Raw genomic sequence first — 288,358 nt, 5'->3', positions numbered from 1 at the left:
TGTCACGCAGGGCAGTACTTGTGCCCTTATGCATGTGGACTGCTGTGTGTATATCCTCGATAAGCAGCCGATCCAAGAGGCTTTGCAGCAGATGGAAACTGAAGTGTCAGTCATCCGGGCCCTGTCAGAGAACCCTCTCTCCCACTGGTGGGAGAGCCTGGGAACACCCTGGAGATAGGCCTTGCTTTTTTTTAGTAAGTATAGCAGGGGGACTGGTAGTAGCCTGTTATTCCCTTTACTACTGTTGTTCCCTCTACTACTGTTGTACCCTCTGGGCCCAAAGGAGTGCCCTGAGGGAGAAGGCCAGGATCCTGGACTCTAGGTAGGTAGAGTATGAGGATCCAGCTGGAACTAGAACCCAGAGCACCTGCCCAGTAGCTAGGCCAGAGGACATGACTGGAAGTGGGAGGGCACGTGTGATTGTCCCAGAGTTATATAACCTGCCTTATCTATAGTTTACCTCAGCAGAAGGGGGGTCGTGCATGCATGAATTCTTCTGCACCGTGTAAAAACCTGGCCTTGGGAAATGAAGTGCATAGCTGCTTCTGTAACTTTCTCTTCCCCAGGTCGACTCCTCATGCGTTCTTTTCCCTTGGCATTGCCTCACCTCCCAAGGGACCTCTTGACCCTGACAGGCTGGAAACCAGAGATCAGGGTCACACGGTTAAAGTTGGAATCAGTGGCATGTCCAGTAGGAGCTGGAGCCATGAAAAGGTCATGCTGTCAGTGGAGATGCTGCTGGAGGAAGAGACAGTAGCTTTTAGAATAAATACATAAAAGACAGACATGATCCCTGAACTCAGACGTGTGGAAATATGGTGGGCAAGCTTTGGGAGATACGAGTGCAGAAAGTAGTATAAAGAGACAATGGAGGCTTTTGAAGATGGCAGCGGAGTAGGCGGACACACAGACGCCCAGCTCTCAACACCAAACTGGAATACAAATCAATTTAGGAAAAATCAGCATGAAAAACCAACACTGAACTGCAAGAACAGCTCTCAAAAACCAAGGAGCAAAGAGGAAGCCACAATAAACCTGGTAAGGAGTGCCTGAATCTCCTCTGCTTACAGGAACGGCAGGGGGATGGTGGTGAGGCTGAGAGCCCAGAGAGGATTTCACAGAGGAAAAAGAGCAGAAACTACTGCTCACAGCCACTTACCTGGCGACCAGGGAGCAAGGTGGGTTGAAAAGTCCAGCTTATCTCCCAAGTGGAAAGGACAAGGAGAGGGACAGACTGTGAGGGGCTAAGGTATGCAAGAAATGAAATAAAAAAAGCTGACTCATTTGTGCTGGAGGCGGCCATAGCTGGGGGAGGGACTGAACCTTGCACAAAACAGAGCTGAAGTGCTTCCGGATCAGAGATCTCCGGACATCTATCCAGCTCCAATCAGCACAACAAGACACAGCTGAAAACAAGAAGTGGGGAGGAGGGGCAGTAACTCAGGTCTCCATGGAGATCTGAGATACACCTCCCCCTACTGAAGCTGAGAAAAAACCCTGCCCCCAGTGAGATTAGTTGGTGGAACAGACCTTCAGCGTCTCAGGTTACACCCACAGCATTCATGGTTACAGTTTCAAGGAAGCCCCCTGCTGAGATCAGTTAACAAGACTATCACCTGTTAAGAAAACAAACAAATCAAGACTTCAAAGCTGCCCAAATCCAAAAGTGGATTACAAATAATAGCTGATACCAATCCAAGAAGACCTAGAAATAACACAACTGAAAACAGGAGGCAGAAAACACCAAGCCTAGACTCAAGCAACTCTACAAATAAAACACCATTATGAGAAGACAAAGGAGTGCAACCCAAATGAAACCACAAGAGACACCCTTGAGAGATGAGCTGAGTGATATGGAAATAATCAAACTTCCAGATGCGGAGTTCAAAATAATGATTGTAAGGATGCTTAGGGATCTTAGAACAACAATGGAGGGGCAGTTTGAAAACCTAAATAAAGAAATAGCAAGTATAAAAAAGGATATTGAAATATTAAAAAAGAATCAGTCAGAGATGACAAATATAATATCAGAAATGAAGACCACAATGGAAGGAATTAAAAACAGGATGGATACAGCAGAGGATCAAATCAGCGAGTTGGAGGACAACTGGAATGAAGGCATGAAAGCAGAGAAGAAAAGAGAAAAGAGACTCAAAAAGTCAGAGGAAACACTTAGAGAGCTCTGTGACAACATGAAGAGAAATAACATACGCATCATAGGGGTTCCTGAAGAAGAAGAAAAAGAACAAGGGATAGAGACTTTGTTCAATCATATCATAACTGAAAACTTCCCTAAATTAATGCAAGAGAAACTCTTACAAGTCCAAGAAGCACAGAGAACTCCATTAAAGAGAAACCCAAAGAAACCTACACCAAGACACATCATAATTAAAATACCAAAGCTAAGCGATAAAGAGAAAATATTAAAAGCTGCAAGAGAAAAAAAAGTTATCACCTACAAAGGAGCCCCCATAAGGATGACATCCGACTTCTCAACAGAAACACTTGAGGCCAGAAGGGAATGGCAAGAAATATTCAAAGTAATGCAGAACAAGAACCTACAACCAAGACTACTTTATCCAGCAAGGCTATCATTTAAAATTGAAGGAGAAATAAAAAGCTTCCCAGACAAAAAACAACTCAAGGAGTTCATTACAACCAAACCAACGCTGCAAGAAATGTTAAGGGGCCTGTTGTAAACAGATCAAAGTTGGAAAAGAATATAGCAAAAAAAGGAATACACCTTTAAAGAAGAAAATGGCAATAAACAACTACATATCAATAATAACCTTAAATGTAAATGGATTAAATGATCCAATCAAAAGACATAGGGTAGCTGCGTGGATAAGAAAACAGGACCCATACATATGCTGTCTACAAGAGACACACCTTAGAACAAAAGACACACATAGATTGAAGGTAAAAGGATGGAAAAAAACATTTCATGCAAACAGAAATGAAAAAAAAGCTGGGGTAGCAATACTTATATCAGACAAATTGGACTTTAAAACAAAGGATATAGTAAGAGATAAAGAAGGCCACTACATAATGATAAAGGGAGTAATCCAACAGGAAGATATAACTATTATAAATATCTATGCACCTAATATAGGAGCACCCAAATATATAAAACAGACTTTGATGGATTTAAAGGGCGAGATCAACAGCAATACTATAATAGTAGGGGATTTCAATACCCCACTAACATCACTAGATAGATCCTCAAGAAAGAAAATTAACAAAGAAACAACAGACTTATTGGAAACAATAGATCAACTCGATTTAATAGATATCTTCAGATCCTTTCACCCTAAAGCAGCAGAATATACATTCTTTTCAAGCGCTCATGGTACATTCTCTAGGATAGATCACATGTTAGGGCACAAAAGTGCTCTCAACAAATTTAAGAAGACTGAAATCATATCAAGCACCTTCTCCGATCACAACGGCATGAAACTAGAAATGAATCACAGCAGAAAAGCTCAAAAATTCTCAAACACATGGAAACTAAATAGTAGGGTGCTAAATAATGAATGGATTAAGAATGAGATCAAAGAAGAAATAAAAAAATTCCTAGAAACGAATGACAATGAGCATACAACAACTCAAAATTTATGGGACACAGCGAAAGCAGTGCTGAGAGGGAAGTTCATAGCACTACAGGCACACTTTCAGAAGCTAGAAAAAGCTCAAATAAACAACTTAACCCTGCATCTAAAAGAATTAGAAAAAGAACAGCAAGTAAAGCCCAAATGTAGTAGAAGGAAGGAAATAATAAAGATCAGAGCAGAAATAAATGACATAGAGGCTAAAGAAACAATACAGAGGATCAATGAAACTAGGAGCTGGTTCTTTGAAAAGGTAAACAAGATTGATGAACCTTTAAGTAGACTCACCAAGAAAAAGAGAGAGAGGACTCAAATAAATAAAATTAGAAATGAGAGAGGAGAAATAACAACTGACACAACAGAAATACAAAATATTGTAAGAAAATACTATGAAGAACTGTATGCCAAAAAACTAGACAACCTAGATGAAATGGACAAATTCCTTGAAACATACAATCTTCCAAAAATCAATCTGGAAGAATCAGAAAACCTAAACAGACTGATTACACCAAATGAGATCGAAACAGTTATAAAAAAACTCCCAACAAAGAAAAGTCCGGGGCCCGATGGCTTCACAATGGAATTCTACCAAATATTCAAAGAAGAACTAACTCCTATCCTTCTCAAACTATTTCAAAAAATTCAAGAGGAAGGAAGACTTCCAAGCTCCTTTTATGAGGCGAGCATAATTCTGATTCAAAAACCAGGCAAAGACAACACAAAGAAAGAAAATTATAGGCCAATATCTCTGATGAATATAGATGCTAAAATCCTCAACAAAATATTAGCAAACCGGATCCAACAATATATGGAAAAAATCATACACCATGATCAAGTGGGATTTATTCTGGGGAGGCAAGACTGGTACAATATTCGTAAATCAATCAATGTGATTCATCACATAAACAAAAAGAAGGAGAAAAACCATATGATAATTTCAATAGATGCAGAAAAAGCATTTGATAAAATCCAGCACCCATTCATGATCAAAACTCTCAGCAAAGTGGGAATACAGGGAACATACCTCAACATGATAAAAGCCATCTATGAGAAACCCACAGCCAACATCATACTCAATGGGCAAAAATTAAAAGCAATCCCCTTAAGATCAGGAACAAGGCAGGGGTGCCCCCTTTCACCACTCTTATTTAACATATTCCTGGAAGTCCTAGCCACAGCAATCAGACAAGAAGAAGAAATAAAAGGCATTCAAGTTGGAAAAGAAGAAGTAAAACTATCATTATTTGCAGATGATATGATATTGTATATAGAAAACCCTAAAGTCTCAGTCAAAAAACTACTGGACCTGATAAATAAATTCAGCAAAGTGGCAGGATATAAAATCAATACACAGAAATCAGAAGCATTTTTATACACTAACAATGAACAGTCAGAAAGAGAAATTAAGGAAACAATCCCCTTCACAATTACAACCAAAAAAATAAAGTACCTAGGAGTAAACTTAACCAAGGAGACTAAAGACTTGTACTCGGAAAATTACAAAGCATTGATAAAAGAAATCAAGGAAGATACAAACAAGTGGAAGCATATACCGTGCTCATGATTAGGAAGAATAAACATCATTAAAATGTCTATATTACCCAAAGCAATCTATAAATTCAATGCAATACCAATTAAAATACCAATGACATACTTCAAAGATATAGAACACATATTCCAAAAATTTATATGGAACCAAAAGAGGACACGAATAGCCTCAGCAATCTTAAAAAAGAAGAATAAAGTGGGAGGTATCACACTTCCTGATATCAAGTTATACTACAAGGCCGTTGTACTCAAAACAGCCTGGTACTGGCATAAGAACAGGCATATAGATCAATGGAACAGAACAGAGAACCCAGAAATAAACCCACAGTTCTATGGACAACTGATATTTGACAAAGGAGGTAAGGAAATACAATGGAGTAAAGACAGCCTCTTTAACAAATGGTGTTGGGAAAATTGGACAGCTACCTGCAAAAAAATGAAACTAGATCACCAGCTTACACCACTCACAAAAATAAACTCAAAATGGATAAAAGACTTAAATGTAGGCCGTGAAACCATAAGCATCTTAGAAGAAAACATAGGCAGTAAGCTCTCCGACATCTCTCAGAGCAATATATTTGCTGATTTATCTCCACGGGGAAGTGAAATAAAAGACAGGATAAACAAATGGGACTATATCAAACTAAAAAGCTTTTGCACAGCTAAAGACAACAAGAACAGAATAAAAAGACAAACTACACAATGGGAGAATATATTTGACAATACGTCTGATAAGGGGTTAATAACCAAAATTTATAAAGAACTTGTAAAACTCAACACCAGGAAGACAAACAACCCAATCCAAAAATGGGCAAAAGAGATGAATAGACACTTCTCCAAAGAGGACATACAGATGGCCAATAGGCATATGAAAAAATGCTCAACATCACTAATCATTAGGGAAATGCAAATTAAAACCACAATGAGATATCACCTCACACCAGTCAGAATGGCGCTTATCAATAAAACAACACAGAATAAGTGCTGGCGAGGATGTGGAGAAAAGGGAATCCTCCTTCACTGCTGGTGGGAATGCAGACTGGTGCAGCCACTGTGGAAAACAGTATGGAGATTCCTCAAAAATCTGAAAATCGAACTGCCTTTTGACCCAGCTATCCCACTTTTAGGAATATACCCCAAGGACACCATAGAATGGCTCGAAAAGGAGAAATGCACCCACATGTTTGTGGCAGCATTGTTCACAATCTTTCCAGCGAAGATCTGGAAACAGCCCAAGTGTCCGTCAGAGGACGAGTGGATTAAAAAGCTTTGGTACATATATACTATGGAATACTACTCAGCCATAAGAAAGGATGACATCGGATCATTTACAATAACATGGATGGACCTTGACAACATTATACGGAGTGAAATAAGTAAATCAGGAAAAAAAAAAAAAAAAAACTAAGATGAATCCATACATAGAAGGGACATAAAAATGAGACTCAGAGACATGAACAAGAATGTGATGGCAACAGGGGCGGGAGGTTGGGGGAGGGGGGAGGGGGTGAAGAAGGAGAGAGGGGTTAGGGGAGGGGAGGGGCACAAAGAAAACCAGATAGAAGATGACAGAAGACAATTTAACTTTGGGGGAGGGGTATACAGCACAATCAAATGTCAAAATAATCTAGACATATTTTCTCTCAACATATGTACCCTGATTTATCAATGTCACTGCATTAAATTTAATAAAAAAAATTGAAGGAGAAATAAAAAGCTTCCTAAACAAACAAAAAAAAAGAGTCAATGGAGAGATAGTTACCTGTTCATATTCATATTACATTTGTTCAAGCTATAGTTAATTGAATTGCATAATTAAAACAACAAGTACAGCTGGCATAAATGTGTTTAAGAACAAACTCAACTGATGTTAATAAGGGTGCAATTACAAGTCTGGGGGTCAAAGGCAGTGACGATGTTAGTGAGCAGCCACCTCTTTGCTAGTGCTCAGCATGGCCAGGGCCTCAGCTACTAAGTTTTGTAGAATAACGGAGAGCATCATGGAATTAGGGGGTGTCAGCTGAATAGGGTCAGATGAGAAAGCATCTGCTCTAGTTCATTCATTCCTGAAAGCTCCATGAGGCAGAGATGTGTCCTCGTTGGCTCATCAGTATGAAGCCAGAGTCTGGCTCTGTCAGTACATGAACACGGTGAGTATTCAACAAACATTTCTTAAATGAATGAATGTGGAAGTACACAGACCAGTCTGTAAGCAGCTTGTTGGCGATTGATAAAATACTCATCACATCTGCTGCCCTGATACTGCCTGGACCATTTGTGCTGACCCTCTTGTTTTGTGCCTTGCAGATAATTTCTACAGCGCTCGCTCTGTAATTGTGTTGTTCAAAAAGCTCTAATCTACCGATTAAATGTGCTTCAGAGCATGATTAAACTCCAGAAAGCAAAATCGCTGAGGAAAAATCCATTAATGACATTTAAATAGCAGAACCACTTTCCAAAATATTCATAACACAAATTGCTCCTCTAAAGGGTAAAAATAAAAATTGTCCATGGTTTACAGAAAGGCTAAGTTAAATTTAAAAATTCAGCAAAGCTTAAAAGGGCAAAGATAATATATTCTCTGTATAACTGGGGATTTTTAAACTTAGTTTAAACATTAAGTGATTTAAAATATGGAAAATTCCGTGCAGAACTTTAGTAAAGTTATCTTAGTAATATTCATTTTATTCACTTTGAATAATAAGAATTAATTAAAACTAATTCACATAATTGTATTTTGATTGACATTACAGGTAATGGCTTTCAATTTATCTGGTGAGCACATAAAAGAAAAAAATACAGGCACATCTGATCAAACAGAAACACAGTAGGATGTACTTGATCTTTCTACTTATTTTATCTGTTTTATAGTTGTTTATATTTTCTTCATTATATCTTTCAATTACAAAGGTATTATATGCTGTAAGTAACAAGTAAAACCATAAGAAGAAGTATTTTTAAAATGCTAAGAATCTGTGGATCTGTGCATACATAACTGGAGAACCACTACTTTGATATCTGTACCTGTAAATGTATATCATATATAAGTATATATAAATGTATATAGCTCTATACATGTATATACTACATTACTTTTGCAAAAAATGAATTACACCATACCCATTAACTTGAACTTTGCTTTAAAATTTTTACTTAAGACTATATTATAGATGTCTCTCCAGTTTAGTATATATGGGTATATTTAATTTTTTAGACCAATTTCATGTTAAATTAATATTATTTTACCTATCAAAACTATGAAATCATAATCTAAAGCTTGAAAAACATAATTGTTAGAATAGAAATACTTTTGCTTTATATTATTTATTAGAAATCTAAAATAATAATTCATTACCAATATTTGATGTTCTTAACTAATTACTTGCAATATTTAACTGTACTTACTATTTCAAACATGTAAATGTCTACCAAATAATAAATTTTATTTCCTTTCATTGTTATTACAGGAAACACTAACAAAGTAAATGTTTGGATAAATCAAAGCCCATCTCTTGCAAATTTTATTTCTAAATTGTCAGTCATTTTTTAGCCCATCTCCCCTGTTGCTCATGTTTTAAGGAGTCTGCTGTGAGCTAAATAACACTGAAAGAAGAAAATGAATGAAAGACAGTGGCTGGATTATTTCACAGCACTAACCATAATAAGTCCTAGAAAATTTGCCATCTCCCCCTCAAATATTTTGGACAATTATGCCATTTCTCTAGAGTTTTCCATTTAATAGCACTCCTGGAGAAATTACAAGGATAGGGTCTGAAAAATGGGAAGTATCCTTTTATCTTTTCTGTCCTAGTTTCATAGCAGATGTTTTGAGCAAGCTTTGTTTTCTTCCCCAACAATTCATGAGGGAATAAAACCTCTTTTCTCCCTCTCCCTGCAGACACAGTATTTGAAATGCTGCTTATCTCTTCAGCAAGCCTTACATAAGCCCACGTGAGAAAGACATCTTCCCGGAACTGGCTGTTAACGTTCTTATGACCAGGGGTAGAGGAGAAGTGAAGCTTCCAGACAATACTTCTATGGGGTAGAAATCTGCTTCACCTGTACTCTAGCTGAGGAGAATGGTGCTTTAACCTTGGTTCATTCTTGTATTTTGTCTCCATGTGGAACAACATCCTTTGGATAGAGGTTCTGCTGAAGAAATAGGCAAACAGCTCGAGTCCAACTCATTCAGTGTTGATGTCCCAATAGTGCACATTGATTATACTATATGTTGAAACGGGAGTATCTTTAAAAGAAAATCCAAATCCACCTCCACTGCATTTCACCTAGTGACAGATACATTTAAAACATGAAAGCCACCCTCAGTGGTAAGCATCTTTGTAATGTTGATTCTATAAATAATGTTGTTCACAAAATGATATACATCCTCCACTCACCTAGAAAGTGAAAACAGACCATTTTAGTGTAAAACTATTGAGTCATACTCTGAAAAAAGATTCACATAACCTGTAAAAAGGCACAATCTATAAATTTCTTGCTCAACTTTAGACAATTATGAAAAGCAAATTTTCAGAAAGAAAATCTTCTACTCCAATCTGACTTCTCCACAAGAATCAGTATCTATTTGTATATCAGAAAAAACTAAGTTATATAGCATTGACTATCTCTCGAATCTCAGGGAATTAAAATAAAAGCTAATTTCTCACTTATATTACACTTTGGCAATGAATCAAGGTGGTTCTTAGATCTGAATTATCCTTATGCTAGCCTACAGGGCCTGCTCTATGGAATATTATTGCTGGTACCGGGGCTGGACAGGTAAAGAGCTTGTAGCATCACATGTTAGCAATTAAGTGTGCCATCCAGGAACTTTCATGCATTATTTCTCCCTCACAGTTCATGGGCCAGAACTAATTACATGGCTCCATCGCACCATAGACCCTGGATTTCCAATGTTGGCAAGTTATTGAGTGCCTAGAAGGAAGATAGAAATATTTTTGCAAAATAGCGCTATGAATACTACTGTCCAATATGCTGTCCAAATACTTATTGCCTTCAGGAAAGAGATACCCTTTCCCCAGGAACTCAAATTCAGGCTCAGTATCAAGCCAAAACACTGCATCTTAGGGTGTGGCTTATTAGCCTCATAGCTGGAGGGTGATGCACAGCAGTTTCTATATTGTCCGTTGAGTTCCTTCCCATCTGTAGACCAGTGGACTCAGGAGTTCTCTGCACTTCTCACCCCCATGTTCAGTGATGGTACAAGGGCAGAATAACTACAATCATTCTCAGAATTGCAGTCCAAGCTTATGGTTTATTGGGCAATACAACTCTCTATAAGACTTTGTAAACCTCTTACCTGTGTAAGTCAGCTGCATATGCAGTTACTTTCTAGTCACACTTTTCTGGATATATTGTTTTTCTTTGTTATTTCATCACCCCTCCCATTTTTTTCTCCTTCCCCCATTTCCAGTCAGGTAAACTTCTCTGTTCATTCGTCCTCTGTGGCTGCTATAAGCACACTGCCATCCTGACCACTTGTCCCTTCAGGTCTGGGGATTACAGTGTGCTCCTGTTGCTAGACCTACACTTCCTCTTTGTTATTTATTGGTTTCTGTAAACCCTGCCACCACATAACAATCATCTTTTTATTACACTTTTCTCAGTTATTCTGTTTACCAATGTCATTTTTTTTTTCTTTTGAGATTCTGACTGATAGACTGCTCAGCTAATAGGGAGCCAGGGTGTACAATCCCACCAATTGCCCAGAAATTGAAGAGCTACAAATATCTAAGGCAGGGGTTGGGAACCAATGGCTGGCGAGCCAGATGTGGCTCTTTTGATGGCTACATCTGGCTCACAGACAAATCTTTAATTAAAAAAAATAATAACATTAAAAATATAAAACATTCTCATGTATTACAATCCATTCATTTCCTACCGCTCATGTTCATGGTTGCAGGTGGCTGGAGCCAATCACAGCTGTCCTCCGGGACAACACCAAATTTTTATTGGATAATGTGTAACATACACGGGTCATTGTATGGCTTTCATGGAATTATATTTTAAAATATGTGGCTCTCTCAGCCAAAAAGTTTCCTGACGCCTGATCTAAGGACACTAACAGCCACTGGAATGTTCTTTTCATCAAAGCTTCAGTTATATTCAGGATGATTCTGTCAATTTAAGGATATGTTTCTGCAATAGTGAGATTTATCAGACCATGCATAAGAATGAGTTCAGGACAGTTCTCCAATTCAATTGCCGAATAGATAGGGGAGCTCACATTTATGTCGGCAGCACCCGCAATCATCCTATCATCTCAGTGTTTGAAGTTTTGTAACTGAACCACGTCTTTAAAGCTCTATCCTTAATCACATCTACATAAATTCAACTGTATTAGAGCCCTGTTTCCTCCTTGACTTTGCTTGACTGCATTTCCAATTTATGTCTTTTAACTTGTCCTTCGGCAACCTAAAAATTCTCTCCTTATACATCCAACTTAAATTTCCAAGTGAAAGAATTTAATAATGAGTCACCATTGTTATTATTTCAACAGATTTTCCTGCAATATGTTCTCATTAGCTACTTTTTGAAATATAGCCTGTTGTCCATGAGCCTTCTGACCTGCCCTGGTCCAATCAGCTATGGCTCAGCGGGACATATGAAATCCAACATAGTCCTCTGTGGTTATAGAAGCACCTAAGACAGATGAGGATCTCTTTACAAGGGTCTATTGGCGGGTCATCCATACTGAGCCTTGTCCTAATGTAATAACTAAATCTCAGTTATAAACAGATAAAAAAAAAAACATTACTGAGAGTCAGTTTCAGCTGGTATATTATATGGAATGAAATAAAATATAAGAACCAAACAACTAAAACACAGAGTTCTTTAAAGATTTTAAATGAAAATAAAAAAAGATAACAGAATGTGAAAACCAGAGGGCTATAATAGAGATTGTATTACTTAGACTAGTGGTTCCTTAAATTTGGCCCTGGAATCAAAGACATCATCATTCACTTCTAGAGAACCTGTTAGAAGTGCAAATTCTTGGTCCCCACGCTAAACTAATTGGATCAGAAACTCTAGGAATGTGGACCAGTGATCTGTGCTTAAATTCACCTTGTAGCTGTTTTCAAAGAACACTAAAATTGAGAACTTCTGCCCTAGTCCAGTGTTCCTTGAACTGTAATAAACATGTGATCACATGGGCATCTTGCTGAATGCAGGCTCTGAGTCCACAGGTCTCGGATGGGACCCCAGTCACACTCTGTCTGTGTAACAAGCTCTGAGGCAATGCTAGTGATGCTGACCCATGGACCACACTTTGAATGTCAAGGCTCAATGGCCGGCTCTGTCAGAAGAGAACCCATTTTCTCCTCGTAGCACTTGTTCAGAGTTAGTTAGTTCCTGGTATAATAGGGAACACTTGTGTGCAGAGGTATTCGCAGCAGAAAAAGGATTTGAAATACCTTCTCAAAGGAGCTTTTAGATCCAACCCAAAATGGTGTTCTGACTGAATTTGGCTAATCCAACAACCTTCTCCAGATTCTCCAGAACCTCTTCACCAAGAAGCTCACCTTGCTTACCGGTAAGCAGTCATCTCTTCCATAGAACCCCTACCTCTGAATCCCCTGGCATTCTCTGGCATTTGAATGCTCCTAATAGGTGAATACAGATTAGTGGGAGTAATATAGATTTCAACCAAAACCAAATAAAATCAGGACAAGCCAAGTATTTTCCTACTAAAACAGGAAAGTAGCTTGTACCCAAATGGCCAACTTAAGGAAGCTTTTGGATGGCCTCTTAACAATTCAACTAAAATGAAAGAAAAATGTGTAGATCTGGAATATCTGTCAAGAAACAAAAATCAAGACTATCAGACAGGATAATTAATACTTCTGTATGTTTAAAATTTTTATTTTAAAATGATAACTTTTAAGCATTTAATACTTATGGTATTTCTATTTTTAATGATTTTATATATTAATTCATGTTAATTTTTCCATATTTTAATGGTTTCTGTTTCCAAGGCTATATCAGGTATAGACATTTTTGCATGTTATTGAAATATATAATCTTGGCACAATATATTGGTGAATAATAATAAATAACTATGCATTTATCATTATAACATTTTTACACAAAACCCCTAAAATTTTTAGAAAAATCTCATCACAGAAAAATGATCCATTATGGATTATTATGGTTGTTCATTATTATTTAAAAGCACACACATAAAATGTTACAAAAATACAGAATAATTTGTAATTATGAGAAATGCAGTTTCTCATTCTTAAATCCCATAGCCTAGCAATTTGAAAACAAGAGGGGTACAGGAATGTGCATCTTTTACAAGCATCCTGGTCATGCTGACATATATGTTCCAAGTGAGCAACTCCGCAGACATGGCCTGAACCTGTGGAGCCAGTTGGAGTCTCAGGCATGTTAAGGGTGGAGCTGGAAAGACAGGTTAGGAGTAGTGGGACTCTGGGGAGGACGGCTTCTTGGTTCCTGCTGACATCCCTAAATAACACCATGGAGATTGCAACTGAGTCAGATTGCTCCCATATGAGATGAGGATACTGTTAGCTTTATCTACGGCTTATTCTGATAATTAATTGTAATCGATATAGCAAAGCATCTTCTCAGAATCACACCCAGCAATTGGCAGACGACAACACCCTTGCTCCTCTCCCCATCCTGTCTACCTTTTCCTTCCAGGAACCACACATTCTACAGAGTTCCACAGATATTTGTAAACCACAGATGCAGGACATTAACATTTCTCAGTAAATCACCCTGGGCCTCTGAGGCATCAACATAAGCCCGAGTGCTTACAGGAGGAATGGGGATGGGGGGGATAGCAGTGGTGTCCCCACTGGCTGCCGTGAGGTCTGTGTCCAATAGGACGAGATCAAGATCGTCTGGGTTGCTTTGCATCTGCTAGAATTCAGCTCACACCTTTGCTGTCAGCAGAGATACTGCATTCTTTACACCAGATGCCAGAATGACCCCAGATTCCTGAAGTGATGGCTCTACAAGCCTGTGCTTTGAGAATTACAATCATAAACACAGAACAGCGCTCTCGTAAATACTAGTTTGGGACTCATGTTTGCTTTAAACTCTACATTAATTGACTTAACTAAGTGATCTATGTTTATGTAAAGTATAATTTCAATAGGGCATTAAAAATGTTCCAAGGGAATGGATTAAATAACTAACTTTGCATGAAACATAGCACATCACAGAACATTTTCATCTCAAGGTCCTAGGTTTGTAAGTCAGTGTGTGAATTTTTCTCTATATAAATTATAGTAATGTAGGCAATGTAATGAAACTGTCAGTCAAATTGTATTAATTACTATATAAGAGAGGCAGTTAAAAGAAATAGATGATCTTATGAAAAGGACTAATGTATATTTCCACATCTAATCAGTTTGTTGGCCTGGCTCTTAGGACATTTCTTATCCCACAGGCCTGAGTCACCCTACATCATTACCTCCTGAAACCATACCTACTGAAAAGTACTCACCATATTTTATTCTGTGCCTATATTTTATACTTAGCTCTGGTGATAGCTCTTTTTCCTGGAATAGGATCCTACCTAAATTCTTTTAGGCAGTTTTCGGGAAGGTCAGAGGTTCTTCTTGAGTTTGTTGTGTCTTAGAAATGAAATGACCCTCATGCCAGAGAAACAGACTCGTGGTGACACATTTTGCTTCTCCATGTGGGTCAGCTCGTCCTCATATCTGAAGAGGGACTTTCAGGCCTCCCTTCACTAGTCCATGTTTTCTACACCAGGTGCCCCTAGGTCAGTGCAGTGTCCCTTAGCAAGTGTTAACGTCATCATCTCTGAAAAACTATAATTAAAATAAAGGCAAAATGGAAGGAGTTCCACGATGTGTCCCAAGTTAACGACTGCATTGAGTACTTTGACTTCTTCTGGACGCTCTGAACTGCCTGTACGACTGTTCTGTTTTCAGAGCCCCTCCTGGCATCCAATCTGTGAGCTCATGGAAGTTTAAAGTTTCTCCTCAGATTTCACCGTGAACTTTAGTCATCATATTGCCTCCAGATCCGCCTTTCAGTGGACAAATAATCTGGTTCCAAGTCCTCTGCCTGTGGACTCCCCAAACGACTCACCCTGTTGATCCTTTTCATGTTCTGATTCATCACTTTCCTTGTCAATTTTGGAGAAATGTAGTTATAACTAAAAATAGAACTAAGGTTATATTTGGTTAAAGACTGGGCTACTCCCTACTATCTGGTTTGGGATCTTAAGGCAAACTTTAAAAAAAAAAGAAACATGCTCCAACATGGTAACTGGGATTTACATAAACACCTAGACCACCCGGAATTTTGTATCTTGTGATGACAGGACTGTGGAGCAATTTTCTTAAGAACAAATAGAGACGCGGAAGACCCAGGCTCACAGCCTCAGCTCTGTTCTCAAGCTGTTGTGTGTCTCTGGGCAATTGTTCCCCTTCTCTGGTCCTCAGTTCCCTCTCCTGCACAATGAGAGGATGGGTTCACTCTTTCCGTAAGACTTCTTCTTGCTCTCAAAGGCCTATTATTCTTCTGTTTAGAATTTATCAAGCAATTCTTATGTATTTGAGAAAGGCCTGTGGTAGTCAAGGAATGTCTTTTAACCTTCTCTTATATACTCATTTTGCAACATTCTATTTTGCTTTAAAATATGATAGCCATTTGGGATGTGGAGCAATCTTGATGAGAAAAGCCAATCAATGAGGTTTCAGCACCTGCCTTGTGTCCACATACCTTTTTATAATTACATTTGACCAGTTTTATGTGTATATATATAATTAAATGCTTTATTATAGAAAAAGAAAGTTATAATATATTAAAGTTCTCAATTTGTTGAAGCACAGGTTCTAGTAAAAAATATATATTTATTGAAGTTCCTCTTTTTTCACTTATTTCTCTGAAGATATCAAATATTTTCCTTTCTATAAATCATTGGTTTCAATTTTCCAGAGACTCTTTCTTCCATTGAAAGCAACTAAAAATGATGGCTAAGATTTTTATTTTATTTTATTTATTTATTTATTTATTTTTATTTTTTTTTTTTTATTTTTTTTTTTTTTTGCATTTTTCTGAAGCTGGAAACAGGGAGAGACAGACAGACTCCCGCGTGCGCCTGACCAGGATCCACCCGGCACGCCCACCAGGGGGTGACGGCTCTGCCCACCAGGGGGCGATGCTCTGCCCATCCTGGTGTCGCCATGTTGCGACCAGAGCCACTCTAGCGCCTGAGGCAGAGGCCACAGAGCCATCCCCAGCGCCCGGGTCATCTTTGCTCCAATGGAGCCTTGGCTGCGGGAGGGGAAGAGAGAGACAGAGAGGAAGGCGCGGTGGAGGGGTGGAGAAGCAAATGGGCGCTTCTCCTGTGTGCCCTGGCCGGTAATCGAACCAGGTCCTCCGCACACTAGGCCGAAGCTCTACCGCTGAGCCAACCGGCCAGGGCGATTTTTATTTTATTTTATAATTGAATTTGTTGGGGGTGACACTGGCCATAATCATTATATAGATTTCAGGTGCCCAATTCTACAACTCCTCCTGATGGCTAAGATTTTTAAAAACACAGATACATACGTAGGCTGACTAGAAGGTTACGGAGACTAGGAAGTCATGAAGCTGTAAGGGATGTGCATGTGTCCCAGGAGCCAGCATTCCCACTCCTACCAAACACATTCTCCTCAGAAGACATGGACGAGAGTGATTAGAGAACCACCACTTTCTTAATAGCAAGAAACTAGAAAAATATTTGTTGTATAATTTTCCTTGACACCTGCACATAATATATGAACTAATTTTAAATATATTTAGGACTAAATAGAAACTAAACACAAAAGGAAAAGACATCTATATCTCTGGTTCACAACTCACTCCTCAACAAGCCTTTTGTGAGAATGTCTATAAAAGACTACATGAAACAAATGGCTTCTGAAACCAGGTACCCCATTTATGGCTTCCTGTGTGTTTATAAATCTCACATTTTGGCTAGAACCAAAATAATAGAAACAATTAACTTTCTCTTGCTACACTGTTACAATTGAGTGGTGACTGATACAATGTTCTTCTTTATGAGGAAAGCAGAGAGATGCTTTGCTTTACGCCTCACAAGTTGTCAGTAGGTTTTATTTTAATTAGAGGATTCTTGGAATAATAAAGGAATCAAAAGAGTATGGTGGACTATAATTAATATCTTGGCTTCTTTGAAGTTTGTTGACATTTCTCTTGTGCTTTGACAATTATTTTTTTTTATTTCTGCTTTTTATAAGATGTGTTCATTTCACCATTCTGCAAGAAAAATAGGGATAAAATTATATATAGTATATAGAAGAAAGGAAGGGGGAAAATCACCCAGCTGTGTGACCTTAGGCAAAATCACTATTTACGAAGGTCTCAATCCTTTACTGGTAAAATCAGAATGGTGAACATCAGTTCTAAAATTTTTTGTCTGCAAGGATCATGTGTGGAGAGGGAAAAGGAGATCTCGTGCAGACACACACCATGCTCTACAATTAGGAATGTGCAGCCTGTGTTCTGTCAAAAGCGACTGAGAGCAGCAAATTGGTTTCAGCAGTGCCCAACGCCTCGCTGCTGTCTGAAGTGAACAATAGGAAACATTCTTCCAGATACTACGAGGAACGTGGAGGAGCTCTGCGGGTACTGATTCCCCTGGAAATAGAACCTCAATTAAAATTCTGTGCTCGTCTCTCTGAACCGTGCACAAGGTCCCGAAAATCAAAAAGGATGCTGAGAAACCTGCCGCACTTCGGAATAGTCTGTGTGCTCCTCCTGCGTCAGTTTAGTTCAGCTCCTCTTGTCAGAGACACAGGTCACAGTCGCTTCTGGAGCATCTTCAGATGAGGAGCCCCCAGCCCCCGCCCTGGGGTGATGCTGAGTCACAGTCTCCCAGGGTGTGGCCCCGGCACAAGGATTGTTTTGGATGATTCCTGGGTGGAAACACATAAATAGAACTCATATTCCAGAAGTGGTGTGGACATAAAAAGGAGAGGCTATGATCACATCATTTTTAAATAAAAATTTTAAGACTTTATTTATTGATTTTAGAGAGGAGAGAGAGAGAGAGAGAGAGAAGGAGCAGGAAGCATCAACTCCCAATGTGCCTTGACCTGGCAAGCCCAGGGTTTCAATCCAGTGACCTCAGTGTTCCAGGTTAATGCTTTATCCACTGCGCCACCACAGGTCAGAACAACTATGCCATTTTTTTAAAACAGTTAAAAGACTAGTACTCCCAAGGAGGAGCCCACAATTCATTATTGTCACTTGTTGGAAAGTTTTCATACTCACTATACAAAATAACACAGACTTCGTGATGTGGGGTGGGATTCCCAGTTGGTGCAAAGAGCAATGTGCCCCACCATTTAACACCTGTAATAAACATCAGGCCTCAACACAGTCGACCCAAGCCTTTTTTTTATTTAAGGGAAAAAAAAAATAAACCATTGGTGAAATGCAAACTCAAAGAATGCTTATATTATCTAGACATTAATAAGAATTCAGATCTCTTGATCTGTTAATCTGTCTACCCAGGTCCAGGCACTGTGCTTGAAAGGTCTAACGTATTTGTTCTAGTCATCACGGCAAGTTAATTCCCCCACTAAAAGCTGAAGAAATGGAAACTAACAGAGGTTAAAATACTTCCACAAGTTTTGAGACTAATAATTAGAAAAGCCAATTACTTACAACTGGGTCTGCTTGTGGTAAATGTTGCTGGATAGGATGCCAACCTTGTCATTCCTGTTCCCTGGAATTAGGACAGTGGGAAGACACATTCTCCTGATGCCACCCAGGGGTCGTCAAACTTTTTATAAAAACCGCCCACTTTTGCAGTGCTGGTCCACCTGGTCCCTACCGCCCACTAGTGGGCGTTCCAGCTTTCATGATGGGCCAATCGCGGCACTGTTTGGTTGCACGGTAGGGACCAGGTTGACCAGCACTGCAAAAGTGGGCGGTTTTTATAAAAAGTTTGACGACCCCTGCCAGTGGCAGGTGTCGATGCAGACAAGGAGGCTGTCACAGAAAGTATCTGGAAGAAAGGCTGTGTTCTGCGGTGAAGGTAGAACAGCTGTGGTTAGGCTTGCTTGCTTGTTTCCAGCAGCAAGCACGTTGCATGATTAGTGTATGAGCACAGGGCAGAAAGCCACCTGTGTGTATAGCCTATATCAGGCTATGGGTACTTGCCTTCTGGGTACAGTTTTCCTGCCGTTGTTGTGAGAATCCAATAACTGGGAATGGCCCAACACTTTTTGGCTCTATAGTTCTTCTGTGGTCTGCCTGAATCCAGTGGAACCTGCCTAGCCTTGACTACTGGCATTACGGGTAGCCACCCCAAGGAGAAGAAGGTTCTGATAAACAAAGTATACAGAGAGACTTTCTACTTGCCCTATGCTGCGTGGGGAGGTGGAGTGGACTCCAAGTCAGTCTGTCTTTCCTGAAGGTGCTATTTGAATGTGGGCGCAGGTGGGACATGCCCACAGATATGAGCAGGCAGCAGCATGAGAACTGGGTACCAGGCTGTGGGTGAAAGGCAGGGCAGGGAGGCTCAGGAGCCCCTGGAGAGGCATAGCTGGTGGGATGTCTGTTAAAGGATCAGTTGAGAAGAGCCTGAGTCTGGGAGAGAGGTGTGACCATACTGGAGCCCATTTGGACAGAAGGGAAGAATAAATTTTCATTTATACATGCTTTTATACATGTATTCAAGACCCTAAATCACCAGCATTCATTGGTTTATTTGCTAGTTTGTTTTTCTGCCAGAGTTTACCTTCTGCGACAGCATGGCTGGACCTGGAGAGCATTATGCTAAGTGTAATAAGACAGTCAGAGAAAGACAAGTACCATATGATCTCACTTTTATATGGAATCTAATGAACAAAATCAACTGACAAAAAAAACAGAGACAGAGACATGGACACATGGAACAGACTGACAGCTGTCAGAGGGGAGGGGGATGGAGGACTGGATGCAAGAAGATGAAAGGATTAAACAAAAATATATATTATATAGATATGTATTTATAGACACAAAATACACATAAACATCGACAACAGTGTGGTAACAGCCAGAGGGAAAGGGGGGTGGGAGGTGGAGGTGGGCAGAGTAGAGGAGATACAGATGGAAAGAGACTTGACTTTGGGTGGTCGGTGCAGATGACGTTTTGTTGAGTTGTACACTTCAAATCCATGCGGTTTTGTGAACCAATATCATCCCAATAAACTCAATTTAAAAACTTAAAGCAGAAAAAGATATTGGGATAGAGTTATTTCTGTCCTTTTAACAAACTACGGATCGGCTGACTGACTCAGTGTCATTGTTCCAAGAATCACTTTGAGGATCCTCACACGTGAGGGTGGATCTGTGGTGATCAAGGGCATTTAGCAGTGAAAGGGATTGGATATAAACACCCTCAACTCACAAAGAAGGAAGCTCAGAGCAGAGTGCGGAATTTCCTGATGGTCCCACTAGGTTCTGGTAGCAGAGCTGTGCTTACAAGGCTGATGACTTTGACTCCAGGGGTCTTTCTACTTTCTTAGGGGGTTTCAACACATATTCCTCGAGCTTAGAAACAAGCAATGCAGGAACAAAATTCTTCCCGGGTTTGTTATGTTGCTGCCTCTGCTGAGGGTTGATTTTGTTGCCAGCAGCCAAGAGTTCCAGGTTCCCAAGGCGACACGCGCCTTCCTCAGTGGACTTGTCAGCCGCTGCTGGAAAGCTGGTGACGTCACATGCTTTTAGATGAGGACTGGGAAGCCACTGTCCTTTCTGGCATGAACCCTTCAGCTGATCAGACCTTGGAAAGAATCATTTCTTTGTAAGCCACGCAGTAAACTTTACACACCCAGACTTGACAGCACACTTGATGCATCTCAATGTCACCACCCACCAATGTCCCACTGAAAGACGTAGAGCAACAGAAGGTGTCAGGGCGATTCCCTGATCTGTTCCAACACCCTCACCCTCGGAAGGATGCAACATTGACGGTCAACATTCTTCAGAGCTGGTGCTTTTTTGCAGAATAAAGTATCTACTATTAGAATCTATCATATGTTCATAATCACACTTAATGACGTTAAAGGTTTCATCTCTCTGAGACATTGGACTCTTAAGACTGTTACATTTTATTTTTTTCATTTTTTATTGTGGTAAGATATACATAACCTAAAATTCAGAATTTTAACTTGTTTAAGTATACAGTCCATTGACAGGAATACATTTACATTGTGCAAATATCACCCCCATCCATTTCCAGAATTTTCTTGTCTTTCCTAAGTGAAACTCCATGTCCATTGAACATCAACTTTCCATTTTCCCCTCTCCTCAGCTTTTTTCAACCACAATTCCACTTTCTGTTTCTATAAATCTGATTATTCTAGGTCCTTCACCTAAGTAGAATCATACAGGATTTGTTCATGTTTTCAAGGTTAATCCATATTGCCACACACATCAAAATTTCCTTTTTAAGACTAAAAAATATTTTGTAGTATGTATATACCACAAATTGTTTACCCATTCATCTGTCAATAGATACATGGGTCATTTCTACCTTTTGATTATCTGAAATAATGTTGCTATAAACATGGGTATACAAATATCATAAGAGTAATTTTTATAGATCATCCATTTTGTGATTTAATGATATTTAACTTTAATCTCAAATGAATAAAGCCCTATACTAGTTTGTTATTACATAAACTTGGGCTAGTTAAACAGATTTATAAAATTTCTTTGCCTTAATGTTAGCAAGTTCTCTTTTTTTAATAAAAAATATTTAATTTAATTCTCTCTTCCTTTCATCTGGAAAGCCTCAGTTGGTTTGGGTTGGCTGTCTGTTACTGCTGTACATGACAGTCTTGAATGGAAATCATACGCTGACAAATATATTACACTCTTTACAATGTCCGAATGACTCATCCCATCAATATAAAACGACTAAGTTTTGCATTTCTAAGTTGCAGTAGAAATATACCTACTCTAAATGTTCATAGTTCCACTTCAGGTAAAATCAAATTTACCACAAGATTATATGTAGAAACATTCTATTCTTTTTCTAATTTTCAAGGTTTCTTTACTCTTCCATTTTATTATGTCTCTTGGCTGCTCTCTACTCACCAAAGAAAATAGAGTTGAAACTGTACTCCAAGGGCTGATGAATGCTACAGTTAGGAAAACTTAGTGCTGGACATGGCTTTAATAAAAGAAAACAAGAGAGGTGTCCAGGAGCTGAAAAATTCTGTCCAGAGAGGCTTTCCCTGAAACTAAAAGTGACAACCAGAATTTTCAGAGTTACAGATAACATTTTGGCTACAGTGATGATATTCTAATATTAATGTAAAAATTTCAATATAACAAATCCATGCATTCAAACAAAATATTTTGTTAATGGTCGAACTGACCACTTATACAAATTGTTGGATGCCAATATCTCTATTTTTTTTTTTTTTTGGATGCCAACATCTCTAAATGCTTCCTCCTGACATGGCTGGTATGGCAGGGAATTTACTCATTGCTGAATGAATGTCCATGGGTTTTCCCACATTTCCCAGCCCTTGCAGGTAGGCGAGGTCACATGACTGGTTCCATCCAATGGGTTGTGAGTAGAAAAATGTGTCAATTTCAGGCCATTTCACATAAGAACTGGAAGGTGAAAATCATGCTTCGGGGTGACTGTATTTACTTAACGAAGCTGAAACTATGGTTTGAAGAATTCCCTTCCTGTATGAAGGAGTCTGCATTAGAGTTGTCTCGAAGAGAGATCCACACAAGGTTTGAAACCAGAGGTCAAGTTGCCATCGGAAGGTCTTAGTTGTTAGATAGTGAAAGACTGATGGAGAAGGGCCAGTAGCTTCCAGCTTGTCCTTGCTCTCCAACCTCCGTCTGTCCTTCCTGCCTGTTGAGAACAACAGCAAACTCAGGTCCGCACTCAGGTGCAGAGACAGCAGCTTTCTCTCCATAGCCCTACACTGGCAACTACATACCCCTGGCTTGCCAAATGCCCTGGCAAGCTCCAACTCGTCCACGAATGCCAATGCTCAAAGGAGAATCATTGGTGACTTTTCTCTGATTTTCTTAGCAATGGCATCACCCATAAACTGGGTTTTCTAGAAGATTGGGCAAAAAACAAGCCATCTGCGGGATGAGACGACATATCATTCAGCTTCACATCTGAAGTACCCAGCAGCTTACACAGTGGGCACTGTGTGCAGAGTGATCAGTGAAATAAGTGAAAATATGGGCAATGGGCCCAGAGCCAAGACATATAGTTAATATAATGCCCTCAAAGCTGAGCAAGAGAGGAGCATTTTAAGACAATCACTCATAGAAATGGGGGCACCCCAACAATTGGAGAGCCGGTGTGTGCTCACACGAGCGTGGCCGTTGAGCAGAGCTGAGCATGAGGAGAGAGTTCTTTAGGAGTTTTCCCTGTCTCCTGTGGCTTGGGGGCATTCTTCTTGCCTGAAGATGGTTGAAGTCAGCAGCCAGTAAAAGTAGATTGGTAATGAACACTGTATAGTAAAGAAAATGAGTGCTGTACCTCAGTATGCCGAGGGCTCAGAAGAGGTCCTCAGAGATCCCCCTGGCACTGTATAACGAAAGAAAGGGGGTAGGACATAGTATCATCAAGGTGATCTCTAAACAAAGAAGTGGACCCCTGGAAGAGGAGGCTGAGGGTCTAAACTCCTGGGAAGGAGATGGAACTCTTCCTCCCTGAGACTGAGGGAAGAGGGAATATGTAATTGAGTCAGATATTAGATTGAAGTTTTAAATTGCACTGGCTAACCATTTAATAAGTGCATCTAATCGGGCATTTTTATATCAGATCTGAATGTTGTTAAGGAGCAGGAAAAAATACCAACAGAGTTTGATTAAAAATAATATTGTGCCTGACCAGGCAGTGGTGCAGTGAATAGAGCATCAAACTGGGACACAGAGGACCCAGGTTCGATACCCTGAGGTCACAAGCTTGAGCTCCAGCTCATCCAGCTTGATCACAGCCTCACCAACTTGAGCGTGGGGTAGATGGCGTGAGCATGGGGTAATAGACACGACCCCATGATTGCTGGCTTGAGCTCAGAGGTCTCTGGCTTGAACCCAAGGTCTCTGGCTTGAACAAGGGGTCACTTGCTCTGCTGTAGCCCCCAGTCAAGGCACATATGAGAAAGCAATCAATGAACAACTAAAGAACCACAATGAAGAACTGATGCTTCTCATCTCTCTCCCTTCATGTCTGTCTGTCCCTATCTGTCCCTCTCTCTGTCTCTGTCACAGAAAAATAAAATAAAAAATAATAATATTGGGGAAAGACATTTCATGCTAATGCTCTCCTGCTCAGTAAACTGGTTATCTTCCTCAGGACTGTCCAGAATTTCATACAGAGTCCTCATGCAACACTGTTACTATAGTTCAGAAGAGGAGGAGGCACTGCACAGCTCTGAGGCCGCATGGGGAAGCCCCAGGATCGGTCAGGAAGCAGATGGCCAGGGGGAAATCTGCGCAGAGCTTTTATTGTGATTTCTGCGAAAGATGAGGTGAGCCAGGCAGGCCTGGAATTGCCTCATCTGAATAATTTCAGCAGGCTCTGGGGTGGAGGGGGTGTCTTTAGTTCTCTGGGAAATCCACACAGATTTGTAAATTAAACACCATGCTTTTAAATAAATGAGTCACAGAAGAAATTCTGGGAAATCCACACAGATTTGTAAATTGAAGACCATGCTTTTAAATAAATGAGTCACAGAAGAAATTAGAAAATATTTTAAACTGAAGAAAAGTAAAAGTACAACATACCAAAATTTATGAGATGCAACTAAAGCAATTTTTAGAGGGAAATTTATAGGAATAAATACTTGCTTTGGAAGAGCTACAATAAATAATTTAAATTCCTACTTTAATAAACTAGAAAAAAAAGAGCAAAATAAATCCAAAGCCAACAAAAGGAAGAAATAATAAAGATTAAAACAATCATAAAATTAAAAACACAAAAGGGTTAAAAGAAAATACACTTAAAAGCTATTTGTTGAAAAGGGCAATATAATGAACAAATTGATTTAACAAACAAAAAAAGAAAATAATGCATATTTGTTATACCTCAGGAAAAGATTTATGCAAAATAAAAATGAGAGTAACAATATTTTGTCTTCTTTTGAACAATAATGTTGTAGTTGTAGGAAGTATAAATCTTATGTAATCAAATTTAAACAAATTTATAATTTGCCTTGGGCAAATAATTTAATAATCCTAATAAAATGCAATAATTTGACTAGTTTCCATGTAAACTCCTTTCCATTATAAATATTAATAATTTAAAATCTCACTTGTAAAAACATATATTTAATATATTTTTAGTAGGCAGCTTTCTCAGTTTTTAAAACTTCACTAGCAAGGATTAGAGGCAAAGATATGATTTAGTTTTTTATTAAAAGGTCTTTTTAACTGTTTGAAACATACTTTCTAATTTTCACATTTTTTTTTATTTAACTTGGACTATTTGCTTCTTTTTAATCCTGCACATTTTTCATGCTTGCATTGTGAAACTCCATTCACCAATTCTTAAGGGATAACATTTGTTTTTTATAAACAGTACACATGATTCTGGAGGGCTTTAGAAATATCCTGTTGTCCTTGGCTCTGGAGGTCGATGGTGACCAAGGTAATAAATCTTCTGCTTAGGTATCTGCCTCTCCAGAGAGGAAGGGGGATTAGAAAGAAGTAAATAATAAAGAATATTTGTGGAGTATTTTCTGAACTACTTCAAATCTAGCACAAGAAATTCCATAGATATTTGAACAGGTGTCATCCTTTGATGCTTAAGGGTTTATGAGAATAGACAGGGTCATACTGAGTGTGGTGAATAGCTTGATGTGACTCTTCCTATTTACTGAGGTCTGTACTGTCATGGTACCCCTAGTCATCCACTATGAGGAGAATGTATGAAGGTGACATGGTATTAGAATGAACCTGGGCTTCAAAGTCAAGGCCGCTTGAAGTTTGAATTAAGCTCAGCTACCTGCACAAAATGACCACTCTGCAGAGACAGATGCCTCACGAGAGATAGAAATACACAATTCCTTAAATGCCTTGAAATTAAATATAATTTACATACAAAGTGCCTAACGCACACCAGACTCCCAAGAGATACTCGATAAACACTAATTCATTTCTTCTGCTCCTTCCCTGAAATAAGCAGATTGGGGTTCTAGATGAAATATTGCTTAACACTGATAATTTTCTAACTTGTTTTGAAATATAAATAGAGATAAGTTCATTGAAATAGATGTCATCCACCAGGGATATTTTAAATTTTCAAGGAAAAACTGAGAATATATAGTGTGAAAGGGTATCACCATGAACAACATCCCACATTACAAAAGGCTGAAGGAAGAACCAATGAGATGACAAATCCATCAGTCTTAGGTCTCACATCTACCTCTTGGAGAGGATTAGACAAGCACTTTTTAAAAGTATAGGCATTAGAGTCTCAAGTATGTTAAACAAATCTCTCACACACGTATAAACATGCACACATTCATGTAAAAGTTCTGGAAAGACATACATGAAAATATCAATTAGTGGCATATTAAGGTATTTTTTTTATAATTAACCACATTTAACAAAGTTTTTACACAGATAACTTTAATAATCAGAAAATATATGAAGATATCTTAGAAGTAGGTTTCCAATTTAAGGCTGCCCTTGATAGCTTTGATTCTTGGTAGCTTGTTACGATGAGGACTGAAAAATTGACCTAGGAAGAGAATGGGAAAGAGCAGACTACTATTCACAAAGTGACAGACAGCGATCCTACTTCTGGGAGCTTATCCTAAAAACCCCAAATACTAATTTGAAAGAACAGATAAACCTCTATGTCCATTGCAGTGTTATTTACAATAACCGAGATCTGGAAACAACAGCCCAAGGGCCCATCAGTAGATGAGTGGATGTAAAGGCCATGGTACATTTATACAATGCAATACTATGCACTCATAAAGAAGATGTGACAGCGTGGATGGACCTGGAGATTATTATACTAAGTGAAATAAGCCAGTCAGAGAAAGACAAGTACCACATGATTTCACTCATACATGGAATCTAATGAACAAAATAGGAACAGACTCATACGTAGAGGGCAGACTCACAGCTGTCAGGGAGGGGGTTGTTTGATGAAGGTGGTGGAGGAATAGAGCAAAAGAGACCAAAAAAAAAAAAAAAAAGGAGAAAACTCATGGACACAGATAACAGTGTGGTGATTGCCAGGGCTGAGGGGTTGGGGAGGTAGAAGAGAGTATGGGGGATAAATGGTGATGGACAAAGACTTGGTTTGGTGGGGTAAACACACAATATGGTGTACAGAGATGTGTCGTAGAATTGTTCACCTGAAACCTATATAATTTTATTAACTAATATCACCCCAATAAATTCAATTAAAAATAATAGCGAAAAAGAAAGTGCAAGGATACATGAGAAGCCAGATTTGGAGGTACAGTCGGGCTTAGTGTTGCAAACACCAAGTGGCAAACTCAGAAAGGCAGAGAGGTCCATCAAATTAGAGCATGAGACTGACTGTGGCCATTCATCTCCTTAACCCTGAGTCCCACATTCCCCAAGAATATGAAGTCCTGATACTTGAAAGTATAGCTGTGAAGGCAGAGTCACAGCGAAGCACAAGGGACAACGAAAGCTTGGGTTTGGGCTAAGCAACAGGGAATGTTTTGGAAGCCAAGAGGAGACTATTCAACAGTAGGATTCACAGAAGTCATGACAGCAATAATATTATGAAGGAAGTATTTATAAATTATCTATAGACTCAATATTTACATTTACAAACAATTGCAAAGGAAAAATTTAATCCATTTCTACACTTCAGAATAACTGACTTCTCCGTTTACTCTTTTTTGTGTGTGTGTATATGTGTGCCAGAGTGCTTTTTATTTTTCCTTTTTTTTTTTTTTTCCTCATTGCCAAAGATTTTAAACCTCAGTAATGAAATGTGAGGGCATCTGGTTTGTTTTCCATTCAGAATTGTTGGCTGATTTCTTGGGGTGATGTTTGCACAAGGAGGCAGTCACTATAGTTTCCTTTGTGTTTGGGGTTGTTGTTGGCCAGAGGCAGGAAGGGGCTGCTCTCCCAGAGACTGTGCTCCAGGTTGGATTTTTAAAGGTGGCTTTGCATCTCACAGGTGGGATCCTGGATGGGCTGCTCCTTTTATAATTACATCTAAGTATTGAGCTCACAGTAACTCCCTGCAGCCCAGGAAACTGCCGGCAGCTCTCAGTGTGAACCCGCACAATCCTGGCATGGGCATTGGAGGAGCTCGGTCCTTTTACTGACCAGACCAGGGACGTCTGGCTAAACCACATGGTTGCTACTTATAAAGTGGGTTCAGGAAGAAGAAAATGAATTAGAGGAAATAAAAGCTCATGTAAACCCCCAGTGCTATGATTTTACGTGGATCTCTGGGTATACACACGAGTAAGATGTATACATATATACTTTGCATGTTACCTTTACATCAGAAATCACTATTAACCTGCTGAGTTCAATGACCATGGAATTCAATGACCATGGAGAAATAGGCAATCAGGTACCAGTTTGTACTAACTCCAACACAATGATAACGATAAAAATATAATAGAATTCCAATATAATGGAATACATTAGGCTTGGATTCTGTGAATCCATTTTTTTTAATTAAGCAATATAATAACAATAAACCACAAAGGTAGTCTGATGAAATACTGTTAAAGAATACAATCCACCTAAGGTGTATATAATCTAGCAGAAAATTTATAGAGTATTGTAGGACTAATTTAGTCCTTGAAATAAAAATAGACAAGGTACTTACTTGTCTATAGAAAATTAACTTGGACTTTATAAATTGCATTGCATTTAAGACAAATCAGTAACTATTGATGTATAATTGATATAAAACATTATATTAGTTTTAGTTGTATAGCACAGTGAGAATTGCTTGGCATAGTTTTAATTTATAATTTCTTAGTGTTCTTGACAATTTGTAACAATGTTTAAACTTTTATTTTCAATCAAAGTAACTTGGGGTGCACCAATCAGTGGAGCTTCATAAGTGCAGTTGGGTAAGTTACAGTCTTGATAACGATTAAAAACTTTTTGTTGATATTCTATGGTGGAATCAAGGAGTACCGGGGTCTTTGAATTTATGAAATGTCCTGAACATATTGTGAAAATAATATATGTATATTGAAAAAATATATATAAGAACGACTTTAACATATAGAATGTCTTCTTGACTCCCAGCTCTAATCCCCAAAGATTTCATAAATTATGATATAAACATATTCATATATTTCCTTTATTTTTCATGCTCTTATTCTTGCTATCCTTGTATAACTTGCCTTGTTATTTTTATCTAACACTTTTTTTTAAATTTTTTAACATTGGCCTACACTTTTTAGGGTCAACCATATTTATTGACTAATCACCAGAAACTGCAACTCTTTTAGAATTGTTTTTAGATAACATTTTACTTAATTAATATTTAATTTGTGTTTGAAACTTAGGACAGCTTGTCACTAACTCCTCTTAATTTAGAACTCAAGACTAGATGCCCTTCAAATGAGCCAGCAACCAGGCAAGTACATTACTATTACTTTTTTAAGGAAAGTAATTCATAATATAAAATTACATTTTTATGTGATATTGACTGCCTTTTCCCCAGTCTTTAATAACACTTTCTTTTATAACACTGTCCTTCAGACCTGCACCCATGAGCTCCATGTGGCCCACCACCTAGTCACACAACCAGTGCATACGTCATTAGATTTTTTTGACAACTTTTTTTTATTATTCTAACCGCTATATTGTACACCTGAAACTAATATAAAATAACGTGGAGTGTCAACTGTAATTGAAATAAAAATTTAAAAACCTCCAAAAAACTGGGCAATCAGATTCAAGAAAATAGTTTTGACCAAAGTAGAATAACCAAGTTAAACCTATTTACCAAAGTTTTCATCATATAGAATATTTCTTTATAAAAAATACAAAAATTAACCAAACCATTATGTCTTTTTTTTTTTATTCTCTGTAATTATCCTGGACTTCACTTTTTCTTTTAGGAGAAGGAATGTCAATGGTGTATTTTATTTATAATTTAGTTGGACTGTTTGCTAAATGTTTGCTATTACAGCAAAATATGAATAATAGACCAAAAAATGCTGCCAACACTGTTTTGATATTTTTCCACTGCTGCTTATTGATATTAAAACAAAAAGGCTACAATGAGCATCCTTTTGTATCTAGGTGTCCCCTAGCCACATGTATGAGTATTTATGTAAGCTGCGATTTCTGGGTCAGTAGATGTTGTATATGTGTTTTCTTTTGGTAGATAATGCTAAACCCCTCTCCCCCCCCCGAAAGATGAATTATTTTACATTTTACTCAATATTGGCAGTTGTTTTCCTATACAGTTGACAGAGACTAAGAAGGGGAAACCATCTAAGTTTAAACACTCTGAATGACATGGGGAAAGTGACCACAGACTCCTTTACCAAACTCTTGAATAATTAAATGAGATTTAGCTTTAACATCGGGTCCTAACCTGTTGGCTTACTGGTAGAGCATCAGCCAGGTGTGTGGATGTCCTGGGTTTGATTCCCAGTCAGGGTACACAGAAGAAGTGCCCATCTGTTTCTTCACTCCTCCCCCTCTCACTTCTCTCTCTCTCTCTTTTTCTCTTCCCCTCCTATAGCCAAGGCTTGATTGTAGCCAGCTGGTCCTAGGCACTGAGGATGGCTCAATGGCCTCCACCTCAGGTGCTAAGAAGAGCTCAGTTGCAGAGCAACAGAGCAATACCCAGATGGGCAGAGCATCACCCCTAGGGTCTTGCCGGGAAGATATCCATAGGGGCACATGTAGGAGTCTGTCTCTCTACCTCCCCTCCTCTCACTGAATAAAAAAAAAAAAAAAAAGAAATCATAAAGGCAAAGAAATTTGGCCCAATGAAAGCACATTCCTCTTCATAGAGTGTATGGCAAATTTTGGGGAGCTTATTATGTTCAAAGGGTAGAATTGGCAGGCACTATAAATTAATTCAAAATAGAGTTGAGGAAAAAATAGGAATGATCTTAAATGGTTTCTGCAAGAAACTGGGTTCTTCTTAATCTTTGAGGATGGATTATGGGAAGATGATTTTGATATTTCTTAGTGTATCCTTCTACAGGTCTGTGTAGAAAACAGACTACTGGCCTGCATGCCTGACATTATTTTTAGGTCTTTGGTTTTTTGAATAGTTAATTACACAATCCATCAGGACCACTGGAAAAACTTAAGTAATTTCACGTTTGTCAAAGTCAATAACGTAAGATAAAAATATGACATTAAAATTCAATCTGTTGACATGGCTGGCCAATGAAAAACATCTTTAAAACTAATCCTTTACTGACTTGTTTATGGCCCAAATCCCTCAATAGTTGGTTTTTCCAAAACAAGTATGATGATTTTGAGACCAAGGAATTCCATTCTGCAAGCTGATGACACAGCTGTGAGTCCATGGAGGTCACTGTCTTCTGCTGTCTTCCCTTACACACAAGCCCCTTTCGCTTCAGCATGTGAGTTTCTTTCCATGTTCTGGGGGCCAGTTCAGCTAAGCTGTTATAACAAAAGGTATCTGCTAAGCCCCAGCTCCCCAGCCCTCTTTCCTGGAGGATGGTGTAAGGCCAGGGGCCTCCGCCGCCGCCATGGTGGCCATTCATATGCAGGTTCTCATTGAATTCTGGCAGACGGTAAAGAAACAGCGGAGTTGGAGGGTGGTGGGCCATTCTCTTTATTGGTGTCTCACCAAGACAGGCAAGCCACAAGAAAAGTCAAGGGAAAAGCAGAAAACCTGCTTTTCCCATGGAGGACAAAGGATCAGGGAAGAGAGAAAGAAGAAATCCTTCTGCCCCTCTTGGTGGTGGGAGCAAAATCTCCCTTCCAGTAAACATTAGCAAGACAATGGTCGCTCCCAAGCAGGAAGGCAACCTGCAACCTCACAGACCTTTATATCACTATATCTGGTGCTGCTCAGCCTCCAATGCAAACTATAAGCAAGCAAACATATACATCATATTTACAAACTTATTTGACCAACAGATGGAAAGCTTGGGTCTTCAAAGACATATTCAAGAATAATATTATAGCCCTATTACTCTTTTCTCCTAGGATTTAGAACCTGATAGTGCTAATCAGGCAGTGGGCAATCTCCAGAGTGTATACTCCTAATGCCAAAGAGGAGGATGAAAAAAAAAAAAAAAAAAAAGAAGGCACTTGCATTGACCTGAAAATGAAGACTGCTTTTTAAAGAGCATGTAGAAAACATGTTGGTTTTCTCCAGGGTAGCAGCCATCAACAAATTGTGGAGCATGATAAGTTTTCCATTCCAAACAAGAAAAGGCAGGGAGCCAATATGAGATGAAAAAAAGAGAAGGTTCTTTTTTGTCTTACCTAGTAGGTCATATTACTCCTGATAACTTTTAGTGGATGGGAAAAAAAACTTGCACATTTCTGTGTGTCTTGTGCCACATAAAAATCTATAAAACTGAAATCCCAGAAACTTCCATGCTGAAAAGACCACAGAATGGGTCTGAGAGCTAATGGAAGAATAACACCTTAGAAAAGATATATTCCCCTGGCCAGTTGGCTTAGCCATAGAGCGTAGGCCCAACATGTGGAAATCCCAGGTTCGATTCCCGGCCAGGGCACACAGGAGAAGCAACCATCTGCTTCTCCACTCCTCCCCCTCTTCCTTCTATCTCTCTCTCTCTCTTCTTCTCCCAAAGTCATGGCTCGAATGGTTCAAGCAAGTTGGCCCAGGCACTGAGGATCACTCCGTGGCGTCCTCTCAGGCACTAAATACCTCGGTTGCTGAGCAACAGAGCAATGAATGCCCCAGTTGGGTAGAACATGCCCTGTAGGGTGCTTGTCCAGTAGATCCTGGTCAGGGCGCATGTGGGCGTGTGTCTCTCTGCCTTCTTGCTTCTCACTTAAAAATAAATAAACAAATAAGAAAGAAAGAAAGAAAGAAAGAAAGAAAGAAAGAAAGAAAGAAAGAAAGAAAGAAAGAAAAGATATATTCAAGGCTGAGCCACAATCAATCTTCCCTCCAAAAAAGTGGCTACACATTGATTGCTTCTGGATTAAATCCAAGCCAAATATTTGTTGATGGTGTTGAATTTTGCTTCTGCTGTTTTTGTTGCTTTTTAGTCACATATTATAAGATGGTTGAACTCAAATGTGTTTATATTGAAAATATACTTTTAATGTCTTTGTCCCTCGCCACTTCAGACATTTGGTTTGTAAATCTTTCTCTAAAGTTTATCGGCTTCTGTTGCTGATCCCACAGGTGTCATCCCATGGTCACGAGGTTCCGGAGCGATGCTAAGGAACCTGAGCCTTTGTTTATACCTGGCCTTTACATGTATCCTCCTGTGAACCTGAAACCATGAGTGTAGGCTTGAGAATAACACTGAAAACAGTGCTCTCAGTGACAAACAACCCCTGGCAATCATTCTTGAGCCTTTCCAGTATGCTTCCTCAAGTCCTCTGACTGTTTCTTTTTTTTCTAAATCATTTTTTAACAATTACAGTTGACATATATTATTATATTAGTTTCAGGCATACACCTCAGTGATTAGACATTACATAACTTACTAAGAGATCATCCCGATTAATCTTGTGCCCATCTGACACCATACATAGTTATTACAATATTATTGACACTGTTCCCTGTGCTGTACTTCATGTACATCCCCGGGACTATTCTGTTCTACCAATTTGTGCTTCTTAATCCCTTTTACCTTTTTCACCCATCCCCCCAAAGCCTCTCTTTTCTTGCCCTTGAATCATTCTATCCCCAATGGTTACTTCCCTTCTGCCTACAAGAAATTACATCTTTCCTGGTCCTTAAAACCGGAAAATTCTTCCTCAACCATATAACCTTCACTTCATTCCTTTCTTTTTAAGCTGGTACCTCATTCCATCTCTACCTTTTCCTGAACAATTTGAAAGAATGGTTTTCCCCCCAACTCTCACTCATGACTATTTCTCAGAACTTCACTTATTGAAAGCTCACGTCACTGGAGCCATTCTCCTGAAACTGCTTTCCCAATGATCAGCGAGGATTACAAAATCCAGGGGACTTTCTCAGAAAAGAACTGCCTCTTTGCCACTTTGAAACTACTTATGGCTGCTTTTTATTCAAATCTTCCTTCCGTTCTGTGACACTGTCATGTCCGGATTTATTCTATGCTCTGATCATTTCTTGCTCATCGTTGAACTCCCTAATTATAAGTGTTCCCAAAGTTTTATTTTTGGCTCTTTCCTTCTCTTTTTCCACCTCCTGCCTTTAATAATCTCATTCCAACCACTGTAAATTTTGAAATTGCCTAATATGAGCTGTGATGAACACATGATCATATAGAGTATAGTAGATAAGGTCTGGAAGAAGAGAGGCAACATTTTCCTTATATGGAGATCATGTGATTGTGCCCATGGAAGGTCCAAGTGACTTTTCAGATAAACTATTAGACTAAGAGGGTCCAGGAACATTGCTGAACCCACAGCCAATACATAGAAGTCAATATGGTTTTATATACCCTCAGAAAACAGTTAAAAGTGTAATGAATACAGTAATAAACTAACTACAGTAATAAAGCAATAACAACAGCAGAATATAATATTCCTAAGGAAATTCAACAGAAACCTGAAAGATCCTTAAAGACATTTTTAAAAAACAATAAATGGAGTGATAATATTGTCTTAATGAATAAGAACTGTATTACCAGAACATAGCACAGTTGTTCCCAATTTATTTTCTAAGAAAATTTAATTTAAATCAAAATGCAACACAGTTTATCAGGAAATTTAAGCTGATTCTTAAGTCTAGGAGGGACTATTAAAGGCCAAGAACAGACAAGATTATATCAAAGAAAGGAGGAATGAGAATGAAGGAACACTTGCCCTAGAATTAATGTAACACTACAGCAATTTAAAGAGTATAATATTGTTACAAGAGTAGACTACTTGACTAATGGGAGGAAGCAGAGATACTGAAACATGTATACATATACAGAAATTTGGCATGTGGCAGTGATATATTGTACTGGCAGAATTAAATATTTGTATTAAAAATTCATCTGTTAAGCATTATATATTGAATATAAATATAAACAAGCTATACCTATACACTATTTTTATTTTTTAAGGTGAAAAAGACCTGAGACAAATATGGTAAGAATTAACAAAATTTTCAACCCAAGTAATAGATATGTAACTATCTATTATATACTGTTTACAACTTTACGTTTGAAATATTCACAATTAAAAAACATCATAATAATGTATTTTAACCTTAGTTATTGGGGTATTTTTTAACTGAGTGAGAGGTGGGGAAGCAGAGACAGACTCTCACATGTGCCCTGACTCGGATCCACCAGGCAAACCTCCTACTGAGTGATGCTCTGACCATACAGGGCCGCTGTTTCATTGCTTGGCAACTGGGCTATTTTAGTGCCTGAGGCGAGGCCATAGAGTCATCCTCAGTGTTCAGGGCCAACTTGCTCAAACTTAGCAATGGCTGTGGGAGGGGGGAGAGAGAGAGAGAGAGAGAGAGAGAGAAAGAGAGAGAGAGAGAGAGAGAGAAGGAGGAGTGGTGGAGAAGCAGATGATTACTTCTCCTATGTGCCCTGACTCAGAATTGAACCTAGGACTTCCACACACCAGGCTGATGCTCTACTGCTGAGCCAACGGGCCAAGGCTTTTTGGGTATTTTTTAAAATGGTGATGGGACAAAGTGTGGAAACATTAAAGGTTAATACTTTTTTTTAAAAAAAAACCCAGAGTTATTTAATAAAATAGAAGAAAATTATCCAGACATTTTCTTACAAAAATGTCCCTATAAAATTATTTTAAAACACACTATATTTTAAGTACTGAGGAATCTTGAGTAAAAATTATACATTCAATATGGTATTAACAGTGAAGGTCAGAACTTAGTTCACTAATTTGAGTAATGTACTTAAGAACCAAAACTCTCCATCTTTCACATGTCTTGGTTGATTGACTTCCTTCATCCTCTGATATTTGTTATTTGACACATGAATTTATGTTTGTACATGACATTTGTTTTATATTTGTAATTAAACCAATGCACTTAGTTGTTCAAGAAAATTGTATAAGCCAGAAATCTAGTAGTTTTATGTTCCTTTTTTAGCAGCATATTCAAAAGAATACAAATCATCAATAGCTATTTTTTTTCTTCAAATCTAATAACTTAGTTATTAACTATTCTCACTCTTAACAGAGAAAAACAAGAAGCATTAAAGATATTCCTACCTCCAGTTCTAAATTCTCCTCTGAAGTCCACACTACAGTGGTTATCAAATAGGTGTCTGTATGGCCAGGGGCTGCCGCCATCGTGACCATACACATGCAGGTTCACATTAGATTCGGGCAGATGGTAAAGAAACAGCAGAGCCAAAAAATGGTGAGCCATTACTTGATTCTAGCTTCGCACCGGCAGGCGAGTAAAACACACACAGAGGAAAAACACTCAGAGCTCACAAAGTTACTGACACATCCAATTTTTCCTAGAATCAAAGGCCCCCACCAGTCTCAGTCACCTCTGGTTCCCCATCTGCACACTTCCCTTCTCCTCTCTGCACAAACTGGCTTCTCCTTCAGCACACTGCCATCTTGGCTTTCTTCTTCCTTCACCTTCTTCCTTCTCACCTTTTAAATCTTTATTGTCCTGAAGACCTCTCCACCAGCCAAAATTAGCATAACTATATCCCTTCCCAAGCAGGAAGGTAATCTACAATTTGCAATCAACTGCCCTGCTCTGAGGGCAAGCACACATGTAGCTTCCCAGTGAGATTTTTAACAATAAAAGTGAGCAAACTCAAAAAACACAAATTTTATAAATTCATTTGTCCAACAATGTCTTAACCTCAAAAGAGCCCAAACTTTTCACAGTTGCCCCCCACTGCACCAGACCTATTCTTTCCTGAATTTTCCCTATCTCCATAAATCATGTCTTTACTCATCCAAGAGTCCACCCATAGCAATTGTCTTTAATTTTTCTTTTTCTCTTACCCCAGTAACAAAACAATCAGTACATTGTGACAGCTCTACCATACAATTATATCCTGACTGCATCCACTTTTTTTCCCATATCCATTGCTGGCTTGTTTGCTCCAAGCACTGTCATCTTTGACAAGGACATCCCAACAGGATGACAAATGACCTCCCTCTCACCCTTCTTTATTCGTTTCTCATACAAGAGACAGAGTGATTTTTTTTCTTAAATGTGAACTACATCAAATAAATGGATTTGCATTCTAAATGAAATCTAAAAACCTTTTCTTGGCCAAACTTTCCACCCTCTGTACTTTGTACCCCTTTCCCTTACCTATTCACTAAATGACAAAAAATGTTTTCAGAAAGGGTGAAGAACAAAAAGAATTCTGCTGGAACCATGACTCAGGGAGCATTGTGCTCCAGGAGGTGACTCCATCTCTGGATCCAGACAATGTACCTTTTACATACATACCTAAGGAGCCTTTCTTTTTTTTTTTTTTTTGCATTTTCTTTTGCATTTTTCTGAAGCTGGAAACAGGGAGAGACAGTCAGACAGACTCCCGCATGCACCCGACCGGGATCCACCTGGCACACCCACCATGGGGCAACGCTCTGCCCACCAGGGGGTGATGCTCTTCTCATCCTGGGCATCGCCATGTTGCGACCAGAGCCACTCTAGCGCCTGAGGCAGAGGCCACAGAGCGATCCCCAGCGCCCGGGCCATCTTTGCTCCAATGGAGCCTTGGCTGCGGGAGGGGAAGAGAGAGACAGAGAGGAAGGTGCGGCGGAGGGGTGGAGAAGCAAATGTGCGCTTCTCCTGTATGCCCTGGCCAGGAATCGAACCCGGGTCCTCCGCACGCTAGGCCGACGCTCTACCGCTGAGCCAACCAGCCAGGGCGAGCCTTTCTTTTAGGTAATTTGGGGGTTGAAGTTCAGAAAACATGGGCTGGCCTGGGGGTTCTAGGCTTCTTGTGGAGACAAAGAAAAACTAGAAAAAAGAACCTCCTGAGATCACCACAGATGGTTCCAAATCAGCTCATGAGAATGAGGCTGTGAATGTTGCAAGAGGGATGGGGAGGCCTCCCCAGGAATATGTATGCACCTGACTGCTATTGATCATGATCGGTCCACTTGAGTTTGTGAACATGTTTTTTGATGCTTGCAGTTGAGTGGTCTTATTCCAAGTAGAATTCTTTCATTTAGAGAAATATTTAAGTATATATCCTAATATTTTGATATGACACATAAAATTTCATAAGGCTGACATTTATTAATACTCTCTTGCCTACTGATAGAACTATAACTATGTTCAACAACTCTGTTCTTTGACACACTTTTCTACTTTGTATAACATGTCTCCCTAATTCAAGTTTTCTGCTTGCCTACACAGAATTTGGTTCCCAGTTGATTATAGCAAAGACTATTTTTATGCTCTAGTCGAGAGTATTCTGACCTACATAAATATATCCTAGATCCCTGAGTTGATGCAGGAAATGAGGTGGCTTAGTTAATTTAGTAAAATTGATGTCAGATGACAGGACAAAGAAAACATTGTTGGCCCCACTGGGAACCATGTGATGCCAAACCCGATGACAGAACCAGCAACAGTGGTGATCAAGGGCTATTCAGGAAGACAAGACTGTAATTATCTCATTGTCACTAAAAATCATGTTGTTTATCACTGCTCCATACAACTGCCAATGATGAGTGAATAATACCATCTTACATACATATGCATGGAGCCTCTCTTCTACGAATCTTAACTAGGGGACACATTATTTTTATCGCTCATCAAAACAGATTTTAAAAAAGAAAACTACAGCCCTGGCCAGTTGGCTCAGCAGTAGAGCGTCAGCCTGGCTTGTGGAAGTCCCCGGTTCGATTCCCGGCTGGGGAACAACAGGAGAAGTGCCCATCTGCTTCTCTAACCCTCACCCTCTCCTTTCTTTCTGTCTCTCTCTTCCCCTCCTGCAGCCAAGGCTCCATGGAAGCAAAGTTGGCCCAGGTGCTGAGGATGGTTCCATAGCCTCCACTACAGGCACTAGAATGGCTCCAGTTGCAGCAGAGCAATGCCCCAGATGGGCCGAGCATCGCTCCTGGTGGGCATGCTGGGTGTATACCAGTCAGGCGCATGAAGGAGTCTGTCTGCTCCCCCCCCCCTTCTCACTTCGGAAAAATACAAAGGAAAAACAACCTACAATAAAAGGAGCAAAACAATGAATGACAGATATGCTGAGGATGAGGTGTAGCACTGAGATGGCAGACAAGGTGATTTCGGGAAATGTGGAGATTCGAAACAGCCTTGTCATCTCCACCACAGCCTTGCCATCCCGTCTCTGGGAACCCTAGGCCTTCCCCAGCAGTGCCTTCTTCATGCCTTGAGACCTAACACATGGAATATCTCATTGCTCCTTGTTTTGTTTTTTGTTTTTTATAGAGACAGAGAGAGAGTCAGAGAGAGGGATAGACAGGGACAGACAGACAGGAACAGAGAGATAAGAAGCATCAATCACTAGTTTTTCATTGCGCGTTGCAACACCTTAGTTGTTCATTGAATGCTTTCTTATATGTGCCTTGACCGCGGGCCTTCAGCAGACAGAATAACCCTTGCTCAAGCCAGCAACCTTGGGCTCAAGCTGCTGAGCTTTTGCTCAAACCAGATGAGCCCACATTCAAGCTGGCGACCTCGGGGTCTTGAACCTGGGTCTTCTGCATCCCAGTCCGATGCTCTATCCACTGTGCCACCGTCTGGTCAGGCTCCATTGCTCCTGTAATAGCAATCTTCATAACCAGGTCCTAACATCAGTTCTCAGCTTATTTCCTTCCTTAGAAGACAAGGAATTTACTCAAAGGTACCAGCAGGATGTATCACTTTCCACTCATATGCTGAGCTAGAATCTCACTGCCTATAGTTTCTCTTTGTCTTGTGTTAGCTCCATAGGGCAGTTATAAAAAGCCAAATACATACACAAATTGAATAATCATTGTTGTTTCTCTAACACCTAAACTACTCAGTCATTTGATCTTTCTTTGACTTATCAGCCATCCCTATTATTTCCAGCTGCCACCAGTGATAATCTGATCTTTTTTTTTTTTTTGTATTTTTCTGAAGCTGGAAACGGGGAGAGACAGTCAGACAGACTCCCGCATGCGCCCGACCGGGATCCACCCGGCACGCCCACCAGGGGCAACGCTCTGCCCACCAGGGGGCGATGCTCTGCCCCTCCGGGAGGGGGGGTCGCTCTGCCGCGACCAGAGCCACTCTAGCGCCTGGGGCAGAGGCCAAGGAGCCATCCCCAGTGCCCGGGCCATCTTTGCTCCAATGGAGCCTTGGCTGCGGGAGGGGAAGAGAGAGACAGAGAGGAAGGAGGAGGGGTGGAGAAGCAAATGGGCGCTTCTCCTATGTGCCCTGGCTGGGAATCGAACCTGGGTCCCCCGCACGCCAGGCCGACGCTCTACCGCTGAGCCAACCGGCCAGGGCCAATAATCTGATCATTTGTGAGGACAGTTCATAGCATAGATTAGCACCCCCCACCTTCCAGCAAGAAGGTTCTCCATACACCTGAGATACATGATCAACACCAATCCAGCCTCTAACTTTGAGGATCGGCTTCCTAGAGCCACACCTGCCACCAATTACTTTATCACAGGTCCCAAAAGATATGGCTCTGTTGGAAACCTGAGTATCATTTTATAAATTATCTTGTGGACAGAATTATGGGCAGGATTGAATCAATATACCAAGGATGTGTGCAGAACCTCAGGGCCAATAAAAAGAGAGGCGTGTTTTCACCAAATTGCCTGGTAGGAACTAGGAAAAAAGCCAGGGTGAAAATACCCATATCGCTTTCCTTATACCTTTCTCATCTCCTGTTAGCAACTCTCACTGGCCCGTATATGAGGAGGCTCGTTGATGTATCCATGTTGGGCAGCCTTCCACAGTTCACAGCAGTCTGGGCTACACGGAATACAACAAGCCATTCAATAATTCATAAAACTTGCAGCTCAGTGTTCAGAAATGTGTGAAGTTGGTGGTATTTCAGATCAATACCTCCTGATGACAAAAAATATTGTGTGTCACTTGAACCAAATTCATTTTTGTATGTGCCACAGGCAAAATCTGAAAAAAAAATTAGATAAGCTAAATATGTATGAAAAACAGAATATTATAATCCAAGATTTTAAGCATAACTAAATACAGGATGGCTAGGACATAAGGATGGAAAGCTAGAAAATATGTTTCAAATTGCTAACATTAGTGTATTCTAAAACTGATATTATTTCCTCTTCTTGTCTTAGTTCCTTTTTAGCTGGGAAATGGCAGATGAACAGAAACTTGAGTTCCAATCAGTCTGGCATTCATTGCCAGAGAGATGGCTTGGAAAGCCCTCTGTCCAGCACTGAAAGAACTTGGAGTCAAGGGGAAATCAAAATCTTTTCTCCTACTTTGTGGAACGTTTAGTTCAGGCACAACCTCTCCCGCCAGGAGAAGGAAGGCCCTTCCCCAGGCTCACATGTCAGGATAGCTCAGAGTGAGATGTAGGCATTGCTTCCAGATGCCTCTCTGATCATGGGAGAACATTTGCTATAAAATCTTTTTCGTAATCCGGGCTCCTTCCTCGATGCAAAATTCTTTCAAATTATTAGTCATACAAGATGGACTTGATTTAATATGTCCAAATAATCAAAGGGATCTGATGAAACAGATTTTAATTGATCCTCTGAGTGAAAACTAATACAGTTTCTTTAATAAATTGGCAATGTCACACAGCTGGGTGACACAGCAGGGAGCAAAACCCAGGTTCAAACTGCAGCAGCAGACCCCCTGTGCCACCTCTCTTGCAAGAAGGATGGCTGTGCATTGGTCAGTGTCAAGAACAAGCCAGCATCCTTCTTTTCAATCCCTGCAGCAAACCAGGTCGACGTACTTAGTTTGGAAAGGTTTGATCTCATTCAGAAGAGTTGATGTCGCCCTTCCCAGCTACTACCACCTCCAAGTGAAACTCTTGCTAAAATGTACATCATTTCACTGTGACAAAACAAGTAGTTCAACTTGTATTTTAGTCCTGTTGCAAACAAAGTAATTAACAGACAAAAGGAATTTATCTTTTCAACTGATTTGTTATGAGGCCATGCTGACAGAGTGAAAAAAAAAGGGATAAATGCAGTTAAAAAGCAGAAGGCTGTCAGTTCTGACTTACGGATAAATCAGGAGCGACTAGAATCAACATAGAACACAATGCTCACTCATTTACCAAGATATGTTTATCGTATCTCATGTGTCATTGGAAGAGCTGAAAGAAAGCTCTTAACACATCTCTGCTGATTAATTGGTGATGTACATGGACTGAAACATTCCCAAGGTAAAGAAATGACTTAGTGATGTTGTCACCGGTAAGACAATAATAAAGGAATATTCTATTAAACACTAAATCTCTCTTTTGTTTCCTGCATAGCTGTGCTGGCAACCTATAGAAATATTGGCAGGGATGCATTCGGGGTGATCATAGAATCTATGTAAACACAATTAATTAAATAAAAAAAAGAAATATTGGCAGGGAGTATGCAATGTTTAGAGACGTAAGTGCAGCCCTGCTGAGAAGTATCCTGATTTCATTACTTGGGTTTCTTTCAGAACAAAATGACGTTGTCAGGTAATAGAGAAAGATCTAATTTCTTGGGCCTCGGAAAGCATGGAGGCAGTGTGTGTGAGTGTGTGTACAGGGGGAGATGGTTCAAAGCCAGGGATTGATTTGTGCTCGTGAGTGTAATAATGGAAAGGTGTTAACGGAATTGATGTTTAAAAAACATTGATTCTCATAGAGCAAATAATCCTTTTTATTTTCCAAAGGCAGCAGTGCAGAGAGGAGAAAACTGGCCTGTGGTGACACAGTGGTCAGAGGCTATGTTGTGACTCCTCTGTGGGTGCCACAGAATACATCAGAGGTAAATTGCTGGGAAGTATATTTACTGATGGCCCTGCTGAGCTGCAAATACATCACGTGGCTGGGACTGCAGCTGCGGCCTCTAAGGCAGCATTTGTTCAGCATGGGATGGAGAGCCAAGGTCCAGTAAGTGGAGGCTTCCCCTCGCGATGGAAGGCAGCAATGCCGCAGTTAGCAAGGAGAATGCATCATTCTCACGCTTCTGTAAAAAAAAAAAAAAAAAAGTATTTGCCTATAAAGGTCAATCATGGCTAAAGTATATTGATTTCTAAATTTCTAGCAAGGTATTCAATAGGATCTAACCTTTTTACCTCACTCATTCCTATACCACACACACATACGCCTCCTTTTTAGGTTCATGATTGTCACCTGTTGCCATCTATGCCAACCTCTATGCCAGACATAGGTGTTTTAATTATATACAAAAGCAATAAATGTAATGGGTGATGGTTAACCTCCCAAAGACCTATTAGTCTACTCAGTTGTAACAGCTGGGAGGAAATTTAAAGAGTTCCAATAAATCACCCAAAGGCAAATAGCAACTGCTAGTAGAAGGAGAATTTCAGATAAAAAAAAAGAATATTTGATGGAAAACATTTTTAGCGTTATAAAGTATCCAGCTATAATTTCCTTAAACCTTACCCTAGCTCCTACCCCTCTCTAGTCACCTCCATACAGTAGTATTTTTCTAAACTGCAAGCTTGAATTGGCTTTTCCTAAATTTGAGTTTTATTCTGTAGGGTTTTCATAATGTTTTCTTGACTCAGTCTTGACCTTAAGGTAATATTTATTAATAAGATCCAATGCTTAGTATCACGTTTTCATGTGGGCTGTTCTATGCATGTTTGTGCACACACCTGCCACACACGTGTAACCTGAGAGTATATAACGAGGCAGAACTGTAGCATGGATTTCTGATATTCACAGGCTTAGCATCCTAGGGTTTCATTCACAAATACAAACTTCAGAGGACTATGAGACTTTGTAATTTTTGGTGTAATTGAGACTATATATATATATATATATATATATAATATATATATTTTATATATATACTATATATATATACATACATACATTTTTTAAGCTGTTTGGCAAGAGACTGTAGGTCATGAGTCAGCTCACTTAATCATCAAATATCCTGTTAATATTGTGTGTACTTCAGATTAGAAATATGAAGTTACGTTGAGGTTAAATGACTTATTCAAGGACAACAAACAATGAATGAATGTGCTCGTTGGTCTCGTGACCATGCCTAGCAAATTACTGAAATTATAAATGTTCTTCCATAATCAGTTTAAAGGTCAAGTCCTTCTTCTTAAGAATTTTCCAGACTTGTCCTGCACACCAGGAAACAAAAGTTTCACTTGTTGAGGGTTTAATTGCTTATTGCAGAGGAAAATGATACTTTTACATGTTTCACAAATTTTGAAATCTGTACAACTTGGAGCTATCACCAATTTTTATAGTTAAATGTTTCTAGTGAACACTGCAAGTTATCTGTTTTACAGATAGAATCCGTGTCTTGAAACATTTCCTTAACTGGCTTCTTTTCTCTCATTCTCTCTCTGGAATTCCACAGTATGGCGCTGGCAAAGTGCCTGAGGGTGCCCAGCCATGTTTCTCACTACTCCCTGCCTGTGGGTCTCTGAGTGGCACCAACCAGAACCGTGGGGAGCTGGACGAGGGATTGTGTGCTGGTGGGTAGGAAAGCCCCTGGTCTGGTGCCCCAGAGGCACAGGTAGACTCTCCCCGTGGTCAGCAGAGAGGAGACCATGCATATTGCTCGCAGTCAGCCACACAAAAAAAACAGCCCCATTTTCCTACCTATAAAGAAGCCACTGGGAGTGTGGTGGTTGGGGGGGGGAGGAGGAAGAGGGGGAGGGGAAGGGGGAGGGGCACAAAGAAAACTAGATAGAAGATGACGGAGGACAATCTGACTTTGGGTGATGGGTATGCAACATAATTGAATGACAAGATTACCTGGACATGTTTTCTTTGAATATATGTACCCTGATTTATTGATGTCACCCCATTAAAATTAATAATTATTTATTAAAAAAAAAAAGAAGCCACCACCCTGACCCATGACTGTAAGGGAACAGACATCTGTGATAAACAACAAAATAAAGTTTCTTTAAGGTACTCCTTTATTTAAACAGGAAAATCAAGCTGGAAAAACAAGAGCTGTTAGTCTCCATTGAAGCAGAGCTAACAGAAGAAATGGGCACGGTCTCCAGGCAGGAAGTAACGAGGGGCCCAAGGAGAGAGAATGGGAGCTGCGGTCAGACTTCCCGGAATGAATAAATATGCTTTCTGCTTTTGAAAAAGTTAAATTTTAAAGATGAAAAAGAAAGATGTGTGCTAATTAGCTTTTTTAGGGCTCTTGAGGAGTGAGAGAAAGAGATATGTCGCAACAAAAAGTTCCACGGAGCTGGAATTTATGAGTGAGAGGACATGAGGCAGCATGCAGACAGACCCAGGACAGCCAGCATGCACAGCATGTAGGGGCCCCAAAGGGCGGCGGAGTGCTAGGGAAGGAATATTAGACAGAAATTTAGGGGGAAAAAGAAAGCTACCCTGAACTGTAGCATCTTCAGATCAAAAGCATTCACCACACCATGGGCAGTATTAGTGAACACACATATGTCTGCAAACAAATACACACCTAGACATATCATGACAACATTTCTGAATGCAAGAAGAGAAAATTTTCGCAATTTTCAAAGAGAAAATTCTGAAAGAAACATGGAAGATACACTTTACAACCATCTTTCAATAAAATTAAGTCTAAATTAATAGTGATAGAATGGGGTTTTGGAAAACATATTTTTTTAATTATTGAAACAGAAAGATATAATTTAACAGAGAGTCTCATAATGGCACAAAATGAAATATTCCGAGTTGTTTTAACTGAGGATTTGGAAGAAAGTAGGAAACATATATTTTCTGAAGGTGTCATCTGTGTGTGTGGAGTAAAGATGAGAGAGCAAGTAAACACGTTGGGAAAAGAGTTCAGGTATACTTAACATTACTGCTGTATTAGAAAAATATTTTTAATTTTGATTGTTAAAGACTGGAATAAATCAGAATCAAATCCTACAATTAATCAGGGTAAAAGGGAAGAAAGAGAAACTAGCCCAAAACAGTAAGAATAAAGTAAGATTAAAAGAGGAAAACAGTAACATAAAAATGTTAAATTAAAATCAAATTTAAAGAATAAAGTCAATATTTTGTTACCAAAATAAACGTGCAAATACATTGAAAGTAAATGAACAGTTTAACCTAAGACTATGAAAATAAAAAAGTAAAATGGAACTAACGATAATAAAAACTGAAGTATTAAAAAACAAAGTAGAAACAAATGAAATATTGAAAGACTAATATGAGCAAAATTTAGTTCTTTAAAGACTGAGGAAATAGATAATCTGAATAAGGAAATAAGAAATCTTAAGAAAGAAATATTAAGGAATAGATCTGTAGACAAGGCAGTAATTAAAAAAATTTACAAGACAATTTGACACACAACATAATAGGAACATATTCAAACAGGGCTTCCTGATGCCACCTTTGGCAATGACAGACACGCTGTCTTTGCACTGTTCCATATCATAGTTACTAGTCTTATGTGGCTGTGAAACATTTGAAATGTGCTTTTTGTAAGATCAAGGAACTAGTTTTTCTTCATTTTTAATTACCTTACATTTACATACTCATAAATAGTCAGTGACTTATGGAGTATGGGGGAGCACAGAGGAAATGATGATTAACCCCAAATATAACACACACAAAAACAACATTCTCACAGAAGATCAAACGATTGAGCTTCAGCTGATTTAAAAGGCAACAAGCCTTAACACCAGACTTCTTTCTACCTGACCTTTAAAGATCAGATAATTCCTGTTATTGAAGCCATTTCCGGGGGGGGGGGGGGACGGGGGTTGTTTTGTTTTTGTTTTTGTTTTTTGTATTTTTCTGAAGCTGGAAATGGGGAGAGACAGTCAGACAGACTCCCGGATGCGCCCAACCGGGATCCACCCGGCACGCCTACCAGGGGCAACGCTCTGCCCACCAGGGGACGATGCTCTGCTCCTCCGGGGGCGGGGCGTCGCTCTCGACCAGAGCCACTCTAGCGCCTGGGGCAGAGGCCAAGGAGCCATCCCCAGCGCCCGGGCCATCTTTGCTCCAATGGAGCCTTGGCTGCGGGAGGGGAAGAGAGAGACAGAGAGGAAGGAGGGGGGGGGGGTGGAGAAGCAAATGGGTGCTTCTCCTATGTGCCCTGGCCGGGAATTGAAGCCAGGTCCTCAGGGGGTTTTAAATAAATAGTAATTTCTCTAAGTCTTTGGTTATAATTGGGAAAATTGTGAAACCACAATTTGACAAAGATAATTTGAAAAACAAAACTGTAGGCCAGTTTTGCTAATACGGTGGTTTTCAACATCTGGTCCATGACTGGTGCTGATCTGCAAAGACTTAACCATCCTGATGTTGGATGAAGATTAGGGAACCACTGCACTAATACATACTAATGCAAAACTCTAAATATTAGTAAATCAAGTTCAGTAGTATATTAAATAATTCATAACTAAGTTTTCTACTAAAATTACTGGTATGGTTCAACAGCAGAAAATCTTTCAGCAAGATTCACTGCACCATTAAAGAGTATAAAATATGTGATTATAGCAATAGATACTGAGAAAGCATATGATATATGCAAACTCTTTCCTAATAAAAAAACTCTAATTTAAAAAAGAAAATTACTTAGACCTGTTAAAGCTTAGCCAAAGTCAATAGCAAATAACACAAATGGTGAAATATTGTAAGCATTTCCATTAGATCATGAAAAGGAAAAAAATTATTCTTCAGGACTGTTAATTCAAAACTGTTACTCTTTCTAGACAAAGCTTCAACACAAGGAACTTAAATAATACTACAGATCTACGAAAGAAAGCTGAATAATTCTTATTTGCAAATGAATGAACAACCTACATATTTTTTTAAACTAAAACGTTACAATACAATCCAGGAAAATTTTTATGTAAATTTAGCATGCAAGAAATATCAAGAGGGCAAGGACTCCAGAATCCTCAAAATAATCAAAGAACAAATCTACCTTCCAAAATTAAAATATTTCACTTGTCAGAAAATGACATAAAATTATATACCAATGATTTAGAAAAAAATTAGAGCCTGACCTGTGGTGGTACAGTGGATAAAGCGTCGATCTGGAAATGCTGAGGTTACCAGTTCAAAACCCTGGGCTTGCCTGGTCAAGGCACATATGGGAGTTGATGCTTTCTGCTCCTCCCTCCTTCTCTCTCTCTCTCTCTCTCTCTCTCTTCCCCTTCTCTATAATGAATAAATAAAATCTTAAAAAATTTTTGTGTAAAAAAAAATTACAACTACGAAGATATGTATTATACTTTACAAATCTTAGAAAAGAAAAAGATAAGCAATCCAATAGAATAAGAATTTAACAAACTATTTACAAGACGGGGATTAAAATGAAAAATGCAATGTCTCTTCTGGGTATCTACATGAAAAACCCAAAAACATTTATTTGTAAAGACATATGTACTCTTATGTTCATTGCAGCATTATTCACAGTGGTCAAGACATGGAAACAACCAAAGTGTCCCTAGATAGACGATTGTATAAAGAAGATGTGGTACATATATACTGGAATACTACTCAGACATAAGGAAAGATGGAATACTGCCATAAGTCAGACAGAAAAAGCTAAGAACCATATAATCTTACTCATATGTAGGATAAAAAACTGAAACTCATAGACACAGAAAACAGCGTGGTGGTTACCAGAGGAGGAGGAGATGGGGGGTTAGTAAAGGGTAAAGGAAGCTACATAGATGGTGACAGAAGATGATTTGACTTTGGGTGGTGGGCATGCAAAGCAATATACAGATGATATGTTGTAGAATTGTACACTTGAAGCCTATATAATCTTATTAACCAATGTCACCCCAATACACTTAATAAAAAATTTAAAAAATAAATTAAAAAGTGAAATAAATAATAGCACAAAAAATGGAAAGTGAGCAAATAAAAGGATGTTTGATTACACAAGTGGTCAGAAATATGCAAATTATAACTATAGAGGGATACCATTTTTTAAAAAACACTAAACAGGCTTATAGTTTTTAAAATATCAAACAGTAACATTCAATTTTGGTAGAATGCTAATTGCTACAGTTTTAGAGAATTAATATGACAAAATTTATTAAAACAAAAATACTATGACTTATGCTCCTGGAAGGCCGCTTTGAGAAAGAATTACCCCACAGAAATAAAATGTATATACTCAGCATTGGCTTTAGTGGTATAAACCTATGGGATACAGGAATTTTCCTATATTGATGAGAACACTATGAAATGTGATGTGACTGTTTAAAAGAATGTGTTTGTACTATGCCCGTTGTTCTGATTGGATGTATGTGTGTATTGTTCAATGGAAAAATCAAATTGTAAATTTAAGTTTATAATATAATTCAGTTTTTATCAGAAATAAATCCTACATGTGTTCATATGTTTCTGGGAACATAAATAAAGGTGGAGTAAGGCATAACTTTTAGGCTGTGTGTTTGTTGCTGTTGGATATTTTCCCCATTTAAAACTTTCCTTTATATATATATATATATATATATATATATATATTTTAATTTTTAAAAGGAAAAAATCATATTAAGGCAAACTAGCATTACAGAGATATACTGTACAAAGATAAAGCTGACTGTTGCCCCCACCCCATTTCTCTGCTCCTTCCCTCTAACGTCACATTGTTATGGTAACAAATGCTAACAGCCTAGTGTGTGTCCTTCTGCCTCCGTGTCCTCAAGTAGTAGACAAATATGAATATATATAAGCATATCACAGACACAATTGCTTGCTTATTCCTACTGCAATAGAATCCTGCTGCACATACTACTTGTGACTTGCCTTTTTCAACTAAGCAATCTATTAGGGATATTCCCGATATGCAAGCTATATACAAATGATATCTAAGAGTGAGCATTTGTGTGTGTGTGTGTGTGTGTGTGTGTGTGTGTGTGTGTGTGTGTATTTCTTCTCCACTTCCCTGTAGTCACTCTCACCCACACAGTTTTACTTGAGTGGATATATCACAACTGTGGGATGATTTTTTGTGGATGTTGATTTGGACTGATTTTGTGTTTGTGTTTTAAATTTTGTATTTCTACCTTTCACTCTTCCTTTTTCTCATAGGCCAGGCTGTTAATAGTAGATACCTCAGATGAGTAGAAATTAAAGAATTAAAAAAGATTGTTATTTTAAAATACATATAGTGATTATTTCCTTCTTGAAAGGAGCAGTTATTAGTTTTATAATTTCTGTGAGTGGTTTTCATACTTTTGACACTTGGGAACCTGTGAAAATAGAATTATTTTGAGGACCACTAGGCAGAAGTTACCCTGAGCATAAGCAAATTCTGCTAAGATCATTGGGTCCCTATTCTTCATGCAACATCAGGGTGCTCAGTAACTCTTTTGCGGACTGGCATGAAACTCCTGGCAGAGCAGTCCACTGGCAGACTGGCAGCTGAAAATCACTAATTTGGATAATCTACTAGGAAAAAAAAGAAACTTAAGGGAAAATGAATTTATTCTGTGTACTAATATGTTATTCCAAGTTTTATTCCTATCATATTCCTATTATGATACTCTATAAATATGAAGAATAATTGAATATTTAGAGTGTGGGGGAAATCCATCCTTACCTGGACAGCAGGCGTAGGGATAGCATTTAACTCAAGGTAATGGGGAGCATTCAATAACCTAATATACTGAAGCACTTAGAACAGTGCCCGGCACCTACTTAGTTCCATAGATGCGTGTGCATTATTTATTGTCGTTGTTTTGAACACAGGGTTGGCTGACATGCATTGGGCCAGTACCCTGACTCAGTAGCGCCCTCTCCAGGACAGCCCTCACCAGCTCATGTCAGGAAATTCCTACACTGAACTCTCCTGGCTCAAGCGTCAGCCTAAAGGCCAAGATGAATAGTAGAAGATTCTGAGAAAGGCAACAGCGGATATTAACATATGGAATCACATGAAACTTTGAAAATTTGAAGGCTACAATATTTAGAAAGTTGGACAGTCAGCTGTGACTCTTACAGCTGCCAGCTGGAAATCATATCTGCCTCTGGAAATCATCCCACACCTTGTTCCTCATCCTAATTCCCTGTTTCTCATCTACCGTGCATTAATATTTTAAGTTAAAATAGTTTCTAAAGTAAAAGTTAATAACATCTTAGCTAGAGGCAAAAAAAAGCCTAATATGGGTAGAATATAGGAACTTAATTTGATATCTCATTGGCATATCTATTTTGGAGCTACTCAACTATTGGCCATTTGATTTCTTTTTCTTTCTATTTTTCTATTTCCTTTTTTCTTCTTTTCTTTTTTCTTTTTTTCTTCTTTTTTTTTTAAAAAGTAAGAGACAGGAACATCAAGCTGCTCCTGTATGTGCCCTGACCAGGGAATCAAACAAGCAACTTCTGTGCTCTGGGTGATGCTCCAAACAACTGAGCAATCTAGCCAGAGCTTAATTTTTTTAAATTTATTAATTGGTTTGTAGAGAGACAAGCAGAGAAAGTGAGAGAAAAGGGAGGGGGAAAGGAAGTATTCATTTGTTGTTCCACTAAGTTATGAATTCATCAGTTGCTTCCCGTGTGTGCCCTGACCTGGGATCAAACCTGCCATCTTGTTTGAGTATGACGCTCTTAACCAACTGAGCTAACCGGCCAGGGCATGTGATTTCCATTTGTTGATTTATCGTTGTGGTTTATTTGGGGAGGGTCAAATTACATTTCAGATAGTTGCAGAATTGTATAGATCTCCTTGTAAGTGAAATATAGGATTAGGACAATTTTTTTTTTCTGCCAACCAACACCCTCTTCCAACTTGAAATTGAAATGATCTTTTCTCTTCCACACATTTTAGTCTCAATGTTTTAATTTTCTCTCTTATTGTCTGCTCCATTCTATCACCAACCCTCACTTTTTGCTGATGTACCTCATAGGACGTTTACAATCAGAGCTTCCTAAATCAATTTCCTGACTCCTCACCAATCCGTCCTATATCAACATGAACAAGGTGCTTCCTTCCCTCAACGTGATTTGTCTTCTCTCTTAAATTCTGGAATCTCCAAGGGTTGGGGCCATGTTACATTCATATCAGTGTTTCTAGTTTTTAACCGTGTGCCCAATACACAGCAATTGTGCGGAGGGGGGCAGGATGGTATTGAATTTAAATTTGACTTTTAGGCTAAGACATTAAGTGCTGTCATTCAGCTAAATGTTTTTATTTTACAAAGATGAAATTCCAAGCTCTTGGGGGTATTATGAGCTTGTTTAGGAATCAGAGGCTTCCTTTGTTTTTGTCTGTTCAACCTTCTCAAATGTCTACAACAGGTGCCAGGAGGAAAAATCTAAATCTCTGTATGCTCATGTGTGAGTGCTTAAAAACCTGTTTCCCCAACTGTTAAGAGACAAAAGAATTCCCTGAAGAAGAAAGTGTCATAAATATAATCTGATCTTAATTTTGGAAATAACAATTTTGATGAGTAATTTAGGTGAAAAGGCAGTGTTACAAGTGAGTCATTTCTTCGGTAGGACAACAGGTGGCAGCAAAGGGGGATGATGATCTTGGCATCCCCACTTTTCACAGTAATTTTTAAACTGTAATTGCTTTTTTGCAAACCATTCTGAATCTTGTCTAAAAATTATCAGAATCTCTAAAAATTGGTATACAGTTTTGTTTAGTAATTATATTATAAGGCATTTAGCTTTTGAAATAGTATGCCATGGACAAGTAGGCAGAGATGTGAATCTTTAAGAGCTCTTTAGAATGCTCCCTTAAAAAAAAAGTTGCTCTTTGGTAGATCTAAAAAGAAGAGAAATAAATTGATCAAACAGATGCTTGGCTTCCAAAAAGATGCTTGCAGAACCTCTTTCTTCCATTAGCCAAAATTTCTCTTACTAATAAGCAACCCATCTATCACAGCGACATTTCAAAGTTTTAAAATCACCAACGTTATTGCATAGCTTTCTGTATACCTTTTTTGAAATTTAGAACTAAATTTTTTTGCAAGAAATATTACATTTGAATAAAGAGCTTTTAAGCTTTGAAATAGCTACCAGAATTTATCTATTCTTGGAAAATGAAAAGAACTGTGACCATTATCCTAATCATTTCAAAGGTTAAGGTGTACCCTGACATGAATTACCTGGATAATTGACTCAATTTTAAATTTTACTGTTGTAATTGTAGTGGTGATGACAGCTCCTTCTTTTAGAGGAGTCATCTTCTCACTTGTCATCTTATTTGCACAGGGGACTAAAGGCAGAGAGAGAAAATAATGAACAATCAGCTCAAGGCGTGAAGAACTCCAGATGTTCCCAAACTGAGTACTGTTAACACACTACACATCTAGAGGTTAGAGTCAGGTTTGATATTGGTATGATTTTGAATGTGTTTAAGATATTTAGGCCACTTGCAAGTGTAATTTTTTTATTCTTTTTTTTTTTTTTTTTGTATTTTTCTGAAGCTGGAAACGGGGAGAGACAGTCAGACAGACTCCCGCATGTGCCCAACCGGATCCACCCAGTACGCCCACCAGGGGCGACGCTCTGCCCACCAGGGGGCGATGCTCTGTCCCTCTGGGGCGTCGCTCTGCCGCGACCAGAGCCACTCTAGCGCCTGGGGCAGAGGCCAAGGAGCCATCCCCAGCACCCGGGCCATCTTTGCTCCAATGGAGCCTTGGCTGCGGGAGGGGAAGAGAGAGACAGAGAGGAAGGAGGGGGGGTGGAGAAGCAAATGGGCGCTTCTCCTATGTGCCCTGGCCGGGAATCGAACCCGGGTCCCCCGCACGCCAGGCCGACGCTCTACCGCTGAGCCAACCGGCCAGGGCGTAATTTTTTTATTCTTTAAAAGAGCTATTCTGTGCTTTTAGGAACATAACTTGCTGGTGACCTACAGATATTTTTCTTTTTTTTAACTAGAAGTGTGGAGGGGTAAAGTTTGCTGATAACAGAGGTAATTTCAAGAGGCATTTAGAGTCACCTGGTGTCTTAGATAAGCAATAGGAATTTTCTCCTCTCGTGCCTAGTAATGACGTCTCCCCCTAGGCCCTCGTGTTCTCCTTCCTTCTACCGCTCTACCTTACGCTCAGATCCCACATTCATACCAATTATGAACAACATAACAGGTCCAAAGCCTTCGGTTAAAGTTGTACTGAGTAAAGAGTCTGGTTCCTAACTGTCGAGTAGAGGGGGGCTTACAAGACATGGGGTGGGAGCAGAGTTGAGGGCAACGGACTCCAATCAGTCCCTGCACTTGCTTCTTCCTTTGTCTCCAGTACAAGTAGCTGTAGCCATTGCACCTCTGCCCAGCTAAAATCATTGTGACATGGCCATGACATTGGTGTCTGAGGCGAGTAGCCTCTAGAGGACACCTGTGGCCAATACAATCAAGAATCAAAACAAGCAAAGCCAAGCTCACCAATACAGAGAATGGGCGATGGGCAGTTAGACAGACATGAGCAGCACAAGGACAATCGGCCAGACACAGAAGGTCAGCAGGTAGAAAGCCCCAGGTGCCTAGCAACAGGCAAAACTAGGAAGACAAGGATCTCACCCCTAGGGTGACCTTTCCTCCACTAGCATATTGCTTGTCATAGAGGTTAGATTTCCTGATTTCATATCCCTGGTCATGTGGTTTGGACCCTTCCCTGGCCTTTCTCCCCCTGGCAGGTTGCTAGTCATGCAGGTTAGGCCCTCTTAGCAGGGGAGTGAATAAGGGGGCCAGAGAATAGCCCTTAAGCATTAACCTCTATGGATAACATCTAGACCTCTGTTGTGTTTCAGCTCCAGGCCCTAAAAGCAGCAAAACCAGATAAGCAATACTATGGCTAACTTCAGGACCAGCTGCATTGACTAATGACCCTGCCCTGGCACCGACCAATCAGTGGAGACCATGACCCTAAAAGGATACACCTGGAGAGCTGATGAAGATTCTATTGAGATCCCCCCCTGGTACCGCCCCTAAGACCTCCACCCTTAAATCACTTAGGATGGAGGACCCAGTGCACTCTCCCTCCTGGGTACATGCTAACACCTTTCCTTTTCTCCTTCCTCCCTTCTTTCCCCACAGGCATGCATCCCCTAAATCCCAAGGGACCCAACTAGACTTGCAACAAGCGGAGCAGTGGGCAGTGGCAGCTCATCCCAGGGTAACCTTCTGAACCGGTGTCCAAGGCCCCCTTTTTTCTGACTTCCCAGGGAGCCAATGCAGCCCTGCCCAGACTGTTGCTTCTCCTGTCCTAGGCCCTTCCTTGTTTTACTGTCCCCGGCTTTAGTACACTTACTCTCAAAATCACCTGGATTTGGGTTGTGAGATTTTTACAACCTGAAGTCAAGAACCCACAAATTACTACTTGCTGTTCAGTGGCAGTTAGTTGCATGGTGGTTGCCAGCAGTGGGGGATGGGAGCGGGTGAAATGGCTGATGGGGTTTAAAAAGCACAAGCTTCCAGTTATAAAATAAACAAGGCATGGATGTCATACAGCATGGTGGCACTAGCTAATAATACTGTATTGTGTATTTGAAAGTTGTTAAGAGAGTAAGTCTTAAAACTTCTCATTATATGAACAACTAATTTTTGTAATTATGCATAAGGTGAAAGGTGGTAACTAGGCTTATTTTGGAGATAATTTTGTAATACATACAAATATCAAGTCATTATGATGTACACCCAAAACTAATATAATATTACATGTCAACTATACCTCAATAAAATGTGTTTATAATTCTTTTGTAGTGGTCTGAAGAGCAGAGGTTTCCATATGGAAATTGGAGCTTCTCCAATTAAGTAATCTTTTTTTTTTTTTTTTTTTTTTTGGTATTTTTTCTGAAGCTGGAAACGGGGAGGCAGTCAGACAGACTCCCGCATGCGCCCGACCGGGATCCACCCAGCATGCCCACCAGGGGGCGATGCTCTGCCCATCCAGGGCGTCGCTCTGTCGTGGCCAGAGCCACTCTAGCACCTGGGGCAGAGGCCCGGGCCATCTTTTGCTCCAATGGAGCCTTGGCTGCGGGAGGGGAAGAGAGAGACAGAGAGAAAGGAGAGGAGGAGGGGTGGAGAAGCAGATAGGTGCCTTTCCTGTGTGCCCTGGCCGGGAATTGAACCCGGGACTCCCACACGCCAGGCCAATGCTCTACCACTGAGCCAACCAGCCAGGGCATTTTTTTTAAGTAATCTTAAGAAACAAGGTCAGTGCCAACACTTAAGCCTTTGAAGACTTCCTGTCACAAAGAAAATACCTAGGCTGGTTTCAGAGCATTTATTTCCAGCACACAGCAATGGCTTACTCCCAAATGGAGGAAGCCCTAAAGTCAAAATGTGACTTAATAACAAGAGCAAGATAACAACATCAGTCGAAATAGTGGAAAGGCAATGGACACAAAGGTAAAAAGAAAGGAGAGTCATAATAAAGGAATTTTGTTTTTTGGAGCAGGAAGACTCACACACCAGGGCTGCCATGTTTAGTCAAAAACATGTGGAAACTATGTTCCTGGTCAGCTCACTCTTGGCAACTGAACAATATCTGTGAGTGTTGTGTTGATATCGGGTCCTCCTGACCACTGGGGTGTCCAAACAGGAAGAAAAGGAAGCATCTGAGTCAGGTTCCAAAATGGGGCAGCGATGTGTATGTCCTCACTGTATTTGGTTATCTCTCAATAAAAATAAATCCAGTGCCACCTGGATCACCACCAGGGCAGGTGATGACCTAGAGGTGGATTCATTCCACGCTCTGCTCCCTGTTAACTCTTGTGGGAAAGAAGAGCTGTGAGTGCACAATTATATCACTTAAAAAACAAGAGCAGAGAAAGCACGATGACATCCATTTTACCTCACAGAGTTAGGATGTGTCAGAGCACATTGAAATCTGTGAGTAAAGCACAATTTGTGAGATGGAAATTAAATCATAGTATTGGGACATCTTTCAGCTTAGCTCAGTGCAATAAATTGGTCACATCCTCACATGGATCCAATCAATAACATGAAAACATAAATGCAAGGGTACAAGCCAATTTCTACCCAATGGCACATAATAAAGGTATACATAATTGTGGACAGGGGTCCTCACTGGAAATATATATAATTCTTGATTTGGGGTACCAGATCACCTCCAACCTGCCCAAATAGTTGAGACCTCCTAGAATTTCAGGATATGAAGAGGAAAATTTGTTTGACTCAAGGAGATGTAACTGTGATAATAATTTTAAAATATTATTGGATGTATATAAGATGACAGGTACTGGGTTAAGTTTTTCACGTGAATTATATAATTCTCACAAAACCCAGTGGGTAGACACCAAAGATCCACAGTTATTGACCAATATTGACCAAAACCCTTGGGGAAAAATTGAGTTTTGGAATTTCAAATGTTTTGGAGTCTAGGAAGGCAATATGATATATTATATAAACCATATATTTGGTAACTCACTAGACGGGTTTGGAGTAGGACACTGAAATCAGACAATATTTATAAATTAAAACATAAAAATATTTATACTAGCATAGAATAAAAGAAGACAAAACAGGCACTGTTTTGCCACAGAATATAATTATTTTATATCTTAAAAACACTTTTTAGACATTTTTGGATTTTAAATTCGTGTATGAAGATTTTGGACCCAGAGTTTTCTCATTATTTATAGCTAACATTAGTATGGTATATTTGTCACAAACACTGAACAAACGTTGGTATATAATTATTAACTAAAGTTCAAACTTCATTTAGATTTTCTTAGTTTGAACCTAATACTTTTTCCTTTCCCCGGATATCACATTACATTTAGTTGTCATGTCTTCTTCAGCCCCTCTTGGGTACAGCAGTTCCTCATACTTTCCTTGAACTGATGACCTTGAGTTTTGAGGACTATTGCTTAGGTACCTTCTAGCACATTCCTCAGTTGAGATTCATCTGATGTATTTCTCAGACTGGGGTAACACAGATATAAACAATTGTCATCATCACATCGTGTATTGGGTATATACTATCAACAGGACCCATCACTGGTGATTCTAACCTTGATTATCTGGCTGAAGGAGTGTTTGTTATGCTTCCCACCTTTCCCCCTTTCACCACTGTACTGTTTGGAAAGAAATCACAATAACAAAACCACATTTAAGGAGTAGGGAATTGTGTCCCACGTTACTGAAGAGTAGAGTAATATGAAAATTATTTGGAATGCTTCTGCCCAGGAGATTTCTCTCTTCTCTTCTACAGTGTGTCCGTAAAGTCATGGTGCACTTTTGACCAGTCACAGAAAAGCAACAAAAGACAATAGAAATGTGAAATCTGCACCAAATAAAAGGAAAACCCTCCCAGTTTCTGTAGGATGATGTGGCAGCATGTGCACATGTGCAGATGATGACATAACATCGTGTATACAGCGAAGCAGCCCATAGCCATGCCAGTCAAGATGTGGACGGTACAGAGGAAAGTTCAGTGTGTTCTGTGGCTTGCTAAATTCAAATCTGTGACCAAAGTGCAACGTGAATATTGGCGCGTTTATAACAAAGCGCCACCACATAGGAATAACATTATTCGGTGGGATAAGCAGTTGAAGGAAACCGGCAGTTTGGTGGAGAAACCCCGTTCTGGTAGGCCATCCGTCAGTGACAAGTCTGTAGAGGCTATACGGGATAGCTACCTAAGGAGCCCTAAAAAATCTGTGCGTGAGCCCACATCGAACTGCACTGAATAGGTATGAAACTGGGAGAGTTTTCCTTTTATTTGGTGCAGATTTCACATTTCTATCCTCTTTTGTTGCTTTTCTGTGACCGGTCAAAAGTGCACCATAACTTTACGGACACACTGTATTTATTATTCTTGTACATGTATGGACTCATGGAAATTTTATACTTCAGGTTATAATCCAATATCTTTTTGCTTATTTTTGTTCAAATAATTTCAACTTTGAATATTGCATTCTATCAGTACATTCATCTTATTCCTTGTTCCAGCCTTAGAATCAGCCATGCCTCAATGAATTCTGTTTCCTTTTATTGAAGAATGATATTAGGAACCAAGATCTGGGTGTTTGGTAAGCTCATTGCTACCAGAGGATTTTTGAGGGCCCTTATTTAATCTTTATCTTCAGGAAGAAAGAAGAAGTATCTCATTTTTAAGCCAGTGTTTCTCAGATGTTTTAAAGAAGAGAAATATTAAACCTACACGGAAAGCTGGTGACTCATCCCTAGGATTCTGCACATGATTCACATGTAATGCTGGTGTGGTCTCTTCTTCATACCTTGTTTTCCTTTGCAAAGTAAATATAAATATTAACGCAGTTATTTCATATCCTCTCAGGAGAGAGACAGAATTATGTATCTGGTAAGAAGTCGCTATTAAGGAACAAGGCAAGAGAAACCTCTAATGACAGGACTAAAAGAACACAAAGTAAGATATCATAGGAGACCTAAAATACAACTTTTTGTGTGTGAGATTAAATAGTGTAGATTTAATGGTGGGATGCGGGGAGGAGGGCTGAAGGGGCTTGAGGAGAGCATGCTGTTTCCTTTTCTGGTGAATTGAGTAGGAAATAGTTCCAGTGACTTAGCGTGTGACAAGCTCTTAGCTATTACCCAAATTAAAGTGAGTTTCTGGAGCATAGCATGTCTGTAAGCCTGACATTTGTAGAAATGACAGTCTGTCTGAGAAAAAGCTTTTAGCACATTCTCAGCGGTAGCTAAATGTGAAATGCAAGACCTCACCCTGCTCTCCTGAATAATTTTTTATGGAGATCTGAGGGATAATTATATTATTTTTGAAGGTGAAGGAGAATTTTAGCTTGTCCTTAGCATATTTTCATCAATGTTCCTTGTATTCTTATTCTACAAAGGAACTAGATTTAAAATTCACAGAAACGCACAACAATTAGGATATTACACAAAATCAAGATGTCATAGAGTACCAAAACAATACAATTCTGGTGTCATAGAGAGAAAATAGCATTTAGGCAAAAGCATATTTAAAGTATGGTATCTTTGTCATGATGTGGACAAAGTAGCTGACTTTATCTGTTAAAATCTTGTCCCTAGCAAGCAGTATGGTCTCAATTCCTTGCTCATGCTCAAACTAAATGTCCTCAAGATCTGGCCTGTCACAGAAGAGTGCACCACACCATTGAAATACTAGGCCTTGGACTTGAGGCACTGAATTCTAATTTCTGTACTCTCAAGTAAGGGAAAGCCCCTTGACATATTCCAAGAGCCAGCACCAAAGAGCCCATCCGACTCAATGCTACTGAGATAAACACAGTGGTATTATGCCCAGGTTGGGATCTTCTTACAGGTGTAAAAGAGTGAATCATAGATTGCCCAAATGGGAATGCATAGGATACACGAATCCTTCCAAGTGTACACTGAAAGATTAGTGGCATTGCATAGAATATAAATAACTCTGCTTACCAACCTGCTTTGCTGGAAGTTTGCAAAAACAACTCTTCTTTGCTTTCAAGTGACAGCACTGTTGATTTCAATCTAAGACTATTTGCTACATACTTTCCGAGTCACTATTAGAGACCTGGCTAAGTGCCCTTCACTCTGGAGATGTGGATTAAATATGGGATCGTGTTGATGGCAGGTACTAAGTGGGGGCTCTTTCATTGCTCTGACTGCTACAAATTGGAGGGGAAAGTGATTTGAATACTATCAAAATTAATGGAATGCTATTTTCCTGTCAGCAGATCCAACTCCAGGGGGATTTTTATAAACAGTTCCAAGCCCATCTGCCTTGAAAGCTGTGTTATTACAGGTTGTTGAGTCTGAATGGCGTGTCATTCGAGGCCAAGACTCGTTTCATATCCATTTCTGCATGTCTTTCACGGTGTCTTGCTTGTACAGTTGTCTCACTTAACAATACTTAAACAAACCTGACTAGTTAAAAGCAAACACCAAGATCTGGATTGTCGTATGGTGTGGTTTCCTAAGACAAGCACACTTTTAAGTGCTTTGCATTCTAATTTATTGAAGTTCACAACAACCCTATGAGGTTCTACTAGCACCTTAATAGACATGGGTAAACTGAGGCATGGGGACATTAGGTAAACTGCTCAAAATACTACAGCCATCGAGTGAACAAGCCATGACTTGAAGTAGTGCAGCGCTGGGTCTGAGCTGTGTTCTTAACCACCCCCACTATGCTACTGAAGGTGCAGATGAGCTTAAAGAAGAATGCAAACCTGCCCCCTCAAAATGTGTGGCATTCTCAGCATCCAAGCAGTTGCCGTCTCCTGATTGCTATAGCTTTTCACCAAGACGCACTGTATTGGTAATCAACTGAGATTTCCATAGGCTGTTATAAATTTAAAAGAAATCTTTCTTATAACAAATACTCAACTCTGAAAACTTTAAATGCCTCTAATAATGTGAGATAGACTTTACCTTTTAAAGATACTACTTTTAAGCAATGTTTTCACCTGTCTACTTGGAAATCCTAGTATTTGAGGAACATAAGTGAGTTAAATATTCAAAGATATAATTAAATGCCTTTTTATGTCTTTATCTTATATCTCTAACATGCAACTCAATGTAATGGAAAGAACAAAGCCTATTTCCATGATAAAGCCAACCCTTGCCCAACACACAGCTTGCAGTCAGCTGTTCCTAGGAAGCCCTGCCCTAGGGGATGGCAGAAATTTGACATCCTACTCCCCCTTCTCATTTTGAATTTCTACAGGAATTAATTAAATTCACTTGAAAATCTTTGCAGCATTTAAATCTCATTTCCGACTGAGGCGGTGTCTTCTGTTGTTATTAGTGTTCTTTGCTTTGTGTAACGATCCAGCCAGTTAGAGCACTATTGCATTAATGTTTAAAAAGCATTGACCATGGTCTTGGTAGACATGCTTTCAATGACAACGTGTGGTATGTGTGACAGATGAATGGCTGAACTTCACTTGTTTCAGGTCCCTCCTTGATCCTGTGGGGATTCCCCCTATTCTTTCTGGAGCTGTTTGTTCATTGATGAATCGATTCCATGGGTCAACAGAGAGCCCCCAAGCAGATGCAGGTGGCAAGCACTGCTCCAGACACCGAGCAGCCCACACAAAAGGGACCAAGCCGCCTCCTCCTCCTGGATTAAATAAGAAAATGTAGGTAAAGCACCCCATGCCTGGTGCATAGTAAACTCTGAAAATGCACTAGCTACTTTAATAACAAACAGAGCGTGTGCTCTTTGCTCACACAGGAAAGGATGTGAAAGGATGAGTAAGCTTATTTTCAGCCCTCTGGCCCTGATCATCTCTAGGGAACCAGAGACTAACAACTACAGAAAAACAGGGAATGAAAGCCCAGCTTTGGGGATTGATTTTGCTTAGAGCTGTATGGTAAGCTTCATACAGGAAGGTATTTGATATTTCACATTTGAACAGAAGGTGAGGAAGCGGAAACTGAAAACTAGACATGAAAAGGAAAGGTGATCTGGGATCTGCACCGAGGGTGAGTGGCAGGTTACAGGAAACCCACAGAGACACATGCCGTGCTCTGTGAGGTTCTCATGAAGCTTGGGGTGCACCCTGAGACACCTTTTCCCCCATCCTCAAACAGGGTGAGGGGCCGTGGTCGGCAGCTTCTACGCTGACCCCCATCAAGTACATGTCGGTTTCCTTTCTCCCCCATAATTCTCAGCGACCCTTCTTTTATCTCAGCCACATACATACACACACTGGGCCCTAGGGGCTGAACATTCATTTGTTTTCTGCTGGTTTGTGCTGATTGTCCTAAGTAAATAATGTACAACCTTGTTTTCCATCATTGGGGGGAAAGGGGTGTTACAGGAAAATTAAGCAATACGTGCTGTTTGGTGTCTCAAGTTTTAATCTACGATAAATCCATTCTTCACATACCATCTGCCATAATAAGAAAAACAAACGCAGAACGAGCACTCTGTGTTGACTTGAACACGCCTCCCGGCAGCCAGGTACACCAAAGGTCCTTGTGCCGCGCTTCCTGTGCCGGGGCTTCCCCTGACCTCTGCCTCCTCCTTTTCCTTCCCTGGCTTCCCACTTGTTCCACGTTTCCTTCTTTTACATTTTCCCCTTTAGTTTTGCAATTCTCCTTTCTGAGACAATTGCTGCGGAGGGTGGAAAGCAGTGTTCGCTGTGGTTTAAGCTGCTACTTCACTGTACGCTTGTTCCCCAGGTGGTCACAGAGCATGGCCAGGGTGAGGACCCAAGGAGAAGTCTGCTGCTCCTCCAGGCTGCTGGAGGTCAGCAGCTCTGCCGGGGAGACAGGGCTGCTTCATGCACCATGCACAACTGTCACCTGTAAGAAAGAGTAAAAGACATAAAATATTGAATTATCAGCTGGAGAATATGAACACTTGCTAATAAAATCATTTTTTTCACAGTGTATGCATCCCACATTCATAAATAGAATGATTATGCCTGTTTTCGGAGATAGAAGCATAAGATATGTCAGTATTGCAAGCACTAATATTAAAATCTGGTAGATATATAGTTTTTAATGGTTTTTTAAAATAAAGCCTGATTCAAACTAGCCCTTTATCACCAAGTCTTGATTTTGGCTTTTGTATCTCCTGCCTATAATAACACTGTCCTACCATGTCCTACACAACCGCCCCAGGGCACTTCATACAGTGTAACAAACAGGTGTGTCCTTTTGTTCTTTCTGCTTTATAATGTTAACCCCTGTGCCTGGCAGGCTTCCCAAGTCAGCCTTCCCTCTCAACGCCATTTCCTCTTCCCACCCCTGAACACATACCAACACCTGTACGTACATACAGTTGCATGCAGGGCGCTACCAAGTGCTTAGTGATATTTACTGAGTAAATGAGTGAGTTAACAAAACAAGTGTATTAGGGATATATTGCTAAGTTGCTATCTGATGGAGCTGAGTTACAACTAACAGACACTGAGATTGACCATCCCAAATCTGTGGGCTAATCTGTTCCCTGGTAAGAATGGTAGCAGCAGGGGCCTGTTCTGTTTCCTCACACCAGAGCCCCCTCTCCCAAAATAACCTAGTTCCCAGATCCTGTATGAGGCTCTGGCATTAACAGACGAGAGCTTTCTTTGTATAACTACTTTCTTCAATGAGAAATTATCCATCCCAAGTGTTCGGGAAAGCTATGTAGAACTGGAAATAGGTGGCTGAATCTAGCAGTTGGAGGTTATTGTTGGTTTCTGTGATAACAACTTTTGTTGTCATGAAGATAGTCACATTGTAAAAGGTTGAGAACAAAAGGTCATGCGCAGAGTGATTGATGATTTCTGTTTGAAGAAGTTGTGTTACAGACCAAAGAAAGCGACAGTCGGTTAAACGCCAGATAATTGAACAATTGTTCACCTTTTTCACTCTATTTATCTAAAAACTCTATTCTGATGTCTAAATCCCACTCTTACTTGTCTAATAATCCTGATCTTTCATTCCTCAGCTTGTCCTTTGTACAATCTCTGTGTGTTAGGGATCCCAGATCAGACCCTTCTAATTTGGGGCCAAATAGTATCCCTTGGACATACACTTACATTCCTTTACTTGCATGCAAATTGTAATTATGTCTTTGATTTTCATCTATTTTCTAGCCTCTAAATCCAAACTTCTAACTGTCTCCTATAAAAATAAACTTTGATATTGCACCACTCCAAATTAACACCCAGAACAAAATTCTTTTTTTAAATTGAATTTATTGGGGTGACACTGGTTAACATAATTATACAGGTTTCTGGTGCCCAATTCTACAACACATCTCTGTACACTGTATGTGTGTTCACCTTCCAAAACAAGTCCATCACCATTTATCCCCCCTTCCCTTCTCTGCCTCTGCCCGCCCTGCAGTCACCACAATGCTGGCCGTGTCCATGAGTTTTTTTCTTTCCCTTTTTTGTTCTATTTTTCCTCATTTTCCACACCCTCCTCATGCGGCACCCCCTGCCTCAACAATTGTCAGCCTGCTTTCTATGTATGAATGAGTCTGTCCTCATTTTGCTTGTTAGGTCATTTCGCAGAACAAAATTCTTAACACACCTGCCTCCACACACAGAACACCCTGCAGATACCTCTGTCAAAAAGGAAGTGTGTCCAGCATCAATATCAGGGACTCCGGAGCCACACCCCTTTTGTAATGTGACTATCTTCACTACCAGTTCTGTGACTTTGAACATTCTTCTGTTCTCAAATTGCAGTTTCAGATGACGATTACTAAGCATAAATGCCATGTTGGGGAGGACACTGAATTATTTCCCAACATAGGGACTTTTAAAAATGGCAAAACACAAATGAGTCATGCGAGGTTCTTCTTTGTATTGGAATATGTGCCTAACTCCACACCCTTTACAATGCCTTTCTGTCCTTTACATAATTTTGTCTTTCATAATTAACACAGTTAGCTCTCTTTCATGGAAAAGGGGGGAAACACCTGCCTTCTCTGAGAAGCTAATTATCTGAATTAAGCCCATTGTTACTTTCCCCCCAAAAAAGAGGCATTATGGTTACATTCTCTCTTTAACAATTATAGACTGAGAAGACTCAATGTTTCCAGCTATCACCCTAACCCACCCCTTTCTCATTCCTTGGGAGAACCCAGCATTAGAATGAGGACCTATGGGGTCACAGTCCTGTGACTTTGGTTGTAGATTTAGTCCTCAAGATCATGATCTGCAAAAACCTTGCAGTTGAACCAAATAACTGGCTGAGTCTAAAATCCAGTAGATATGCTCGTTCTTATTTTTAGACTTTATGCGCTAAATAAAATAAATGAGCGTAATATTAGTTACATCTTTGGTGCCGTTTTGTGAAGCTTCACTAATAAGAATCACAATAACAATAAAATTTTATGGCTCCTTTTCTCAAAGGAAGTTGAAACGCTTTACCAACATTATTGTCTCATTAATCTCACATCTTTGAGAAATAGCGCAGCCTTGTGAGGATATAAGGGAATGAATCAGACAGACCGGTTCGGCAATGAACAAATGAGGTCATGTGCATCAAGTGTGTGCCTGCGTGGTGAGCATTCAACCTGTAGTTCTCTCTCTCCTTTCTGCACATCCACCAGCCATTTCTCCCCAGTGTTCGCTCCCTCCCCAGCTCCAGCAACACCTACCTCCTCCCTCCCTTCTTTTATAATAGTGAGAACTCAGACAGGTTTTTGGCGCTTTTATGTGTGTTTATTTTTTTCTTGTTGTTGTTAATCGGCCCCAAAGTATCCTGACCCTCTCAGAGAAGACATCATAAAAGCTTATCACCTTTAACAATCATGCCTGGGCCACGGAGTCCAGATCCACTTCATTCAAGTCTGGGAAGGGCAGGCTGAGTGATGGTTCTCTACCAGACTCATTCTTCTTCAGTTCAGAAGAGCCTTTCCAGTTCGAGGCATCATCCTGCCTACACTTTGGACACGTGGGTGAAACAGAAAATCGCTAAGTGGAGATGTTAGCGAACCCAAGCCCCAAGCAGGTGTGCTTGAAGAAACGTGAGTCTGAAGTCAAGAAACACTGATGGATCGGTAAGTGACTAACCCAGAAGACAGGAGACTTCATGGCGCCTCAAATCCATCTCGCTCACTGCACTAAGTTAGGAGGTTATCAGGATTTATGGGGGCAGATATGAGGAAGTGCTGGTGGGCAAGCGTTCCTTAGAGCACCTTGGAACTTGGCCTTTTATGATAAAGGGATCTTCCTGGACAGCGGACCCTTCACTTCTGATGAGGTTCTAGTGTTCAAGTTCCGGTTATGTCTGGTCCTTTGGTTTCGTGGGGGCGGGGCGAGACTTGTTCAGGTGCAGCTGGAGATCATGTTTCTTTTGCTCATGCCCGGGCTGCATGACTTGCAGTTTTGGCCTGTGGTCTCTGAAAATCCACTCAGTAACTCATTAAACAGAACAGGACCCCTTGGAGCTGGTTCTGCGGTTATAGAGATAAGTCAAAAATTGACATGAGGTGCGACCTACAATTCAGGGAATTCAAGTTATAATTTACACGCTAGATGCTCGGTATGGATGTCCCTAAGTTTGCCCCAAACCTTTGACTACAGTCTTGTTGAAACACTGTAGCCCTACCCTGGGGCATTTTGGGAAGAACTGCACATCCCTGCTGGGCTCGGGATGTTAAGCCCTGAGCAGTGCAACCCCCGAGGCCAACCTGGTGGTACCGGTGGTGAAAGAAGCAGAAATAATGACAAGATCCTCTCCATCTTCCAGGGCAGAATGAAATCAGATCTTTAAGAGTCAATTGACCTTTTGCCCACCCCTGACATCTTGAGTGAAGATCATCTTTCCCTTTCCAAAGGAGGAGACGTGAAGGTTTCATAATTGCAAAATGTGCAGTTTTGTCTTATAGAGGATAGTATAGTTTGTAACATTTTTAAAATACCTGAAGATGAAGTAATTTATTCAAGATTCAGTAACATAGCAATCCTCAGGTTATGCCCAGAGCAACAGTTATTTAATGACGATATTTATTCAGGTATGCATTTGGGCAGCCTGATAACCCAAGAAGGCTTGTGGCATACTAAACTTCATGACGGCTTAAAGAAATATAAACTATGGCTTTAGGAGGTGGCAGCAAATTTCTCTGAATCTTGGTAGAGATCCAGTCACTGGCTTGAACGCCATCTTCATTTTCTCTAAGAATTGAGCAAAACTCTTTAACTCTATGAACACACACACACACACACACACACACACACACGCTGAAATTATAAGAAACAGTCTCAGAATCAGAGTGAATGGGAGTGCAGTGAATAACCTTTTAGAAAAACAATGGATTTAGCAATGGGGACTAATTGGTAAGGCAGTCCTTTAAGAGGAAATTTGCATAGCTTGTCTCAAATAACCACAGGAAATATAGTAATAATGTACTATTACAAGGTTGTAGGTTATAAAGATGGAGGGGTAACGGAAAGCTGGTCGCATTTTTTTTAAAGGCTAGAGCCAAGCAGAACAATGTGAAATCAGGCAAAAGAAAAGCTGACAGCTTCTAACGCCATTTTCTCAACGGAAAGCTTATTACTGGAGAGTAGCATCTCCCCAGGGTTGCTAGAAGTGCCTCGCGGCTCATGTCAGTTCACACCAAATACATAAAGCTGCTATAGGTGATGGACAGGGTGACCTGATGGGTCTCCTGTCTCTAATTTCTGTGATTTAAAGGTTCTGTGCTATTACCCAGCAAGAGCACTGCTTTTTAGTGATCCCATTTTAGTGACACTACAGGTGTTTTCTCTGAGCTTCTGTGTTGGCGGGACTCTTTCTTTCTCCCTTCACCTGTGCAGACTCAAGATGAAAGCACTCAGCATGTCAGGAGTGGGCAGGGTATGGAGGGGGTTTAAACAGGAGAAAGTGGTTGCTTACTTGGAAAAAAATTTAAGAGCAAGAGAAACAGCAGGAGAGGTGAGAGATCATTACACACTAGCGAGTCTCAGCCTCTAAATGGAATACTGATTTATACACCACATCATTGTAAGAAAAGCTGCATTGAATATGGAAAAACTGCACATTTGTCTTCCTTTTGACAAGAGTAAGGCAAAAAAAATGTACTAATTTCCCCCAGTTTATCGAAGTCCTCAGATTATAATTTTATTCTTGAAGAAATCACAGGGCAGTGACAATCTTTGGATGACACTCTGACATGTTCGAAGCATCTCGGACATGTTCAAAGCCTTTTAATGACAATTCCTTTTGATGACAATACATGTGTGTCATGTATGTGATTGGTGTAAAGCTTTATCTTTTGGTCCATATGGCCTTGGATTCACAAGATGATGAACCTTCAGAAAGCAACCCTTGCTGGTTTTCAATAAAGGACAAGGTTTAGCCTGAATCTCTCCACCACCACCCCATTTTGTGTGCAATTGTGAATGTGACACATTGTCAACACAGAGCATATTATAAGAGAGCATATCACTGATGCAATACACTTCATCAGAATGCAAAGCTAGCTTTTGGCAGTCAAACTGAAATAATGTTAAAGTAGATTTAATGTTTTTGGCTAGGGAAGAATAGCAAGGAGACATCACCAGTTACTAAGCAGGACACACTGTCCCTGAAGCATTGAGGCTCTGGGCTAATGAAAGCAGTTAGGAACACAGGGAGAAAGGAAAGAACAGTGCAGCATCTCCTCCTTTCAATTACCCCCCAATCCTGTTTTCTTTTCTTTCTTCTAATGCTCCCACACACTGTCTCAAGAGTATAGACCAACTTAGAAACCTGAATGTAGCAAAGCAACCACAGTTCCCAAGGAGCAGAAAGAGACAAAGCAATAGTGGTTGGATTGAGACTCCCAGAAGCCTTTGTTTTCCTCAGAACCTGCATGGAACATGAATGCTCCACTAAAGACCATGAGCTCCCTTGTCCCAGCTGCCCAAGTCTGTGTCCGCCTGTGCCGTTGCTGTAGTGCACGGCAGCTCTCAGCAGTGGACCTGCCCACAGTCACATCCTTGTTTTCCTTATCTTTTATCTGTGAATGAATTTTTTGACACTGCTTTCCTGGAAGTTTTTATGTAACACCTTATAGCACATACTATGAAATTCTGTAACTCATTAATATATGAACATCCAGAAAAAAAGAAAAAGAGAAAGAGATAGAGCAGAAGATCTTATATATAAATAGTAAAACTATAAATAAATAGAAAAATCAGCAAACATATTTATTTCTGACTCAGAATATGAAAACTGAAAGAAAGGGGCAAGGTCTAAATTGCTTTACATTATGTGCTCCCAAAGTTTAGCCCAGAGTCAGTGATTTACAAAAAATATGTTTGTTGAGTAAGAAAAATAAATGAATGAACTTGGTAAGAAACTTATCCCTGTTACTGTTACTGAGAGATCAAGCAAATATCTAAAGCTCTGAGTATAATCCAGGTTTCTATTTTTGAGACAATATCAAATTATTGTTGTCTCAATATACTTACCAATAGGCTGGAAGGCAATTACTTGGAAACTTCTTCCAATGAAAATCACAAGGTCTCACTTAATAGCCCATTTCTCCTATGTCCAGCTGTTAAATGTTTGATATATAAAAAGGTCTCATATATGTCCCTTAGAAATGTCCACACACATTGAGATTAGTTCTAGTACATGAGTCTAGTCAGAAAAAAATTAATTACTGTTAAAATTAGAAACAAGACAATGATATTATCTCTGCTATTATTTGACACCATATAAGAAATCTTAACCAATGGAATAAAAGAAGGAAAAGAAATGAGTGAATAAATAATTAAAAGGCGATACAAAACTGTCCTTAAAACATGCCAGTATTTTTTAAAAATTCCAGGCAAATTACTAGCATGCTACTCGAGCTAGTAAGGGAATTTAACAAGGTTGCTTGTGAAATAAAATAAATCACTTGTATCAGTATAAATCAATAATAAACACATTAAAAAATGCAGTTGACCAGAGGTTCCATTTGCAATAGCTGTAAATCATTAACAGAGCATAGCAGCCACTTTGCTTTGCCTGTAAAATAGACATCATCTCCTGTCTTCTGTGTTAATAAAGCTTTGATGATGCCAGACTCTCTCAAAGAAGGGGGGCACCATTCCCAGCTTAAGAGTAAATTCTAAAAGAACAAAGTCAAGTTGATGTTTATCATTCTCTTCATTTATAATTGGTTTACAAAAACCAGTGACATTTGGACATTGATAGCTGCTCCTCAGAAAGATTTGCTGGGTCTTCATATTTACACCAGCAATTTTTTTAGTAGTTCTTTCCACTGTCTGGGTGGATGCCTGTGTGGCAGTGTGCAGGGACAAGGAGGGGAACAGGCCAGAGGACAAGAAAGAAGCATTAAGCACGACAAAGATGAGAGCTGAGTGGAATCTGGGTCCAGTAATTATGGAAACCACTGCATCAACAAATCCTTAAGAAAACTACTTTGGAAATCATGCAGCAACAGAACATAACTTTTCTTTATTGTTTAAGCTATTTAATCAGTAAGAGAAGCAAAATACTCAGGCATACTTATCACAGTACGCCTAACCATTCAAGAATAAACATCCAGAAGAAAAGAAAAAGAGAGAGACAGAGCAGGAGGTCTTACACATTAATAGTAAAACTATAAATAAACAAACAGAAAAACCAACAAAAGATACAAACAGAGAACTTATGGAAAAAGACAATAGAATATTCATGAACATACAAAAGCATGCCCAACTCAGCAGAAATCAGGGGACTGCAGAATGAATGATGAGTATAATTTCCAACTCATCAGGCTGACAAAGAAAAAGGTCTGACAAAATTAAAGTCCCATTGATGATGGTGTGGATAATTCCAGTGTACGCTGCTGGGAGCTGGGATATTGCATAATTGTTCTGTTGCACTTCTTTTTTTTTTTTTAATTCAGTGAAAGGAGGGGAAGAAGAAAGACTCCAGCATGCACCCTGACTGAGATCCACCTGGCAAACCGACTAGAGGGTGATGCTCTGTCCATCTGGGCCATTGTTCCATTGCTCAGCAACTGAGAGCTCTTCTTAGCACCTGAGGTGGAGACCATGGAGCCATCCTCAACACCTAGGACCAATTTACTCCAATCAAGGCATGGCTGCAAGAAGGGAAGAGAGAGAGAGAAGTGAGAAGGGAAATGGTGCTTCTCCTTTGTGCCCTGACAAGGAATCAAACCCAGGACATCCACATATTGGGTCAGTGCACTACCACTGAATCAACCAGCTAGGGTCTCTGTTGCTCTTCTTGTAACTAGCACAGTACCTGGCACACACTGGAAACTCAAGGAAAAAAAAGATTGAATGTCTGAAAAGATTGAGTTTACTGAATATCTATTTATCTACCTATCTATCTACACACATATATATTTAAATCTATTTTTTTTGTTTTTTATTTAGACAATTAAATTTAACAGTGTGACATTGGTCAACCAGAATACATAGATTTAGAGAAAACAAATATTGCAGAATTTCAGATTTGATAAATTTGTGTGTGACAATTATCATAGAATTTTGCTGTTTTATAATTTTAAAAAATATAAAGGCCTCATTATTCAAGAAAAGACTTGCTCTAAAAAATAAGTTGAGTCATAGAAAGGACCAGATAGCATAAGAATTGGTGAGAAAAGGTCAGATAAATACAGATATTTTTCTTAATTTCATTGGACAGAATAATCATTAGTTCTTTACTAAGAAGTGATTGAAAATTAATACCAGAACTTGATAGTAATTCTGGTCATTGTGAACAATCTGATCATATATGTGTTTGCATAAAAAAATAACAGTATAATATAAAATAAAATTATTCCAAAATTATTAATTTAATCATCCTCAATTAATTCTTTTCTGAATTAATACTGAAATTAATTTATAAGGTAAATAAAATTTTATTCCAAAATTATGGACTTAATCATCCTCAATTATTTTTTTCTGTTTTTATAACACAACAGGTTAAAAAACTATCTAGATTACATTGATATATACTAACAATTGAGTCAAGCTGAGTAACTATCTTTTTATAGAAAACTCTTTGAAACTTTCTGTACGCCTAATATATGCACATGGTCTCAATTTGACAACATGGACTTTCCATTTTTCCTCTTCTTATTCAACACAATGTACTAAGTCCTTGCTATTTAGTAGATACTCTAGGAAAACAACAAAAATTAATAATAATAATATTATCAATATTTTATTACATTATATAATAATTGATAGTATATATTTATTTTAACAAAAGTTAACATTTATATAGTACTTCTTATGTACAAAAACTGTGCTGAGAGTTTTACATACATTATTTTATTTCATTGTCACAAAAACCCTATGAGGAAATAGAATAGATATGAGTAGAAAGGTATAGACAGGCTAAACAGCCTGCCCAAGGTCACTCAGGGTCAGCTTCATGAGCATGTGACCTGTGCAGTTGCTTTGAAAGACCCCATATAGAGAGGATTTAATGTTCTCCTCTTCCTGCCTTAAAATTTTTAGTCGATTTTGAAGAAAGTTCTTTGCATTTTAATTTTGTATTGGGCCCTGCAAATATAGTAGCTGATCCTACTTGGATTTGAAAGTGTTGATATCTGGGGAATTTATCATTAGTCACTACTCCCTACTACTCTTTTGAGACAGACAGGAGATTATTCTTATATATATGTTAACCCATATCAACTGCGTATTATGTAGCAGGCACTGTTCTAAACATTGAGGATATAATGATAAGTAAGGTCAACAATGTCCTTGTAATCATGAGCCTTAATTTACATATTAAAAAAATGAATAACCTAAAAATGTAAGATTGTGATACCTGATCTCTAACGAGAATTAAACTGGAGTCATATGATTAAAAGTAACGGACTAAGGAAAGATGGCATTTAAAATAAGATCTAGGAAGACACCACTCATAAGACAGTCTGAAAGAAGCATGTTTCACTTAGTTCTATATTTGTTCTTTATTGTTCACCTTCAGGGGAAAAAAAGAGAAAATATTTCCTAGTCTAGAAAAGGGAAATTTGGTAAAGGATTGTCTTCCTCATTTGACATGCTTTTTAAAATTTTTGGTTCCTGCCTAATTTGTTTTTCAAAATGTAAATGGTATCCAAAGATCCATTGAAAAAAGCTTTGTGTCTTAGATTGAAATGTCAAAGAAATTTGTCAGTGATGTATGTGTCTGTAAATTAAACTCAGTATGCCTAGTAAAGTCTGGCTATGATACTAATTAATTGCAATGAGAACAAGATAGAATTGATTAAAATATTGACTCCTCATATCAGGGCTGCTTTGTACTCTGCATGGTGAGTGCCCCCTGGAATTGTACAACGTGGCATCACTGACCTGAAGTTGACTTACAACCTCTGTTTTCTACAGTCAGTAGGAATATAAAATATTATAGTTTAGACCTTTTATTTTAATAACAAGGAGTCTAAGGACCAGTAAATATATTTAGATGGTCAAAGGCAATTTAGCCCTTCTGATTCTTGCCTGGTGATTTTTTCTTTTAAATTCCAGAAGGAAGGACCAATTAAAGATGAATCTTCAGGACACATTCTTGTTGAAAAGCAGGACCCTGGAGCAAGTCAAGATCATATGCAAGATGGTGAGATCTCCCAAAATTTAGCTCACATCCCACCAGACATATCCACTCTGCACTACATCCAGAAGCTAATCCCACCTCCACACACAGTCTCACAGGTACATTTCATTCAGGAAGAGCAGCCTTTAATACTACTATTTGAAATTTTAAAATTAGAACAGGACCCAATAATGAGATCATTGTATTCTTCATTATATCCCTAGAACATACTAAGTGTTTTTGAGTGCAATTGACATTAAATTGCTCTTCACAAACATAAGAGAAAGATACTAATAATTATTAATATATCTTATTGAAGTATTAACTGCATTCATGTATTTTTTTTAAAAAAAACTGCTCCTCTTTTATAATAGTGGTCAATTACTTGTAATTAGAATCTACTTTCTTCGCATTACTGAAAATTATAAATAGCCTTGGAAATGTGAATAAACAAAAGGTGCAGTCAGAAATGTGAACACCTTTGTCTCTTAAGGACTTTGGGGGAAATTTTGCTCTTGGATTTCTAAGCACATTGCACTTCAGATTGTGTTCTCATTGATTTGAAAACTTATTGATGAGATTCTAAGATGGCGATGGAGTAGGCAGATGTTCCAACTGCCACTTCCCAGGACCAAATTGGACTACAACTTCAGAACAATCATCTTGAAAAACCAACTTTGGACTAAATGAAAAGGAGTCTATAACAAAGGTACACAGAAGAAGCCACACGGAAACTGGTAGAAAGGGCAGAGTCACGGAGGGGACTGGCACGTTCCCAGGAGCAAGGTGCAGCTGAGGGTCTGGAAAGATTCTCACAGTGGGGAGGGTTGCCTGGAGAGTTATGGGTCCTAAGGCCCAGGCTAGAGCCCCAGAGCCCCAGAGCCTAGAAGAGGCACCCACAAAGCATGTGGAGGTGAAAAGAGCTGGATTTCTGTCTGTGAGAAAGTGACAGAACTCTCCGAGACTCAGGCTTCATCTTAAAGGGCCCGCACAGTAAATCTCGTTCCAGTCACTTACCCAGGGCTCTGGTAGAGGGAGAGCTGAGAAGACTGGAGTCATGTGAGGAGAGTGTCAAGTTGGAGGCCCAGGAAGAGACACTGCTGGGGGACAGCCACCGGAACTCCTGTGCTGAGTCATTCTACAATACTGAAGTAGCCATCTTTCTTGGGTGGATCAATCTCTTCTGAGTGGCATTAGCCTGGAAAAAGCATCTGTTTCATCGTCGGGAGCCTTTCCTGCTCCAATCAGGGTGACAGGTCAATCTGAGAGGCCAGGAAGCAAGGAGAGCATCAGTGACTCAGTTTTCTGGTGTTGAGACTGGAGCTACCCCTGCCCCCCGCCCAGACTCCTGAATCTAAGACTGGTGCTTCCAGCTCATGAGAGACTCAGTTGAAATTGTCCAGAGCAGGGGTCTCCAAACTTTTTACACAGGGGTCTAGTTCACTGTCCCTCAGACTGTTGGAGGGTCGGACTATAAAAAAAACTATGAACAAATCCCCATGCACACTGCACATATCTTATTTTAAAGTAAAAAACCAAAAACGGGAACAAATACAACATTTAAAATAAAGAACAAGTAAATTTAAATCAACAAACTGACCAGTATTTCAATGGGAACTATAGGCCTGCTTTTGGCTAATGAGATAGTCAATGTCCGGTTCTATATTTATCACTGTTAGCCATAACAAGTGATATGACGCACTTCCAGAGCCGTGACACGTACATCCCGCATCACCGGAAGTAGTACTGTACGTGAGCGACGCTGCACTTTGCCACATACAGTACTCCTGTGCTCCTCTCTCTGACCACCAATGAAAGAGGTGCCCCTTCCAGAAGTGCAGCAGGGGCCAGATAAATGGCTACAGGGGGCTGCATGCGGCCCGCAGGCTGTAGTTTGGGGACCCCTGGTCCAGAGGGCAGACAGACCACACCTCTGAGTATCAGAAGCCACACCCACCAGACTCCTGAGGTTTGTGAAAAAAGTTTGGAGAGACTGACACCTGGGACTGAGGGGCAGAGCCATTCCCACCACCCTTCTTAATCACTGAATTGCCTCAGGCTCTAGACTCTAGCAGAGGTCTTTACAGCAGCTGAGCCCAACAAGCAGCCGTCAGACAGAGGCTGCAGGAGGAAGGACTCAGGGAACCTTGGCCTTTTAAGTGGACTTTCCCCTGGCCCAGAATGGGTAAAAGCCAGCCTAGGTATGCAACTGGTATTTCCATGTGCACCTGGGCCCAGTAGAGGCAGACACAAACTCTGGATTGCTTGTAGCTCCAAGAAGGTTGCTGAGGGCCAGACACAGGCAATGTCTCCCACTGGTCTGCACTGGGTTCCTGCAAGAGAGGCTCAGGGCTGGCATATCTAGTGGCCAACTGTGGAGAGCATCAATTTAGGACCTAACAACCCTTGCTAGAGTGGTATCCTAAGAAAGGGCTCCTCACACTTGGCCCAACAGAGGTGAGTTCTGCTCTCTGTGATCAGCACCAGTACAGTGGCTCATGTGCATTGGATAGGGTGGAGCTTCACAGTCAGCTGGCCTGGGTGCTGGATATCCTGCCCTGCTGGGCTAGTCTACAAAGGGAGAAGGTAGATAGGCTTGGAGAATGGACATTCAAAGTATGATTCATTATAAACCTATTGTTGGATCTGGTCAAAGGGCCTAACCTCTTTCTTGGGAGACACACTCAGTCCCAGGAGAGGACTCTCTCAGTCTTCCTTCCTAAGACCAGGGTCTCATCAGCTGTGAGAACTGTGCAAAGAAGACTGTTGGCCCCACTCGAACTGAAACTGCTGTTCACCTTGTTGGGGAGAAACAAAATTTAAGTATCTAGCAATGGCTGAGGGATTAGGTTCTAGAGTAGGGTCCACAATCCCTGTACTGAGCTACTTCCCAAGAGACCCTTGAAGTAAGGGGTCCCACTAACATTGTATTCCTAACCTCAACTGCCCTAAACCAACAAGCATGCAACCTGTAGAGGGGTTGGTTGGGTGAAGCCAGTCTGAGTTCACATTACATTCTTTCTACAGAAGACTGTGAGAAGACCAGGCAGCTGCAAGAGGAGATGGAGCTGTTGAAAAGTGGAGAAAAATCTTATGGAGCTTGTGGCTTTTGCAGAGCTGCTGTCAACTCTAAGCAGGAGGAAGCTGATTCTTATACACAGGTAGGCCCTTATACACAGATAAATGGCCTCAGGGGGCTGCATGCGGCCCACAGGCTGTAGTTTGGGGACCCCTGGTCCAGAGGGCAGACAGACCACACCTCTGAGTATCTACCCAGGCTTAGAAAATGCAAACACAAACAGGAAGAAGAGCAGTAGGTACAGACAAGGAGCCCACAGTGGGTTACAAACAATAGCTAATGCCAACTCAAGAAGAGTTATAACCAACACAACTGGTAGTGGGTGGCAGATAGCACCAACCCTAGACTCAGCTGGCTACATGAGCAGCATGCCCAAAGGAGGAGCCTATACACAGACAAAATGGGTAGACAAAGAAATGTGACCCAAATGAATCAACAAGAGAAATCCCCAGACCAGAAAAAGAACTAAATAAAATAGAAGTAACCAAACTACTTTGAGCAACAATGGATGTACATAATAAGCACCTAAATAAAAAAAATAGCAAGCATCAAAAAGGACATTAAAATCATAAAAAAGAACCAGTCAGAAATGATAAATACAATATCAGAAATGAAGACTGGACTAGAAAGAATCAACAGTAAGATGGATGAAACAGAGGATCGAATCAGTGATTTAGAGGACAAGGTAAATGAAAGCACAGAAGTAGAGAGGCAAAATGAAAGGTGGCTCAAAAAGACTAAGGAAACTCTAAGAGACCTCTGTGACAAGAAGAGAAACAACATTCACATCATAGGGGTTCCTAAGGAGAAGAAAATGAACAAAGGATAGAGAACTTGTTTGAAGAAATTATAGCTGAGATTTTCCTTAAATTGATAAATTATAAGTCACACAAGTTCAAGAAGCACAGAGAGTCCCATTAAAGAAGAACCCCAAAAGGCCTATACCAAGACACATCATAATTAAAGTGCCAAAGTTAAGAGACAAAGAAACAATACTAAAAGCTGCAAGAAAAAAGCAGTTAATTACCTACAGAAGAGCCCACATAAGAATGACATCTGACTTCTCAACAGAAACCCCTGAGACCAGAAGAGATTGTCAAGAAATATTTAAAGTGCTGCTAAACAAGAACCTAAAAACAAGACTACTTTATTCAGCAAGACTATCATTTAAAATTGAAAGAGAAATAAAAAGTTTCCCAGACAAAAAAAAGATTCAAGGAATTACTACCAAAACAGTACTGCAAAAAATGTTAAGGGGCCTGCTATATAAAGAGCAAAGGAAAACAAAAAGAAATCGAGAAAAATAGGAATGTAGATTTAAAGAATAAAATGGCAATAAATTAGTCATATGAATAATAAACTTAAATGTAAATAGATTAAATATTCCAATCAAAAGAAGTTGGGTAGCTGCTCAAATAAGAAACAGGACCCATACATATGCTGTCTATAAGAAACTCACCTCAGAAATAAAGAAACACATAGACTGGAAGTGATGGGATAGAAAAAAATATTTCATGCAAATTGAATTGAATAAAAAAGCTGGGGTAGCAGCACATATCTAACAAACTAGACTTTAAAACAAAGACTATATAATAAGGGATAAAGAAGTTCACTACATAATGATAAACGGAGCAATCCAACAGGAGGATATAACCATTGTAAATATTTATGTGCCTAATATAGGAGCATCTAAATATATAAAGCAGATATTGATGGATATAAAGGATGAGATCAACAGCAATACTATAATAGTAGGGGATTTTAATATCCCACTAACATCAATGGATAGATCCTCCAGACACAAAATTAATAAAGAAAGAACAACCTTAAATGACATACTAGATCAACTGGATTTAATTGACATCTTCAGAACCTTTTAGCCCAAAGCGGCAGATTATACATTTTTTTCAAGTGCTTATGGTACATTCTCTAGGATAGACCACATATTAGGACACAAAACAAGTCTCAAAAATTTAAGAAGATTGAAATAATATCAAATATCTTCTCTGAACCCAATGGCATGAAACTAGAAATCAACTACAATAAAAAAAGTGGAAAACATTCAAACACTTGGAGACTAAAGAGCATGTTACTAAATAATGAATGAGTTAACAACGAGATCAAGGAAGAAATAAAAAAATTTTTTTGAAACAAATAAAATGAACATAAAACAACTCAAAAATTATAGGACACAGCAAAAGCAGTCCTGAGAGGGAAGCATTAGTCATACTTTAAGAAGCAAGAAAATGTTCAAATAAACAACTTAACCTTGCATCTAAAAGAACTAGAAAAAAACAAGTAACACCCAGGGGAAGTTGAAGAAAGGAAATAATAAAGATCAGAATGGAAATAAATAACACAAAGGCTAAAAAAACAATACAAAAGATCAATGAAACCAAGAGCTGGTTCTTTCAAAAGGTAAACAAGATTGATAAACCTTTAACCAGATTCATCGAGAAAAGAAGAGAGAGGATTGAAATAAATAAAATTAGAAATAAGAGTGGGGAAGTAACAACTGACACTGCAGAAATACAAAGAATTATAAAAAAATACTATGAAGATTTATATGTCCCCAAATTGGACAACCTAGATAATATACATAAATTCCTAGAAGCATACAATCTTCCCAAACATAATCTGAAAGAACCAGAAAACCAAAAAAGACTGATTACAACAAATGAAATTTAAAAAGTTATGACAAAACTCCCAGCAAACAAAAGTCCTGGACTGGATGGCTTCACAAGGGAATTTTACCAAACATTCAAAATAGAACTAACACTTATCTTTCTCAAGCCATTTCAAAATATGAAAGAGGAAGGAAGACTTCCAAGTTCTTTTTATGAGGCAAGCATTATCCTCAATTAAAAACCAGGTAAAGACAATACAAAGAAAGAAAACTATAGACCAATATTGCTGTTGAACTTAGATGCTAAAATTCTCAACAAAATATTAGCAAACTAGATCCAGCAATACATTAAAAAAGTCATATATCATAATCAAGTGGGATTGATTTCAGGAAGGCAAGGCTGGTACAATATACACAAATCAATCAATGTGATTCACCACATAAAAAAAAGAAAAGATAAAAGTCACATGCTTATATCAATAGATGCAGAAAAAGCATTTGATAATATCCAGCACCCATTTATGATAAAAAACTCTCTGCAAAGTAGGAATAAAAGGAACAGAAATTAACATAATAAAGGCCATCTATGACAAACCTACAGCCAACATTATACTCAATGGGCAAAAGTTAAAAATAATCCCCTTAAGATCAGAAACCAGGCAGGGGTGCCCCTTTCACCACTTTTATTCAACATAGTTCTGGAAGTTGCAGCTACAGCTATCAGACAAGAAGAAGAAATAAAAGGCATCAAAAATAAAAAAGAAAAAGTAAAACTATCATTATTTATGGTTGACATAATACTGTACATAGAAAGTCTCAGTCAAAAAAACTACTAGACTTGATCAATGAATTCAGCAAGGAGGCAGGATATAAAATTAATATTCAGAAATCAGTGGCATTATTATGCACCAACAATAAACTGTCTGAAAGAGAAATTAAAGAAACAATCCCCTTCACAATTGCAATAAAAAAAAATAAAGTACCTAGAAGTAAATTCAGCCAAGGAGGTAAAAGACTTATTACTCAGAAAATTATAAAACATTGATAAAAGAAATCAAAGAAAATACAAACAAGTGGAAGCATATACCATGTTCATGGGTAGGAAGAATAAACATCATTAAAATGTCTATATTACCCAAAGCAATTTATAAATTCAATGCAATTCTTATCAAAATACCAATGGCATGTTTCAAAGATATAAAACAAATATTTCATAAATTTATATGGAACCAAAAAAGAACACAAATAGCCTCAGCAGTCTTGAAAATGAAGAATAAAGTGGGAGGTATCACACTTCCTGATATCAAGTTTTACTACAAGGCCATTGTAATCAAAACAGCTCGGTACTGGCATAAGAACAGGCATGCAGATCAATGGAACAGAACAGAGAACCCAGAAATAAACCCACACCTTTCTGGTCAATTGATATTTGACAAGGATGTAAGGGTATACAATGGAGTAAAGATAGTCTCTTTAATAAATGTTGAGAAAATTGGACAAGTACATGCAAAAAAAAAAAATGAAACTAGACCACCAACTTACACCATTCACAAAAATAAACTCAAAATGGATAAAAGACTTAAATGTAAGTTGTGAAACCATAAACATGCTGGAAGAAAACATAAGCAGTAAACTCTTTGAAAACTCCCATAGCAATATCTTTGCCAATGTATTTCCACAGGCAAGTGAAATAAAGGACAAAATAATCAAATGAGATCATATCAGGCTAAAAAGTTTTTGCACAGCAAAAGACAACATGAACAAAATAAAAAGACAACCCACACAATGGGAGAACATATTTTCCAATAAGTCTGATAAGGGGTTAATAACCAAAATTTATAAAGGACTTCTAAAACTGAATGCCAGGATGGTAAACAATCCAATTTAAAAATGGGGTAAAGAACTGAATAGACACTTTTCCGAAGAGGACATACAAATGACCAATAGGCACATGAAAAAATATTCAACATCACTAATCATCAGAGAAATAAAAATTAAAACCACAATGAGATATCACCTCACATCTTTCAGAATGGTGCTCATTAACAAATCAACACACAATAAGTGCTGGTGAGGGTGTGAAGAAAAGGGAACCCTTCTGCACTGCTGGTGGGAATGCAGACTTGTGCAGCCACTGTGGAGAACAGTATGGAGTCTCCTCAAAAAAATTAAAATGGAACTGCCTTTTGACCCAACTATCCCACCATTAGGAATATATTCTAAGAATATCAAATCACTGATTCAAAAGAAGAAATCCACCCCCACGTTAATTGCAGCATTGTTTACAAGAGCCAAGATCTGGAAACAGCCCATGTGTCCATCAGTGGACAAGTGGATTCAAAAGCTGTGTTACATATACACAATGGAATACTACGTGGCTGTGAAAAAAAAAAGGAAATCTTACCTTTTGCGAAGACATGGATGGACCTGGAGATTATTATGCTAAGTGAAATAAGCCAGGTAGAGAAAGACAAATATCATATGATCTCATTTATATGTGGAATCTAATGAACAAAGTGAATTGAGGAACAGAATAGAGGCAGAGGCGGGGTCACAGGGACCAGAGGGACAGCAGTCAGAGGGAAGGGGGATGAGAAGATGGGATTAGAGAAGGTGAAGGGATGAGTGAAATTATATATAGTAACACATAGATGTAGATAACAGGACAACAAATCCCAGAGGGAAGGGAGGAGGTAGTTAGGGGTAGGAGGTAAAAGTGGTGTAAATAGGGACACAGTTATGAGGGGTGAGGGTGTTATATTTAGTGGGATACTTGAATCCATGTTAACACAAGAAATTAGAATTAATTTAAAACAAATTAAAAATAATTACATAATAAAAAAAGAAAACTTATTGGTTTTCCTTAGTGCTTTTTTTAGATATAGAAAATAATTTTCTTAAACTCAGTTAATTTTAAATGAAATCAATAAAATTTTTGCTTACAGAATGAGACATACCAAAAATAAAAAATAAAATAAGGACCCTTAGGAATGAGGAGAAGCAGAGCTGTCATAGTTTTCAGGTCATAGTTTATGAAAAACCAGCCAGGGTTCCAGAGAGATCGATCAAGAGCTGAATGGTTGTGAGGTGGTAATAGGAGTTAAGAAAAAATTGGAGGGTGGGGACAACCAGCCCCTCCTTCTATGAGAGTGCACTCTGCTTATTTGTTCTATTAGGATTCAAAGAGAAATGTTTCTTTTTTTTTTTTTTTTTTCTTTTCCATTTTTCTGAAGCTGGAAACAGGGAGAGACAGTCAGACAGACTCCCGCATGCACCCGACTGGGATCCACCCGGCACGCCCACCAGGGGCGACGCTCTGCCCACCAGGGGGCGATGCTCTGCCCATCCTGGGTGTCGCCATGTTGCGACCAGAGCCACTCTAGCGCCTGGGGCAGAGGCCACAGAGCCATCCCCAGCGCCCGGGCCATCTTTGCTCCAATGGAGCCTTGGCTGCGGGAGGGGAAGAGAGAGACAGAGAGGAAAGCGTGGCGGAGGGATGGAGAAGCAAATGGGCGCTTCTCCTGTGTGCCCTGGCCGGGAATCGAACCTGGGTCCTCCGCACGCTAGGCCGACGCTCTACCGCTGAGCCAACCGGCCAGGGCGAGAAATGTTTCTTATAAACAAAGTTTGATAACTAGAAATCCATTGAGCCGTACCTCTCTTAACTAAGTTTTTTTGTTGTCAGGAAGAGAAATAAACTTTAAACATTTTTAAGAACACACACAAACACACAAATAACAACAGAGAGGTGGAGTGGGGTGAGAGAAAGAAAAAGAAAGAATTTATTGAAAGTAGAGTATGTTCTCATAGAACCGTAAGGAGACCACTACAACCATGGATTGGGGTCAAAAAAGACCAGATACAGAAGAGCTGCCCAAAGTTCCCAACGTCATGTGCCTCCAGTTCAATCATCCAGCCTATTCAGAGCAGCTGCTTGTGGCCCACCAATTGGAAATTCCCAATTGCTTGGCTTACCTTAGCTGAGTCAAGTACCTGTTCTGAACAATGAACCAAGGGGGCCTGTTCACTAGTCACCAGTGACTGCTAAGGGTTGACGTCCATAGCAGAGCAGGTCTCTTCTACGAAAGGTGGGTTTGCAGATACTCGACTTTTAATCCCCCACTATCTTACTAGTAATTGGGAGACCAGCATGCCACGTGCATGGATATGCGGTCAAGTTCGTCATTACAGATTGCCCTGTGTTCCACCAACATTTTTATGTTGTAGTCCAGTACTTAAGAATGTGATCTTATGTGGATATAGGGTTTTTACATAAGTCATCAAGTTAAAATGAGGTCATTAAAAGAATAAATTTGGGCACAGATATGTACAGAAGGAAGAAGATATGGAAGTGCAGAGAATGCCAGGTGAACATGAACACAGCTGCCTACAAGCCAAGGAGAGAGACCTGGAACAGATCCTTCCTTCACAGAGTTCAGAAGAACCGAGCTGCTAACACCTTGATTTTGAATTCTTGGCAATTGATTTTTGTTGTTTAAGCCACCCAGTTTGTGGTACTTTAGCAGCCTTAACAAACAAATATAGTAATTTTAAGAGATAGTCTGTTTCTGCAGATTACAAAAATTCATCCCTCCTCCCAAGAAAAAGAGTTGAAGAGTCAGGCCACTGAGATTACTGTGTGATTTCAGTAAGGCCACTGAACTTTTCTGGGTGCCTGTTCCTTCATCTTCAGAGAAGCCATGATGCCTCAACTACCTACAATTTAGTCATGAGGTGTTCAGGATAAATGAACACATTGAGTTCTCTAAAGAATGTCAAGCAATCTGAGTGGAATACCTTTTTCTGCTATAAAAAAATAAACAAAATTGTATCTATTTTATTTCTAGCAGCTAATATGATTATATTAACCAGCTAATGGGAAAGCTTATAATAGAGTCATTTTAGGCATTATTACTATGACAACTGTACAATAAAAAGGTGAAAGAAAATAAGACATTTTCAATTCAGTCTAAGTTCATAGTCCCTTTAACGTTTCATCATTTTCTGCAGCTGTTATGATTGCTTTTCCCCTTATTTTTAAAAATCTTTCCATTTTACCTAGTAGGAGTTAAGTAATATGGTGATTAATAAGAATCTTCATACTGTTTAAAGAACTTAGAAGGCTCTTGTTACACTGCTTTGTATCAAAATATAGCAAAAGCACTTTCAATGTAGATATGTCACTTTATATTAACTCTAGCTTGAAGTCTCTTATGATGGCATTGCGAACGCCGCAGATTGGATTTCAGCCTCGGAAACCTGGTGGGTGTGCACACACACACGTGCCCTTGCGGGTCCTGTTCTTGATTGATTTAACTGCTTGTCCTGACCTGCGACTGGTGTAATACTAGATCAGACGCCGTCTCATCTCCATGCTGGATACAGATGCAATCACAGAGTCTGCTACCTTTAACGTTACGGAGCTTGGCCTAAGAGATTTCTGTTGCTTTGTGGCAACTCCCTTAAAATCCACAGCGAGACTTCTTGAAAGGTGGCTTTCTACTATGTGCTTGCAAAGCTTCAGGTAAATTAAATGCAGTTTCACTGTCCATGCTTTGAGCTTAGCCAGATCCCAAGTAACGGACACATATGGCCTGGGCTGAGGAGATTTTTATTATAAACAAACCCACTGTGCTTTTTAAGTTGAAGCAGTAAGTTAAAATACTTTAATTTAAAAACAAATTACAGGTCCAACATACAGCCTTAGAATGATCTAATATTTTCTGGTTCTTTGCAAATAATAGATCTATTTAGTCAGGGGTCCCCAAACTACAGCCCGGGGGCTGCATGCAGCCCCCTGAGGCCATTTATCTGGCCTCCACCACACTTCCGGAAGGGGCACCTCTTTCCTTGGTGGTCAGCGGATGCAGCCTGTGTTCCAGGAGTACTGTATATGGCGGCGCCACAAAGTGCGGTGTTGCTCATGTGTAGTACTACTTCCGGTGATGCCAGACGCACGCATTATGGCTCCGGAAGCGCATCATATCACTTGTTACCACTAGCAGTGACAAATATGGAACCAACATTGACCGTCTCATTAGCCAAAAGCAGGCCCATAGTTCCCATTGAAATACTGGTCAGTTTGTTGATTTAAATTTACTTGTTCTTTATTTTAAATATTGTATTTGTTCCCATTTTGTTTTTTTACTTTAAAATAAGATATGTGTAGTGTGCATAGGGATTTGTTCATAGTTTTTTTTTTAATAGTCCAGTCCTCCAACGGTCTGAGGGACAGTGAACTGGCCCCCTGTATAAGAAGTTTGGGGACCTCTGCATTTAGTATTCAGTTCACTAGTGCCATTTGAAAAATAATTTGTGCCCAGAATGACAAAAATAGCTCTTCATGTGTTTTCTCATTCTTCTTCTCTGTTAGATGATTGAATCAAATATCTCACAGCGACCCTGACAGACTTGAGGAAGCAGTGCTAGTGCTAATTCTGCTCAGACCCACAGCTGCTTGGGCTACAGTGCTAGAACATGTGCTAAAAACTTAACCCTTCATGTTACCTTATGTAAACAGGTGTATTGACATTCCCCATATCTATGCTTGCATTTACCAATTTTTTAAACATAAAACTAAAGCATAGATTAATTTCTGTTTTATATATCACATAGTGGCCTCCTTAGCACAGTAGGCAGTGCGTCAGTCTCATAATATATCACATAGCATACCTAGATTACCTGATTCTCTATGGATCATTTCTAACAGTATTTAGCCAATTTTTGTACATCACAGCTCCATGCTCAAATGCTAGACTACTTTTTAAATTAGGACCAATTTGCCCTTGGTCTTTTTACATTAGGAAGCACAGAGTCATTTTATTTAGTTTTCCTTTCTTCAGAACTTCTTTATTCAAATCAATGTATAATTCCTTTTTATTTGACTTAAAAAAAACCCCAAAAACAACAACTGTTGATCCTTTCTGTTCTCAGTGTCTCCCGCACCATAAGGAAGTCACCTTGTTTACTTCTCACCTGGATCAGCATGGGAGCAGCCTCACAGGTGCCCGCACTTCTGGACTTGTCTTCTCATGCATCTCTCCAATCAGTTCCGATCTCACCTCTCAATACCTACCAGGGTTGTTTTCTAAAATGAAAATATGGTCCTGGCTTTCTCTTCTCAAAGTGTTGCGGATTCACCAATACCAAAGGAATACATTCCAGGCTCCTTGGCATGGTAGCCAATGCCTTTAAAATTCTGGCTCTTATCTTTTATCTTTATGCCCTTTGTTCAAACATACTACATTCCTGCTCTATCAGACACTTCACTGTGTCCTGGACATGTTCTTTCAAGCCTCCAAACTTTGCTGATGCCATGTTATATATGCAATGCACAGTACGCTCACACACACACGTGTTTTTTATATATTCCCCTGCAAATTGTTGCTTGCATAACACTGTTTTGGAGTTTTGTCTTTGTTAATACTCTATTCATATTCAGTCTTGTATAGTCTTTCTTTTAATGACTATGACAATCTATTATCCCATTTCTCTGCTGGTGGACATTTGAGTTAGTCTAATATTACAAACAATGCTACAAATAACAGTGGCATACATGCCTATATTTGCACGTTTGCATAATTTGGGAGGTTAGCAACCTAGTAGTAAAATATTGGAAAGGAGAATTCATACATTATTAATTTGACTCATACTGCCAAAAACATCATTGTAAAGATGGTTTCTATTTATATCATGTGCAATAATATCTATTTAGCATCATACTTATCTCCAGAAGGTATTATCAATCTTTATAACTTTTCCAATCTTAGGGAGGAAATGTCTTAATTTCTTGTTTTTTATCTTGATGTTTAATGAGTTTGACCTTTTTATATGTCTTTATTGGTCTATTATGTTTCTTTCTGTATAATTTACCTATTTATGTATCCTGCTGTCCCTGCTTGGCTTAAATGTCATAAACATCTTTCAAGGTCAAGCAAAACCTCTAGTTGTAATCAATTGTTTTTAACAACTACATAAGATTTTAAAATGTGTGTTTCATAGCTTATTCAATTTTTGCCATGTTAACGGATATTCAGAATGGGTCTAGTATTTTGCTATCACTGCTTAGGTTGCAATAGACATCCTTGTATATAGATCCTTGCCAGGAGATGTTTATAGTGCTTCAATAGAATTTTCTAAATGTGACATTACTGGGTCAAAACACTGACACATTTGTATACGTTTTTCATTTTAATCAATACCAATAATTAACATTTCTCTAAAAATAGGTTGGTACATACACCCACCAGCAGTGTGAAAGTCTGCCAGGCAGCATCCTCGCCAGTCTTCCTATTACCAGTTCTGACTTCAGCACGCACGCCCTGGGGTCCGTATGCCTCAGTTCAAAGCTCACCCCCACCATTTACCAGCTCTGGGCTTCAGTTTTCTGCTGTGAAATGTTGATGATAGTACCAGTAGGTATTCCATGGGATTTGTGTCAAGATTATATAAAATATTTGGAAATATTTAAAACGACTCCTCATGTATAGAAACCCCTCCTAATTTTTAGTCGTTATTAATGTATGCCAATTGTACTGCTTAAGACATGGTACAGAATAGTGTGTTTCAATTTGCATTTTATTTTCTCTGGGGGCAGCTGAGTTAAAAGCATTCACAGGTTAAGTTTCTCCTTACAAAGTACTCATTTCAGTTTGCAATAATATATTTATTTCCATAATTCTTTTGATCAATGTTAAATTCACACACTAGATTCACACACTCCATGAGCAGTGGTATTGTGTCTTTTTTTTCTCTCCAGTGTATTTTTTTGTGCTGAGAAAACTGTCCATAGCAGAGAGCAGCACAGTGGCATGGTGTTCTTATCTTCAGTTTTACAAACTTTCTACATATCATAGCTATTCAACCTTTGGGATTTTGTTTATGTTACAAATATTATTACTCTTCCTATGGCTCTTTATGGAATCAAATATCAGTCTGCCCATCATTGTTACTGCATTTCTTATCTTGTCCTTTGGCACAAGGTTATAAAAATATTATCCTGAATAGTTTTCTAACAACTTTTATAAAATTTTAACAAGTATGTCAAGAACATTTAGCAAATAAATCAATATTTCCCTACTAAATCATCATTCTCCCCTTATTACAAATGAAGTTTCCCACATATATTTGAGTTTAAATTTGGTCTTTACATTGAACCATTTATCTACCTGCCTACTCTCATGTCAATTTAAAATCCTGTTGAATTGCAATATATTGCTGTTACTAAATGTATGCACTGTTGTATGTACTGCATAATGTAATAAATGGCATTTAGCATGTGTCATTTGTATATTGTATGATCACTTGATTGTCTTCCTCACTAGATTGTGAGACCAGTAAGAACAAGGCATGTCTTCTTCTGCTAGCCCTGAAGCTCCACTGCTCAGTACTCTGCCTGGCACAGTATTGATACTTTAAATATGTTTGATGAAAAATAATAATTAGATGAACATACAAAATTCTATCTAGATTCTACATGTCATACTGAATGTTAAAATCTTCACACTATTCCTTTACATGGAAAAAAATTAGCAACATAATTTTATGAAGCCATTTTGTGGTGTTACACATTGAGTGCTTGTTTGTTGTTGCTAATAGAAGCCCCCTATGCATGTGACCGATGCAAGCAGCAGCAACGTCATAATATACAGAGAAAACATAGCTCTGTGTCTAGGAAATTCTTCTTTTCAAAGATTCAAAATTCAGAGGTACTACCATCCCCTTACTTTTGCTCCCAAATATTCTCCATCTCTTAAAGACTGCTTTTGTCTACAGATCCTATGACAACCTCTTCCTGGGAAAAGAGAAATTTGCTCTTTTTAGACAACCAATGCCCAAGTGCATTTTTTCTTTGATAATAAGAAGAATTCAAAGTGTACTTTAAAAAGAGGACCTTGGATAAAAGTATTTTGCATATTAGAAGCCTTTTCCCTAAGGAAATATGTTTATAGCACTTGTCTAGTCTAAAAACCTGAGGAGTTCCACTTTTTAGGAGAGAATACGTTACCTATGTGTTTGTTTGTTTTTTGTCATATTATCTCTGATCTTTTCTTTTTTTTAATAACTGTCTTATATTGTGTAGGGATTCTGTGCATCAGACATTAGAAAAGGCCTCAGTGGAAATTCCTGTCTCTGTTTCATGATGTCTGGAACCTCCGCTGGGAAGCCGGAGGGTGACTCGGTGGCTGCAGGCTGGAATCTTTTGAGGGCTTGTTCACTCATATGTCTGGGGGCTGATGCTGGCTGTCAGCTGATACCTCAGCTGGGGCTCTGTGATATATGAGGTCACTCCAAGTAACTATTTGTGCTCCTTTACAGGATGGTGACTGGGTTGCAAGAGCAAGTATCCTCAAAGTACAGGCAGAAACGCATGACACTTTCATAATGTAACCTCAGAGGCCAAACTGAGTCTCTTCTACTGTACTTTCTTATTTGAGAGAGTCACTGAAGTCCACCTGGATCCATGAGAGAAATAACAAGGTCACATTGTAAGAAGAACATGTGGGATGGGAGGTATTATTGTGGTCATTGCTGAAATACACAATATGTCATGCTATCGCTGCTTTGGTTTTGATATTTAAGATTTCACAAATTTTAAGTGTTTTGCTATCTGTGCATGAAAAAATGAAATTATAACGCTATTTTGTGCATTTTATGTACACATTTTGAGCTATCTTTTTTCCCTCTAATGTTTTGGAGATCGATCCAGATGGATGCATGCACTATAGTTCTTTCATTTAAAGTATCCTTTTGTGTTTAAGAATGCCACAATTTATTTCTACTCCTGCTTCTCTGCTCTTTTAAAGTTCCCGCAAAGGTGCATTTTCAGCACTCTGCAGGGATGGCGTCAGCCTCGATGTGTGAGTTATAATTTGGTGGAATAGGTTAACAGAAACAAAGAAATTAAAATAAAAATGGAATCAAGTTTAAGCTCAAAAGTCCAGGCAAAAGTTTAACATATATTTAATCCAGATGTGTATTTTTTTGCATTTTAATATGCAATCATTGTAATGGATGAAATAACAGTATGCTGAATGAATGAACAAATATATGAATCAATCAATTATGTGATAATTAATCCAGCAGTCAGTGAATTCAAGCCCTCCCTTATCTGGAGTCAAAGTTTACAGCCTGGCGTATCACACTTCTTCCTGTGAGGACATAGGTGTCTGTCATTGGGCTGCCTTCTGTCCCAGTTTCTGTTGGTGACAAACCTCTCCACCTTTCAACCTGCATCTGAAAGTCAGTCTGGCAAAGCACCAAAGGCTTCAACCCCAGATTCAGACAACTAGTATTAAACACCTGCTCAGCTGCTTTCAAACTCCACAAACCTGAGCAAGTTCTCTAAACTGGTGGTGACCTGATAGGTTTATTTTAATAATGAAGTGACACTATACACAAAGGGCTATCACATGGTAGGTTTTTGATAGATAGGAGTTTGGATAGTTTTTGGATGGCATTTCCTTCATGACCTCCTCTTTGGATGCCCCTTTCCAGTAACAAAGAGAGATATTTCCCCAACTTGTTTGTACTTCATGTAAATCATCTGGAGAATCTTTAAAAATCCAAGGCCCCCAGCACACATTCCAGAACAATTAATCAAATCACAGCCTCGGGGTGGGGCAGCAGAATTTGTAATTTTTTAAGTTCCTTCAGTGATGACAATGTTAAGGCAGGAGTAGTATCCTCCAAATTTATCTGATAGTAAGAATCACCTGGAATATTTACTAAATAATTAAAAGAGCCTCTGCACCAGACCTAAGAATTTGAATCTTCAAGGCAGAGACACAGAGATCTTTATTGTTAATGTGTCAGAGGTAAACCTCATTCTTAGGAAAGACTGGGAACAAACTATTGGTGTATTGGATGGTCTGCTATAGTAGATTGTTTTGGTAACTTACAGGTTCTTCAATGAGGGATCATGTCTTTTTCAACTTTGTATTTCCTAACATAGTATTTAATATATTGAGTATGCAATGCATGTTCTGAGTTGAGCTGAATTAAAGAACATAAAAGTAGAGTAACCCTGGCCCTGGATGGTGCTCAGTGGATAGACCATTGCCCCAGTGTATGGACATCCTGGGTTCAATTCCTGGTCAGGGCACACAGGAGAAGTGACAATCCACTTCTCACCCCTCCCTTTCCTCCTTCTCTCCCTCTTCCCCTCCTGTAGCCAGTGGCTTACTTGTTCAAGCGTGGCCCTGGGTGCTGAGGATAGCTCGGTTGGTCTGAACTGTCAGCCTCAGGCATCAAAAATAGCTTAGTACTGGAGCATTGGCCCCAGATGGTGTTGCCGGGTGGATCCTGGTCCAGGTGCAAGTGAGAGTCTGACTCACTATCTCCCTCCTCTTACCTAAAAATAAAGATTAAAAAAAAGGTAGAGTAATTCTTATAAATTCATCTTCTAATTGAAGCATTTCTAATTTGTATTTAAAGGTGAACACGTGAACACTAGGATCCAGAGTACAACCACAACCTTGACATCTGCACAGTGTTGGCCATTAGCCTCCGCTTTGTCACCATCTAGTTTCAGGGCCTTGGAAAGCCCCTTAGCCTGTCTGGGCCTCAGTTTTCTTGATTGTGTGAAATATCTATTTGCACATGGATTAGATGAACTTCCACAGTTTGTTCTTATTGAATGCAAGCTGAGTCCAAATTTGATTAAGTACAAATGAAGAGAAGCTGATGCTCTATTTCCCAACTTTATATTGCTTCTCTTAATTATTCTCCCTGGAAATAATTCCATCACTCTTCAGTAGCCAGATATTCTTTCTCATTTTATGTTGCTCTTTTGTATCCACCGATGTCGGATGCTCAGAGCCTGGCTGCCCACCCTTCCCACAGAGGCGATACCCTCCATGCCTGCTCGTCCCCATCCGCACGGGCATCTATGCTTATTTTTAATTCTGAAGCTTCTCTCTCGCTGTCTGGTTTGTGAATTTCATGTCTGTGTTATGTTTCCTGCCAGAATGTTCGCTTCTCACCAGCCAGTCATTTTTCACCAATAGAGATACACAGTCATCACATTCCTCAGTAATCCTTCCACGGTAACAAGTGAAAATGTATTCTTCCTTTCTGCTGTGGCTAACCCATCTCTTCTCATTTATCAGGGAATCTGGCCTTATGATTACGATGACCACATTAATAGATCAATGTTTCCAATGTTTCTCTCTCTCTCTCTCCCCCCCTTCCTCTCTCTAAAATTCATCAATAAAAAGAGAGAGAGAAAAAACAGATATAGACCTGTAAGACTTTGAACATGTATTTTAACCCATCAATGCAGAGATTTCCTTCTCTCTGGTTTTCCTACTCACCGATTATAACAGAATAATCTTCAGGGAAAATAGGATAATTAGCTTTTAGCTGAAAATTTATTTTTCTTGAATTACATGGAAGAAAAAACACAAATTGATATTGGAAAACACTTGATCTCAATCACCTTAAATGATTGTAATTCCACACACATAAGGAGAAATCATAAGTGCTAATGAGTACAGTTTTTATAGTTAATTGATAACTAAAAGTGTTCATGTTATCATTACCATTATTTTCAAAAAGAATGCATTAGTTTCTTAATGCATTAAAGAGAATTGAATATTTAACATTTAGAACAAAATGGATAATAATGAAACTAATAATGACCAAAATGGCTAATATAAAAATATTTTTTAAAGAAAAATAATGTAGAACTAGAATAATGTTGTATATGTCATGAATATACTTTTGGTCAGAGCTGTCTTTAGGAAAATGGGATTGAAAAGGTAATCCAAAAAGGAGCTAAAATTTTATACCTACTATAAATCTAACATGGCCTTGGGGCCAACATCTGTTTCATCTCATCAACTAAGGGTCTAACTGGTAGGTACAGGTCAGAGGTCCACGATCATTTGGCAGCATTCAACTACCAGCAGTCACAATGAGTCACACAGCTTAGACATTTGCCCTATGCTCTAATAAATCAACAAATCTCTATTCAGTGCCAGTGGACACTGTAGAAGATAAGGTAGCAGTGAAGAAGAGAGAAGAATTACTGTCATTTCCATTTTTAAAAAGAATACTGAGAACTGATTATACAGAAATGGCTATTGAAGATAGAGATAACTGGTCCATGATGCTGAGATAGGTATTTTTAATAAACCCAAGAACTTTAATACAGTTGAATCTTGTTCCCCCATCGATTGAGGGATGTTTTTTAGGGTCATCACTTTGAGCGGAATCACAATAGCCTCCATAATTGCTCTTGCTGAAAAACAATTTAGGAACACTTTTTTTTTCTGTCAGAGAAATGCATCTTTCATATGGCAGGATTACTTGTTTGTGATGGGATCCAATTTATTTTATTTTCTTTGGTAATATATTGTTGGCATTTATGCATACACAGCAAAAAAGAAATTAAGAAAATTGAGTCTGGATCAAAAATGCCTGGGTTTAAATATAGACTCTGCCAATTCTTCCCTGTAAGACCTTGAACATGCTACTTAACCCATCTGTGCAGAGATGTCCTTTTCTGTAACTTTGTACATCATTCACAGAGAGGTTGTGAGGAGTAAATAATAGGTGTGCAAATAGGTGTGTGTGCTATGGATGTGGTTGTATTATATGCTAAGTGTTTGCAGTTATTAATATTAATAATAATTAGTGAATATTCTTCTCAATTAGTTTTTGGTAAGGAGTTTCCTCCACATTTATTTACTTTTCCTTTTGTAGATAATGCCTTTAACCATGCCAAGTATAGTCTCAAAATATTGTAAAATTAACACAGAAATTTCAATAAAACTTTCAACATCATATTCTCAATATGATGACTAGTAATTAGTACACATTAATTCTTCCATATGCTTTTAGACGAGATCGGGCGCGTTCAGGGTGGTATGGCCGTAGACTCCATATGCTTTTAGAATAAGTTTGGAATAGCTTTAAGTTTTTATATAAATTTAAGAGAAAATATTTATATGATATTTAATTTTCTTACATAAATAGATAGATAGCCTGGGAAGATTCCAAGGTGGCGATGGAATAGATGGACATTCCACCTGCCACCTTCCAGGACCAAATTGGATTAAAAATTAACTTAAGAACAATCATCTTGAAAAACCAACTTTGGACTAAACGAAGAGGAGTCTATAACCAAGGATCACAGAAGAGACCACACTGAGACTGGTAGGAAGGGCAGAGACATGGAAAGTGCTGCCCGCTCCTAAGAGCAAGCAGCAGCTGAGGGTCTGGAGGGACTCTCACTGCACGGAGGGTCACTCTGAAAGGGGTGGGTGCTCAGCCCCAGGCCAGGAGACTAGCCTAGAGCCCCAGAGCCTAGAAGAGGTGCCAACACAGCATTTGGCAGTGAAAAGAGCCAGGTTTCTTTCTGCAAGAAAGAGATGGAGCTTTCAGAGTTGCAGGCTTTGTCTTAAAGGGCCCACATAGAAAATCTCGTTCAAAGTCACTTAACTGGAACTCCGGTGGAGGGGGAGCTGAGAGGACTACATGGATGAGGAGAGTGTAAGTAGGAGGCCCAGGGAGAGACACTGTGAAGGACGGCCACCGGAATTGCTATGCTGAGTCATTCTCCAATACTGCAGTTGCCACCTTTCTTAGGTGAAGTGTCCCCTCTCAATGGCATCAGTCTGGGGAAAAGCAACTGCTCCACCCTTGGGAATCTCTCCTACCCCGGCCATGATGAAGGTCATTCTAAGAGGCCAGAAAACAGAGGGCGTGTGTCAGTGACTCAGTTATCAGGTGCTGAGGCCGCAGCTTTCTGCCACATGTTCCCGACACTAAGACTGGTGCTTCCACATCACAGAAGACTCAGTAGAAACTATCCACACAGTGGGCAGACCAGCAGGCAGACAGGAGAATATAACCATTGTAAATATCTATGCACCTAATATAGGAGCACCTAAATATATAAAACAGATTCTGATGGACATAAAGGATGAGATCAACAGCAATACTATAAATATAATAGTAGGGGATTTTAATACCCCACTAACATCAATGCATACGTCCTCTAGAACAAGAGTCGGGAAACTTTTTGGCTGAGAGAGCAATGAACGCCACATATTTTAAAATGTAATTCCATGAGAGTCATACAACGACCCGTGTACCTTACGCATTATCCAATAGAAATTTGGTGTTGTCCCAGAGGACAGCCGTGATTGGCTCCAGCAATCCGCAACCATGAACATGAGCAGTAGGAAATGATTGGATTGTAATACATGAGAATGTTTTATATTTTTAACGTTATTTTTTTATTAAAGATTTGTCTGCGAGCCAGATGCAGCCATCAAAAGAGCCACATCTGGCTCGCGAGCCATAAGTTCCCAACCCTTGCTCTAGATAGAAAATTAACAAAGAAACAGAGGCTTAAATAACACACTAGATCAACTGGATTTAATGTATCTCTTCAGAACTTTGCACACCAAAGCAGCAGAATATACATTCTTTTCAAGTGTTCATGGTACATTCCCTAGGATAGACCGCATGTTAGGACACAAAACAAGTCTCAATAAATTTAAGAAGATTGAAATCATAACAAGTATCTTCTCTGATCACAATGGCATGAAACTAGAAATCAACTACAATAGAAAAACTGAAAAATATTCAAACACTTGGAGGCTAAATAGCATGTTATTAAATAACAAATGGGTTAACAATGAGGTCAAGGAAAAAATAAAAAATTTATTTGAAACAAATGAAAATGAACATACAACAACTCAAAATTTCTGGTACACAGCAAAAGCAGTCCTTCATAGCATTACAGGCATACCTTAAGAAGCAAGATAAAGCTCAAACAACTTAACCTTGCATCTAAAAGAACTAGAAAAAGAACAACAAATTAAGCTCAGAGGAAGTAGAAGGAAAGAAATAATAAAGATCAGAGTGGAAATAATAAAAAAAAAAATACAAAAGATCAATGAAACCAAAGGCTGGTTCTTTGAAAAGGTAAACAAGATTGACAAACCTTTAACGAGACTCATCAAGAAAAAAAGAGAGAGGACTGAAATAAATAAAATTAGAAGTGAAAGTGGGGAAGTAAAAACTAACACCACAGAAATACAAGGATTGTAAGAAAATATTATGAGGATCTATTATGACAGAAAATTAGACAACCTAGGTGAAATGGATAAATTCCTAGAAACACAATCAAAACTCAATCTGGAAAAATTAGAAAGCCTAAACAACCATTACAACAAATGAAATTGAAACTGTTATCAAAAAACTCCCAACAAACAAAAGTCCTGGACAGAATGGCTTCACAGGGGAATTATACCAAATGTTCAAAATAGAACTAACACCTGTCCTTCTCAAGCTATTTCAAAAAATTCAAGAGGAGAGAAGACTTCTGAGCTCCTTTTATGAGGCAAGCATTATCCTCATTCAAAAACCAGAAAAAGAGACTACAAAGAAAGAAAACTATAGACCAGTAGTAAGTCAACCTGGTCCGTACCTCCCACTAGTGGGCATTCCAGCTTTCATGGTGGGTGGTAGTGGAGCAACCAAAGTATAAATAAAAAGATAGATTTAACTATAGTAAGTTGTTTTATAAAGATTTATTCTGCCAAACTTAGCAAAAATCCGACATAAAGTATTTGGTAAGTAATTATTATTATATGCTTTAACTTGCTGTAACTCTGCTTTATAAATTTTATAAAGTAAAGTTACTTCCCTACTTTATAAATCACCATTTCTGTGGAACCGCTGAGTGGTTAGAAAATTTTACTACTAACAGAGATACAAAAGTGGGTGGTAGGTATTAAAAGGTTGTCTACCCTGCTATAGACCAATATCACTGATGAACTCAAATACTAAAATTCTCAACAAAATATTAGCAAACTGGATCGAGCTATACATTTAAAAAGTCCTATATCATGATCAAGTGGGATTGATTTGAGGAAGGCAAGTCTGGTACAATATATGCAAATCAATCAATGTGATTCATCATATAAACAAAAGGAAAAATAAAAGTCACATGATTATATCAATAAATGCAGAAAAAGCATTTGATAAAATCCAGCACCAATTTATGATCAAAACTCTCTGCAAAGTGGGAATAAAAGGAACATTATTTAACATAATAAAGGCCATCTATGACAAACCAACAACCAACATACTCAATTGGGAAAAATTAAAAATAATCTTCTTAAGATCAGGAAAAAGGAAGGGGTACCCCCTTTCACCACTCTTTCAACACAGTTCTGGAAGTCCCAGCTACAGCAATCAGACAAGAAGAAGAAATAAAAGGCATCCAAAATGAAAAATAAAACTATTATTGTTTACTGATGACATGATACTGTACATAGAAAACCCTAAAGTCTCAGTCAAAAAACTACTAGACTTGGTCAATGAATTCAGCAAGGAGGCAGGATATAAAATCAATATTCAGATATCAGTGGCATTTTTTACACCAACAATAAACTGTCTGAACGAGAAATTAAGGAAACAATCTCCTTCACTATTGCAACAAAAAAAAAAATAAATAAATAAAGTACCTAGGAGTAAATTTAGCCAAGGAAGTAAAAGACATGTACTTGGAAAATTATAAAACATTAATAAAAGAAATCAAGGAAGATACAAACAAATGGAAGCATATACTGTGTTCATGGATATGAAGAATAAACATTAAAATGTCTATATTTCCCAAAGCAATCTATAAATTTAATGCAATTCCTGTCAAAATACCAATAGCATATTTCAAAGATATAGAATAAATATTTCAAAAATTTATATGGAACCATAAAAGAACACGAATAGCCTAAGCAATCTTGAAAAATGAAGACTAAAAAGGGAGGTATCACACTTTCTGATATCAAGTTACACTACCAGGCCATTGTAATCAAAACAGCTAGGTACTGGCATAAGAACAGGCATACTGATCAATGGAACAGAACAGAGAACCCAGAAATAAACCCATGCCTTTCTGGGCAATTGATATTTGACAAAGGATGTAAGGGTATACAATGGAGTAAAGACAGTCTCTTTAATAAATGATGTTGAGAAAATTGGACAGGTATATGCAAAAAAATGAAACCAGACCACCAACTGACACCATTCACAAAAATAAACTCAAAATGAATAAAAGATTTAAATGTAAGTCACGAAACCATAAACATTCTGGAGGAAAACACAGGCAATAAAGTCTTTGATAACTGCCATAGCAATATTTTTGCTGATATATCTCCACAGGTAAGTGAAATAAAGGACAAAATAATCAAATGAGACTATATCATACTAAAAAGCTTTTGCACACAAAAGACACCATGAACAAAATTAAAAAGACAACTCACACAATGGGAGAACATATTTTCCAATACGTCTGATAAGGGGTTAATAACCAAAATTTATAAAGGACTTCTAAAACTGAATGCCAAGAAGGTAAACAATCCAATTTTAAAATGGGGTAAAGAAATGAATAGACACTTCTCTGAAGAGGACATACAAATGATCAATAGGAATATGAAAAAATGTTCAACATCACTAATCATCAGAGAAATGCAAATTAAAACCACAATGAGATACCACCTCACACCTGTCAGAATGGTGCTCATTAACAAATCAACACACAATAAGTGCTGGCGAGGGTGTGAAGAAAAGGGAACCCTCCTGCACTGCTGGTGGGAATGCAGACTTGTGCAGCCACTGTGGAGAACAGTATGGAGTCTCCTCAAAAAAATTAAAAATGGAACTGCCTTTTGACCTAACTATCCCACCATTAGGGATATATTCTAAGAATACCAAATCACTGATTCAAAAGAAGACATGCACCCCCATGTTTATTGCAGCATTGTGTATAATAGCCAAGATCTGGAAACAGCCCAAGTCTCCATCAGTGGACGAGTAGATTCAAAAGTTGTGTTACATATACACAATGGAATACTTCACAGCTGTGAAAAAGAAGGAAATCTTACCTTTTGTGATGGCATGGATGGACCTGGAGACTATTATGCTAAGTGAAATACACCAGGCAGAGAAAGACAAATATCATCTGCTCTCACTTATATGTGGAATCTAATGAACAAAGTGAACTGAGGAACAGAATAGAGGTAGAGGCAGGGTCACAGGGGCCAGAGGGAAAGCTGTCAGAGGGAAGGGGAATGAGGGGATGGGATCAGAGAAGGTGAAGGGATGAGCAAAATTATATATACATAACACATAGATACAGATAACAGGACAGCAAATCCCAAAGGGAAGGGAGGAGGTAGTTAGGGGTAGGAGGTAAAAGTGGTGTAAATAGGGACACAGTTGTGAGGGGTGAGGGTGTTATATTTAGTGGGACACTTGAATCCATGTTAACACCATAAATTAGAAGTAATAGAAATTAGGCCATGGCTGGTTGGCTCATCGGTAGGGCCTCCGCCCAGCATGTGGAAGTCCCAGGTTTGATTACCGGCAAGGGCACACAGGAGAAGCAACCATCTGCTTCTCTACCTTTCCCTCTCCTTTCTCTCTGTCTCTCTCTTCCCCTCTCATAGCTGAGGTTCCATTGGAGCAAAGTTGGCCCTGGGTGCTGTGAATGGTTCCATGGCCTCCGTCTCAGGCACTAGAATGGTTCCAATTGCAGCGGAGCAACGTCCCAGATCAGCTGAGCATCGACCCTGGTGTGTATGCTGGGTGAGTCTCTGTTGGGCGCATGCGGGAGTCTGTCCTTCTCTTCCCCACCCTTCTTACTTCAGAAAAATACAAAAAATAATAATAATAAATAATAATTAAATTAAAAAGTAGATATACTTTCTCTACATTTTTAAGCCACCTTTTAATGTTGCTCAGTAACATTACATAGTTTAATTCTTATTGTTATTTATTGGTATTTTCTATTTTTCTATGATTTATTATGACTTGAATTATTTTTAAATCACATTTTTGAACAGGTTATTCTTGGTGTCTTTAGTTGGTTCTTTCAAAAGCAGATGCTGAGATAAGAATTCCCATGCAAGTGATCTACCAAGAATATGTGGAAGGAAAACTAGCAAAGGAGTGAGGGTAAGTGAGAAATAAGCCAGCAAGGATGCATCTCAGACTAAATCCTGCATAAGGAACCTTCAACTTGATCCCATGGGGAACTGTGATATGTTAGCTAAGATTCATGGCAAAGAAGCTGGGGTATTCATTTTCCACACAAGACAGTCAATGTTAAGTGGACACGCCCAAGGAGTGTATATTTCCAGATACTTCTGAGTATTTGTTCAGGTAAAGAAGGAACCAATAGCCTAAAAGCAGCACTTTATGATACTGGGTGTATTGTCTTTCTTGGGCTTTTTAGTTAGCTAATAATGAATACATTAGATACCAAGGGGTTTTAGTTAGAATTTTACATAGCCTGCATTTTAATTTTTTGGTTCTTTGCTGTTTCTATTAACTTACAGCATTATTTTAATAAATGTTATAGTACCAACCTAAAATCATACCAATAGACCAAAGAAAAGTGCACAAATGCTGGCTATAGGAAGCAAAAGCAGACTAAAGCCATGGCATGTAAAATTAATATATAAAGGACCTGAGAGGATGTTGACCTACTGACCAAAAATGTCCACTTTAGTCCTAGTCTGCCATTACGCATTAAGTTCACTCTATCCTGTCTTCAAAATGAGGGCTTGTCTAACCCAGTTGTCCATCTATAGAAGAGTGGATAAAAACATAGTGATGCATATATACAATGGAATATTAGCCATAAAAATGAATAAAATCTTACCATTTGCAACAGCACGGATGGACCTAAAGGTGTGAAAGAAGTCAAACAGATAAAGACAAATACCGTATGATTTCAATTATATGTGAAATCTAAAGAACAAAATAAATGAACAAATAAAAAAGGAACAGACTCACAGATTCTGAGAACAGACTGATGGTTGCTGAGGGGAGGGGTGTTTTGGGACTGGGTGAAAAAGGTGAAGGGATTAAGAAGTACACATTGAAAGTTACAAAGCAGTCATGGGGATGTAAAGTACGGCACAGGGAATATAGTCAATAATATTGTGATAACTATGTACGGTGCCAGGTGCGGACTGGAAATATCAGGAACACTTTGTAAAGAATGTGATTGTCTAACACTATGCTGTACATGTGAAATGAATACAAAATAATATTGAGTGTAAACTGTAATTGAAAAAGAATTAATGATGACTTCTCACAACTTCTCAAGGGAAAAAAATAGAAAAGGATTCATATTTAGAACAGAAGCTGCAATTGGAGTGACCACCGAATGAACTTTAAAATAGTGCAGCCATTTGCAAAAACCCACTGCATTTTCTGCAGGCCCACAGGACAAGGTAAATAGGAGAGTGAACAGCGTTGCCACCCTGCCTCTTCCAGTCTTCCATGGTGGCACTCACTTCTGCAGTTCCCAGCAAGGAGGCAGTGCTGCTTCTAGCTTCATATCCTGGCAGGGAGGGGAAATTCAGTAGCTTCCACTTAGGTGCCCTACTCTATTAACTAACTTTCTGAATTGCAGGGTCACTAGGGATTCTGCCCAATGACAAGTATGGCCATTCCGATTCCACATCTGGGCACTGGAGAAATAACCACAGATAGGTCCACAACCCTGTTAGACACTTGGTGATTCAAGGTTGGGACAAAACTTGATTTAGTATTTGATTATTATAAATCCTGTGTTGATATTTTGGGTCTCCAAGAATTAGCATCAGTCCCACAAAGTTTAGATATTTCATTTTCTCTATTGTACAATGTCCTAGTAGTTGGCCTCAGATCTCTTTTGACAAGGTTGGAGGAAGATAAATGGTAGATGCTTGTGGCAATGTTGAAGGACACCCAAAACTGTCCTTCAATTGAGACTCCTCTGTTTTCAAGCCATAGTACAAAGGTATAGTAATCAAAACAGTATGGTATTGGCAAATAAATAAATAAACAAACAAATAGATCAATGGAACAGAATAAGGTCTTGAATTAGGAAGAGAATATCACTCTTCATTGTGGTGACACAAAGCATGAATTTGGCCTACTACCTCAATGTTTGTCTTTCTCTTTTTTCTTTTTTTTGTATTTTTCCAAAGTGAGATGCAACGGGGGAGGCAGGCAGACAGACTTCTACATGCGCCCAACTATGATGCACCCAGCATGCCCACCAGGGGGTGATGCTCTGCCCATCTGGGGCGTCGTTCCGCCGCCACCGGAGCCATTCTAGCACCTGAGGCTGAGGCCATGGAGCCATCCTCAGCGCCCGGGCCAACTTTGTTCCCATGGAGCCTTGGCTGCAGGAGGAGAAGAGAGAGACAGAGAGAAAGGAGAGGGGAAAGGGTAGAGAAGCAGATGGGTGCTTCTCCTGTGTGCCCCAGCTGGGAATCGAACCTGGCCGGGTCAACACTATCGCTGAGCCAACCGGTTAGGGCTAAATGTTTTTCTTGTTCTAAATCAAGTAATGTTTCACTAGGCTGCTCTTTTATTTTATTTTTAGGTACATGAGATCAATTAGCTTGTGTTAAAGATCTTTGTAGATCAAAATTTTAATTTTAATGTAAAATACACTAACTCACTCTCTTAGTGTCTGGCTGTTAAATATTACATTACCATCAAGAGGAGCCCTACTCAGTGATGGTGTCTCCCAACATTATACCTGGTCTATAGAGGACATTTTCATATTTTAAGATTGTAAATGTTCCTCTCACCTGTGAAATTTCTCAATGACTTAGTGAAGGGTGTGCCCCTCTGCACCCTCTCAGAAAAAGTAGTGTAGAAAGGATGGTTACACATGACAAATTCCTTCCAACTTATTTATTTCCCTAACCACTTGGATTTTCCTCTTTACATAACACCAAGATGTTCTGGTATCTCAACATCACTGAGTTACCACTGAGTCAAGGTTTTACTCACACAAGCAGCTAAAATGTTAGGGCCCCTCCCACCTGCTATAATACATCACATTAAGGCTTGCTGGTAGTTGCATCCATATTTATGAATTTGGTAAAATTCATTCATCACATCTTGCAGTCTACTTTGGCATACAGCTACTCCCTCCCAGGTCACTGTGTGTATGAATCCTGGAGCCTGCTGTGAATTGACACTATTAGAAGATGCTCGAGGTGAATAGAGAGTGAGAAAGGCACCTCCCTTTAAGGCAACTCCACCAGTCAAGGTTATCATGGAACCTTGAATAAGAGAAGGCTAATTTTCCTCAAACGCAGGAGGGAGGGCTGTTTCCACCAGCACAGATAGTTCAGAGTGTCCATAGGTCTAACATTTCTAACACACCCAATTCTTTCCCAATATCCAATCCCAAATCTCAGAGTCCATTCCTTGCCAGTCAATGCCCTGACTTTCACATAAGAGATTTGCTGAGGCTGTGAATTCATCTTCAGTGACCCATCCAATCAAAACATTTTTTTTTCTGATTTTTCAGAGGGGTTATCATGAAACTCAGGAAAGGATAGATGATGTTTAGATTCACCATAGAAGTTTTCTGGTTCTCCAAATGTGATTTGACTGAGTCCCTGCATGGGAGTTTAAAGACCGTTTTCTTTCTGCAAATCTTCCCTGCCCTGAGGAGCAGCCCCAGCATGCCAGGGTCTGCTGTCTTCGCTGGAGCCAGGACAGGGAAACAGAGCAGCCATTCCAGCCTTCCAAACACTGGCTTCACTGGGTACTTCATCACCATCAACTGGAGATGATGAGGCTGTTAATCACGATGTCACCGAATGCCATGACTAATTTGGATCCCATTATTCTAGATTCCTTTTGGCCAGGGTCCCTGCACTGCATTCAAGGTTAGTTCAAAGAGAAAACTGAACCAATCCCTAAAAACAATTTAAATGTTTGAAAAGACAAACATGCTAGGACAATACATATGCAACACATTGAACTCCAAATGATTAATATCTATAGTTTTATTTATTCGATGATGAATATGAGAAAAAATAATTACAGAAGGAAAAGTTGGCAAAGGCATGTGAACAGTGAGCTGCCCTCAGGGAAATGGTCAATGTCACATGGTAACCTGTTGGGTACTTAATTCTCAAGAGTGGTTCTTTTTATGTAATTCAACTTTTTTGTCTTAAAATGTAATTTGCTGGTATTAATATAGTAATAGCAGTATTTTTGGTTAATAGCTTCCAAATAGCTTTTCCTTTTGTTATGTTTCTCTGTCCTCAAGTTGTTGGTTCTAAATTGCATATAGCTGATTTAAATAAATAAATATATATATATATATATATACATATATATATATAATCTATTTATTTTCACTGGTGAGAACAATTCATTTATGTTTACTATGATTATTACCATATTTGGAACTCTTTCTATTATCTTAGTTTCTGCTTGCTGCTTTTTCTATTTTTATAATCTCTTTTTTTTCCTTTTTGCTTCTTTCTTCTTATTTTTTAAATTTATTTGACTTCTCTCCTTTATTCTTTGAGAATTTATACCCTCTATTTTGTCCAATGGTTATTTAAAATTTTTTTAATACTTAACTTAAAAGTTAAAATTTTCTCCATGTAGTCTTTCCTTTTCTTTCTTTTTTTTATAAATAAATTTTTATTTTAATGGGGTGACATTAATAAATCAGGGTACATATATTCAAAGAAAACATGTCCAGGTTATCTTGTCATTCAATTCTGTTGCATACCCATCACCCAAAGTCAGATTGTCCTCCGTCACCTTCTATCTAGTTTTCTTTGTGCCCCTCTGCCACCCCTCCCCCTCTCCCTCCTTCCTCCCCCCATTCCCCGTAACCACCACACTCTTGTCCATGTCTCTTAGTATCATTTTTATGTCCTACCAATGTATGGAATCCTTCAGTTCTTGTTTTTTTCTGATTTACTTATTTCACTCCATATAATGTTATCAAGATCCCACCATTTTGTTGTAAGTGATCCGTTGTCATCATTTCTTATGGCTGAATAGTATACCATGGTGTATATGTGCCACATCTTCTTTATCCAGTCTTCTATTTTTTTTACAGTGATTAAAGCCTTTGAGCAAACTCTTGGCCAATACAGCAAGAATCCATAAAAGAGTAGTGTCCTTAACATGTTCACCAAGTCCGAGTTGGCCCCAACACCATGCCAAATCCCTGAAAGATGCAACCCAACCCTAGTTCAGTCTGTTATGAGCTGTCACAAGGAGCAGGAGTCCAGGAAAAGTTCACATCCAGGAAAAGTCCACATGGCACTGGAATTGTCAAAATTCTATACTTTGCAGCTCATGTCCAAGTCCCAATAACCGCTGCTTCTAGCTGGTAATGATTCAGGTAGACTGGAAAAGCCATCTGCAGCATGTGTGGAGATGGAGCTTCTGTTCTCCTCTGCCTGGAGAGGTGAGACCAGGTTGCTTTTCCCTGGAGCTCTGCGACTGTGGCTTGGTAAAGAGAACCTTGGGATACACTAAGCTGGGTGGCAAAGGTAGATTCATAATAGAAGTTGGCAAAAGAGGGAAAGAGAACTCTAAATGAGGAGTAGGTCCCAGCCTGAAATATGAGGTAGGAGGAATAAAGGAAACACTATATATTAAACAAAGCAGCAGAAAATGGGACTATCAACACCCACAACAGAGATCTTTGAGGGAAGAATAAAAAACCTGACTATTCAGGCAAGACATAGTTAAGTGGCCCTTGTGCAAATGAGATCAGTTTACCTGCTTCTTGGAAGAAATACCCTAGGATTGTCCACAGTGTCGTAGATGGGGCCAATGGCCCTGGGCACCTTCAGCCTTCAGTAGCAAACCCCAGCATTTTGGGCAAGGTTAGGTCATAGGTGGCTGGAGCAGGGCTGGAAGAGACTGAATCCTCCCTTAGAGGAGCGAGGGGGAAGCCTACCTTCCAGTGTCCCTGTTTCCTCACAGCAGAGGCATGTAAGTCTGGCAGGCTTTAGCTCAATGACCTTCCTTTCCACTATTGAAGCAGGACCCAGATGGCATCCTATGAGACCCCTTTGGGGCACTGGAGCCATTAAGGGTGTATCCTAAAAGCTGGTAGTTCCCCTGATCTCTATTGGGCTTTTTCTGCCTCTTGGTATCTTAAAAGCCATGCTCAGAAGATCTCGCTGAGGGGTTTGAGGATCCCCATCCACCTATATAAATCTTTTCCATATATCTGGAGCTATTTGGAAAAAGACAAAACAGTGTTATTAGCTGGATCAAATAAAGAAGGTAGTAGTTTGCAGGAGAAAAAGATTTGGTGTCTCCTGTTCATCAGCATTCAAAACAAATTTAAAATTTTTTTAAGTAAAAAGCATGATATGGTAGAACCATAGGAGTTCCAGGATATGACTCCCCCTTTTTAAATTTTTTTAAATTGACTTTAAAATATTTGCTGGGTGCACTTTAATAATACCTTGACTTTAAAGATTGTAAGAATGACAAAATACAGTAAATGCTTTTGCTCCATATGCAGGAGCATTGTCAGTTTAACCAGTTTAGGAAATCCAAAAATAGAACAGTGCATACAGACAATGAGCTATAACATGCTTAGCAGCCTCTCCTGTTCTGACAGAGGTTACTATAAATCCAGAATATGTATCCACTGTAACGTGGACATAGGACTGTTTGTCAAATGAAGGTATATGAGTAACATCCATTTGCCAAAGTTGTCCTGGTAGGGGTCCTTGAGGGATAACTCCAAATGAAGGGGCAGATTGTAGGATAGGACCCCTTGGACAGGATTTCCCAAACTGCCATGCTGCTCTCCGAGAAAGTTGAAACTGTTTACACAGGGCTGCAGCATTCTGGTGATGAATAGTAATGAGACTGAATTGCTTGATCTGTCATGGTTGCTCTAAATAATTTTCTTTTGGGTAGTTTGATCAACAAAGGCATTCCTAGGCCCTGGCCGATTGGCTCAGCGGTAGAGCATTGGCCTGGTGTGCAGGAGTCCCAGGTTCGTTTCCCAGCCAGGGCACACAGGAGAAGCACCCATCTGCTTCTCCATCCCTCCCCCTCTCCTTCCTCTCTGTCTCTCTCCTCCCCTCCCACAGCCAAGGCTCCATTGGAGCAAAGTTGGCCCGGGTGCTGAGGATGGCCCTGCAGCCTCTGCCTCAGGTGCTAGAATGGCTCTGGTTGCAACAGAGCAACACCCCAGATGGGCAGAGCATCGCCCCCTGGTGGGCATGCTGGGTGGATCCCGGTTGGGTGCATGCGGGGAGTCTGTCTGACTGCCTCCCCGTTTCCAACTTCACAAAAATACAAAAAAAAAAAAAAAAGAAAGAAAAATAAAGGGCATTCCCTTGTGCTAAAGCTCCAGGGAGCATGGAGTGAGCTCGAGTATGTCCTATAAAACATGGAGCTCTATGTTGACATACAAATCTTTGAAGAAGGAGGAACTGCTGAAATAGTTCATCAGCATTTGTCCCTAAGACAGCAATCTTTATAGTGGAAACATCATAAGTAAATATTTGCTGTCTGTATATAGATTAAAGGAGGAATATGGCAAATGCTGAAAAGCCATGATCATGGCATATAATTCTAGGCTTTGAGCTGATTTTGACAGTTTCAGTATAAGGTTGTCCATTGATTTGCAAGAGCGATTTGCCATTTAGTGGAAGTTTCCCAGAGCCATTGTTGTTGATCCTTTGAAAAAAGGAACAAGAATAATTTTGAGGCTCAAAACCTATAAGCTGTAAGGGTCACCTATGTCCCTTGATAATCCAGGAGGCAACAAGATCAAAATATGGAAGTGTATTCCATGGGCTATTAGATGGTTCAATGTGCCCAAGCTGTAGCTGTTCTTGTACCAATTGAGCAGCTGCCCTAAGTTTCTCCTGAGAAAGGGGCCATTGGTCTACCCATACAGGATTATCTGATTTCCAAGTACCTGGGTCTGCACAATGCATGAAAACTAGAACTTTGTTGAGGGGATTTACTCTGCCCTATACCTTGTAATTCTGTGGCTACTGCATGAGTGGGCCAGGAAGGAGGCCAATGTAGCTTAGCAATAACAGATACATCAGCTCCAGTATCTAAAAGTCCTTTAAATTTATGCTCATGTATTGTTAGTTCCATTTCAGGGCGTTCCTGACCTATTTTTTTTAAATCCAATTGGCAAAATCAGAGGAGCCAAATCACCAATTTGCTTGGGGCCCCTTTTGCAGGATGTGGCCTGAGAAACAGAATTAGCATCCTTATACTATTCTTCTAATTGCCTGAATTAGCCATGAGACACATTCTTTTTTTTATTATTATTAATTTTGATGGGGTGACATTGATAAAATTGTCTTCCATCACCTTCTAACTGGTTTTCTTTGTGCCCCTCCCCTCCCCTAACCCCCTCCCTCCCCTCCCCCCCCCCACCCTGTAACCCCACCACTGTTGCCCATGTCTCTGAGTCTCATTTTTATGTCCTAGCTATGTATGGAATCATATAGTTCTTAGTTTTTTCTGATTTACTTATTTTGCTCAGTATAATGTTATCAAGGCCCATCCATGTTGTTGTAAAAGATCCGATGTCATCATTTCTTATGGCTGAGTAGTATTCCATAGTATATATACACCAAAGCTTTTTAATCCACTCTAGTCTTTTCTTTTTCAAACAACAAAAGGTGTTAGAACATTGAGTCTGACCAACTCCACCCTGTTTTTTCTGCTACCATTGTGCTGCGTTTTATTTGGTGTATTTATTTGAAAATATAAGCATTGCTTTTTGTACATTTAATGTTTTTTATGAATTGACCAAAATATTTAGCATGTGAATATCTTTTCTCCCATTTAATGTCACATTTCACCCTCTCTCTAGGACCTCTTTCTGAAGTTCCTATTAGTATTTGTTGGAGATGAACTCAGTTTTTATTTGTCCTAAGTTTTTTCACTCATGTTCCAGAAAGAGAACATAAATGACAGATTATTTTTTCTCAGTCCTTTGAAAATACCCTTCTACTCTCCTGGTTTCCATTGTTAAGAAATCATCTGTCTGTTTTATACAGGCGTACATTTACTTTTCTGTGGCTTTTTAAAGATCTCTACTTTGGTCATCTAAGAAACCATGATGCATTTATGTATTGATCTTATCTTCTTTTTATCCAGTCAACACTCATTTGTGCTTCTTGATTACAAGTATTCATGTCTTTAATCAATTATGAAAAATCTTAGGCTTTATCTCTCTAAGCAGATTCTCTCCTTCATATTCACAATTCTCTTCTAAGAAAGAGTCTTACTGGTTTGATTAATTTTTTCATGATAAAAGTATCAGTTTATATTTTTCATTACAAGCTTTTCTTATAAAATGTTTGTTCTGTTTATCATGTGTGCTTCTTTCTCATATTTTCTGTTATAGTTATTCTCATTTAGTTTGGCTAATTTCTTAGTGTGCCTCCATTTAAATTGTGATTTTATAGTCAGTGGGCTCTTTCTGTGGCATTTGCACCTGGCCTTGAATGAGGGTGCACCCCTCTTCAGGGGACATGTGCTTTTCTTACTCATGCTATTCATTTGTCCTTTTTGTGTCATTATATCAATACTTGTCTCTTGCTATGCATGTTATATTTTGTTTTCTTGTGGATCAACTCCAGTTTATCTCTCAGTTGTGGTTCCCTAAACCACATGAGTTGGATAGATTTGAACTCCAGACCAATGTGGTTACACGCTCCGAGGGGAAAAGTCTTGTCTTTTGTTTGCTCGTCCACTGAAAGTACCCGCCCAAACAATAGCTTCTTTGTTTTCTACCTTGGTTCACAAGAAACTTTTCTTGGTTGTTGGGGGTTTTATTGTTTATTTTCTTTTATAGTTTATATCTACTCTTACCAATATTGAAGCCCTTCTGAGTCTCAGCTTTTTCAAGAGCTTCCCTTTCACCGCCTTCTGCCCGGGTCTAGGGCCTGGTCTCCTGGGAAGGATCCCTGGTTTTCTGGAAATTATTTTGCAGGGGATTTATAGATTTCAGCACTGTTTCTCAATCAATTTTCTCTCTCTCTCTTTTTTTTTTCTTTTTTACCTCTAGGGATTCCCTTACATTATAGTGAATACATTAAAAGTTTTGTTATATTTTATCCACATGGAAATGTAATTGTAATGAAGCTTTTCCAGGTATTCATTATTACCAGAAATACAAGCCTTAAAACTTTCATTTTTAACTTCATCTTTGATTCAAGAGCTCCTTAGAGGGTTATTTTTAATTTCCAAATAGTTGTGAGTATTGTTTAATTTTGAGATTTATGGCAGGGTTATTCTAAAATCTGACCTCTAAGTTTCCCCGACAGAGAAATTTATTGGAATGTCTAATGTGGTCCAGTGTATCATCAACTTGATAAATGTTGTAAGACAAACAAAAAGGATCAAATATTTTTAAAAGAAGAAACATCAGTATCATTCTAATCATTAAATCTATTAATTCACGTGTTCTATGTCCTTATTTATTTTATATCTAATCACTTGTCAAAAATTGAAAGTGGAAATAACATGTCCTCAACTACTGCACAGTTTTTACTTCCCTTTTTCTCTAGCTGTTGCTGCTCTGTATATGACAACACAATTCTATTGGATATCTAGATTTGGGTTCTATTATATAATGTGATTCAGCATGAATAATAAATTTTATCTTTCTTCCATTTACTGGTTTCAGTTTGGAATTATCTTTCAATGGATATTCGTAGCCCCACTCTTTAATTTAGTTGTTGTTTGTTCATCCTTCCATCTATCATTTATTTTTGCTTTATTATTTTGGGTTATCTTTTGTGAGTGATGCTCATTTAGAGATTTGTGGAGTGGCCAGATTTTCGTTTTAGCAAAAGAACAGTGAGTGAGTATAATCTTTATCAACATGGGTTGTCTATGGAATAGTTCGTCACATGCTCTGTTTATTTCGTGCTTTCTGTTTCTTTTTACTTTTCTTTCTCTAAATAGACTTGTTGTTGTTTTTTTGCTTAGTTTCTGCAGTGATTAAAAAGTTTCTCTGTTTTTATGTTTCTCCTATTTACTTAAAAATTAACATTTTTAAAAAGAACATACTGTCATATGTGCATTTAACCTGTTCCACCTCAGTGCCGAAGGGCTACCACTGACTTCCTCCTGTGAAGGATGAGAAAGCAGCTCTCTTCACTTCCTCTTCTCCCGCCAGACCCACCCCACTGCCTTGTTCTAACCAAAGACAATTCAGATTCTTAGGCTACATTTGGTGTGAATACATGCTGTTGATCTAGTAAAAAAATTATTTTACATTTATATATATTTTTACCGTTGTCAATTGAATTAATGTTCAAATATTTTCAGTGCTTACTGGCTGTCATTTTATATCATAACTTCTTCATTTCTGTGATCTCTATTTTAATCTCTCATTCAACTGGGGAAAAAAATTTTTTTTTCAGAAGTGAGTACGGACAGTATATATTTTCTAAGAGTTTGCATATGAGAAAAAAACTTTCTGTTTTTGCCAAAGCACATGACCGACAATCTGGCTGAGTCTAGGCTTTTTCAGTGGCAACATTTTCCCTCAAAAAATTATTTCTACATTTCTACCTCTAGGCATTAAACAACAAAAGGAAAATTTTTGTCCTGATGGCTTTTGATATTGATCATTTAAGAAGATGTACGAGGTCCTTGGGGAAACAGTGGGGCTATGGGAACCCTGCATAATTCAAGGAGGATCTTTGCTTCTCTGCCAGTTCTTCCCTATTGTCCTACAGGACATGGCGTGCCATCTACCACCCGCCACACTAGGGGAGGCATGACAACACTGCGATCACCTATGTCAGGAGCCGTCCTCCATGCTGCCAACCCTGTGTCTGAACTGTGCATACCAGGATCAAACCCTGTGGCCTCTACTGATACCGGGGGAGCCCGAAACCATGTGTCCAGAAAAAAGAAGAGCAATTCACGTGGAATGGCCCTCATAGGCTACAAGGTTATTTTGTCACCATCTATCACTTCCTGATATACGTAACAAAAATGATTTAAGTTCCTTTTCCCATCCTTCCAAATGCCTCTGAACTTAAAATGTGGTGTTTGCTCTCTTGAAAAGAGATGTGTTACCCAGGCTCTTAAGGCCTGGTTCCACCAGCATGAAACAAAAGCTCTTTGGCATAAGAACAGATCAAAGTACCTGTGGAATGATAATGGACCTACTGTGCCTCTTACCCGATGGCACTCTGGTTTCCATGCCATTTGCCTTTGTGAAGGGTGCTAAAGGAAATCAGCCTGTGACCACATGAATGTAGTCCCTGTAAGGTACTGGTAAGACAATGTTTGTTACATTATCCAGTAAGGCTGTCACCCGTAGGTCCAACCTTAACCTAGGTTGTTTTTTGTTTGTTTGTTTGTTTTTCTCTTTTTTCTGAAGCTGGAAATGGGGAGAGACAGTCAGACAGACTCCCGCATGCGCCCGACCGGGATCCACTCGGCACACCCACCAGGGGCGATGCTCTGCCCCTCCAGGGCATCGCTCTGCCGCGACCAGAGCCACTCTAGCGCCTGGGGCAGAGGCCAAGGAGCCATCTTCAGCGACCGGGCCATCTTTGCTCCAACGGAGCCTTGGCTGCGGGAGGGGAAGAGAGAGACAGAGAGGAAGGAGGGGGGGGGTGGAGAAGCAAATGGGCGTCTCTCCCATGTGCCCTGGCCGGGAATCAAACCTGGGTCCCCTGCACGCCAGGCCGACGCTGTACCGCTGAGCCAACCGGCCAGGGCCTTAACCTAGGTTTTAAAACCTGCTTTCTCTGTAAGCAGAAAGATTTTTAATTTCATTCTCAGGCTATATCCTAATTTCTAAAACCAGGCTCTTAGTCTTGGTAACTGAGTTGTGCCCAAAGGATGTATCTTTTCAAGCAGGTCTCTGCTCTGCCTAATCCCAGGCCTCCCAGGGTTGACAGTGCTGTCCCTGAACTCCAGTCCTGTGATACTGTGATGTGTTCTACCTGGTGCTAGATGATGGTCCTGACATAAGCTCTACCTACCAGTGGTCCCCAGCCCACTGCTCCCCAAGCATCTCTTAGTTATGGCTCTACATCTCAGCAGAGCCTGCGCATTCCCTTCTAACCACCCACTTCCGGGACTCTTCAAATTACTCGGCTGTGCCTGAGACTCACTGAATGGGACAAAATGTAGGAGGGGAGTGCTTAGGGTACGTTCCAGGTTGCCTGGTACAAATTAAGATGGTGCCTACTCCACACCACTTAATTTTCCTTTCGCACATTAATAAGTCACCTGTACTCTAACGTGTTTTTCATTTTTCCTCTGATTGTCCTCACAAAGGAAACCATAAATTGTCATTCCTCACAAAAAGGAGAGAAATACACAAGAGTCACTGTTTGTTTTGCCAACATCTAGGTCAAACTGCACAGCCTTCTTACTTTCCCAATAACCCAAAATTTGTTATTAATATACCAGCAATGCTTCTCCTATTTAAGTCAAGAAACAGCTATAAAACCCAGAGGGGAGGAAATTTTTTAGCACTTCTCTCTGATAATCCTTTTAAAGGTCAAATAAACTTCTAACACAGGCCTTCTGGGATGGACAAGGAAAAAGAGAACCGGTCATTAATTGGAAAATGTTGACCAGAACATTATAGTGCCATGAAAAAGTTATATGTGTGTTTATTTTATTTAAATAAATACCACTGTCAAGCACAGGTTTGTTTTCAATATATACTCATAAATTTACAAATGATAATCCATTTAGTCTTTGTAACAACATAATAAGTACTATTGTTAACCCCATTGCACAGATGAGAAAACTGAGGCACAGAGAAGCGGTGGCAGTCAACCTGGTCCCTACCGCCCACTAGTGGGCGTTTCAGCTTTCGTGGTGGGCGGTAGCAGAGCAACCAAAGTATAAATAAAAAGATAGATTTAACTATAGTAAGTTGTTTTATAAGTTTATTCTGCCAAACTTAGCGAAAATCTGACATAAAGTATTTGGTAATTATTATTATTATATGCTTTAACTTGCTGTAACTCTGCTTTATAAATTTTATAAAGTAAAGTTACCTCCTTACTTTATAAATCACCATTACTGCGGAACCGGTGGGCGGTTAGAAAATTTTACTACTAACAGAGATACAAAAGCGGGCGGTAGGTATAAAAAGGTTGACTACCCCTGGAACATGTCCAAGGTAACTCAACAAGTGGTGAAGCAAATGTCAGAAGTTGGCCGGCAGGCTCCGGTGCCCATGCTCATCCCCACCATGCCACCAATCAGGTTAGGACAGTTCAGGCAAGTCTACACAGAGCGGTCACCGGGGGAGACGGCCTTGCACAGAGCCTCCGGCAGATTTGAATTTTGCGTGGAGCTCCCCTCATTGAGAGTAACTGTGCTTTAGGCACCTTTGCGCAGGTTTTTAGAAAGTACAGTAAAGAATGAAAACCAATGGCTGGCGAGGGAAAGAAAAATTAATATTCATGGGCCTCCCCCTCTGGGAAGGAAAGTTTCCAAAACATATTATTCCTTTGGTGGATTGTAACATTTGAATGAAACACAGTCATAGAATTACAAAATTTCAAATTAAAGAGTAAAAAGAAGAACACTATCAAGAAGTATTTTTCTGCAGGACATTTTACATCCCCCGAGCTTTAAATCTTCATCTCACCCATCTCCCACGGTAATGAAGAGTTGTTTCTTTTTCAGTAAGTGAAATAAACTCTTTCTCATGGGGCATGTTATTAAAGGTAGCACCAAAAAACACGATTTAAAATTTATTCTCTTTTTTTTTTTTTTTTTAATTTTCACACCTCCCTGCTTGTCTTTGGTGGTTTGTTTCTTTGAACACTTTCTCACTGGGCATCTGCCCCTGTGGTGGACTGAGGGAACAGCCACAGTATACACGTCTTAGAGCAAGTCACAGAAGGCATGTAAGGCGGACCCTGCTCTGGGCACAGAATCAGCTGGCTTTTTAAGGAGATAGGGCAAAGCCAGTGGAGCACAGGGGACAGGAAAGGGCACCCAGCATGGCCCATGCTCGCAGGGGCTAAACTGTTGCAGGGCCTGACTGGAACCTGTTTTCTGCTCACCTGGGCCAGCAGCTGTGAGCACACTGGCCCAGGAAACAGAGATGCCCAGGGCCTGTTGCTTCCTGTTGTCTGGGAGCCCAGAACATGGTTCCAGCCTCTCAAGTCTGAGAGAAGGGGTCTTGGTAAACTTCTAGAAGACCACTATCAATCCAGCTGTTAAATACCTGTTTGTTAGAGAATGACCACCATGCTTTGTGAAAAAAATGTCAAATGGAGACTTTCTGTATTTAATATTTTACTTCATGGACAAATACATTTCAAATTGTCCACAGAGAAATATAGACCTACTTAAAATGCAGTTTTGCTAACATCAAATAGAACAGTTTTGGTACAAAATGCTAAGGCAGGCAGTGTGTTTGTTAGAAAGTGCTGGCACACTGAGGACACCTGCAGCAGTCTGGGACCAGACCAGGCGGGGTGAGGAGGGAGAGTGTGTCAGTGCGCAGATGCCACCCCTGCTCCGAGCCCATGCTATCCTTCTCCCTGGAGCCAACATTCTGATTATGGTGGCAAAACACCATTGACTTCCACCCAGAAGTGGGAATAAAAATACCTGATTTGGAGTCTGTGTTTTGGGAGAAGCAGGCCAGCTCGCAGCCTTGCGAAGCAAAGGCGAGTCCTGGCGGCACGCCCAGGTCTCACTCATTGGGCCCGCGGCCTCAGGTGATTTGCATAACCTCTGCGAGCAACAATTCCCACAGCCGCAGAACAGGGCTGGCTGTGTGACCGTGACTGTGGGGGAAAACTGAGGGCTTTAAAGTCGGGCGTGGAGGCAATAGAGAAAAGCCGAGAGCTCCCAAGAACTGCCTTCCTCCTCCTCCCAAGAATTACCCTCGTAGAAGACACCTGGCAAACCACAGAGAAGTATGATTAAGAGACTTGCTTATAACGTGCTTGGCGTTTGAAAGGGTGGCTTTCTGGGCGATCCAGGACTCCTCGTTGCTGGAAAGAACCAGCGTGGAGGGGCTAGCTCTGCTTCTGGGGAAGGCTGGGTAATTTCCTTTCCCGTGCCACACCCACACCATGTTTATAGAAAAAATATTTGTAACATTCATTTGTCCCATGTGGAAAAAAAACCCCATGGTTTATTATTTAATAACTACTAATTAAGATGATGTGGCCCCTGTAGTAGGACAAGGTTTTAGGCACTTTAAGTACAAAAGACCCGATATGTAAACTCACATACCATGACACACAGCTGAATGAGTTTTTGATTTTCAAACATAAAAATACAAGTCTGAGGCTTATTTATTTTATTCTTGCTGGGGTTTAGAATCCATAGATTAGGGGACTCCCTCTGGTGGCTGAATAAAATATTATTTTTATGTTAGTAATGCTAAACAAAAGAATAAAAGCTATATATAGATAGGATAACTTTCTGGAGAATATGAGAGTATTTTTTTTATTTTTAAGATATGACATCCACCAGGGTATTGGTGACAATGATGGAGGAAGGGAAGGAGGAGGACGAGGACGAGGAGAAAGACTCTACTCAACTCTGGCTTGCATTGATTACTACAATCACAGATGAAAACCATCATCAAAAACAAACAGAGAAGGCAAAGTAACCTACACGTTTCTTTAAAAAGCAGAAATTCAAACATGAACAAGATCCTAGAAAGCATTATAAAAATTTAAAAACATATACATTCTGGATTTCACAATCAGTACCCCGAATCCTAAAGTGCTTGAATATCAAGACATGCAGCATCTGCAACAATAAAGATGCTAATAACACGTCCTTTGTTACTACCAATATGCTGTCTCAACAACTCTATTACTTTGTCCATTTTTTGTGTGTGTATTCACCTGGAGCAGAACTGCAGTTGCCTTACTAGTAAAGTCATCATTTGAAAGTCTGTGGGATAGAAAGATTTAGTTCTTCCTCCTTCTTTCCTAGTTCTCTTAGGAGAACAGGACTTATTGTTCAGCCCTTCCTCCACCCCTCTCTTCTTTCCCCTGACTAATGATGGAATATTTATCAGTTTCCTTCCAAAAGTGAAGACCCTCATTGTTTGGATCATGATGGAGCTAAAAATTCCCTGTGCTGAAGTTATAAGGAGCATCAGACATTTCTGTGGTTGTACTTGTCAGTTGCATGTTCTCGGCTGATGACATAAATAGCACTACTCATGGTGCATGAGGGTTCTCTGGGAGTAGAGAGGAAGTCTTATGGTGATTCTTATTCCTGGAAAATTTTCCGAGAATGGAAAGACCACCCGATCATTGTAGCCTTCACCAAAGTCTTTGTGTTTCTTTTTCCAAATGCTGTCCCAAGGGGCACCATAAAGAAAATAAGGCACATTCATCTCCTCAGGACCTGACTGAAACAAATTTTTACTATCAATACTTTAAAAACAAATATATGTATATATATATATTCAGAGGAAAATGGTTTCAAATATAGAAAAATAAAACTATTTCTTCAGGTTGATAAGACGTGCTTTAAGACTTTGAACATGATCAGAAATCATGTCACTCAAGGACCACCTGTTTGCTGCCCACTTCTGAGACCATATATACTTACGTAAGTGTATCTGTTTACATGTTCATCCTCAGGTGGCTCAGGCGGTTTCTAGGACAATCACAGCAATAGGGGAAGAAAGAACTCTGCCTCCCCAGGTCCCATTACCTCAATTCCTCTTCCCCCAACGAGCCCCACTGGGTTATTAATGGGACAACATCAGATAACTCTTAAGAGCAATTCATACGTTTAAGGACAGAGACCTGGAACCACCCCAGGAACAGGAATTTGGAGGACTGTAAAGCGGAGCCACAAGCAGCAAGGATGCACACTCTGAATGGTGATTTCCATTCCTTCTCTCAGTTCCCTCCTGCAGTGTCATCGCGGCAAACATGTTGCCACAGACCACAGACACTTGTAGAGCAGTGTTCCCGGGGCAGGGAAGGTCTATCCTGAGATCAGCTGGGTTCTGGGGATGCTTCGTACTGTTACTGGGAATGAAGAAGGAGAAAAGAGTGTTTATATTATATTATTGGAAATGAAGAAAGAGGAAGAGAAAGAGAAGGAAATGAAGAGGAAAGGAGGGGGGAGGAATCTTCAGTAGTTCATATTTTATGTACAATTTTTTTTAACTGAATCTAAAAGACAGAGAAAGAAAGGGAGAAAAAGAAGTGAGGTTTGGAGCTGGGAGAATTCCAGAACATTCCAGGGCACACTTTGGGGAAAACTTCACAGTAGAATTTGTGTAAATGTAGAAACAAAGTGGACAATTAATAAGACAATTTCTACACACACACTATCCACATTCTTGCTCATGGTTTCCAATTCTTACATGACTTGCTAATGGCCTCTTGGTAGAAGTCACTAGACCTTAACCCTGGCTGCATATTATAATGACCTGAGGAGCTTTAAAATGAAAAACAATACCTGGGTCTCACACTCAGCAACCTTGATAAGACTGTCCTGAGATGAGACCCAAAGGCTGATGTATGTAAAAGAATCCAGGTTGTCAAGTTGCCAACTCAAAATAGTCAAAAGACACCTACTTCTCTCTGGGTTAAGGCTCCTTGGTTTACTTCCTAGCCTCCATCTCCTTTGCCCAACAGTGCCATGGCAGACATGCCACCATTTTCCTCCCTCGCTAAGAGCTGAATAAACAACAGTGCTAGCAAGAGAAGTAAAGTTGAAGACAGGCAGGAAGGACCAGCTGCTCTTCTGCATTCATCACCTCAGACCGCCATAGTCCGAGCCCTCAGGTGAACTTGCCCGTCATTTCCACATGCTACATCAGTTTTTTGGTTAGCCTTGAGTGTAAACAGAGTAAGCGGTATATTTCTTCACTCTGAAATCTTCTGGGGAGAGGCTACACTTATACAGTCCCCGCCCTTCAACTGGACCAGGTCTCACCTTCAGGACACTTCAGAGGGCCCCACCGTGACAGCTGGACTCAGTGCCTGCATGCTCAGTGAGGCCAGGGGCATGTGCCAGGGCCCTTCCTGGCGAGAGACCTGTCTCCTAAAGTTCTGACCCCACTCCTAGTCTGCCCTGTTCCTCTGCCATGTTTTTTTTGGTGGCCTTCCAGGAATTGAACCTGTTCTTGGGCTCTGGGTCATGTGTTTGAGTCCTAGGACTACATGTAATTCTTGTCAGACCCTTTCCGTGTGTGCTTGTCCCTGGTGACGAGAGACCTGCCCCCAAGGCTTGGCTCTTTAAGAGAAGACACATGCCAACCATCTGGGCTCCAACTTTCCAACCACAGATGAATCACACCTGACTTGCCCCACCCACAGGTTTGCATAGCTTGGCACACACCCCTCAGAGTGAGGGATGAGATGGGTGCTTCACCATCCAACTGCCCTCCACTACACCAGTCTCAATGACAAGGTCAGTGTCCCAAACCCAGCCACGGCTCACTCTGCAGCTTCCAACCAGACCTCAGCCGGCCCGATGCCTGTTACAGAGACCTACATCCTAGCATATAACTCTAAACAAGCTCCCACAAAAACATTGAGAGCACGTGTGAGAAGCACACTCTGTATATGGCACACCCCTGTGCATGCTGTATATTAACAACAGTCCCAGGGTCAGGTCCATTATGTACCGAATAAGATCAGGGGTTTTTCCCCAGGTGCTTATTACCATGATGAGATTGTTTTTAGAAACAAAATACACTGAATTCTAAGGCATCCATTGGCATGCAGACATCCAAACAGATAAACTACATATCAGTAGCACTTGGTAGACACAGGTCAAAGGTGCTTTGTTGGCAACATGTTTTCTAAAAGGAAGCTTGAAAAGCAAAACCTTGTCGTTTTTATTTATTTTTTGATATGTTTTCTGTATCCTAAAGAACATGTGCCAATCAAGATAAACAGGGGGTGATTCAGTGTGGAGAATCAGCACAAAAAGGTCTCTGGGCTTTGTGTTCCTGGTTCTGTCAGCAAGTGGGCATTCCTCAAAGAAATCTGCCCCAAAGGGTTGTGCCATGTCACTGTCATATATATTAGTGGCACTTGTTCTTGTTGCTCAATGCCCTTAGGTTAGTAGCAGGGCAGAGCAAGCCTGCCCTGAATCATAATATCTGCCGTGTTGCAACTAAGCTGAAAAGTCAATGTGTTGTTTCCCTGTAAGTGCCAAGGTTGTCTTCTCCTCTTGGGGTATGCGTGTCACATCTATTCTCTAGCTGGGTACGGATTCATTCTCACTGACCATTAGTTACGGTCAGCATGTAACTCCTCCCCTCTATGGGATTCCTTAGCCCACAAAAGAGAAATTGAAGGTGGTAAAGGGATTGGATGTACTCTGTTAACATCTTATGCAAAAACAATTTATCTTTAAAAGGCTCCTACATTACTCACAGCAAGCTTGTGGTAGCCAAACTCACGCCTTCACCCCATATTGTTCACAGGAAGATTTGCACAAGCTTCAGACTTTTCTCCCAAATCATGTTCTTGCCAAAGCTACTAAGTCCAGTTATTACCAAGTGACTCATTACCTATGACGATGCCTCATGGGCATGGGATTAACTCCACATCTGGGCAACATCGGTCACTGCCTCCTGCACTCTTACTTTATCAAAATGATGAAAGTCCATTCTTCCAAGACACAGAACCTACTGTGTCCATTCCTGACCTTTATGCTACCCTCACATGCCACAGATGGATAACAATGGTATTGTTATAAGTATAACCTGAAATGCAGTCTGTTTTGTCTTTAAAAAGAAAATGATATAATACCACAAACTTGAAACTATTAGGAACTTGCAACATATTTCACAAGGAATCTCACACACTAGTGTGTTCAACAGTGTATTGTGGAAGCAGTCCCAGTGCTCATCAACAGACGGGTGGATTAAAAAAAAAGCTGTGGTACATATATGCAATGGAATACTACGTGGCCATAAAAAAGAATAAAATCTTACCATTTGCAGCAGCATGGGTAGACCTAGGAGGTATTGTGCTAAGTGAAATAAGTAAAACAGAGAAAGACAAATACCATATGATTTCATTTATTCATGGAATCTAATATATAGAACAATATAAATGAACAAACAATACAGTAAGAGTATCATAGATGCACAGAACAGACTGACGGTTGCCAGACGGGAGGTGGTTGAGGGACCGACTGGCTGAAAATGGTGAAGGAACTGAGAAGTACAGACTGATGGTTACAGCACAGTCTCGGGGATGTAAAGTACAGCACGGGGAATATTGTCAATAATATTGTAATAACTACAAATAGTACCAGGTGAGTGAGAACTGGAAATACCAGGGGGACCACTTTGTGAAGGTCACGATTGTCTAACCACTATGTTGTACACCTGAAACTAATACAACATAATATTGAACGTAAACTGTAATTGAAAAAATTAAAAAGAAATGTTGGCTCATGGGTTTCAGTCCAGCAATAGGCTTTCATAACACTTGACACACAGTGCTTCCTCCAGTTCTCACGAGGTTCTGGGCAGTGGGCTATGGACACATTACCTCCCTCATTTTAGAAAGGGGAACTCTGGCATTTTCAGTGGTGAAAAGAGAGAGGGACGGGGCAAGGAGGGAGAGCCGGGAGGGATGTTTTCATAATTAAGTTCACAAGGCCCACATTCTAAAGACTTTTCCCTTTCTTCCTAGCTTCTCCACCTACAATTAGGAATGATGCTATTACACCAGTAGTTTACAGAGTCTGTTCTACAAATTCATTTCTCACTTGTGAGGCCTTATAGAAAATAAGACATGCTGCGTGGAAATCAATGCCTGGTAACACTGTGTATTACATCTGTCTCACAGACTTACAATGCCCTTTTGTGTGTTCCAAGTGCCAAAAAGCCCTTCAAGTAAAGAATCATGTTTAAGTGCTCGCTTCGGCAGCACATATACTAAAAATTGGAACGATACAGAGAAGATTAGCATGGCCCCTGTGCAAGGATGACACGAAAATTCGTGAAGCGTTCCATATTTTTTTAGGAAAAAAAAAAGAATCATGTTTAATTTTGTTCACTTGTGTTATTAATGTTTATGTGGCCACGGGAGCCTTTTCTCCTATAACTCCTATTAACTTGATGTGGAACTGGGTACTGAGGAACACACTCTGAGAACTGCTACCTGAGATGTTAACTGTCTATTGGTTCAAATAAACAGGTGCCCTGTAAGTGTTTTACTCACTCATTGCTATTTGAAAGGGAAAAAATGGGTAACATCTTATGAGAACCCCTTATAAAGACCTCCTTTTGGAAATTTACACATATAATAAAAAATAAATAAAAATGAGACAGAAAATATTTACCAGTTTCGAATCTAGTAGATGCTGCCAATGTTACATTTCCAATCTTTGGTAGGAATTACTACCAAATACAATACAGTTGAAGCAGGGTGAAGAAAAAAAAATCAAAGATTGCTGGGCAACTTCCTTTCCTAAAAATGTGCAGTTTTCAGAGAAGTGACTAAAGCAAACTTGGGCAGTTCCTACCAATAGTGAGTAACTGAGCTGGAAGCACAGGGGGGTTTCGAGAACCCTAGACTTCTGCTCTGACTATCCTGCCCAAGACTAAGCAAATGCACTAAACAGCTACTAGTTAGCCTTTTGTTATTGTTTCATGGTGCCAGTATTCTTACAAGGGACACATTTTCTCCAACAAGACAGTGAAGAAGGGATTCTTATAATCTAGAGCCTCTAGAAACAAGGGCAAGCAATTTCCACAGAATGTGGTTATGTAACAAATGGAGAAAAGTAAATAAAGCAAAACACATGGCCTCACTAAACTAAAAGCCCGGAGCCCTGTAACTTATTCCAACCTGACTTCTCACCTCTATCTTAATCTTCTTGGGCTATTATAAAAACATACCAGAAACCAGTGGCTTCAACAACACACATTTATTTTGACACAGTCTGGAGGCTGGAAGTTCAAGATCAAGGTAGAGTGGGTGTCATGAATGCTCCCTTCCTGGGGGACACATCCGGTCCACAACACCTGGCTAGCATAAGTAGGTGACCAACCTGGAAAAGAACAGGTGCTTCTTCATAGCCTCAATAAGGACACACGCAGAACTCCTCCCTCATCCCCCTAATCCTCCCGTGGGAATGCACACAACACACTGTGAAATCAGGTGCATTTCCTCAACACATATAGAGAGCAACATTTACAGAAAGAAAGCCACATGTTTTTTTCTCCTACCTGCCTGTGGGGGAAAAGAAAGGGAGGGTACACACCAAACCTGACAAGCTCAGAGGAGGCCTGCATGGTGGCCTTAGAAACCAAGAGACTGACAGTAACCACTGGCTGGTTTGAAATTAAAACTTTCTAACTAGCCTGGCCAGGCGATGGCACAGTGGATGGAGTACGGCCTGAGATGCTGAGGACCCAGGTTCGAAACCCCAAGGTTGCTGGCTTGAGTCCAGGGATCATAGATAGACCCCATAGTCGCCGACTTGAGTCCAAAGGTTGCTGGCTTGAAACCCAAGGTCACTGGCTTGAGCAAGGGGATATTCACTCAGGTGGAGCCCCCTAGTCAAGGCACATATGAGAAAGCAATCAATGAATTAAGGAGTCACCATGAAGAATTGATGCTTCTCATCTCTCTCTCTTCCTATCTGTCTCTCTCTCTCTCTCTTTCTCTCATTACCTCTAAAACAATAACAACAACAAAAAAAACTTTCTCACTAAAAGTTGTTCACAGTGGGTAGTCATGAAACAAAAGTCAGTTTTTACCTTCATTGAACCTGGATGGCTGGTTATTGCTCTAGAAGATGAGGGACAACGGAAGCTCCCCTTGTAAGACATTCATTTGACTAGTGTTTGCTGAATAAAACCCAATGAAAAATAAAAAAAACAAATAAAATAAGTGGCAAAACCGCCATTTTCTGGAGCATTTTCTCAATCCGTTGAGCTTTTGCTTCCCAGCAATTGTTGTTAGCTTGGCTCAAATAAACTGAGAAAAATTCTCTACAGGTTTGAATTTTTCTTATATTGACATACCTCAGGGTTACCATGACTGAATTTATGTTAAATCTTGAAAGATGAACTCAAATGGGAGTCAGGTAAGCAGAAGTGAGGACCATGGATAATCTAGCTATGCTATTCTGGGAACAATAGCAGTCCTGAAGTCTTTACGCAAAGATGAATAAAAGCAAAAAAAAAAAAATTGTTTAAAAAATACGACAGAGTCCTACAGTACTGTATTTGTCCTTCTGTGACTGACTTACTTCACAGATCTGGTGTCCGACATTGCACCTATTGATAACAATACTGCTTTGTGCACTTAAAAATTTGTTAAGAAGGTAGATTTGAGGTCGTGTCTTACCACAGTATTTTTTAATTGCTAGAATAAGAGAAATGAATCAAAAATTTATCTTTACTTTGCTATTAATTGTACTACCAAATAATTAGGGAGGAAAAGCATCTCCTTGTAAAATTATTCCAACTATTGAGTAAAACAAAATGAGAGAATTTGAATGTGGACATTTTAGAGTTCCTAATGACTTAACATACCTAGGTATTGGACATCACTGGATGCTAACTTTAAAAAAATGTGGAAAACCGACACAATATGTGCTTTCTAATGAAAGAATACATCCACAGTTACCATCTTGGCAAAGGGAATCGGACCAGTGTCAAAACCAGCATGTGGAACCCGTGGGTCTATTTACAGGAAATGCTGAAGACCAAGAAATACAGTGAACTGTGGAAAACTCTATAGATCCCCACCCCCAGGTTTTTCAAAATATTCATTGTAATGGGGAGAAAGGGAAAGAGAGCATAGAGTAAAGACACTTCAAAGGAAGTGGGAGGCCCTCTTGGAAGATAAAATCATAAAGAAGCGATTCTTATCAAAGTCAGTATCATGGGTTCTTCTGGAGGGAGGAGCGCCATGATTAAGGTAAGAAAAGACACTATGTCTTGGGGTGTGATGCACAGCATGGTGACTCGAGTACTGTATTGTATGTATGAAAGTTGCTAAGAAAGTAGATCTTAAAGGTTCTCATCACAAGAAAAATATTTATACCTGTGTGTGGTGATGAATGTTAACTAACTTATGCTAGTGATGTTTTTTCAATAGATATATTTATTAAATTGTTATGTTGTATACCTATAACTAATATAATGTTATATATCAATTATATCAATAAAAGATTAAAATTCAGCCAAAACAACAAAAGAATGGGAAAATGGAGGTGTTAGCTGCAAAACTACAAGACCCTGATTCTTGTCTTGAAGGAATTCAAGAGAAAAGTGCAGTAAGTAAAGGAAGGATTTATTAGCTGTGTGGGAATGCGCTCAGAGGGGACTGAGCAGGCAAAGACAAGAGGGCCTTGGGGCGCGTTCAGGGAGTTATCCTGGGGGGTGGGCTGCCACTGCCCGTTGCTTCCCTGGTTGCAAGTCTTGTGGAGTCCATTGGAGTTTAAGAGAAAGAGAGAGGCGAGGCGAATGTGTCTGAGGAAAAGGATAGGGGGAGGAGGGAAAAGGCGCCAGTGTGCTACCAGGAGGGAGAGTGCGCTCGGTCCTCCATCCTAAGGGCTTTTAAGGGTGGAGGTCTTAGGGGAGGTACCAGGGGAGGATCTCAAAAGACTCTTCATCAGCTCTCCAGATGTGGCTTTTTAGGGTCATGGTCTCCTCTGATTGGTCGGTGCCAGGGCAGGGTCATTAGTCAATGCAGCTGGTCCTGAAGTTAGCCATAGTATTGCTTGTCTGGTTTTGCTGCTTTTAGGGTCTGGAGCTGAAACACAACAGAGGCCTAGATGTTATCCATAGAGGTTAATGCTTAAAGGCTAGTCTCTGGCCCCCTTGTTAATGAACCCACTGAGGGGGCCTAACCCGCATGACTAGAAACATGCCAGGGAGGGAAGGTCAGGGGAGGCTCCCAACCGCATGGCCAGGGATATGAAATCAGTCTCTAAACTGCATGACCAGTAATAGGCTAGTGGAGGAAAGGTCATCCTGGGCGTGAGATCCTTGTCTTCCCACTTTTTCCTGTTGCTAGGCACCTGGGGCTTTCCGCTTGGTGGCTGTGTCTGGCTTGCAGTCCTTGCTCTGCTCATGTCTGTCTAACTGCCTACCACAGAGAGGCTTCTGAGAGAGATGGTAACGTTATATTTATTGATCTAAAATAAATAAAATTCTTCATTTTATTTCAGTTATGTAAAATAGAAAAGTTCTTGAGATACCTACAACAGAGTCTTTATAGCTAACAATCTTGTGTTATGTGCTTAAAATTTGTTAAGAGGGTAGATCTCATGTTGAGTGTTTTTCACACAAAGTGAAATAATAATAATAATGATGAAGGGAGTAGGAGGAAATGTGGAGAGGTGATAGATATGCTTGATGGATGTGTCCTTGATGGTGGTGAGGTTTATGGGAACATGCGTATCCACAAGCTCAATGAGTTGTGTACATATGGGTGACTTTAAAAAAAAAATTATTCATTTTAGAGAGGAGATAGAGAGAGAGAGAGAGAAAGGGGGGGAGGAGCAGGAAGCATCAACTCCCATATGTGCCTTGACCAGACAAGTACAGGGTTTTGAACCAGCGACCTCAGTGTTCCAGGTCAAAGTTTTATCCACTGCACCGTCACAGGTCACGCCATATGGGTGACTTTTTACATGCCAATCATACTTTAATGTGGTGGTTTTATAAAAAGATTATTTACTTTATAATAATTCATTGATATCTACATTTTTTTGTTTTCTTCATTTGTTTTTTATTTTAGAGCATAAGTGTTTAAAAACATGGCAAAAAGCACAGCATGCAAAACATAGATTAAGCATATTCTTTGAAAAAAATGATTCACTCCAGAAAAGAGAAGAAAATTTAAAAGGGGGACTGTAGTGTCAAGAGAATGATAAATATATGAAATAATATAAACTAGTGTTTACAGGTTCGTCTCCTTCTTTTTACATTCCCAGGGAAGTTATTATGCTTATATAAATTATTCAAGCCTGTAATTGTAAGTTTGAAAAGCAACATGAAAGACTTTTCCTGGAAAATATAAGTAAACAAAAATATCTTGAGACAAATCAAGGACAAAATAAAGCACTGACCAAGCTGTTATTCAGTAAAGAAAGTAAAGAAAGAACGTTTTACTCAGAATTATTTCCGATTGCCAGGAAGAGGTTACTTCTGTGAGCACAGAGAGGGAAGAAAAGCTTCGCTTTACTTTATGTGCAGTAATGTACCCCTGAACATTAAACCTCACCAAAAAACCAAAACCTGACCGAACTGCTAAAATAATCATACTGCAGACTCATTCCTAGAGAAATTTAACAAATTGTTAAAATGTTAATATTTCTAACCCCTTGTTGTACTGAAACTCTACTATTATACAACCAACCGATGCTCATTCCCAGGATGAAAGAATGACTTAATGCTCGGAGGCTTGTTAGTATAATTTCTCTCTCTCTCAAAAAATAAAAAAAAATACTGAATCTATTTATATAGAGCAAAAGCATGAGTGAACTCTTTGGACACCTTTGACAATCCAATATGTAGTCACTGCCAGCCGTGATGGTTAAGTCAAGTGCTGTGTCAAGACTGGGATAATGGGGCATAATGAGAATGCCCTTGGGAGAAGTCTGGAAGGTCCAAAACATAAGTCTGGACACGTGGATAAAGACTCCATCTGGATACCCATGTGAGTGGGACCTCCACCCTCCATGGGCTATAAGAACTCAAAGCTCTGGCTACCTGACACTCAAGCTTGGTTATACTGCAAGTCACTGCTTGGTATGCTTGGGCCACCTGGCTTGAAACCGACACCCGCCTCTCCACCTGTGACCAGGAAGGACTTCATGTCTAATGCTTACTCTGTTGGATTTTATCACATAAGCTCCCCTCTCCGTGTGTAACCTGCACATCACTCTCTTGGCTTATTGGGGAGGTCTCCCCTAATAAACCTGGCATTGTGGAAAGACACAAACGTGTGTAAGTGACTCTTTCCAGGGATACGCCCTTGCTCACAACATCCCTGGTCAATTCTCCATTTTCATCTTATTCGATCAACTGGAAACCTTGACAATGATTTGTTACTTGGTGTTCAAGACATATTCTTGATTTTCTTCCTCCTCACTGGTTGTTCCTATCGTTTCCTTTACACCCTCCCTCATCCCCTAGACCTTAATCTCACCTCTAACTACTCCCACTGCATGGGTGATTTTATACTGATTCATGGCTTTCAATCACCCTGTCATAGGCAGCTCTCCCCTGAACTACACATTCATACATGAAAGAGGACACGATTTAGATACAGGTATATCCAAAACAGCATTCTTCTCTCCCAAATGCTGCTCCCTTTCCCCAGCTCAGCTCATTGAGTTACCACCCATTCTGATGCTCAGATGAGAATCCTTAGACTTATTATGGTTCCTCTCTTTTCTTCATACCCCGCATTCAACCTGTTAACAGATTCTAATGACTAGTGCTCAGATTAAATATAGGATCTAACTGCTCCCCAACACCCTCACTACATTGTCACCCTGGACTATCACCTGGTTTATTGCAACATCTTCCAAACTGGTTTTCCTGCTTTCACTCTTAACCAATTCCAGTCTCTGTGCTCAACAAGGCATCCAGATTGATCATTTAAAAATGTAAGTCATGCTCTGGCTAGTTGACTCAGTGGATAGAGCATCAGCCCAGCATGCAGATGTCCTGGGTTCGATCTCCTGTCAGAGCACACATGAGAAGTGACCAACTTCTTCTCACCCTTTCTCTCTCCCTCTCCTATGTCTCACCCCTCTTACAGTCAGTGGCTTATTCGGTCTGAGTGTCGGCCTCAGGTGCTGAAGATACTACAGCAGATTTAAGCATCAGCCCCAGATGGGGGTTGTTGGATGAATCCCAGTTGGGGTGCATGTGGGAGTCTGTCTCACTATCTCCTCTCCTCTCATTAAAAAAAATGTAAGTCCGGGGGGGCAAGGGGAGGGAAGGAGGGAGAGGGGGAGGGGGGAGGGGCACAAAGAAAACTAGATAGAAGGTGACGGAGGACAATCTGACTTTGGGTGATGGGTATGCAACATAATTGAATGACAAGATAACCTGGACATGTTTTCTTTGAATATATGTACCCTGATTTATTGATGTCACCCCATTAAAATTAATAAAAATTAAAAAAAAAAGATCTGTGCATTTCCACTTCATAGCCACTGAGTTACATGTGGCCCTTTAATGTAAATTAATACATGAAGATGAAATAAAATTTAAAATTCAAAAAAAAAATGTAAGTCCCATTATATCACTTTTCTATGTAAAACCCAGCCTACGAAATAAATAACTCTCCACTATAAAGCAGAAACCAGATTCTTCAAATTGCCTCTAAAGCCCTACACATTAGACCCAACTACAACCTTTGTGACCTCCTGTTGACCTGCTCCCTACCTTGATCCTTCTGCATCTGCCAGAGGATTCTCTAGTGTTTTTTGAAAGAAATTAAAAGCTCTGTACCTCAGGCCTTTGCACATGTTGCTTTCACAGTATACATTCAGTCTGTTAACAAATCCTGATGGCTCGATCTTCAAATTAATTCTAGAATCCGATTTCTACTTTACACAATAATGTTCTCACAATTCTTTCCCCAGTATTTACAGAGCTCACTCTGCTCAGACCTCACCTAACCAATGAGACCTACCCTCACTGCAACCACCAAGCCTCTGGGTAGTCCCCAACTCTTTTACTTGGCTTTATTTTTCTTCAAAGTACATATGACCTTCTTACACACCTTACAACTCAATTGTCTATTGCATTTTCTGACTGTCTCTCTTACCAGAAGGGAACTCTGTAAAGGCAGATATTTGCTGTTCTGTTCACTGCTTTAGGCACAGTGTTCAGAACTAGTAAATTACACAAGTGCTTGGAACTGACACAGAGTAAGTCTATATACAATGAAGTAAGTGAATGAATGAATGAATGAATGAATGAATGAATGAATGAATGAATCTCGTGTGGCTCATTACCATGACAAGGTTTACAATAAGAAGGCATGCTTCCAGAATACCCAGTTATTAATATAAAAAATAATAACATCTTACATAGCTTCATCCCTTTCTTACTGTTTACATAAAGTCTTTATTTCTATATGTCTTTCTACTCTTATGGTTAGCAACACTGGTTGTTTAGAGAAACAAATACTTAATTGAAAGCTTAGAAAATCAACAAGATATTTCCAAATAGCTGAATCTTTGTTCACCCCCAAGCGTGGAGTGTGACCTCCCGGGACTCAGGGGCTCTGGTTCCACTCTGCATATTCTCACACTGTTTGTTAACTGACTCCACTCTTTCCTTTCACTCTTACAGATGGTTGTAAGTTGATTGAATAAAACAGGGAGCTCAAGGTATCATAACTTGTCTGTCAGTCCACCTGTTCTGTGACCTCTGGTACACATAACCTGCCTGGCGGCACACTTGGAGATGACAAGCAGAAATTGCACACAGATAATTTCCTATACAACAATGGAAGTATTTAGACTGCTGACTATAGGTAGACATGCTACAACTAAATTTTTATCTTAAAAAGTATCAGTTCGTGATAAAGTATGACAGTACTTTCTGATTTGTGAAGTATACAAACTTATCTTCAAAGATATCAAATTGGAGAAATGAGATCAGGCCACTTAAAAAAAATTAATTTATGTTTTGAGGAATTTAGAAATGTGACCCTGCTGATAATTGGAAGACCTGTCTTTGAAGCATAAAAATATTATTATTGCATGAGGGTTTTTCCTGCCCCTTCCAGATGTTAAAATACAAAGGATTTAAAGGAACAGTAACTGATAAAACAAATGCCAATGTTTTTTTAATTCTCTCTAAAATCAAACCAACAGACCAATTCTATGTAAAGTTCACATCATTTTGAGAAATCATAGTGGACAGTAAGCAGTATGTGAAGCTGGCACTGTAGGACCTGAGGTTTCTGACTGTGACTGCCTGCTCTCTGTGTGGTTGGCTCTATGAAGGCACATCTTCATTTTCCTAAGAGCATTGCAGCCAGGAATCACCAAAAAGCTTTTGAAAGGTGAATTAGGCTGAGACAGTGTGGGGGTTCCACTCATAAATGACAAGGACCTGCTACTAAACAGCTGACTGTGGACCTGGTAGATAAAGCTGACTCTGACCAGGCTGCATTTGTTGGGTCTCATCTCTCTCTCTCTCTCTTACACACACACACACACACACACACACACACACCACCCTCATCTCATCACTATCATTCAGACATAGTTCTTATGGCTATTTGTAGAATCTCAGTTTTGTAGGCTCGTGTAGACCTCATGGTCCTCATCATGCATCTGAGGGAGGAGCCTCTATGAGTTCTTGGCTGGAGAACTGAGTATGATTACATTCTCTTACAAATCTGAGAGCATGTAACTGAAAAATAGAATGAGTCGATGTTTCACTATCTGCACTGTACTTATCTGCAAGCACAGTGAAAGTCTCTATGATTGTAAATTATGAGATTGCTTGACTTAACTGCAATACAATCAAGTAAGTGTGCTCCCCACTGGCCTGGCACCACGCTTCCCAGTGCTACGTCTGTGCTCTAGTGCCACGTAAGAGACTGAGTGACTGAGTGAGAAACAAAGCACCGGCAGAGAGCTGCTCCTGGTGCAGCCCTCCACTGCTCACGGCTCTGAATCAGGCCTTTCCCCGGTGACTGGGACCGCCTCTGCTTCCTGCCTGGCCCCCTTTGCCTGCTCTGCGTCCCTGGACTAGACAGACCTCCAGCAAAGGCTACGTGGCCAAGTCATTGGAGATGCACCGAGTGAACATTTCACGTCCTGAAGATGTGGCTGCTGGAACGAGCATGCCACCAGAATTGTCTTTTTCGTTTAGAAGAAAAAGTCAAGTCAGTTTTAAGATTCTTCACAAAGCTGTATCCCCACTTACCATCGTGCACCAACATAAATCACAGTAGATTAAAGAATTTCATGTTTTAAAAAATAGAAACTAATAAAACTAGATAAATAAGTATAAGTAATAAAAAGGTACAAACTCCCAGTTATAAGATAAATCAGTCCTGGGGATGTCATGTACAGCATGGTGACTAGAGGTAACAGTATTTATTATATTGCATATTTGAAAGTTGCTAAGAGAGTAAATCTTAAAAGTTCTCATCACAAGAAAAATTAATTTTTGTAATTATGAATGATGACACATGGTAACTAGACTTGCTGGAGTAATTATTTTGAAATATGTACATATATTAGTTCATTATCTTTTACACCTAAACAAATATAATGTTATATGTCAATTATATCTCCATCAAAATTGAGACAAATGAACCTATCAAATTTCATAAGGCCCTTTTCATTCTAAAATGGGGTAAAACAATTTTAAAAGATTTATAGATTACTCTTACATTAGAACTTTTGAATGTGAATATTCATCATAACATCAAAAGACAATTAATAAACTAGAAAAAATATTTCAGCAGGAATGACACAAAATGGGTTTTAATGTAGCCTAATATATAAAGTGTTCTAGAAATCAATATGAATAACCCAGTGGAAAAGTAAGTAAAAGACATGAAAAGGGATTTTACTAAAGAACTAAAGATCATAAATACCATAAATGCTCAATAAATATGTGAGAGTTCAAACTCACCAGCAATACTAAACCAATGGTGCAACAATGTTTTTTTGTTTGTTTGTTTGTTTGTTTTATGATAGCCTCAGTTATTCCTTGGCTCCATGTTAATCCCCAGATCTCAGTAACTTTGCACAGGAAAACTAATGTCTCATTCATGTGACAAGTACATCACAGATTGCTGGGTGCTCTGTTGCACACAGTCCCTGAGGGATCTCTCCTGAGGAAGTTATCCCATATGAACCCAGTGCCCCACTTAGCCAGCAAAGTGAGAGAGGAGAGAGGAGAATCACAGATAACCTTTCTCCTGCTGTGGCCCAGAAGTAACACGTGTTGCTCCTCACAAGGGCCTTGATAGTACTAGTCATATGCCTGTCTAATTCCAGCATTGTTCTCTCTGCCAACCTATCAAATTGGCAAAGATCAAGAAAAAAGAAAGAAAGAAAGAAAGAAAGAAAGAAAGAAAGAAAGAAAGAAAGAAAGAAAGAAAGAAAGAAAGATGAAAACTGTGTTGATCAAGAGATGTCTCGTTAGATGAGCAGTGTGGGCGAAGTTAGAGATGTGAAGCTGCGAAACATTTTCAGACTTTTGCAAAATATTTAACTGGGAGAGAAAGGTTGGTAAGAAATATGTTGGGATGTAAGGAGAGGCCACCAGATAAAGGTCCTCAAAGAGGTCCAGCTCTGAAGATAATGGTGACCACTGATGATTTTGATAGCAGAAAAGTCCTATGATCAAATGTGAGTTTGAAAATTTGCTCTGCCTGCTGTAAAAAAAAAAAAAAAAAGGAAGGATAAAAACTGGAGCCTGAGAAATCAAGAAGAGTACTATTGCAAGGAGTAATAAAAGTATTTATTCAAAGGAAGAATGTGCACTCCATAGCATGTTTGGGGGTGTCTATCACATTAACTGAGAATGGGGAGATCTTAGTCCCATGCCAATTTCATACAAAAACCTAAGCATGAGAAACCAAGTTAAGCAACCAAACTGCAAATCTTAAAGCCAATACAGCAGCTGGCATAAGAAGTTGCTAAACCCTTTCCCCAGCTGTTCATACCACCAAGATCTTATCCTTGTTGGTGACTTTATTTGGATACTGTAATCTCCTTCCAGTTACTGCAGTGAGATGGGTTCCGACAAGCTGCAGCCTCCAGGAAACCAGCTGCCTTCAGTGGCATACCTTCTTTCTTTCCAAAACCCACACACTATGTCAGACCTTTTCCCACTTCACAAGGGAGGAACACTCTTGGTATCATCTTCTTGCAGACACCTTCCTTTCTCTTCTCTTTGTTTTACTCATTCTTTCTCTCGGGGGACTTACTTCAAAGCCCCTTTGATATTATTTGCTCCTCTCCTCTATCATTCCTCCAACTGCTCTACAATCCCACTTGAAGAGTGTCGATGGTAGGAGTTAAGAGCACAGAACAAAGCCAGACTGCCGGAATTCAAACACTAGTGCCATCATCTACTTACTCCACGATCTTGAGCTGGCTATTTAATTTTTAATTACTTAGAAATCTCGATTTCTTATAAAATGAAGATAATATTAATACCTAGCTGTGGGAAAAGTTGCAAAAGTGGTTTCAGTTTTTTACTGGGCCCACACATGTAGCTGAGGAGACGAGATAAAGGGGGTTGAGGAGACGTTTGCATGCTGAAGAGTGGTTTCTGTCCCTTATAAAATATAGGAAGGATCTTTTTTGCTTTTAAGAAGAAATACAGACAATGAAACAAAGAAAGAGAAAAGACGCAAACAATGGAGATAATGCAGGTAAAAAAATGGACATTTAGATATATATATATAATATATTTTTCTCTCTCAACATAAAAGAAAATATTGCAGTCACAAATCAAGAAGAGTATTCTGTACAAAAAAAGAAAAGAATCATAAAATAAAGTTAAAAAATGGGAATACTAATGAACCATTCACTGCTTTAAACTGAGACACCAAAAAGTCATACCCTCGTTGTAAAAAGGTGCTGTTAGGTAACACACCCTTGCATAGACCTAGAATCTGAATTTTCCTCATTTGGGTGGTCCAAGAAACCTTAAACCTTGAACTCAGTTAAGATGGTCCCAGACTGGAACAGCCTTAAGTTATCTGGCAAAAGCAAACAAAAGTCCTTTCTGGAAGGGGGTGTCTACCATTTTAGAGTTCCAAATATTCTTACAAATGAGGTTTCTAAAACAATGTCTAGCACACAATATGATGTGACTATAACCAGGCACACAAAGAAGACACCATGTGTAAGAAGAACAAGTAGAAACAACAGGAGCTAAAAACTTATAACTACCTGATATACTACCTTATTATAAATAAGTGAAAGTATAAGAAGACTATAAAACACACAGGCTTCTTTATTCAATAAAGAGTAAAAGCTCAAGCTTAAATATTTTTTCAGGGCACCACAAATTATCAAAGTGATGTAACACATTAAAAAAAAGAACCAAGTTAAAAATCAAGAACATAATAACTGTTGAAAATCTTTCTAAGGGATTTATCACTTGATTAGACATCATTAAAGAAAGAATTAGTAGCCATGGCCAGCTGGTTCAGTGGTAGAGCATCAGCCCGGCATGTGGAAGTCCAAGGTTCAATTCCCGGCCAGAGCACACAGGAGAAGCACCCATCTTTTCTCTCTCTCTTTCTCTCTTCCCCTCCCACAGCCAAGGCTCCATTGGAGCAAAGTTGGCCTGGGTGCTGGGGATGGCTCTGTGGCCTCCACCTTAGGCGCTAGAATGGCTCCAGTTGCAACAGAGCAATGCCCCAGATGGGCAGAGTATTGCCCCCTAGTGGGCTTGCCAGGTGGATACAGGTGCATGCAGGAGTCTGTCTCTCTGTCTCCCCGCTTCTCACTTCAGAAAAAATTTTTAAAAAATTAGTAAACTGGAAGAAAGACCAGAAGAAACTAAATAGTGTGGAGCACTGAAAGACAAAGTGATGAAAACTATTAAAAAAAAAAAAGCTCAGAGATTTTGAGGGTACAATAAAAAAAATGTAACGTCTCAAAAATAGAAGACAGAATGTGGCAGAAGAGATCTTTGAAGAAGTAATAGCTGAAATTTTCTAGAACTGACAGAAGATACCAAATCACTGAGTCAAGGAGTTTATGAATCTAAAGCAGGATAAAAAGAAACCCACATCTAGACACACCAGGCAAAACCTTAAAAAAATTAATGACAGTAAGAAAAGTTTTGAGAGTCATAGGAAAATGGGCAGATTATTTCCCAAAAAGCAACATGTCCTGTGACCCAGAGACTGACTATACATGCCTGAGTAACTTTACAGTGTGTATTCTGCATAAGTAAACCTTTAAACACAGACCTAAATTCTGCCTGTGTGTTAGGCCATTTCAATGTGGGATGGCTTTCAGTGTTTATAAATGCTTTCTATTGCTAAATCAGTCTCACAATTCTTGAGTCTGGTGGTGCGCTGTAAATCATACAACATTTGTATCATTTGCTGCTTTCTGTGGCAGAAATAGTGTCACCAAGGCTGCCTTCCAGTGACCAAAAGGTCATCACTGATCGCAGAGCGGAGAAGCATCACACACTTGGCTATATTCCTGATTACGTCTGCTCTTGCCAAGGTTAAATGCCTTTGATTCCTTAGTTATTTCCCTCGTGTATTCAATTTCTTGTAGAATATTCATTCATTCCATGGGTACTTATTAAGGGACTAATATTTGCCAGTAAGTGTTTTAGGAACAAAGTGGATAAAAGGTATCTTTGTGGAGCTCATGGTACAGCAGAAAGAAAAAGGCAGCAGACACACCAGTAAACACACAATCTGTCAAATGCTGATAAATGATATGGAGAAAAGTATATGGGGAAGAGGTGGAGGGATTACTGCTTTATATGGGGAAGCCTCACTGGGATAAGACCATGTGACATATGTCTTCTCTGCTCTCACTCTTCATCATAATGCTCTTGATAAATTAGAGAGGAAAACTTGAATTTATTAAAAGAAAGCTGAATACATGAAAACTTTTAGAAGACCTTATGTAGAGGATATGTACTATAAAGAGATATCATTGTAAAGAAGAGACTGCAAACCAAAAGTGCAAAAGAACTGAGCCAGCTTTCAAAAATTGGAAGGCTCTAGTAAAATACATGCATTTTCAGCCTCGCTAGCAGGATCAGAGGAGCCAGCCTTGCGAAGCCTGCATCTGTGTTCCTGCACGCAGGCCTCCTCTCTGCTCAATCCCTGTGGCCCACGGGCTGTCTGCACTCACCCAATGTTACCGACCCAGCTCCTACAGCAGGGGTCCTCAAACTTTTTACACAGGGGGCCAGTTCACTGTCCCTCAGACCGTTGGAGGGCCGGACTATAAAAAAAACTATGAACAAATCCCTATGCACACTGCACATATCTTATTTTAAAGTAAAAAAACAAAACGGGAACAAATACAATATTTAAAATAAAGAACAAGTAAATTTAAATCAACAAACTGACCTGTATTTCAATGGGAACTATGCTCCTCTCACTGACCACCAATGAAAGAGGTGCCCCTTCCGGAAGTGCGGCGGGGGCCGGATAAATGGCCTCAGGGGGCTGCATGCGGCCTGTGGGCCGTAGTTTGGGGACCCCTGTCCTACAGCGTTTTAAATATGTGACCTTGCCAAAATTAATAAATAATTAATTTTAAAAAAATTTTATCATTCTTTTGTGTGTGAATTGTTTTTTCACTGTTTTTAAAAATCAAACCCATGATCAAAACACAAAAACCTTTAAAATAATATACTAGGATCCCCTGAAACTACTCTATGAGGGGTTTCTAAAATACATTTTGAAGAATGATAGCATGAATATAAAACAGGTGTGTAAAATAAGGTAAGTAACTTTGAAGGGAAAAAATAAACACTGGGAAATAAAATCTCCAGAGTGTTAATTACTGAATCAGTAATTAAGATATATAACATTATACAGATACTCATCTTGTTCAGTGTCTGTTTTAACATAAACCATAAATTTTAGACAACAGTTTTTTCTTGTGATTGCCCTTACCCTATCAGCATTACAAAAATAAAATAAAATATAAGAGGCATTTCATACTTTGAAAGCATTCAATATGTATAGAAAAATAGAAAGTTTAACCAAATTAATGACAAATTGATACAAGTATCTTTTCATCAATGAATGTAGCATGCAGGTTTTCAAATTATTGCTCATCCAATTCAGATAAAACATTTTTTAAATTCACAGTTCTAAAACACAAAATAAACTTCAAAACCAACACCTACACTGGTTTGTAAAACACATTTGATGGATCCAGTTTATGAAATATCACCTTCCATCTGCCAAGACATATACTTACCTACTTCTATTTACAATGCTGCCTAGAAACTACTGTTAGTCATCCTAAATATTCTATAACAAAATAATTCCCATAAATCATATGGTACAAATAAAAACAACTGATTTTGGAGTAATTCCTGGAGATAGTGTCACCAACTTTAAATATGATAGTTGTCTGTTTTGGAAGGAATAGGAGGATAAAGTAACTAAAGTAGATCTTACAACTAAAATTATATTTTCAATCTAATAGAATATATGTAAATGGAACTATTTAAATAAGAGATGTTTGACATATGAAGCTATTTTATATTAAACTCAAATTCTCTTCTCCTTCACTCTGCTATTTTTTTAATATCTATTTCTTAGCTGCAGAACACACACAAATACATGTATTTGGTTGGTATTAAATCCATCGGAAGGCAATTTTTAAAAAGAAAGTCCTGTTTCATTTTTACAGTGTTTTTCTATCCAAATTTTACGACATTAGAGGACACTGAATTGTCCTCACAGGTGTGCTCCTCATATTATATTTTTAACATAGCCAAATATTCTAGATATCACTTTTGATGCCAGATATACATGATGAAATCAGAATAGTGGATTTGTTGTTCAAATCTATAACTAAATTAAATATTTCTAAAAGGCAGAGTCTGTCTATATCTAGAATTTCCAAAGCTTGAGATATTCTAATTAATCCAAATCCTTGTTATCAGCTGATGAGTAAATATACCAGTATGACTACATGCACCTACCTCTAAGATGTCACTGGTTGTATGCTTACTGGCTGCTTGTGATATCCAGGGGGTGTGACAAACACTGAGACTAGAACCAGAATCGAGACTGGTGTCTGTCCTCAGGAAACTATGGTAATGTAGTAGTGTAACGCATGCAACAGCAGAGTTAACCATCCATTCATTCAACAAATTTACTCAAACACCTAAGGCAAGCCAGCCTCAATGCTGGGCTCAAAGATTCCACAAACAAAGACAAATCTATGCCTTTAAGGATTTCACACTGTTGGGAAAAAAATCATTATAGTAATTACAATGTAGCTGAGAAGCACTGGATAAAGAAAGAATCCAGTCCATACAAGTGGCATCCCTCAGGAAATAAAACTCAAGCTTACCCTGAAGGACAGAGTGGACAGAGGCACTCCAGGCTGAAAAAGAAATCATGTATAGAGGTAGGAGAGCCTGAAGGTCTGAATGATTTGAGGTTCAAGATGCTGAGTCCAGAGTCTAAGTGACTGGATGGTAGGAAGGTGGGGCTTAATCAGGGAAAACTTGTATTTCATGCACAGGGTATATGGACACTGCCCTAGGAAATAGGAAGTCATTGAAAAACAGACAGGGACATAACCAGTGTTTTCAAAAACATCTTTTAGGGAGATTGTGTAATTGAGGAGAGAGAGAGGACACAGACAGGCAATAAGAATGGCGTGAAGAGAATGGTTAGTATCGAGTCAATGGTATCGAATAGAATTTAGTGATTAATTTTATCATTCCTAGGTTTCCTGCTTGGGGGGATAAAATGTACAATTAAAGTACTTCTTCTGGAAGGATATAGGTTGAGAAGAAAAGGTGAAAAGTATGGGTTTGTATACGTTGAGTTTGAGATATCCTTAAGAAATTTAGATCAGGACGCACCAGAGCTTGTTGCATTAACAGGGCTGGAGTTTAAGGCCATGGAGGACGAGGCAGGAAATATAAAATGTGAGTCGTGAGCATGAAGCTGTGGTTAAAGTCATCCTAGCAGATGAGGTGACTCAGGAACGGGGTGTGGCATGGGGATGTCACAATAGACAGGCAGAGGAAGAGCATCCAGAACACGAGAAGGAAAGGCTTCAAATCTGCCAGAGAAGAGTTAGGAGAATGACATTAGTGGACAAGTAGGAGGGAAATTTTAAGAAGTAAAAGTGTCCATTGCTCCTGGGATGCCAAGCACACTGAGTGGTGAAATGGACCAGAAGTGTCGTTACACGACTGCATCACACCGAGCGGCCAGCAAGAGAGAACTGGTGGGGAAAAATATAGGCCATTTGTATATAATGCAGCTATTTCAAAAATCACAAAAGGTTTCTATGTTTTTATATGGGGAAAACATTTTCCTATTGGGGGAAGGGGAAAAGGGTACATGAGGAAAGGGGTAGAGGTTTCCAGACAGCATGTCTGCAGTGAGCTTGCCTGTGTAGCTAGATGTAAAAAAAAATAGCATTGGAAATAATGGAACTTATCATGTATTAAATTGGTAAAATAACCATAAACAGAAAAGATTGGTTTTAAGTGACTTTTGGATTTGTGATGGACTTTTTGGGATCAATTTTGAAAATTTGCATATCTGGTTACAAGTAAGAACTTACTGAAATATAAAGGTAGAGCCAAACAGCTAACAAAGCATGCTGCAAAACAACACATATATTGTGATCTCATTTTGGCTAAAAATATATATTCACAGCTTATCAACCTTCACAAGTGCAATGGTTAGATGGAGTTTCAATTTTTAAAGTTTTGCTTTTCTCCATTTACTAGATGTTTATACCATACATGATCTGTTTTTATGATTTGGAAAAGGCAAGCATCTCTAACTAGTTCACTGGTGACCCAGGATGTGGGAGACAGAAGCCAGGGTGCCACAGGGCGGGGAGTGGCTAGGTGTGGATGCTGCTGGAAGTATGTACTACTTAGAATGAGTCAGGCCCGTGAGAATGCAACGGGAAAGGAGAGAAATGAACAGCAGTCCTTCTGGGCTCCAGGCAGGCATTCTCTGCCACAGAGTTTTGGCACTGGCTTTCCTGTCTCTAGCGATGCTTTCTTAAAGACAGCCATGTGACTCACTCAGTCACCTGGTGTCAGTCTGGTTCAGAGGCCTTCTTCACACTGAATCCTGTTCCAAATCACAACACTCTTTTTCACCCCATTACTTCACCCTGCACACACAGATCCCCTAACCTAATTGTCCATTTTCCCATGTTTAATTTTTTATTGTTTATTGCCTATCTCCTTCACTGGCATGTAGACTCGACAAACAGAGATTATTTGTGTCTGCTTTGTACACTAGTATACATATCCCAAGCACCTAGAACAGTGGGTGGGTACTTAGTGTCACTTGATAACTATAAGCGGAATTAAAAGAAGGGTTATTTAGGATTGGGAGAGACTTGATCCTATTTATGTGTGGAAGAAAGATAAACCCAGCTAATGAACTTCAGGATGACAGAAGCAATCCTTATGAGTTTCCCTTTATATACTTCTACCGTGTACAGAGTGCACAAACAGTAGTGAGCAGATAAAAGCTGTCTGGAATGTCTTACAGGGCAATGAAAGGGTGAGCTGGTCACCCCAATGTGTCCTTGCTCTTTGGCTTTTATTTTTAGTGATATAAAAGGCATCAAGAGGAAAAACAGCAACGTAAAATTTTGTCAGTGCTTTTTCAAGGAGAAGAAAAACCCATTGCTTTGTCAGCAGTACATTTCAGAAACACACACTGGGCTGTTACTGAACAATCATGGAAAAGCAAAGGGCCAGTTAATTTTATTTACTGAAATGGTGTATAGAACAGGCTGCACCTCCACAGTACAATAAAGTACCAGTGGGAACTGCCAGAGAAGTCTACTTGTAAAAACAGGTTTGCCACGGGGCTTAATTTATTTCCTTTTACAGTTTAATATTTAATAAGGATTCAGCCAGTGGTTAAAAGAGAGAGAGAGAGAGAGAAGAAATTGTATTAAGTTAAATTCAGCTCAACAAAACAAATCTTTATTAAGGGCATCACAAGACCTAGAAAAAAACTAAAGTCATAAGGATGATAGCATTCTCAGTCAAGATGAACACAAAGCAACTGTAACAATAACGACAACAAGAAAGTAAGAGTTTGACCTATTCCTGTTCTCCCAGCACCTTTCTAGATTCCGGCTCCTGAGCTTGCTTTGGGCCTCTAATCTTTCTTGCCTGTTGACAGTGGTACTTGTAGCTCCTGAAAGTCCTCCATTTCGCAGTTTTGTTTGATTGTTTTGGGATTTACTTTTAAGTCCCTTATTGAAATCTGGATCTTACTCAAAAGTGTCTGAAAAAACCCCTCTTGCCTCAGAGAATCATTCTTAAATGATCAATGCACCATTATACACAATATTTGTTTTTGTCTTGGCCTTTTGGGGAGGGGAGGGTGGTCTCATTGTATACCACTTATACCATGATTTTTTGTTTGTTTGTTTGTCTGTTTTTTAAGTGAGAGGAGGGGAGATAGATAGACTCATAGAGAGACACACTCTCGTATGCCCTCTGATCAGGATCCACCCAGCAAACCCTGTCTGGGGGCCAATGCTCTGCCCATCTGGGACCCATGCTCACAACTGAGCTATTTTTAGCACCTGAGGCAGAGGCTCCATGGAGCCATCCTTAGCACCCAGGGCCAACACGCTGGAATGGATTAAGCCATGGCTGTGGGAAAGGAAGCGAGAGAAAGAAAGAAGGGGAAGAAAGAGGGGAGGAGAAGCAAATGGTCACTTCTTCTGTGTGCCCCAATCAGAAATTGAACCTAGGACTTCCACATGCCAGGTCCACTGAGTCAACTGACCAGGCTTATACCATGTATTTAATGTTAAAATATATACACTGAAAAAGCTTAAAAATAAGCTTTACACTTACATAGGGACATATTTGTATTTAGTAAGCTGCAATTTTAGTTTATTTTAAAATAAGAAAATTGTAAAATGGATTATTTTGAAATTAGAATCAAAGGAGCCTAACTTTAAAAATCTGAATAAAAGTTCAGTGGTCTCAAGAATGAAAATAACACAGAATCTCACTTTGAAAGGACAGAAATAACAAGAAATAGAAACATTATACTTCACTGGTAAAAACAACATCTTACGCAGGACCAGTGGTTTTCAAACAGTGTGTCACAAGAATTTTTAAAACACTCAATACCTGACTATTTAGTTAGGGGCAGTGACATCTTTTCCCTTAGACTGTCAAATAAAAAAGTGACAACAACCAACATAGCAATAGCTATCTGGTATGAGTAAATCAAAATCATACCTATTTTCTTTTGGTAAAATCAGCAAAAGAAGGTCTATATTTTTGTGTGCTGTATTTTTAGACATTAGTTTACGTGTGTCACGAGATGAACAAGGTTGAAAATCGCTGCCTAGGACTGATCATAAAAAAAGTTTTGATCAGGAAAGAAAAAAAACCCTAATGAAGAAGACAGGATTAGAAAACTTGTTAGTTAAACATTAGGGAGAATTGCCCACATAGTCAAAGAAACAAGGAAATCAAAGCATCTCACACCAATTTTAAAGGGCATGTCACTCCAAAAGCATGTGTCACTTTATTCTATTGTTTGAAGAAATCACAGGTACACCAAAGTTGGTATCCCTGTGTTCCAGTCTCTTGAAAACTTCCATTTTTGTGCTCTTCTCATTGAAGCATATTTGTCACTGCCGCCTGCTATATAGCATTTTAGGCAAGCATGGTAATGGTAGATCCAGGCTTGCAGAATGCCAATGAATGGACACAGGATTGCCACAGAGCAGTAACTGACACCCTAAGAGCTCAGGGAAGTAAAAAATCATTTTAGATTACTGTTTATTGACTTAATTGCTGTGACAATACACCTAATCATTCCATGTCATGGACAAGTTAATGGATGTTCTGAGAATCCAATCACACTCCAAGGCAATGTCAACATGTAGGGAAAACCTGGCTAGCCTGTAGGAGAGGCAGATTGGGTTAGTTATCTAATAGAATCATAAAAAGATTTTAATAGGTCATATAGCCCTCCATATTAGAAAAGCTCCATATCTACTAGGTATGAGAATTTTGACCCACTTACCAGAACCTTAGGCATATCCAGGTCAGTCAGTAGTTGGTACTGTAACATTCTTGGATGTTATAACAAGTTTGCCCCAAGAACCAGTTCTCTGTAGAAACAAGTCAAGACCTGTGCATTCTGATTTCTGCCTTTTCCACAAGTCACACTTGGGTAGAATCTATATCTTGAATGGGACTCTGTTGACTTCAGAGAATTCTAAGTTAAATAAGACACTGCCACTATTGCCCAAAAGCTCATAAGAACAACATCACATCATCACAATGTAAATGGATGTTATTCAGGGAATCATTCCAGAGACTTTAAGGCAATAAAGGACAATATTTTTCAAGTTTTTTCAAATACTTTGTATGAAGAAAACTGTCATAGGCATACTTGTGTCTAATTTGGCATCTATAAAGGTTGTGTAAAGCATAATCACTCCAAAATTTAGTATATAGGTAGCTCAGGTAATTTAGCTCAGGTAATTGCATTCATTTCCATGGCTCAAGCTATAATCAATACACTGACATAGACACTTCTAGCAGGGTTCCTGATATTTTGATTTGGCCCTTTTGAGCCAGCCTTTAAAAAAAATTTTATTTTCACTGTTACAATAAGTCTGATTGCCAATAACATATCTATTAATGTACAAAAGGATTGATAGAATGACGTAAACTACATAAGCAACAGTTGCTCCCTTTGAGGGCAATTTGCTGACAAAAACTAGGGGGTCAGGGACTGTGCTCCCGTACTTTCAGCCTTTTGTACAGTGCATTTTCACCAATGAAATAAAAGTTGGTTTTGCATCTCGTTTGCATAATCAAACAACTTTCTTTGACTTGTTTGCTTCCCTAATGTTCTTCTTGTTTAATAAAAAAAAATCAAATTCCTTTTTTTATTGCTTCATATTCATTTTGAAATATCCCCTAATTTTTGTAAGCAGTATATTTCTCTTCCACTAGCCAATACTCAGTCCAGAAGTAGACAAGAGAGTGTCTTAGGCAATATTGCAATAAAGAACATAAAATTAGGCACCGGATTTATAATGGGTTCAGATCACTTAGAATTACAGAATTCAAGGACTGAAATGAAAGAGGAGAGAGAAATGCAGGAAGCATAAGAAAAAAATAAATTAGATATCTTGGGTTTTTTGTTTCCATTCTTCCCTACTTCTTCAGAAGAGCAAAATTTTATCAGCGAATATGTAAATAAGCTCTCCTACATGACAATGGAAACTCCCATTATCCTGCGTGTGCCTTTCAAACCATTACCTAGGTCCTTTTATCTTTACCAGACATCTTTTAACAGCTGTCTCCCACTTGATTTGCTTCTTCACTAACATCCCACAAACGGGAACATTGCATCTACCTGCATTGCTCTCCTCAAACTGTTGGCATGAGGAACACAGACTATTTCTCCTCTGCCAGAGCCAGTGGACACGCTTTTCAGTTTATATCTTGTTCAATATTTTTGTGGCATTTTGGAAATAGTGACTGCATAATCTAATTTGAAATTCTATCCTGCTTTGCTTTCTGGGACATCCACATCTGGCTCTCCCACTTAGCTGCCCACTTCGTCGTTGGGCACCATTTCCTCCATCTACTTTTAGGGTTCCTGTCTCAAGGTTCCTCCCCGCATTAGCTCCCTGTCTCTTCCCTCTTCTAAGTTGCAGCTCAGGTAATTGCATTCATTTCCATGGCTCAAGTTGTAATCAATACGCTGACATAGACATTTCTAGCAGGGTTTCTGATATTTTGATGTAGCCCTTTTGAGCCAGCCTTCAAATTTTTATTTTATTTTCACTGTTACAATGCTCAAACTGGCAGTCTCATCTTATCCCTGGGTTGCATCCTATTACATTAGGCATGCATTATTGTTGAACGCTAGCCAACCATCCAGAAACAAATAGTATATATAATGATTAAAGAACTAGTTTCTAAAAAAAAAACCCAGGAGAATTCCCAAATCCCTTTATGAAGCTAAAAAAAATCTGACAAAAACAGCCTTAGCTCAGTTAAATATAATATGAAGAACAAACACATACCATTTGTAAATGTAGTTGCAAAATTCTAAGTTAAATATTAGTAACTTGAATTTAGCAGTATGGTAAATTTTTGGTTTATTTAGAACTGCAGTGAGAAAAAAACATGACTATTGTAAATAGATGCCCAGTAGTTATTTTGATGAGATTTAAAATTCATCTTTATAGTCAGGCCTGGAAAACAAACAAATCTGATTTAAATGACAGAGTATTCATTATAGCTATTTTTCCACTGGATGGGTAAAGGAAACTTCTCTGGACACTAGTTTACCTAATGTTTTCAAAGAGTCTATCTAGATGGCTTAAAATTCCAGGTTTGAAATACATCTCGTCCTTTCCTTTTCATAATATTCTTTTTTCTCTCTGAAATTACACATCATTTAACATCTGAGCTTCCCATCAGACTCTCTCTGATATCCACAATGTGTAGCTGAGTGTGCTGTGTCCACGAGCAGTTACAGAATTTGTGGGGTCCCGAGCAAAGCGAAAATGAGAGTGCCTTTGTCCAAAACTAATTAAGAATTTCAAGACAATGACAGCACAGCTTTAAATTAAGCAAGGAGCTTTTCTAAGCACAGGACTTCATGCGATTACACATTACACATGCCCATAAAAATGTCTAATTTGTGTATATGTGTGTGTGTGTGTTCGCAATATGTTGAATATAATGCCTGAAAAATTGTCATAGGAACTTCAGAAAGTATCTGTAGCAGAACAGCTAGCATTCAGATCTCAAACTATTAAGAATAATTAGAGTTGGGCAAAATCATTCAGATAATTCATTAAGAAAATATTTTCTGGTTATCATTAATTGACTATTTTGATTAAAGACTGTGGAACATTAAAAAAGACATTGATTAGCCTTTAACAATTCTCTCTTTAGGTTGGCTTTTCAGATAGTCTTATTTCAATTTTTTCTAGTGCATTGGATTAATCATTTGGAGAATATTTTCTTTCCTCTTATGATTCATAAACTTTATGTTCTGTTTCCATGTTGACTTTTCTGCACAATTCACTGAAGTCATGAGTAAACGTAATAGTAACCACGCCATTTCTCTAATCACAAACATCAGCTTATAAAAATTCACGAGACATTTTATTCTTGTCCATCTGCCTTAGGAAAAATAGTGTTCAGTTTACCAAAATATCAGCCATTAATTTAAGACTTTATTTTGGAATTTTATTTTGCAAATGGTATTAATTCTCTGATAGAAAGAAATATAACTCGACGTGGCGAGAGCGTGCGCCCACTTTCATACAATGACACAAATTCCCAACCCTTTTTGAGTACTTCTTGAAGTTGCTTCTTCACATTTGGGGTCAGAGTGAGGAATTTCCATCCTGGTTGGGGCTCTGGATAATTTCCCCTCATGTTTCCCCAAAGTTCACTTAGGCACAAGCCCTCCAGGTACCAGGTTTTTGTTTTTTGTTGTTGTTGTTGTTGTTTTTAATTTTTAGAGAGGAGAGAGAGAGAGAGAGAGAGAGAGAGAAGGGGGAGGGAGGAGCAGGAAGCATCAACTCCCATATGTGCCTTGACTGGGCAAGCCCAGGGTTTTGAACCAGCGACCTCAGCGTTTCCAGGTCGACACTTTATCCACTGCGTCACCACAGGTCAGGCCGGGTGCCAGGTTTTATGGTGATTGCATAAAAAAGAAAGGCAGATTTCCTCTTGAGGAAGTTATTGACAGATGCTTTTTTATCTGTCCCTGAAAAGTAAAAAAAATAAAAAAAGAGAGAAAAAGAGAAAAGAAAGAAATGTGCAGGCCATGTGCAATTTCTATACCTCAGTGATGCCATCAGGAGTTTTTAGTAAATAAATAACCAATGTAAGTCTGTTTAGGTAGAGATTTCCCTTTTAAAGTCCCTGCAGCCTCCTCCTGTGTCTCCACTGCTCACCTCCACTCCAGGTTCCAGTCACATGGGCTTTGCCCTCCCCTTCCCTCTGCTCTCATTCATTCCTCTCCCGTCAGTCCTGTTTCCCTCCGCACTCATATCCCTTCTCTTTCCCACATGTTCCTGTGCACACCTTCTCACTCAGTTGCAAGGGTGCTCATTCTGTTCCTTAGCAGTGCTGTGTGAACTTCTGAATGGTGCCAGATGCTCTTCTTAGTAGAAAGAAGCTTGGCTGGGCTGGGGAGAGATCAGACCAGTGTGGCTGGAACCATAGGCGGATGGAGGGGGCAGCAGAGTCTCGGTCACCAGGGTCTTAGACCTGGGACAAAGGGACATGCCCAAAGCATGGTCCCAGGGAGTGGCAAGTGTACATCAGATATCCTGCCGCCATGAGGAGAAGTAGTGATGGGCAGGAAGGAAAGCTGGCCACCCATTACTACAGGGCGTTAACGGTTTGCCCAGAGGTCATGACCAGAGCACACAGACAGACTGGGGTTTATTGTCAGAGAGAACTGAGGACTTGCCTGTGGACTGGATGTGGGACCGGAGACCAGAGAAGGAGTTGGTGATCAGCTTCAGGCGTGAGCAACCCCGTCTCATTCTCTAATTCATTGTTATTCTCTTCCTCCCTTCCCGCTCTTCCTCTTCCTTCCCACCCTAACAGAATCTGCTGTGCTGTTCCTACCCCCTGCAAACTCCTCTTCAATCTCAATTATAATAGAACTCACCACCTCCAGAGACATTTCCGGAGGTCCTCACTATCCAGCAGAGACACACTCACATGACACCTGACCTGGCCTCCTGCTGGCATCAATTTCTACATCATTTGTAAGGACTTCTAACACAGGCTTCCACGCATGGACTCCAAAGCCAGAATGGGGCGGGTTTGTGTACAAGCTCTTCCGGTACCGACTAGTTAAGTGAATTCTGCCAAGTTACTTAAGGAAGTCTCAGTTCCCACAGCTGAGAAATGCAGATAAGAAAACTGTCTACCTCATTGAAAATGTTGCATGGGATGTGCAAAAGTGCTCAGCACAATACCAGCACAGAGAAAACGGTAGATACGTCATAGCTGTTACTACGAGCACTGCCATTACTTGATACTACCCACCTTCATTTAAGCGGGGTTTCTGCGGAATATCAGAAACCAAACTTAAACGGAACATACCTAAATAATTCAGGCCTGGAGAAAAAAAATGAACTCCTAGTCAACCCACAGTCAAAATGGATAGTTGTGATTTCTTGGTCAACTCAGACAAATGTGCGAGTCAGTTATTTAACTATCCTCGTCAGACTTCACTTCCTCCACCCAATTTGGGCTTTGATTTCCACGTCCATCTGACACCACTTACCAGCGCAGGTAGACCCACAGTTTTATTTTTCCCTGAAGTCTCACCTGGGCAGGTGCAAGTTTAAAGAGAGCGGAAAACGACTGATGAGAGGGGTTGCAGGGGCTGAGGGCGTGACCCTATCAATCCTTCCTACTCCCCTCCCCCCCCTTTTTTTACAAGATGATTTGGCATCACCCACCACACCTCCGGCAAGAGCTGCGACGCCCCTTCCGTCCGCTCGTAACAGCCCCGCTGTAGCTCGACGCTTTCGCTGCGTTCCTAGACACATTGACAACAGATCTTTCCAGGCCCAGTGGCCTAGCTAACCGGGGCGGTTCGAGGTCATCGGGAAAGTGTCTCTCCTCGAACCGCTGGAAGGTCCGCTCGGTCCTCCTGCGGCGCCCTCCTCTGATCCTGGCCCAGGTCCGGGCAGCGCCGGGGGAGGACGCAGGTGCACGGGGGAGGGGGGCCACTGGAGGCGCCGGGTGATGAACCCGAAGCTCGAACCTGCGAACCCAGCGCGAAGTAGAAACTGAAAGTACAGGGTGGCGGATCCTACGGAAGTTCTAGGAAAGGCAGAGCGCAGAACTGGGCCGTGGCGTGTGCCGCCCCCCCCCCCCCCGCGCCCCCGCCCCGGGATGGATGAAGCAGCGGGCGCGGCGTGGGCCAGAGGAGCCAGCAGCAGAGGCGGCCGCGTGGCGCGACTCCCGGCACCCCGGCGCACACCCGGGTCCTGGCAGTGACCATGGGCCGTGAAAGTCCGCTCCTGCTGCAGCTGCGGTCATCATGACCACGCCCGCCTCCAGCAGACCATGTTCCATGGTAAGCGCTCCGCTATCGGCGCACAGGTTTGCGCGCCCGGCACGCGGTGGGCTCCGGGGCGTGCTTCCCGGGCCCCCGCCCAAGCGCGCCCGGGAACAGTGTGGCCTTGCTCTTTGGACCTGCCCGGAGCACTGGCTCTCCCACAGGCAGCCGGCAGCAGCGCCGGAGTCCCCTGGCCCAAAGCCACTGGCACCTGGGGCAGCTGAGCCTGGCAAGCTGCGAGAAGCCGTTCCCGACGCCCGCTTTCCGTCCGGGTACCGGGCGCCGCAGCCTCGGCGCCGCTCCGCGGGGGCAGCCGGCACATGGGTCTAGGAGGGAGTCGGGGGCTCTGTCCGCCGTCCCCAGCCACGCTGACCTCGGTCCCCCCTCGCGGAGCCACCCAGCCCGCGCCGGGTCGCGCCGGATTGCTACTCACGGCGTCGGGCAGCACCTGGGTCCTGCCGCTCCCGGCTCCCGGGAGAAGTGAAAGCGCGGCTCCCACGGGAGGCGCTTTTAAACCCTGAGGGGACAGGTCTCTGGAAAACCCCGTTTTCCTCCCTCGGCGAGGCTGGGAGTTTCCGAACGGGACTGAACCTTGTGCCTTATGCCGGGAACCGGGTCCTCGGGCTGGCACCGGGAGAGGCCGGGTTCGGGTTCCTGTTTCTTCCTATTTGGAGGTTCCTCGATGGTGGCGGGATCACATCGGCACACGTCTAAATTCCAGACCCTTGCTCAGAACGAGTCTATTGTCTTTGTGCGGAACACGGACTTCGGATGGACAAGGTTAGAGAGGGTCGAGCGGGGTTTCGCTGGCAGTCATGTGGCCAACGTAAAGCCCCCAAAAGTTTACTGGAAGAAGAAATGGGGCAAAGCAGTGCGAGGGGGGAGGACGCGCTGAGAGAAACTGGAATGTTTCACAGTGGACACTTCCCCGAGCACGAGGAGCCGGGTGGGCGAGGGGGCGGGAGCGGGGAACAGGTCGTTGGTCCCTTTGATACCTGGTCTGTGCGCGTTCCCGACTCCGCGGGGGATCAGAAGAGACCTTTACCTCCTCGCAGGTATCAAAGGATCAAGAATTTACATAGCCCAGAGTCACTAGTTCAGTAACACGAGAAAGGGGCGGGGTTAGAATCCAGAAGGCGAGTGTGGAAGAGGATTTATAATGGGCGTCCTTCAGAAGTTGACTGGGGAGGGGGAAGTAGAAGTTAGGCATACCCCCGGGGCTCGTGCGGTGACGCCTTTCTAGATCGCTCCTGGTTCTGTCTTATCCTTGCATCACCTCTGACCCGACGCGGAAGGCGAAAACCAGAAAGGGAAGCTAGGGTGTGGTTATGAACAAGGAGCCTTTATTTCCTGAACTGTGTCTGTATTAATCGTGTTAGAAATCTAAACTTCGAATAATGGTTTTAATAAGTGGTTATCTGCACTGAGTTTCAATAGATTTTGCTAAAAACTTAAGGATAAGGTTCTTACTTTTACTTTATTTATTTATTTTGCTACTTCTTTCGGGAGTTGAAGTTATTGAGGACCTAATATGTGGTCCTGAGTTGTGCTATCTCATCTAGAGAATTCAATCATAATGGAGGATCAAAAAATGGAAATATCCATAGTTGTAAAAAACAGGAAGCTGAAAGAGTTTAGAAAACCTAAAGAGGATAACCGAGAATTACACACAGCACCAGACCAATGTCTAAATATCTTAGAGAGAAATGGCAAAGGACTAAACACACGTCTTATTCACATGGGAGATGACCCCCACCTCTGGTTTCACCTCTGACACACACCCTAGTGTAATAACAGCAAATAAGGAGTGTCTTTTTCTCCTGAGATCAGAGTGTAGGATGCGGTGTTTCAGAGCTTGGCCAGGAAGTGCCTTCGTGAAGTGTCTGTGGAGGAAGGTGAGTTCGTGTGTACCCTCCACCCTCCTTGAGTGCACCACGCAGTCACAGTTTGAGAAAGCAGAGTAGCTTGGTGGCTAAAAGCTGAGTTTCTAGACTCCTCAACCTGACAAAGCTGGACTTGAACCTTGCCTCTTACTAGACACATTACATATGGGAAGAAGGTTTCCCTGGGCTCCGGATTCTCCATTGCAGAAACATTAGTAACTGGTAGCATTTCCTTGGGAAATGGTTATGAAATATTATATGCAATGTTATAGGATGGTTTTAGAAATGTCTTTAAGTATTTATCATGGGATTTGCAGATGTTTATAGTCTAATCTGAATATTTTTGTGACTATTATTAGATTTATTTACCTAAGCATCATTGAATTCATTTTTGTAACCTTAGAAACCTGGTTTTTATACATTTGGTTGTTTTCTACTCTTCGTTAACATTTTCTTTAGTCACCATTTGCTCGTGCCAACTGATCATATTAAAGCCAAGTCTTGTACATTCAGATGTCTTTCATTCTACCTTGAATGTCTTTTGACTATTTTTTTTAAATTCCCAGTGAAAATAGATCTATGCAATATTTATAATATACAGTCAATTAACAGTTATTGGTCTTAAAAGCTGGTGAAAGATTGCATTTAATGGATTATAGACACTAATGTATTTATGTTCACTTTGACCCCATAACTTAAGTAGCTGAGGATTGAATGTATTATTTGGCTTAAATTAAAAACCAACAAGATTTTTTGATAGCCATCATTTTGGTTTAACCAAATTCCCTACTGAAAACAAATTCTCCAGTTTCAATCCCTTCAGGAGATCTAAAGAGAATGCCACAAGCCCAAGCTTGCCTTGCATTATTCCTTATGGTTTATCTTTTCTGTGACCTAATGAAAAGGTCAGGGTTGGGGGAAGTGTGGGTGTCTACCTACAGTCTGAAACAAAACAAGAATCCTTTTCCCCATTTGTGACAGTGTTAAAAACAAGCTCAGACTAGTCACTACTAATGTTACGTCCTAACTGGTGTGGAGAAAAGACTTCAATTACAGACCACAGTTCAGGTCTTTAAGGAGAGAGCTGGGAACCTCTGAGATATGGGCCCAAGCCTTGGGTGTGTCTTCAGCCTTATTCATGAGGTGATTTCAAATCTAAAAAGTTACTGCATTTAGGTGGCCATAAGGATTGTGAGAATGAAAGAGCTTGAGAATTGGAAGGGACATGGAAGGATCATTTAGTCTAAAGTTTTCATTTTACAAATCAGGGAAGTGAAGCTTTAAATATGTCTGTCACCCAATCAGTCAACAACCCATCCTCATACCAAGACAAAAGCCACCTTCACTCTACAAAAGTCTGTGAGCTGCATTGTCCTAGTCTATCTGGGACTAACTTATTTAACATTGATGGCAACAAAAGATAGTCTTTGCTGACAAGTCAAATTATGTCTAGAATTTGAAACTAGTTGTCATACATACACACACACACACACACAAGACTGAATTTTTCACCAAGCCATCATTCAAAAGCAGTGATAAAATACCTTTTAATGAGCAAACAGGCTGATGTGAATTTGGCAGCACTAATTACTAAATGTTGGGGTGAAGAGGAAACAACAGCTAATGTTCTATATAGAAAATAAAATAACCTCCTTTATTGAACATAAAAGGTGATCCTCTAAAGTAACATTTATGTATAATGGTAAAAATGCCTCATTTTCATTCTAGTGTTTAATTACTTTATTGTATTTTCCTGAAAACTCATTTCAAGTTATGTGCTACAGAATTTTTCTTTTATCATCTGCTCTTCCCAAACCTGTGTCACAGCTGCCTTTTCTTCTGGGGATGTTCAGTGTAAGTCAAAACTGGATAATCTGTAATTATACCCTACAGTGCTTCTCAGAAGCAAAGGGACTCTGATGGCATATTCACCCCTGTTCTGCACTTTCCAAAAGAGTAAATTCTCCATTAAAAAGTGAAAGAAACAAATACACTAAAGTTGTGTCTTACTTTAGTTGTTACTCTATGTTGAATTTTACAGTTCTTCCCATCCTATCCAAAACCCAAGATGCACATTCTCCATGATCAGAAATATGTGGTCAGGCCCATTAAAACACCACAATCAAATTAGATGATATGACTTATAACATTTAGCTTATTCTTACTTACTGTTGACTTTAGTTTCTTTTAGGTATATCTTTGGAATTCCTCCCCTGATCCTTGTTCTGTTGCCAGTAGCATCATCTGATTGTGAGATTGAAGGTAAAAGTGGTGAAGAGTATCAGCATATTATAATGGTCAACTTCAATAAGTTGGTATGTGCTTCTTTTGTTTTTCTCACATTTTAACCCACTGGGAAAATTTGATAGATACTGTCACTATGCAGTTTTATATTCAAGATCCATGTATAAATCTTGAAAGTGAAATAACTAAAGAATAAAATTCAGTGAGCTACTAACTATATATTTTCATAGCTGGCATCATTATGTATTTTTAAAATAATTCTTTTCTAGACCTTCAAACTTCCACAGCTATCCATCTCATCCCTACTGCCCTTCATTATCAAATTTCTTGTAAGCATCATTCAAAAAACCTATCTGTAGTTCCTCACCTCCCATCAACACCTAGTCTCTGTAGAAGAAGCATTATACCAGGAGAGGGGATAATAGCAGAATATAACATTAAAAAATTATCATGAAGAGATAAGTAGTTATTTTATTTTAGCTGAATATGTGTGCATGCATATATATTGTATATGTATTTTTATACATATGTATATATAATTTGCTCTGAGTTAAGTTTTATATTTACTCTGGACAATTTTTTATAATAGATTTTATTTTTAGAGCAGTTATTGATTTACAGAAAAGTTGAGCAGAAAGTAAAGAATTCCCAGCTACCCACACACCCCTGGGAAGTTTCCTCTATTGTTAATATCTTGCATTGGTGTGATACATTTGTTACAATTGAGGAACCAATCTTGCTGCATTGTTATTACTTAAAGTCCATGGGTGATCTTAGGTTTCACTCTTTATGTTGTATGTTCTTAGGGTTTTGACAAATGCATAATGTCATGTGTCCACCACTACAGTGTCATACAGAATGGTTTCACTGCCCTTAAAAATCCCCTGTGTGGCCCTGGCCAGTTGGCTCAGCGGTAGAGCGTCGGCCTAGCATGCGGAGGACCTGGGTTCGATTCCTGGCCAGGGCACACAGGAGAAGCGCCCATTTGCTTCTCTACCCCTCCGCCGCGCTTTCCTCTCTGTCTCTCTCTTCCCCTCCCGCAGCCAAGGCTCCATTGGAGCAAAGATGGCCCGGGCGCTGAGGATGGCTCTTTGGCCTCTGCCTCAGGCGCTAGAGTGGTTCTGGTCGCAACATGGCGACGCCCAGGATGGGCAGAGCATCGCCCCCTGGTGGGCAGAGCGTCGCCCCTAGTGGGCGTGCCGGGTGGATCCCGGTCGGGCGCATGCGGGAGTCTGTCTTGACTGTCTCTCCCTGTTTCCAGCTTCAGGAAAATGAAAAAAAAAAAAAAAAATCCCCTGTGCTCCACTCACTCAACCCTCCTGCCTTTCTCTTGAACTCATGGCAACCACGGATTGGTTTGTGGTCTCTGTAGTTGTGCCTTTCTGGAATGTCATGAGTTGGAGTCATGCAGTATGTAGCGCTTTTAGACTGCATTCTTTCACTTAGTAACGCGTAGTCGAGCTCCCCCCACCCTGTGACTTACTGTGGCTTGGTACTTCATCTCTTCTTGTTGCTGAATAAAATTGCATTGAGTGGATGCTCCTCAGTTTGTTTTCCAGTCACTGACAGAGGGACATGTCTTGGTGGCTCCCAATTTTTGGCACTTATGAATAAAGCCTCTGCAAACATTCTTGTGCAGGGTTTTGTGTGGATATACAAAGTGAATTTTCAACTCATTTGAATAAATACCTAAGAGAGAGACTACTGGATTATATCTGAAGACCACGTTGAGCTTTGACTAAAACTGCCAAATGGCCTTCCAGAGTGACTACACCCTTTTTTGTTTGTATCTTATGATTTTTTGACATTTTCTGCACTAACTGATGCTACTACAGTAATCTTTCTGAGTCAAGATAAAGTTTTTTAAAGTTAATTTTATGATCTGGGCAAGGATTCGGCTACTTCTGCAACACTCGTGTGAAACTGCAAAAACATCATATAAAGATGCATTGGCAACTCGAAAAAGAAGTTGACTCACCAGATTCACAGCACTCAGCACTCTTTCTGGAAATACAGAGGAGCTAATCTCATGGAAATGCACAGCAGCAACAGTGGTACTATTAAAACAGAGCATGGCTCCTGGTCTTAAGGAGATGAATTCACAAAACATGGAAAAGTATTTATATGTGAACTACTAACCAATCCAAGTAACTAGTGCCATGATAATCTCAGGAAAGCTGTAAATAGGAGGTGATGCATTTGAGTGAAGGAGAGAAAGTCACGAAGAAGTATTCACATCATCATGACTGGTGGAGAAGATTGAAGTCACTCACTCAAGGTGTACAGGATGCTTTTCAGACATTACTGTGTTTAAATCTCAGGGAAGCCATAATGATAACGATGCTTTGAAGAGCTTGTATATTCCAGGTGACAACTAATTTAACCACTTTCGATGTCCCTTTCAGGCAGATGAGGTACTCTTCTACGTTCATTTCTTAGAGCAGGGGTCCCCAAACTTTTTACACAGAGGGCCAGTTCACTGTCCCTCAGACCGTTGGAGGGCCGGACTATAAAAAAAACAACTATGAACAAATCCCTATGCACACTGCACATATCTTATTTTAAAGTAAAAAAACAAAACAGGAACAAATACAATATTTAAAATAAAGAACAAGTAAATTTAAATCAACAAACTGACCAGTATTTCAATGGGAACTATGCTCCTCTCACTGACCACCAATGAAAGAGGTGGGGGCCGCATGTGGCCCGCGGGCCATAGTTTGGGGACCCCTGTCTTAGAGGAAGACTGAGGCTCGGGGTGCCCAGTTTGTAAGTGTTAGGAGGATCTGAACCTCTCTTGGTAACTAGCACCCTCTCCTGCTTCCTGAAAGCAATCTCAATGTTAGTTTATTCACTCAGCAAACATTTACCAGAAAATGTTATGTGCCAGACTCCAAAGCCTTCGGTGTATTGGGGTGGTGGAGGATTGGGGATGAGGCAGTGATGAACCAGGTAGAGGCACTTCCTTTAAGAAGCTTACCTTTGGTGATGGTTAGGTCTTGAGGTGAAGAATTCAAGTTGCAGCTTGACAAGGAGTGGCTATCTACTCCTTGTCACCCTGTGGTTTCAAACAAACAGATGAGTTGTGAGCCAGATATAAAGTGTGTTGTAGGAAAACGTCAGCATGGCGCTAGGAGAGAGACTGCGTTTGGAGTAACACATTGATCCCCAGACTTTTAGACAGTACAGCTCTTTAGAAAAAGTTTTTGAACCTGTACTTCCAATACATATTGAACATTTATTTACATATAGCATTTGAATAGTTTTTTCATATACATTAAAAAGGATTAAAAATGTACCACAAAGAGACAAAAACTAAATTGTGAGAGAATTTCTACCCCCCCCTTGCTGCAATGGGTTGCTTATTATGGACTTCACTTTGCAGACCATGGGCAAAGCAGAAGATGTGAGTGGACCTCTGCATTACATAAAACTGGGGGCGGTCTTGATGTAATAATAGACTTTATTCTAAACATAGCTAAAAGTCAACAGTAATTTGATTTTCAAAGTAACATTTAATTAAAATACAAATTTTTGAGCATTTGCTATGGGCAAGGTGGGTCATTAAAATAAGTGGTAGTCTGTGTTCTTCATAATCTGCGGGGGTGATGGAGATACCTGTCACTAAAATACAAGATGACAGTAGTATATTACAAAACAGTTTCATACACATTCTGTTATCTCTGCTAACTATCTCTTGGAGGCGATGATGATGATGGTAATACTAATACTACCACCACAAACTCAGTGTTTGCTATCTGCACGTGCTGCTCTGAACACTTTCCATGTATTAATTTTATAGTTCTTACAACTCTATGTGATAAGGGAACTGAGATTCAGATCACACAGATGGCAAGTAGCAAAGCTCGAATTCAAATGCAAGCATTCTGGTTGTAAAAAATGCCCTTACAAAGCAAAGCAGTTTATAGTGCCCCCCATGCTCCTCTCCTCCCTTTTCTTAGGGAGAACATAGGTTAGGAAGTTGTGATGATAACGTAAGAAGGGGCCGAGGACCATTAAGATGGTGGTCAGACCGGTTGAATTGTAGGGTAAGGAGCCGGGGAGCTCAGCAGATACGAACACTGTTAGAGTCATCTAGATGAGAGCAATATGGTGGAATCTAGTTGTAGACATAAGAAAATAAGAAATGCTGAGAACCATTACATAGAGTCCAAATAGGGTCCAAGGTTACAGTGACATTCTTTCTTTTTTCCTCAGCGGGAAAAGGAAGTTCATAATAAATGATAAAAGCCCCCTTTTCATAACATCTGCCAAATATGGAAATTCAGATTCCTAGAATTGGAGTGGCTAAGTTAAATAGAGTCAGCATTTCAACCAAATTATTTTCCAGAAAAGACTGATCAATTTACAGTTCTTACAGCAATAAGGACTCTTGCCACTGAGTATTCCTATTTTTGATAAAATTCATCAAGGCAACGGAAAAATGACCTTTTGTTCTGATTTACATTTCTTTAATTTCTTTGACATTGCCTGTGTTTTACATTTATTCATCATTTAGATTTTTCTTTGTTTAATAATTTTGCATTCAGATAAAATTCAATCTACAATTAAATTTTTGGAGGGCACAATTAACTGGCTTCTCATATATTCATAAGATGTGCAGTTATCAGAACTGCTTACTTCCGGAACATCTGCATCACCTCACAGAGTGATGGAAACCATCCGTAGTGACTTCCTCTTCCCTACTGCCAGACGCTGGCAGCCACTAATCTACTTTCTGTCTCTGAGGATCTGTCTTTTCCAGGCATTTCATATAAGTAAAATCATACAATATATAGGTTTTTTATTGGACTTCTTTCACATGGCATAATGTTTTTAAGGTTAACCATGTTATAGCATAAATGAATACTTCCTTTCTTCTTATAGATCAATAATACTCTGCTCTATAGTTATACCACATTTTGTTTATGCATTCATCAGTTGATAGACATCTGAGTTGATCTTATTATGAGTAATGCTGCTTTGAACGTTGGTATACAAGCTCTTGTGCAATCTCTTGGATATATGCCTACAAGTGAAATTGCTGGGTCCTGTAGTGACTCTATGTTTACCTTTTTAAGAAATGCCAAACTATTTCCAAAGTGACCATGTCATTTTCCATTTCCACCAGCTATGTGTGAGCTTTGCAGTTTCTCCACATCCTTTCCAAAACCTGTTGGTCTGACTTTTTACTCTGGTTATCCTAGTATGTGAGAAGTGATATCCCATTGTTTTTTTTATTTTTTTTATTTCCCTAATGACTAATGATCAAGCATCTTTTCATTATTGACAATTATTATTATTGGCCATTTGCATATGTTCTTTAAAGGATCATTTCTTCAAAGACTCTGCTCATTTTTAAATTGTATTTCTTTTTTGTTCAATGTGAGATTTTTTTTTTTATTCTGGATACTAGACCTTTATGAGATATGCAATTGTAAATATGCTCTCCCATCTTGTGGCTGTCTTCTTACTTTCTTGAAGCACAATTGTGTTTGTATTCTGATAAAGTACAGTCTTTTTATTCTTTTTTGTTGTTGGTGGTGATGATGGTCATGCTTTTGGTACCATATCCAAAGTCACAAAGATACATTTTTTTTTCTAAGTGAATTGTAATTTAAGGTCATATTAGGTCTTTTATCCACTTTTAGTTAATTTTTGTATATGGTATAAGGTGGGGGTCAAATTTTATTTTTCCCCCCTGCTGTTCCTGTACCTTTCAGTGAAATAACTGTTTTCCCCATGAATTGTATGGTGACTTTGTTAAACAGTAATTCAACCCAAATGTATGGGTTTATTTCTGGACGTTCAGTTCCATCCCATTATCTCTATGTGTGACCTACTGTTAGTCCTACGCTGTCTCGATCACTGTAGCTCAGTAGTTAGTTTTAATATTGAAAGTGTGAGTCCTCCAACTATGTTTTTTTATATTGACAAGATTGTTTTGGCTCTCAAAGGTCCTCATCATTTACATTAAGTCAGTTATTAATTTTATTCCATGGGTCATTTATACTTTTTAAGGGATTCTGTTTAAAAGCTTTAGAATTTAATTGCCATGAAAAATCTCTGGTGCTTTTATGCCTCTGTGCAACAATTTAACCACAGAACTCTGCACTATTATGAGCATGGCCAAGGCAGGGCATGGACAGAAGCAATGTTTGTGGAGAGGGGGGTGATGAGCTTAAAGGTACCTTTGCCTTTATAGCCCTCAAGATCCTTTGTCATTCTCCTATTGGCTTTTATTGATATTCCTATTATTAAGTAAAATCTCATTATTCAGTAAGTATAATTTTATGACCGTCATATTTGTTAAAAACATTTTTAGTTTATCATTTACTTTTTTATCTTGCTTTTGATATACATACACTTCTGTGTATTTTTTCTTTTGGGACTTAATTTGCTAATATTTTGTTGAGGACTTTTGCATCTATGTTCACAGGACATACTGGCTTGTAGTTTTCTTCTCTTGTAATGTCTTTACCTGGTTTTGGTATAAGGTAATGCTGACCTCAAAGAATGAGTTGAGAAGTATTTCATTTGCTTTCATCTTTTGAAAGCAATTGTAGATATTTGGTCTAATTTATTCCTTAAGTGTTTGGTAGAATTCATCAGCAAACTCATCAAGGCTTGGTGCTTTCTGTTTTGAAAGGTTATTAATTATTGATTCTATTTCTTTAATCGACATAGGCCAATTCAGATCATCTGTTTCTTCCTGAATGAATTTTGGTCACACATGATTCTTGACTTAAAATTCATGTAGACTTTCCCAAAAGCAGCAGAACAGGGTTGGGGGGGGGGCCCTCCCAAGGAGAGGATAGGAAACCAATTAGCCTGGTGTGGTTGCATTGTAGGATGCAAGATAAGAACCGAATCCTCAGGGGAAGCTTGGACCATTCAGTGCTGTGCCACCATACAAAGGAGTCTGACTAATCCCTAAACACTAGGAAGTCATTGAGGAGCTGGGGGTGGGGGAACACACTCAATGTAAGTGCTATAAGAATACAAATCTTTGTCCTTTGTGTTCACTGTTGTACTGGCAAGGACCAGAACTCTCAATAAATATTTGATGAATGAATGAGAAATGAAATAACACCATCAGATTTTTATCTTACATCTTTTTTCTGGTTACTATGTAGATAATTTGTGGGGTAGGATGGAAAGGTAAGAGAGAGTAGGAAACAACGTCAGTAATTTAGGTGAAAATTAATGATGGGTATAAACCAAGGTAGTGATTCACAAGTTACAGTACTTCAGAATGACCTAAAAGGCTTGTTAAGATGCAAGTTGCATGGCCCCACCCCCTGAGTTTCTTATTTTTGAGGCATTTTGGTGATCTAGGATGCCCCTGGATAATTTTATGTATTATCACCCTGATTTGGAAAGCATTATGAACTCAAAGAAAAAATTAGACTAGTTCCCTGATTTTAGTCTGATACCTAAATTCTGTTGCACTGGATCTGCAAAACCATCTATTTATACCCTTTGGGTATTAGCTGAGATGGGTTTGTTTGTTTGTTTTTTAGTAATTAGCTCAACCACAGTAACAATATAGAAAAACTGAACCATAGATTCAGTTATTTTATTACTATTATTATTATTATTTTGTAATAGAGACAAAGAAAGAGGGACAGATAGGGACAGACAGGAAGGGAGAGAGATGAGAAGCATCAATTCTTCGTTGCGGCTCCTTAGTTGTTCATTGATTGTATTCTCATATATGCCTTGACCAGGGGGCTCCAGCAGAGCAAGTGACCCCTTGCTCAAGCCAGTGATCTTTGGCTTCAAGCCAGTGACCTTTGGGTTCAAGCCAGTGACAATGGGGTTATGTCTATGATCCGTGCTCAACCAGTGACCCCATGCTCAAGCTGGTGAGCCCATGCTCAAGCCAGATGAGCTCATGGTCAAGCTGGCGATCTTGGGGTTTCAAACCTGGGTCTTCTGCATCCCAGTCCTACATTCTATCCACTACGCCACCACCAGGGCAGGCTTGTCTGTGATTCTTTTCTTTTTTTTTTTTTTTTTTTTTGTATTTTTCTGAAGCTGGAAACGGGGAGAGACAGTCAGACTCCCGCATGCGCCCGACCGGGATCCACCTGGCACGCCCACCAGGGGGTGATGCTCTGCCCCTCCGGGGCGTCGCTCTGCCGCGACCAGAGCCACTCTAGCGCCTGGGGCAGAGGCCAAGGAGCCATCCCCAGTGCCCGGGCCATCTTTGCTCCAATGGAGCCTTGGCTGCGGGAGGGGAAGAGAGAGACAGAGAGGAAGGAGGGGGGTGGTGAAGAAGCAAATGGGTGCTTCTCCTATGTGCCCTGGCCGGGAATCAAACCCGGGTCCCCCGCACACCAGGCCGATGCTCTACCGCTGAGCCAACCAGCCAGGGCTTGTCTGTGATTTTTAATTCTGTATTCCTAGTATACTTACCTGAGGTTTTGTCTTCTTTCCCCATACTGGTCTATAAGTAACTCAAGTACAGCTTAAGTACAGCTTATGGTTGGTTCATCTTTGTATCTCAGAGAATGCTCAGCCCATACCTTGCACCTAATTAGTAGTCCATATAAATAAAAATATGAATTAAAATAATATACAATAAATAATATATAATAAGTATATAGAAATTATAAATCAACACCTAAGTTAGTGAGAACTGCAGAACTTATTTCAGATAGACTAGTAAGCCTTTCTCTAGAACGTCTGTATCTTTGGAAATATGTTATGAATCACGTCACGTGATTTTTTGATATTTACTATGAACCACTTTTGAATATTATACATTATTTATGCATGAAAAATTATTTTGCTGGTACATGACTCATCTGACTGAATTATACAACTCTTAGTCATCAGAATTGGTTAAATTATAAAGATGGCTACAGAAGGCCAAATACTTTCTAGGAATGACTCAGTCTAATACATGTTCACAAAGGGCTGTCCTTGTTATAAGTTCTGAAATTTAGTATCTAATGACTAATAGGTTATAACTGGCTTTTACAATTTTGACTATCTTTAACTCTGTATCTATCTAGAGGCCCTTAGATATTCAACTTCTCTGTTTGCCTAGACAGCTCTCAAATTTGCACAGGTATACACAATGTACACCTCTTTCATGAACATTAGAACTGTTTAATTCAACTATCAGTTATAAATCTCTACACAGCCCTGGCAGGTTTGCTCAGTGGTAGAGCATTGGCCCAGTGTGTGGATGTCTCAAATTCAATTTCCAGTTTGAGCACACAGAAGCGACCATCTGATTCTCTACGTCTTCCCCTCACGCTTCTCTCTCTCTTCCCATCCTGCAGCCATGGCTTGACTGGTTTGAGCACATTGCCTGGGCACTGAGGATGGCTCCTTGGAGCCTCCACTTCAGGCACTAAAAATAGCTCAGTCATGAGCAAGGCTCCAGATGGGCAGAGCATTGGTCCCAGATGGGGGTTGTCAGGTGGATCTCAGTCAGTGAGCATGCAGGAGTCTGTCTATCTCCCCTCCTCTCATTTGGAAAAGAAGAAGAAAAAAAAAGAAATCTACCCAGATGTACTGTGGCACATAATGTACAATAAAGAACCAATTATCATCACTTTTATCCTGTTCCTGCTTCTACATCCTCTGTCTTATGTAACAGCATTTGGATTTGTTCAGTCATTCAACCCTGAAAGCTTGGAATCATCCTTCACACTCTCATTCTTTCATATCAATCATCACCAAATCTGATAGGCTAGTATAGCTCTGTGACACCTGTATAAGTCATTCACCCTATTGACTTCCACTGCTATAGTCTTAGTTCAGGTAACCTTCAAATATCACTGGGACAGCTTCCACAGCCTTCAGTAGGCCCCTGGTTGATCTCATTACCTCCAGTGTACATCTGTTCTCTCTACTGGCATTCAAGTTATCTTTTCAAAATTCAAAGCCAATATTCTTTCTCCTTTTTAAATATTTCTTAGTACTTTAAAGTCTCTTCATTTTAAGAACAAGTTAATGATGTACCCTCTTACCATTCTTGTTCAACATCATTTGGGTAATCTTAGCTGATCTAGTAATAAAAGAAAAGGAAATAAAATACAGTGTGTCTATAAAGTCATGGTGCACTTTTGACCAGTCACAGAAAAGCAACAAAAGACAATAGAAATGTGAAATCTGCACCAAATAAAAGGAAAACCCTCCCAGTTTCTGTAGGATGATGTGGCAGCATGTGCGCATGTGCAGATGATGATGTAACACTGTGTATACAGCGGAGCAGCCCACGGCCATGCCAGTCGAGATATGGACGGTACAAAGGAAAGTTCAGTGCGTTCTGTGGCTCGCTAAATTTGAATCCATGACCAAAGTGCAATGTGAATATCAGGGCATTTATAACAAAGCACCACCACATAGGAATAACACTACTTGGTGGGATAAGCAGTTGAAGGAAACCGGCAGTTTGGTGGAGAAACCCCGTTCTGGTAGGCCATCAGTCAGTGATGAGTCTGTAGAGGCTATACGGGATAGCTACCTAAGGAGCCCTAAAAAATCTGTGTGTGAACCCACATTGAACTGCACTGAATAGGTATGAAACTAGGAGAGTTTTCCTTTTATTTGGTGCAGATTTCACATTTCTATCGTCTTTTGTTGCTTTCCTGTGACCGGTCAAAAGTGCACCATGACTTTACAGACACGCTGTATATACAAATGAAATAGAATGATTTTTGTGTACAGATGACATCATTATCTTTATAGAAAATATAAAAAAATCAACAAAGGAACTCCTGGACCTAATAAGCAATTACAGCAAAGTTGCAGGATACAAGTTTAATATACAAAAGACAATTGTTTTACTATATACCAGTAATGAACATCACAGAATGGCATTTGAAATTAAAAACATCATTTATATTAATCAAAAAAGAGAAATACCCAGGTTGAACTATTAAAAAATATGTAAAATATTGTTATGAGAAAACCTATAAAACCCTGATAAAAGAAATCAATGAAAAACTAAATAAACAGAGTGATACTCCATGTTCATGGATAAGAAGACTCAATATTGTTAAGATGTCAATTCTTTCCAATTTGATCAATGTAATTCCAATGAAAATAAATAAGTAAATGAAAATCCAGCAAGTCGTTCTATGGAATCAACAACCTGATTCTAAAGTTTATATGGAATGTTAAGAGATCCACAATAGCCAGCTCATTATTGAAAAGGAAAACGGAGAGTACTGACATGACTCAAACTCAAGACTTATTAAAAAACTAAGGTAATCAAAATAGACAAATCAATAGAACAGAATAGAGAACCAAAAATAAACCAAAATTAATAAAGTGAACTGATCTTTGACAAAGGATCAAAGCCAAGTCAATGGAGAATAATTTTTCAACAAATAATGTTGGGATAGCTGAACATCCACATGCACAAAAACAGACCTTTAACCTTTCATAAAAATGGACTCAAAATGGATCCTAGACCTAAACACAAAACTATAAAACTTACAGAAAACAGCATAGTGAGAAAAAATGTAGGTAACCTTGGGTTTGGTGGCAGCTTTTTAGATAGAACACCCAGTAGTATAATCCATGAAAGAAAAAAATGAGGTTGGACTTCATCAAAATTAAAACTCTGTTACAAGTATGAAAAGACAAGCTACAGAATAAGGAGACATATTTGCAAAAGATATATCTGGCAGAGATATATCTTTGTCAGATGTTTGAATTGCTTTCAAACATCTAAGGAACTGTTAAAACTCAACAATAACAAAAGAAACAATCCAATTTTAAAATGGGCAAAATACTTGAACAGATATTCAGTGGAATATAACCAGTGATAAAAAGAAATGAGCTACTGCGTTGCAAAGGAGATGGAGGTATCCTAATGCATATGGTATGAAAGAATCCAGTCTTAAAGGGCTACACATTGCATGGTTCCAACTACATGACCTCCTGGAAATTACAAAACTATGGAGACATTAAAAAGATCAGTGGTTGTGAGGGGTTGGGGAGGGAGTGAAAGAGCATAGTGTAATTTTAAACCAGTGAGACTATCTGTATGACACTGTAATGGTGAATATGTGACATACATTTATCAAAACCCAGAGAACTGTAGAACAGAGTGAACCCCAATGTAAACTCTGAACTTCAGTTATTAATAGTGTAACGATATTGATTCATGAATTATAACAAAGGTACCGCACAATAATGCTAGACAATAATAGAGGGTAACAATCTTGATTCGTGAATTATAACCACACATTAATGCAAGACACTCATAATAGGAGAGACTGAGGGGATACATGTGAACTCTCTGTTCTTTTTTTCTGGTTTTTCTGTTAACCTACAAGTGTTTTTAAAAATGAAGTCTATTTTAAAAAGCAAAATAAAATAAGGAATTAATGAAAAAATAAAAGAAGACTAGCAGTATATATGTTAAGACAACATAAATTCTCCAAACCCAATGTCCCTCGGTATGCACAACTAGTTGCTAGGGAGGAAATAATTACATTTCCATAGATAGTTTCCTAGGAATAATCACATAAGAACCCAACCTCTTATTATCTAAATTTCCTTGATACTAGATTTTTTATGAAAAACTAAATTGTTTCTGGCTGCTATCCCTGACGGGGACTTCATCACGGGAGAAATGAGTCACCTGGACTCCACACCAGTTTCAAAACATTTGTTGGGGAAAGTTCACTGTAGAAAAGTAAGGACTGGCATCACTTTCAAATCTGAGTCCTCTGCCATTGCAAATCTCCCTGGTGACAATGTTGGGCATATAAGTATGAATTAAATAATTATACTTTTGGTACTGGAAACTTATGCATGGTTGGAGCTTGTCCAGATATCTGGACCAACAAGAACATCAGACTAGGTTGCACGGGTTTTCTGTGTTGATACCTCATAGCTTCAACAGAAATCAAAAACAAAGAAAAAGTATAAGCCAAAAGCTGTGGATGGATCAAATAGTCCTTTTTTCTCTATGTGGCAAATGGAAGGAAACATCATCTATTTGCCCTGATTAAACCTATATATTCTCACACAATTCAGATCTGGTTCTCTCAATTTGCTGAGGCATTCATACTTGTTTTGAAAAACTGCAGTGATCCCATTACAACAAAGAAATGATAATAATGTCAATTCTGACTTCGTAATGGGCTTTAACAGACTGTGTGGGATGACAGATAACACTAGAATCTAAAGGGACATGCATCACTGTTGTTCATGATTTAAAATGTACTGCTGGGGTAAGAGAACAGATGGAAGCACATTAAAATGAGCTAAAACCTCACAAAAGTCTGGAATAAGAAATCAAACAAAGAAAAAGACACTTCTTTTTGCAAAAAAAAAAAAAAAAAAAAGTCATTGAAAACTGTCCGTCTAAGTTTTATTGCGGGATGCATAAAAAGGTAAATCTTAGCCAGGTAACCAATCAAGATGTTGTGGATTTCATAGAACACAGTGATAAATATGTGTGCTTCAGGTGTTTTTAATTAATGGTAATTGTTTATGGAGGTTATTAAATTCAGTGACCATCACCGGTATTGAGGACTATGAGTTTAGAAATGCCGTTTATAGAGATACAAGGTTTCTGTACAGATGTTTTAATTTGACTATAATTTATAATGAACATGTTTATGTCATGACCCAAAGGACCCTATGTGAACATTTAGCCAGAATGTACCCCTTGCTTAGCTATGTGACATTGAATAAATTACTTAATCCTGATATGCTTTAGTTTCCTTTTTTTCTAAAAATGGGCATAAAATTAGGACTCACACTTCATTGGGATATTATAAGGATTAAATGAATTAATATGCAAAGTTCATGAAATGATGCCTAGAACTTAGCATTCAAGAAGTGATGGGTCTTAAAATATTTTTCATGTTGGAAATAATATGTCTGCAATAATACCTTCTCAATTTTCTATTTCACATCCTTGAAAACAAAAACAAATAAAAACCTATGCTATTTTTGAACGTCCACAAATTGCTTGATTTATGAGTGAAATTTTTAAAAAATCTGAACATATACAATATGGTTTTGCATTTATAGAACTTAGAAGAAGCATACCATCAATAACTGTGATTTCCATATTTTTATCCTTGAATTATTTTCCAATTAGCCCTATACTGAGCTCCCACGTGGCCTCCAGCCCTGACTGCTCTGCCTCTTAGGTCTGTGTCTAACTGCCCCTGGGAAAATCACTGCTCAAATACATCATACTCATTTCACAGGCAAGGAGAGTCAAGGAGAGGCTCCATCATAGCAGCACAATGCTACAGGAAGGTCTTCTGGTCTGGAAATGCTTGGGTCAGAATCCCAGCTTTGTCCCTTTGGCTTTGAGACTTTGGACAAGTCATTTAACTGCTGAAGGGCCTTAGAATTCATAATGCGTTAACATAGACTTTTGGCTTGCATTATCCTGGAGGCCCTTTCCTGCTAAAAAGTTATTTACTTTAAATAGTGGAAATGTTAGGATGCACTTATCCACATCTCTGTCTCAGTGTTCTTTCCATTGCACAGATGCAGAGTTAGAGTCTCTTTAGAATAAACACAGAATGGCTGCTCTGTATGAACCTTCTACATAACTATCATAACCACATTCCCATGCACCCAGAGTAAGTAAGATACGCATCACTCTTTCAACTGTGGCATTACACTGACTGAAGGTGGACATGTTGCCAGGTTCCTAAGTGTTAGTGTCTGTATTTGACATGAACTTTGATATTTAGGAAAATCTCCCAATTGCGGAATCATGTATTTCTGGAATACCAAATTTTATCCCGAAGCGTACATAACCACATCTTGATGAACACGAATAAAAAACCAAGTTGTGTATAAAGAGTGTGTTGATGAAACTGGGAAGGCCTCCTATGAATAGAAAACATATATTCACCTCCATAAAAAGCCCTGCAATGCATACGGAACTATATAGAAGATGAAGAATAGGATTAGCAACTAAAATTTATTCCTTACCCTTTGTGGTGTCCTCCTTTGTTCTAGAGTCATAACACTATAACTGTTCCTAATGCCTTGTGCTGATTGATTTTTCTTAAATTGAACTTCATCAAGTAAATTCTATAGAGGTAGTTTCACAAGTGGAAACAAACACTCACAAGTTTTCTAACTCTTCTGCATAAAAAGCATTTGGGGGGCACTTTTATAACATTATTTTGAAATACCATATTTTATAATATAGTCATTTTCAATGTTATTTCTAGACTGTTGTTCTTCCGGAGTGTTCTCTAGAGTGGATGACTATCAGTTTTAATTGGTAAAGCATTCAACTTTCTATTTCTGCTATCATTCATGTCTTATGAAGACATGCAATATAAAACATGCTATTTTATGAGTGTAAGTTAAAATCAGAAGCAAAGTGACAATAAATTTCACTAGAACTGCTTTATTGGGGCTATTTTTGGTCCTAGGAAGGACTGGGGAATTAGCAATATCACACTTTGGTAACCTCAGTGTTCTGATGAACAAATTTATAGTTGTGAATCATTAGTACTACATAATCTCCTTAGAATTTTAGCATAAAACTTAGTAGGAAACATGTCTTGGCTAGTAAATTACTGTATTTAATGTCTCTTGTTTCTTGAATGTTAGAGCATAATTAATATATATTTATCATCATAAAAAAGAATGAATGCTAATGCCAGAAGCTTTTCTCTACTGTCTTTCCCCCCACCCCCTTGTTCACCTGCAAAGATGGGCAGTCGATGAAGAGAAGGCAAGAATGTCAGGTTTGCTAAGGTTGTGTTGTCTTCGTCTTTGCAAACCTATGGTATCTTCTCCAAACCTGTCCACTGAGAATGAATTCTCAGTCACAGAGAAATCCAACAGGGCAAGCAGAGTTCAGTGCCCAAATATTTGTATGAAAGTTTTGTGTTTTCTTTCTCCTAATTATTATTGGTGGAAAATTTAGAACACGATTATACATTTGGAATGGATTAACTGATCATTTGTCTCACAGTGACTATTCCAAAATAAGGACACCTGCTTGCTTAACGAGGTGTCTCCAGGTTGGAGTTAGTTCCTTTGTTCAGCTGGACTTGCCCCCGTTGTCCATTTCCAGACAGAAATCTAGACAGCCTCCCTTCTGATGTTCCTATGTTTCTTGCATGCTCTCTTTCACCTCCTCACATTATATTTCTCCACAATTGACGTGTACTCGCCACCTAATGTGATTCTCCAGGCAACGGAGATAAGTATTACGTCCGCTCTGCCGAGAACACTTCCCCAGCATGTAGTGATCATCATAGGCAGAGTTGAGATCATGCCACATCCCCGGCCAGCACCTGCCATAGCTCAGCACCCACTGTCTGCTGGTTCAAGACAGATACCTTCCCTGGGCATGGGGAAGCATCGGCTGCTCTTAGCCCCCATTTCTAGCCTATACCACTCTGCATTGCCTCTGACCCTCCCTGCCTCACAACCCAACTAGACTACCGTTTCCCAAGGGAGCCCCACACTTTTGTGCCTCCCATATCTTTCCCTCTTCTTCTCTCATTTTGGAACTTGCCTTTTCCCCTGTCTTTCTCCCCAAACACTCACATGTTCACTTGTAAGCACCCTGCAATATCCAGCTCAGGTTGTACTTCGTTCCTAAGACTGGTCAAAAGCAATCTTTCTTTTATAGCATTTTATTTTTATTATTAATGCAGGTACCCATCTATTTTATGAGTAAAATATGAATGTGCACACACAAACATTTTCTAAGTAGACACATAGTGAATAAGCAAAGGATTGTAAAAAAGGATTGTAAACTACGTTATGTGAAGAGGGTCCAAGATTTAGAAAAAATAAATAAATTTTCCTGTTTTTCTTTTGTCCAGAACTTACAACCTCAACCAATCTATTAAACTTTGCTGATTTAAAAAAAAATTTTTTTAAATCAGGTTCACATTACAGAGATGGCAAACTTGGTGTAGTAGAAAGAGCATGGGCTTTGTAACCGATCAAACCAAACCATTTTGTATGCTAGCTAGTTTTCCTGCTTTGTCAGTCTGCTCTGTCTGGGATTATGGGGTGTGATGGTGTGGTGACTGTTGTTGTGTTGGGTACTATTTGCACTGCCAGTCATTCTAGGAAGAGGACATTCCTGGGATAATGTGACAGTTTTTTTGTTTGTTTAAAGGAGGAGAAACTTTCTCTTCTATTTGAAGCTGGAAATAAATTGCAGCAAAAATCTCAGGAGAGGAATTGCTTTAATGTTCAAGGTGAACTTCCTTTCACCATGGGAAAGTTGAGCAGGGGCAAGCCAGGTTTTCATTGGTTAGAAGTAGCTCATCAGAATGGGGACGATTTTCAGAGCAGCCAGAACCCAGTGTATCAGTTATGAAATTCTCTAGGCTCTAGAAGGTATGTTACTTAGTACACTTTTGCTCACAAGTAGCAGAAAACTGAAAGTTAAATGCATTTAAACATTAAAGAGATTACATTACTTGCTGGCTTACATAACTGAGAAGCCCAGCAGTCAAGTGCTTTCAGCAGTGGCTTAATCAGAACTTCCGGTTCTTTTCTTTCTACAGTAATTTTTTCACTCGCATTTCTCCAAGGGTCACTTGGCTTCATGCTGTGGCTTGCCAGTAGCAGCCAGAGTTTCTTGCTCCTTTCAGATACAGAAGAATGACTATTGTCTTGCCTGTAACTAATAAGCCAAGGTTCTAGCTAAACTCCGATTGGATTACCTATGACACAATCCTTGGAACACCAAGGCTATGATGGCCTTTGACCTTGGCTGTCTCTGCCAACTGTGCTGGCAGGAAGATGGGATAATCCTTAATTGAATTAGAATCTAAATGTTAGACTAATCAGAGCCACACCTGGAGGTGGGAGTGGAAGAGTGCTGTAAAATAGCGGCGAGGGGAGAATAGGCAAGATGCAAAGAACTCCCCAGTGTCCTTCACCTGTGATTGGAGTTCTAACACCCAGAAAAAGTGCTTTGGACTTAACAAGGGCTATGATCCCTCTCCACAACAGTGGGGGCATCAGTGGCTGTCTCTAGAGAAACAGCTTTATCCAGGAAACTGGTGCTTTCATGAAGGTCATCATCCCTGGAGACAGATTTTGATAGCAAGTCAAGCAGACTAAGTGGAAGAACTTTAGTTTATTAAAGAACACGCATTCAAGAATATCTTGGGGGAATTTCAGAAATAAAAAGCTACTTTGGGACGAGTTCAACTCCATCAGGTAAGGAAGTGAAAGTCTGTAACAGCGATTTTCAATGGGTGTGCCACAAGAATTTTTAAAACATGCGATACCTGACTATTTAATCAGGGTAACTGACCTCTTTTCCCTTAGACCAGGGGTAGCCAACCTTTTTATACCTACCGCCCACTTTTGTATCTCTGTTAGTAGTAAAATTTTCTAATCACCCACTGGTTCCACAGTAATGGTGATTTACAAAGTAGGGAAGTAACTATACTTTATAAAATTTATAAAGCAGAGTTACAGCAAGTTAAAGCATATAATAATTACCAAGTACTTTATGTTGGATTTTTGCTAAGTTTGGCAGAATAAATCTTCATAAAACAACTTACTATAGTTAAATCTATCTTTTTATTTATACTTTGGTTGCTCTGCTACCGCCAACCATGAAAGCTGGAACACCCACTAGTGGGTGGTAGGGACCAGGTTGACTACAACTGACTTAGACTGTCAAATGAAAAAAAAAAAAGACAATAGGCAACACAACAATAGCTATCTGGTGTGAATGCTTTTGTTTGAAGCACAAATATATAGGTTATATAATAGAGTTGCATCTACTGGTCACATTGCATAATACAGTTACATCTGATTGGTTAATTTTTGGTACCAGAAATCCTTATATAAAAGTATAGGCACTTGATATATATATTTTAGAGAGAGGAGACAGGTAGGAAGAGGGGGTGGGGAGAAGAGAAATGAGAAGCATCAACTAATCATTTTTTAAAATTATTATTATTGATTGCTTCTTATGACACCTGATTCTTTAAAAAGTTACTTTGGAGGAAAGTAATTACTATTATTATTATTTGTAAATCAACCAAAACTATACCTATTTTTTGTCAGATTGGCAATAAACATTTTTTGGTGTGCTGCAGAATTTTAGTAATTAGTTTATGCGTGCCATTTGATGAAAAAGGTTGAAAATCTCTGGCTTACAATACTGTGTGTATAAGAAGAGTGACTTTATACCAGAATCATCATGGATGCACATGTCGTCTCCCAGAAAGAGAGCAAAGACTGTTTATAACTATACAACTATAAATATTATCTTTTTATCTATCTACCTATCATCTTTCCTTTCTACCTCTCTTGCTCTCCCTCTGTCTCTCTCTCTCTCTCAAACACATACACACATCCATACTTATTGGTCTGGTATTTGTGCCTATACACAAGAGAAGGTAATTCATACCATAGACAGAGTCCAAAGAGGTAATCTATGAGCAACACTGATTCTGAAGAAAAAAATAACAAATGAAACAGAAGCCAAAGTTCCAAAATTAAAAGGAGATATATTTTTGTATTTAAAACAAAGTTTGTTGATTCTGAGTCAATAATAATAACAATAAATGAACATTAGGATATACCAAGAAGAAATGTTTCCAGCAAGCATCCTTCCTGGAAGAATCAGAAGGAAGGATTTCCAAAAAAGGAAAATGAAATTGGGTTCCAGTTTTTCACCAGTTTTATTTACCTCTAATAGACCAATCTCTACTGAGGTTTGTGAGGACAAGAGCCCGAGTCCAAAATCCTAGCCCTAGGCAAATCCCACTGAATGTGCAAGGAAAATAAAGATGCACAGAGCTCAGGAAGGGTACAGGTTCCTTATCTCAAACAGTAATGAAAACCTGACTCTGGTTTCAGTCCAGCTGCACAAAATATTAATAAATAAGTGGTGATTAAAATGATTATTAAATAGTGAACTATTTAGTGATGTCTTGAAAGTTATTGCAAATATAGGAATAAAACAACATGCTTCACTGAAAATCTAATAATATACAGTGCACATGGTTACAACAGAAAGACTGAAGGTAAAAGAGATGACAAATCCCTCTTCTTACATCAAAAGGACCAATAGATGTGTTTACGATTTATTTATATTGAGAGAGAATATAATTATACTCTTTGGAAAACACTTCTGAAAGAATTTTCTTTTATATGCTAAAATTTATATGCCAAAATTACAAATCAAATGAAAAGAAACAGACAGATGTTATAATGAATACAAGACAAATACAAATTATTTTAAACTACGAAATGAAGTAAGACTAACTATACAATATGTATTATATGAGAGATGCACCTGAAAATAAAACAAAGTTTTTAAAAATTCCTAATATAAAATGTACAAACTGATAATTAAGAGACAGATAACCTAAAAAAATTCATAAGAGCAGGCTATTCATATAAAAGAAATGCAAATTGTCAACACAAAATGATGCTCATCCTCTAGTAGTTATGGAAATGCAAGGCTAAACAATAATGAGGCACAAATTGTCATAAGTGAGATTGGTAAAAATATGAAGGTTGATGACATTGGGTGCAGGTGTGGATGTGACAAAATAGACTTCCTTATTTTCTGGTGAAAGTGTGAATCATATTAAAAAGTAAATATACAATTTTCTTCAGCAAATATCAATTATGGGGACTGAATCTAAGAAAATACAAGCATTAATATAAAAAGAGGTTATATACATGTATACACATACATACACACAGACACACACTCTTATTTTGGTGTAGTATGTCTTCACTGAATGTCAATGATAGGTTCTAAATGTATCAACAAGAGTTAAGTTCGTAGCACACCTCATCAATGTTATAATGAAACAACATTATTTGAGGACCTGTTGTCTAGGTAAAGTAACCTCTGCTTGGAGTGCTACCATTAAAAAATATTTAAATTCCTAAGAAATCATTCACTGTGGCTGCGAGGCTAATCACTAATGTAGTAATAAGTGTTAGCATGTTAACCTGTTGATTCCTTGCTTGTCTATGTCAACAACCTTAGGAAGCAAGTCTTAAAAAAGAGTTTAATTTGCAAACTTTGTTTTCAAAGAGATAGGTGTGTGTGTGTATAATATATAAAAAATATGTAATATGATATATATTATAGTATGAATATGCATAGTTACTACGTATAATGTAAATTACATATATATTATATATGTAGTATTATAGTATATATTATAGTACAATTACACACATATACACCTTATATACATATATATGGATATATATATGGATATGAATAGTGCTATTATAATTACTGTAATCAGGGGGAAAACATGTATGTGTTTTAAAGTTTTGATTTTACTCAAGTCTAGCTTATCAATTACTTCTTTTATAAATCATGACTTTGAGATTTTATTTAGAAAGCTATCACTCTATTCAAGGTCATATAGATTTTTCTCCTATGTTATCTTCTAGAAGCCTTATTGTTTTGTGTTTTAGATTTAGGACTGTGATCCAGTTTAAGTTATTTTTTATGATGCATGTAAGGTCTGTGCTTAGATTTATTGTTTTGCATATGGATGTCCAGTTGTATCAGCACCATTTGTTAAAGGGACTAACTCTGTTCCATTGTATTGTCTTTGCTTCTTTGTCAAAAATCAGTTGACTGAATTTATGTGGATTTATTTCTGAGCTTCTCTCCTGTTCTATTATTATTGATTTGTCTATTCTTTTGCCATTCTCACACAATCTTTTTATTTTATTTTATTTTATTGTGACAGAGAGAGAGACAGAGAGAGGGACAGATAAGGACAGACAGACAGGAAGGGAGAGAGATGAGAAGCATCAGTTCTTTATTGTGGCACCTTAATTATTCATTGATTGCTTTCTCATATGTGCCTTGACCGGGGGCTCCAGCAGACCGAGTGACCCCTTGCTCAAGCCAGCAACCTTGGGCTCAAGCTGGTGAGCCTTGCTCAAACCAGATGAACTTGTGCTCAAGCTGGTGACCTAGAGGTTTCAAACATGGGTCCTCCACATCCCAGTGGATAGTCCAACGCTCTATCCACTGTGCCACCACCTGGTCAGGCCACACAATCTTGATTACTATAGTTTTATAGTAAGTCTTGAGTTGAATAGTGTCAGTCCTCAATCTTCTCTTTCAATATTGAGTTGGCTCTTTTGCCTCTCCACATAAATTTTAGAATCAGTTTGTTGATATTCACAAAATAATTTGGCTGGGATTTTTATTGAGAGAGTGGTAAATCTCTACATCAATTTGAGAGAACTTGATCACATTGTGTCTTCTTATCCATGAGCATGGAATATCTATTTATTTAGTTTTCCTTTGATCTTTCATCAGAGCTTTATAGTTTTCCTCATAAAGATCACATATATATTTTGCTAGATTTATACCTAAGTATTTTCATTTTATGGAGGTGCTACTGTAAATTATGTTCTGTGTAAGTTCAAATTCCACCTGTTTGTTGCTGGAACAGCACATATATATAGTAAAACAACTTTTGTTTACTAATTTGTATATTGCACCCTTGCTATAATTATTTATTAGTTTCATTCAGTAGGTTTGTAATTTATTTTTTTCTTTTGGACTGTGTACATAGTTGATCATGTTATGTAGTAAAAAAAAAAGACAGTTTTATTTAACCCTCCCTCATGTGTTTACTTTTCCTTTCCTCTCCTCCCCTCCCCTCTTCCCCTCCTCTCTATTCCTCTCCCTTCTTTTCCCTCCCTTCCCCTCCTTTCCCCTCTCCTCCCCTCTCTTCATTTCCCTTCCCCTCCCCTCCCCTCCTTTCCCATCCCCTTCCCTTATTGAATCAGCCAGGACTTCCAATATGGTGTTGAAAAGCAATGGTGAGAGGCACATCCTTGCCTTGTTCTTGATCTTAGGAAGGCATTTAAAGCAGTGGTAGTCAACCTGGTCCCTACCACCCACTAGTGGGCATTCCAGCTTTAATGGTGGGCAGTAGCGGAGCAACTAAAGTATAAATAAAAAGATATATTTAACTAAAAAAAAAAAAGATAGATTTAACTATAGTAAGTTGTTTTATAAAGATTTATTCTGCCAAATCCGACATAAAGTACTTGGTCAGTAATTATTATTATATGCTTTAACTTGCTGTAACTCTGCTTTATAAATTTTATAAAGTAAAAAAAAATTTATAAAGTAAAGTTACTTCTCCACTTATATATCACCATTACTGTGGAACCGGTGGGCGGTTAGAAAATTTTACTACTAACAGAGATACAAAAGTGGGCAGTAGGTATAAAAAGGTTGACTACCCCTGATTTAAAGGATAATTTCTCAGGGTTCAGAATTCTAGGTTGGTGGTTTTTCTCTTAACACTTTAAACAGGTCCCTTTGTTCTCTCCTTGCTTGTGTGTGTTCTGAGGAGCAGCTGGATGGATTTCTCTGCTCCTGTATAAGTTAGGGGTGGCCCCATAGTTTTTTCATGACTTTTTTCCTTAATCTTTGATTTTCTAAAGTTTAAATATGCCTAAGTATGTAGCATTTGGGGTATTTATCTTGCTTGGTGGTCATTGAGCTTTTTGTTTCTGTGGTTTGGTGTGTGGCATCAATTTGGAAAAAATTCTCAATCATTATTGCTTTAAAATTGCTTCTGCTCTGTTCTTTCTTTTCCTTCTAATATGCCAGTTTGCATGCATTATACACTTTGTGGGGGTCCACAGTTCATGATGGTTCTCTTTTGTCTTTTTTGCCCAGGTTTGTTTTTCTTTTCTTTTCAGTTTTGGAAGTTCCCATTATCACATCCTCAAGCTCAGACATTCTTTCCTCAGCCATGTCTACTCTAATGAGGAGTCCATTATTCTATTACAGTGTTTTTATTTATAACCTGTAGTATTTCTTTATGATTTTCTTAGAATTCCCTCCTTTTCACTTATGTTATCTATTTTTTTAAAATCCTCAATCTGATAATTCCAAGATCTGTGTCACATCTATTTCTGGTTCTGATAAATGCTGTCTCTTCCAATTGTGCTTATTTTTTTTAATTTTTTTATTTTTTTGCCTTTTAGCATGCTCTGTAATTTTTGCTGAAATGTGGACAGGATGTACTGGGTAAAAAGAAGTATGGATAGCAGGCTTTTTGTAACATAGTGGTTGGTAGGTGTGGGGAGAGAGAAGCATTTCATGGTCCCATGATTAGGCCACAGTCCTTCGATGAGCCTGTGCTCCAGGGCTGTGAACTTTACCAGTGCTTCTCAATCCTTCCCACCCTGAGGTGGGACAGAACGGCTGGAGTGATCCCAGATAGGTTATTGGGATAAAACCCCAGTGGATTAGGTTCTGGTTAACTAGTCTCTCCTGAGGGCAGGCCTTGGTAAGCACATGGTGCCCTGGCATATTGCAGAATGGCCCCTTTCCCCTCCCTCTGCCAGGAGCATAAAGGGTTTTTTTATTTTTATTTTTTCAGATATTCACTGCGAGGAACTCATAGAACTCCTGTAGGTAGAGCTCGGAAAAGTGTGCTCCCTAATCCTGATGACTGTCTTCTGAGAGTGTTGAGCTCGCAGACTTATCAACTCTGAGCCCCCAGCAATTCATCAGTTACAGTCGCAGTTCCCAGCCCCAGCGCTGTTTCCCACAGAGGTTTCTGCTCCTATAGATTGTGATTATATATATACTGTGTGTATCCACCAGTGTCTCTCTCCAATATTTGGGGCAGCAGTCTGCCTTGTGACTGCAGAGTGTTAGGGAGTTCCTGATTCTTCAGTCTGTTCAACTTTTACCTGTTGTGATGGAGCGAGAACTCCGAAGGCCCTTACCTGCCAGACTGGAAACTGGAAGCCATCCAGTCAACTCTCTTTTCATACTGATATATCTTTGGTTTATATAGTATTTAATTAAGTGATGTATAAATAAGTATGAGTTAGTGTTCAGGAATTGACTTAGTAAATATGTGACTCAAATAATAAGCATGAAAATACATGAGTGTATTAGAAACTAGACGACTAATTGAGAGTGTTTGGTGTGCTGTGGGCATTAGTCAATATGTTTTGACAGAAGGAATAGAGAATTCATCAACCCAGCAAGTTAGTTCAATGGAGATCAATTAAGAGAGCTTCTACATATGTTCACATGGCTGAGCAACAATCTAATCTAATGTAGCATCCTTTCAAAACAAAACAAAATACAACCGTAAAATCAAAACAGAAACCCTATGTATCAATACTACTAAAATAAATAAACAAATGAACACATAAATAATGAAGTAAATACATAAGGGAAATGAGGAATTCAGATCACAGATTAACTATCCATGAAAGCAGTAAATATGTCAAAAAATTTCTTCTTAACACTAAGAAGCCAAATTAAAAGGAGTTAAAAATGATATACTACTAGGTGAAAGACAGAATAAAAATAAGAGTGAGCTCTCTAGATTTTGAGGGGGAAATGGAGAATAAAATAAAAACCCAGAAATGAGTACCCCATTAGAACAAAGTGTATATAAGGCAGGATGGAGAAAAGCCACATGAAATAAAATTTTAAAAATATCAAAGGCTATATATCAAAACTAAAATATCAAAACTATATAAAAGAAAAAGTGATAAAAGCCACTGTATACACAAATTAGTGTTTCTGAAAAAGAGACCATTACAAGAGAAAAAAATCTCAAAGAATAAAATTACTGAAATAAAAGAAAATGTCCCAAAAGGACCCATATTTTAGGAACAGTTGATATGTTTTCTACTGGAAGGATTGCAGTTCAGAGTCAATGTGATCTTGGCTTTTCTCTCATTTTCTGTATTAATAATAGATATGAAGAAATCTTCAAATATGTCAAGGTGTCTATAAGAAACTATTATTGGTAAAGTAATTCTACTATTTGCTAGATCAAAAGATGGCTATAGAAGCTTCTTTCCAACTGCATGATCCTATAAATTTTAGTTGGTGTTATCCTTATAGGGCTTAAATGAAAACAATTTCAGAAAACAAATGTAACTGTCCAATTAGTTATACACTTAACATTTAATTTATTCAAAAACTGTACTAAAGTCAACTAGTCAATAATAATTGTGACTTCTAGAGAAGTCAGTCTTTCCAGTGAATAGCAACATCTTTATATACTGTAGCAAATATCTGGCAAAAGAAGCAACTGGTATAACATTACCTTTCTGTATCTGCCTGAAGTGAGTTTTATGAAATACCAGGAGCAGTGGCTTCACCAGTATGGCTTTTCAAATATTAAGGTGTCATGCAGTTTGTTAAAATGTCCCAAGAGACTGGTACTAATTCTGTGACATGTTTTCATACAATATTTTTAGTAAATTGGAAAATATCAGAGATTAGCCATATATTTCTTTATTTTCTTTTTTAGAAGGCCAGCATAGCAAAATAAATAAATAAAAAAGAAGAATACATGTTTAATCAAAGAGAAATGTATCTAATTTTTTTCTTTTTCTTGGGGTTAAATGGAAGTCAACAACAACAAAAAATGACTTAATAGACAAATATTCACTCGCCACTGCCTTTTCAGGAACGTGGGGAGAGTTATAAAGACTTTATCTGGTTGCACTAGAGATGTCTGCAGTATGACTGGTGGTTGGCACTAACAAATGTGTTTACAAAAACATACTTTCCCAAAGATAAAAGTAATGTAAAATGTCCAGGGCATACAGCATCTGCCCTTTATATCAATGGCACAGGAAACTGGGCTCTGTTTTCTTATCTTTGTTTCCCCATAGAGCTTGGTACAGGACCTTGCACATTTGCCCGTAGTAAGCGTTGAATGGTTAAGTGAATGACTACATGTTCAGACACTAATTCTTGTACATAAAACAGATAGTATATTCTTTTAGGATCAGGATGAACCCAGAAACCACCTATGGGTTTCACAGGTGACAAGAATAATACACTTTCTGAGACACAGAAGAAGATTAGAAGCCCATGACTAAATTCTCCCATTACTCTTACTTCTTATCCTGTTTGGGTTTTTTGTTTTTTTTTGGTTTTTTTTTTGGTGACAACGGACAGGCTAAGACTGAAGTCCTGGATGCTCTGATAGCACAGGCTTGCTGGTCTGCCCGACAGACCTAGTCCAACCCTGTGAATCAAAGAACCTGAATCCCTGGGAAATTCTTCTTCCTATATCCACTAAGTCCTTGATTCAGGCCATCCCCACCTTCAGTACTATATCCCATAGAAAGGAAACATGAGAATGTGTCAGTCTGCCTTCCCACTCCTCTGTTATAACACACACACATACATTCAATGCCATTGTTACTTAGAAAATTTCTACTTCACACATCCCAGACTGCAGAATGGGTTTCTCCTTTATTCTCATTGTCCAGAGGTTTTCCCTTTGTTATAATGTAAATTCTCTTTGTTACTGTTTGATAGTGGCAGGAAATGGGACCAAATAACCTCTTAAATGCATTTCACCTTCAAGATCTCAAAATTTATTTTCTGCATACAGTATAACTATACAGTAGAACTTCTACAATAGGCACTTCTATTTTTCCAGTGAGCCAGATTCTTTCAGTGATTTTTGGGATTAAACAATGGAGTCTGGAGGGAGCTGTGGCTGAGGCTTTGTGTGTATACTTGGTTATTCTTCAGCGACAGAAAACTGTTCTTCACTCCTCCTCACCTAAGCCACGCTCAAGCTGTTTTCCTCAAAATGTACCTCTAACCACCAAGTGTTATAACATTATTTTCATAATTATGACATATGAGAAAAGTCCCCAGTTTAATCATTGAATTTTATATTGTTTATTACAGGAAAAGATAAGAGAAAATGCTAGCAATTGCCCGAATAATGAACATAACTTTTTTAAAAAGCACTCATGTGATGATGATAAGGTAATGATAATTATTTGGAGTTTCTGTCATTCTAAGTTTTCATAGGCGCTTATATTTTTTTCTATGTGTTAGATAATTATATTGATTATATTATCCTTTGGTTCTAACCAGACAATTCCACCGATCTATTAAGTCATACTATGGTCTTCTTTTACACTTTTGTTTTACAAACAGCCTGGTGCTTATGTGATAAACATTGCTTTTATTTTAGCATTTCATTTTTCACTTGTACCATGCTAGAAGAACTGCAAGTTCAAAGTCACATATCTCTTCTGAAATCTTTATACAGTAAACCACTTGTTAGAGTGATTGCTTGCGCGCACACAAACATAACTCGTAGGCATAATTTAGTTGTAGGCATTTAGAAATTTCTTCTTTCAATATTTGCTAATGATCACACCACTGCCACTTCTGGATGGTGTAATAATACACTTTACGAAACTTTCAATAAAACATGGGTGATTTCTTTCCACAGAAATCAGTGTGGTATTCATTAGTCTTTTTTTTTAAACTCATAAGACCTGAGTTAATTTAACCTCATGGCATTTAATCGCATACACCCATAAATTCATTTTTTAAAAATTTCTATAATTACACTAAATGTCTGAAAAACTTGTTTTAGGCAACTATGACCCTTTATTTTTTCCTGTTACCATCTCTTCATCCACAACTCACAAAGGGCAAACACAGTAAGAAAAGCCACAACATACCTGTCATTGTTGCTTCCAGAAGACTTCTCCCTTGGTTATCTTGCTGAAAATGATATAAACTCATTAGGTGCTCACCCACAAGTGATAAGGTGACCCATATATAACAGAGAAAGAGAATTTAAAAAGTCAGCTAATCATTAAGCTCAGTTCTGGGCCCGTCAGGCTGTCACCTAGGAGCTCACCAGTTCGTCTAGTTACTTGTCAGTCATGTGATTAACTGGAACAGAAGGCTGGGTGGAGGTTGGGCATTATTTAGCAATGGGGTTCTGGCTTTAGGATTTTTAGGAAAGCTTATCACTTCTTAATATTTTATTTGAATCACAGCCCTTCTGATTTTTTTTCTGTAATAGGAAGCTATGTTTTTAAAAACTGCTGCTCGCAAGTTGAAGCTATTTTTTGATATGAATATCCATGATGAAAGCAAGCTCCCCTTAAAAGTAATTTCATATGGCACATTACAACTGTTGACCTGCACCAGGAAGGTAAGCTGAGGATCGTTTACTTTGAGCTAAATAAAATATGCACTATTCCTATGATAGCATATTATCATTCTCTAATGCTCCATTATCATAGAATTCTAAGTGCTTATTATAACTTAAAGTTGAAACACATTCACTCACCTCTGAAAGAGTAAAATCTCAGTTTGGCAGGTATCTCTTCATCTCTTCTCAGAGCAAATCAATAGTTCTTTAAACGGGGGTAAAAATGAATGCATACTTCATTGTCCTAGCAACTTTCAAGGAGGCTAGTATAAAAAGTTGGGTGGAGAAAGATAAATTTTTACCTCTAAAACTTAATAATATTCTCCATATATGTATAAATTTATAAAAACTCATAGCTAATAAAACAAGTAATAAATATATTTAACAAATATCTCTCTGTGTTAACACTGGGCATATATATGCCTAACAGTTTTCTATTTTTTGCTTCAATAATTTTGATAAGCATAGAGCTAATTTTTCCTTACTTCTCTGCTAATGGTTGTTAAGCAACAAAACAAAATTTGGAACATATGATCTTGAAACTAGACAAGTTTCTTCATCTATAAGACTGAGGAAAAATATAGTATCTACATTATAAGATAGTAAAGGCTTAAGGCAGAGATCATATAAGGTGCTTAGTATCAAAAAGTTTCAAAAAATGGTGTATTGTTATTATTACTATTACCCCCCATCTAGGAATTTTACTGGCTGCCCCACAAAGCCATAGAAGCTAAAACAGTCAGACTGTGTTTGAGCCCTACTGACAGTGACGATAAAGATGATGAAAGCTGAACCAGTTCCTGTGTCAGATGTCACCTGCAGGACGCAAACCACTCTCCTCAGTGTCCTGGATTTGCCAGGCTTATTTCCCATTCTGTCCCCTCACTTATATTAGTCCCTTAGGTGAATTTCTATTGTTCTCTTTTCTATATATCTGGTCTCTTTTGTTCTCTACATCCTTCAAGGCTAAACTCAAGATTCATGAAGACTTCATAGTCCAGCCTACTAGCTCTTAATCCTTATTCATAGTGATTTCCAACTACTGTCTAATGCAAGAGTGACCAATAGGTTCATGTTGCTATGCATCCAATTGCTTAGTAGTAGCTGTTGGAAAAACTGTGTTGAGAAAGCCTCAAGTAAGGGCTCAAATGAAAAACTGCAGAACAAACTGTGATATCATCTCCTGACCTAGGAAGGGGTAATGGTTGGATAAGCTATATATTCACAGTTCCTTCTATCATGCATTGAGTTTTGCATAGATCACCAGGTTCCAAAATCAACTGTCAAAAAAGAAAACACAAATAATTTCTTCTTGAAATTAAATAAAATTGTTACAAAACAACCAAACCTGCTGCAGTCTACCTTTTTCTTAAAATAATAAGGTGAGTTGTTAAAGATAGTTTGCCACCTTGAATTTTCTTTGAGAGGCATGTCTGCTGCAGGCATTTACTATCGTTTACTTCATTTTGCTTCTGATGGGGAAAGCAAAATAAAATTTATGGTCAGGATTTAACAATTTAATGATAACTTTTAATTTTTGATTAGGATTCTAGTTTGTTCTGTTTCTATACCCTTTCTCCTATATTAGTTTTTCATACCCCATACCACACACAGTGTTGGGTATAACTGCAAAGTTATGGATCCAGGGTTTTCAAAAGACTCACCTGTCTTGCTTCTCCCTTTCCCCTCATGCAGGCATACCTCAGAAACATTGCAGGCGTGCTCCAGACCACCACAGTAAAGCGAGTAACTGCAGTATAGCGAGTCACAGAATTTTGTTTTTTGGTTTCCTTGTGCAAATAAAAGCTATATTGCCCTGGCCGGTTGGCTCAGTGGTAGAGCGTCGGCCTGGCGTGCGGGGACCCGGGTTCGATTCCCGGCCAGGGCACATAGGAGAAGCGCCCATTTGCTTCTCCACCCCTCCCCCTCTCCTTCCTCTCTGTCTCTCTCTTCCCCTCCCGCAGCCAAGGCTCCATTGGAGCAAAGATGGCCCGGGTGCTGGGGATGGCTCCTTGGCCTCTGCCCCAGGCGCTAGAGTGGCTCTGGTTGCGGCAGAGCGACGCCCCGGAGGGGCAGAGCATCGCCCCCTGGTGGGCAGAGCTTCGCCCCTGGTGGGCTTGCCGGGTGGATCCCGGTCGGGCGCATGCGGGAGCCTGACTGTCTCTCCCCGTTTCCAGCTTCAGAAAAATACAAAAAAAAAAAAAAAAAAAAAAAGCTATATTGATGCTATGCTGTAGTCTACGAAATGTGCAATAGCATTATGCATAAACATTTAAAGTATAGTTTATTGCTAAAAACTGCTAACCATCACCTGAGCTTTCAGTGAGTTGTAATTGTTTTGCTGGGGAGGGTCCTGCCTCATGTTGGTGGCTGCTGCTCAGGGTGTGGTTACTGAAGGCTGGGGTGGCTGTGGCACTTTCTTAAAATATGACAACAGTGAAGTTTGTCACATTATGGACTTTTCCTTCCATGAATGATTCCTCTGTTGCATGTGATGTGATTTGATAGCATTTATTCACAGTGGAACTTCTTTCAAAAGTGGAGTTAGTCCTCTCAAATCTTGCTTTATCAACTAAGTTTATGTCATATTCTAAACCCTTTGTTGTCATTTCAACACTCTTCACAGCATCCTCCCCAAGAGCTAGTTCCATTATTTATCCATATGAAGCATCTCATCATGAGTTTGTAGCAATTCAATCACATGTTCAGGCTCCACTTCTAATTCTAGTTCTCTTGCTGTTTCCACATCTGCAGTTGCTTCCTCCACTGAAGTCTGGAACCCTCAGAGTCATCCATGAGGGTTGGAGTCAACTTCTTCCAAGCTCCCATTAATGTTGATATTTTGACCTCTTCCTGTGATTAAGAAATGTTCTTACTGGCATCTAGAATGGTGAATCCTTTCCAGATTTTCAATATATTTTGCCCAGTTCCATCAGAAGAATCACTATCCATGCCATTATCGCCTTTTGACATGCATTTCTTACATAGTAAGACTTCCAAGTTGAAATTACTCCTTGTTCTATGTACTGCAGAATAGACGTTGTTAACAGGTATAAAAACAAGAGTAATCTCATTGTTTAGCTCTGTCAGAGCTCGTGGGTGACCAGGTGCATTGTCAGTGAGCAGAAATATTTCAAAAGGAATCTTTTTCTGAGGAGTAAGTCTCAACAATGGGCTAAAGATAGTCAGCAAACCATGCTGTAAACAGATACACCATCATCTAGGCTCTGTTGTCCATGTGGAGACCACAGGGAACATAGGCTGAGCATAATTCTTACAGGCCCTAGAATTTTCAAATGGAAATTAAGCATTGGCTTCAATGTAAAGTTACTCACTGTCCTTTGAAGCTCTGAAGCCAGGCATTGACTTCTCTGGCTATGAAAGTCCTACATGGCATCTTCTTCCAATATACGGCTATTTCATCTACATTGACAATCTGTTGTTTAGTATGTAGCCACCTTCATTAATTGTCTGCACTAGATCTCTCTGGGTAATCTGCTCTGCTTCTCCTTCAGCACCTGCTGCTTCACCTGGTACTTTCATGTTATGGAGACGCTTCTTTCCTTAAACCTCATGAATTAGCCTCTGCCAGCTTCAGACTTTCTTCTGTGGCCTCCTCGCAGCTCTCAGGCTTCAGAGAAATGAAGAGTTAGGGCATGGCTCATGATTAGGCTTTGGTTTAGGGAATGTTGTGGCTGGTTTATTCTATCTAGACCACTAACCTTTCTCCAGATCAGCAAAAAGGCTGTTGTGCTTTCTTATCATTCGAGTATTCACAAAGGAGCACTTTTAATTTCCTTCAAGGATGTTTCCTTTGCTTTCACAACTTGTTTAACTTTAGTGTAAGGGCCCTAGCTTTCAACCTACCTTGGCTTTCAACATGTCTTCCTCACTAAGCTCAATCATTTCTACTTTTCGACTTAAAGTGAGAGATGGTCAACTCTTCCTTTTACTCAGACACTTTAAGCCATTATAGGGTTATTAGTTGGCCTAAATCAGTATTATTGTGTCTTAGGGAAGAGGGGAGGCCTAAGGAAAGGGAGTGAGACAGAGGAATGGCTGGTCTGGAGCAGTCAGACACTCCCAACATTTATTAAATTCACCCTCCAAACAGTTAAATTCACCATCTTCTCTGGGTGCAGTTCATGACGCCCCAAAACAATTGCAATGATAACATCAAAGATTATTGGTCACAGATCTTCATAACAAATAGAATAATAATGAAGTCTGAAATATTGAGAGAATTACCAAAATGTGATATGAAGCGAACTAATGTTGGAAAAATGGCACCGATAGACTTGCTCAATGCAGGGTTGCCACAAACTTTCAATTTGTCAAAAACACAGTGATCTGGAAAGCACAATAAAATGAGGTATGCCTGTGTTCTATTTCCAAATGAAACTAGGATTCTGCCATACTAACAAGTAACTTAAAGTAGATGCTAAAAAACGATCAGATGCATTGATAGGAATATATGAAAATTAGTAATTACATTAGTGGGAGAAATGATAAAGAATTAATATTGAATGTTGTAAATGTAACTTTGATTTTAAGGACAAAGAAAAAAAGCAACCACCTCCGAGTGAAGCCCAACCTACTAAGAATTTGGTAAGAATAACTGTATAATTTTCTTTGTTAGTTTTTTACTTAATTCCTTAATATTGCTCTTTGAATATTCCTTTTTCTGGTTGGTTTTAAAAATATTCATTATAATGTTAATAAAAGGAGTAATAAGGTACCTCTTAGAAACTGGATCCTTTAAACTGTTTTTTTTTTTAACCCACCATTTTAAAATAAAAGAAGCTAAAGGAAATATCAGAACAAAATTGAAACATTACTTGATAACAGGCAAAAGACATGAACAAACAATATAGGATAAAATAAACTAGAAAACAAGCACATGAAGAAAAAAAGCCATCCTAGTTCATTAGTAAAGAAATACAAATAAATAATGAGAACCCATTGTATATCTACTTTATTAGTATAGGGTATACAAAATATGCTTATATATGTATGTGAATATTCTATATTTACATATCATATTTATATGATTTATATTAAATACTTATACTAGTAAATATTGTACAATATCATACAACAATAAAAATATTATGAATGAACAACTCAGATTAATTAAATGTGATTAAACATTAAAATGATTTAAACATTAACTAGGAAAGGACATGTAAAAATGAACACACCAGTCATAAGTGTGATGGATTCTTCTTTCATGTTTCCGTTATTATTATAATGTCATTTGACCAATAGATACATGGGAACATGCAAAGCCTTTACTCCTCTGAGAGAACCCCAGGACCTAGGAGACGTAGGTCAACCTGAAGCAGCAGAGTAGCAATGAACACATGAGAAACATAAACACATTGAGTGCTTCTAGCTAAAAACACCTGCGTGGTGGACACACAGTGTACACTCAGCTCATGTATCATCGACATGGACTTTTGAAACCTGTATAATCTTACTAACCAATGTCATCCCAACACATTTAATTAAAAAAAGAAAAAGAAGGACCTGAGAACAATGACAAAAAAGAAAATTTGGAAAGAAAAATAAAAAGAGAGCTAACATCTATGTTCTCAGGATTACAGATATAAAATCATGGTTCTTTCTTTTTGTCTTCTTCATGAATGTTCAATCTTGATCTTGGAGGAAAAGTCATGAAATTTGCACATCTGTGTATTTCAAATCTGCTTAGTCACATACAACTGAATTAGAACTTTTAAAATATATCCTGGCACCTTCATTGAAAAGTCTATGAGAAATTTTCCTTCATATTTATCTTTGATATCTGTTGTCTAGTCTTTTCAATGGATTACTTAAAGGTTATGTGTTAATGTTACTAAATACATACCTAACAGAGATCCTAATCTGTGATGCCACTGAAAATGGGACAGCTGAGCTCATGACCCAGTCACTGTAATTCCACTTGACGTTGTGACTGCAGCAGCTCCTTTTGCCCTCTTGGCAGCCCAATTTCCTCATCTGCAGATGGAGGCAAAATCAGCCATTTTGCAAAGTTACGTACATAAAATGGAGTAATGTATGTGAGGCACTGAACCAACACCTGACTAGGACCACTGCCTGATCATTGGTTGTCACCTCAGGGAAGAATTCCCAGGCCCTGTAGTGACTCCACTCCCCAGGGGCTCACAGGAGTCTTGCTGAGTATAAGCAAGGCTACTCTCCTGTGTATCTCTTCCATATGAGGTATCTCTCTTCACTTTCTGTAGGTTGTACAGGTAACATTTTTTTGTGTTTCTGTGACAGAGACAGAGAGGGACAGATAGGGACAGATAAGGACAGACAGACAGGAAGGGAGAGAGATAAGAAGCATCAATTCTTCGTTGCGTCACCTTAGTTGTTCATTGATTGCTTTCTCATATGTGCCTTGACCGGGGGCTAAAGAAGACCAAATAACCCCTTGCTCAAGCCAGCAACCTTAGGTTCAAGCTGGTGATCTGCACTCAAACAGATGAGCCTCCACTCAAGCCAGTGACCTCAGGGTTTCAAACCTGGGTCCTCCGTGTCTCAGTCCGATGCTCTATCCACTGCACCACCATCTGGTCAGGCCAGGTAACACTTTTTAAGATTTTCACCAGGAAGTAAAAATTAGTTCATGAGGCAGGTGTCCTCTGTACTCTAGTGATGACCAGACTGTTGGGGTGGACCTTAGGGCACAAGATTGAAGAGATAGATCCTTAGTGATTATCTTTGCCAAAATCATCAGCATATTTTCACCATTAAATATTACTTCTACTAAAAAATATTTTCCATATTAAAAACCTTAATTGAATAACTTACAAATATTTCTCACAAAAGTTTAAATACCGCTCTTGTCCTACTGTTGTCACCACTTGACATAGCTCTTTAATAAGTTCTATATCTTAAACCACAACAATTTGAATTTTCTACATATCGTCACAACTAGAGTTAGAAATCATTTTAAAAATATCATACAAAATTCTCCTTTTCTATGACACCCAATTTTCAGTAGTGCCTAAGATGAATGGAATTAAAGACTGAGTATGTGAAAATGTGTATTTTTATAAAAATGTGAACTTAAAATTTTTGTATGTATTTCTATAGGGAGAGAAAAAATCTTTAAAGGAACAGAAAAAACTGGATGACATATGTTTCCTAGTGACGCTACTAGACAAGATACAAACTTGTTGGAATAAAATTTTGAGAGGCCCAGAAGAACATTGAAAAACATGGCGTGACAATATAAAAACACAAGAGCTTCAGTTGCATCAAGAATCAATGCACTCATGCAATTTTTCAGGGTGGAATGCCTCCTGGAAGTTACTGAACGCATCCTGGTAAAATGGGTTAGAACAATTGAGAACTGCATACTCTGTTACTAGAAGACAACATAAACAATAGAAACAGAATGCTGCAATCAACAAACTATTTTATATGTATGTGGACATATATCAGCTGGTGTTAATTTTGTGCTGAGTTTTTTAAGACGATCCATATAAGGTATTAGCTGCCGTAATACTTTTTCTAGACCTGTTAAAAAATTTCATAAGAAGATATGTAAAATCTGTGACATATGTAAAGGTTACAAGGGTTGACAATTAACTTTGCTTTATTAACAGAATAACTTTATGGCCTGCTAGGCATCGGTATACTGCAGTGAGCGGGGAAACGGTCATCCTCTGTGCTGGAAACGTTTCCGAGTTGACAGTGAGATACGGATAATGCCCAGGCGACCAAGAGTCATATGTTAAAGCAGCAGCATAAAGGAGGCCAAGATGCTTAAGAGATTTCAAGGCATGTGATTAACCATGAATGTACAGCACACTGCCTCCAGTGAATGACACAGCAAATGTTTCAAAATAAAATAAAGAATAATTTCACAAAATAGAAAGTCACCTGTCCTAGGGATACTGAACCATAGTACCCAGTCTCCTCTGTCATTTATGTGTAATAAAACTTGTCTAAATGAGTTTGCAATTTGGGAAGTATATTTTTAAGAGAATAATATATGTTTGCCTTTTAATTAATGGAATGTGTATATTTAATTTTGACACTATATCTGTATATAAAATATTTTCATACAGTATTACAAACAAATTGCTTACTTTGGATAACATTTCTCCTTTGATAATAAATCATCTATGTATTAACATTGTCAGATTTATTTAATCTCAACATGATTCCCCCTGGCCCCCCCCTTCAAGTTTTATTGGGAAATAATAGATATATCTCATTGTGTAAGGGTTTTATTATTTTTTTTTACTTTTCCAAAGTTAGAAGCAGGGAAGCAGTCAGACAGACTCCTGCATTCGCCGGACCAGGGTCCACCCGGAACATGCCACCGATGCTCTGCCCATCTGGGGCATTGTTCCGTTGCAGCCAGAGCCATTCTAGCACCTGAGGCAGAGGCCATGGAGCCATCCTCAGCACCCAGGCCAACTTTGCTCCAGTGGAGCCTTGGCTGCTCGAGGGGAAGAGAGAGACAGAGAGGAAGGAGAGAGGAGAAGCAGATGGGCTTCTCCTGTGTGTCCTGGCAGGTAATCGAAACAGGACTTCCATATGCTGGGCTGACGCTCTACCACTGAGCCAACCGGCCAGGGCTCATTGTATAAATTTTAAGGCATATGGAGTGATGATTTGATTTGTGTATGTTGGGAATGATTAACACAGTGGGTTTAGCTAACATTCATCTTCTCATATAATGAAAAAAGGAAAAATATTTTCTCCTTATGAGAACTTACAGGATTTACTCTTAACAACTTTCCCGTGCAGCACACAGTGGTGCTGGCTGTATTCCTGTTTTACATCACATACCTAGTGCTTAGTTATCTTATAACTAGAAGTTTATACTGTTTGATCACCTGCCTCCAATTCCCTCCTTCTCTCTGGTAACCAGTCTGATCTCTTTTTCTATGAGCTTTTATTTTTAAATTCCACATATTAGATCATACAGTATTTGTCTTCCTGATTTACTTCACTTAACATAATGTCTTCAAAGTCCATCCATGTTATCACAAATGGTAGGATTTCCTCACTTTTTATGGCTGAGTAATATTCTATTGTGTGTATATATGTATGTATATATATATATATATATCTATATAGGTATACCATAACCAGAGGCGGATTTAACGGTGGGTGCACCGGGTGCGTGCTCTGGGCCCCGACTTCTGAAGGGCTCTGCAAAACCCCAACTTTACACTTTTTTTCTAAGGTAAGGGGCCCAATATTTTCTTCTATGCCTGGGGCCTCAACTGACTTTAATCCGTCTCTGACCATAACTTCATCCATTCCTCCATCAACAGACACTTCGAGTGTTTCCATGCCTTGGCTATTGTGAATAATGCTATGAATATAGGAGTGCGGTTATCTTTTTGACTTACTGTTTCTGTTTCCTATGGATATATTCCTAGAAGTAGAATTGCTGGTTGATATGGTAGTCCTTTTATTAATTTTATGGCAGTCCTGTTTTCCTAGTGGCTGAGTCAAATTATAGTCCCACCAGCAGTACGTGAGGGTTCCCTTTCCTCTACACCCTCACCAGTATTTGATACTTGTCTTTTTGGTGATGGCCATGCTAACAGGCATCAGGTGATATCTCATTGTGGTTTAAATGTGCATTTCCCTGATGACTAGTGACCCAAGACAATTTTTTAATACAAGATTTTTAATACTGCCCCACTATTTGATCTCTTTCACTGAATATATAACCTTTGACACCTTATTACCAACAATGTACACAAGACCAAGAATAGTACCATTAAAGGTGTTCTGCATAAAGATTTTCCCATATTTAAGATCCTTTTCTCAAGAAGTACATATTATAAATAAAATTACTAGGTTATGAGGCATGAATATTTTAAAGGCTTTTAAATTGAATTTAGTCAACTTTTTATTTAAAGAAAAAGTATAATCCATTTTTATTTCCATTATCACTAGATGAGGCCTTTCATCTCCATGCCCAGTGGCAGTTTTCAGCTTTACTGTAATTTAAGATTGCTGATTTGATGAATAAAATCAGCATTTCACTGTTGAGTAGACTCAGCACCCCTGGCAACCTCCTCCTATCCTCAGCCTTATTGCTGCACATTCAAGACCCAAGAGAAACCGAAGTGCTAGGGTGAAGAGGGAAAAGGGCTGGAGTGAAGAGGCACGTGAGGCTAGGCGGAATGGACGGGGCTGTCAGTAACGTGGCCATCAGGACAATTGAAGTCGTCCACATTCTACAACTCGGGGGAACCCACCGCACACGTCCCTCCACGGCCACTTGCCTTTTTCTGCTGTAAGGTCGTGCAGGTAACGCTCACGTGCCCCAGGTTTCCTCCTGAGCCCTGGGACAGGAGGGGAAGGAAACAGAAAATAGGGAACGGTCAGCAGCTTCATTTTCAACACTTCTGCCACCTTTTGTTGGCGCCTTTATAATAAAGAAGAGTTCTATTAAAATAAATCTTCCCTTTCATCCTGTATTGTAATCAGCTTCTCCAAATAAATTGTATCTTTAGGGAAGAAACTGAATTACATCTTATTTCTCTTACTTCTTAACACTTCAGAGAATGAAGACCATATAAAGCATATTTTAAATGTTTATAAATATAAAGCTTTGGTCTAGGCAATGTCACACGCTCATGTCAATGTTAAGTGAGGCTAGATGACTGGGAGAAAAGCCTTATTTTAAAGATTGTAACTGTTGTTCAACTAAGATAGAATGTTGAAGCAATAGAACAGGGAGTATTTGGAAATGTGCATGAGTAATATGTTAGAGATGTATAATTGCTAACAAAATAATAAGAGAGAAATACTAAATATTTCCTTTTGTTCACTGATTGATTTTTACAAAGGCAGGAAAGGAGAGAAAGGGAAGCATTCATTTGTTGTCCCACTTAGTTGTGCGCTAACCGGTCACTTCCCCTATGTGCCTTGACCAGGGATGGAACCCGCAAACTTGGTGTTTCAGGGCGATGCTCAATCTGACTGAACTAAATGGTCAGGGCCAATATTAAGTATTTCTATCAATTATAAGCACACTGGTACCCAAAATGAGCTAGACTAGGTTTCTAAGAAATCAACATATGGATTATAAACTATAAATGAAACAAAAAAGCCTACCTCTTATATATCTCTAATTTGATGTTCATATTCATATTCCCCCTACCCCCTACCCCCCAAAAAAATCCATTCCTATTATGCTGAGGAGCCTATAAAATAATCAGGGGCTGGTAATACTATCCCAAAACACCCCCTAGTGGCGCGGAAAAGCAGTTCACATATACAGTTTTACACAAGCAAAACTATAATCAATGAGTATCCTGACAGTAACACTTAACTGAAAAAAATTTAAATGCGATTAAAAATGAATGTGACAATCACTTAACTTTGTCTTAATAATTCTCCACTGCTCCCTCAATAATCAGTTGGAAAAATCAATCTTTCTTAATACTAAAAATATACTTACGATATAAAACACCTGTACACGGGTTCTCTTTGTAGCTGCGTGCCTCTGCTGTTATGTTCTCATTCTCTGAGCTCCTGCTCATGGTAGCACTGTTCACTTTCAGCCTAGGGAAAAGTGAGTATAAATAAAGCATGTCTAATCTGATATTATCACTAGAGGGTAACTCTTGTTTAAAATTTTAAACATGATCTCTAAATCATTAAGTATTCATTACAAATGAATACTTTTTGCCATTAAATTGTTACCTAATTAGAAACACCCATCAAGTTTCTTATCAACCTTGAGTTCACTAATGTTTTCCGTTTTGTTTTTGAGAGAGAGGCAGGGAGAGAGACCGGAACATCAAGCTACTTCTGTATGTTGATCGTGGAATCGAACTGGCAACCTCTGTGCTCCAGAATGCACTCCAATGGAGCTATCTGGCCAGGGCTTAATATATATTTTTTAGACAGAGAAGGGATAAGGAACATGGAAAGGAAGCATTCATTTGTGTTGCTGTGTGTGCCCAGACCCGGGATCCAACCCTCAACCTTGTCCTTTTGGGATGACACTTTTAACCAACTGAGCTAACTGGCCAGGGCCCAATAATTTTCCAATTGCTTAATCTTATTCACTATGAAGAGAATGTCTTCTATGCCTTAAGAATATGTGAAAAAAACATTTATTTAAACATTTTGAGGTAAAAGCAACTACTTAAATAAAATAGTAATAATTTCTTTGAGAGCTGATGTTACAAAAATACTGCCAATGAAAAGTTACTCTCATTAAAAAAAAAAAGAGAAAAAGCTGTCTTTTGACTTGAAACATTTTCTTTATATTTCAGTATGTTCCTGTCTTTATATCTGTCTCTGGGTAAAAGACATCAGTGAAAACCAACTAGCAAATTTTTGCCTTATGTCTTTATTGAAGGTTCAAAAATGAAAACTTATTTGTAATAAAAAACATACAGTGAACAGGAGACAATAGTCATGAAAATCTTGTTTTTTTCAAGCTAATAACTTTCAGAATAGTATGTAAGCGATTTTTACATTTTAATTTTAGCTTACAACCTTTAAAATTCTACCACACTGGCAAATACTTGCGAAAATAAATAAAAATAAATGATGAATTGATATAGGAAAATTTAACTATTGCAGAACAAATCAATGTGAGAAAGATATATGCAATATAAAAAATGCATTCAAATACATTGTCATAACACACTTCATAATTCATGAATATATTCCACCTACTGTTTATAAGTATCTCTGTGCTCTGGGGTTGAATATCTTATGAATTTATTTTCCATGTAGTACATTATAATATTTACTTGCTACTATAAAATTCAGTGCAAAACAAACGTGTACTACTTTATTTGGGCTCATTTATCTATTTTTTCCTTGGGCAGACAAAAAATTATGTAGTTCCATGTGATTTCACTCATATGTGGAATCTAGTGAACAAAACAAATAAAATTGAAACCGATTCAAAGATAGAGAAAACAGACTGACAGCTGTCAGAGGGGAAGGGGGTTGCGAGGCTGGGTGAGAAAGGTGAAGGGGTTACACACACACAAAGAAAGAAATCTCATAGACACAGACAACAGCATGGTGATTCTGGGTGGGTAAGGCGGGGTGGGGGATAAATAAGAGGACATGGGGGGATAAATGGTGATGGGAGACTTGACTTGTGGTGAACACGATACAATATACAGATGATGGATTATGAACTATACATCTGCAACCTATATAATTTTATTAACCAATGTCACCCTAATAAATTGAATTAAAAAACACCTGAAAGAAAACAGAGCTCAGTTCTAGATAAAACAAGAGTTCAAGTTCTTCATATGATTTATAACAATCAGGACAGATGAACATAAATTACTGAAGCGGAAATCTAATTGTTTGTTATCCTCTTATTCTAGCAGATGGACTCTTTCTTTGTTGACCAATATGATTAAATAAAGACAACCAGAAACAAATGAATAAAACATCAGGACAGAATGTAAGTAAGATGTCAATTCCCAATACATTAAGTTCATCTATCCCTTGCCTGAATGAAAAACAAAAAGCAAAAAACAATGAATAAAATTATAAAGTATAAGCATAAATGACTTTCAAAAAAATTATAATCCACAAATTTCTATATTGATCCTTATAGTTGAACAGAATCATAAAAAAGGAGCTAGAAATTGCCTATAAAATATTTGTGTGTACCTTTATAATACAATCAAAATTGTTAGATTTGATTGAACAGAATACTTCTGAATCACTGGACATGGCTACACAAGCCAAGAGATTTACTACTAAATGCTATGTTAGAGAGTGACAATGATTCAATGCTGTGTTTTAGCCAAAGTTAGAGTATAATTAAATTCTTGTGAATGTCAGGTGTACATTAAAGCAGTGCATTTTCACTGGCTTTTTCTTGTGATGTGAATGGTGTTTCAACATGAAAAACTAAAAGAAAATATAAGTAGGAAAAATTAGGTATTCTCTTAACCTACTCATAACTACATCTAATTAAACTTCAAAGGACTAAAATTTGAATACTTTTACTTGCATGCTTTCCACTAATAATTATTTACCAAAACTTTGTATTTATTAGGTGAGGTGGTATGTTTTAAAATCCATCAAAGTAATTTCTTCTACATTCAGGTAAACAGAAATAAACATGAACAATTTTTAAAAAAAAATTCTTGCATCTGATAGTAAATATTTTCAATTTTGCAGAAATAAAGTAGTAAATTAAAACTAATTGTTAGAGCCTGACCTGTGGTGGCGCAGTGGATAAAGCGTCGACCTAGAAACACTGAGGTCGCCGGTTCAAAACCCTGGGCTTGCCTGGTCAAGGCACATATGGGAGTTGATGCTTCCTGCTCCTCCCTCCCCCTTCTCTCTCTCTCTCTCACTCTCTCTCCTCTCTAAAAATTAATAAAAAAAAAAAATTTTAAAAAAAACAAACAAAAAAACTACTTGTTAGATGTGAGGTTATGAAAAAGAAGGACGCAAAATTTGAAGATGCAATTGGAAGTGAAAAGAATATACTTTCAACTACCACATGCAGGTCAAACATTCAGTTAGAGCCACAATAAGATACATTGGTATTTTCAGCCTTGTTTCTCTGAAAAGAAAATTGCATAATTATATTTTTAGAGAATGAGTAAAAATATTTAAATTATATCATGAATCATACACCAAGTAAAGTGTTAACACAGAAGTTATTTTTCTTTTAAAAAATATTTATAAAAATTGCTGAAGAGCACTACAGAGAAATGACCTGACCTAACTAATTGTAACTAAAAATAATCTCTTCAGTTCAAAAATTATAAGCATCCCATCCTACTATCTAAAAATAGGCACCAATAATAAAATGTTTATTCTGAATTTCTGTTCAATGTAATGATCATCTAAAGATTGAAGGGCTAAGCACTAGAGTGTGAGGGTTTGTGGAAATACACTTAATGTGTTCTAACAGCGAAAGAAGAGTAAGACCTACAATGATTCCACTGAAATTATTTTCTGACAGATATGCGAATATTTCCTTGAATGGCAAAGTTTGGGGAATCAGGTATTTATTATATACAGCATATGTATACATATATACACACCCATGCACACATATTATGTGGCCAAAGGATTATGCTCCAAAAATTGCTGAAAAAAGTGTCACAATTTTCACACAAAATAACTAGAGGAAGTGCACTAGCTGGAAGCAGCAAATCATAAAATTCCAGACTTCGCTCTTTTCCATTTGGGATACTGTTCACAGAATCATTCTTCGAATGCCACATTCACAGCAGAACTTGGCCCATTCTACAGGGTATTTAGTCCCACACTCATGGCAGAACTTTGGTAAGTGTGCAGGTGAAGTTCCTTCTAGGCTCTTAATGTTTCCACCGTTGAGTGAAGACAGACAGTCACCATCTGACCTGGAGAAGTACAGAAAAAAGTTCTCAGTTGTTTCAACCTCTGGAAAGCTCGGAAATTGCTTATGCAGCATGACTACCAGCTTGCTGCTTCCCATGTTCATGTTCTTCCAGTTCAGATAACACTGAAATTTAAATGTTGTCTTGGCATCGTATTTGTCCCTAAGTAATGTCTTAAATCTATCTCTTTTTCAGTGTCTAATTTATCATTTAAACCATCTTTTGAATCTCTATTTTTTCCCCTTATGTTGAGTTCTGTTTGGTTCTTCTGCACAGATGAAATCTTTCAGTGATAGTATATTGTCATTGTTAATGATTTCAATTTCCTCCCTACTTCTTTACATGCTTCAAGCAGACTCATTTTAGGCATCAATGTTTGATTGTCTCATTATCTTTAGTAATGGGCGCTTGTGGGTTTTGTTGTTGTGCTCGCTGGTAATTGGCTGCTAGCTTCTTTGTATAGTTTGGAACTGCCTTGTGTGTCCTGTCAGTCTGGACTGTGAACTCACGTCTGCTTACCTGTGAGCACCAGAAAGCTTGGGAAAGTGCATTTCATACCAGATAATTTGCTTTTCCTTTTACAAGCTCTAAGGAAGCTACTAAAGCAAACTATGTTCTTTTACTGTTAGGAATTTCTTAGAATGTGCAGATACTGCTCGTTCAAACCCTAAACTCATGTGAAGGTAAGCCTATAGTTACGAAAAAGCAGAAGGAACTCTCCATTTCTGAGCCATGATGAGACAGACAAGTTTCCTTGGGGCCTTCTCTTCCCGGTTAGTGAAATGCATTTTTCCTACGTAATCTATCCTCTCACTGAGAGATAACCCTGAGTATCAAAGAAAAGGGTTAACAAAACTTCCTCCTTCTCTACAGACACATCTGACCTTGGGAAAACTTCCTGATAGCTTAATGAAAATCTCATAAAGGTGGACGGAATGCCAGTGGTGTCCCAGCCAGTGCTTACACGTCGTCCACTGACACTGGACCGATCATCGGCTCAAGACAACCCGGACGCTAGAGATGAGACTGGTACAGGAGATACTGTTCCCGGGGGGACACGGAGTTTCTAAGTGAACTGTGCCTACACCCATGTGTGAGACCTGAGCTGTCACTTGGAAACTAGCTCCATGACTGCTGCAAGGGTTCCCACGAGAGAGAAACACATGAAGCTGCCTTGCTGTCGTTCCATGTTTCCTGTAATCGATTCTAATGCCAAGTGTAACACACTGAACCGTACATAGTTCTGCCTGAGCCCAAGATGCCCCGGGTGGGTATTCCGGGAGAACTGGCTAGAGAAGAGGCACACAGGGAGGGGGCGGAAGGCTACTTTACCGCCCCACTTTGTGCAGGTCAAGAAATCAACTCCTCCTACCTATGTACCTACCACGGGAATCCAAGCCTCTAAGTAATGACCATCAGTCAAAGCCTCAGTGGCGCTAGTGTCACAGTTAGTTCACCAATCTGACCTCTATCTTCCTTCATACTTTTGTCTCTTACTTTTCTGAGAGACAAGCACTTCAGAAAAGTGCTCTTATGGTACCTTTATGCACCTTGCCTTAAAACTTTCTGGAACATTTTGTAGAATAACTTCACTCCATTTTTCACAATTACCTTTTAATTCTCATTTTTTCCTTTTTCTATTATTCTTTCATTTTAAAATAAGTATTGTACTTCACTGTATATCATGAATCTATGGCTCTTGCCTTAACACTTTCTGAATAAGTTGGGATGTATGTAAAACTTATCTATACTTGGGACAATTCAGTATATGCTTCAAACCAGAGTGCATGTCAAAGTTATACAAATATTGTGACAGATTAGAAAGGGCAGAACATGAGTAATCACAGCCTCAGTGGGGAGTTTAGCTGTATTACAACATTGCTGAAAATGACAATAGGGATGGTTTAAAGAGTCTGTTACACAACTTGGAGAGGTAGAAACGACCATGTTGCAGTTACAAATGAAGACATAAGAAACAAAAATCAATCCAGTGGAACCAAACAAACTGTCCTTGAGTATTTACTACAGTAATTCTAACTAAAAAGTAAAGGGCAATATTATTTATGTCCAAACTATTTCTTTAGTGTACAAGTTAAATAAATGCCAAATTAAATATGGAAAGAAAAGTTCAGATTTTCTACCAAAGCATGATGCATTATTTTTGTATATGGTCCTTAGAAAACTACATATGGTCATTTTTATTTTGGTTATTAAAATGTCAGAACTTGAATATACCTGGCTATGTAGCTTTCACCATATGTTTTTCTTTTGCTCGTATGGACCCCTGAGGCAGGATTTCGTGCCAAACTAGGTGGGGTGGAATTTCGAGGTTTGATGTTAGTTCTAGAGAGAAAGAGGTAGATTGTAAAAATATTGAATAATAATCATTCATTTCTCAAATTATTATTTGCATGATTAAAAAAATAATAGAAGCTGTAGAGAGATAAAAGATTAAAATCCAAATAATTAATTTAAAACTGAAACCAATAGTAGTTAACACTAAAGATGAACCAAAGCATTTTGCATTTACTAACATTATCTTGATGGTATATGAAATCAATTAAAACATGGATATATGCTTTACATTAAATGTTTAAGTTAATCATTCTAAAAACCTCAAGTTTTTTGAAGTTTAAAATCAACAGTTCCCTCAAAATAAAGATGTGGTTTGTTAAATGCCTAAAAATAACTGTTAAATAATATGTTCAGCACATGAAATGTGGTAAAAAATAATTAGCTAACCACTTTGAACATTAGCTAGCCACTTTAAAGAATATTTATTTATGGAAGTGTGTTGTCCGAAACATCAACTCAAATAAATAAGTTAATAAAAATTTCCCTTTAAAGACTTAATTTCACTCACTACACAATCAGGGCTAGGTAGTCGGAAGGTTTGGGTTGGGACATCACTGATCCAGTCTGAGACTTCATGAGTCAAAAGAAAACTAGCAAGTTGTATGACAGTTAATGGTGAGAGTATAGGCTCTGAGATGCAAAAGAATCTGTATTCTGACCCCACCTGCTACTGAGCAGCTTTGTGATAGTGGTGAATCTCTCTGAGAGCAAGTTCCCTCATTTATCAAATGTAGCCATCCTCGCTTATTTTATAGGAAGTGACAGATATAAACTGCAATTTATGTGAACATTTAGTAACGCTGCTGCTGATAATACTATTATTATTACTCTGGCTATTATTACTACTACATTTCACATTCATATAATAGTGCTTACTATATTTAGTATAGCTACATTTCTAATTGCCTTCATATACAAACTTGTTTAACCCTCATAATAATCCTATAAAGTTAGTAGAATCAATAACTCTGTTTTACAAATATGGCAACTGAGGCAAAAAGTGGTTAAGTGACTTACCAAGGTGACACAGCCAGTATGTTGCTGAACCAGTGGTTAGATATTCAAAAAATATTAGTTCCCTCCCCTCTTTAGAGATTTATTCAAATCTTTACATTTTGGAGATAACCAATGTTATGCTCAATAAATTTCCTTTGGATCAAAAATTCTTAAACATTGGCTAAAATTCTTGTCTTATATGGCAAAGTTGGAAGGAATTTCCTAAAATTTCAAATAGTGACCTTATAATAATGTAGGTAATACATTTACTATTTTTCAAATATCACTATATGCCGGATATGTAATACTCTTTAATCCTCACTAACATCTCTGAAGATATTATTCCCATTTTAAAGTTGAAGAAACTCATATTCAAGAAATGAACTAATTTGCAAAGCTATTACATGGCCAGAGTACTTGAATTTGAATTTAGGTGGGTCATATTACAAATATTATGTGTAATATGCAATACTGTCATTCAAAGAGAGGCCACTTTAAATAGTTAAAGAATTTTTATACTTTGCCAAACATCGCCTTTCACCCCAGAGCGTGGACGAGGCCTGGGGGGGGGGGGGGGGGCTCCAGCGGCCATCACCCAGGAGGCGTATCTACTCTGTGCGTAGAGAGCCCTCTGGGATGCTGCAGGGCTGCGACTGCGCCTTTTTAGGAATTCAATCTCTAAAAAATCATTGCCAATGAGTGGCAATTCCTCTATTCAAAGTTGTAAGAAAAACAGGAAGGACATTTTTTATTTACTTTTCGGTTCTAACGTCAAGTCTTGTTAGAAATCCTATCTCTTTCAAAAGAAAAAAAAGGAAAAAAAAGCCCTATCACTTTTATATAATATATACATGAGATATACAGATAGTACCAATATACCCATGCATATACACACACACAATTTACCATATCAATAATTTAAAGTTGTTTAATTTAAAATAAAAATATTAGAAAAAAGTAAGATTATAAAACAATAGCTGCCATTATTAAGTACTAATCACATTTTTTTTTTTCTGAAGCTGGAAACAGGGAGAGACAGACAGACAGACTCCCGCATGCGCCAGACCGGGATCCACCCGGCACGCCCACCAGGGGCGAAGCTCTGCCCACCAGGGGGCGATGCTCTGCCCCTCCGAGGCGTCGCTCTGCTGTGACCAGAGCCACTCTAGCGCCTGGGGCAGAGGCCAAGGAGCCATCCCCAGCGCCCGGGCCATCTTTGCTCCAATGGAGCCTCGGCTGCGGGAGGGGAAGAGAGAGACAGAGAGGAAGGGGGGGGTGGAGAAGGAGAAGCAAATGGGCGCTTCTCCTATGTGCCCTGGCCGGGAATCGAACCCGGGTCCCCCACACGCCAGGTCGACGCTCTACCACTGAGCCAACCGGCCAGGGCCTAATCACATATTTTTAGTAACAGCTTCTAAAAGGCAGAACCTGAATGTTAAAAATCATTATTAGAGATTGGGAAGAACTGTTTTGGTCTAATCTGCCCACTCTGCATAGTTGAAGCAGTAATGAAAGGCTGGAGTTAGAACTACACTTAATCTAGCTGACCACTAGTTTGTGGTTCTTTGAGATCTGCTTCAAAACCTACAGATGGCAGGAGTAGTTCAAAGAAGATGGCTCAGGGCACACAACTTCCTCCCAGGATTTATCATTCACTACTTAAAAATAACTCATAGTTGCTGGCTGCTAATATCTTCAAGACTCCTCCCATCTTTATTTTATTGTAAATCTAGTTAAATTTATTACTTTTAATACATGGCTAAGAGACTGTTGTATAGTAGACCTTGGTTTAAGAGTTACCCAAGTAAACTCTAATAATATTTTTCAACTTTAATAAGTTGAAAAGGCCCTAATTTCATCATTTTAAAATGGAATGCTAGACTTGTACTGGAGCCCACACTAGGAAACCTGGAAGACCTATGTGGAAGAGTTCCAAAATGACTTTCCTCCCCTGTTTTAGGTGGAATTTATAACCATTAACAAAAAGACCAAGGCTCCCCATATTAAATGTCTTCTAACATAATTTTTTCTTCCTTTTTTATAACAAGATTATCTAGCAATATATAATATAAATAATATTCCTTATACTTTTTTTCAAAAATATTACCCCTAAATAAGAACTTCTTAAAAATAACAATTATTGAAGGTGACTGCTATTTCAGCCCTCTAAAAATTAAAATTTAATGGAATAAAATGTATGCTCTAAAATTAGTTTTAGGACAATAGAAATGGTCAGCAAAAATCCAAGTGTTTTAAGTCTTAGAAAATTATTTAGCATTTCTTGCCTTAAAAATTATTAAAATAAGATTCTTAAGTATAGGAATGTACAAGTTTATAGTATTCCAGTATATAAAGCTTTTAAGGAAATATCTAAGAAAAGATGAACCAAACTGAGTTATAAATACTTACTTGTAAATGGGTAATAACTCATGTCTTTTGATGGCACTGTCTGATTTTGTGTCACTGTCATACAACCTTTGCACATGTCTTCCAGTTCGAAGTGGAGGGCCTAACTTGTCCATCTTACTATTAAAATATATAAAGGTGTATCCATAAGGAGATTGCTATGTTTGTTCTTCACATTTTTTAAAAAAGATATTATTCTGGTTCATCAGAAATCATCCCCCAAGTTCTTAATTATCTTTTTTAAAATGCCTTCATTAAATATGTTAAATATCATTTGTAAAATGTTTGAGATTAAATTTGGTTTATTTGTGAAAAATTACTGGAAAAGTTACCAGTTTGGAATTCAAACCAACAAATCAAAATTTTCTTGACTTGTTTAATAATTATCAAAACATTATTGTTCCAACTGCTATCTTAACAAAATGTATCAGTGTATCTGGATTTGGAATAAGGAATAAAGATTTTATTTTCTTTCTCAGAAAAAAAGTTACAAAAATTAAAATTTAGAAGAGTAAAAACTAATGTCAAAAAGAATCTTCACAACAGTTCATACACTGTCCATTATTAGATGTAAAAATTCTGACTATGCAGGCCACCTTGCCAGTTTTGAAGTAAAGCCACATATGTGCATAGCAGGACAATGAAATCAATGAAGACACTGAAGAGATCAGCTGGTTCAAGTGAAGTTTGTGAAGCTAGATGTGACCTGAAAGTTGTCATTCCAGTAAATAAGACAGCTCTGTTGCTGCCTCTCAGGGAGCTCCTAAACAATCTCATTTTTCCTTTCCAGAATTCATAGAATCTTCTCTTTTTTTCTTCTTTTATTATTTTATTTTACTTTATTATTTCCCCTGTATTTTAAAATTCCAAATATAAAACAAGAAATCAACTACTGTATTTTTCGCTCCATAAGATGCAGTTTTCCCCTCAAAAGTGGAGGGGAAAATGCCCGTGCATCTTATGGAGCGAAAAATACGGTAATAAAAATACGGTAATGTTTTATATCTTTACCCAATTTTACTTTCTAAAAGAGAATGACTCTTAAAAATTTACCTAGAGAGAAGTACAAAAAAGATCCTATTTGAACGAACACATCTGGTGACTGTAAAGAATCACATGTAACAATGTGACGTGGCCATGCCGAAAGTATTATATAAAGGCTCTCCATCTAGAGGATAGCAGGAGGATTGCTGGTTTATGGTATTCCATTGTTTTACATCAACCAAATAATGAATTATATATACTATCAACCAATATTCATTCATAGCAGGGTACTAGAAAAATTAAATTATGAAATTAGGAGAACTACCTTCAATGTCTACTGATTAACTCCCCGTGGCTTGTTAACTTTAAAAGTACAGGCAGGTAGCCTCCTGGTTTTAAATGAGATAAGTTCTGTAGGTTTGTTCTTATGTTGAATTTGTACATAAGTTGGAATTACCTATTAAATGCAACTTAGACAGATGTTTGTCTTAACATAGTATTTCTGTTTACCTTTCTGTACATATGAATACTTAAATATTTTCAGGCCTGCATAACATGTCTCGTTCATAACCCGGGGCTGCCTATATACTCTTTTAAGACATGCTCATCTGCTCGTTCATGCTTCTGTGTCTCACTGACTACCCACCTGGGGCCCTTGCTATGTGTCAGGCACTGTGGTACATTCTGGAGATATACTGTGTTAGATGAGAGACTGAGTGCTTGTTCCTACGGAGGTTTGTGTCTAAAAAGAATCTGTTCATTTTTCTAGATTTTAAGGGTCTCTGAGGAGGGACATATTTCTTCCATTGCTTTGTTCTTTTAGTATCCCTATACATAGCAGGTATCTTGTTGTAAGGTTGGTATTAATGCTTTGCAGGTGGTGATAATTACATTTCTTAAAATATTTCAGTTTTAAAAAATGCCCTCATTAAACATATATTAAATATAATTTTTAAAATGTTTGAGATTAAATTTGATGGTTTATTTGTGAAAGATTACTGGAAAAGTTACTGGTTTGGAATTTAAACTAACAAATCAATTTTCTTAAATTGTTTAACAATTATCAAAACATTATTGTTCCAACTGCTATCATAACAAAATGTATCTGGTTTTGGAATAAGGAACAAAAAATTTTAATTTCTTTCTCAGAAAAAAAGTTAAAAAATTTAAATTTAGAAAAATGTAAACTTTACCTTAAGACAGAGTCCTTAATATAAGAACTACTCAGATCTTACATATGATATAACAAAGTTCGACTACAGGAAGGAGATGTGTACGTGTGTGTGTGTGTGTGTGTATATATATATATACATATATATATACATATATATATATGTGTATATATATATATGTATATATTCCACATATGAGAGGATTGCCAGTATTTTCAGATTTGAAAACCTAATTGAAAGGCAGGTTCCAATGATTTATCATGCCATACACCTGTGCCTTAAATTCAACTCAATTGGCCCTGGCCGGTTGGTTCAGTGGTAGAGCGTCGGCCTGGCGTGCAGAGGTCCTGGGTTCGATTCCTGGCCAGGGCACACAGGAGTAGCGCCCATCTGCTTCTCCACCCCTCCCCCTCTCCTTCCTCTCTGTCTCTTCCCCTCCCACAGCGAGGCTCCATTGGAGCAAAGATGGCCCGGGCGCTGGGGATGGCTCCTTGGCCTCTGCCCCAGGCGCTAGAGTGGCTCTGGTCGCAACAGAGCAACGCCCCAGAGGGGTAGAGCATCGCCCCCTGGTGGGCGTGCCAGGTGGATCCCAGTTAGGCGCATGCAGGAGTCTGTCTGACTGTCTCTCCCCGTTTCCAGCTTCAGAAAAAGACAAAAAAAAAAAATTCAACTCAATTGATCTACTTACTTATCTACATGTGTGCATATACTCATGTAGAAAAGGCCATGTTCCTTAATAAAAACAAGTGTTAGCAGGATATGGCCCTTAGGCCAGAATTTAAAAAGATCACCTGCTCTAAAATACTAAAATTTCATATATGAGAGAATGCCAGCATTTAAAGCTTTTGAAAATCTAAATAAAAGGTAAATTTCAGAATAATCTAAAATATTTTTTACCATACATTAAGTTTATGGACAATATCACTATAGTACCTGTATCCCCAACAAAAATATGATACATGACTTTTGTCAAGCTAACACACTACTATAGATGAGAAATGTTCTATTATGACCAAGACTTTTAATTTAAAATGACTACCTATAGCTGCATGTAACTGCCATGACATGAACAGTATATCTAGGAAGCAATTACACTTTGGGCAAGCTTTCAAAATATTCATAGTTGAATGAGCATTTTAAGAAATATTTGGCAATGATAATCAATCTCTAATTTGAAATAAACTTAATCTACAAGAGGTCCTTGTTTACTATTGATACCATGAAAATGAATTCTCTTACAAAATAGGCCACTCAGTTTTATAAATAGCAAGCATAATAGATTGAGATGTACTTAAAAGATGACTTCGGAAATAACATTGGAAAAAACGTCACCAAGTTGTATTCTGTTTCCTTAGAGATCTACATTGTTATACTGTTTTGAGGCATTCAAACTTCTGAAATGTGTCCTACTTTTGATCCTAAATTTATTAACTTATACAGATACTTCGGTATATAATTCCATGGCAAAGTTATCTTTCTAACCCAACAGTTCAAACACTGTTGTCCACATAAGTCAAACTCTGTAATTCTAGGCTGTTTTAGGCATTTCTAGGTCAATGAAAAAGAGAGAAGTTCCTAAAAACTAGGCATTTATTTCTTACTGTTGTTGATATATGAAAAAACAAATTCAATTTTTGTATTAAGAAAGGTTCCTGACATACATTCTGTTTCTGCAGAGAAAACTTCTGCTCTTCACAGTATAACTGAGCAGAAGTAAAACTTTGAAATTTGACATTTTAGCTATTAAAAATTATCAACTGAAACACCCATGTAAGCTGGTAATTAACCATTAAGATAACACAATTCTCAAGGCATGACTGTGAACTCTGCGACAGAACTTAAATGTGGCAATGTTTATTTAAAAGCTCTGTTTCATAATACTTCTAAAATTTCCCAGAATTAAAGATAATCATCTTTTAGAATAAGGGGAAGATTCCCTGGGTGTATGCTTTACTTAAAGAGACTGTTATAACTGGTTGATCCACAAGTTGTCTAGAAGTTACTTAGCAAATGTGAGAATTTTTCCAAATACAAAGACAAATTTTTCTGTGGTATGATTCCAACATATACTGAATATTACAGATGACTGGTATGCATGATTAAAGCTGAACACAATAAAGATTGTGTATATACAGGCTTGATACAATTCCAAATCACTGAAATTATTCTTTTCACTAATATTAGAAGATGCTCAATTTCTTGAACATTTTCGCTAACCAGGTATCTCAATTCCTTTACTCTATCCTGAATCACCTGTGCCAATAGAAACAACAGTTGCTGTACAAATGTTACGTGAATATTCCATCAGCACCAGGACCATGATTCTGTGGTGTGCCAAGAGGCTGATAAATGAGGAATTTATTAATTCATTACTTTTTTCATTTACTTGTCAAAATTTATTGTGTGCTTATATGCCAAGTATCATACAACATTTTGTAGTTACATCTGTAAACAAGGCAGACACACAGAGTTTATAATCTACAAGGGAAACAGCAAACAGATCATTACCTCAGTACTTCTAAGAAAGGAATGGAGTCTGCCACTACACAGACAGCCGTGAATGGCTCTGTTTAATATAGTAATAGAGTAAGGTTCCAGTTAATAATATATTAGCCAGAAGCAAACACTGCAGCTCTCTGCCCAGTATCTAAAAACACTCCTTTAACATGTAAGGATCATACATAGATGGACAATGGGGTTTGAACAGTTATGTTTGATAGTTTAATATGCTGTGTGAGAACCAGAAATTTTAACTCTTCATTGTATTATAAGTAGTACATAACATAAAATTACGTGCTCATAATCAATGCTTGTTAGTAAAAAGAAATTCTCTCTAAAGTATCATGTTGGTCAGATTTCCTAAGGTCAGTTGTCAAGGTCTAAGCAGAGTCACAGATGTTGTCAGAGTGAGACAGAGAAACAAAATATGCCCAAAGTCAAAGTCACAAAACTATGGAGTGGCAAAGTAGGGCCCCGAAGCCCAGTTTTCTAACTCAAAGTCAGTGCCCCTTTTGATTACGCTAGCCACTTCACATGCCAACGATCCAATTCTCAGCAGGACAGGGGGGTACTGAAAAATATCAGTTTTTATCTCATAATCAACTGCAAATGAATAAATAACACTATAAACATTATAATGTGGAAGATAATTCTTTGTGACATTATTAGAAAGGCTTTGTAAGTTAAAACAAATGTAGGTAGCTATGTCTATATTTTACTTATTAAAATCAAACCAATGGAGAAGCAAGAAAAAAAATCAAATCAGTTTTTAGCACTGGAAGATAAGAACCTTTTATTTTCAACCACCTGTTCTACTACTAATGACCTCTCTCTTTCTTAAGGATAGTCTGTCTCTTTTTGGAAGCACAACAAAAAGAAAACAATACTTAACTAATCAGATCTTGTTAGTTGATTACTTTTCCTTTTCTACAAAAGAAATTAAGTTCCTTTCAGTTCTTGCACTTTCTATACGGTACAAATTAGGAAACAAAAGGCAATTTCTCTTATTTGATATATACCCTTATATATATTCCTTATATAAAAACTAGTAATAACCTATATCTGAAAGTAATGTGTGCTATAGTTCCTGTATCGACTTTATTGGTATTTCTAAAGATAAGCCCTCATTCTAATGGTCACATAGTAATCCTTAGCTTTCTGACAGCAAAATTGAAGACAAAGTGAGTTTCTACTGGAATATAGGGCCTTCTATTAGGATTTCCAGTGTTAACAGTAAGTTTCCTACATTAACATAATTGCTGAAAGCTTAATTATGCTACTTTATTGAAAGCCATGTATTTAAAACTGTAGAAAAATAAGAAGTACTTAATAAATAAAAGAAAAAGAATCATCCACTATTACTATTTCAGCACATTTGGTCTTTTCTTGTCTTTTCTAGTTTCTATCATAGTAAGCATGGAGTTTGTATACTAATTTTACTTGTGTTATAGCAGAATCATTTTCTTAAAAATTATATATATATATATATATAATTTTTTTTTTTTTTTTTTTTTTTTTTTTGTCTTTTTCTGAAGCTGGAAACGGGGAGAGACAGTCAGACAGACTCCCACATGTGCCCAACCGGGATCCACCCGGCACGCCCACCAGGTGCGATGCTCTGCCCACCAGGGGGCGATGCTCTGCCCCTCGGGGAGGGGGGGTCGCTCTGCCACGACCAGAGCCAGTCTAGTGCCTGGGGCAGAGGCCAAGGAGCCATCCCCAGCGCCCGGGCCATCTTTGCTCCAATGGAGCCTTGGCTGCGGGATAGGAAGAGAGAGACAGAGAGGAAGGAGGGGGGGGTGGAGAAGCAAATGGGTGCTTCTCCTATGTGCCCTGGCTGGGAATTGAACCCAGGTCCCCCGCATGCCAGGATGACGTTCTACTGCTGAGCCAACCGGCCAGGGCAAAAATTATATATATTTTTTATGGCAGAATCATCTTAAAAATTATCTATGCTTTTTATGGTTGCATCATATCCCTTTGTAGATTTTCAACATTTGCTCTTCAGACAAAGCTAGATATATTTATTTTTTTTTCTTTTTCTTTTTGGGACAGAGACAGAGAGAGGGACAGACAGGAAGGGAAAGCTGAGAAGTATCAATTCTTCGTTGTGGCACCTTATCTGTTCATTGATTGCCCTCCCACATGTGCCCTGATAGGGGAGGGGAGGTTATAGCTGACTGAGTGACCCCTTGCTCAAGCCAGCGACCTTGGGCTCAAGCTGGTGAGCTTTGCTCAAACCAGGTGAGCTGGCGCTCAAGCTGGCAACCTCAGGGTTTCGAACTTGGGTCCTCTGTGTCCCAGTCCAATGCCATATCCGCTGTGCCACTGCCTGGTCAGGCTATATTTTTTTATATTATACATTTTATATATATATATATTTTTTGACAAAGACAGAGAAAGAATCAGAGAGAGGGACAGCCAGGGACAGACAGACAGGAAGGGAGAGAGATGAGAAGCATCAATTCTTCACTGCAGCTCTCTGTTGCAGCTCCTTAGTTGTTCATTGATTGCTTTCTCGTATGTGCGCTGACTGGGGGCTACAGCAGAGTGAGTGACTCCTTGCTCAAGCCAGCAACCTTGTGCTAAAGCCAGCGACCCTGGGCTTGAAACCAGCAACCTTTGGGCTCAAGCCAGTGACTTGGGGTCATGTCTATGATCCCACGCTCAAGCCAGAGACCCCACACTCAAGCTGGTGAGCCCATGCTCAAGCTAGATGACCCAGCACTGAAGCCGGCAATCTTAGGGTTTCGAACCTGGGTCCTCCACATCCCAGTCTGACGCTCTATCTACTGCACCACCGCCTAGTCAGGCTATATTTTTTTTACATTATAGTAAAAACAAATGAAAAGAGACCAATGTTTAGAGCTAAAGAGATGCTGATTTGTGTCCTCATTCTAACTCTTAACAGCTATGTGGCTTTGAGCAAATTGCCCTGCTTCTCTGACCCCTCATCATAGGCTAGTGGGGTGGTTTTAATAAAAATATATGTAAAATGTCTAGCACAGTGCCTGATACATAATGCTTAATAAATTGTACTTACTATAAAAATCATCTATATTTAAAATAATTTCCTTAGCTACATTCCTATCCAAGAGTAAAATTATTTAATCAAAAATAGAAATGTTTTAAGACTCCTGAAAAATGCTATCAGATTTTCTTTCAATTCGATAATAGTTGTGAGTGTAGTTCTGACCAGCAATATTAAAAGAAATAACTTTAGAAAGAAAATTAAGGTTAATGAAAAACCCAATTATCTAAACAAAATCATACCTTAGTATTATTCACACATCTATAGCTCACTAGTAACTTAATTTCACTGTAGACTCACCCTGTATGAGGGGCTTTATGTGAGGGAGATAAGGGCTGAAGTCTGTTTCCCAAAGAGCTGTTGATTGAAGACACTTTACCTGAAGGCACACCTTATAATAAAAAAGTATTAGTTTTAATGACACTCTGGAAAAAAATCACATAAAACAGCATCTGACAAGGGAAACAATAGTTTACTGGCAATAAATCTAAATAAGTTGTCAACTAAGAATTATTTTAAAAAACAAGATTTTTAGGGAACATATAGTATCTTTCATTTCTAATTTCTACATTCCTTTCTTATATTCTATATATAAATAAAGGTACACTTCAGTAGTCAATATTTTCTTCAGACCATTAAACATTTGTCTGTTAAGGACAACTGTCAAGTTCAGAGTGGTTTCCTTCATAGGCAGAAATGAGGGGGAAATGGTCAAAGAATCATAGAACTGATCGACTATTCTGAACAAGTGCTGTATCATTAACAACATCAAAGATATACATTAAAGATTAAAAAATGATTTATACAATATCTAAAGTAGACGCAATTGAAAGTTACTTTATTTTCATCCAGAAATAATTACTTAACCTCCCTATCACCTGCTAATTACAAACCTATTTTAATAATCCAAACTAGAACAATATCTTCATTTCCTTTTCTATTAACACTGTTAATAACGAAGGAAGAAGACGAGTTATTTCATGGACCTCCTCACCGACAGCAATCTTGCTAGTGCCACTTGGCTGGGGTAGTCGTGAAGATCCGGACGATAAGGTCCCAGGAGAATTCGACTTTTTAAGAGCAGGTGGCTTATACTAAAAATATGAAAATAAAAACATTTTATCAACATTTATGAATCTCAATTGTAAACTAGTATTTCAAAATAATATTTTATTCCCTTCAATGAGCACTCTTTTTATTAGCTAATGTTGTCCAACGTGAGAAAGTATAGATTAAAAGGTGTCACCTCAGAGAGAGGTTTTCTGAAATATGTTCCTTCTCAAAACTGGTATACTAAAAGTTTGGCTCAGATGTCCCACTGCTAAAATAGACAAAGAGGAAGTTTTCCAGTTCATAGGGTGGGGGAAAGGGTATAGTGAAAAATACTTCCTCAAAGTTAGATTTTAAACACAAGCAAATATTCACAGTAAAACTTAGACACTAAATAACACTGACCCACAGTGCGGCTGTAAAGATCAGGACTTCACATGTTCCCAGGTGTGGTTTTGTACATCATACGCATAATCCAGCCCTATTTCCTGACAAAAATTCCTAAGATTAGTTTCACAAGAGCTGCCTTAGCCATCCCCAGTGAAGCAACCTAGACAGTCTGGTGTCACTGTCCTAAGCAACCCATGTCAGGTGACCAGGCTACAGGCTAAGAAGACAGGGTACATGAGCTTATCTCATTTTTACTCTTGCTCCACTGTCTAGAGGGATATCACTGTTAACTTCATTTCACTATCTCTTGTGTGCCAAATTGTGCTCACTTACTATATACAAATATATCTTATCACCGCTCTGATACAAATGAGCTTGCTCAAGGTTATACCCCACCTTAAGAGAACGGATATGAAGACTCGGGCTACCTTATTTCTAGCCCAAATGCCACACTACAAGGTTTCTGTGATTGCATGTGTATGTGAGATTTAGCTAATGCATTATTTAGTTTGCTTAGAACTTTATGGGAAACTGAGTTTTAAAACTGATTTTCAAAAATCAAGTCATATTATATAACCAATAATTAGTAGTAGCACTCCTATTAAAACCCTGCTGCCTGACCTGTGGTGGCCCAGTGGATAAAACGTCGACCTGGAAATGCTGAGGTCGCCGGTTAGAAACCCTGGGCTTGCCTGGTCAAGGCACATATGGGAGTTGATGCTTCCGGCTCTCCCCCCCTTCTCTCTCTATCTCTCCCCCCCCTCTTTCCTTTCTAAAATGAATAAATAAAATTAAAATTTAAATTTAAATAAATAAATAAATAAAACCCTGCTAACTACACATTTTAAAGTCAAACATTATAACTCTGAAATTCAGTATGTGACCTTTAAAAAAATAAATCTTGATAAAAGGGTCTTGATAAAAGACTGTGGAGATAAGCCATATAAAGACAGTTTCTTTAAAAACATGAGGTGTTTATGGTTTAAAAGGGCATCTATTGTATGTCTGTCACTTCATTAGGAAAGGTTTTAAAATGAACAATATGGAAAACAAGACCTAACAAAGACTTGTCAAAATATCAGATATGTCTACTAAAAATAGGGCCCATAAAACTGAATTAACCCTTTGAGTAGTCAGTTTTTTGTTAACACTGTCAGTGAGGACGTACATGAATGTTCATACTACTCAAAGGGTTAAGAAACAGAATTGGTAACCCACTCATACTCTGGTAACTATTAAAAAAGAGCAAAGTGACCAGACTAAATGAAGGGTGACGTAGCACACAGCGAGAGGTCACGTCTCTGGGTGGGGCGCAGGCAGGAAGAACCCTTGGGAGCAGTCACTATTGGGGACTATGGATTTTCATGTACATGTTAGAATTTATTATTAACTTTTTGGCTTACAGATAAAAAAAGGCAGAATATTCCTCTTAAAAGGAGCTTTGTTTCTTCCATTCTATATCAGGCCTCCTACTTTATGGTCAGGTTTTCTGAGGTACCTAGAACCTAGCCCAACCTTATCTATCTCCTATAATATTTCCCATTACTTTCAACAAGAACTAGTCAGGTTGGTTTCCTTTCTGACTCCTCATACTACTCTGAATGCCTCTTGTTTAAAACATATTCACCCGCCTCTCAGTACCGTGCTGTCCCCTGCCCTAGATAATTTGACTCCTTCCTCCCCGAGCTGTGCTTTATCTGTCCTACAACATCTCACTGAATTCCACCACAATTATACAGGCTTTCAGAGGGCTCTGGCTGCCGACCACTTTGTACAAGTTCATTTAGAAGAACAAAAGAATTTTATTTTAATCTAATTATAGTCAATATATATTTCTTCATTATTTGTTAGGTGCTGATTATTTCATATGGTTTCGGCAGATCACAAATCTAAATCTCCTTAGTAAAATATTTATATTTACAAAGACTTTTTATTGAAATTGGAGGACATTTTATTTCTTATAAAATGGCAGAAGACACTATTTGAACTGACCCTTCAACTCAGTACTAAAGATGCTCAGGACTGATAATACTGAGTGCCGGTGAAAATACAGTTGCTAAATATTGACAGGGACACATGTAAGCATCTTTAGGAAATGTACTGTATTTAGTTTATTAATAGAGCCCCAGTACTTGCTACAGTGTCTGATTCAAAGACAGTCCTCAAAAAAAAACCTCTTGAACGAATAGTGATAAGAAAATATGAGGACATACTGAAATGAACATATATGACTGGGCACGGAATCAGCACTGGTATAACTTCGGTGGGAAAATCAACGACTTGGATTTTACATTTATCAATAATTTGAAACCAAGTTATTGAAATATATACATTTTATTGTATTTCCTTTGCTCTATTGGTTATTTTATTCTTGAAACAAAACAAAACATTGTATTACTGTTTACTTAAAAAAAAGTGTTGTTTCACATCTGTTCTGGAAATTAATCAAAAGGAATCACTCACTGTTCTTTCCTCACAATGATGATGATAATAATGTCTCTATTTCCAATAAAATTAACAAAAACTCAATGAAAGAAATCTCTCAAGGAGGCCCCATTGTAATGGAGTCTTTTGATGCAGTATTTTAGTCATAAGTAACAAGAGAAATGGATTTACTTACCGTCTGTTAGATTTACAGTACTGAAGAATTGTTTACAAATGAAAGCTTTGTAAAAAATAAAATTTGCTTGGACATATAATAATGTTTTTGTGTAAAAAGATGCTTAAAGAAAAACAACAGTACTGTAAAACTCAATTTCATGTAATAAGATCCTCATATGCTTAACAGTGTGCTAAGTGCTTGCACATAGTGTCCCATTGCTTCTCACAATACTCATGTTGGTACCACTTCATAATGAAGGACAAAGGCCAAAGCAGCAGTGTAGATGTGACCCTATATTCATTCCCTCAGCTGCATCACTCACTCAGACACAACATGGAAACATTCAGTACCAGAGTTTTCAAACGAGAATTTCACTGTGGGTTCCTCACGCCTCTATCACCACTGGTTTCCTCTGTGTGTTTCACCTATTTTTTACTTTTTAAACTTTTTTCCCTAATATCTCTTTAAAATCTTTGTATTTTCAAGTCTCTACTAACTCAAGTCCATTTCAAATTAAGTATAATTTGGTTTTCAATTAGCCATTCAAGTTTCTGACTAAATCCCTGAACATATATACATATACACATTTTAGCAGGTGAGAAAACTGCACTTAAATATTCTGTATAGCATAAATATAAAACAACAAACTAGAAAAAGTCATTTTCTCATTTATGTGTATGAATGATTAAGTGGCATTTTACCTGTGTCCGAGAAGGCCCTTTCCCTTTGGCATCAGTTAGAAATTTGCCTTTATTACTAATTCGTGCTGCCTGCTCTTTACAGAAATTTATATGTCTGTCCGCAGCATTTTCATTAAATCTCCTCTGGCAGTATGGGCACTGAATATAATCTAGAGGGGAAAAAAGGAAACAAATTAATAACAAAATACTTGATATGGGATATAAAAATTGTAAGTTTATATGAAGACATAAGCATAAAATCATTTGATAAACAAAATCTCTCCTTTCCTTATAACCACCTAACTTGACTTATCCAAGCTTAGTAAAGACGTTTAAGCAAAAAGTCTGCTAGTTTATGATGAGCTCTATTGTTCTCCAAGCTTAGAATCGAATTTGAGGGGAAAAAGAAGATAAATCCTCAATACAAAAAATAAGTAGAGAAAAGATGTTATTTCTTTTTGCCTCTATAATGCCACGTTTTCATTATAGTTACATACACTTTTATATGGTAGGCTACTTAAGCAGCAATAACATATTACATTCAAAATATATTTTAATACTTGCGATCATCTGTTAAAATCTTTTATTTCAATTAGAGGAGATTGTCATAAAATAGTTTGACAGACTTTATACAGTTTATTTTCTTTTAGAGATGTCAACAGATGAAGGAAAAACAATATACCTTGTTAACATAATTAATTCAAATTTAAGAGTAAATATTTCCATGATAAAATATTCTAAAATGCAATGTATATTGTAAATAAAATTTTTAAAAATTAAATCTCCAAATTATCCCAAACCAAACCAAATTTTGTAGCACTGTAAAAGATCTAAACTGAGACTCTGAGAAGACATGAATATAAAAATTTAGCAGTATCAAAAAAAAATCTCAATTTATTTCAACAGGATTACTTTTGAGAGGAGTTTACCCTTTAAAATTTATATTCATCTGAAGCTCAGAAATTTGTCGTGCTAATTAGTTAGTAGGTCTGAAATTTCTAATAACAAAGTGTTCTGTCAGGATTAAGAGATTTAAATATTTCTGAAGCCCAAATCATGCCAAAGATCTGGCACTCTCACTCTCTGAGCTATATAAACATAAAAGATATATATAGTTAGGTTGAATAAGATGTAATATTCAAATACCTCCAAAACAAAGAGAAAATTCAACTTCATGGAGAAAATGATGGGTGAATCAGAAGAAACCTGAACCCAGCTGGGCCATCCCAGGAACACTCATAGCACTGAAGTTAATTACTCTATAAAAGAGGCTGGCAAACTAGGGCCCTGGGCCAAATCCACACTGCCTGCTACCTGGTTTTGATAAAGTTTTATTAGAACACAGCCACACCCATTGACATATTATCTGTGGCTGATTTCTTCTAACACTGGTAACAGAGCTCAGTAGTTGCAGAAGAGAGCCTGTGGCCTGCAAAGCCTAAGATATTTATTATCTGGCCCTTACAGAAATAGTTTATCACCTTTTCTACAATAGTGTTAAAAATGATCATACCTAGTTTTCTAAAGAAATTTCTCTTTACTAGAAAATAATCCCAATCTAAAAATTAACACTATTTCCATGCAGTTAGCTTGTTATATTACAGTAACTACTCTAATAATCAAGGTCAAAATGTCAAATGTGCTATTACTTTAAACCTTTTAGTATCTTAATATCTCAAACAGGGTTGCTAGCATCCTGCCTTGCTTTTGTTAACAATAAGAAGAAGAAAATAATACATAAATTTAGGGCTTAAGTTAGGTATATCAGTTTATATGGCAATTCCTCATAGACATTGTAGCATTTTTGAAGCAATATTATCATTTTTTTCTTCCCAGATGAGAAGATTCCAAAGAACTAGGCAACAAAACTGTCTGGATATTACTGAATAACATTTCAATTCACAGCGAACATGGTTAAAATGTTTTCTGGAATATTAACATTTAATAGTTTCTACAATACTTTTAAAAATGATATTATAATGCTTTGTTTAAAATACTCAGATAAAAAGATAATGCATTTCAACACTGATGTGTCTTAATAAGCCTAAATATTTATTATCGCCATTATTTTGTAGCAAAGTTTTTAAAGATTATGCTTCATCAGGTTCCACTATTATGAATTAAGTTTAATAACTTAAAATTTATAAAATGTCTAAATCAGTGTTTTCTCCCCACATGAGCATGACTGTTCACAACGCCCCATCTACCAGGATCGTAAGAAGGTGGAGGAGGAGGCGGGAGCTTGCCCCCCTCTTTCAGGGCCTGGTCAAGGCCTTTAGCTGCTCTTATAGTGGCAATGAATTCTTCATGTTTTCTTCTCCAGTTCGATGGTTTCTTTGGTGGTTCAGGCTAGTAAAAAAAGAAAAGTTTAGTTTTAAAAAACTTGTTTTTACAATATATTGAGATAAAAACTGAGAAAATGCCATATTACTTTAAATGTTTTCTTATCAGGAGTCCTTAAGTGATTTCCTTTCCAAATTTATAATTACAAAATAAAATTTGTGCATTTACAGTCTATGTAAAATTTTAAAATGCAATTTTAAGATAGTAAATGTGATAGATATGGCTAAACTGACGTCTCCTGGTGTCATATGCATTTGCGCTTTCACTAAGAGTGTATCTCCGTTTTCCCAGCTTCTCCAAGTATGTTATCACGCTTCTGGGTTATAACTGATTAGAGGTAAAAGAGAGCTCTCTCTAAGGCTTTAACTAGCCTTTTTCTCTTTTAATGAATGAGATTGAGCATCTTTTCTCGGGGTGGAGGGTACATGATGCATGTGCAAATCGAGTACACTTGAAACCTGTGTGGTTTTGCGAACCAATGTCATCACAATGAATTCAATTAAAGAAAAAAAGAAGCATTCGTATTGCCTTTTCTGTGAAATGTTTATACTCCTGGTCAACTTATCTGTTAGGTTGTGGGAGACTGCAAGCTGGCAAAGCCCTCCCAGTTTAAGGCTTAAGCTAAAGCTAAGTTCTTTCCCCACACCTCCTTATTGGCTATGAAGCTGAGTGTTTCTCCTTGTCCCACCCCCCCACCTCACCTGCTTGATTAGGTTGCTAGAGGCAATTTACATGCCCTTCATCTCACCCTTTGTTCTGATGTTGGCTGATTTCAGTTATGCAGGATGGAGGGTTTTCTGCACTTGGGAGAATTCTTGGGTTGCCTTGGAAATGTGACTTTGTATGGGAGACTTCCTTATTTGCATATGGCTTTGCACTATATAATAAAGCAGACCCGGGGCTTTGCTTTTGCTCTGGCTTGCCATCAGCTTGCAGAGGCCTCCGGATCCCATCCTTTTTCTCTCTGAGTTTATTTCTTCATTCCACACCATTCTAACTCAGGACCTGGACAATTACTAGCCGCACTGGTCCGCAGTAGTTAGGTTATTGGTCACTTTTTTTTCTTAAACAATTTCCAGTAACTCTTGAGAGAAGACCAGCCCCAATCCTCCCTAACAATTGTTTGTCTTTTGACCTTGTTTAAGGGTTTTCTGATATGAAGATTCATTTTCAAATGTAGTTTAATTTACAAATCTTTTATCATCTCTGGATTTGCAGTCACAGTTAGCAATGCCAAATTTCATGCCAAAGTAAAATGGAAATCTTCCTGTTTCCATCCAGAACTTTCACTGAGAAGTTTTTAAATCTCTTAATCACTAGTAATTGATCCTGATGGGCAGTGTGACATATGGCTTTCCCTTTATTTCTTTGTTAAACATAGCTATTCAGCTGTCTCATTATCCTTTATGGACTTTTCTCCCCACTGAACTGGGATAATACTTTTACTGTACTTTCTTTTGTATTTGGGCTTATTTCTGAATGTTCTCCTTTGTTCCATTGTTGTGACTACCCTTGTATCAGTATCTGTATTTTAAATATTGAGACTTCATAATAATATTTATAACCATATTTATTCTATGGTCAGGGAGCCTACTTTATTCTGCTTTTTTCATAATCTTTTCTGATTATTCTTGCATGTATATTTTTGCACATGAACTTTAAGATTAGTTTAACATTTTTTAAATGACTAGTTCAGCTGTAAACATTAAACATTACATTAATAAACAACTTAAGAAACTTAAAATATCTTTATTATACTAATTCTACCTATCCAAGAATACAATATATATTTCCATTTGAAGAAGTGTTCATTTGTCTTTCAGTAGTATTTTCAAGTATTCTTTGTGGAAGTTTAATACCTTTATTATCATAAGTTTATTCCTAAATATTTTATATTTGGTGGTGTTCTTTTATAAAGAGTCTTTTCTTCATTTTTGTTATAAATTGTTAAAAATACGACATATAAAACCTAGTAATTTCCATGTGTTCTCTTTTTTGTGTGTGTGAGAGACAGAGACAGACAGATAGGGACAGACAGACGGGAAGGGAGATATGAGAAGCATCAATTCTTCATTGTGACACTTTAGTAGTTCATAGATTATTTTCTCATATTGTCTTGACTTCGGGGACTCAGCTGAGCCTTGACCCCTTGCTCAAGCTAGTGACCCTGGGTTCAAGCCAGCAACCTTTGGGCTCAATCCAGTGACCATGTCTATGATCCCACACTCAAGCCAGTGAGCCCACACTCAAGCTGGTGACCTCAGGGTTTCAAACCTGGGTCCTCAGCGTACCAGGTCAATGCTCTAATCACTGCACCACAGCCTAGTCAGGCATAATTTATGTGTATTCACTGACTTCTCTTACTATTGGTTGTAATTTATTGTTGATTCTTTTGGGTTTTCATCACTTAATAATGGCAGTTTTATCCCCTTTTCCAATCCTCATACGTCTATATTATTTTTATTATCTAACTATTGCCTAGTACTTACCATATTGATTCGAGCTTAATCTCTTTTTTTTTTCTTTAAACAGAGACAGAGAGAGGGATAGATAGGGACAGACAGACAGGAATGGAAAGAGATGAAAAGCATCAATCATCAGTTTTTTGTTGCAACACCTTAGTTGTTCATTGATTGCTTTCTTATATATGCCTTGACCATGGGGCTACAGCAGACCGAGTAACCTCTTGCTCGAGCCAGCGACCTTGAGTCCAAGCTGGTGAGCTTTGCTCAAACCAGATGAGCCCACGCTCAAGCTGGCGACCTCAGGGTCTTAAACCTGGGTCCTCCACATCCCAGTCCGACGCTCTATCCACTGCGCCATCACCTGGTCAGGCTCGAGCTTAATCTTGTTCCTAACTTTAATGGAATTACTTCTAAGTATCTTTCCACTAAATATGATACTGGCTCTTGTGCTAGAAGAGATTTATTTTGTCATATTGTTGAAATATTCAACTATTTTGTTTTTATTTTTTAAATCAAGAATATAGGTTGAATTGACAAAGTCAAAAGATGGTTCTTTAAAAACACTAGTAAGGCAAGACTAGTCAAAAAGAGAGAGAGAGAAAGAACACAAATTATCAAGAATAGAAAACAGTATAGGACCCAGTTTGTACAAACATGAGAAAAAAAAACATTACAAAGAAACTTTATAATGTTTTTAATAGGGACAGAAAGAGGGTCAGAGAGAGGGATAGATAGGGACAGACAGACAGGAACGGAGAGAGATGAGAAGCATCAATCATCAGCTTTTCGTTGCAACACCTTAGTTCAGGGGTCCCCAAACTATGGCCCACGGGCCGCATGCGACCCCCTGAGGCCATTTATCTGGCCCCTGCCACACTTCCGGAAGGGGCACCTCTTTCACTGGTGGTCAATGAGATGCATCCTGTGCTCCTGGAGGCCCTGCAAAGCGTGGCATCCCTCACGTACAGTACTACTTCCAGTGACGCAGGATGCACGCATCACGGCTCCGGAAGCGCGTCATATCACTTGTATCGGCTAGCAGTGACAAATATGGAACCGGACATTGACCATCTCATTAGTCAAAAGCAGGCCCATAGTTCCCACTGAAATACTGGTCAGTTTGTTGATTTAAATTTACTTATTCTTTATTTTAAATACTGTATTTGTTCCCATTTTTTTTTTTTTACTTTAAAATATGTGCAGTGTGCATAGGGCTTTGTTCATAATTTTTTTTATAGTCTGGCCCTCTAACGGTCTGAGGAACAGTGAACTGGCCCCGTGTGTAAAAAGTTTGGGGACCCCTGCCTTAGTTGTTCATTGATGGCTTTCTCATATATGCCTTGACCGCAGGCCTTCAGCAGACCGAGTAACCCCTTACTCGAGCCAGTGACCTTGGGTCCAAGCTGGTAAGCTTTTTGTTCAAACCAGATGAGCCCACGCTCAAGCTGGCGACCTCGGGGTCTCAAACCTAGATCCTCTTCATCCCAGTCTGACATTCTATCCACTGCGCCACCGCCTGGTCAGGCAATAAATTTTATAATTAAGATAAAATGAACAATATCCTTAGTAAACACTATAAAATATCAGAAGAAATAGAAAATCACAAGTCTTATATATTTTTTAAATGAATCTGTTACTTAAAAAAAAACACAGAGAATTCCTGGCCTACATGCCATTCCTGTTGATTTCTTGCAGACATTTAAGAAAAAAAATAGCATCAGTCTTTTAAAAACTATTTTTTTTTTAAAAAAGAACAAACAAAATAACCACTTTCCTACTCATCTTACTGGAGCAAAACTTATAGACCACTTCTCTCATGAATACAGATACAAAAATCTTAACTAACTATAAGCACATTTCCAACTTTGAGGTGATTGAAGTTTCTTTGTAGTGCAATGTCTGATCACAACATTCACCCACTCCACAATGAGAATTACTCACCTACTGGTCAGTCTTGCTGCCACAATGAGAATTACTCACCTACTGGTCAGTCTTGCTGCCCTCTTTTCTTTTTTTCTAGAGTATCTGTATCAATGCTGAGCTAATGTTTTTTTTTATTACTCATCATTGAATGAATCAGGTTTTCTAGGTGCAGCTATTTACAAGAGGTTTTAGAGAGAAGGAGAGGCCCACGGTAGCCTTCCAGTCTATACAACCAATAGCTCTCTTCTCTGCTGCATCAGATACAGATGCAAATAAGGCCTCTGGTGTGATCAGACTACCCTTTTGCTTCTCTAAAACAATACGGGTCAGGAGGGTGATGGCACCAGCCACACTCCCTCAATCAAGACACCGCCCTGCATGCGCAGGCTCCGCACCCTGAGGAAGGGTGTCTCCTTTTGCCAGTGCTCTCTGAGAGCCTCTGCCACTGCTGGTCTTCTCAGCTCTGGACCTCTTCTCTCTGCCTCCTCCCTCCTGGCACCAGTCCATTCCCACTGGACTCATTCTGGCTCCTGGCTAGCCAATTTCTGCAGCTCATTGCAGTTCCTGCCCTGGCTGCAGTAAACGAGGGACATGGACTTCCTGATAAGACCCCGCATCATCAAGGAACTATCTGAACTAAGGACACCCTTCACCTGTAAGATGCAAGTATTCAGATTTGGGGCAACTGGCCCCCCAGCAACCTCTTGTGCTTCCTTTACGGGGAGCTCCTCCTGGCTCAGTTGCTTTGGGCAGCTCTTCCATTTTGGGGTCTGTGGATTTTGTCTACCTTTACTCTGCAAAAATGGAGTAGTCTGGATTTGCTTTGCTCTACTGTGCTTGTGAATTTGATATAAAGATACTGAGAACTACACTACAATGTTCAAAATCATCTACCACACTGCTTCTCAAACTTTAATATGCATATGATTTACTCAAAGATTGGGTAAAAATGTAGACTCTAATTGAATATGTCTGGATGGGACCTGAGACTGTGTTTCTAACAAGTTCCAAATAGTGCTGACATTATTGCTCTCTAGACACCATTTAAGTAGCAAGAATATAAACTATATAATGTAAATCAATGGCTTTTACTTTTTTATGAAGGTGAATTTTTTAAGTATATAAACCCACAGGAAAGGCACAGGATAACATTTACTAGGAGACTGCCATGGTGCTCTTATGTAATCCCTATAATAGCCCCACAAGATAGATGCTACAACTCCTAGCACCATTTTACAGATACACAGAAGTATGGGTACCACAACATGGTAAGGGCCAGGGTGGAGATCAGGCAGTCTGACTCTGGAGACCGTTATTATACCCACTATGTTATACTGCTCCCGAAGGTTTCAGCAGTTTATCTTCTAAACTAATTAAAGCTAACACAATTATATATCTGGCAGGTGACAAGAAAAACTTCAAATAATGAAGTTATCTTATTCAAACTTTACCAATTCCTTTAGATAAACAGATAAAAATATAAAAATGAACATCAGCCTGACCAGGTGGTGGCGCAGTGGATAGAGCGTTGGACTGGGACGCAGAGGACCCAGGTTCAAAACCTCGAGGTCGCTGGCTTGGTGGGCTCATCTGGTTTGAACAAAGCTCACCAGCTTGAACCCAAGGTCACTGGCCTGAGCAAGGAGTCACTTGGTCTGCTGTAGCCCCTCATCAAAACACATATAGGAAAGCAATCAATGAACAACTAAGGTGTCACAATGAAGAATTGATGCTTCTCACCTCTTTCCCTTCCTGTCTGTCCCTATCTCTCCCTCTTTGTTTCTCTTTCTGTCTCTGTCACACACACACACACACACACACACACAAAAAAATCTAATTTTTCTATTACAAAATGGTTTTATTAGTAAGATTAATTGCCCCATAGGGAAATGGTTTCTTCTACCACTGGGAGAAGTTATTACCAATGAAAGCAGGGTTTTGTTTCAAAAACCTATTCAATGAGATACTCAAATTTTAACTATTTCTACCTGTCCCGTGGTGGCACACTGGATAAAGCATTGACCTGGAATGCTGAGGTTGCTGGTTCAAAACCCCGGGCTTGCCCAGTCAAGGCACATATGACAAGCAATCAATGAAAACTAAAGTGAAACAACTATGCGTTGATGTTTCTCGCTTCTCCACCCATTCATTCCCTCTGTAAAATCAATAAACAAAATCATTAAAACTTTGTCAGACAAGATACATACCTGACTTATTCTTAGCAATATAATGCTCTGTATTAAAGCAACATTATCATAGGGTGTTTGCTGCTATGATTACAAGAAAGAAAGAAAGCTGACAATGGCTGTGTGTGGACGTTGAACAATTGATAAAACTTCCCTTCATAGAGCATAATAAGATCACAGATACTGACCATCAATCAATCAGGATCATCAATATCTGTCATGCAAGATGTCTATAAATAATACATAATAACTTTACTTTGACCTATAGGGATTGCACTACTGGTAAGAGAGGCTTTAACATACTTTGGCTATAACTGAGGTAATCAGCAATGACTTAAAAGGAACAGGTGAAGGGGACTTTGAATCATTTCCAGCCTATAAACTCCAGTTCAGGTTGGAGACAGTAGTCTGACTTCTCCTTTGAGGAAGTCTAAAATAAGTAAGTGTGTGATCATTAGCAAATTGAGAACATGGCACAAAATTCTGGTTATTCTTCAATCCTAGTATAACAGATAATTATAATTTTTTCACTAAATATATACACAGCAGCAAGATTCACACCATTCAAAGGTTATACGTTACCCTAGGTTTAAGAGGTTTTACTGTTGGAATATCAGTTCCTTCAGCTCTTTGTCTGCTCGAATCGAAAGTCTTCCGTTTCTTAGTGGCAGTTTTCTGGCAAATGGGTCCATGTTTTTTCTGTTAAGAAGAAGAAATGCAATGTTATCATTTTTAATTCTACAGAAGAAAATACTTTAAATTGTCATTTCAGACCAGTTTAAAGATGAAATAAACAATAATAATACATAAATAAGACATAACTTGCTTTGACTAAAATTGTTAAAATGTACATACAAAGAATGCTATTAGTTATTTTTCTCACTATAAGAAAAGTATACTCTTTCAAAATTTTATTGACTTATTTAATATTCTCCTAGTTTCACACTATGAAGAATAAGGCTAATGTTACCACGTCAAAGCTATCTGAGTGAGGAGAAAGGTATTTTCATCATTAAATACCTCAAATAAATACTAAAAACAGTATATGGAGAATGCATTTAGTTTACGATTACAAAAGTTAATAAAACAGAAGTAGTTTGGGTTATTAAAGTAACAAAATAGGACAAAAATGGTCAGATTTATGTCTTTGTGTCCTTTTCTCCACCATCATCCTTTTCCTCCCTTTGGGAACTCAAAGTTTCTACCACTCTTTCAAGGATTTTTCTTGAGCTATCCAGTGTTCCACTCTCACAGGTATTTTTCTTAATATGGTTGCCAACTCATTCATTTAATCATCCACATATTTATTAATTTTAAGAACACTATAACGTAAATTCTCTTAGCTGACCTCCAGTTGACCTACTGGATAAATAATCCTTCTTCCTCCACTAAATAAAAGATGCTGATTGATGACATCAGTGTACTAAATGCACTTTTTTTTTTTTTTGTATTTTTCTAAAGCTGGAAACGGGGTGAGACAGTCAGAAAGACTCCCGCATGCGCCCGACCGGGATCCACCCGGCACGCCCACCAGGGGGCGACGCTCTGCCCACCAGGGGGTGATGCTCTGCCCCTCGGGGCGTCGCTCTGTTGTGACCAGAGCCACTCTGGCGCCCGGGCCATCTTTGCTCCAATGGAGCCTCGGCTGCGGGAGGGGAAGAGAGAGACAGAGAGGAAGGAGAGGGGGAGGGGTGGAGAGGCAGATGGGTGCCTCTCCTGTGTGCCCTGGCCGGGAATCGAATCCGGGACTTCCGCACGCCAGGCTGACGCTCTACCACTGAGCCAACCGGCCAGGGCCTAAATGCACTTTTTTCTTTTGCATTTTGATAAACACTAACTGAACAATTTGGAACTGTTAAATGTAACCTGGGACAAGAGGAAACCTCCAAACTGGTTGGTTCAGTGTCATGGACCTCTCGTATTTTTCAATACACAATTAGTAATCAATGGTTTTACAGTCTTGTTTTCATTTTGACAAATAAGCGCTTGTAATTATAGCTATTAGAATAAAGTATTTTAAATATTAAAAAGGGAGGCTAGCAGGTGACTTTCTAGTCAACGTCTATTCTCATACTGAGTTGTCTATGTCAAAAGTATGTAATGTTTGTCCCTAAAGCTGCGGTTTTATACAAGTTGTAGTTGTTAGTAATTATGTTATGTAATTAAAACATTAGGTAAATAAATGAGGACAAAAAAGAACATTTTTTCTATAAAAACTCAGCTGAATGCTTTAAAAATGATTTGAAAAATTGTGAATTGATTTTTACAAATCACTGAATTAAGTGTGGGAAAGCTGTTTTTAAGAATTAATAAAAGAGTTGTCATTTAAGAGGAGTTTATAGTCAGACTGACATTTATGGATCACTGTCTCCCTTCGGTTTAAAGAAACAAACTGGAAATATTAGGAGGATGAAATATGCCACATAAACTCTAAGCAGTGGATCTATATTCAAAGAAAAGTCCTTACATAAATATTAACAGATGTACATTTATATTTGAAAGTACAAAATATAAGGTACATGGACATTTTTTCCTTGTTGTCTGTTTAGATGACCATTTTATATTAAAATCAGTTAAAACTGCTTTTATTTGTATATACTAATTTTCTAAAACTATCTAAAGAATGCATAGAATACTTCAGGTACACCTGTAATTGATCATTTTTCTTTGGACTATTTCAAACATACATAACTACTGAGAAAACAGTGTAAGGAACTCCCTTTTACCTATCGGCCTGCTTCAACAATTACATTTTAGCAATCTCTTCCATCTATCTCAGCTTCTTCCTGAAGTACTTCAAAGCATATTTCAGACACAATATCATTCTGTACCTTTAAATACATTATTATGCATTTCTAAGAGTTTTATGTTTTGTTTTTGGTAATATCCCCACAAAGAGAGGAACACTGATGCACATTTTAATATTAAGAGATGTTTTGAAGACCACCTGAACTCTGAAGGGAAGCAACCATTATGGAAAAGACACAGATGGAACCTACAATCTTAAACAAAGAACACTAGCCCGTATCTGTCCTAATTATTCCAGAGGTTCTTTCCATGAAAGTTGTCCAAAAGTATTAACAATTACTGCTCAATCACACCCCAAAGGAAGAAGGGTACTCACTAATGCCATGGGAAAAAATGTTCTTCCACAAATCTTGCAAGGTAGTAAGTCTGCAACTTTGACACTTTCATTTTCTAAAACAGAAAAGAATTTAGTCAATAAATTCTATGTTCAAATTAAGAAACTTCCAAGTTTTAATATCCTCTCTTAACTTTATATGTGTTGTTAGTTCTTGTCAACAATGGGCACAAGAGTTGAGTTTATTAGTAGTCAACAGGTCAAACCAAATACAGCAGTTAAGATTTAGAGATGACCAGACTGATATGTTGGAAGTATCTGATTTACTTTTAACCAATTTATCATATTCTCTTAATTTATGAGATATCTCTATTGTAAATTATGAACCTTTAAAAAACAAATTTATATGAAGGTTAATATTATGTTATTAACCTTCAAAGCATTAAGAAATAACATTAGGGATTAGTGAGGTGGCTTCCTGAGATAATCTGGGATAAAAAGAATTTTGTTCTGTTTAACACCATATATTAGGAAGTAATAAGATGTATAAGGAAAAGATCTCCTAGTTACTATGCAAACATACTTTATACATATTATATTAAAATTCAATGGTCTAGCAAGTTGAGATTTTTCTGACCTTATGGGCACAAATTCATTAAACAAGATAGAACTATCTGCAACTTATATTCAATCAAAAATTAATATATTAATCAAGCACTTTTATGCAACAAATTTTGTTATGAAAATGATAATTAAAACTACATTCTCTGAGAGTCTATATAATTGAGTCAAATTGTCATTTTATTGACAAAAAGTACTACCTGTAATTTTCTAAAAATGATTCTTGAACCTTTCATCTTTACCATATTTTCTGCTGAAAATTTCACTAGTTGTTATAATTCTTTTATCATATGACAAATAGAAAACATTTTCTTTTAGAATATAAATAAACTCATGAATGAGGTACAATTATGACTTCATATAATTTGTTCCAAGGCATTTAGTGAGTTCACAGAAAACTATTTAGGAGACTGAAAAAGGCATTGGTGGGAATACAGTCAAACAGTAACAGAAGCACTATTCTGTTCTCTCATTCTTCTAATACTCTGCTGCCCTATTTCAGTAGGAGATAGCGACTATTTGCCACCTCAGATGGAGGCAATGTCTGTGGTGGCTTACGTGGTGGACACTACAAAAGTAAAGCTAAGATTTTCCTGATGTGTCCTTCTCCAATACCAGAGGCCAAGTTAATTAGGGAGAGCAACTCTATTTATCTGAGCACTTACTGCCAGTTGCTGGGTGAAAGACATTAGGTATATTCAAATAACTGTCTTCACAGTGATGGTCAAAGGGCTGCCACATGCTGCATCATCTATTAAGCTTGCTTATTTATAGCTTTCATGTATCCCTCTAAATTCTAAGCAATGATTTAAAAATTCATCAACCCAAAATGTTACAAAGCATCACATATTTACTTGCTTCAAAGTACATTTCAGTTTCTCCTTGTTAAACAAAGCTAAAAAACTACAATTTAATTGAATTCAACTTCTCGGATTAATTCCTACAAATTATCACACTGGTTCAAATGGTCTTTAAAGGGGAAAAAAAAGCATTAACACTAAAAGGTATAAAAAAGAGGTATAGTATTAAAGAAAAATTTAAATTATATAATAAATTTTATAAGTTATAATATAAATATAATAAAGATAAAAATTTGTAATTTCCTTATTTTAGTTGGTCATAGAGCATAGCTTTATATGACTAATCATACCTCAGTTTAATGAGGATATAACATCTGCTCCATCTACCTTAAAATTTAAGAGGATCAACTAAGATGTTACCTATAAAAATGCTTCACAATTAATGAAATAAAAAAATACTACTCTCCAGGGCATGCAGGCAAACTCCACTAATCTCTCCGGAGCAGCAAAAGCTAGCAAACTGTGCAGTGTCTAAAAATTAAATAGAGAGATGCTATGCCAGAGGGGTTAGAGCAGAGGGCAAACACTGTGGGAAGAAGCATTCAAACTAATAGACAGAACCAAGTATATAAAATACTCTCAAAAAGCCAATCTCGCCTTATAAATTCATCCTGCACACATTATTCATTCTGCTATGAGTTGCTGTATTTAGAAACTCTAAAACTTCCATGATGAGGCTTGAAATAGTATCTTTATATGATACATTATATAGATGATGTGAAATAATATGCTGTTAATCTAAAATAGTTGTGACATTGTAGACTGTACAAATTTAAAAAATAGGAGAGACCATTTTCAAGAGGAAAGAAACTCTGGACATTGAGAACAGTGCTGGTCTCTGTGTGCCATGTCTGTTTCCTCACCATCTGAACCCAACCTGTAAAACCCACCAAGCGTTCTTTCTGAAGCACGTCGTCATCTGTTACATCAACTTTCTCCCTACAACCTTTTTGAAAAATCACATTACTTCCAGTTCAATAAACTTGAGTATCTCACAGGACTTCCTGTTTTAAGCTCATCCTAGATTTCAACATTCACACTTAACTAATGAACACAAAGCCCTCACCCTCCATTCTACTTCAGGTTAACAAACCAGGGTCCTCCTCTGGACCCTCAAAATCCTCAAGCTCCCTCACCAATCACAGACTTATACCTTCTACCTAGCCCTAAATCTCTTTCTTGATTTCAGAGTGACTTGAATATTCTGGATAACCTGACCCTGGCTGCACTTCCCTTTCTACCTAGTCTGAACTTCACTAGTCATCTACTACTTTGACCAATCACCCTTATCCCTTGCTTCATGGTAAAATGTTTGGAAGATTCTAGATGAAACAAATGGGTTTTCTTAGAACAGAACTTTTTCAATCTTAAGAAACAAATAAACAACAAACAAAAGTAGAAAAAAGAGATTAAGAGATTCAGTGTGCAGTTGTTTCCCTAAAAGAAATTCTTTCTGCCCCCCACCCCTGACCCTCATCCCTCTCAGAGATATTTAGGACCAATGTGTCAAGTAGCACATTTTTAGAAATGCAATTACTAGCTCCTCTCTACTACCTCTCACTTCACTCTCTATCTAACCTGCAGGCAAGCTTTATTTAGTTTAATGACTGTATTAAAACAGATCCACTTCTTGATTGAACAAGTACAGACTTACTGAGCATCTATGAGATGGGAACTGTTCTAGGAGGTAAGCAAATACTGATCAGGAAAACAAAGACCCAGATCTCATGAAGTTTCTACTCTTCTAATAGGAAAACTATCAGTAAAAAACAATTAAACATATAAAATGTCAGGTGGCAATAAGCACAATGTAGAAAATAGAGCAAAGTAAGGGGAGAGAGCAGTCACAGTACTATGTGTATGTGTGTTTGGGAAGCGGGTAGGATTAGGGTGAGAAGACATTAGAGACCTTAAAATTCATCTACTAACTATCAAATTCAAAGGCCTCTTTTAAATCCTCACACTACTGGACTTTTCTATGCATTAGTGCTGATCAGTCCCTTCCATCTTTAAAGTCAAAGTCTTTTCTCTCTTGGCTTCAATGTTTGCCTTTCCTTAAGCCCAAGTTTTTCAGATCTCAAACTAAGCAGGGGTTGACCTCGTTAGTATTTAGATCTCTAGGAATACCAAGGGTCAGAGGTTTCTTTCTGGCACATGATAAATATTAGTTCCCACTGCCCCTTCTGGATAATGTTTAAACCTCTTTAAATATACCTTACCTCGACCCCCATCCCACAGACACACACACACACTTCAATTTCCCTTCCTGCTCAAACCTAGAGCATCTGTTTTGCCCAAGTTTCTTTTCTCATTTTGTTAAATACAGCTTTCCTGGGTGAATGCACCCATTTGCTATCATTTTTCTATGCTGATTACTACTAAACTAAAAATTCCAGAGAGGTACTTCCAAGTACCCATGAGACTTTCCACCAGCTCTCCCAAGTACTGCACAAACAGAACATTTTGAAAGCCAAATTCATTACCTCATTTTCCAAACTTGGCCTTCCTCTTGGTTAAAGATATTAATATTACCTCTCAGTTCAAGTTGCTTTATGTTTGACTCCTTTTCCCACTCACATCCAACAGTCATATCTCATCTTTTCAGCTCACAAATGTCTTCTAATCTCTCCTCCCTTTTTAATTCCTGCTTTTTCCTTAGTTCAAATACTCACCACATGTGAATTTCCAGCCTCTCCCTTCTCTGATTATCCAGCTTCCATACTTATCTAGTGAGACTGCCCCCAACCCCTTCCAAGAACGCTATGTTTTATCTATACCGAACCACTTTTCAGCTCCTAATGCACTTGTGATTTTATCCATTCAATGAACAAGTCCTAAAGGGCCCTATGTACTAAGCCTTCACTAAATGCTTTATAGATGTTACATCATTTAATAACTAATATACTTAAGCAGATAGGTATTTAATAGCTCCATTTTTTTTATAGATAAAGAAACTAGAGTTCAGATTAACTGTACAACCTATAGAGCTAAAAAGAAACAAAGCAAGGATCCAAACACAGGCCGCTCCAAAACATTGTTTTTAAAGCATCTGACTCATACCAAAAAAACAGTGAATGCTAGATACACTAATAAAGATGAAAATTTATTCAGTAAACTATTACGTTTTTTTTTTAGAAACAAAGCAAAACAAAAAGAAACCCTAATGGGACAGGATGGCAGTCTTCCACGAGATCAAGGCCTACACTGGAGAAGAGCAATCAGACTTCTCATCAGGTTTTAGAGGCAATACACTGAGATCCACTAACTTCAACAGTCCAGGAGGACTGTTGCTAATAACCTCTTATCAAGTGTTATGAAAAGAATGGCAATGCATATATATGGAAAAAATCTGTGTAGGGCTCACCATTTCTGTTTTACAGCTTTATGAAAGACTGGGAACTCTCCCATACCTAGAACTACCTCTAGTAGCCTTAGATATACCTATAGGTCACTAGATTCAGCGGAAAAGAAATGAAAGGCTTTGCTCTAATTACCTATACAATGCAAAAGTATTCAGATAAAGTTTATAGAAAATCATAAGAAATCGTTGGTTTTGAAATACAGTGTTCGTTCAGCCTCATAGGTCATTTCTTGACAATCTAGGAAACAAAGGTCCAGGAAAACCAAAAATAATGTAAGTGGCATAGGTCGCACATACAAATAAAGTTATAAGAAAGAGTACAATAATAGAAGTTTTTCAGGGATCCACATATTTTTACAATCAAGATTAGCCTGGTAACTGTTTTCAACTAGAAGCATGGATCTAATACCAAACTGTCTTGCAGACTTTCCACAAATACAGCTATATAATGTCTCTTAGACAACTTCATGGTGGTAGATTTTAACTTCCAATAGGGCACAAAATTATCTATCATTGTGCCTGCGTTTATGAAATGAAGACAGAGATGAATTACTGAATGGTAACCTTAAGACTCAAAGTTTTGATCTTTGAAAAGAGTGACCTCACAAGGTATTATAATACTCTTGTGAGAATCCCAGATAGAATATCCTAGTATGCTATAACACTATTTTAAAGTTCATTTTTTAAAAAGCTTCCTTCAAGAGTCTTCTAAACAGAAGTATCTTGAAAGTAAGGAGTACTATCACTATAATACTTATTTCATAGAAACTTGAATGGTCTGCCAAAAATGAATTAAGTAAGCAAGAACAAGAAATTCATTAGTTCTAATATACCACAGCTACCCACAAATAGACATTTATCAGAAGTCTTTATTTTCATCCTCGAGGTATTTTGAGAACTTCACCTAGGAGTAAAGGCATGAAATATTATCATGTTCTTTATTACATTTGCTTTTTGGTAAGCTTAGGTCACTGCAGTTACTACTTTTCCCTTGATAACACAATCTGAAATAATATATTCGTTAATATGCAATAATGACTAGAGGCCCAATGCCTCCGCTTATCCTTAATTCCACCTGAATCTTATTAGGAGGGGGAAAAGAGCTACATCCAGACAACGGGGTCTTTCAATGCCGCGGGCTTATTCTTCATCGGAATGCTTTAAGGACAATTTGAAAATGAATCTTGAAATTGTTGTTGCTGATGCTAATTGGGCATGTTTTTTCCCTTTGTTGTTTTTGGGCGAATGCTATATTACAGAAGATAACATGGGTAAAGAGAATAGAGAAAAAAGAGAAAGAACTGGGAACAAAGCAAAATCTGGAGTCATGGTTACAGCACAAAGATAAACCCAAAGAGGAGGAATCAATGCTGGCTCTTCCTTACAGAGTCGTGAATAAACCCTTAAATCCTTCTGTTCATCTATTGTCCCGGCTCTAAAGCTGGCCAGAGACACTTCGCTGGAAGATGCTCTTGGCAGCCTTCCTACAGAAGATGCTGCAAAAAAGGAAAAAACGGTTACCTAGGAAAACTGGCCAAGGAAAGTGTCAGACGCTGGAGGCTGACACACCCCAAGGCCTCAGCAAACGCTGAAGGTGGGAAAGCTGTGGACGTTCACGAAGGGCTCGCTTTGCAAAAAAATAATAATAATAAATGAATAAATAAATAAAATCTGGCAGAAAATGGTCGGAAGAGACTTGCAGGGGTCTGCTAGGGGTGATAAGGCTCCGAGTGGGGAATCCCTGCTGAAGAGCGTCCGAGGCCGGAGCTCGGGGGTCACTAGCCTCACGGCGTCGGGGGCTGTCGGACTCCCGCCAGCCCGGGCCTCCGGAGGCACCGCGGGGTCCGCCTCTCCGAACCTGTCCTCGCCTTCCCTGTACCAGCGGCCATGGCCCCGCAACTGCTCCGGGCTCCCTCCAGCCATCCGGCTCGTATCGTTCCATCCCCTCACCTTCCAGTTCCTCCATCGCGCCGTCGCCTCGGGCTCCTGAACACTCGGGGAGCGCCCGCCACCGCCCAGCTCTGGCTGTAGCAACGCAGCCGCACCTCCCACCTGCTAACATCCCGGGCTCCCATTGGCCGGAGATGGGGCGGGGCCTAGGCGGGGCGGGCCTTCGGCGAGGCGGGGCCTCAGGAGGTGCGCCGCCTGCTGCGGCTGCCGCGCTTGTTCCCGGCTGTAGGCTCCCTGGCGCTTGGACAGTAAACCGAACCCCTTCGTGGGGCTTCCCCCGCCCGAGTGCTCCTTTGTTCCACGCCAGCCGTGTTCCGCTCACCGCTTATCCTCCCGTTCAGAGTCTCTCAGCTCCCCGTCGCCCGGCCCTCAAGCAGTCCTTGAAGTTCTGTTCCCGGCCGCCCCTCACCGAGGTCTGTGCACGGACTAGCGAACCAGATACACGTCCTGCACGCAGCACACTCTCCCATTTTCCGCCTTCGGGCATGTGGCTCGACCTGCCAGCATTCCCTAGACGGCCTCTCCCACAGCTGTCTGAACCGAGCCACCTCCTCCAGGTATCACACTTTTCGTCCGGCAAGCGGAACTGAGAGTGTGGGGAGCCCTTGAAAACGGCGTCCTCACCTGCATCGACTCTCAACACTCCCTGTCCCTCCACTTTATCGCCCTTGAGCTCAGACAGCTCAGGTGTGACCGCCTGCGGGCCTCCCCACTAAGGCGGTCACATCCCCACTAAATTAAAGGGAGAATTGTTCTACAACCTGACTGAATGAGGCCTATTTCTGTCGGCCATACCACACGGGGAATGAAGGTGTGGATCCCAGAATGGCTGTATCTGATGAGGTGGACTCTTCGTAACTGAGCCCAATCAGCATGATCAGAATTTAGCAGTCATTGTTTGCAGAGGACTTGCAGCAGGCTTCCTTTTTGGGAAAAGGCGCAGGTTCAGTCTGCACGTGGGATCCTCATTCTCATCTTTACTGACCAAAGTGGCTCCATAATGACCAATCAGGATGTGTGGTTCTGGGTCATTGGGACAGTGCTAGTTGGCCCAATCAAAATGAAATATGAACATTTGCACAAAAGTGGACCAATCAGGGACAGGGCGGGCACTTCTTCTTATATAAGTGCCTCTGAGTCGATAGTCCACTTTCTGGGGTGCCCACTTTCTGGGGTTTCTTTCTGAAGATTGGTTTCCCAGGAAAATTGCATTTGCTGTCAAATTGGTTTGCTGTCAAATTGCATTTCGTGCGTGGAGGTTGTGTTTCTCCAGTTTGCAAATTGTTCATCTAAAAGGAGAATAAAGTTGCTTCTTTTATTGCATGCCAGATTAAGGATTGGCTCAGTGGCAGCAGCCCTTTTTTACAAAGGTGACTTCAAAATTAGCTAAAACCTTGTTTAGCAGGTTAACACCTTTCTCCAGAACTAAGTTGCTTTGAAAATTGATGTGGCAGCAATAAAAAACCATATTGTTAACTTTAGCATATCTACTGTCAAGTTATCAGTTTTAATGTAATCTTTTAAACAAATCTTACATTGATATCTTACAAACAGTATATATCTTAGAGCAGCCTTTACAAAGCAAGAAGCCTATTTTTCATTCAAATGAAAGTGTTAGAAACACACACTTGAGGGGGATATCAGCCCTGATTAGGAAGATGTTTTAAGTGCATTTGAATGTGGTCTAGTCCCTCTTTTACATGCAGTCACTTAAGGGAAACTTCAACCATCCCTGTCTGGACGCCCCTCATCCCCCGCCTCCACCTGGTTCGGCTCTGGTTCTTCTGCTCCTCTAGCCCTAGTTGGCCAAAAAAACACAATGATGCTTGCTACTAAACGTCCCGCCTCCCCTTCTCCCTGGACTGAGTGTGGAAAGGCTCTTTTTTCTCAGTGCTGCTAAGACAAAGTTAGAATTGGGGCAAGGACAACTAAAAAAAAAAAAAAAAAAAAAAAAAAAAAAAAAAAAAATTAAGGGGGAAAATGCAAACATAGAAGAAAATGCAAAAATAAAGAGGCATTTTACTTTACAAATTACAAGTTCTTAAACATTAGACATGTTTTAGGTCATTTTCATGTATTTATTTAATTTTTAAAATTTCGGTAAATGATATAATTTTCATTTTTCAGAATTAAAGTGTTTATTTTCTAGATGCATCAGAGATTACATTTATTTTCACCAATATTTTTACTACTAGTGAATGATAGTTTAGATTCAAACTCTGTCTTATGACGGTTTCATGGGATTCCTCACCTCTTTCCTCACCTTGCCTTCTCGCTGCCTCAAATGTAAAGCCAAATGATCAGAATGTTGTTTAAGGAATAGTTGGGTAGTCATCACTGTTGTGAATCTTAATTCTCTAAACCACGCCTGCTAATCTCCCCTACAGGGATTGGGCTCTTAGCACTTTTATACTATAGCTCCTGTGGCTTCTGCAGCTTTTCTCTGGTCCTCACCCCTGGGTGAAGAGAACAATTTCTTATCTCCCATCCTAGGTTCCTTCCTCAGCCTCTTGTGTGCCTGGACTGAGTCTCTTTGGTGTTCGTGCTCTCTTCTGATTTTTACTTCCTCTCTGATTCATTCCATTTTTCTGATGTATTCATTCAACAAATTCTTGTTGATTACTTATAATATTTTAGGCCCTTTTCATTACTAGCCAGTTGATGAATGAAACTCAATTTATTCTCTTATGTTCCAAAGCTCTTTTCTGTTCATATTCTTTTTAGCTGCCAAATTATCTTTTTAACATAAGATAAAATTTATATATGAATATATATTAGAGATCTTCCCACCTCCTCGTACAAAAAATTGAAAGCAAAGGTTCAGAGATGTTTACTGATTCAGCACAGATCCCAAGATGAGTAAGTAGCTGAAATAGATACTGTACCCTTTTCTTAGTACGTTCTTATCCCAGTTCTTTCCACTTTGCACTTATTCATCCTTCCCTAGAGCCAATCCACGGCTTTTCTGCATCTTCCCAATGCTGAGCAAGCTACATATATCTTCTGTTTCAGAGCTCCAACCTCCCATTTCTTTATGCAAATATCTATTTCCCTTTCAGAGACAGCCTTTGGCTCTCATTCAAATTGTAGAGCACAGCTAAATGAGATTTTGAATTTCAATGAGACTCTATTGGAAGTTTATCATTCTATCAGAGGAGCCACTATATAGGGTGGCTCTTCCTTCCACAGCCTACAGAGGAATAGCCTGCCACAATTTAGTATATAAAAATGAATTCATACATTTAATAATCATAAAAAAATGATAAGTTTCATCAAAAATAAAAGAAGCATGTTTCCTTTAAAAGTGGAAAGAAGGGGCCTGATGTGTGGTGGCGCAGTAGATAAAGCATCGACCTGGAACACTGAGGTCACTTGTTCAAAACCCTAGGCTTGCCTGGTCAAGGCACATATGGGAGTTGATGCTTCCTGCTCCTCCCTTCTCTCTCTATCTCTCTCCTCTCTAAAATGAATAAATAAAGTCTTTAAAAAAATAAATAAAAGTGGGAAGAAGGGACTATTTAACAGTGTTTTAGAATGAGAAAGTACATTCTGAGTTGACTGTTATTAGCTTTATTTTGTAAATTGAAGTAAAAACAAAATTCCTCAAGTGTTCCAGGAAAATTTGGTGATAGTCCTGGGCAAGAAAACACCAAGAGAAGGAATAATAGAGGCACCGAAAGCGAAGTTTATGTCCTTCACTGATTGGAGGGCTACTCCATTCACAGTGTGATAGTGATTTTCCTCTCTCTTTCTCCTCTAGTTCCAAAAGGAACTTCAATTCCAGAAGGAACCTCCATTAACCCCTCACTTTCAAAATTAATCCCTAGCTCCAAAGGAATAAATTTTTTCAACCTTCAGTTATGATTCCATCTACCCATATCTTGCCACCACAATTCCAAATCTCAACAGAAAACCTATGAATACAAATACTTATTGAGATACTCCTATGTACGCAACAATGTTCTAAGCACAATAGGAAGCTCCAGAGAAATCCCTCTGGTCCCTAGGAATTAAGAGCAAGTAGTGAAAACCCTAGGAGAAGATAATACAGAGCAATAGAGAATGATATATTCAATATGTTATTAAGACGACAAGTAATTGCTTTCAGGAAGACATTTATATGAGTGTGACAATTTAAAAGCTTTTATAGAGATGTAGAATTTTAACTGTGTCTTGAAGGGAACCATTGGGTAGGTATAGATCGCTGAGGATGAGAGAGTGATGGCCTAAAATCTCCTTAAGAAAATAATTTAAGCCTGATAAGGTCTGGGATGGTCAGTAAAGAAATTAGGAGAGTATTAATATATATTTTTATTCATGTTGTAACATTTTTTTTCTGTTTAAGTTACAAAGTACAGGCATAGTTATATAATTTGTATATTTTTAATCTCAAGTACAGTGTTGTTGAGTTAATAATACTTCCTAGCATATATCACATACATGATCTGTCTATGCAAACACATTGCTTTTTTTTTACTTAATTCTTTTTTCTTTCATTCTTAATTTAAATCTATTTATCAGCCTCCTTTCTACAAGCACCATTATATTGCACTTAAGCTCACAGATATCTCTGAATATATGTGGTTCCTTGAAACATATATGGTACTGTTCTATATACGCACCTGTTCTTAATTTCTATACATGACATCTTACTATAGCCTTCATTCAGTTTGTAATTCTTAAATAAATATTGATTTAGAAATTCACCAATACTGCTGTATGTCACACTAGTTTATTGCTTCTGAGTGCAGAACAGTATTTTCCTGTGTGCATCCACCACCTTTAATCTACCTGTTTCTTCAGTGATGGGCACCCAGTTGCCTCTGACCTGCTACCACAATGAACACCTTTGTGCCTGTCCCCTTATGAACCTGGACTCAAGTTTCTCTGGGATGCATCCCTGGAATGGATTACTGGATCGCATTCATTGCCAGTAAGTATGCCCAGATCATCGTCTACAGTGGCCGTGCTAGTGCATACTCCCTGCGCAGTGGGCAAGCATGCCCATCTTCCCAGAGCTCCCTAAGATGGTTTACCTCTAACTTTTGCCAATGTGTTGACAGTCAAGACTTGGGAATTCAGATTTGGTTTTCAATGAATTGCCTAGTTTTATTCATATATTTATATTGGGATTATCTTTTTATGGATTTGTAAATTCTTTGTATATTCTAGATGTAACCTCTTGCTAATTTTGGTTATTGAAATATTTCTTAGGGTTTGTCAAATAGATGATAACTTTGTTTATGATGCTTTTCATTGAATAGAAATCCTTAACTGTAATTCTGTTAAGTCCAGCAATATATTTTCCTTAAAAATTGTGCATTTTTATTACAGTTTTCTTCACCTCCAGATTATGAGCATATTTGCTTGCACATTTTTCTATTACTGCAGCTGAAGCTGATCCTAGGAAAACAGAGGCAATTTAGATACAAACTGGAAAACATAATAAAAAAACATTTTTCTTTTATGTTATGGGGTACCTCTAAAACTTCAAGTAGAAATCAATGTCCAGAACTTTGTGAGAAGTTGTGACTTTTGGCCTTATTGAGGAAGGATGAGTGTTTTCAGGTGCTTCTCCCTCCTGGAAGAAGAGAAGCAGAAAAAAAAAAATGTGAAGAATTTTCCTCCTCCCCCTCTTGTTAGTAATCATAGTAGCTTCCCACGGTCTTTAAGAGTTTTCTTTAAAATGTTGTGAAGTAGGTCCTGGCCGATTGGCTCAGTGGTAGAGCGTCGGCCTGGCATGCAGGAGTCCCGGGTTCGATTCCCGGCCAGGGCACACAGGAGAAGCGCCCATCTGCTTCTCCACCCCTCCCCCTCTCCTTCCTCTCTGTCTCTCTCTTCCCCTCCTGCAGCCAGGGCTCCATTGGAGCGAAGTTGGTCCGGGCACTGAGGATGGCTCCATGGCTTCTTCCTCAGGCGCTAGAATGGCTCTGGTTGCGACAGAGTTACGCCCCAGATGGGCAGAGCATCGCCCTCTGGTGGGCATGCCGGGTGGATCTCGGTCAGGCGCATGCTGGAGTCTGTCTGACTGCCTCCCTGTTTCCAGCTTCAGAAAAATACAAAAAATAAATAAATTAATTAAATAAAATGTTATGAAGTAGTACAAATAAGTATTATGTAATGATGATGATGTCATGGTATTTATACTAAGGACAAAGAAGGAAAATTCTCCCATAATGAATGTCTTGGCACTTCTTTATAATTTTAAAAGCTTTATGGCTCTGTTTCTAAAAACCATTAATTATTAAATACTATCCTTTCTGCAGTAACATTTTAATGGAAATGGCTAGATGAGAATTTGCCCCATGAACACATGCTAAATACTATTATAATTGATTACTAGGTTTTTCTTTAAGAACAAATAGGAAAAAGTGAAAAACCAAAGCTCTCATTTCCATTGTAGAAACATATGTATTTTGAACTATCTGCCATTAAATATACAAATGCCCAACTTTTTTAAACCTGTTTTTCTAGAAAAGCTCATTGATTGTAGTTTTACACTGAAAATATAAAATTTTACTTAGTGCCTTTTTACTTAGAATGTATTCAAAAATGATTTAATTTGGAGTATTACCTATCTAGTCTTAATATATGAATCTAGTAATTGCTTGCTTGCTGTTTCCAACAAACAGAGTTGTGTAGGCCTGTGTACATTTATTATTTCTTAGCAGCTAACAGATAGTCAACAAAACAGAAATGAGTCCCCTCTGGCTCTGTTTTCAAACATAATAAAATTTATGTTTTCACAAGAAAGAGAAATTATAGATAATAAAATATTAGTATTCATAAAACTAATATTAGTATTCATAAAAATACATATAGACATAAAATACATATAGACATAAGAATTACATATAATTCAAGAAACACCTGTTATCAGAGAATTTCCATACTATAAAAGACTATAGTGCATGTCAATCTGCCTTTTTGAACGTTCAGAGAGTTCTTACCACCTTTGTTATTATTATTGACATCAATGACCCTTTGTAGTCACTGATGTTATTGACTGAATTAATAACAGATGGTCACTGCCCTTCACCAGTCACCTTTGCTGGAAGGTGCACCCAGCCCAACTAATGAAAATGTCGGTAGATAACCCACAGCTCCTCCTTTCTAAGGAATTGTCTTTCTTATAAAAAGAACCACCATGCCTGAGAGGCTATGGCCCTCATCATCCTGAGGGCAGCCCACGGCCAGTGGATGACTGACTCAGGTAAAACAGGCTAGCCTTTGACTCAAGATGGGCTGAGGCCAGTCTTCGTATAAGATCACATCTTTGCTTACCTTTCTTCTTCTCTACTGTCCTAACCTGCTTCTCTCACTCAGAGGAGCCATCTCTAAAAATCACTTTCAGAAGAAACCCCTCTCCCATCTCTGCCTCTAGGGAACCTGACCTAAACACTCTAACAGATGGATAGTAGTACCAATTTAATGACCTCATGCCATTATTAAAAGGTACTCCATCCTATGCCAGCTGTACTTGAGTTGATAATAACTATATTGGTTTTCAACTATATATTCAGTACTTTTGATAATTCCCTGCATTTTCATAGGGCATTGTCGGTTTTGAGAAGCTTAGTTTAATACTTAGTAAATGATGTTCAGTACATATTTGCTAAATGACTGAATAGATGTGAGTGAATGGTGTGGTCTTCAAACAGTTCTTTTAAGTATGCAGAGAGGGTTTATATACACAGGATGGTTATGATTAATGTTACTGTGCACGCTGTTTTCCATATAGTCTCATGTGGTCATTTGGCTAAACCAAGAACTACAACTCAGAACTTCCACTGGCCCTTTGTTCTTTAGGCAGTTGGGTCTCTTGACTTGCAAGTTTTTGCATAGTTCAGCTGTAGACATTCTAAGCATAAAAGCCTGTGACCTCAAGGAACTTTTAGTGAATTAAGCAAGAACATGTGAAGAATATAATAATACATGACAAGTAGCAACTAACTAGTATTATTAAGGGGCAAATGAAGCTATGGGAAATAAGTACTAAATATCCACAATAGAGAGATTATTAGAGACCAGGTTTCCAGGGCAAGATTAACAGAGGACTGGGTACGAATAATGGAAGGCATACAGAGGTTTACAATCTAGATGTGGTAATAGACATAAAAAATACTAGGAATGCATGTCACACACAATGTACACAATGCTAGAATGAAGAGTTCAGGTCAAAAGAAGCAGAGGAGTTACAGGGAGAAAATGTCCACGTAGTTTGGCATTGGGAAAGTTTCTCGTAGAAAATGAATTTTCTATTTGTTCTTTGAGAATTTATAGGATTGTGACAGGTATTGAATTTATAGGATTGTGACAGGTGTTTTGGACAGGGGCTTGATCATAGGAGGAATCAAGGTAAAAAATAAAGCAGGAATAATAATGGCAAGTTCTGGGGACAGTGAAGATTTGTTGAAGACAGAAAGTTAATTTTACAAGTATTTATTGAGCATTTATTATATGTGAAAAGTTTAAATTAGGCTCAGATTACAGAGGATTATGAATGGGAGGCTTTCCAATTAAAATGTGTTTTATAGACAATGAAGGATTTTCAGCCTTGATGATTTGGGGCAGAGTGAAACACTTTAAAAATATAATTTGAGAGAACTGTTTGGTAGAGACAGTGAGCAGGGTAATCTTTAAGAAGGACATGAAATGACCCAAACCTAACATGATGATGGTCTAACCTATTGTTGGTAACAGATTTGGTCAATCGAGAATTTGGCTTTATAATACAGTAGGTCCTCAAATAATGTTTTTATTGAATGTTTCATTATAACATTGATGAGAAAACAAAATCAGACTTCCTGTCTGTGTGGAGTTTGTATGTCCTCTTGTCTGCACAGGTTTTTTCCAGGTGCTCTGGTTTTCTTTTATGTCCCAAGGTGAACTGGGATGTTTGCATTGTCCCAATCTGTGTGAGTGTAGGTGTGTGTGAGTAGCCCTGTGATGGATGGAAGGGTATCCTGTCCAGCATGGGGTCTTACCTTGTGCCCTGAGCTCTTGGGACAGGTTCTGGCTGCTGGTGACCCCAAACTGGAATAAGCGGGTTGGAAAGAATTACCTTTTTTGTTTTTATTAGTTTTACTGACTTGTAGGGATGTGGGTTTCAAATGGAATAAAATTTAGTATTGTGTTTTCCAAGTAGGGGGAAATAAAACAGAAGACAGACTAATATGGTAAAATTTAATGTATTTTATTAATCCTAGGACACTAAAAATCTATAGGTTGATAAAATTAGATATGAATCCATTATTATGAAAATAATAGGACTTAGAAAAACTAAAGAAAGAATTGAATCAAATAATGTTTCTAGCTATTTTTTTTCCTAGAGAAAGAAATGTTGAATTCACTTTTTTAAAAAGTCACCATAACTATTTTTATTATATTATAATAATTAGGAACAGTATAGTTTATGGCAAAAAATATTATAAATTTCAGATTACTTCATAGCTCATACTCTTAAAAACATTTAAAAGTTAATTTTAATTTAAAAAGTGGTCATTTTTTAATTGAATATATTGGGGTAACACTGGTTAACAAAAGTACATGGATTTCAGGTGCTCAATTAAACAGTACATCACCTGGACACTGTATTGTGTGTTCACCACCCTAAGTCAAGTCTCCATTCATCACCATTTATCTTTCCTTTAGCCTCCTTCACCTCCTCCTACTCTCCCCTGAACCCCTGGCAAATATAAAGTTTGATATGACCACCATTCCTAGGTTAGCATAAGAAAATGATGGAAAATGACTGGATCACGCTGCACATGTCCCACAAACAGGTATATTATTTAATTTGAGTGACTATTCACACTTAGGAATTTTAATCTTTGTTTTAATTGAGTCACACTGCATAGGAATTTAGAAACTAACTTTTATAGGTTATCAAAACCTTTATACCTGACCAGATAGGTGATGGGGCAGTGGATAGAGCATTGGCCTGGGATGCTGAGGAACCAGGTTCAAAACCCCAAGGCACTAGATTTACCTCACACTTACCAGTTGGAGCATGGGATCGCAGGCTTGAGTATGGTATCATAAGCATGACACAGTGGTTCCTGGCTTGGGCCCATAGGTCTCTGGCTTGAAGCCTAATGTCTCTAGTTTGAAGCCTCGGTCACTGGCTTGAGCCCATGGTTGCTGGTTTGAGCAAAGGGTCTTTGGCTCAGCTGGATCCCCCCCCCCCAGGCAAGGCACATATAAGAAAGCAATCAGTGAATAACTAAGGTGCCCAAATACGAGTTGAGGCTTCTCATTTTTCTCTCTTCCTGTCTCTCTGTATGTCTGTCTTTCTCATTAAAAAACATAAACAGCCTGACCTGTGGTGGCGCAGTGGATAAAGCATCGACCTGGAATGCTGAGGTTGCTAGTTCAAAACCCTGGGCTTGCCCGGTCAAGGCACATATAGCAGTTGAAGCTTCCTGCTCCTCCCTCCTTCTCTCTCTCTCTCTCTCTCTCTCTCCTCTAAAATGAATAAATAAATAAAAATAATTAAAAAAATATATAAAAAAACATAAACAAATAAACAAACAAAAAAAACCTTTGCCTGACCTGTGGTGGCGCAGTGGATAAAGCGTTGACCTGGAAATGGTGAGGTCGCCGATTCAAAACCCTGGGCTTGCCTGGTCAAGGCACATATGGGAGTTGATGCTTCTAGCTCCTCCCCACCTTCTCTCTGCCTCTCTCTCCTCTCTCTCTCCCTTTCTCTCGCCTCTCTAAAATGAATTAAAAATAAAATAAAACAACAACAACAAAAAACCTTTGCCACTATGGCACAATTTTGTTTTAATATTAATAGATAAAAAAATCTTGTGAGGCACATTAAGTTGCAGTTTATACAAGTTCATCTCATTTGTATTCCAGTGATTTTTTTTCTTCTAGCAATTTTTTCTAAATAATATATACACATTCAGGGTTTTTTTAGGCAATAAAAACTGTCATTTACATTTATCAAGAGCTCTACTAGAAAAGCCAAACCTGACAGTGGTTTACAAACAACAGCTGATGCCAACCCAAGAAGGCCTAGAAATAACACAACTGAAAAATGAGGCAGACAACACCAAACCTAGACTCAACCAGCCCTACAAACAACACACCCAAACACACAGCCATAATGAGAAGACAGAGAAGTGCAATCCAAATGAAACCACAAGAGAAATCTCCAGAAAAGGAACTGAGTGATATGGAAATAACCAAACTGCCAGATGCAGAGTTTAGAATAATGATTGTCAGGATGCTTAGGGATCTTAGAACAACAATGGATGGTCACTATGAACACCTAAATAAAGAGATAGCAAGTATAAAAAAAGACATTGAAATATTAAAAAAGAATCAGTCGAAGGTGACAAATACAGTATCCAAAATGAAGACCACAATGGAAGGAATTAAAAGCAGGATGGATGCAGCTGAGGATTGAATCAGTGAGTTGGAGGACAAGATAAACAAAGGCATGGAAGCAGAGCAGAAAAAAGAAAAGAGACTCAAAAAGTATGGGGAAACTCTGAGAGAGCTCTGTGACAACATGAAGAGTAATAACATCTGCATCACAGGGGTTCCTAAAGAAGAAGAGAAAGAACAAGGGATAGAAACTTTATACAATAAAATCATAGCTGACAACTTCCCTAAATTGATGCAAGGAAGGGTCTCACAAGTTCAAGAAGCACAGAGAACTCCATTAAAGAGAAATCCAAAGATACCTACACCAAAACAAATCATAATTAAAATACCAAAGCTAAGCGATAAAGAGAAAATATTAGAAGCTGCTAGAGAAAAGAAGGCTATCACCTACAAAGGAGCCCCCATAAGGATGACATCAGACCTCTCAACAGAAACACTTGAAGCCAGAAGGGAATGGCAAGATTCAAAATAATGCAGAACAATAACCTACAACCAAGACTACTTTATCCAGCAAGGCTATCATTTAAAATTGAAGGTGAAATAAAAAGCTTTACAGACAAAAAAAAAACTCAAGGAATTCACTGCAACCAAACCAAGGCTGCAAGAAATGCTAAGGGACCTGTTGTAAACAGATCAAAGGAAAAAAAGAATATAGCAAAAGGAATACAGTTTCAAAGAAAAAAAATGGCAATAAACAATTACATATCAGTAATAACCTTAAATGTTAATGGATTAAATGATCTGATCAAGAGACATAGGGTAGCTGCATGGATAAGAAAACAGGACCCATACATATGCTGTCTACAAGAGACACACCTTAAATCAAAAGATGCACACAAGCTGAAGATAAAAGGATGGAAAAAAATATTTCACACAAATGGAAATGAAAAAAAAGCTGGGGTAGCAATACTTATATCAGACAAAATGGACTTGAAAACAAAAACTATAGTAAGAGATAAAGAAGGTCACTACATAATGATAAAGGGAGCAATCCAAACAGGAAGATATAACCATCACAAATATCTACACACCTAATATAGGAGCACCTAAATATATAAAGCAGACTTTGATGGATATAAAGGGAGAGATCAACAGCAATACTATAATAGTAGGAGATTTCAATACCCCACTAACATCACTATATAGATCCTCAAGAAAGAAAATTAACAAAGAAACAGCAGACTTAAAGGACACACTAGATCAACTTGATTTTTTATTTATTTTTTATTTATTCATTTTAGAGAGGAGAGGGAGAGACAGAGAGAGAGAGGGGGGGGGAGAGAGAGAGAGAGAGAATGGAGGAGGAGCTGGAAACATCAACTCCCATATGTGCCTTGACCAGGCAAGCCCAGGGTTTCGAACCAGTGACCTCAGCATTTCAAGGAATTTGTCCATTTCATCTAGGTTGTTTAATTACCTGGAGGTGGACACTTTATCCACTGCGCCACCACAGGTCAGACAGATCAACTTGATTTAATAGATATTTTTAGAACCTTTCACCCTAAGGCAGCAGAATATACATTCTTTTCAAGTGCTCATGCTAAATTCTCTAAGATAGACCACATGTTGGGTCACAAAAGCAGTCTCAAAAAATTTAAGAAGATTGAAATCATATCAAGCATTCTCTGATCACAATGGCATGAAACTAAAAATCAACCACAACAGAAAAATGGAAAAATACTCAAACTCATGAAAACTAATAGCATGTTATTAAGTAATGAATGGGTTAACAATGAAATCAAAGAAGAAATAAAAAAATCCTAGAAACAAATGATAATGAGCAAACAACAACTCAAAATTTATGAGACACAGAAAAAGCAGTCCTGAGAGGGAAGTTCATAGCACTACAGGCATTCCTTAAGAAGCTTGAAAAAGCTCAAATAAACAACCTAACCCTTCATCTAAAAGAACTAGAAAAAGAACAGCAAGTAAGGCCCAGAGGTAGTAGAAGGAAGGAAATAATAAAGATTAGAGTGGAAATAAATGACATAGAATCTTAAGAAACAATACAGAGGATCAATGAAACCAAGAGCTGGTTCTTTGAAAGGGTAAACAAGATCAATGAACCTTTAACAAGACTCACCAAGAAAAGAAGAGAGAAGACTCAAATAAAATTAGAAATGAGAGTGGAGAAATAACAACTGACACAACAGAAATACAAAATATTGTAAGAAAATACTATGAAGAACTGTATGCCAAATAATTAAACAACCTAGATGAAATGGACAAATTCCTTGAAACATAATCTTCCAAAAATCAATCTGGAAGAATCAGAAAAATTAAACAGACCAATTACAACAAAAGAGATTGAAACAGTTATCAAAAAGCTCCCAAAAAAACAAAACTCCTGGGCCCGATGGCTTCACTGGTGAATTCTACCAAACATTCAAAGAAGAACTAACTCCTTATTTTCTCAAGCTATTTCAGAAAATTCAGGAAGAAGGAACACTTCCAATTTCCTTTAATGAGGTGAGCATAATTCTGATTCCAAAACCAGGCAAAGACAACACAAAGAAAGAAAATTATAAGCCAATTCCCTGATGAATTTAGATGTTAAAATCTTCAACAAAATATTAGCAAACAAGATCCAGCAATACATGAAAAAAATCATACATCATGATCAAGTGGGATTTACTCTGGGGAGGCAACGATGGTACAACATTCATAAATCAATTAATGTGATTCACATAAACAAAGGAAGGAGAAAAACCACATGATAATTTCAACAGCTGCAGAAAAAGCATTTGATAAAATCCAGCACCCATTTATGATCAAAACTCTTAGCAAAGTGGGAATACAGGAAACATACCTCAACATGATAAAGGCCATTTATGACAAACCCACAGCCAACATTATAATTAATGGACAAAAATGAAAAGCAATTCCCCTAAAATCAGGAACAAGGCAGGGGTGCCCCCTTTCACCACTCTTATTCAACATAGTACTGGAAGTCATAGCTTCAGCAATAAGACAAGAAGGAGAAATAAAAGGCATCCAAATTGGAAAAGAAGAAGTAAAACTATCATTATTTGCCAATGACATGATACTGTACATAGAAAACCTTAAAGTCTCAGTCAAAAAACTACTGGACCTAATAAACGAGTTAAGCAAGGTGGCAGGATATAAAATTAATACACAGAAATCAGAGGCATTTTTATACACAAACAATGAACTGTCAGAAAGAGAAATTAAGGAAACAATCCCCTTCACTATTGCAACAACAAAAAATAAAGTACCTAGGAGTAAATTTAATCAAGGAGGTTAAAGATTTGTACTCAGAAAATTATAAAACATTGATAAAAGAAATCAAGGAAGACACAGACAAGTGGAAGCATATACTGTGCTCATGATTAGGAAGAATAAACATCATTAAAATGTCTATATTACCTAAAGCAATTTATAAATTCAATGCAATCCCAATTAAAATACCAATGACGTACTTCAAAGATATAGAACACATATTCCAAAAATTTATATGGAACCAAAAAAGAACACGAATAGCCTCAGCAATCTTGAAAAAGAAGAATAAAGTGGGAGATATCACACTTCCTGATATCAAGTTATACTACAAGGCCATTGTATTCCAAACAGCTTGGTACTGGCATAAGAACAGGCATATAGATCAATGAAACAGAACAGAGAATCCAGAAATGAACCCACATCTTTATGGACAATTGATATTTGACAAAGGAGGTAAGTGCATACAGTGGAGTAAAAACAGTCTCTTTAACTAATGGTGTTGGGAAAACTGGACAGCCACCTGCAAAAAAATGAAACTAGACCACCAACTTACACCATGCACAAAAATAAACTCAAAATGGATAAAAGGACTTAAATGTAAATTGTGAAACCATAAGTATCCTAGAAGAAAACTTAGGCAGTAAGCTCACCAACATCTATCGCAGCAATATCTTTGCTGATTTATCTCCACAGGCAAATGAAATAAAAGACAGGGTAAACTATATCAAACTAAAAAGGCTTTGCACAGCTAAAGACAATATGAACAGAATAAAAAGATAAACCACATAATGGGAGAACATATTTGACAATACATCTGATAAGGGGTTAATAACCAAAATTTATAAAGATTTTGTAAAACTCAACACCAGGAAGACAAACAATCCAATCAAAAATGGGCACAAGAAATGAATAGACACTTCTCTAAAGAGGACATACAGATCGCCAATAGACAAATGAAAAAATGTTCAGTATCACTAATCATTAGAGAAATTCAAATTAAAAGCACAATGAGATACTACCTCACACCAGTTAGAATGGCACTCATTAACAAAACAGCACAGAATAAGTGCTGGTGAGGGTGTGGAGAAAAGGGAACCCTCCTGTACTGCTGGTGGGAATGCAGACTGGTGCAGCCACTATGGAAAACAGTATGCAGATTTTTCAAAAAATTAGAAATGGAACTGCCCTTTGAACCTGCCATCCCACTTATAGGAATATATCCCAAGGACACCATATCACCGACTGAAAAAAAGAAATGCACCCCCATGTTCAATAGCAAAGATCTGGAAACAGCCCAAGTGTCCATCAGTGGACAAGTGGAATAATAAACTGTGGTACATATATACAATGGAATACTATGGGGCCATGAAAAAGAAGGAAATATTACCTTTTGCAACAATATGGAGGGACCTGGAAACTATTGTGTTGAGTGAAATAAAGCAGGCAGAGAAAGAAAAATATCATATGACCTCACTCATTTGAAGAATCCATGGAATAATGAGAACTGAGGAATGGAATTGAGACAGAGGAGGGATCAAAGGGACCAGAGGGAAAGGGGATGATAGGTTGGGATAAACCTGAAGGGAAAGGGGGATGGCACTGTAGGGAGGGGGGCAAGGGAGATGTTAAGGGAAATAGGGGGGAGGGGAGATGCATTTGGGGTGACCTTAAAATCTATGTAAACACAATTAATTAAATAAATAAATAAAGAAAAAAGAGTACTTTCTTGATAATTATGTATTGATTTTTAAAAACCTATCAGTTACTATAATACTGAATATATATTGAATAACTTCTGTGTTAATCTCGGATATCATGAAATCTGCTTTGATAAATTGAACAGCAGACAACTGACAGCTGCCAACTCCTTTCTAAAGACATATTCACATCACTTCTTAAAAGACAGTCATAACTAGATTAATATTTACTTTAGTTTAATAGTTTTAAGTGCCTTTTGGGGGTGATGCTAGGTTATTTAGATGAATTTAGGGGAAAAAAAGTTATCACCTGCAGAAATGTCAACTTCAGAGGTCTCTACCACCATAGAGCTAAATGAGTTACATAATGTTTTGTCTAAGTTTCCAGTTCTACTGTCTTGTGTTTTCATGTTGGGAAATACATTTGTATTTTTCCTTTGAGTGCCAATTTCTTACTAATACTATTTCTTAATGTAACATGTTTATCTGGAATGTATTTTAACTACAGTTTTTTTGTATAATGTGAACTGAGACATGCACATTTTGAATTCACTTTTGTTCCCCAAATTGTCTTTACTATTTCCCAATCCCTCATTTACTCAAGACAGTGATTCTATCTGGCTACTTGCTTGACATCAGCTTCCAATGTAGCTTTGTACTGATGTTAATTAAGAAGCTAGCCAAAAATTTCAGTGACCATTTCTGGGTAATATTTTCTAGCTGGTTGTATTTTCTTACAGAGGTGTCTGAGTGTTTGAAAAATCATCTTGTTCATTAAGTGATAGGAGTTGATATAATAAAAAAGAAGTGGGAACAACAACAAATAAACTATTGATACACCAATCCACTGGAATACTACTCAACAATATAAAAAACAAGTACTGACCCACTCAACAACATGACTGAATTTCAAAGGCATTATACTGAGTGAAAGAGGGTAGTCTCAAATTATTACATTCTATATTATTTTATTTATATGACATAAACAAGGCAAGCCTACAGGGACAGAGAATGTATTAGTGGCTGCTAGGGAGTAAGGATGTGAGGGGGAGAGTAAATGACCATATAGGGATGGCACAGGGAGTGTTTTGTGGTGACAGGAATGTTCTGTGTCCTGATTGTTACACTGGTTACATGAACCTACATGTGTTAAAAATCTAAAGAATTGTACACATGTGCACGTGCGTGCACACATACACACATTTGACTGCATATAAATTTTTAAAAACTTACCAAAATGCAAATTTGTGATTTCTTTATTTTCTACCTTAATTAGAAAAGCAATAACTAGGAAATAGGGAAAGATTAGGTCGAAGATGAACTTTCTTCACGCAGTACAGCATACCTAGTTGGTTGAGTATTTGACAACATAATGGAATTAAGAATGCATTTTTTTTCAATGGTTTTAGTAGATCTGAAGAAGAAACAAAACCGTGTGAGTAACATCAACTCAATACAATTTTTTCTCTAGTGGTTACAATTGGGGCCTTTTGGTACATGTGTGTTTCCACTGTAATTCAAATATTATAACAATATTGGTAACACCTTTCTTTATAAAGGCAAGGTTTCTCTTAGTTTGGCCCTTCACTTAAAAAAAATGTTTTCCAAGAGGTTAAACATTAGCAATCCATTTTCTTTTGGATTCCAGTCATTCTAGTGCAAGTTCTGTCACTAACTAGCCATGTAATCTTTGAGTAAAACAATGATATCTCCCGTTAGTTTCTTCTTTCATAAAACAGGATTTTATATTAACTCTAGAACCCTTTCCATATGAAAATATTAACATTTTGTGATTCTTCTAGCATTTTGTAGCCTTTTATGGAAGGAACAGCTCTGGGAAGGGTTTGCTCCAACCCACATCATCTTATTAAAGGCTCACCTATAAATTGACTGGTTTATTGCTACATTAGTAAGTATAAAGCCAGTCTCAAGTATAACGAGTAATACCTTGACTCTGACCCAACTGTTCCAGTAGGGCAGATTATGTACTTAAAAAGGCTGTTTTGATTAAATGCCAAGTGTCTGGACAAGGACAGATCTACTTTAGAATAATAATCTTACCTCCGATCTCCTATCTCCAGTGACTTCTGGCGATTTTATTGGTTTTAGTTACTCCATCTGTAAGCTGTTTAAAAGGTCGTTGTACAGATTAAATTAAATAACACATGGACTTACCTAATAGAATCCCTGGCACATAATAATGTATGCACTATTATTAGATTTATGTAAATTCCAATTTCTGGGTTTTGTTTTTTTTTCTTGAAATGAATCAAGGATTCAGAATAGTCCTCCTTATTTTCAGTACAGGAGTGCCAAGCATCACAGGAAAGGTATCAGGAACCACGTGTACGTGTAGTGTACCCTGCCTCTACATTTGATGGAGGAGGGGACAAATGAACTTGTTAGCGGTGTGATGAAACTGTAAGAGATAATAGGAGGAGAAACCGACCCTTTAAACTGTAAAAATTCAGCCACACTTCATCTGTTTTGTAGCACAGTGGACATGAAAACAAAACCAAAGCAAGTCTAGGAGCACTTTGGGAAACTTAACCGTCACTGGTACTTTAATTAGGCCACTTTTATCCAACTACAAAATTTTGCGTACTCAGTGCACACAGTTCTTACATAAGTCTTCAGTTTTCTGACTCTCATTATTCATGTATTCTTTCTTGGTGTCTATGGTGATTTAAAAGGCAGTCCTTCTGCATTAATTTCCTGCAGCTGTAAAAAATGACCACAAACTGGGTGGGTCACAGCAACAGAAATTTAATTTCCTCCCCTCTCACCCTCTGGTCTCCCTTCCATTCCCATCAACAGCTCGAGCTCATTTTTATCTCAGGAGATAGAGACCATGATTTTACATTTTATTTCAGTGTCTTATTGAATCCAACATAATGCTGAGCTCTATTCTGTTTTATGATTTACAAAAGCTTTTGTTGAATTAAACATCTAAAATTCTCGAAATGGGATGTTTTCAGGCACCTGAGAGAGAATTTGAAAGTGAGGAGAGGAGGGGATGGTATGTAACACTACCCTGGGACACAGTGGTGAGAGGACTGTGAAGATGACGTATTGTGTCCAAACCATTCGTCAAGATGGAGAGCTTCTCATGTGATAATATTTTTATGTTTATTGCGTGGGTGCTCCGTGCTTAATGCATCATACACAGTATCTCAGCTAATTTCCTGAACAATCTCATGAGAGAGGAACTACTTTTTTTTCTACCTGTGGCTTAGAGAGGTTAACTCATTTTCTCAAGGTCGCACAATTAGCAAATGACAGAACCTAATTTCAAAATTCAGTAGCTTGACTCAAGAAGTACATTCTGTCTGGAAAATAAGAGGATGCATTGACTTGTTTATTTGTGATAGCCTGCTTCACGGTCCAAAGGCTGGGAGAATGGACAGGTAACTGCTTTTAAAATTACTTCTCTCTCTGCTGTCATTGATTTAAATAATAACTATTCGTCTATTTTTGTTAATCAAATACTATTTATTACAGACTTGCCTATTGTTTCAGAAATGTCTAGGTAGATATGTTCATTGGTATTTTTTCAAATTTCTTGTTAAGCTCAGACCTTTGAAAGTTAAAACTATAAAATGCTTCTTTTAAAATAAGTACTATTATAGTTTTTCTATTTGTGAATATTAATATAGATATATTTTAATGTTTCTCAAGATAAACCAGGAAAAAAAAGAATAAATCAAAATTTATTTTGTATGCCAACCAATTGATTACTTTTCTCAAAATAAACTTACCCTTTATTGTGGTTTATTTTCTTCATGTTAATGTATAATTTTTCAAATGCTAAGAAAGGCTCCTAAAACCCATTGTTTTAGATTACTTATTTTATTTTCAAACTTGCAGTTAATTTATATAATACATAACCCCAGAGGGAATTAAAAAAAATCACTTCTGCCTGAATAAACAATTCATATTTCACATTTGACCTTTATTTAGATTTTGAGGATTGTAACCTTTTAATCAAATGCTTTAAGAGTAAATAAAATAATAGGAGTTAGAGATATTTAAACTTTTTTGTGACTAATTTATATTAGATTCAGTTTTGTTCAAACATTTTCAGTAACTTGGGAAAATCATCAGGAATGTCAAAGAATTAAGTTATAGTAGAACATCTATGCAATGTTAATATCATCTAAATAATATTAGTAATCAGAGCAAGATAAGAAAAGGAAATGATGCTTGGTCACCCCCTAGTGGTTTTCCATTAGGAATTAACGAGGAGAAGATGAATAGTATGGAAACCACAAAACATTTTGCGTAGTTACATGTAGATGTAAACTGTATGTAAATAATGTATGTGTGAAATGGATACAGTTATCAGGGATGTTTGATTACATTAAATCTGTATCATATTCTAAGATGTCAGTAAATCACTGTAGAAATCAAGAATAAGAACTTAAAAAGAATTTTTCAAAAAGTAATTTAAATTTTCCTTTTGGAAGATAACACATTTAGCAGCTGCTCATTAAAATGGCATAATCTTGCTCTAAACTTACAATTATTAGAAGGTTTCTTTTAATATTCTTATTAATAATTAATGTATTAGAAATTATGTTTCTATTTTAGTACTGTAGCCAGAGCTGACAATGTCATTATTTACCAGATCTGATAATTTTGCATGCTGTTTTCTTATGAATAAATAGTTTCTAGTGTCATTTTATACCTGTATAATTTTTTTTATTATTAAGTGAGAGGTGGGGAGGCAGAGACAGACTCCCACATGCGCCCCAACTGGATCCACCTGGCAAGTCCCCTACCAGGTGATGCTCTGCCCATCTAGGGCTGCTGCTCCATTGTTCGGGAACAGAGCTATTTTAGCACCTTAGGTGAGGCCATGGAGTCATTCTCAGTGCCTGGGACCATTTGAGCCATGGCTGCAGGAAGAGAAGAGAGAGAAAGAGAGATAGAGAGCTAGAGAGGGGGATGGTGTAGAGAAGCACATGGTCACTTCTCCTGTGTGCCCTGACTGGGAATTGAACCTGGAACTTCCACACACCTGGCTGACAATCTACATCTGGCCAACCGACCAGGAACGATAACATTTGAATTTCACACATTTTTCAGTTCACATGTTTCTGATCAAGATACAAAAACATGGCTAAATAAATTTTTGGTTTTGCAAATGAAGTACAAATAATAGGTTAGAACATGAATGTACTTATTATAAGTATCATTACTATGGTATCTTCTAAGATGTGATGTTTACATTTATCTGTCACTTTATAATTTCTGGTAAACAGTTATGGTTGGCACTTAAGAGAAAAGTTTAATTCTTGAATCCTGTTTTGGTTCTTTACCAGTATGATTTGAAGCAAACACTATAGCTCTTTATGTCTGTGTAACAGAAAAATGTATCTCTAGTGAGAGGCAGATATAATAAAGGTCTGGTACTTTCTACTTAAATGCTCAAAATGCAATATTTTTCCTTAAAGTATTTCTATCTATATTAACTCGAGCTCAGGATTTTGTTTTTTGTTTTGTTTTGTTTTCTTTAAAGAAAAGCGGTTCCTTTGAATTATTTAATATTTTGATCTTTATTTTTAACTAGTATTATTTAGTTTATGCCCACAAGAAATTATAAAAAATATATATAAATTTGACAACTTTGTATTCTGCTGTGATTTAGTTCCCAAGGTCTCTAAAAATACTCTGTTGTTTCAAAATATGAGAACTTTCTGTGAAATGGAGATTTCATTTAAAAAAAAATGTTGGAAGGAAGAGTAGAGTGTTGCAGATATTAGGACAGGGAGGTAAAAATAGTATGTAACTTTTGCCAACATTTGTAATAAAAGGAGGAAGTGGGAAGTGACTTAGGTTCTATTGTTAGAGCATTATTCTATCCAATATTGCTTATTTTAGAGCAAGAAAATTGGAGCCTGGTGACAACAAGAACATAGATCTTAAAAGTGTGTTTCTATACTCTGTGTTTGCTATAGAAATGTCGTGGTGGTACAGAGTTGTTTAAGATGTGTGACCTTAAACTTTACATATACCTTGTTCTCAGGGCTATGTGAAGAGTTATCAATGCCAACATTGTGTGGAGTTCTCAGAGCTCTATGTATTCCCATTTTTGATGGCCTGTAGGACGTTGTGTCTTGAAAATCTCATCATGATCCTAAACAGTAAAATTAAATGCATTTAAGTTTCCCAGAGTCTTTCTCCAGTACCTCCCCAACTTCTCTCAGCAATTAGTACCGTTCTTCAGGGCTGCAAGCCATAGTTGACTTGACTCTTTTCTTTCCCTTTCTTGTGATAAAATTATTTTGAAAATAAGTTAAAAACTGTGAAGGGTTTTGATTGTGTATTTAAAAGTCCCAATTGACATAAACTTGCTTCTATAATAAGACTGTTTGGATCAGAAAACATGTCAAGCTAATCTGTATATGAGATTGCTGTTAAGGGGATAGTTCAAGTTTCTAAGTGGTTAATGTGAATTAGTAGGAAATACTACTGTAACTAGCAGTAAAATTCATACTGGGAAAGGAAAGTTTTTTTTTTCTACATGGGTAGTCAAAGTTACTGTTTTAAAATCTAAAAAGAAAAATTCTGATGAACATTTTCATAATCCCTTACTCCTGATGCACAGAGGAAAGCCAGGAGGCAGCACATTTCAGTTTTAGTATAAGATGACAGACTCAGTGTTTTCTCTCCCTTTTGAAGTTTTCTCTCTCTCAGGCATACAGACCATATAAGCACGGCCCTGAGAATAGTTTTAGGAACTTTCATTCATATTAGAAAACTTGAGGGAATTTGGGAGGGTTCAAGACAGAGAAGCCTAAGCAACAGAAGGAACACAAAGGCAAAGTGACACATGGTGTCACTTATAGGAGATTAGAAGGACAGTAATGCCAAATTGCATTTAATTGCTTATTTTTAAACATTTTGCTCCATTTATAATATCTTTGTATAAAAATAGCTACCTTTTGTTTTTGTCATTATTCACAAGATCTTTAGGTAAATGTAGTCCTTATTGCTCCATCATGGTCAAAAGTGAGGTCTATATTAACAATATGAATTTTAAAAAAATATGTAACGAAATTTAGGGACCAATGTCATGAATAGAGATTTATTGATCTAGATTTAGAATGAGGTAGTAGAGAGGCCCTTGTTGTTTGTTTAATGTTCAGTCAATGAACATGAATGTTCTTTGTAGTATTTGGACTTCATACGTTCTTGTTCATATTACCAAATCATCTCATCATATTCCTTTTGCTAAACATATCACTCTTGGTTAATATCATAACTCCCATTACAACGAAGAGGTAGTTGTTAGTTCCATGCCAAAACTCTTTGGAATCTGTCTTAAAAAATTATTTTCTTGCCACTGTTTTATTCAAATACCATTTTTGAAAGTCTGCTGCATCATTGCCTATGTAGCTACATCATCTATCATGCAAACCTGTGTCTGAATATTGTCTTACAGCACCTCCCCACAGTGTCACTGTGCTTCATCCATCATGTTACAAATCCATGGCATAATCAGACTGTACAGGAGAGTGTCAGCCACCTTTATTTTCTGTTCCTGTTATAGTTAATGTGTTTAACTTCATAACAAATACTAAGCATTGTGTCTTCTCTTGAATGCTTTAGACTGAACTCACTGCTTTCTTAGAATATGATCTCTTTCAATGTGGACCCCAACTCTGCCTCTCATTTCCACCACTGGTGATGGATATGTTCAGATTGACAAGGGCACTCTCATTTTTGCACTGTCCCCCCATCAAAGGCTCATTCTTCTTCTGTCAGGGATTAAGAATAAGCATGATGTCATACATTGACTAGAGACAAGAGAGGAAAATAAAACTAGTAGAAATTTTTTTACTTCAGTCCATATGTTATAGTGAAAAATATATGTATAAACCTGAAAGCAATAGAAACAACTGAATGCTATTAGCTTTTATTTTATTTTTAAATTATAGTTTACACTCAATATTATTTTGTATTATTTTCAGGTATACAGCATAGTGGTTCATATACTTTACAAAATATTCTCCCCAATACTTTCAGTACCCATCTGGCACTATACATAATTATTACAATATTATTGACTGTATTCCCTGTGCTGTACTTTATATCCCATGACTCTTCTGTGACTACCAGTTTGTACTATTCAATCTCTGTATACTTTTTCACCAGTTCTCCAACTCCCCTTCCCTTTGGCAACCATCAGTCTTTTCTGTGTTTATGAGTCTTTTTCAATTTTGCTTGTTCATTTATTTTTGAACCCTATTAGCTCTTATTTGAGAGGGAGCTACTTTTCTTGTCTTACTGAATACAATTAGATCATTAAATAGTAAACATGGCATGCATATGTATATCTCTATATACATATACATACATGCACAAACATATGGTAAGCCTACATTAAGAATTTTTTTTTCCAGCAGAGAGAATACAAAATGAGATGATAGAGTTGCTGTGCTCAGAGGAACTGACAGTTTGGGGGATGGATGTGTGCACAATGCACATAGGAATAAGCACGTGCTAACAGTGGGAGGGGAGGAAGAAGTGAGGGCTTGGGTGGGGTGTCTTTTTCCTGATAATGCTTTCAATTGTCAAAGCAAGATATATCTACTACAAAATATTCATGCATAAGAAGTAGACTGTGAACTGGCTATCATGTTATTGCTCTGTTGTGGCATGGCTAAGTGTCCTCTGTGGATCCCTTGATAAAGGGCCCACATCTGCTATAGAGACATGGTGGAGAGATTGAGTTGAAGAAATGATAACAGTTGTTACTGAATATAAATGTGCTGCATATGCCGCTGCTGTACCAAGGATAGGAATGACCTTTTACTTTCTGTAGTGCATGTGAAAGAATATTTCTGACAGATGAACTAAATGAAACATTCAGTAGGTCATTCATTGTTGATAGCTTTGGAAAAGAGATTTTTTTTTAATACATCATAATCTTCTAGATTCAATACTCCTGGCTGCTATGAGGACCAGGTAGAGAGTTAACACAGGTTGATTTTTCTCCTGCCTCCTGACTTTTAACATATTTTCTTTTGTTTGTAATGCACTTATTACTTTAAATTGTCTTTGATATTTCATATTAGCCTAATTTTATCTGCATAGTGTTAGGGGCTATGAAAAAGTATACACCCCATAATTTGTTTAATGACCCACAGTACATGACTGTCTTTATGGTAATTTTATAGCCCACAAAACTTGCAAAATATTTATTCTGTGACAATTTCAGAGCAAAGTGACAGGGGACATTCAGCCACATTTGAAACCAAAATAACTGCCTCAGACCTTTAATATTATTTTATCCCGTCTCCAGGATAGCAAGTCTTTCGAGGCAATTATAGATATGAGTTTATTTCCATCCCCTGTGGTTTTGTAATAGAAGCTTCACTACTAAACATAGATTATTCTCAGTCATAAGTTTTTTTGTTATTTCTTATGAAATAGCTGTGGTCACTCTCAACCAAAGTTAGGAAAGAATAATTTGTTATTCTTTAAATTTAGCTGCTGTATAACCCCCCCTCCCCACCCAAATAGACTCTCATAATAGGCAAACTGGGACACCAAAGGCCCATGTGGTTGGTGTCTTGCTTAACAGACAAAGACAACTGCAAACAGCCAGGAGACAAATTTACATTCCGTTAAGAATAGTAGGAAGTATTTTGGTTCCCAGCAGCCTAGCACCACTTGTGGTTTGTTGGGAACACCAGACAAGTCAGCTCAAGCCTGTGGATTTTTTTTTTTCAGTGCATGGAAACAATGCCCCTCTGTTCTTTTTAACCCTGGAATGCTGACATGTGCAATACTTGAAAATTCAGACCATTGTATCAGCCATTGGAGTCAACCAGAGTTCACTTTGGCGCTTAGAAGAAGAAACGATTTCAGTAGTGCAGCCGTGTTCATTCACATTAGCTGAAGGCATATAATCATGTTCAGAAATGTGAGACTTTCTGGATTTGTTGCTCCTGGGGTGGCATAAGTCCAGTGTGGTAGGTGAGAAACGATGGCTGGTGAGCTGTGAGATTTCCCAAACTTTGCAGAAGTGGCAGATGAGAGCCATCAAGACATATGGTTCCTTGAATTAAATTTATAGGATGTAGCTCAAGAAACACTCTCTTATATTAAAATTATAAAATGAATCTTAGATTAAATGTCTTCACACATTTTACTAGTTCATCACAAATTTGAACCTTTCCTAGTCTGTGGCTTTGGGTGTGATTTGATCTTTTAATCACTCATAGGTTTGATTTCTGTTGGCTACTGTGAGCACAGGATGCGGCCCAGTGAAAAGTCAAGTGGAAAATGAAGGCATAATTGGCAGTTAAGAGGTTTGAGTCAGTGGTAGTCACAAGTAGAACTGGGCACTCTCCTGAATTTTATTATGGAAGAAGTTGTTTAAACATTGGAGTCAGAAGGCAGTTGAAGGTCATAGTGGTCCCTTGAATTCCACGAATCTATTTGGTTCTATATGTACGGCTGGTTTATAGCTGTGGTTGTTTTGTTTTATTCATATCACTTGTTTATGTCTGACTTATTTCTCAGGCTGGGTTTTCCAGGAAACAGATGCTATTAATGTCTTCAGAAAATTCATTTTTTTCTGACCACTTATTAACCTTAGTAGTGGTTTATTCTATTGGCCTATATATAAGGGGTGTTGCCCAATGTTTTCAACTATGATGTTAGATAAAAATGTAGCAACATTTATAGTGATTTCTTATGTTGATCTTTTCTCAGTGATGAGAGTTCAAAGACAATTCTTACTCTGGGAAGGCATTTTTAAATAAATGAGAATTGAGTAATATGGTTCAAGTGTGTTGCATGTTGGATATTTAATTTCACACACAGTCAAAGCTTTGAGGTCAATAGTAGTGATGTTTCAGTGAGGCTGTGAAGCTGCTTCACCTAGGAGTCTTATTTGCAAGGAGGCCTATATCGGCTATTGAATCATAATTCATTCTTATTTATGTTTTGTGACTTGTGAAACACCAATATTCTTTAGAGTTTGAAATGGGCTTTTTAGTTTTTCAAAACCAGGCCCCGTGTAACCAAAGTCTGAACAATGGAATCTCTCAACATCAGGGAGGAGATGTATCACTTCTCTGCTGAGATATGTTCGTGGTCTGACAGAAGGATGCCCAGCACCTCTCTCACATGACTTGTTTAGGCTAACTGATTGGTAAATGTGGGTTTTGGAAAATTTAATGAAACTCTTGTCAGACTTGGCATATTTTATAACAGACCAATCACACATTCACACACACACACATTACACACACACACACACACACACACACACACATATATATATATATGTATATCCAAAAAGTTCTAATAATATATTAGCAAATATAATCTATCATCATATTAAAAAATAATGTCATGATGAACTGGGATTTGTTATAGGGAAGTGGGGGAGATTCAGTATTAAAAAACAAATTCTGAGTGACGTCATGGAAATGGCGCTGTGAGCAGCACGTCCGACAGATCTCCCCAAAATCACAACAAATTTATCAACTAGAAACAGAAAAATTTATCCTCGGAGCATTCCAGAGTTCCACACAAACTGAAAGCGAAAGGACTGTTATCACTTGAATCTGAGAGACGAGGGTGTGGAGGACGTTCATTCAAGCCGCGGAGGGAGTGCGCCTGTGGTGAGTCAGCCCACACTCGGGAGCGGCGAGCAGCCGCCGGCGCGCGCTCGGTCCGGTTGCAGAGCGAGCACCGCTAACGTTCCCAGCGGACCACGCACTGCGAGTGAGAGTCCCCAGCCACCGGTGCCCGGAGCACCCCATTCGCGCGCGTGCCCTGGGCATTCCACGTGCCCAGAGCGCCCTACTGGCCTGCACACCCAGGGTGCCCCATTATCCTGCAACTGGTGCGATCCAGCCACCAGTGGCAGGGTGAGCGGGAGAGGCACCAGGGCGGTCTTCCCTACTTGGGAGATTCTCTCCGTAGGCGGGGCACTTCACCCAGCCATTCAAGCTAACAATCAAGCTTTGGGGGAGGGGCAAGCAGGCAGCCTGAAATACCTTCGGGAGCACAGCTGAGGACCCAATCACTGAAATTAGCTTAACCCATGAAATCTGCACACCCACAAGTTCTAATTGATAAGATCTCTCTCAGTTCAGCGATCCAAGACAAGAGGCGTGATATTTTTTTAGTGCCTCTCGCTAAAGGGGCGGGGGCAATTTCTGATTGATAAAGCCTCCATATTCAGGAATAAACGCTAACAAGAGGGACTTGGCAGATAATAAGATCTATACTACACTAGTCGCAAGCAGAGACTAGTGACTCTTCTTCCCAGCCAAAACAGGCTACAAAGTGTGGAAAGCCTGGGTTGAGTGGTCCAACTGAATGCTAGGCGCTGAACAGTCACCTTGACAACAATTGACTCCCACCCCCGCCTGATTACACTGGAGGCTCTGACTGACAGAGCCTTTCCCAAAGCCTTGCGCTGAGTGGGGATAGAGTGGGGATTTCCTAGCTCTTTGAGCCTCTTACTCCCCAGGCAGAAGCAGTTGCAGCCTTATAGCTGGATCACCAAGCTGCTAATTCAGGAAGGGGGGACTAGGGGAGAGACGTCAGGAAAGCAAACTCTCTCATCGTTGGATCCTGCAAACACCAACAAGCCTTGACTACCAGCAAGACTAAAGCCAATTATATGACATTGCCATAGAATCCCATCAACTGCAAATCCCTACCTAAGTGTGACACAGGGGCAGAGCCTGGGGTACAGAGTCACCGACCAGGAAGAGGGAGAGAAAAGAAAAAGGAAGAAGTTAACCTCTCAAAATCAAGAAAAATCCACAGACTTTACAACTTGTTCCACTAATTTTGTTGTTGTTGTTGTTTGTTTCTTCTATCTTATTGCCTTTATTATTATTATTTCTTTTTTTTTTTTTTTTTTTTTTATAATTTTATTTTTTTAATGGGGTGACATCAATAAATCAGGATACATATATTCAAAGATAACAAGTCCAGGTTATCTTGTCGTTCAATTATGTTGCATACCCACCACCCAAAGTCAGATTGTCCTCTGTCACCTTCCATCTTGTTTTCTTTGTGCCCCTCCCACCCCCTATCCCTCTCCCATTCCCCCCTCCCCCCTGTAACCACCACACTCTTATCAATGTCTCTTAGTTTCACTATTATGTCCCACCTACGTATGGAATAATACAGTTCCTGTTTTTTTCTGATTTACTTATTTCGCTTCGTATCATGTTATCAAGATCCCACCATTTTGCTGTAAATGTTCCGAAGTCATCATTTCTTATGGCTGAGTAGTATTCCATAGTGTATATGTGCCACATCTTCTTTATCCAGTCATCTATTGATGGGCTTTTTGGTTGTTTCCATGTCCTGGCCACTGTGAACAATGCTGCAATAAACATGGGGCTGCATGTGTCTTTACGTATCAATGTTTCTGAGTTTTGGGGATATATACCCAGTAGAGGGATTGCTGGGTCATAAGGTAGTTCTATTTTCAGTTTTTTGAGGAACCACCATACTTTCTTCCATAATGGTTGTACTACTTTACATTCCCACCAACAGTGTATGAGGGTTCCTTTTTCTCCACAGCCTCTCCAACATTTGCTATTACCTGACTTGCTAATAACAGCTAATCGAACAGGTGTGAGGTGGTATCTCATTGCCGTTTTGATTTGCATTTCTCTAATAGCTAAAGAAGATGAGCATCTTTTCATATATCTGTTGGCCATTTGTATTTCTTCCTGGGAGAAGTGTCTATTCATATCCTCTTCCCATTTTTTTATTGGATTGTTTGTTTGTTTGTTGTTGAGTTTTATGAGTTCTTTGTATATTTTGGATATTAGGCCCTTATCTGAGCTGTTGTTTGAAAATATCATTTCCCATTTAGTTGGCTTTCTGTTTATTTTGTTATCAGTTTCCCTTGCTGAGCAAAAACTTCTTAGTCTGGTGTAGTCCCATTCATTAATTTTTTCCTTCACTTCTCTTGCCATTGGAGTCAAATTCATAAAATGCTCTTTAAAACCCAGGTCCCTGAGTTGAGTACCTATGTCTTCTTCTATGTACTTAATTGTTTCAGGTCTTATGTTTAGATCTTTGATCCATTTTGAGTTAATTTTTGTACAGGGGGACAAACTGTAGTCCAGTTTCATTCTTTTGCATGTGGCTTTCCAGTTTTCCCAGCACCATTTATTGAAGAGGCTTTCTTTTCTCCATTGTGTGTTGTTGGCCCCTTTATCAAAAATTATTTGACTATATATATGTGGTTTTATTTCTGGACTTTCTATTCTGTTCCATTGGTCTGAGTGTCTATTTTTCTGCCAATACCATGCTGTTTTGATTGTCGTGGCCCTATAATAGAGTTTGAAGTCAGGTATTGTTATGCCCCCAGCTTCATTCTTTTTCTTTAGGATTGCTTTGGCTATTCGGGGTTTTTTATAGTTCCATATAAATCTGATGATTTTTTGCTCTATTTCTTTAAAAAATGTCATTGGAATTTTGATGGGAATTGCATTAAATTTGTATATTGCTTTGGGTAATATAGCCATCTTGATTATATTTATTCTTCCTAGCCAAGAACAAGGTATATTCTTCCATCTCATTATATCTTTTTCGATTTCCCTTAACAATGGTTTATAGTTTTCATTATATAAGTCCTTTACATTCTTTGTTATGTTTATTCCTAAGTATTTTATTTTTTTTGTTGCAATCGTGAAGGGGATTATTCTTTTGAGTTCCTTCTCAGTTGTTTCATTGTTGGCATATAGAAAGGCTATTGACTTCTGTATGTTAATTTTGTATCCTGCGACCTTACTGTATTGGCTTATTGTTTCTAGTAGTCCTTTTGTGGATTCTTTGGGGTTTTCGATGTATAGGATCATATCATCTGCAAAAAGTGATACCTTTACTTCTTCTTTTCCGATATGGATGCCTTTTATTTCTTTGTCTTGTCTGATTGCTCTGGCTAGAACCTCTAGTACCACATTAAATAAGAGTGGAGAGAGTGGACAACCCTGTCTTGTTCCTGATTTAAGGGGGAAAGCCTTCAGTTTAGTTCCATTTAATATGATGTTAGCTGATGGTTTATCATATATGCCCTTTATCATGTTGAGATATTTTCCTTCTATACCCATTTTGTTGAGAGTCTTAAACATAAAATTGTGTTGTATTTTATCGAAAGCCTTTTCTGCGTCTATTGATAAGATCATGTGGTTTTTGTTCTTTGTTTTGTTGATATGGTGTATTACATTAACCGTTTTACGTATGTTGAACCATCCTTGAGATTCTGGGATGAATCCCACTTGATCATGATGTATTATTTTTTTAATATGTTGTTGTATTCGATTTGCTAGTATTTTGTTTAGTATTTTAGCATCTGTATTCATTAGAGATATTGGTCTGTAGTTTTCTTTTTTTGTGCCATCCTTGCCTGGTTTTGGTATGAGGGTTATGTTGGCCTCATAAAATGTGTTTGGAAGTATTGCTTCTTCTTCAATTTTTTGGAAGACTTTGAGTAGAATAAGAACCAAGTCTTCTTTGAATGTTTGATAAAATTCGCTGGTATAGCCGTCAGGGCCTGGACTTTTATTTTTGGGGAGGCTTTTAATGGTTTTTTCTATTTCTTCTCTACTGATAGGTCTGTTTAGGCTTTCTGCTTCTTCTTGACTCAGTCTAGGAAGGTTGTATTGTTCTAGGAATTTATCCATTTCTTCTAGGTTGTTGAATTTAGTGGCATAAAGTCTTTCATAGTATTCTACAATAATTCTTTGTATAGCTACGGTGTCCGTGGTGATTTCTCCTCTTTCATTTTGGATTTTGTTTATATGAGTTCTTTCTCTTTTTTCCTTGGTAAGTCTTGCCAAGGGTTTGTCAATTTTGTTGATCTTTTCAAAGAACCAGCTCCTTGTTCTATTAATTTTTTCTATAGTTTTTCTGTTCTCTAATTCATTTATTTCTGCTCTGATTTTTATTATCTCCTTTCTTCGGCTGGTTTTGGGTTGTCTTTGTTCTTCTTTTTCTAGTTCCTTAAGGTGGCAAGTTAAGTGGTTCACTTGGGCTCTCTCTTGTTTGTTCATATATGCCTGAAGCGATATGAACTTCCCTCTTATCACTGCTTTTGCTGCATCCCATAGATTCTGATATGTCGTATTGTCATTTTCATTAGTCTGTATATATCTTTTGATCTCTGCACTTATTTCTTCTTTGACCCATTCATTTTTTAAAAGTATGTTGTTTAGTTTCCACATTTTTGTGGGATTTTTTTCCTCTTTTTTGCAGTTGAATTCTAGTTTCAAGGCTTTATGATCAGAAAATATGCTTGGTACAACTTCAATTTTTCTGAATTTGCTGATATTGTTTTTGTGGCCCAACATATGGTCAGTTCTTGAGAATGATCCATGTACACTGGAGAAAAATGTATACTCAGTCACTTTGGGATGAAATGTCCTGTAGATGTCTATCATATCCAGGTGCTCTAGTGTTTTGTTTAAGGCCACTATGTCTTTGTTGATTCTCTGTTTGGATGACCGATCTAGAACCGTCAGCGGTGTATTGAGGTCTCCAAGTATGATTGTATTTTTGTCAGTTTTTGTTTTAAGATCAATAAGTAGCTGTCTTATATATTTTGGTGCTCCTTGGTTTGGTGCATATATATTAAGAATTGTTATGTCTTCTTGATTCAGTGTCCCCTTAGCCATTATGAAATGGCCATTTTTGTCTCTAAGTACTTTTCCTGTCTTGTAGTCAGCATTATCCGATATGAGTATTGCTACACCTGCTTTTTTTTTGGATGTTATTTGCTTGGAGTATTGTTTTCCAGCCTTTCACTTTGAATTTGTTTTTATCCTTGTTACTTAGATGAGTTTCCTGTAGGCACCATACAGTTGGATTTTCTTTTTTAATCCATTCTGCTACTCTGTGCCTTTTTATTGGTGAGTTTAATCCATTTACATTTAGTGTAATTATTGATACTTGTGAGTTCCCTATTGCCATTTTATATCTTGCTTTCTGTTAGTTTTGTGTCTTGTTTGATCCTTCTCTTTCGTTTTTCTATCTTTTGTTTTTATTTGGTTGTATTCCATACATCTTTCCTCTGTTGCTATCTTTTTTATCTCATGTGCTTCTGTGGTGGTTTTTTCAATGGTGGTTACCTTTGAGTAATGAAAAGGGTCCCTACCCTGTTCATTGTAGCGAACTATTTTGTGAGTACTTTTGCACTCCATCGTCCTTTGCTACTGTTAATCTCCGTCTTCTCCCCCTCTTTCTTTTTGTTGTTGTCACAGTTTAAATTTGGTTTTATTGTGTTCTTCTTGGAGCTTTTACTTGTGGCTCTGTTTTTTTTTTTGTTCTTTGTATCTGATTGGAGAACCCCCTTTAGTAATTCCTGGAGTGGGGGTTTTCTGATGATAAATTCCCTCATCTTTTCTGTATCTGTGAATGTTTTTATTTCTCCTTCGTATTTGAAGGATAGCTTTGATGGGTATAGTATTCGTGGCTGAAAGTTCCTCTCTTTCAGGACTTTAAATATTGGGGTCCACTCTCTTCTAGCTTGTAGAGTTTCTGCTGAGAAATCTGATGATAATCTAATGGGCCTTCCTTTATATGTTGTATTCTTCTTTTCCCTGGCTGCCTTGAGAATTTTTTCTTTGCTGTTGGTTTGTGTCAATTTCATTATGATATGCCTTGGAGTAGGTTTGTTGGGGTTAAGAAAACTTGGAGTTCTGTTTGCTTCTTGAACTTGAGGCTTTAGTTCTTTCCATAGGCTTGGGAAGTTCTCATCAATTATTTGTTTAAGTATGTTCTCCATTCCATTTTCTCTCTCTTCTCCCTCTGATATACCTATTATTCTTATGTTATTCTTTTTGATGGAGTCAGATAATTCTTGTAGGGCTATCTCATTTTTTTTAATTTTTGAGTCTCTTTCTTCTTCTCTCTGTTGTGCCTCAAGTTGCTTGTCTTCTATTTCACTAATCCTCTCTTCTATCTGACCTGTTCTATTAGCTAAGCTTGTTACTTCGTTTTTCAGCTCGTGAATTGAGTTTTTCATCTCTGTTTGATTTGTTTTTATAGTTTCAATTTCCTTGGACATATATTCTTTGTGTTCATGAAGTTGTTTTCTGAGCTCCCTATATTGCCTTTCTGTGTTTTCTTGTATATCTCGGAGGATTTTTAGGATTTCTATCTTGAATTCTCTGTCATTTAGCTCCAAGGTTTCCAATATATTAAATTTTTTCTCCATAGATTTTTCCTCATCTAGCTGTGTTACCTCTCTTTCTTTTGTATCCATGATATTCGATTTTCTCTTCCTTAATGGCATCTGAGGGTGGTTTTGTTGATAGTATTAATGAGATTTAATAAAGAATAAAAAGTTAAAAAAAAATAAAAAAATAACAAATCGAAAAGAGTTTTTTTTTTAAAAAGATTAATAATGAAATAAAGAAAAATAAAATAAAATAAAAATTTTAAAAAAAAGGAAATTATTCCCCCCCTCTTTTTTTCCTCTCCTCTCCTCTCCCCTCTTTCTTGAGAAAATCTTGTGGTGGACTGTGAGTTATAACAAACAATGCCTGTGATGGAGGGCCTGAATTGGGGAAAAGTAATAAAGGGGCAAAAAAGAGAGAAAGAAAAAAAAAAAAAAAAAAAAAAAAAGGAAAAGAGAAAAAAAAAAAAAAAAGAAAAAAGAAAAAAAAAAGAGCGTATGGACCCACAAAAAGCAAATAAGGAAAAAATTTGAGTCAAGAATAAAATGATTTGCTTTTAGGTATTGGTTTTCTAAGAGTTATGATGAGAGGAATAAGAGGAAAATGGAAAAATGGGGGGACAAATTAAAAACTTACTATTGTATTTAGTGGAACAAGAACTAGATAATATGGAGAGCCAGGGATGGGAGCACTGCTAGTGAGTTAAAAAGGTGAAGTAAAAAACCCCCAAAATGCCATAAACATAGGTTTGTATCCCAGATAAGATAATTTGTTTGTTATTGAGGTTTGAATGAGAGGAGATGTAAAGGAGAAAGGAAGAAACTAATATAGAGGGAGAAAAGAAAGAGAGAGAGAGAAAAAAAGAGGGAACCACTAAAAGAAGAAAAAAGAAAGGAGAGAGAGAGAAAGAGTTAAGGGTTTTGGAGTGCAACCCTCATAGAGAGAAAGGAAGAGAAGAGAAATGATAATGGGAGATGTAACACTTATGGGTAGTGTAGTTCAAGGAGAGGAGAGAGTAAGACCGGTAGAGAGTTAATCGGCCAAATTGGAGGAGGAAAAAAAAGTCTCAAGAATGAAGATAAGAGAAACAAACGAACAAATATAATAAAATGGGATAGGTTATAAAGTCTGCAGATTATTCTTGATTTTGAGAGGTTATCTTCTTGCTTTTTCTTTTCTCTCCCTCTTCCTGGTTGGTGACTCTGTACCCCGGGTTCTGCCCCTTTGGCACGCTCAGGTAGAGGTTTGCAGTTGATAAGTCTCTATGGCAATGTCATGTATTATGCTTTATTCTCGTTGGGAGTTGAGGCTCATTAGCATTTATAGGCTCCGACAGTGAGAGAGTCCGTGTTCCTGGAGCCTTTCTCCTAGTCTTTCCTTCCTCAATTAGTAGCCTGATAGTCCAGGTATGGGGTTGCTGCTGCCTCTGCCTGGATAGTAAGAGGCTCAAATTGCTGGCAACTCCCCACTCTATTTCCACTCAGCACAGGGCTCTGGGTAAGGCTCAGTCAGTCAGAGCTGCTAGCATAATCAGGTGGGCTTTCCGCCCACTCAAAGACCACTGGCTCTGCCACTCTGTCCGGTAACACAAGCGGGCGCCCACTTCCGGGGCGCTTGGAGGAGACTCTCACTCACTGTCTGCAACCAGGACATCTGGCCAGCAGTCTCACGCTCTGAGTGAAACCCCCAACCGCAGGGAAAAGTTGCAGCGTTGGAATTGAGTCTCGCTCCGTCCCCGTGTGCGGCTTTTGCAAGGCGCTGGGGCGGCCCGAGATTCCGCTTTGGCCCACACAAAGGCCCCTGACTCTGCCCCTCTCTGCGATAACACGGGCGCGCACTGCCGAGGCACTCGGAGGAATCGCTCACTCCTTATCTGCGCGCGCACACCAGGATATGAGGCCGGCCGCGGTTCCCTCTGAGTAAAACCCTCACCAGCACGGAAAATCTCCACCATTGGAAGTAGTTCTCACTCCCTCCCGTGCGTGGCTTTCCCAGGGCGCTGGGGCTGCCCAGAGACTCTGCCCTCAGCCCACAGAAAGGCCTCTGACCCTGCCTCTCCGTGGGGCAACACGGGCACCCACTTCCGCGGCTTAGGAAGAAATCTCTCTTCCACTAACTGCGCACCGACCAGGAGACCGGGTAAAATGGCTGCTCCGCTTGTCTTTCTTTGTTTGGGTTTGGCGCGAGTGTTAGCTTGTATTGCCCGGGTTGCCACAGGATCAGATTTTCCTCGGCTTGGATCTCTGAGCCACAGCCTGGTTCGGCCGTTTTTGCTGCGGCGGCCTGGATCTATTCACCCCCTTTGCCCGCCTCAGTTTCTATATTCACAGTTACCAGAGAAAGCCGCCCTGTTTAGGTTAGTGAGGAAGGCGGAGCATTTCTTACTCCCTATTTCCTTCGGGGTTTGGTTATATATTTAGCCAATTTTTCACTCAATCATACCTTTGGGTGTATTGCGAAGAATCTGGAAGCTCCAAGTATAGGTTTTTCTGTTTCTGGTTGAAGATCTTGTTGAGCTTTGGGGGAGATTTATCGGTATCGCTTCCTACTCCGCCATTACTCTGACGTCATCCTATTATTATTATTTCTATTTCCTCCACCTCGGTCCTTCTATTCTCTGCCCATCTTATGCTTCCCTTTTCTTGAACTACACTACCCATGAGTGTTACATTTTATTTTTCTTCTTCATCCTCACCCTCCTTTAAGGTTATACTCCAAAACACTTAACTCTCACTCTCTCCTCTTTTGTTTTTTTTTGTTTTGCTTTATTTTGTTTTTTTCTCTTCCTTTTTTTTTCTTCCTTCGTTTTTCTCTTTTTCTTATTTTTTCCTTTCTATTCGTTTTTTCTTTTCTCATTTTACTTTCCTCCCATTTAATCCTCAATCACGAACAAATTAGTTAATTTGGGACTCAAGGGTTTTTTTTGGCTTTATTTTTCTTTTTCGCTTTTGTTTTTGTTTTTTGTTTGTTTGTTCGTTTATTTTTGTGGCATTTTGGGTACTTTTTACGTTGTTTTTTAACTCACTAGCATTCCTCCCAACCCAAGGTCTCCATTGTATTTAGTCTTCGCTCCACTTAATACAACAGATTTTTACTTATTATTTTTATTTTTTTCTTCTTTATTATTCTTTTTTTTTCTCATTTTTTCTGGTTCCCTCTTATCCCTCTCATTATATCTCTTAGTCGACCATCACTTACAAGCAAATCATCTTATGCTTGTCTAAGATTTTCTTCCTTTTTTTTTTTTTTTTGCATTTAGTAGGTCCCTACTCCCTTTTTTTGCCCCTTGAACTCTTCACCCCAAATCAGGCCCTCCATCATAGGCAGTTTTTGTTCCACTTAGCATAATATAATTCACAGGTCATCACGATATTTCCCTGAGGAGGGGAGAGGAGGGAAAGAGAAGAAAGAAAAAAGGGGGAAATAATAAATTATTACTGTTTCTTTTTTTGTGGGGTGTTTTACCTTTTTTTTTTTTTTTTTTTTACTTTTTACTCTTTATTAATTCTAATTAGTGCTATCAACAAGACCACCCTCAGATGCCAATAAGAAAGAGGAAATAGAATATTATGGATACAAAAGAAAGAGAGATAACACAAATAGATGTGGAAAAATCTATGGAAAAAGACTTAACATATTGGAAGGCTTGGAGCTAAATGACAAAGAATTTAAAATAGAAATCTTAAAAAATACTAAGAGATATACAAGAAAACACAGAAAGGCAATTTAGGGAGATCAGAAAACAACTCAATGAACACAAAGAATATATTACCAAGGAAATTGAAACTATAAAAACAAATCAAACAGAAATGAAAAACTCAATTCACGAGCTGAAAAACGAGGTAAGAAGCTTACCTAACAGAACAGCCCAGATTGAAGATAGGATTAGTGAAATAGAAGACAAACAACTTGAGGCACAACAGAGAGAAGAAGAAAGAGACTCAAAAATAATAAAAAACGAGAAAGCCCTACAGGAATTGTCTGACTCCATCAGAAAGAATAACATAAGAATAATAGGTATATCAGAGGGAGAAGAGAAAGAAAATGGAATGGAGAATATACTCAAACAAATAATAGACGAGAACTTCCCAAGCCTGTGGAAAGAACTAGAGCCTCAAATTCAAGTAGCAAACAGAACACCGAGTTTTCTTAACCCCAACAAACCCACTCCAAGGCACATCATAATAAAGATGACACAAACCAATGACAAAGAAAAAATTCTCAAGGCAGCCAGGGAAAAGAAGAGTACAACATATAAAGGAAGGCCTATAAGATTATCATCAGATTTCTCAGCAGAAACTCTACAAGCTAGAAGAGAGTGGACCCCAATATTTAAAGCCCTGAAAGAGAGGAACTTTCAGCCAAGAATACTATACCCATCAAAGCTATCCTTCAAGTACGAAGGAGATATAAAAACATTCACAAATACAGAAAAGATGAGAGAATTTATCAGCAGAAAGCCCCACTCCAGGAAATACTAAAGGGGGTTTTCCAACCAGATTCAAAGAACAAAAGAAAACAACACCACAAGTAACAGCTCCACTAAGAACACAATAAAACCAAATTTAAACTGTGACAACAAAGGAAAAAAAGGGGGGAGAGGATGGAGATTAACAGTAGCAAAGGACGATGAAGTGCAGAAATACTCATAAGATAGGGTACTACAATGAACATGGTAGGTACCCTTTTCATTACTTAATGGTAACCACCCTTGAAAAAACCACCACAAAAACACTTGACTTAAAAAAGGTAGCAACAGAGGAAAGAGGTATGGAACACAAACAAACAAAAACAAATGATAGAAAAACAAAAGAGAAGAATCAAACAAGATACAAAACTAACAGAAAGCAATTTATAAAATGGCAGTAGGGAACCCACAAGTGTCAATAATTACACTAAATGTAAATGGATTAAACTTACCAATAAAAAGACACAGAGTAGCAGAATGGATTAAAAAAGAAAATCCAACTATATGCTGCCTACAAGAAACACATCTAAGCAACAAGGATAAAAACAAATTCAAAGTGAAAGGCTGGAAAACAATACTCCAAGCAAACAACACCCAAAAAAAAGCAGGTGTAGCAATACTCATATCTAATAATGCTGACTACAAGACAGAAAAAGTACTCAGAGACAAAAATGGTCATTTCATAATAATTAAGGAGAAGTTGAATCAAGAAGACATAACAATCCTTAATATATATGCACCAAACCAAGGAGCACCAAAATATATAAGACAGCTACTTATTGACCTTAAAACAAAAACTAACAAAAATACAATCATACTTGGAGACCTCAATACACTGCTGACGGCTCTAGATCGGTCATCCAAACAGAGAATCAATAAAGATATAGTGGCCTTAAACGAAATACTAGAACACCTGGATATGATAGACATCTACAGGACACTTCATCCCAAAGCGACAGAGTATACATTTTTCTCTAGTGTACATGGAACATTCTCAAGAATTGACCATATGTTGGGCCACAAAGACAATATCAGCAAATTTAGAAAAATTGAAATTGTACCAAGCATATTCTTTGATCATAAAGCCTTGAAACTAGAATTCAGCTGCAAAAAAGAGGGGAAAAAACCCACAAAAATGTGGAAACTAAACAACATACTTTTAAAAAATGAATGGGTCAAATAAGAAATAAGCACAGAGATCAAAAGATATATACAGACAAATGAAAATGAAAATACGACATATCAGAATCTCTGGGATGCAGCAAAAGCAGTAATAAGAGGAAAGTTCATATCACTTCAGGCCTATATGAACAAACAAGAGAGAGCCGAAGTAAACCACTTAACTTCACACCTTAAGGAACTAGAAAAAGAAGAACAAAGACAACCCAAAACCAGCTGAAGAAAGGAGATAATAAAAATCAGAGCAGAAATAAATGAAATAGAGAACAGAAAAACTATAGAAAAAATCAATAAAACAAGGAGCTGGTTCTTTGAAAAGATCAACAAAATTGACAAACCCTTGGCAAGACTCACCAAGGAAAAAAGGCACAGGACTCAAATAAATAAAATCCAAAATGAAAGGGGAGAGATCACCACAGACATCATAGATATACAAAGAATTATTGTAAAATACTATGAAAAATTATATGCCACCAAATACAACAATCTAGAAGAAATGGATAACTTCTTAGAACAATACAACCTTCCTAGACTGAGTCATGAAGAAGCAGAAAGCCTAAACAGACCAATCAGCAGGGAGGAAATAGAAAAAACTATTAAAAACCTCCCCAAAAATAAAAGTCCAGACCCAGACAGTTATACTAGTGAATTCTATCGAACATTCAAAGAAGACTTGGTTCCTATTCTACTCAAAGTCTTCCAAAAAATTGAAGAAGAAGCAATACTTCCAAACACATTTTATGAGGCCAACATAACCCTCATACCAAAACCTGGCAAAGATGGCACAAAGAAAGAAAACTACAGACCAATATCTCTAATGAATACAGATGCTAAAATACTAAACAAAATACTGGCAAACCGAATACAACAACATATTAAAAAAATAATACATCATGATCAAGTGGGATTCATCCCAGAATCTCAAGGATGGTTCAACATACGCAAAACGGTTAACGTAATACACCATATCAACAAAACAAAGAACAAAAACCACATGATCTTATCAATAGATGCAGAAAAGGCTTTTGATAAAATACAACACAATTTTATGTCTAAGACTCTCAACAAAATGGGTATAGAAGGAAAATATCTCAACATGATAAAGGGCATATATGATAAACCATCAGCCAACATCATATTAAATGGCATAAAACTGAGGACTTTCTACCTTAAATCAGGAACAAGACAGGGTTGTCCACTCTCTCTGCTCTTATTTAACATGGTGCTAGAAGTTCTGGCCAGAGCAATCAGACAAGACAAAGAAATAAAAGGCATCCATATCGGAAAAGAAGAAGTAAAGGTATCACTTTTTGCTGATGATATGATCCTATACATCGAAAACCCAAAGGACTCCACAAAAAGATTATTAGAAACAATAAACCAGTACAGTAAGGTTGCAGGATACAAAATTAACATACAAAAGTCCATAGCCTTTCTATATGCCAACAATGAAATATTAGAAAACGAACTCAAAAAAATAATCCCCTTCACGATTGCAACAAAAAAAATAAAATACCTAGGAATAAACATAACAAAGAATGTAAAGGACCTATATAATGAAAATTACAAAGCATTGTTAAGGGAAATTGAAAAAGATACAATGAGATGGAAAAATATTCCTTGTTCTTGGATAGGAAGAGTAAATATAATCAAAATGGCCATATTACCCAAAGCAATATACAAATTTAATGCAATTCCCATCAAAATTCCTATGAGATTTTTTAAAGAAATGGAACAAAAAATCATCAGATTTATATGGAACTATAAAAAACCCCGAATAGCCAAAACAATCATAAGGAAAAAGAATGAAGCTGGGGGCATTACAATACCTGACTTTAAACTATATTATAGGGTCATGATAATCAGAACAGCATGGTATTGGCAGAAAAATAGACACTCAGACCAATGGAACAGAATAAAAAGCCCAGAAATAAAACCACATATATATGGTCAAATAATTTTTGATAAAGGGGCCAACAACACACAATGGAGAAAAGAAAGCCTCTTCAACAAATGGTGTTGGGAAAACTGGAAAGCCACATGCAAAAGAATGAAACTCGACTACAGCCTGTCCCCGTGTACTAAAATTAATTCAAAATGGATCAAAGACCTAAATATAAGACCTGAAACAATAAAGTACATAGAAGAAGACATAGGTACTAAAATCATGGACCTGGGTTTTAAAGAACATTTTATGAACTTGACTCCAATGGCAAGAGAAGTGAAGGCAAAGATAAATGAATGAGACTACATCAGAATAAAAAGTTTTTGCTCAGCAAGAGAAACTGATATCAAAATAAACAGACAGCCAACTAAATGGGAAATGATATTTTCAAACAACAGCTCAGATAAGGGCCTAATATCCAAAATTTACAAAGAACTCATAAAACTCAACAACAAACAAACAAACAATCCAATAAAAATATGGGAAGAGGACATGAACAGACACTTCTCCCAGGAAGAGATACAAATGGCCAACAGATATATGAAAAGATGCTCAGCTTCATTAGTTATTAGAGAAATGCAAATCAAAACTACAATGAGATACCACCTCACCCCTGTTAGATTAGCTATTATCAACAAGACGGGTAATAGCAAATGTTGGAGAGGCTGTGGAGAAAAAGGAACCCTCATTCACTGTTGGTGGGACTGTAAGGTAGTACAACCATTATGGAGGAAAGTATGGTGGTTCCTCAAAAAACTACAAATAGAACTACCTTATGACCCAGCAATCCCTCTACTGGGTATATACCCCAAAACCTCAGAAACATTGATACGTAAAGACACATGTAGCCCCATGTTCATTGCAGCACTGTTCACAGTGGCCAAGACATGGAAACAACCAAAAAGCCCTTCAATAGAAGACTGGATAAAGAAGATGTGGCACATATACACTATGGAATACTACTCAGCCATAAGAAATGATGACATCAGATCATTTACAGCAAAATGGTGGGATCTTGATAATATTATACGGAGTGAAATAAGTAAATCAGAAAAAAACAAGAACTACATGATTCCATACATTGGTGGAACATAAAAACGAGACTAAGAGACATGGACAAGAGTGTGGTGGTTACCAGGGGTGGGGGGAGGGAGGACATGGGAGGGAGGGAGGGAGAGAGTTATGGGGAGGGGGAGGGGCACAGAGAACTAGATAGAGGGTGACAGAGGACAATCTGACTTTGGGTGAGGGGTATGCAACACAATTTAATGACAAAATAACCTAGATATGTTTTCTTTGAATATATGTACCCTGATATATTAATGTCATCCCATTACCATTAATAAAAATTTATTTAAAAAACAAAACAAAACAAACAAACAAAAATTCTAGGAAATGTGTCATGATAATGTATGATGTTGATAATTGAGGAGACCATGGGAAAGTTGTGCATGTGAGCTCTCTATATTACCTGCTCAGTTAATACACACACCTAAGACTGTTCTAAATAATGCCTATTAATTAAAATAAGAGCTGCAGGAGACCTATCGTTAATTACAGTGTATGGACTCATTATGAACCCAGATTCAAATCAGCTGACTTATAAGGACATTGTAAAACTATCATAAACTGAAACTTGACACTTGATAATAAGGCATTATTCTTTTTCTTTAGTTGTGATAATGCTACTGTGATAATGTATAAAATAGTCTTTATCTTTTGGAGATGTAAACTGAAATTGTAAAAGGTACAATGGTATGATGTCTGGGCCTGCCTCACAATAACGCGGTTGGGTTGGGGATTAAGGATGTCTAGATGAGACAAGATTCCCTAAGACCTGTTAATGACTAGAACGGAGTTTATTATACTATTTTTTTTACTTGGCATATGTGTACAAATTTCTATTAATAAATGTTTATAGTTAAAATTCATATTATAGAGCTGTCATGAAGAAATGAATGCTCATCCGTGGTAATCAAATATATTATTTCTTCTCATTAACTCATTTCTAAAACTGTTTAAGATGGCATTCTTCAATGATAATACAACCCTTTTATATTCTCAAAAGAATAGTAATAAATTTTGATACAGTTTAACAAAAAAAATTGATATACAAGTATGTTCAGGGATTTTGGAATAGGTAACTTTTCTGTTATGTTTATTACTTATGTTAAAATAATAGCCATTTAATTATTTTCCTTCAGATCAACTTTAATCAAAAAATGTGGCAAAATATGTGGACTAAATTATAAATATTTTCCATATCACTTTTGCAATTAAATCGAATGATTCAATCAAAAGTGATTTAAATACCGATTCACCTAAAAATTTCAAAATCACAGGTTTTTATAAATTAATCTTAGCAGCTAAGCTTCTCTGTTGAAACATGTCCCTTCTGTTTAAAAGTTATTCTGTACCACACAGTTTTTAAGTATTTAAGTTAGATATTTATTAGTGACATGACATAGGACATATGTAACTATTATTTCTACTGAGACAACACTTCAAACATTGACTCGGATTTTGATAAATCTTAGTCTTAAAAGTCCCCTTGGTAAATTATTATTTTGACAAAGTTTCCGGTGTTTGTAGCAGCATATAGTTTTAATAAGCAATGCTTTGTTGCTATCAAGGCATGTTGATACTTCCCAAAAGGTTTCATTCCATTGCTAAGTAAAGGCAGTTAAACAAACAAAGAAGAGTATATTTCTTTGGCCGTGTCTGACTGACACAGAGACATGAAGAGACTATGTATGAAGAATATTCTATTTGGCTTAAGGTAATAACGGCAAAATGTACTGTACCTTAGGACTTTGGGGCTTCAAAGATGATATTTGTTGTAAATGTATTAGAATTCCCAGGCAAACATTTTAGTTTTAATAAAGTGGATTTCTGAGGACTCTGCGAAGATTATTGCATATATTTATGGCTCACAGACAGATTGAGTAAAAAGGGCAGTGTTGTGTCCCACAGTGACCTTGGAAGACACTCATGTTGGTTGCCACTGCTGACTTTCTTTCCTGGTGCCAAGCCGGCCTCCCATTGCTTCTCGCAGTGAGCAGCTTTCTAAACAAAAATCAAGAACAAACTGTTGTGTTGTAAGAGACATAGGGTATTTTGTTGTTTTAGAACTGTATATGGCCACCAGGAGGCAGGTATCTATTACTTATTATTTATGGATATTTATAGAAATGCAGGCTAGAAAATAGAGATATAAAAACATAGAAAACTAAGAAGGGATATTTTATTTTTCACTTGAGATATATGAAAGACTGACATCATTATTATTAAATGACTTGGTTGTCCTATCGGATTGAGAAATGTGCTTTTTATTTAACACAGAAACATTTATTTAAGAAAAATTATAGTAAATATCTTATTGATTAGAATATTTATTATATAGAATTTAATATTAAGATAAAAATGTTTTTTTACTATAATTGGTATGAATATTTTTTAAAGTTAGCTTTTCTGGTTGAATAAATGGGTTGATAAGCACTGTGACTCCTGTAGTTGCTAGTTGAGATTATGAGGACATGAATACCATTTTAAAATATATATCAATAAAATACCACTTCTTTAGTATGTATGAATAATGCATGAGTGTCATGTTAATCATATAATTAATATTGTATGCTAGTAGTCAATACTTAATTAAAGATGTCTTTCATGATGTATCTAACTAGCGGAAGAGCAGTGATTTCCTTCATCTAAAAACTGGGATAATAGGATGAGCCTATGGATAAAGGGAGAATTTCTGGAGAGTATATCCTCTCCATCTATAGGATCTTGTGAATAATGGGGAGGCCTGGAGGTCCTGGACTGATGGTAACTAGATTAAAAATGAAAAAGCTTCTTTTAGTTAGCCAAGCAACCTGTTCTCTCTCTCTGATTTTCCTCCCTTTGGCCTCCTTGTTGTTTCTCAGACTCTTTGCTGGGCCTCAGTTTTACTAAGGGGAAGAAGAGAATGATATTTTGTGTACACTTGAATCAGAAAACTAAAAAGGAATAGCTCTCAGAGGTGCCAGGAAAAGGTGATAGGAAATTAATGTCATTAAATGACTGAGCCTGTCCAAAATCTTCCCTGTTCTTCCAGGGCCAATCCTGATGGCTTTGATTCATTACGAGAATTTATATCCCTTCTATCTTCTGGGATTGGGAACGTGCAAAGGTAACAGTTGTAAGGAGAAGTTTGAGATGAACTTAAATTTACTCTAAGACAGTCCTGAAGCAGTTTCACTCCTCATTTCACTCCTTAAAATTTGGCTTTTGTACAGTAGACTAGAGGAAATGCTCTGAGTAGATCGTTTGGTAGGATCCAACTTGTTAGGTTTTACTAGTTTGTGAGCATCACATGGTTGGAGATCACCCCTATGGTTTAACGAGTGTATAGTTCACATCCTAAAAGTATCTGATGTGAGGAAAGAACTCATTAATCTTTGATAATAAGTGAATGGATAAAACTTCTGTGTTGCTTGGAGGCACTACTAATTAAGAGGTAAGAGCCATTTGATTATATTCTTGAGTTACCTGAGACTATAAACACATGTTTCGTATAACAAGGCAACAGCCACAATAATGTTACCAGCCGGTATTTATGCCTAGTGCCAGGCAATGTTCTTAGTGATTTATGTGTACTAACTAAACTCAACCTTTTACCATTCTCTTACCTACTATTATTCAACATTCCTAGTATATACTGTCATTTCCTCTTATAGGTAAGAAACTGGAACCCAGAGTAGTTAAGTAAATGTGGCAAAATCATCCATTTATTAGTAAGATATATAGGTTTTGAGCTCATGCTGTTAAAATCCATCTCTCCTAAATATGTTTTCCAATGTTTTCTAAAATTATCAGTCATTTAGAGCTCCTTGAATGGACAGATGAAAAATAAATGTGCCCCTCTCTCTGGTATTTGGGGGACTTGTGAAAGTTCCAACTTCTGGTGGTGGGGACTGTTGATGTCACTGAGTATCCTCTGCCCCCTCTACCATAGCCATGCATGACTTAATAGAAGTCTCTAGTGATCGAGGTGAAAATTCCTCTTGTCACCTGTGTTATTTATGCATTCTTCCCCTTTACTTTTTCTTGTGTCCTTCTTCCTCCCCAGTATCTAGGGGTTATTTCCATACTTCCTGCGGACTTCAGATTGATTTTAGAAGCAAGGCTATGGGATTCCTTTCCTTTTTATTTCTCTCCCGCATAAAGGTAAGTTGTGGCTCAGTAGAGTGCAGAAAGTCACAGGCTGAGAGACTGAGGGAGAAACAGGGAGTTCAGGGGATGGAGAATGGAAAGAAATTGAGTGGGTATTCTTGAGGTTTATAAATCATGAGGCGACTGAATGGAGAGAAGTAGTGATGTGTCATAGCAGGGGAGGGATGTGGAGAGACACAATGGATGTGGAGGTGCTCGAGTGGGACATGAGGAATGAGGTGGTGGGCCTAGAAGGATGGAGTCAGGGACGAGATGGCTGTGTTAAGATGTTGTCACATTGAACCAAGAAGAAGAGAACACATGGCCATGCTTTCCTTTTCCCAAATGCAAGTGCTGTCTTTGCAAAGTCAGACTCCTTCAGATACTCTTGTATGGGCTGAAAGTACAACAAGACATTGTTCTGAGAGCAGGGGGAAATAAAGAAAACACTGTGAAGCAATTGTAATACCAGCAAAGAACAGGCCAAATATTGCTGGGTATTGGGTACATGGAGTTCTTGACTCATTGGGACTCAATGTAGCACAAGGCTCATGGATTCAGTCCACCTTTCTGTTGGTCAGATTGACCAAAGTTAGGAAATGTTTTGATTGATGATTTTTTTTCTCTACTGTAAATCAATGAGGATACATCAGTTGAAGTCATCGATTTGGATTTTCTTAGAAATGTATTTTAAATCACAGGAATGTAAAGGTATTTTAAATCTGAGGAAGGTAAAGGACCAATGGGAAGAACAAATGCTGTTTCTACAGAATTGAATGGGTGGGACCTGAGGATCAGGGCAGTAATGGGGAGGCTGAAGCAGAAGGTCAGGGAGTGCAGTACCAGGGAAATGATGTGAGCCTGGGAGTTCCAGTGAAGCCTCTTCAGCAGGAAATTGCAATCTGTCTTACTGGCTTTGCAAGGTTGTTATTTGATCTGTTGATCTTGAAGGAGGTACAACACAGGTGAGAAAATAGGTAAATATTGAGGAAAAGGGGGAGAAGACCTAATTCCTTGGACTATGCAGTGAAGAAGGGTTGAATGAGACAGAGCCAGTGTGGTGGCCCAGGGCTGACTGTAGTCCTACCTGCATGGAGCAGGGGATACAGGAGTTCTAAGGACTTGTGTGTTTTTGGGTAGAGACCCACTGGCAGATGATGGATTGGCATATGTTTGTTATTTCTGGGACTACAAATTGACCTATGAAACTTGAGAACAGAACTCTGCAGAAGAGCATTAACTTATTAGGTGTCAGTTCTGGGCAGAACGCCAGGGTCTGCCCTATAAGAACAGATGGGGAGTCACCACTTTACCATCAGCCCTGGGTGGGGGATGGTGACCAGAAGAGAACTTGGCTGAGTTTCTAGGTGTCGAGATGTTCTGACTCAACCTCTGGATGCTGATTACCTGAGTATGTATGCATGTGGTGAAAATCTGTAACATTGTACACTTCTGTACACTTTTTCATATTTATTGTACTTTAACAAAATTTAAGAATGACTAGTGCTTGGACCTCATTCTATAATAAAGTCAAAGTCTGTAGAGATGGGACCCAGTTCTTAAGAGTACATTTAAAAGCTTTCCAGATGACTGTGACGAGCAGCTTGAGTTGAGAGTCTGAGAAAGAACCATACACCCCCACCTGCATACTCTACCCCATTTCCTAAGAGTGAACCATATCTCTGCTTAATACATGGTAACCCTGTGCAATGTGGGAACCGGAGCACCTGAAATGTAGCTTGTCCAAATTATGAAGTATGTATAAAATAAACTCTACATTTTGAAAAATTAATACTACCCCTAAATGTTTCATGTTTTTGTTGATTATATATTAAATGGCAATGTTTTGTGTACACACTGGGTTGTTTTACTGCTTTCCTTTTATTCCAGTGTGACTACTAGAAAATGCCAAGTTGCATGTTTGGCTTGTATTTTGGTTTTATTGAACAACTCTGCTGTAGTTGACAGAGATGGGAATTGTCACCTGAGAAGGTGGACATTGGTTTCAGGCCGGACTTTGTAATGTAAAAACTGCACGGTCTCGGGCAAGCCCTTGAGGTCTCACAGCCTTGGGTTGTTCACTTATAAGGAGAAAAGTATACTCAGATTACAGAGTAATTGTGATAACTGGAGATAATCTACTCAGGCACCCGAATCAGGTTCAGAACCTGACAATTATTATTACCTCAGGAAAGATCAAGGAGTCTTCTACCCCTTTCCTATGGAGCTATGTGGAAAGACACAGACTTCTTATGCATATGCCATGTGTTGTCAGCAGAGACACAGGGTGCCTTTAAGGCCTGAGGAGTGGGCCGGGCCCGAGTGCAACACGTGGGTAAAGGACAGAGGCAAGCAGGGTGTCCTCCTTCTGCTTGGTTGCGCATCTCTGCTGCTTTTCCCTTTCCCTCTGACACTGGCCATTCTCAGCCGCTGGATTCTTAACCTTGCATTATGTCACTGTGTCTCCTTTCATCTCAAAGCCCTTGGCCTGTCTTCCAAAGCAGATCTCTCACTTTCAGACTTATTTCACTTCTATGTTGGGGCCCTTGGCAGGGACCTCATGTATCTTAGGGTCTTTGTGCTCTCTCTGATGCCCACACTCTGCCCCTGTGAGTGATCTCTCGGAGCTGGGCTGCCCGCTGCTGCTGCTGGGGTCAGGCATAGCCCTGAGTCCTTGGTGACCCTCATCAGCTTCTGGGGCTTCCTGATCCTCCTTCAGGTCTCAGGTTTCTCCTCCCCCACCTGCCCCAGTGTCTCTCCTTGGCCTTGGTGCTCACATACTGTGTGTGATCCTGCCAACTTGGGTTATTTGAAAAATATATGACCTCATGTGTTTCTACCTATGTACCTCCCTTATGTCAGTTTTTTCTATGCAGAATGTCTAAACCCTCTTTCTTCTATAAAATAAACATTTCAAGAAATGATTCCAGTGTGCCCTTCTCCATGTCTTTCTTGTTAGGTGACATTTCTCTCCTGGAGTCTGCAGGCCATGTGTTCATGTTCATCTGTTATTGCTCATTGTATTCTGACATTTTTCATATCTATGGATGTACTTGTCTTACCATTACTAATCAATTAGTATACTCTAATGAACCTTAAGGTCTCATGTGGTCCTATCTTTATAGGGAGCCACATTCATAAAGTCTTATCTCAAAACCAGAAATAATTGAAAAGTATTCCCAACACTTGCATATATCTCTTTAAGAAGGTTTTGTTCACAACCTGTAAGAATACTCTTTTCTCTCCTTCTCAATTTTCTTTAACTATTTTCACTGAAATTTCTTACTTATCAATCCTCCCAGACTTTCTTTTCAAAACCTCAGTTTCATTGCTTTTCGAATCCTCCAATGTTTAGCCCCTCATTATGCAAATTTACTTAAACGTGAGCTTGGGGAAAATTTATTTTGTCTGCTTGAATGATTACTTGGTTTATCCTTAACAAAGAACAACTCTGTAGTGATTCTGCATAAAAAAATATTTTCCTCTTGTTATTCTGACTGTGTCTAGATCTGTTGTGCCAGTTTTGTGAAACAGTGGCCTGGGAATCAGCTGAGTAAAAAGTAAATTCTCCTCAGACACTCGAATTGAATAAAAATTCCTTATAAAGAGGGATTGGAAGGGAGAGGCTGGGAATACTGACAGGAAAAACCCTGGTCAATGTCATATATTTCAGTTTCTATTGGTCAAAGATTTTGTGGGGTTTTTTTTCAAAAAATTCATTCTTTTTGCACTTAACCCTGACACTTAAACTAACTAAATAATCATTAAATATTTCTTAAATACATTTGATGGTTTACTGGACTTTATTTAGGGCCATTTGGGAAGGCAGGTTCTGTTTAATTTCTCACTCTCTAGCTATGACTCTTTTTACAGAAGTTTCTGCTCTTAGAATTCATGGTTATATATTATTTTATGGATTCCAAAGAACGTGTGGGATGAAAGAAAACTTAAAAATCCGACAGGACAGTCATAATAGTCACAGTGTCCTACTCAAATGAAATGTGTAAAATGAATCCTGACAGCCAGAGTGCTAACATGCGTTCTATAAGGAGTAACCCACATCGTTACCTTGGCTATTCTTATTTCTGTTTCAGAGTCACGATGTACATAATACTCCTTTAGTCCTATTAAATCTCCAGTGTTATTTCAATGACTACTATTTTTCTGTGTTTTCCTAATAATACAATATTCAGGGAAAAGGCTTTCAGAAACTACACCTATATGTCAGTGTCCTTTTTTCTTTATTTAGTATTGAGAAATATGTCTCTTAGTTGTCCCTTTATATTAATTTTTCCTTTTGTTCCTGTGGGTTCCTGCCATATTGAAATTCATCATATTCTATCAGAACATAGGCTATAGAAGTATATTAGAGTCTGTTTCTGTAAGTCATATTCTTAGTAACTCCGTTGTCTTATTCAAGGACTACAGAAGTCCCCCCAGAATCTTCCTCTCTCACTAATAGGTTCCTTAGGTTAGGAGAGTAAGATACCACCTCCTTATTATTTTGCTATTCTAAATTCTAGTAAACTGAAGGAAATTTGCACCACAGAATGCTAAGACATACCTTTAACCAGGTTTACATTGATTTATGTACTTGTTCACTATTCTATTAGCTCGTTTATGTAAGTCGTGTCAAAATCTGTGTGTATGTGCAGATGTGCAGCATACAGTTTGAGAATCAAATTTGAAAATAATGACTCTGTTGCATAAATTAGAAAAAAGTGATGGAAATCAGGTTAGCCTTTGTAATGCAATATTATACAGCCTTCACTGTTTTCAACTATTGTATTTTCTCCTAATCAATTTGTGTGTAAATTTAGTCTCAGCTAAATTGTGAGATATAGGAGGGCAGGCATTCATTTCCAAATATCTGTTGAGTAGTAATAGACAACAAGGATATGAAGATGAGTAAAAGTGGACTGCTTCCCTCTAAAAGCTTACATTCTCATTGGAGAGATACAGAAGCTAGCAAACAGCTGTGATCTAGTGAGATACATCTGCAGATCAAGTGTTAGGGGAACAAGAAGTACTAAACAGCTAATTTCTTGGAGTGGGTCTTGGGAGTGAGAATACAATTCAGAAAGGCTCCAAAAAGAAAGGAAAAGTGGGACATAGCCTAAAAA

The 288,358-nt window shown here is 38.4% G+C and overlaps 2 protein-coding genes, 1 long non-coding RNA gene and 1 other non-coding gene across 8 annotated transcripts; 2 read left to right on the top strand and 2 right to left on the bottom strand.

Annotated features, from left to right (window-relative positions):
• Positions 1-71,578: 71,578 nt before the first annotated feature.
• On the bottom strand, positions 71,579-151,022 carry LOC136329709 (uncharacterized). The gene is made up of 4 exons (XR_010730244.1): positions 150,980-151,022; positions 92,160-92,327; positions 75,288-75,532; positions 71,579-71,799 (listed from the first exon to the last, which is right to left on the bottom strand). It is a non-coding gene; the product is annotated as an uncharacterized lncRNA (long non-coding RNA).
• Positions 122,652-122,759, top strand: LOC136332650 (U6 spliceosomal RNA). The gene has a single exon (XR_010730816.1). It is a non-coding gene; the product is annotated as a U6 spliceosomal RNA (small nuclear RNA).
• On the top strand, positions 149,967-191,766 carry IL7 (interleukin 7). 4 transcript variants are annotated; one of them, XR_010730243.1, is made up of 7 exons: positions 151,148-151,326; positions 154,621-154,744; positions 182,344-182,424; positions 183,485-183,616; positions 188,171-188,224; positions 190,721-191,116; positions 191,236-191,766. XR_010730243.1 is itself a non-coding variant. In XM_066266363.1 (6 exons), the coding sequence occupies exons 1-6, from the start codon at positions 150,555-150,557 to the stop codon at positions 190,838-190,840; spliced, it is 531 nt and encodes a 176-aa protein (XP_066122460.1). In that variant the 5' UTR covers positions 149,967-150,554; the 3' UTR covers positions 190,841-191,766. The 4 variants fall into 4 exon arrangements, 3 of the variants coding, with proteins under 3 accessions (XP_066122460.1, XP_066122459.1, XP_066122462.1); XM_066266363.1 differs by lacking the exon at positions 151,148-151,326 and adding an exon at positions 149,967-150,564 and having other exon boundaries at positions 154,611-154,744; positions 190,721-191,766; XM_066266362.1 differs by having other exon boundaries at positions 190,721-191,766.
• A 1,843-nt stretch (positions 191,767-193,609) lies between these two features.
• On the bottom strand, positions 193,610-236,061 carry ZC2HC1A (zinc finger C2HC-type containing 1A). 2 transcript variants are annotated; one of them, XR_010730242.1, is made up of 11 exons: positions 235,935-236,061; positions 229,185-229,258; positions 226,643-226,759; positions 219,351-219,492; positions 217,165-217,313; positions 213,416-213,515; positions 212,722-212,812; positions 201,214-201,321; positions 198,661-198,981; positions 195,069-195,172; positions 193,610-193,947 (listed from the first exon to the last, which is right to left on the bottom strand). XR_010730242.1 is itself a non-coding variant. In XM_066266361.1 (9 exons), exons 1-9 carry the CDS (start codon positions 236,044-236,046, stop codon positions 198,816-198,818), a joined length of 1,059 nt encoding a protein of 352 aa, XP_066122458.1. In that variant the 5' UTR covers positions 236,047-236,061; the 3' UTR covers positions 195,966-198,815. The 2 variants fall into 2 exon arrangements, 1 of the variants encoding a protein (XP_066122458.1); XM_066266361.1 differs by lacking the exons at positions 193,610-193,947; positions 195,069-195,172 and having other exon boundaries at positions 195,966-198,981.
• Between the last annotated feature and the right edge of the window lie 52,297 nt (positions 236,062-288,358).

The sequence above is a fragment of the Saccopteryx bilineata genome, chromosome 3, assembly GCF_036850765.1.
Source record: "Saccopteryx bilineata isolate mSacBil1 chromosome 3, mSacBil1_pri_phased_curated, whole genome shotgun sequence".
In the NCBI taxonomy this organism is placed as follows: Eukaryota; Metazoa; Chordata; class Mammalia; order Chiroptera; family Emballonuridae; genus Saccopteryx; species Saccopteryx bilineata.
Note: the sequence above shows the minus strand (reverse complement) of the source record. Positions and strands in the feature narration are given on the sequence as shown.

Coding starts and splice junctions, on each gene's coding strand:
- IL7 (XM_066266362.1), top strand. CDS start 151,148: ATGCCGGGAACCGGGTCCTCGGGCTGGCACCGGGAGAGGCCGGGTTCG. Junction 182,425..183,484: donor ACTCATGTGATGATGATAAG/GTAATGATAATT, acceptor TTTCTGTAATAG/GAAGCTATGTTTTTAAAAAC. Junction 188,225..190,720: donor CCCAACCTACTAAGAATTTG/GTAAGAATAACT, acceptor GTATTTCTATAG/GGAGAGAAAAAATCTTTAAA.
- ZC2HC1A (XM_066266361.1), bottom strand. CDS start 236,046: ATGTTAGCAGGTGGGAGGTGCGGCTGCGTTGCTACAGCCAGAGCTGGG. Junction 229,259..235,934: donor CGCGATGGAGGAACTGGAAG/GTGAGGGGATGG, acceptor TTTCTGTTTTAG/AAAATGAAAGTGTCAAAGTT. Junction 217,314..219,350: donor TCCACCTTCTTACGATCCTG/GTAGATGGGGCG, acceptor TTTCCCCTCTAG/ATTATATTCAGTGCCCATAC.